At 44.2% G+C, this 288,358-nt stretch overlaps 6 protein-coding genes, 1 long non-coding RNA gene and 1 pseudogene across 13 annotated transcripts; 4 read left to right on the top strand and 4 right to left on the bottom strand.

Annotated features, from left to right (window-relative positions):
* Nucleotides 1-32,940: 32,940 nt before the first annotated feature.
* On the bottom strand, nt 32,941-36,753 carry LOC123587977. Its single transcript, XR_006707637.1, has 4 exons — nt 36,348-36,753; nt 35,119-35,194; nt 34,087-34,177; nt 32,941-33,048 (listed from the first exon to the last, which is right to left on the bottom strand). It is a non-coding gene; the product is annotated as an uncharacterized LOC123587977 (long non-coding RNA).
* A 36,189-nt stretch (nt 36,754-72,942) lies between these two features.
* CLDN5 (claudin 5) lies at nt 72,943-74,463 on the top strand. Its single transcript, XM_045457714.1, has one exon. It carries the CDS (start codon nt 73,147-73,149, stop codon nt 73,801-73,803), a length of 657 nt encoding a protein of 218 aa, XP_045313670.1. The 5' UTR covers nt 72,943-73,146; the 3' UTR covers nt 73,804-74,463.
* A 2,617-nt stretch (nt 74,464-77,080) lies between these two features.
* CDC45 (cell division cycle 45) lies at nt 77,081-110,967 on the bottom strand. Its single transcript, XM_045458101.1, has 19 exons — nt 110,609-110,967; nt 110,407-110,466; nt 109,546-109,638; nt 107,965-108,102; nt 106,856-107,002; nt 100,489-100,544; nt 98,850-98,898; nt 96,795-96,856; nt 95,017-95,067; nt 93,544-93,663; nt 91,822-91,953; nt 91,456-91,554; nt 90,702-90,863; nt 85,331-85,469; nt 85,164-85,247; nt 83,457-83,575; nt 80,837-80,913; nt 78,814-78,880; nt 77,081-77,209 (listed from the first exon to the last, which is right to left on the bottom strand). The coding sequence occupies exons 1-18, from the start codon at nt 110,657-110,659 to the stop codon at nt 78,816-78,818; spliced, it is 1,704 nt and encodes a 567-aa protein (XP_045314057.1). The 5' UTR covers nt 110,660-110,967; the 3' UTR covers nt 77,081-77,209; nt 78,814-78,815.
* A 168-nt stretch (nt 110,968-111,135) lies between these two features.
* UFD1 (ubiquitin recognition factor in ER associated degradation 1) lies at nt 111,136-137,223 on the top strand. The gene is made up of 12 exons (XM_045458103.1): nt 111,136-111,564; nt 114,783-114,915; nt 115,294-115,326; nt 118,854-118,975; nt 122,103-122,233; nt 124,841-124,913; nt 129,252-129,320; nt 130,626-130,691; nt 130,990-131,037; nt 131,815-131,903; nt 133,564-133,645; nt 137,100-137,223. Exons 1-12 carry the CDS (start codon nt 111,562-111,564, stop codon nt 137,172-137,174), a joined length of 924 nt encoding a protein of 307 aa, XP_045314059.1. The 5' UTR covers nt 111,136-111,561; the 3' UTR covers nt 137,175-137,223.
* A 129-nt stretch (nt 137,224-137,352) lies between these two features.
* On the top strand, nt 137,353-148,918 carry CD3H22orf39 (chromosome D3 C22orf39 homolog). 3 transcript variants are annotated; one of them, XM_045458108.1, is made up of 4 exons: nt 137,353-138,500; nt 139,217-139,886; nt 140,034-140,201; nt 148,772-148,918. In XM_045458108.1, exons 2-4 carry the CDS (start codon nt 139,794-139,796, stop codon nt 148,826-148,828), a joined length of 318 nt encoding a protein of 105 aa, XP_045314064.1. In that variant the 5' UTR covers nt 137,353-138,500; nt 139,217-139,793; the 3' UTR covers nt 148,829-148,918. The 3 variants fall into 3 exon arrangements, with proteins under 3 accessions (XP_045314064.1, XP_045314063.1, XP_045314062.1); XM_045458107.1 differs by lacking the exon at nt 148,772-148,918 and adding an exon at nt 142,663-143,664; XM_045458106.1 differs by lacking the exon at nt 148,772-148,918 and adding an exon at nt 142,660-143,664.
* Nucleotides 147,723-151,577, bottom strand: MRPL40 (mitochondrial ribosomal protein L40). 2 transcript variants are annotated; one of them, XM_045458104.1, is made up of 4 exons: nt 150,710-151,577; nt 150,295-150,378; nt 149,190-149,348; nt 147,723-148,116 (listed from the first exon to the last, which is right to left on the bottom strand). In XM_045458104.1, exons 1-4 carry the CDS (start codon nt 150,760-150,762, stop codon nt 147,792-147,794), a joined length of 621 nt encoding a protein of 206 aa, XP_045314060.1. In that variant the 5' UTR covers nt 150,763-151,577; the 3' UTR covers nt 147,723-147,791. The 2 variants fall into 2 exon arrangements, with proteins under 2 accessions (XP_045314060.1, XP_045314061.1); XM_045458105.1 differs by having other exon boundaries at nt 151,200-151,448.
* Nucleotides 151,578-151,755: 178 nt separating this feature from the next.
* LOC123587969 (protein HIRA) lies at nt 151,756-246,360 on the top strand. Of its 4 annotated transcripts, XM_045458099.1 has the most exons (25): nt 151,756-151,914; nt 172,816-172,878; nt 174,882-174,992; nt 176,232-176,322; nt 177,652-177,746; nt 185,885-185,980; nt 187,147-187,307; nt 189,116-189,283; nt 190,981-191,094; nt 193,285-193,355; nt 194,006-194,111; nt 195,958-196,173; nt 197,112-197,197; nt 201,620-201,817; nt 202,969-203,130; nt 220,638-220,842; nt 221,243-221,347; nt 222,603-222,751; nt 223,941-224,102; nt 224,695-224,753; nt 225,114-225,219; nt 227,358-227,480; nt 227,983-228,146; nt 230,264-230,352; nt 245,469-246,360. In XM_045458099.1, the coding sequence occupies exons 1-25, from the start codon at nt 151,878-151,880 to the stop codon at nt 245,583-245,585; spliced, it is 3,054 nt and encodes a 1,017-aa protein (XP_045314055.1). In that variant the 5' UTR covers nt 151,756-151,877; the 3' UTR covers nt 245,586-246,360. The 4 variants fall into 4 exon arrangements, with proteins under 4 accessions (XP_045314055.1, XP_045314053.1, XP_045314056.1 ...); XM_045458097.1 differs by lacking the exon at nt 230,264-230,352 and having other exon boundaries at nt 151,761-151,914; XM_045458100.1 differs by lacking the exons at nt 151,756-151,914; nt 172,816-172,878; nt 174,882-174,992; nt 230,264-230,352 and adding exons at nt 175,004-175,201; nt 178,002-178,069.
* LOC123588343 lies at nt 236,303-236,769 on the bottom strand (annotated as a pseudogene).
* Nucleotides 246,361-288,358: the final 41,998 nt, after the last annotated feature.

The raw sequence follows: 288,358 nt of genomic DNA, 5'->3' as shown, positions 1-288,358 counted from the left end.
AGTATCATGAAAACAATTGTAAAAAAATACAGCAAGGGAGCAAAAAAATATGCCTGTTTCTTTTAGATTCAGATTTTGGAAATTCTATTTTTCCCGGGAAACTGTCCATTTCAATGAAATGGTCAAATGTATTAGCACATAGTCGTGCATCACATCCTCTTATTATTTAAAACATTTTTTCTTTTAAGTTTATTTATTTATTTTGAGAGGGAGAGAGTGCATGATGAGCAGGGGAGGGGCAGAGAGAGAATCCCAAGCAGGCTGTCAACATAGAGCTTGACACGGGGCTTGATCTCAGGAACCGTGAGACTGTGACCTGAGCAGAAATCAAGAGTAGGATGCTTAATGGACTGAGCCACCCACGTGCCCCTTAAAATTTCTGCTGTACCATGCCTGCTTTCACCCCTACTTTTCAACATGGTGGTGAAGGTCCTAGGTCATACCAAATGTCAATGAGAGGGTGTGAGTGTCCACAAGGGACAGATAGATGGACTCGTGTGGCAGGTCATGGCTGAGTGATTGTCAGAGGGAGTGAAAGAGCTGACAATATCAGTACTGAAACTCAACTTTATCTGTACTCACTGGCACCATGATTAGGAAATGTGGTTTTAAAAAATATCCTTGACATAGTAACACAATTAAAAGGTACTTAAGGATAAGTCTAAACACTGTAAAGCCTTTACAAATAGAATAATAACATTTCACTGGAAATATAAGGACCCTAATAATATTTTTTAAAAATGCAAGACTCAATATTATAATTATGTCTATTCTGTAGAAATTACTCCTAATTTCAAAGCAACTGTCACCCAAACCTTGATAAGATTTTCATTGGAACTTCACGGGCTGATTCCAAAATGTGTGGTAAGAGAGCAAATTGCCCAGAAGAGCCTGACCTATTCTGAAGAGCAAGTCTGGGGTTCCCCACCCCTGGATATAAAGATGAATCAGAAAGCTGAACTAACTGAAGGCTTTCTGGCTTAGGAGAGATGAGCTGTCTTATGATTGAGAACAGAGCCCAGGACCAGACCCGAGGAAATGTGGAAACGTGGTAGATGGCCGTGAGAAGGGCTTTACACTTCATGTCCCAGGAGAGTGGGTTATCTACATGAAGAAAAAAATAGAACTGAATCTCCACCTCACACCTTACCACCAAACACCTAAAGATAAAGCCTTATACCCTGTAGAAGGAAAACCAGAAGGTGATCTTTATGACTTTAGGTGGTGTAGAACTTCTGAGCTAAAACACTGAGAGTACAAAGCTCCAAATATTAAAAGACACTTCAAGGTAGTAAGAAGTCAAGCCACAGATGGGGAGAAAATTTGTGCAGGGGGCAGAGCCAACATCGCATTAGGATCCGGTGGCAGAGTCAAAGAATCCTTACACATGAGTCAGAAAAAGACCAATAACCCAACGGAAAAGGGGGAGAAGATGAATTGACCATTCACCATCTGGAAACGGAATGGCCAATAAATACAGGGGAAAAGCAGCTCTCATGCCTGCCAGTGGGAGGTGACCTGGAGCAGCTTCGGTGGGCAGCAGCTTGGTGGCATCCAGGAGGACTGAGGACGTCCAAGCTGGGCATCACGGCAAGTCTGTTTCGTTTTACTTTTTTCCTTATTTTTTTTCTCCAAGTTTTTGTTTAAATTCCAGCTAGTTAACACACAGTGCAATGTCAGTCTCAGGCATAGAATTTAGTGATTTATCACTTACATACAACACCTGGTGCTCATCACAAGTGCCCTCCTGAATCTCTATCACCTGTTTAATCCATCCCCCCCCACCCGCCTCCCCTCCAGGAACCCTCAGTTTGTTCTCTATAGTTAAGAGTCTGTTTCTTGGTTTGCCTCTTTCCCCCTCCACCCATGTTAATTTATTTTGTTTCTTAGATTTCACATATGAATGAAGTCATATGGTATTTGTCTTTCTCTGACTGACTTATCTAGCTTAGCATAATACTCTCTAGCTCCATCCACGTCGTTGCAAATGGCAAGATTTCATTCTTTTTGAATACTGAGTAGTATTCCATTGTATATATATAACCACATCCTCTTTATCCATTCTTCAGTTGATGGATATTTGGGCTCTTTCCGTAATTTGGCTATTGTAGATAATGCTGCTCTAAACATTGGGGTGTGTGTACCCCCTTTGAATCAGTATTTTTGTATCCTTTGGGTAAATACCTAGTAGTGCCATTGCTGGATCATAGGGTAGGTCTATTTTTGACTTTTTCCCCTCAAAGTCCCTGTTTAAATATATATCCTTAGAAACCTCCATGCCTGCCCCAGAGTGTTGAGTAGCTTTGCTATACAAACAGAAAACTGGAATCCTCTGAAGGTCCACCAACAGAAAAATGAGTGAACAGACAGGCAGCATTCCTGTGGTAAAAAACAAAATCCAACTGAGTACATTTTAAAGATCTTATTGGTTTTATTCAGCAATTCATGAATCGGACAGCATCCAAATTGGCAGATAGAAAGGGGCTCTGAGCAGCTGAACAAAATGAGAGACTTTTATAAGCAGAACCGAGTGGGAACAAGGAAGTTATACTAGGCAAAATAGCAGGCTGATTATTGCAAGGTCACTTTCCTTTAGGGGATGCATGGTCTATCCAGCAGATTACCTAAGGAGTGCTGATCAGGTGGTTCCTGATTGGCTGGTTTAAGATGACATTTCCGGGAGAGCTGAAACCGGAATTAAGTGAAGTCTCAGTTTGGTGACATGGGGCTTAGCACAAGTGGTTTTATTTGGGGCCTGGTGTCTCATCTTGAACACTGTTGAACTCTACTCGGTACAGGCTTCCGCCACATTCCCTGGGAGCTGGGCATCTCGTGGCCCTACCACCACACACAAATGACCTAGGCTGACACACGTCCTCAGTGAACATGATGGGTTCCACACACTGTGATTGAGGACAGGGAGTTGCAGGTCTTTGTCTTTTCTTTCTTTTTGGTCCAAACTACCTCATAAAAATAATGATTTTTACAAATACAACCACGAGTGTGGGCTTTCAACTTTACTTCTGAACATGACCATCCATTGTCACTCTGGGACCACAGCCAGCAGCCGAGCCTTGGGAAAGCAGGGTGGGCGGAGAGAGGGAACAAGAAGAGGCAGAGGAGAGCTCAGGGAGGAGGGGAGAACACCAGGCAAAGGACTTGGAGGTCAGTGACTAGGCAAGGTCATGGGAGGGGGAAGCGCAGAATAGAGAGAGGGGAGGTCTAAAACAAGGGCCCTGGGAGACAGAATGGAGAGCCAGACAGAGGGTGGTGAGGGCATTGGAGAGAAGTACAGAGGGGATCGCTCTTGGCACTGAGCTGTCAACCTGGTGACAAGGACATCTGGCTTCCCCAGGGCTGTCTCCTACCTCTGAGTCCAGCTCTCTCCAAACTGGCAGGTTTATGGCAGACCTCTCAAGACCCTACGGATGTTGCATCTTCCTTGGCAGGGCTGGAGCGCTGGGAACCAAGCCTCACGCCCTCGTGTGCCAACATCTTTCCTTTCTCTCTCTGGCCACTGGCTTCTGAAGCATATGGTTGAAGCATATGGTATTACTCTGTTTGTTGCTGCTGGTGACTTTTTGGAAAGTTTATTTTACTAGTTTTTATTCATTTAATTAGATATTCGGGAAGAGGGGTGCCTGTGTGGCTCAGTTGGTTAAATGTGGGACTTTGGCTCCAGTCATGATCTCTCGGTTCACAAGTTCAAGCCCTACGTCAGGCTCTGTGCTGACAGTTCCGAGCCTGGAGCCTGCGTCGGATTCTGTGTCTCACTCTCTCTCTGCTCCTCCCCCACTCATGCTCTGTCTCTGTCTCTGTCTGTCTCTCTCAAAAATAAATAAATACACTTTAAAAAAAGACATAAGGAAAGAGATTCTATACAGTTGACCCTTGAACAATAGAGGGGCTAGAGGCGCCAACTCCCCTACACAGTTGAAAATCCATGTATAACTCTTGACTCCCCCAAAACTTAACTACTAATAGCCTACTGTTGACTGGAAGCCTTAACAATAATAGTCAATTAACACACATTTTGTGTTATATGTATTATATACTGTATTCTCATCATAACACCCAACTTTTTCTTAGTTCTTTCAGTATTCCTAGGCTATACGGTTCATCTGCAAGTTTTTTTCAAATTGTCAAAAAATCTCCAGAACATTTTTTGATATATTGATTGAAAAAAATAAATGGCCCTGTGTCATTCAGACCTGTGTAGTTGAAGGGTCAACTGTGCTTCCCTCCACCATCTTAACCTGAAAGTCTTTTCCCCCCTAAATGTACAACCTTCTGTATTTGCCTGGCAAGCACGTCCTGCCTTCGAACGTTAAACAGCGTCACCTACCCCCCACCCCCGCCCGAGGTTCCGATGTGGACTCACGTGTATGAGCTCACCTCGAAGGCACTCAGCATCAGCACGGTGGGGGGCCCAGCCGCTGCCTTCTCCTAGAGGTGTCTGTGCAGCTCAGAAGGGGTTTGAAACTGGGCTGCGTGGATGGGAGGAGAAGCCTTAGGGGCAGGGGGTGCCCCAGCACGGGGAAGGCCCGGTCCTATCAACTAGATACCCTTTGCTTGTTTCTCCTTTGACACCATTGCCAGGAAAAATTTCATTTAAAGAAAGGTTTTGTTGGGGCGCCTGGGTGGTTCAGTGGTTGGACGTCCAGCTCAGGTCATGATCTCACAGCTAGTGAGTTTGAGCCCTGTATCAGGCTCTGTGCTGACAGCTCAGAGCCTGGAACCTGCTGTGGATTCTGTTTACCTCTCTCTCTGCCCCTCCCTAGCTTGTACTCTCTCTCCCCCCCTCTCTCTCTTTCTCAAAAATAAATAAACATTAAAAAAATTATTTTAAAGAAAGGTTTTGCTATTAAATACCAAAACTGAAAGCCATGGTTTCACTGCATTTTCCCCCTTGTTATATGATGAGCGGAAAAACCACAAAACGAAAGAAATGATAATCACCGATCAACACAGGCCTCAAATTTTCCGCCTTGCCAGCCGAAACTGACCATCTGGCCCACTGTGAAGCAGAGTGTGGAATTACAGATACGTTAAGGACCAGAAGTGTGGGGTCCTGCCGTACACCGAGCCTTCCCAAAGTGCTGGTGCTCACTGGATCTATGTGGGTTCCTCGTCCCTCCTGTCATCCTGGCTTTATAATAGTTCGGGGCCATCAGCTACGTACTCAGAAGCATGCAGGTAGCAGGAAACAGCCCCTGGACGCATCTACCTGGTTAAGTCGCTGGGCTGTGCCCCTGGGGCCATGGAAGCCCCAGGGCCGTGACAGGCTACCATGGTGCACATGAGGAGGGGCAGGAAGTGCCTGGGGAGAGGCTAAGACAGAACAGAGTAAATGCTGACTTCTGGCTGCTTTTTTTTTTTTTTTTTTAATGTTTGTTTATTTTTGAGAGAGACAGAGTGCGAGTGGTGAAGGGGCAGAGAGAGGGAGACGCAGAATCTGAAGCAAGCTCCAGGCTCTGAGCTGTCAGCACAGAGCCCGATGCAGGGCTAGAACTCATGAACTGTGAGCTCACGACCTGAGCTGAAGTCGGACCCTTAACCGACTGACCCACCCAGGCACCCCTGGCCGCTGATTTTTGAAGAGAGCATTGCTCTGTTTATTTTATACCATTTTATGTTATTTTAAAAAAGAAACCTAACATTCATGCAAGAATAAAAGAGTTTTAAAGACTGGTCACCCAGCAATGCAAATATACTTAGCACTACTGAGTTTTGTACTTAAAATGGTTAAGATGATAGATTTCATGTTGTGTATATTTTACCACAATTAAACAGAGAAAAAGGGGTGGGGGATGCTCAAGATGGAAAGCAGAGCTCTGAAAGTCCACTGTCTCCTGCATTCCACCCCATTTTCATTTGCTTTAGCACATTTGTATTTACTGACCCTCGCTTTGAAAATGAGATCTCAGGAATGCATGATGTGGTTGCCAGCCACCATCTGAGGACACGAGGCAGCCTCAGAGCCAGGCTGGGAGGCGCCTGAGTACAGAGGGGATGCTGTGTGTGATGGGGTAAAAGGGGCAGCATGCCCCGGTGAAGCCAGTGAGTGGGGACTGTGACCCCTGCCCCCTGAAGTGTCCAGACATGAGTTCCACCTGGCATCTTTCCAGAAAAGGAGCCATGAATCGTGGCAAAGTCATCAAAACCAGTGTTAGGAAAGTTGATTTTAGGGAAGAGAACTGAAATAGAAATTTTAATCTCTTCCTGCCAAGCTAATGAAGGCTCTAGGATCCCAGCCACTAAGGCTTGAAAAGACAATTCTGGGGGTGCCTGGGTGGCTCAGTCAGTTGAGTGTCTGACTCTTGATTTTGACTCAGATCATGATCCCAAGGTTGTGGGACTAAGCCCTGCATCTGGCTCCATTCTCTCTCTCCCCCACTCTGGACCTACTTGCTTCTCTCTCCTGAAAGAAAAAGAAAAGACAATTCTGGTTCTGAGTCATATCACTGCTCCCATGAGCTCTCTCCCAGGCTGCTGGATGTCTACTATGCCCCCTCCCCCAGGAGCAGTGACTGCAGGACTGTCTCTGAGTGTCCCTGTGCTGTCCCTGAGCTGTCCAGTGACTGTGCAGAAAGGCCTGCCTGCTGAGCCCTTCCACACACATCACCTTGGAGATGGCTGTATCCTGAGCCCCAAGACTCAGACACCTCTGCTTGTGTCACTGGTAGATCCTACCCATCCTTCAGGTGTGACTTCCTCCCAGGGACCCTCCCTGACCACCCCTGATCTGAATGTTGTCCCTTCACCACACTTCCATAGATATTTAGGAATTGTGCTATCACCTGTTCATGTCTCTCGCCCCTACTACCTGTCCTGCTCAATTCCGTGTGACAAGCGCCTGGCAGAAATAATCATGTGTTGAAGTATCAATGAAAAAGCAAAGTTCTGAAAGAGGAAAAGACTTGTCCACTGTCACTCAGCAAATCCATGGTGAGATAAGACCTAGTTCACCTCTAGGCAGCAGCCTGGACATGGGAATGGCAGCTTTTCAGGAACCTGCTGTTCATAAAAACCGCACTGTTTTCAAAGTTGAGCATGTTTGGGGAAAAGCTATTGTGAGCATTGCTGACATGTTATTGGCTCAGTGGTCCAGCCCTGTCTTCGGGAACCTTCCCACCCCAGCCCTGCCCGGGAAGCACCTGGGCTGACCTCACTCTCCTGTCATCCAGCAGAGGACGGTGCATCCTGTGCTGAGTCCTCCAAAAGCAAACACAGCTCTGCTCTGAGAAGCCAGGAGCTGGGGCCCAGCCCTGAGCCTAAGGAGACTCTGCATGCTGCAAACGAAGACAGCCCCCACCCCCAGCCCCAGCTCCTGATGGCACAACAGGGACTTCTTCCCCAGAGAGGAGAGTGGCCCTGACCCCACCAGACACAGGGAGGCATGCTTGGGTCAACAAAACTTGCCACAGTCGCCACAGTGTGGGGACACCTACATCGAGTCGGAGGACGGGCACAACCCTTCTGTGGTGACAGCAATCTATCTGCTGGTGGGGTGGGAGGGACTGACCGGAAAGGCAGAGAGGGAAGCTTCTGAGCACTGGAAATGTCCTATCTCTTTTTTTTTTTTTTTTTTCAACGTTTATTTATTTTTGGGACAGAGAGAGACAGAGCATGAACGGGGGAGGGGCAGAGAGAGAGGGAGACACAGAATCGGAAACAGGCTCCAGGCTCTGAGCCATCAGCCCAGAGCCTGACGCGGGGCTCGAACTCATGGACCGCCAGATCGTGACCTGGCTGAAGTCGGACGCTTAACCGACTGCGCCACCCAGGCGCCCCTGGAAATGTCCTATCTCTTGATGGGAAGTGGATTTCATGAGGGTGTTCACCTGTCCAAGTTCCTCTAATGGGAAACAAGATGTGTGCATTTCATTGGATGAAAATTATGCCTTATTTAAAAACAAAACAAAATAAATCCACCCCACCCCTGTTAGGGTGGCTGCTATAAAAAAAACAAAAACAGAAATAGCACGTATTGGCAAGGGTGTGGAGAAACTGGAACCCTTGGGCACTGTTGGTGGGAATGTAAAATGGTGGAAATTTTTTCCTTCCTCAAAAATTAAAAATAGAGGGGAGTGTGGGTGGCTCAGTCAGTTAAGCATCCAACTTTAGCTCAGGTCATGATGTCCGGTTTGTGAGTTTGAGCCCACAACACTCTGTGCTGACAGTTCGGAGCCTGGAGCTTCCTTCAGATTCTGTGTCTCCCCCTCTCTCTCTGCCCCTCTCCCACTCACACTCTGTCTCAAAAATAAATAAACCATTAAAAAAATTAAATATAGAAATACCATAGGATCCAGCACTTGTAGTTCCTGGTATAAATCCCAAATAATTGAAAGCAGGATCTCAAAGACATATTTGCACACCTATGTTCATAACATCATTATTCACAACAACCAAGCATTGGAAGCAACTCAAATGTCCATCAACGGATGAATGAAGAAGCCTTATGATAAGCAAAATATACATATGATGGCATGTTATTCAGCCTTAAAAAGGAAGGAAATTCTGATACATGCTACACAGTGGATGAACCTTGAAGACATTATACTAAGTGAAAGAAGTCAATCACAAAAGGACACATACTGTATGATTCTACTTATGTGAGGTACCCAAATTGCCAAATTCGTAGAACTGTCGTTGCCAGGGGACAGGGAGAGGGATAGGGAGCTGGTGTTTAATGGGGACAGAGTCTCAGTTTGGGAAGATGACAAAGTTCTGGAGATGGGTGGGGCGACGGCTGCACAACAGCATGGATGTGCTTCATGCCACTGAACTGTGCCCTCAAAAATGGGTAAGGTGGTAAATTTCATGCTATGTGAATTTTACCACAATAAAAAAATGGGAAAAAAATACAAACAAAAACCCAAAACCAAACAAAGAAAACCACAGTGATGGCAAACAGATGTCTACAAACAGTGTGGGCATTTTGCTCTGCTGCCAACGAGCAGCCCCAATGAACTATGGTAAATCCAGTGTATGAAACATTTGTTGCAAGTTTTCTCCTACTTCATTAGGTTGCCTTTTCCATTTGGTTGACAGAAGGGGAGGTTTTTTTTAATGTTTATTTATTTTGGGGAGAGAGAGCAAGTGTGAGTGGGGGAGGGGCAGAGAGAGAGGGAGAGAGAGAGAATCTCCAGCAGGCTCTGCACTGCCTGCACAGAACCCAATGCAGGACTCGATCTCATGAACCATGAGATCATGACCTGAGCTGAAATCAATAGTCAGTTGTTAAACCGACTGAGCCACCCAGGCACCCTCAAGCGTATGGAACATTTTTAAAAGAAAGACTATTTTAACAGGATAGTGTTCAGGCAGAGGGATGGCAAATCTTGAAAGTTTAACTGTGTTTATGGCTGGATCTTGTCCAAGTGTGCATTTTAATACATTACTAAGTTAATTTCTTCTACTGAAGAGATAATTCTACAACCAGCCTGGGCTACCTGTGAAGTAATAAGCTTGTGTCATGATTTTTGGTCCTATTTAAGATTTCAGACATTCTGAGCTTGAAACAAGTACCCTTCTAGGTCTGAGAAGCTGTAGGCTAGCAGACCCTGGACTTTTCCCACCAACTTTAATGGTAAGCATTCAATAATTAATCTGGGAAATGTGTCTGTCACATAATAGTTGTTGTTTTGTATCTTTGATGCCCAACATACTGCCCAGTATACAGTAAGCACTCAATAAACCTTTGTCAAAGGGAGGAAATGGTTAAGATGGTAAATTATATGTGTATGTATTTTATCACAATTTTTTAAAAAGCTGCCCAGTGAAAGGGGGCAAAGGGTCTTTGCAAAGCCCACTGTGTCTTCATCATCAATTTTTGCGTGAATGCTGAGGGGGCACCGAAATGCCACATGGCTCTGGCCCTTCCACGTGAGTCCGGCTTTCAGAGGAGCTACAAGTCACCAAGAGCTAACTCCAGTCCTGCTTCTCCACCAACTAGCTCAGGCCCTGGCCAGGCCCTCAGTGTTTTCTCAGCTCTTCCTGCCATCTCAAGAAGTGGCTTCCCAGGGCAAATCTAGAACTGCTACCTTAGGAGCAGACAGTGCTGTGAAAGACACGGAGCCATCGTCACATGCACATGGGTGGACTATTGTCACACACACGTTTACACACACACACAGACACACACACAGATAGGTCAGGACAAGCGGTTCTATTGGGATCATTCCAGCAACACAGGGAAGTCTCCCCAATCAGCGTGCCTTTGAAGAGCATCCCGTGAGCTCTGGACACAGGCCTGACTGACTACCGGGGCCCTCCAGCACAGCCCAGTCCTCTCAGTGAAATACATGTGACCCTAATTGGTCTCAGGCCCTGAGCAGTCAGAGCTGGGGACCATCAGGGCACCCATGAACCCTGCCGTCTCTCTGGGAGCCCAGAGGTTCACTCTCCCCACACCTTCCATTTTTTTCCACTCTGATTAAGAGCTAGAGATTTGAACTGACCATGTAAAACTCTACTACCAACCTGAATTTCTGTCATCACAGGAAGGAGGACTCTGTTCCTGGGGTTGGCAAACTTTGGAAAAGGCCAGAGAGGAAATATTTTTGGCTCTTCAGGCCACATAATCCCTAATTGTACTGAGAAAGCAGCCACAGGCAATCCCTAAACAAACGTGTGACTGTGTTCCAATAAAGCTTTATCGTGGACACTGACATTGCAATTGCATATAATTTGCAGGGGTCATGAGATCTTCTTTTGTTTCCAACCATTTATTTTAAAAAAAATTTTTTTTCAACGTTTATTTATTTTTGGGACAGAGAGAGACAGAGCATGAACGGGGGAGGGGCAGAGAGAGAGGGAGACACAGAATCGGAAACAGGCTCCAGGCTCTGAGCCATCAGCCCAGAGCCCGACGCGGGGCTCGAACTCACGGACCGCGAGATCGTGACCTGGCTGAAGTCGGACGCTTAACCGACTGCGCCACCCAGGCGCCCCTGTTTCCAACCATTTAACAATGCAATGGCCATTTTGAGCTCCTGAGCCATTGCAGAGTGACTGGGGGGATCGGGTGGCGGTGGGGGCGGGGGCTTCAGCTGGCTGGTGGCCTGCAGTGGGCCCTCAACACCCCTCTCCCCAGGGACTAGCCTAGGGCAAAATATGAAGTCACAATGACATCAGCTGCAGAGGAAGCAGAGTGGATAAACACAGAGACAGCGGGGCCAGAGGGTCAAAGCCCACGTATGCCTTGGCCTGGAGCTGCTCCCAGAGCTGACGTTGTCAGTCACTCAGAAAGTCAGCTGCTCCAGCCCCGCCCGAGATCTTCGACATCATTCTTTCCCTTTCCCGAAGCTGCTCACAAAACACACGTACTGATTCATGTCCCTGAAGGCCTGTAGTGGACCTTTGTACTAGAAAATCAACCCAGAAATGACACGTCAGTCTCTGTCCCCCGGGGGGGAAGCCACTCTGAGCACACACTCTGGGTCTTGAGGCAGGTGGTGGCCCAGCCCCCTGACAACTCAGGGGCGACAAAGGTCCAGAGACACTCTGGCACGGCCGTGGCACAGGGCTGACTCGCTTCCACACCAGCCTTGCCTCCCCTCCTGCCATCCATCCACGCACACCTGTGGCAGGTGTAGTGGGACCCGAGACCACTCCTCAGCTGCCGGCCCCCAGCTTACGCAGGAATTGCCAAATGTGGAAGAATGCCCCCTTTGACTCTTGTCCTGGTCAGGATCCAGAAACACACCCTTAGATTTAACTTCTCTGTGCCTATTTTCTCGGATGCAAAATGGCAATGAGATATCTCTGGTCCTCATGGGTCGTTGTGGGGATTGGGACTGAAACAGAATAAAATAAAACCCCAGCCCGGCCTCAGAGAGCCGCTCCCTCTCCTTCACTCCACAGTCAAAAGTGTGAATTAATGAAACTGGCTTCCTGCTGCATCCATTCTGTAAGGACTAGACAAAAGCTGGTTGAAAGACAAGAACTGCCTGCAGAGGGCTTTAAGACAGTGCCTGGGAACACAGGCGCTCCACGGGTTCAGCTTTGACCTCTATAAAGATGACTGACATCTGACAGATCCCCTTCCTTAAGATGCAAGCAGCTGTCCTCAGCTCCATCCAGGACCAGGACAATGGGTGGCCAGCCCACACCAGGAGGAATTTGGGCCAGGACACAGGGCCACCCTGTATCCCATGCATGGCTGCAGAGATGATACTTCAGCTGTAGCCCCTGGGTGCCTTGGGTGGGAGGCGGCCCTCAGGCAGGCTCCCCAGAGAAGCATGGGGATCAGGGAGTTCATGTGTAAGGGAGGTAGTGTTTCCACTGAGGAAGATGAAAAACTTCTGGAGATGCATGATGGTGATGGCTGCACCAGAGTTTGAATGTGCTTAATGCCACTGAATTGTGCCCTTAGAATGGGGAAAACGGCCAATTTTATGTTATGTATATTTTACCACAATAAAAAAAAAAAAAAAAAAAACAAGAAGGAAAAATCACCTTGGGGGAAAAAGTTTTTAAAAAGAATACTGTCCGGGAGCATTTCCAAGGTTATGCTTAGTTTTTTTTTTTTTTTTTCTTCCTAAGCCAGGAAACATGTAACTTGGCGTTTGATTTATTCCGTTCCCATCTTATCAGCACTTCCAAAGAAGTGAAAACGGAATTGGAGCGCTCACAGCCTCTGAGCGAAGACAGGCAAAAGATGAAAGTGCCCAGCACCCGCCGCAGCCTGCCAACCCGCTTCCTGTTAGGCCTGCCCCTGCCCAGTACTGGGACCAGGACGTGGCCAGCCCCTCAGGTCCCTGAGCGGAGTATGGGGGTTGTGACTTTCACCCAGGGTCCTCATGGCCTCTCTCCAACTCACGTTAGGTCAGATGCAAGCCCCGCCAGAAAGATGCTGTCCTGTCCGCGCTGCGCTCCCGAGAGGCCTGTGACACGCACACACTTTGCTAAGCCTGCACATCCAGGGGCTCTTGGTTAGAGGCCTCTTCGTGGCTCCCCCAGACCATGATGCTAGGCTCCTCTGGGCCACGTCCAGCCCAAGGCATGCCCTGTGTGTGCCCTGCACCTCAGGCACTGATTGGCATCTGGCTAGCCCTGAGTGACCCCACCCCCAGGCACTCACCCATGCTCTTCCCAGGAGGAGAGAAGGGCTTCTTGCCCGGGTCCAGCAGTGTGGTGGCCACATGCATACAAATCTTCCTCTGTTCCCTGCACGTCATGCCAACCAGCAGCAGAATGCGTGAATGGCCGTCAAGGCCGAGGGCGGAGAGGCTGGCAGCACGGGCTTGGACAGGGAGGCTGAAGGGCCCCAGCAGAACCTTGGGGGACTGTTTGGTTGTTGTTGTTGTTGTTGTTGTTGTTGTTAATAAGTGAACTTGCTTCGGAGTGTGGTATGGTAACATCTTTGCCCTAACATCTTGTGTGATGGGGATCTGCCCTGCGCATCCCTGGGACCACTGGATTCTGAAACCCACACACCCGCAGCCCTAGGAGTTCAGTTCTGGGAAGAGGCCCCGCCCGAAACAAGCTGCTTGTCTAGGCGGAGTTTCCTAAACCCGATGAACCTGCAAGAAAACCAAGCGATGAGTAAGTATTTAGTTTTCTTTCCACTGCTCTTTGCAACAACCTGCCATTTGTGATAAACATTTCAGAGAACAAGTTAAGCAGTGTTAGAGAAAACAGGAAAAATAAACTCCGAGTCTTTATATAAATATATATTCTACCAAAGCCTAAATTTAATCTATGAACTGGCACAAGACAAATGTAAAGGTCACCTGGAGTTCTCTGCGGCTACTCACACAGAAAATAATACCCCAATGTTGTACCAGTTGCTTCTATACAATACGAAACTTTGAACTGTTTATAAAATAATACAACAGACGCCCAATCACTCAAGAACATAGTTACTCTGCCCTTTGAAGCCTGCAGCTCAAGTATTACACAGGCAGGAAGTAGAAATCAGTGCTTTGATTTGTTTAAAATAAATTAAACACAAATGGCAACCATATTTCCTCTTATTCAGAGGAAGTTACAAAAGGTACAGAAGACCAAAAATACCAGGTGACTTTGAAATGAAGAGCCAGTGTCTTCATGTGAAAAAACAACAACAACAACAAAAAAAACCCAAATACTCACCTTTAGCATATATTGGAAGACCTTGCATGCACAAATTTTAAAGTGTTATTGCTGTTCAAAATAATTCAGAAATCACTCTGGGTTTCTTTCAGTTTTAAGAGTAAGTCATTCAAATAAATGTGCCTCAACATTTTAGAATCGAGTCCTTTTTTTTTTTTTTTTTTCCTTTGAAATCCAAACCTATACTGTGTTTCACTGCATTGGACCTAGCCACTTCCAAACCTATGCATGGAGGAAACCGTGAGAACTTGGTGCCAGAGGCAGAGTGCAGGAGGCGGAACAGAGTACCGGGGTTCAGTCTGAAAGCCAGCCCTCCAAGGACAATGGGGGGGGCATCCGTTTCTAAGCTGTAGGGAGGCAGGCAGCCCAGGGCAAGGGCCAGAAACCTGAGACCAGGGTTCATTGGCCCGTCCTGTACTCCGCCTGTGCGAGCAAGACAGATCCATCCATGCTCATTGTGGGCAGCACAGTGAGGGGGGCCCAGACCTGGCCTTGAACCTACCTGTACCGGGTGTGTGGCCTTCCTTGCGGGGTATCAAGAAAAGCAGGCACAAGGTGCAAATCCCCAGGGGCCTCCTGAGTCATTACTTTCATCATCCTAAGCCAAAGCAGCAAAGCATGGTATGGAAGGGCATGGGCTCAAAGCCTAGCGTCACTGTGCAGAACGTGGCTTCAGTTCTCTCATCTGTAAAATGGGGATAATTGTACCCACTTCAGAGAGTTGTGAGGGCAAAGTGATTTAATATTTATGAAGCTTTTAGAGTAGCGTTTGGCACCTAGAAAGCCCTCCAGATGGTGGTGGGGGAAACCACATGGCAGTTTGGTTCCTTCCATGCAAAGCAGAAGGTGACAGTAGGCTGATGTGCAGCAGCCACTGTTTGTACATGTACAGGTTCATGTTGTTTACATGGTCCAGGCCTTGCTCACCTGTCTTCCTCTTCTTTATCTCTGGGGCACCTTCTTCTGCCCCTATTGCTCTCTGATCCTGCTTGTGCTTATAGGGAGTCCCGCCTTCACATATGTTCAGCATTAAAGGCCTGTGTGTCTCTGCCTTGGATCCTTCATGGTCCAGTCACCGTCCCATTCCAGACTCAGAATGCCATCCCTGGCATTCTCCTCCATCTTCCTACCAACTTGGGGTGGTTCTCGCCTTCCTCAAACTTCTACTTCCACCTCTAATTCAATGACTCCCCAAATTGTGTCTCTGCAGCCCAGAAGCCCTCCCTAAGTTTCAGACCATCTATCCTTCTGATTGACTTTTAGATGTCCTGCAAAAACTTTCAAGCCAAAGCAATCCATTCTCCGCTGAACTGGTTTTATGTTTTGTCAAAAATCAATTGACCACACCTGTGTGGGGCTATTTCTGGACTCTGTATTCTGTTCCATTGATCTGTGTATCCATCCCCTCTGCCATGCCACACTGTCTTGATGACTGTAGCTTTGAAGTCTCGAAATCAGATGGTGTGTGTCCTTGGAAAGCCCCATGCAAACCCATAGAAAGGGTTGTTCTTCTCCTCTGAAGTTGTCTTTTGGTGTGAATTTCAGAATTGGCTAGCCAGTGTTTACAAAAAAGGCAGCTAAGATTTTGATTGGGACTCAGTTTACTCTCTATATCCATTTGGGAGAACAGACCTCTTAAAATAATGACTACTCCAACCTATGAACACAATATATCACTCCATTTATTTAAGGAATTCTTTGATTTCTTTTCAGCAGTATTTGGCAGTTTTCAGCAAAAAGCTTTTGCACCTATTTTGTAGGTTTTATTCCTAGGTGTTTCATGTTTTCTGGCGCTATTATAAATTGAAATGGTTTTTATTTACATTTATTTATTTATTTTGAGAGAGAGAGAGAGAAAAAGCACACAAGCAGGGTAGGGGCAGAGAGAGAGGGGAGAGAGAGAATCCCAAGTAGGCTCCACGGTGCAGAGCCCAATGTGGGGCTTGGACTCAAAAACTGTGAGATTGTGACCTGAGCTGAAATCAAGAGTTGGACGCCTAACCAACTGAGCCACCCAGGCTCCCCTATAAATTGAAATGTTTTTAATTTCAACCTCTGATGGTTCTTCGCTAGTACACAGCTAGGTTCACTTATTAGTCTTAGCTTTTGCATAGATTTCATTGGGTTTTCCTCATAGAAAATCATGTCATCTGCAGATAAAAATGTTTTTATTTCTTCCTTTCCAATCTGTGTGCCTTTGATTTCTTTTTCTTGCCTTTGCCCTTGCTAGGACCTCCAGTACAATGGTGAATAGAAGCAGTGAGGTCAGACATCCTTGCCTTGTTCCTGATCTTGAGGAAGAGCATCCAGTCTTTTACCTTTAAGCATGGGGCCAGCTGCAGGCGCTTGCTAGATGCTTTTTACCAGATTAAGGAAAATCTCTTTTAATCCTGGCTTGCTGAGTTTCTTTCTTTCTTTTTTTTAAAATCACAAATGGGTGTTGAATTTTGTTAAAGGCTATTTCTAGATCTATTAAGATGATCATAAACTTTTCCTTTTTGAGTCTGTTGATATGAAGAATTCTGTTGATTGACTTTCAAATGTTGAACCAACCTTCTATTCCTGGGATAAACTCTAGTGACCATGATGTATTATCCTTTTTATACATGGCTGAGTTAAGATTCGATAATATCTTGTTGAGGATTTCACATCCGTATTCATGACAGACCTTGATCTATAGTTTTCCTTTCTTCTGTGTCTCTTTAAGGTGGGAATTTAAGTCCCTTCCAGATTTTTTTTAAGTTAATTTATTTATTTTGAGACAGAGAGAGAGAGAGAGAGAGCACAAGCAGGGGAGGGGCAGAGAGAGAGGGTGACAGAGGATCCGAAGCTGGCTCTGTGCTGACAGCAGAGAACCCAATGTGGGGCTCGAACTCATGAACCCTGAGATCATGACCTGAGCCAAAGTCAGCCGCTTAACCAACTAAGCCACCCAGGCACCCCACATCCCTTGCAGATTATTAGCTTGACCCTTTCAAGACTTGTTTTTAAGCTTTGTTAGGGAGGTTCAACATACACTCACTCTAGGGCTTGTTCATCTCACTACTAAAGTGGAACTCTTTGAGAGTCTCTACAGCATGCCAGCAGGTCCCTGAGAGCTGTCCGCTGAGGTTGAGCTCCTGGAATTGGCCTCCTTGCAGCTCCCTGGCATTTGCTCTTGGTCCATCTCCATGGCATCTCACATTGCACATGCACAGCTCAGTAACTCACGAATGCTCAAGGCACCTTGAGGATTTCTGGAGCTCCTTCCCTGCAGAATTCCCTTCTCTCCAGGACTCTGTCCCACAAACCACAGCTGAGTCCCTGCACTCCCAACTCCACTTCTCAAGGCAGCTAAGCTACCAGACACTGCTTGGGTCCTTGTTCCCCAGCTGTGGTCCACGCAGTAGCCCTGGACAGAAATCCATGGCAACATTAGCACTTACCTTTCTTTTTCTTTTCTAAGGGATCACAGCCTTATGCTGCCTAGTGTTCAATGTCTGAAAATAGCTGATTTATGAATTTGTCCAGGTTTCCATTTGCTTAGGGCAGCAGAGTACATGTGGTACAGTTACTCCAAACTGTTGACCTGATTTGGTATGGCCAATACTAGGACAGTCCAGTCATGGACCTGTGCTTGACCAGCCTTATGGCGGGCACTGCCGCAGAGAGCCATGTGTCCAGCCCCAAGAGTGGCCCACACTAAAAGGGTATGTCTTTCCAAAATGCTGCTTCGGGGGCACTCCTTGCTGGTGGCTCTCTCTAGAGGTCTGATACAACAGGGATGAAGGAGGATGACCTACCTAGAAAAGTTCCAAAGGATAAACTATGAAAAATGATTTGCATTATTCAAAATAGATGTCAGTAGAATCATGTCAGTCATTTGAATACAATTGAGTCTGGGGCTCATTTCAATTAGTTTTAAAAAATTTTTTTAAATGTTTGTTTGTTTTGAGAGGGAGAGACAGACAGAGTGTGGTCAGGGAGCAGGCAGAGAGAGAGAGGGAGACACAGAATCTGAAGCAGGCTTCAGGCTCTGAGTTGTCAGCACAGAGCCTGATGTGGGTCTCGAACTCACAAATCGTGAGATCGTGACCTGAGCTGAAGCTGACTCAGCTTCAGCTGAACTGACTGAGCCACCCAGGCACCCCATCATTTAACAATTTAAATGTAAGCCTATATTTATTACACACTGCATAAAACAATAAAATTCATGATCGTAGAAGATTGGGAAAAATTAAATGCCAGTTAGAGAAGAATGTCTAAATAAATGATGATATATTAACCCAAAAGATTATCATACAGCTATTAAAAATAAGTAAAGATGGAAAAGATATTTATGAGCAAAGCTGAGCAGAAAGAACCTAAATTTCCCATGTACAGTGGTTACAACAATGTAAAATATGTGTCGGTAAGAGAAAAGTCTAGAAGAAAGTCTGGAGAAATGAAGGCAGCTATTGTGCTGTGATGGTGGAAATATGAGTGACATGTCCTTTTTTCATTTTTTTTCAAATGCTGTGATAAATTTTAATAATTAAAAAGGTTTTAGAAAAACTACCTAACGCTCAGCCAGCAGTCCTATTCAAACTTAGCAAACAATAATAATAGGAAAGGGCCAGGAAGTGACCCACCAGCTCCCACGAGGGTGAGAGCCAAGCCCTTGTTGGCAGACTTCCTGTGTACCCGGCGGGCAAAGCCCGTGCTGCCCTGTGGACTCAGCAGGAGTCAGAACACACAGCAGATGCGTTAGGAGTGAAGAGGAACAAAAGTACCGGTCCGACCCTCCAAACACAACACACGTATTTTTGCCTTGTAAATGCCAATTTTTAAAAAGTGAACATTTATCCTGCTACAGAGTTGGAAGTTTACCATTTGAGGGCTTTCTATAATATATGAACAGCCTACAGATCTTCACTGTAGACAAGCCTGCAGGAATAGCAGTGACAATGGGGTGTCAGCACCACACAACACAGAGCACTCACTCTTGTTCAAGAGATCTTGAGAGAATATGCATATACTGTGACCACAGTCACCACATTGCTGAAAACAGTCCTGAGGCAAACCACATATGTGAACCCCATGCTCAGGTCATGGTCAGGAGCACCTGCAGCAACATCATAGGCTTGTTCTCACCATTAAGGTGATTCCATCAGGCTCTTTGCACGCACCTGGCACGCATGGGAAGCAATGTGCCTTGCTGCCTGCTGTGCTTTCCAAAGCACTTGTGAAAAGAGAAGGGCAGGAGCCAGGACCACTCAGCCTCTTGAGCCTCCCCTTCCTGCTTCATGAGAGGAAGGGATGTGCTGCCACTCCCCTGTGCTATGTGGCCCCTTCCATGAAGTCCACACCTCCCGTCTGTTCATTGTGCACATCTCCAGGGGTTCGTCTGACTCAACCTCAGCTTCCGGCCCCTGGCCCACTGTGCTGCTTTTCTACTACAGTCTCCACAGAGCTCTAGGAGACCCAGGGAAGGGGCATGGATGGCAAAGTTTGCAGATTTCAGCCATAGTGATCTTCATTAGTAGTGACAACGGTGATGATACCAGCTAGCATTTATTATAGCATTCACGTTTACAGGCATTTACATACATTTGTGGTTTGTTTGTTTTTTTTTAATTTTTGAATGTTTATCTTATTTTTGCCAGAGAGAGAGAGAGAGAGAGAGAGAGAGAGAGAAGGGGAGGGACAGAGAGAGAAGGGGACAGAGGATCCAAAGCAGGTTCTGTGCTGACAGTCCTATGCAGGGCTTGAACTCAAGAAATGTGAGATCATGACCTGAGCCAAAGTCGGACGCTTAACCAGCTAAGCCACCCAGGTGTTCCTACGTACATTTGTTCATTTAAATTTCTTAACCACACTAGAATGATAATATTAGCATTTCCTGCATTTTGGAATGGAGGAAAGCAAGGTGTAGAGAGCTTAAGTTGCTGAAATTGTGTTTCACCAGATCAGAGATTTTAGAGAGATTGGAACCCTCCTGCACAGTTGGTGGGAATGTAAAATGGTTCAAACTGCTGTGGAAAACAGTTTGGTGGTTCCTCAAAAAGTCAAACACAGAATTTACCACATGGACCAGCAACCCCACTCCTAGGTATACATGCAAAAGAATTAAAAGTAAGGACTTGAAAAAATGCTTGTACCCCAATGTCCATAGCAGATTATTCATAATTACCAAAAGGTGGAAATAACCAATTGTCCATGGATTAACAAAATGTGGTCTACCCATACAATGGAATATTATTCAGCCACAAAAAGGAAGTTCTGACATGGAGGAACCTTGAAAACATGCTAAATGAAATAAGTTAGACACAAAAGGACAAATAATGTATGATTCCACTTGTATGAGGTTCCCAGAACAGCTGAATTCATTCCGGTTTAAAGATGGATAATGGATGGCAGGTGCAAAACTAAAGCAAAATGGGTTTCTGCAGTAATTCGGGTGAGAAATGAAGACTTGCTTGTAACTGGCTGACAAGATTGATTTGAGAGAGATTAGGAGACTGAAACTGGGCATGGTGGTTCTTGGATTTGGAAAATAGAAGGAGGAACCAAAAATGATCCCTAGGTTTCTGGTTTGGTCAACTGGACAGGTCACTGCTCTGCTCACTGGTTTAATTATCCAGGAAGCTCCTGGGGCGCCTGGGTGGCGCAGTCGGTTAAGCCTCCGACTTCAGCCAGGTCACGATCTCGCGGTCCGGGAGTTCGAGCCCCGCGTCGGGCTCTGGGCTGATGGCTCAGAGCCTGGAGCCTGTTTCCGATTCTGTGTCTCCCTCTCTCTCTGCCCCTCCCCCGTTCATGCTCTGTCTCTCTCTGTCCCAAAAATAAATAAATGTTGAAAAAAAAAATTAAAAAAAAAATTATCCAGGAAGCTCCCATTCATCGTTTTCCAGGAGTTATTAGCAGGTAATGAGGAAGCAAGTAATGATTTTTAAAAATCATTTGAGGAATACTATACTACTCAGCAACCAAAGGAATGCATGTGGCAACATGGATAAATCTGAAGAATATTGTGTGAAAAAAAGGTGCCAGACAAGAAAAAGTATACATTGGATAACTCCATTTATGTGAAACTCTCGAAGAAGATAAATCTGATCCGCAGTGTCACAAATTTGATCAGTGTTTGCCTGGGGCTTGAATGTGGAAGCTGAGGGAGACTGGGGCCCAGGGAAGTTTTCCAGAGTGATGGGAATGTTGTGTATTTTGATGGTGATGGTGGTTACATTGGCCACTAGCATTACAGTTTACTTAAAACAAATGCATTTTATTGTATATAAATTGTACTTCAATAAATTTTATCTTAAATTTTTTTTTAAGAATTAGAACTTTAGGCAAATGTATTCTCTTCCTTTGGAGCAGGAATTGTCCTAGATAAGGTCATGGAATTGAACTAGTAACAAATCTTTGCAGTCACATGGATTTCTACTTCTTGAACCTATTACTTAATGAATCTAAGGTTTAAAAAAACATATATATGTGGTTCCAAATCTGTGAGCTTTTCTTTACATCCCACTCACTGAAATAAGTTCAACTATATTCTTGAAGTTAACAAAATTTAATTTCTTGGATAACTGTTGTTTTAGATTATACTGAGTGTCCATGACTGGGATTACTGCATTGCAGCAAGCAATGTAAGAGGACAGATGGAGCGTCTTGCTTTGAGAGGCACACAGCCTCTGCTTATGTGAACACCCTTATATTTAACCCTCATTTTCAAAAGAATTGGATTTTTGCTGTGACTTGGGTATGATTAGGAAAGTGTGGATGGGAGCAATATGGGGCTGACCAGGGCCACACCACCTGCCAGGACACACACTGCCCCTGGCTCCCAGGGCCGTGCACAGGAGGACACTCCTAGGAAGACTCCCCCTCATCACTCAGACTTGAAGTCTAGCACTGCACTACCCAGCACTTTGGTTTCCTTAGTACTGTTTCCAAGTCATTTGGCAGTCCCAGACTGAATGGCACATTTTTTAGCGTCATCAATTGTAAATCAGAAGTTTTGGTTTCTGTTAGGGAACAGGTGCCCATGATGAAAAATTCAAGTGTCTCTCCCTCTCCGCCTATCCCCCATTACCAGGGGAACTTTTACAAGCAGATTGTGTACACTGATTGACATGGACAAGCATATGGGTAAATAGATCCTTTGAAAAATGGTAGCAATCTTTATGTACCATTCTGGGTTTCCATTCTTTTTTTCTGATATAAACTGTAGTTATTTTAGAAAATCCAGAGTAGAGGGGCACCTGGGTGGCTCAGTTGGTTAAGCGTCAGACTCTTTGACTTCATCTCAGGTCATGATCTCACTGTCCTGAGATTGAGCACTGCATCAGGCTCGGCACTGGGTGTGGATCCTGCTTAAGAGTCTCTCTCTCCCTTTTCTACTTCCCCTCCCTTGCTCTCTCTCTCTCTCTCTGTTTCAAAAATAAAGAAAAAAGAAAAAGAAAATAAAAAAAGAAAATACAGAGTAACTATACTACTGTACATAAGTTTTTTTTTTTTACCTTGGTTGCATACAAGATTTTTGTGAATCAATTTTATTAAGGTATTGTCTATATACAATAGAGAGCACTTAGTTTAAGTGAGTTCCACGAGTTCTCACAAGCGTGTATACCTGTGTAAGTAACCATTGTCACAATCAAGACATAGAACACTTCCATGGCCCGAAAAGTTCCTTTGTGACTCTTCCTGGTCAATCCCCTCACCTCCCAAACCATGCCCCAGGGAACCACTGACCTGTTTCCTGTCACTCCAGATTGGATTTGTCCTTTTTAGAGTTTTCTATAGATGAAACCACGCCATCTGTGGTTTGGTTTTTTTTTTTTACTTCTTTTATTCAACATAATGTCTGTGAGATTTATCCACTTGTGGCATCTTCAGTAGTTTCTCCTTTTTATTGCTAATAGTGTTCCGCTGCACCACTATACCACAATTGTTCATCACATGTTGATGGACATTTAAGTTGTTTTCAGGGTTTTTAAAAAAAATTTTTAATGTTCATTTATTTTTGAGATGGAGAGAGAGACAGTGTGAGCAGGGGAGGAGCAGAGAGAGAGAGGGAGAGAGAATCCAAAGTAGGTTCCAGGCTCTGAGCTGTTAGCACAGAGCTGGATAGGGGGCTTGAACCCAAGAACCGTAAGATCATAACATGAGCCACAGTTGGATGCTTAACTAACTAAGCCACCCAGGCGCCCCAGTTTTTGACTATTATTAAATGAAGCTGCTGTGTGAGTCTTTGCAAGGACAGATGTTTTCTGTTATGTATTACATAGCAAGGAATTGCTGAGTTGTAAATAGGACATAAATGTTTAAGAGTGAAGAAAACTGCCCAACTTTTTCAAGCATACCATTTTCTTTTTTTTTTTTTTAATGTTTATTTGTTTATTTATTGAGAGAGGGAGCTCAAGCAGCAGAGGGGCAGAGAGAGAGGGAGAGAGAGAAACCCCAAGCAGACTCCATGCTGACAGCACAGAGACCGAAGTGGGGCTCCATCCCACAAACCCATGAGATCATGACCTGAGCTGAAACCAAGAGCCGGAAACTCAACGGTCGGAGCCACCCAAGAACTCCACCAATCATATCATTTTTCATTCTCAACAGTAACGTATATCTCCTTGGCAAAACTTGACATGGTTGATCTTTTAAATTTTAGCCATTCGAATGGATGTCTCATGCTATCTCACTATGGTTTCAATTTGTATTTCCTTTATAACTAGAGATATTAAACATCTTTTCATGTGCTCATTGGCCACTGGTATATCTTCTGTAAAACACCTGCTCAAATCTTTTGCTTAATGCATAAGGAAGTTTTGCTTTTTTCTGATTTTTGAGTTATACATTCTTCATGGATTCTGCATAAAAGTCCTTTGTCAAATGTCCAGTTTTTGGCTCATCTTTTCCTTTTCTTAAGGGTGCTTTTAAAATAAGTTTTTAATTTTGATAAATTTAAATTAATCAACTTTTTTTCTTTTATGGCTTATGCTTTTTCATGTTCTAAGAAATCTGCCAAGGTGGCAAATATTTTCTTCTGTGTTTTCTTCTTCAAGTTTTATGTTAGCTTTTATATTTAGCTTTATGATCTATTTCAGGTTAATTTTTGCATACTTTATCAGATAGGGATCAAGATTCATTTCTTCCCATGTTGATATCCAACAGTCCCAGCATCAACTGTTGAAGAAAAAACTGTCCTTTCCTCCACTGAATTCCCTTGGCAACTTTGTCAAAATCAATTGACTATGTATCTGTGAGTTTATTTCTGTTTCATTGATCTATATGTCTACCTTAATGCCAGTACAACACTGTCTTGATGATTATAACTTTGTGTGAGTTTTGAAATAAGATAGTGTAGGGGCGCCTAGGTGGCTCAGTCGGTTGAGCGTCTGACTTCAGCTCAGGTCATGATCTCGCAGCTCGTGAGTTCAAGCCCCGTGTCGGGCTCTCTGCTGACAGCTCAGAGCCTGGAGCCTGTTTCAGATTGTGTCTCCCTCTCTCTCTGTCCCAACCCACTCGCATTCTGTCTCTGTCTCTCTCAAAAATAAATAAACATTAAACATTTCTTTTTTAAATAAGATAGTGTAGATTTTCCAATTTTGTTTTTAATTTTCTTTTTTTACATAAAAATTTATTTTATTTTATTTTTAAAATTTTATTTTAGATAAACTGAATTATTTACATTATTTAAGATATGTAAGAATTTTTATTTCTTTCATTTTCTTTTTCTTTTTAATTTTTTATTTATTTATTTATTTTTATTTTTATTTTTTTTCAATATATGAAATTTATTGTCAAATTGGTTTCCATACAACACCCAGTGCTCATCCCAAAATGTGCCCTCCTCAATACGCATCACCCACCCCCCCCTTCCTCCCACCCCCCATCAACCCTCAGTTTGTTCTCAGTTTTTAACAGTCTCTTATGCTTTGGCTCTCTCCCACTCTAACCTCTTTTTTTTTTTTTTTTTTTTTCCCTTCTCGGATGTGGAGAAACGGGAACCCTCTTGCCCTGTTGGTGGGAATGCAAATTGGTGCAACCGCTCTGGAAAGCAGTGTGGAGGTTCCTCAGAAAATTAAAAATAGACCTACCCTATGACCCAGCAATAGCACTGGTAGGAATTTACCCAAGGGATACAGGAGTACTGATGCATAGGGGCACTTGTACCCCAATGTTTATAGCAGCACTCTCAACAATAGCCAAATTGTGGAAAGAGCCTAAATGTCCATCAACTGATGAATGGATAAAGAAATTGTGGTTTATATACACAATGGAATACAATGTGGCAATGAGAAAGAATGAAATATGGCCTTTTGTAGCAACGTGGATGGAACTGGAGAGTGTGATGCTAAGTGAAATAAGCCATACAGAGAAAGACAGATACCATATGGTTTCACTCTTTTTTTTTTTTTTTTTAATTTTTTTTTTCAACGTTTATTTATTTTTGGGACAGAGAGAGACAGAGCATGAACAGGGGAGGGGCAGAGAGAGAGGGAGACACAGAATCGGAAACAGGCTCCAGGCTCTGAGCCATCAGCCCAGAGCCTGATGCAGGCCTCGAACTCACGGACCGCGAGATCGTGACCTGGCTGAAGTCGGACGCTTAACCGACTGCGCCACCCAGGCGCCCCGCATATGGTTTCACTCTTATGTGGATCTTGTTTTTAATTTTCAAAAGTGTTCTGATTAAAAAAAAAACTTGGCTTCAGCCCTTTGCATTTCCACACACTTTTTAGAACAAACTTGCCATTTTTTACATAAAAGCTTCTGGGATTTTTATTTGGGATTGTATTTAATCTATAGATTAATATGGGGGGAATTGAAAACTTAACAATATTAAATTTTCTGATTCATGAATTTGGTATATCTTTTCATTTATTTAAGTATTTTTGAATTTATCTCAGCAATATTTTGTAATTTTTAGTGTACCTCTTTTGCATATAGTTTGTTATATTTCCCCTTTAGTATGTTGTGTTTTTGATGGTATTGTAAATGGTATTTTTAAACTTTTAACTTCCAATTGCTTATATCCAGCGTTTGAAGAAACAACTGATTCTTGAATATTAACTTTGTGTCCTATGATTAGCTTATTAATTCTTAATAGCTTATTAATTCTAGATTTTTGATAAGAGTCCTTGGAGTTTTCATGGTACATGGTCATGTCCTATTTAAGATGGACATGGTGTCTATCAATAAAGATAGTTTTACTTCCTTCCAGTTTGTATACTTTTCTTTTTCTTGCCTTAGTCCACTGGCTAGCATTGCCACTAGAATGTTGAATAAAAACAGCAAGAACATCCCTGTCTCGTTACTGACTGGAGGAGGAAGTGTTCAATTTGTCCTATAATATTAGCTCTATGTTTTTAGTATTTGCTCTCTACAAGGTTATGGAAACTCTCTTCCCTCCTTAATTTGCTGTGCGTTTTTTGTTGTTGTTTTGATTTGGTTTGATTTAATCATGAACAGGTGTTGAATTCTGTCAATGCCTTTTTTTTTTTTTTTGCAACTGTTGAGATGATGTTTTCTTAAATTATTATTCTGTTAATATAGTAAATTACATTGATTTTTTTTAAATGTTAAATTAATCTTGAGTGCCTAGGTGGCACAGTTGGTTAAGCTTCTGACTCTTGATTTCAGTTCAGTATATGATCTCATGGTTTGTTAACTCAAGCCTTGCATTGGGCTCTGTGCTGACAGCACGGAGCCTGCTTGGGATTCTCTCTCTTTTTCTCTCTCTCTGCCCCTCCCCCACTTGTGCTCTTGCTCTCTCTCTCTCTCTCTCTCTCTCTCAAAAATAAAATAAACCAAAAAAATCAATCTTGCATTACTGGGATAAACTCCACTTGTCCATGGTTAATAGTCTTTTTTTATGTGTTGCTGGATTCAATGGGCAAATATTTTGAAAGAGTTTTAATGTCTATTTACATATGAGATACTGGCCTGTAGATTTCTCCTAATATTTTCCCCAGGTTTAGGTATTAGGGTGGTGCTGGCTTCATAGCATGAGCTGGGAAGTACTCTCTCCTCTTTTGTTCTCTCAGAGATATTGTGTAAAATTGGCACTATTTCTTCCATAAATGTTGGGTAAAGTTAATCCTTGGAGTCACATGGGCTTGGAGTTTTCCTTGTGGGAAGGTTTTCAAATATAAATTTAATATCTTTAGTTCATGCAGGGCTACTCAGATTTTCTCTTTCCTCTTGAGTCCATTTTGGTAATTTGAGTATTTAAGTAGTTTGTTTTATCCAAGTTTTTGGATTTACTAGCATAAAGTTGTTTATAATTTTCTCCTATTTCCCTTTTAATGTTTGTGGAATCATTTCCTGCCTTATTGCCTATCCTGGTAACTTAGGTCTCTCTCTTTTTTTCTTAATCAGTCTAACTAGAGGTTTATCAGTTGTATTGCTCTTTTAAAGAACCAGCCATTGGGGCACCTGGGTGGCTAAGTTGGTTGAGCCTCCAACTTCAGCTCAGGTCATGATCTCATGGTTCATGGGTTCAAGCCCTGCTTCAGGCTCTGTGCCGATAGCTCAGAGCCTGGAGCCTTCTTTGGATTCTGTGACTCCCTCTCTTTCTGCTCCTCCCCCATTCATGCTCTATCTCTGGCTCTCAAAAATAAACAGCAATTTTCTTTTTTTAATTTAAAGAAACAGCCATTGATTTCACTGGTTTTTAGCTACTGCTTTTCTGTTTTATTTTATTGATTTTGGTTCTTTAATATTTTCTTCTATTTGGGGTTTAATTTTTTTTCTTCTTAAATGTGAGGCTTAGATCATGGTTTCTAAGGCCTTTCTTTCTTCCCAATACAAAAATTTAAAGTTATAAATTTCCCTCTAAATACTGCCTTAACTGCATCCCACAAATTTTATTACTATTTTTTTTAATCATCATTCAATTCAAAATATCTTCTAATTTTCTTTGTGACTTCTTGAACTTTGGGGTTATTTGAAAAATGTATTAATTTCCAGATATTTAGGAGTTTTTTCCAGATGTCCTTCTGTTATTGATTTCTAATTTTTGTTGTGGTCAGAGATCATACTATGTCAATAAAGTCACACTGATAAGGTTGCTCATGTATTCTGTATCCTTATACTGATTTTCTGTCTACTTGTTCTATCATTTACTGAAAGGTGTTGAGATGTCTAACCACAAGTGTGTATTATCTACTTATTTTAATTTGGTCACTTTTTGCTTCATATATTTTGTGTCTCTGTATGGGGTGTATATATATTTAGAATAATTATGTTTTCTTGGTAAGTGTTGATCTCTTATCAATATGAAAAATCCCCATCCCTATTCCCCCTGCCCCTGGCAACCACCATTCTACTTTCTGTCTCTATGAATTTGACTGCTCTAGGATCTGCATATAAGTGGAATCATAAAGCATTTATCATTTTGTGTCTGGTTTAGTTCATTTAGCACAATGCATTCAAGTTTCATCCATGTTGTAGCATGTGTCAGAATTTCCTTCCTTTTTTTATGGCTAAATTCCATTGTATGTATATACCATATTTTGTTCATCCATTCATCTGCTGATGGATATTTGGGTTATTTCCACCTTTTGGCTATTGTACATCATGCTTTCAACTCTTTTCAGTACCTAAGAGTGGAATGGCTGAGTCATATGGTAATCCTATGTCTAACTTTTCAAGGAACTGCCAAACTTCCAATTTTCCACATCCTCTGAACACTTGCTATTTTTTCATGTTTATTTCTATATTTTTGAGAGAGAGGGAGAGAGCAGGAGAGGAGCAGAGAGAGAGGGAGACAGAGAATCCCAAGCAGGCTCTGCACTGCCAGCACAGAGCCTGACAAGGGGCTCAAACCCAGAAACTGTGAGATCATGACCCCAGCTGAAATCAAGAGTTGGTCACCCAACCAACTGAGCCACCCAGGCACCCCTTGACAGTAGCCATTCTAAGGGGTGTGAGATGATATCTCATCATAGTTTGATTTGCATTTCCCTAGTGACTAGTGATGTTGAGCATTTTCCATGTGCTTAGTGGCCACTTGTATGTCTTCTTTGGAGGAATGCCTATTCAAGTACTTTGTCTATTTTTCAATTAGGCTGTTTGGTTTTTTGTTGTTGAGCAACATTCTTTTTTTTTTTTTTAATGTTTATTTATTTTTGAGACAGAGAGAGAGCATGAATGGGGGAGGGTCAGAGAGAGAGGGAGACACAGAATCTGAAGCAGGCTCCAGGCTCTGAGCTGTCAGCACAGAGCCCGACACAGGGCTCAAACCCACAGACTGTGAGATCATGACCTGAGCCGAAGTCGGACGCTTAACCAACTGAGCCACCCAGGCGCCCCAACATTCGGTTTTTTAAAAATACATTTTAGGGGCATCTGGGTGGCTCGGTTGGTTAAATGTCTGACTCTTGATTTCGACTTGGGTTCGTTAGTTCGAGCCCTGCATCTGGCTCTGCACTGTCAGCATGGAACCTGCTTGGAATTCTCTTTCTCCCTCTATCTCTGCTCTTCCCCCCCTTGTTCTCTCTCTCTCAAAATAAATAAATAAACATTTTTTAAAAACCCACATTTTATCTTGATTTGTTTTGCCAACTGAGAGATGTTTTATTTTCAGCATCAGAAGCTCAAAATAATAAAAAAAAATAATATCATATTCAAGGCCACATTTTTTCTCCCATAATTTTTTTTTTTTTTTTTTTTTTTTAAATTTTTTTTTTTTCAACGTTTATTTATTTTTGGGATAGAGAGAGACAGAGCATGAACGGGGGAGGGGCAGAGAGAGAGGGAGACACAGAATCGGAAACAGGCTCCAGGCTCTGAGCCATCAGCCCAGAGCCCGACGCGGGGCTCGAACTCCCGGACCGCGAGATCGTGACCTGGCTGAAGTCGGACGCTTAACCGACTGCGCCACCCTCTCCCATAATTTTTAACAATTATTGACATTCCACTGAAGTGACTCAATGTGTATAAATATGAGATTTACATTTCCCTCCATCATTCATGTAAGAATACACATTTAGCAATGTGGCAGAAGACCTAAAAGCATACCTGTTTGTATATAAACTAAAAACAAAATCTGTGTCTTCCTATCCCAGTGGAACATTAGCATTCCTCATATTACTGATACTCATGATTTTGACCACAATTTCTAATAATATGTGGCACCAACTCTGAGAGTAAGTGAATGGTTATCAGATCAACATACCACTCTTCCTCTCTGTTTCAAAACCATGACAGGAAATGGAAAAAAGGAAAACCCCTCAGAGTTTTTGAGCTGGTGACGGTGTCCCTGACCAGCACAGGAAGGAAATGACCATGGAGACACCTGTGCAGTGGCTAGAGCCAGGCTTGACCCTTCTGGATGTCATGCAAATAGCACACACACCCACTCAGGGCGTGTAACACAGTATGCTGGGCAACATCCCACTGGGTCAGCAGAACATGGGAATTAGCAGTTCATCTCTCCCTCAGACTTTCTTTCTAGAAGCCTCATTTTGAATACAAACTGAAATACTTAAGGATGGCATATCTGTGGTTTGCTTCTAATTAATCCAGGAGTGGGGACAGGGGGCTGGATGAAACAGGATGGGTGTGAATTGGGACTTGTTAGGGCTGGGGCAGGATCATGGGAGGTCACTGTGCTATTCTGTTTGTGCATATATTTGTATTTTTCTATAACAAAGTTGTTTTTAAAAAGGAAGTTTCCTCCTTTTTTTCCTCCTTGGCACTTTCTAAATATCCAAATGTTAATCATGCTCTCTAAGCAAAAACTAAAGAGTGATCATCTCAGCAGAAATGACTCAACCCTAATCAGCCAGAAGTCTTACAAATGGGGGTGCCTGGGTGGCTCAATTGGTTAAGTGTCCGACTTCAGCTCAGGTCATGATCTCAGTTTGTGGGTTTGAGCCCAAAGTCGGGCTCTATGCTGACAGCTTGGAGGCTGGAGCCCGCTTCAGATCCTGTGTCTCCCTTTCTCTCTGCCCCCTCCCCTGCTCACGCTGTCACTCTCTCAAAAATAAACAAATGTTTTAAAAAGAAGTCTTACAAATGAACTCTATACATTTGTTCACTCCATGTATATTTATTGGGAAACTACACTGTACCAGGTCCCCTTCTGTCACCGAGGAGCAGCAGGGAGCAGATGTCCTATGGAGGGGCATGAGGGACACAAAATGTGGGCAGAGTGGAAAGCAGAGCCAAGTGAGGGTGGTCCTCAAGGGCTGGGGGTTCTGGGAAGCCACAGTGTGGCCAGGCCAGGCTGGGTTGGGTGGGTGGGCCTGCAGGTCTGGAGAGACTGTGGTTTGTATCCAGGAGACGTGGACACCTGCCTTTACATAGGCCTGACTAATCACTAACCACATCTTAACCACAGCTCACCATTTTACCAAGGGATAAAGAGGGACTCCACCCAACTGGGATGTTGGAGCCCCAGGGAGAAGACAGGAAGAACCCAGCTCTGGCCCTCTCCACAGCCTGGCAGCCAACAGGTGCCAAACAATTGGCCCAAGGAAGGCTGTGACATAGGTCATGCCCAGGGTACAGAGCTGGGCACTGCAGTAGCGGGAGGAGAGCACTTGGCCTCCAGTCCCCTGCACAGACAGGCTTATACCCTCTGAGAGGCAGAGGCTGACTTCCTTTCTCCTGGACTCCATAATGTCAGAACTGCCAAGTGCATGAAGGAGCCAAACAGTCCTCATGAGGACAGAAACCCAAGGCCCAGTAGGACAAGGGACTCTTCCATTGTGGCCCTGACTTTCCATATTCACACTAGAGCTGTTCACTTCTTCTTCCAGCAGATACTTACTGGGTGCCTACTCACCACCAGCAGATACTTACTGGGTGCCTACTTACCAGAGAAAGCAGACTCTGAGCAGCCCTGGGAGAAGTGAGTTGGGGACAGAGCCTACTCCAGACAGCAAGGACAGTCTGCTGTAGGGAAGGTTCTGTAGCATGTCCCGAATCTTAAGGGACCAAGAACAGAGTTGTCAAGATTCTTCAGAGGAGAGCAAGCAGGACCTAGTGACAACAGACAGACACAGGGTGCTGGGGGTGACAGAGAAGAAGGGGAGCTTCTCAGACTGCCGTTAGGTTGGGTGCATCCTTAGACTAGAGCTGTTAATATCCGTATCACATAAAGAACTGTTATAGCTCAGTAGAAAAAGGAAAGTAACCCTAAAGAAAAATGGGCAGGGGCGCCTGGGTGGCTCAGTCGGCTGGGCTGGGTGGCTGACTTCGGCTCAGGTCATGATCTCGCAGCTCGTTAGTTCAAGCCCCACATCGGGCTCTGTGCTGACAGCTCAGAGCCTGGAGTCTGCTTCGGATTCTGTGTCTCCCTCGCTCTCTGCCCCTCCCCCGCTCATGCTCTGTCTCTCTCTTTCAAAAATAAACATTAAAAAAATTTTTTTAAAAGAAAAATGGGCAAAAGATACAATTTTCTCATGAAAACTGGTTACAGCCAGTGGACATTTTAAAGGATACTTACATTTGCAAGTAATAGATGCAATGTAAATTAAAGTGTCGCTAAAATAAGACTTTTCACCCAACAGACTATGAAAAACTCAGAAAGGTAAAGTCCAGGACTGGGTAAAGGGAAATGGGCCTTCTGGAACAACTGGGCAATGTCTGTTAAAACTCTGAAGTGTGCACGCACTTTGACCCAGTGATTCCACCTGGAAGACTCCAGCCTGCCAAAATACTCACAAATGCCCACAAATGAAAACATGCCCTCAAGGACCCCCACTACAGTGCTACTTTTTAAATTTTTTTAATGTTTTATTTATTTTTGACAGAGTGAGAGACAGAGCATGAGCAGGGGAGGGGCAGAGAGAGGGAGACAGAATCCGAAGCAGGCTCCAAGCTCCGAGCTGTCAGCACAGAGCCCGACGCGGGGCTCAAACTCTCGAACCGCGAGATCATGACCTGACCCGAAGTTGGACGCTCAACCGACTGAGCCACCCAGGCACCCCAACACTGCTTTTTAAGAGCAGGAAATCTGTAGATAGCCTAGGCGTCCTGTAACAGAGGAAAAATTAAATAAATAGCGATGCATCTGTATAACAAGATACCATACAAGCATGGAAGAAAAAGTTGAAGGAATATGTCAACGGCGATGCCCTCCGGAAGACAGGATTGTAGGAGGAGACTTTATGATACAGAAACATCAGGAAAAAAATTTTTCAAAGCAAACAAGCTGCTGAGTTGGTGGTGTGGGTAAATGCTGAGTAAAATTTAGGTAAAATGGAAAACCATGTGTGCGTGCACATATGTACATATGCAGAACAGTACTGGGTCTGTAAGGGTATGTGTCTGGATGCACGTGCCATGGCTTAACATCTTTATGACAAGCATGCTCATGCATAACCTGTTTGACTCAATTTATTGTTTTTATTTTTATGTTTACTTATTTTGAGAGAGAGAGAGAGTGAGTGACAGAGAGCAAGCAGGGGAGAGAGACAGAGAGAGAGGGAGAGAGAGAATCCCAAGCAGGCTCCTCCACACAGTCCACGCAGAGCTCAATGTGGGGCTTGAACTCACAAACCGTGAGATCATGACTGGAGCCAAAACCAAGTCGGATGCTTAACTGACCGAACTACCCAAAGGTCCCATAACTTGTTTAATTTTAAAAAGGAAACTACCCAAGGTGGGCTGGAGCTGGCCACCGTTGTCCTATCCTAGTTTCTCATGGAGGGTTCCTCTTTCCAAGCAGCTCTGACTCCCAGCACCATAGGCATGTGAGGAGTCACCGGCTTCTTCCCTCTGCCCACATCTCAGCCCTGAGCTCCAACCCCATGTGACCAACTGTCTCAGCATTATCTCCCTCCACCTCTACCAGACCAAACACAGGGCTTCTCCTCCACATCAGGCCCTCCCTTCTGGTGCCCATCTCAGCACATGGCGGACCATCACCGTCACGCTGACCCTCCCTCTCCCTGACCCACATCCACATGGTCAGCAGCTTAGATTCTAGCTGTTAGACACACTTTTGTCCCCACCTCCACCCCAGACAGCCTCAGTGTCTCACCTATATGACAACTCCTGCCCCCCACTCACCCTCCACGCTGTAGCCAAAATGGTGCCTGGGAAGGGGAGGTGGATCCATAGCTACTTCCTGCTTCAGCTGCTTACTAGCTGTCCATTGCTCCTAGGACCAAGGGAAATTCTATAACAAGGCCTGGCAACATGCCCAGCCCACCTCCGAGCCACAATCCCCTCCCTTAGGACTCCATCACCCTGACCGCTTCAGGTCCCTGGCACTACACAAGCCCATCTCACCTTCCAGAACTCTCTTCTCCCTTTCTCCTTGGCATCCAGTTAGTCACGCTTCAGACTTCAACTGGGTAAATCCTTCTGTGAAGGAAGCCTTCCTCCCCCTAGCAGTTTCTACTATTCAAAGTTTTCCTAATACCTCATCTCTGTGCTTCAAAGAATGCCTCTCTGTTTGATATTCAGTATTTGTGTGATGTGAGATTCATGTCTGTCCCCCATCGCTCTGAGCACCGTGAAAGTAGAGAATTGTCACTGCACCCAAACACCCAGCACAGCGTTTGCAGCAGAGACAGGGTGCAGTGAGAATTGCATGGACCAAACATTTACATAAATGTTTAAATACCGCACATATTTTTAAACATACACAAAGAGTATGATGAATCCCTGTGTGGCCACTATCCGGCTTCGCTAACTATCAACATGCTGCCATTTCTCTCTCCACCCGCCACGCCTTTTTGCTTCTTTGTTCTTTTGCTTGTTCTACTCACAAAAACTTCACTATGTACACAGTGACACTTTTACACACACACACACACACACACACACACACACACATGGACAGGAGGAGCTTTGTGTATCTGCTCGGAACACACACCATGAGCAGCCATCACGCAGCACACGGGGAGTGCCACAAAGGGCCATCTGCTTCCCACATACTCGGTTTCTCAAGAAGCTGAGACTGGACCCCTCAGAAGAGCTGCCTCGTACCTCAGGTGGAAAAGTTATTTGGCTGTAAGCCGAGTATCTCCCAGTGCGCTGTCACACCCTTCCCGACCCGAACAAACACAAAGAGACGCGTCCCATCAAGTCACCTACTTGGCTGAACTGTGCACCTGGTCACCCTCTGAGAAGCTTCCTTCGTGGGTATTTTTCTCCCCTACACAAAGCATGCCTACGGAGTAAACGGAGAATGACAAAAACAGGAAAGCCCAATTTTGCAGAGACTGAGGAGCCAAGGCCTGCCTGATAACGGGGCCCAAACTCGTAACTCGGATCCCAAAGAAAACAAACGATGCCATGGTTTCTGTGTCCACTTCCAAACTAAGAAATACACTGCAGGGAATAAATCACAGTTTCACAGATAGGAACTGCTAGCACTTACCGATCATATAATGAATAGGGACAAATGTGTTTATCCTTAACAGTCACAAATAATTTCACAGCTGTTAGTTTTGGCAGCCACCGCTTTGGAGGCAGTATGGGCTCGTGACACACATCTCCATCACCGGCTCAGGCAAAAATCCCATATGCCAAAGGTATGTAATTGTCCGGAGGAAAAAGAGGCTTACGTAATAAGATTTTTAATACTTAAGAGTTCCTGGGTGGCTCAGTTGGTCAAGTGTCAGACTTCAGTTCATGTCACAATCTCACGGTTTGTGAGTTCAAGCCCTGCATTGGGCTTGCTGCTGAGTGCCGAGCCCGCTTCGGATCCTCTGTCTCCCGCATGCGCGCACTCTCTCTTTCTCAAAAATAAATAAACGTTAAATAAAAAAAAAAAAAAAGATTTTTAATAGTCAACACTTAAAAGCACATGAAAGTATTTTTTTAAGACCAATAGTAAATTCAGAGATGTGTGAGGATCAATGCTTTATCCATTTACCAATCCAGATCACATGGCCGCTTCCCACTGACTCTGTCAGGACACTAGGCACAACACTGCAGACAAGCCCAGGTTGTCTGTGCTTCTCCTGTGGCCCCCACCGAACCAGCTTACCTCCAGCCCTTCTGCTCTAAATGCTGCCCTGCCCCCCACCCTCCAGCCCCCCAGCCACCAATAGGCTCCATCTCTACCACCATTATTTATACCTAAGAGTCTGGAAGGCCAGACACTGGCAAATGACGCTATGTGGTCAGAGAGGTGGCCCTCAGCCTTCCCAGATTAAGCCAGTAGCTGAGAAACTCAGAGGTGTTTGAGTCATTGGATCTTATTTTTTGCGGGTGGGGTGGGGGGAGGCATTTCAGAAAATCATCTTCTACACACATGCCAAATCTTTCCGAGTTTTCAAACTAACACCATTCGCTGAACCGACCGCACTGCTGCCTACCTTGGGATGCTGGCTCAGATGTTTCCCCCGAGGGCAGAGGCCAACGCTCCTTACTGCCTCGGCTTCCGCAAACCCCAGGCTGCACAATTTGTGTGTGCCCTCAAATCCTCCAGCAAATTCCCATTTCAGTTCCGTCGAGGAGAAAAGCTGCCCCTTATTTAACTTGAACAATAAAGAAGGATAAGAAGGTGTGCCGCGATCTTGCAAACAACAAAAACAAAACAGTTTTGGCTGCTGAATGATTGCTGTTCCTAGTTAAGATCTCAAAGACAAATCCTATCAGGGGTGATGTGCCTAGGGGTCAGGAGCTGAGGTTCTGGGCCTAATATCCTGAGTTCAATTGCTGGTTCTGCCTCTCACTGACTAAGTGACTTGGACCCGTTACTCTACCTCGCTTCTACCTCACTCCATTACTCCCCCTCACTCCAACCTTCCTCCCCCTCGCTCCCACCTCACTCCATCTCAATCCAAATTTACTTCACTCCAACTTTATTCCACCTCACTCCACCCCATTCCAATCTTACTCCAACTTTACTATCAGTAAAAATAGTGATAATGATCACACCTAACTCGTGAGGTGTTGCAAAGATTAAATGAGAAAATGCACACGAAGTACCTATGGACGCATAACCCCTGAACAACACCGGTTTGACCTGCATACGTCCACTTAGACAGGGATTTTTCTTGATAAATACCAAAGTGTAAATGTATTTTCTCTTCCTTACGATTTTTTTTTCTCCAGCTTACTTTCTTGCAAGAATACCATCTACAATACATATAACACACAAAATAATTAACTAAGTGTTCATGTTATCAGTAAGACTTCTGGTTGACAGTAGGGCTATTCATAATTAAGTTTTGGGAGAGACTTAAGTTACATATAGATTTTTGACTGTGGGGAGTTTGATGTCCCTACCCCCATGTTGCTCAAGGATCAACTGTACTATGTTTATGAAGCATGCAATAAATATTAACCACATTTTTATTAGTCTTTGAAGATTTGAAATTCAGTTAAAAATTATGAATAAAACTCAAACTTTATTTATAAATTAATATATGATAAATTATATTTATAAATTTATAATAATTTATAAATTTAAAATAAATGTATACATAAAATATATAAATCATTATTGCTACTTCATTTTATTTTAAAATGTTTATTTATTTATTTTTGAGAGAGAGAGAGAGAGCGAGAGAGAGAGAGAGAGAGAGAGAGAGAGAGAATCCCAAGCAGGCTCTGTGCTGTCAGCAGCCCGATGTGGAGCTCCATCTCATGAACAGTAAGATCATGCCCTTGAACCAAAATCAAGAGTTGGATGCTTAACCTCACTGACTGAGCCACCCAGGTGCCCCAAGCTACTTCATTTTAAACAAAACATTAATTTGTTATTTACATTCATCTGAGCAGAGCTTTGAAATACTTCTGGGACACAGATCAGATAGTCAAGAAAAAGAAAAAGTCCCTCAGATAACTGTGTCACCTCTGGCGAGGTACCTAATCTCTTCATGCCTTAATCTTCTCAACTATAAAACAGAACTACAGTTAGCCTACTCCGAATAGTGGTGATAGAAGTCAATATGCCCCTCTTAATGTACCTAGCAAGTACACGATCATTGGAAAACAGTGTTTTAAGAGAAGGCAGGCCCCTGACAGAGCTCCACAGAGCTGGAGTCCTCCCGGTAGACCCCTAGGATCTTGGTTCCTTGTGGCTAAACTCTTAGGGTCAGCTATTCCATGAACAGAAATGGAGGCATCCAGGTGATCACCAGAAGTTATGACACCAGGCAAGAGGTTAGAGATTGCCCAGTCCCAAATCATTCTTTTAAAGATGGCCTTGCCAAGACCATTCAGGCATACATGAGTGCTCAGTTTCTTCCGCAGCCAGCTCACTGTCACCAGGCAGCCTCCATCTTGCCCTACAACTGGGGGAATCTTGTTCACTCAGTGCTCATCTGCCTCTTTTCTGGGAACTAATGGGGATGACAGCCAAATCTGCTTGTGCCCACCTCTAATTGTGCCCTCTTTTTTTTTTTTTTAACTTAATCTGTATGTATTTCCTCTATATTTTACACTGCAGCAGTTCAGCTGTATCTTGGGAATTTAGAACACTGGAAAGTGCTCAGTAAATTTGTCAAATGAATCACCCCAACATCATGAAGTGAATACTGCCATCCCTAGTTGGCATGTGAGGAGACAAGCTTATCAAGGTTAAGTGAACTGCCATTCTGCTTAGCCAGTAAACTGCCAGTAGGTATCTCTACTCCTCCTCCTCAAGGCCCCATGCACCACCCCCCTCCAGACTCCAGTTCCCACCCCACTAACCCCACACCAGTCTTCTTCTTGCATGCCCCACCATAGCCCAGCTTCAGCCTCCACTCTAACTTACCAACACCTCCTCCATGGAGAATAAAACTCAAGCTCTACCTCCCACCTCACACTCCAGAACTTAGTTCTACTAGTTGATCTAGTTTTATATTCCCACATCTGCATCTAGTGCTCTAAGCATATCACAAATGGCCTGGCCTTCCCACCCGTGCATCTTCTGTGCCTCAGATGCCCACACTGCTTAGGAACTCCCGTTTCCCTGAAATGCAGGCCTCTCTCCTCCAGGAAGCCCTCCCTGCCCTCACCCCCACCTCAGTCTCAATAAAGACACCTGTAATGCTGTACACCACATGGATAAAGACATAACCATCTAGGTATGCATCCATTTTCTTTATTCAACTACAAACACCTAGAAGGCAGAGACTAGGTCTTTTCTGGTCTTGAATGTTGAATACCTGGCAAAAGGTCTGCACTTGGTAGAAACTCAAATGTATTAATGACTCATTCCCCACTGGTTTTCCAGACCCTGGAGTCATCCTACAGTAGGCTGTACTGGGGAGACACTGAAGCCTGTCAATTACTATCTTCAAAATCTCCCTGAAATCCTGCTTCTGTCTCCATCCCCACTGCACTGCCAGGCTCAGGCCCTCATTACTCCCAGGACTATGAGATTAACTTCCTTCCTCCAACATCCCCTTTGTATAATTACAATTCCTGTCTGGTTCCTGCCAGAGATACTTTGCTGAAATACACATCTGAGGTCAGTTCCCTGCCTGTAAGATTCTCTGCAGTCCTCCCTCCCTGGCCTGCAGGAGCTTTCAAGGCTCTCCACACTCGTTCCTTACCTTCCCCTTTCAAGCCCACCTATTCCCTCCCCACACACCCCAACACTGGTCTCACAGCTATTCCCAGAACTCTCCAGACACGACGACAGCCTGCCTGTAGAGGCTTTCAGGTATCCCTGTGCCAGGCGCACCTCATTCCCATCTCATCCTTCAAGGCTCATTTCAGAGGTCATCTCCTGGGTGAAACCTCTGCTGACTCTCCCCCTCCCATGCATAACTCACACCTGGCCTCCACTCTGTCCGCTACTGTGCTTTCAACATTACTCGTGTCACCACAAGTTCCGGGCTCTCTCTTCCCTCACGGGATCCCTGCAGGTGAGCCAGGCCAGACACAGGCTGTGACATCCAATGCAAGCGCATGCATGAGTCAAATGGCCATCTCATTTCCTTCAATTTAATAACCTGTCGTGTTGAACAGAGGCGCACCCTCCCCCTTTTAACAATGGGAATAAAGAGCTCAGGAATATGACGTGCCTGGCCCAAGGCCACGGTGTCAGGCAGAGCTGGCCCTAGAGCTTCCGAGTAGAAATCTTATTCACCAACAGTTAAACAAAACCTCCGCACTGAAGGCGATGGAGGGTGCTAAGAAACCACCGGCGGCTTAGGAGTGGGCCCCAGCTGTTCCACACGGGGCGTGGGGGGCGAGGGGGGGGACGCAGGTCCGCCCCTTTGCCACTCCAAACCGCTGAGCCCGGGTGTTCCTGGGAAGTCTCCACTTTGGCAGCCAAGGCCAGAGCTCGGGGGAAAGTTGCTGTTCAGGGTCCCGCGACCGCAGGGACAGGCCAACACCCAACTGACGGCCCAGCACACCTGAGCTAAGGGCGTCTCCTGTCTCCGGCTGCGCTCCGCGCGCATGCACCGCCCACCGCCCACCGCCGCGCGCCGGTGTACGCGCCGCCACGCACGCCCCGCTCATGCGCAGCCCTCGCTCTGGCACGAGCCGGGGGCTTTGTGGCCGCTGCCTGGAGGCGTGTAGCGGCCAACGTCGTCGGGAATTGGCCCCCGATCCGGGAACTGCCTTGGTCCCAGGAGGCTGGAGAGGATGGAGCGGTCCCTGCGAATCCCCGCCCCCTCCGCCCCCCCTCTCCTCACCCCCGGGGGAAGGCTGTTGGATCCGCTGGGGGCCCTGAGCGCCTTTAACAGGATGGGCGGGTGCGCCCCTCGGGTAGGGGTGCTGGGCAGAGGGCGGGAGATGAGCGGGCTGCGCAGCGGGAAGTGGGCTGAATGTGGGGGGAGGGGGGTGTCAGGATGCGCGGGGGCTCCCCCGGGCTCCCCCTCCACCACCGTCAGCAAAGCAGAGCGACCAGTCGAGATTTGTACTCGTTTGCCCCCAACCGTGGACTTCCTTGTTCATACTTGACTTAGCCAAAACGCAGCTAAAACTTGAGCTTTGTGGGTACAGTTGTCTTGTGTCTTTTCTACGTGGAAGGCAGCACAGGTGGTGCCTCGCATTGTGGACCTGAGCCAGACCCGCTGAGTCAGATTGAAGCTCTGTGGCTCGCTAGCCCTGAGAGATTGGCCAGTTTACCTTATCTCTTCTGTGCCTCAGTTTCCTCAGCTGGAAGAAAGGGGTTAGGGATCGTACTTCATAGGCCAGGCTGTTGTGAAGATCAAATGAGTTAGTGTAAGAATGAGATTGGTGCCTGGCAGACACTATATGAGCTTGTGGGTGTTGTTATTACTCTTTTTTATTAGAGCTGTGTGTAACAGGATGTTTAATGGGCCTTTTCCTGTTACCCTAGAATTTATGAGTCAGGGCACAAAGATGACCCAGAGGTGTTTAGTATCCTACACAGTAAAGAGAATATTGGACATATAAGCAGAGCTTATTAAAGGGCTGTGGAACCAGACCTGCCAGAAGAGAGTATGGAGGAGTTGGGGACGGTGATGGGAATATTACATATCTTGATTGTCGCGGTAGATTTTGTAGAACTCTAAACCTAACAAGAATGAGTGTTACTTGTGCAAATTAAACGTCAATAAACCTGAAGAAAATTAATTTTTTTAAAAGACCTGTTAAGACAATGTAAGGCAAGCCACAGACTGGGGGGAAATCAAAACACATATCTGATAAAGAATATACTTTATCATAAAGAACTCACTCAATCCTGTAATAAAACTACAGATAGAACAGATATTCCAACAAAGAAGTTGTACACATGGCAAATAAGCACATGAAAGATGTCATCATCAGGGAAACACAAAGCCACAGTGAGACACCACTGAACCACGACACATTCACTCAAATGGCCAAAATTAAAAACCCTGACAACATCAAGTGTTAATGAGGATGCAGAGCAACTAGAATTCTAATACATTGTTGGTAAGAGTGCAAAACAGTACAATTTGGAAACACTTTGGTAGTTTCTTATAAAGTTGCCATACACTTACCATTCACACCAATCCTATTCCTCATTTACCCAACAGAGAAGAAACATGCCCATGCTAGACCTGTAGGTACTAAACTGTTCACAGAAGCAATATTAATAGTCAAAGCTAGAAACAACCTAAATGTTATCAATTAGTGAATAGGTAAATTGTGATAGATCCATACAATAGGTTACTCCTCAGCAAAAGCAGGAACAAACTACTGATACACGAAACAACATGGATGAATCTGAAATTTGTTAGGCTAGATGGAAGAAGCCAGACACCAAAAGACTACCTACTGTAAAATTCCATTGATAATGAAATTCTAAAGACAAAACTATAGTGACAGAAGCAGATCAGCAGTTGGGGGTCGTGAATCAGGGGAGTCAATTCTCTGCAAATACTGCAGTCAATTCTTGGCAAAGAAGGTGAACTCTGGGAGTGGTGGGAATGTTCTACATCATAATTGTCGTGGTGGTGTTTATCGGATTTCATTTGTCAAAACTCATTGAATTATACTCCTAAAATTGGTGAGCTTTGTTGTAAACAAAGTATACCTGAATTTTTTAAAAAACCAATTAGTTTTTCCTGAGAGGAAACTACAAGCAGTGGCCCTTTAGGTAGCGAGATCTTTACTCTGCAGTAATTCATTCTCCATGACCCACCACCAGAAAAGCAAGATCCTAAGGCAGGTGGAGGGGAGAGGTGGGTAATCAAGAGGCAACCACATCCCACCCTTCGTCTTAAGGTTCTAAGTCATAAACCCAGCTGGCAATGAGAGTGAGCAAAGGTTTACCTTGTATTCAATATTGAAATGGCTGGACTTTGAATAACTGCTAGGCATTAGGAAGTTATACGTTCTGCCCAAAATATGATTAAGGGGAAATGTGGGAAATTTGATAGGGATTGATTGAAGGCAACAATCAGAGAAAGCAATTTATATACCTCCTGAGATGAGAGAATTCAATCATTTGATTGCATATGTCATTAAGTTAGTATAATAAACTACAGAACATAGAGTGTGTGACTCATCATACATAATAATGTATTGTTAAATAATAAGATTTAATGGAGTAAATATTAAAGATATAATTGGCTTTATTAAGTGATTCATGAATTGAGCAGCGTCTCAGCTAGCAAATAGAGGGGGGCTCCAATGGGCCACAGAAAGGGAAAGGTTTTTAAAGGCAGAACAAGGAAGTCATAAACAGAAAAAAGGATTCTTTCAAGTGAGATCACCTTCCTTTGGGGAAAAAAAGGGTCTTAGTTAGATTACTTCATCTTCCTTTGGGAGATGGAGAGAGCCCATAGGACTGGTTACCTTATTGGTGCTGCAGAAAATTCCTGATGGACCAGTTAAGACTACATTTCTGGGAGAGCTTGAAACTGCAGTTAGATTAGGTATTTAAGCCCTGGTTTAGTGATGTGGCTTAGCATAAGTGACTCCATTTTGGGCCTGTGGTTTTCTTTTTAATGGTATTTTTCAAGTGTATGTAGGCACTGTTCCTGTTAATAAAATACAGAATCACTTAAAATATTACTGAACTCATACCATTGTCATTATTTATTCTCTTGATCAGCAGGTACTCCAAGTATAACTGCTATAAGGGGGAGTCCCTACCCACCCCCCCACCCCCCACCACCAAATTTTGTCTGTAAAAAGGAGCACTTGTCCTTGGGAGCACTGGTACAGGAGAACCATCCCAGTCCTTTGGGAATAAGAATGAGAATGGATCCTGCTGGGGACTGGAGATATCAAGCAGGAGAAAAGAATGAGGATAATGCCATGTTGTGGGCATTATAGGTGATGAACTTTTCAAGAAATTGGGAGTTTGGGAGCCTAGTTCTGATCCTGAGCGCAGCCTGACCTGCCATCCTACCCACAGGCCCAGACAGGCTGACCAGTCACTGTGGCCGTCCAGCTGTATCCCTATACCTAGAACACTAGAAAGTGCTTGGTAAATATTTTCAGGTAAATAAACACTTCAATGTTATGAAGTGCGTACTGGCATCCCCATTTTGCATATAAGGAGATGTGTTCACTAAGGTAAAGAGAATTGCACTTAGCTAATAAATGGTAGACTTGAAGGTGGGGTTGAACCTAGCCCTATTGAACTCAAGAGCCCAAGTTCATGACTACTGTGCTAGCGGCCTCCGAAACATGCAAGGTACTGAGATGAGAGGCATACAGCAGTGTGGCTGCTGCTCTGTGTTGAACAGGGATATGCTTAATGTAGAAGTGGCAAGGACCCAGGGTGGGAGGGTGCCCTTAGAGCCAGGCTCCTAGTGGCCAGCCATGTGATGATGGCAGGTGTCTGGGGCCAGGATACAGAAAAGGAAGATGCCTTGCCATCACCAAGGCCACACACAAGCTTGGAGAGGGGGTTGAGTAGGAAAGGTATACAGCTGTCAGTGATCAAGGCCACAGGGCAGCTGCAGGCCTGGTTCTACAAGGACTCTAAGGGGAAATCAAGGCTGTACACCCATCCACCAACATCTGGCTCCTCCTATGCACCCCAAAGACCACTTCCCAGCCAGTCTCCACTCTCCCTGCAGGCTATGTGGCTGGGTTCCCCACTTGGAGGCCACTGTGAAGCACACGTCCCACTTTTAAATGAGGTGAAAAGGTCGGCCATGACTTTGGGCATGCTTACCTGTAATGGTATGTAGAATGTTTGCCCTAACACATCTCGGGGACACTCTTTAAGAGACTTATACAGGTGACCTTTGAACAATACAGCTTTGAACTGCATGGATCCAGTTATACACCGATTTTTTACAAAGCAGTGCTGTAAAAGTGTTTGCTCTTCCTTAGGATTTTCTTAACATTTTCTTTTCTCTAGCTTACTTTATTGTAAGAATGTAGTATCTAATATGTATAACATATACAATATGTGTTCATCAACTAACTGTTCATGGTATCATCAAGGCTTTCAGTCCACAGTAGGCTATTAGTAGTTAAGTTTTGGGGGGAGTCAAAAGTTATGTGTGGATTTTCAACTGCACAGGGGTCAGTGCCCCATCTCTTGCCTTGTTAAGGGGTCCATTGTATTTGAGAAACAAAAATGAGCAATTATAAGACTATGCTTTTACTTCTACTTTCTTTGCTAATTCCCCAGAACATGGTCCACCAAAATGGACTTATTTTCTGAAATTTAAAACTTCTAAAATTAAGACTTGAAAATATGTACAGTAATGATAAAACTTGACTCTGACAGCATCCTATTTTTGCCTTTAATTTTCCACGACTCCCCCATTCCTTTTTACTGTGGATGCTAATCTTCTCCCTCCACCTTCAGAAGGCAGCGCCTCAGGCATGTTTCTCCCCTGGTATTGCTGAGATAAAGCTCCCTTTGTTCTAGTGGAGACAGTGATGTTGGGAGATGGCAGCCACGCCCTGCCTCCACACTTCCAAATCACTGCACCACTCGGAATACCCTGCTCTTTCCCATTGTTAGGAAAGACTTGTCCCACCTTCGTGGCCAGCGCTGGCTTTCTCTTTTGGGTGGGCAGCAACAGGGTTGTTACTGACAGCTCTCTCTGCATTTGTGTATTCTTTGGGTTCAATTTCCCAAAGGCCTAACATGGCAGACAGAGCTCGGAAGGCAGACCCTCAAGATTCCCTTCCCCAGGTTCTTCAGTCAAACAGGACTCCTGGTGCTCCTGTGAAAGGCCTCAGCTGATGGAGTGAAGGTTATGATCAACTGACCTTAAATGAGAGCTGTCATCCTGAATGGCTCGGGACACAATGGAATCCCAACAAGCCCCTTAGAAGCAGCAGCAAGAGGCAGAAGACGCAGAGCCAGAGCTGCAGTGGAAGGGAGGAGACGATGGGGGTGAAAGAGAGCCACCAAGGGGTGGAAAGGACTCCACCCGCCACTGGGGGCTTTGAGGGGGCCATGAGTCAGGGAATTTGAGCAGCCTCTGGAAACTGATAGTGATGTCTAATTGACAGCCAGGAAGGAAACAGGGACCTCAGTCCTGCAACTTTGTGGAACTACATTTTGCCAACAACATGAATGAGTATGGAAGGGGATGCATCCCAAAGCACCCAGAAAAGAGCGTGGCCCTGGCAGCACCTTGATTTCACCCCAGTGAAACTCGAAGCTGAGAAATACCTATGCCTTTTGAGTGTTGAATGGGAGTAGAGTATGCCATCCCAAAATGTGCCACTTTGACATGTGGATTATTTTGAGCTAAAGTCAATAGACTTTAGCAGACTCTAGCAGACTCAAGAAAAACTTTTACCTCTTTCTTCATTACTTAAAAGAATTTAGATAGGGGGCCTGACCCAGAAAGGGAGCTATTACCAGAAATGACTTTTTATCTGGAAGACCGATTTGTTTGACGGGACACACATCTAATTACCAAACATCTGCTCTTTTTACAGTCCTGCAAATTACCCTCCTCCCTTTTTTAGCGTATGTATATTTAAAAAAAAATTTTTTTTAATTTGAGAGAGTGTGTGTGTGAGTAAAGCAGGGGAGAGGTGCAGAGGGAGAGAAAGAGAAAGAATCTTAAGCAGGTTCCATGCTCAGAGCAGAGCCTGACACAAAGCTCGATCCCATGACCCTGAGATCATGACCTGAACTGAAATCACAAGTCAGATGCTCAACTGACTGAGCCACATGGTGAGCCATCCAGGTGCCCCTACCCTCCTCCCTTTTGAAGCCAGGCCCCTATCCCATTCTTTAGCTCAGGATGGCAAATAAGCCTCAGTTGTGTAACTTGCCCTTGAGTCTCATGCCTGTGGGGCTCCTGTACATATGAAATTGTCTGTTTTTCTTCTGTTAGTCTGCCTCATATCAGCTTAATTAATAGACCAGCCTATGAACCTAGAAAGGAAGAAAGGAAAATTTTTCTATCTCTGTAGTGTGCACACTGTTTCCAAATGTCTCACATTTTTGTTAAGATCTCCAATTATGATATGAAGGTTGTAGTTGGTCACACTGACTCAAGCACTTGTCACCATTTGTTTTATTGTGGCTCCTGAGGACATGTTGGTACCTTTCTATTAATTTTATTCATTTCCCTTGCCATTATAGTAACAGTCTATTTTATGTACTGGAGGTTTGTGGATACTCATTTCCATTCTTTGGTTAGATCCTGACAGTGCCATTCCCTAGCCCCATGAAATGTCACCATGTCCTTCTCTCGGTGAGTGTGCTGATGGCTGTGCCCAAGGGTTAGAGAGTCTGTGATATTGTGATTTATACTAAATATTTATTTGGTCTTCACCTTGTTCCCAGCACAGAACTCATAAAAAACTCTTGGAATTTTGTAAATGAGAAGAGTACCAAAGATGTCTTTTGTTATCTTATTGAGGTGACTTTTGGAAGCACCAAAAGTGGGAGCTGGTTGCCAAGGGAACCAACCCTGTAATTAGAAGGTTGGAACCTTCATCCCCACCTCCCTGACCTCCAGGAGGGGAGAAGGATTAGAGATTGAGCTCAAGCACCAATAGCCAATGATTTAATCAGTTGTGCCTATGTAATAAAGCCACCATGAAACCCCCAAAAGACAGGATTCAAAGAACTTCAGGGTTGGTGAACACAAGGAGATTTGGGGCAAGTGGTGCATACAGAGGGCATTAAAACTCCACACCCATTCTCCAGACCTTACTCTGTGCATCTCTTCCTATCTGGCTGTTCCTGATTTATATCCTTTTATAATAAACCAATAATCTGGTAAGTGTAATGTCTCTCTGAGTTCAGCAAGCCACTCCAGCAAAATACTCAAACCTCAGGAGGGGGCCATGGGAACCTCTGATTTATAGCCAGTGGGTCAGAAGCATAGGTGACAACCTGGGCATGTGGTTGGCATCTAAGATGGGGGCAGTCTTATAGGACTGAGCCCCTAGCCTGTGAAATCTGATGCTGTCTCCAGGTGGATAGTGTCAGAATTGAGTTAAACTGTAGGACACCTAGGAGAATTGCTTGGTGTTGGGGAAAACTCCATGTGTCAAAATTGGGAGGAGACTCAGAGAATCGTATATATGCATCACTCTGAACAGTGCCTGGGGCACAGCATATGCTGGGTGAGTATGCTTGTGGCTACTGTCATCAATAAGTCACTGACCAGTCAGCTCAGATGGGTTTTGGCACTGTGCTTATGAAACCTGGGACACACCTATAGGTCCATTTGGCAGGTAGGTACAGAAGCTGGAGGTGGAAGAGGCTGACCACACCTTCTGAGAACTGAGGAAGTGCCAGAGCTAGTTCTCACCATCCACAAAGCCAGCGGGGAGAGTAGAAGAACTAACATCAACAAAGACATGAATTCTTTTTAAGAAGCATAGCATTTGGGGGCACCTGACTGGCTCAGTTGGTAGAGCTTATGACTCTTGATCTCAGGGTCATGAGTTCAAGCCCCACATTGGTTGTAGAAATTACTTAAATAAATAAATTTAAACCTTTGAAAAAACGCTTTAAAAAAAAAGCAAAGAATTTGCCTTGTGGACTGGGAGCTGTCAGGGGCCTCTAGGTGGGACCCTATCTGATGTTTTCTGTGGGGTTCCTCTGGCCTCCCTGAGCTCAATTCAGGAGGCCTGTAGAGCAAGAGTCAAGGTTGGCCTTAATGGCAAGCCATGTCATGTCACTATACCTTCTTGCCAGTTAAAGTAGGAACACTCCTCTCCCTTCCTACATCCAGAGCTTGGCTGCCAGGCTCAGCTTATGTGCTGTTTCTTCTGAGAAGCCTCTCTGCTCCAGTAACCCTGCCAGACTTCTCACAGTACTGTGGGAAACCCCCAACACTAACTCCTGAAGTATCTTGCTTAGCTCATCAGAGCACAGCATCACCCTGGCTGGGAGTACCAGAAGGCTCTGGTCCCAGTCTCACCTCCCATTGATCCCTCCCTCCCCATCCCTGCTCTTGAGTGGACTGTAGGCTCCATCAAAAAAAGCTTTTTGACTTTTCTGTTTGGAGGTGCTTCCCACGCTAGCACAGGATGTTTGGGAAGGGAGAAACACCTCCAACCATGGAAAGGACAACGAGTCTCTGGCATTTGCTTTGGATCGGAGGGCTTTGGGCTGGATAGTCTAGATAACCTTCACCCTGAAAACAACCCTGCAGAGCAGGGGTGCTGAGGGAGCCACATCCCTCCACTGTGCAGGGAGGAGCACAGCTGTCATCACCTATCCCTTCCCCAGAAGCAGCCATCCAGCTTGGCTCCCCAGCATATCCTGTCAGGTGGCCCCTGCCCAGGCCTCTGAAACAGTTGGCTGGTGAATCCATGGTGTAAGCTAAGCCAACTACCCACAGCCAGCTTCCAAACAAAGTTTGTTTTTGATTTTATGCTTATGTTTTTAAGCTCCAAAGGCTACTGGTTCTGGGAAGGACTGGGTCACTATGTGACTTTGGGAAGATCCTTTGCAGCCTCTGTGACTCCAGGTTGTAACTCTTGGCTTCCTTAGATCATGGTGTTCTCCTCATGTTGTTGGCACACACTTGCTAGCACCCTCTTCTCTGAAGCGAAGTGGTTAGGGCATGGCCCATGCTAAAAGACAGGAGCCCTGCTGGTGCCAGGATGCATGGTGCAGTTGCAGCCCCTGGCCAAGGGATGGTGGGCAGGACTGGGCTGGCCGAGGTACCAAGAAGGCAAAGCAGAGTTGTTGGCCAGTAGCCCCCTCCTACTGACTTCCCTATCACTTTTGTTTGTATCTGTTTTATTATAAAGAATAACAGTTGCATTTGAAAAAGGAAGTTCAGGGGCACCTGGGTGGCTCATTTGGTAAGTGTCGACTTTGGCTCAGGGCATGATCTTGCAGTCTGTGAGTTTGAGCCCTGCATTGGAATCTCTGCTGTCAGCATAGAGTCCACTTCGGATCCTCTGTTCCCTTCCTCTCTGCCCCTACCCTACTTGGGTGCTCTCTCTCTCTCTCTCAAAAATAAATAAACATTAAAAAAAAGTTCAAACTGTAAGGAAAAAAGTCAAAGTTGCCCTGTCTCACTCCAGCCCCCTCCCTGAAGGCCACCTCCCTTCACCATTTCTGTTTCCAGTTCTTACTATGGTTACCTCTGTAACTGTAACCCATACACCCATGTCTTGATTTCTCAACTTTAGACGGTTTCTCTTGGCTGTGGTCTATGAAAAATATGAAATGAGCACATTTACATGATCCTTTACCTTCCAACTTGTTTGTTATTACTTTTCATTCTTTGAATCCAGTGCTTCTCAAGGGCCCACTGAGTGCCTGCCTAAAATGTAAACTCCCAGGCATGGGGCAAAATTATCTGAATGTGTGATGGGACCTAGGAATACCCATTTATAATCATCACCTCTAGTTAATTCTTATGTACGTTACAGTTTGAGAACCATCAACCTAATGCCTACCTCTATAACTAAATACATCTCTTATCAGTTGGGATGCTTTTGTCTACTCTATCAGAAACCCAACTAAGGAGCGATATCAGCAAAAATGGAGAAGTGGGGAACTCCACATTCCACCATGCCATAAAACAATGATAACATGGGCAGAAAATTTCAGGATCAACTTTTTTGGAATTCTGAAGACTAGCCAAAGGCTTGCAGCAACCTTGGAAAAACCTATTCCAGAAGAATAGCTGATGGAATGAATAAGTCACAAGAATGAAAGGTATAGCATAGGAAATACAGTCAATGGTACCGTAATAGCATTGTTTGGTGCAGATGGTAGCCACACTTGTGGTGAGCACAGCATATAGTTCAAACGCTATGTTGTACACCTGACACTAATGTAACATTGCATGTTCACTATACTTCATTGAAAAAAATCAAGGCTGAACTCTTCCCAAATTTGATGAATTTTAGTTAGTAATAAAAAAATGTCTAACAAAAAAAAATCCCAGGGCCAAATTATTCTAGTAGTGAATTCTACCAAATGGCAGTACTCACCAAATTGATCTTCAGATTCAGTGCACTACTATCCAAACTCAATCTTAAAAACAATTTAAAAAGACTGATTCTAAAGTTCATTTGGAATTATAAGGGATACAAAAAAGCCAAAACAGTCTTGAGCAATGTTAGAAGACTCATAATTTCTGATTCCAAAACTTAATACAAAACTATAGTAATCAAGACTGTGTGGTACTGGCATTTAGACATATAGACCAGTGGAATAGAATTGAAAGTATAAAAATAAATCCATACATTTCTGGTCAATTGATTTTTGACAAGGCTTTTAATGGGGAAAAAAAGAATCTTTTCAACAAACAGTGCTGGAACAACTGGATAGCCACATAGTGAAGGATGATCTTGGACCCCTACTTCATATCATATATGAAAATTAACTCAAAATGGACTACATACCTAAATGTAAGAGCCAAATAATAAAACTCTTGAAAGAAAACATAGGTGAAAATCTGCATGACCTTTGATTAGACAGCAACTCCTTAGACATGACATCAAAAAACATAAAGCAATCAAAGAAAAAAAATAGATAAATTGCTCTTCACCAAAATTAAAAACTTCTGTGCACCAAAGGGCATTATCAAAAAAAGTGAAAAAACAACTCAGAATGGGAAAAATATTTGTAAATCATATATCTGATAAATGTCAAGTATACAGAATATAAAAAGTAGTCTTCCAACTCAGCAAAAAACAAAAACAAAAACAACAACAACAGCAACAACAAAACGACAACTCAACTAAAATGGGCGAGGAACTTGAATTGACAGTTCTCCAAAGAAGATATACAAATGGCCAATAAACACATGTAAAGATTCTGAACATCACTGATCATCAGGGAAATGCAAATCAAAGCCACGAGACACCACTTCACACCCATTTGACTGGGTAAAATAAAAAGGTAATGACAATAGCAAGTGTTGATGAGGATGTGGAGAAATTGGAACCTTTATACATAGCTAGTGGGAGTGCAAAATGGTGCAGCCACTATGGAAAAGTTTAGCAGGTCCACAAAAAGTTAAACATAGAATTACCATATGACCCAGCAATTTCTCCTCTAGTTATTTGAAAGAAATGAAAATATATGTCCACCAAAAACTTGTACACAAATGTTCATAGCAGCTATATTCATAGTAGCCAAAAAAGTGTAAATAAGCCAAATGTCCATCAACTGATGAATGGATAACAAAATGTGGTACAGTAGTCCCCCATTATCTGTGGTTTTGCTTTCTACGGTTTCAGTTACCACAGTCACTTTCAGTCTGGAAACAGTAGTGTCAGAAGAGCAGTAGTAGCCTAATGCTACATCACAATGCCTACATCATTCACTTCACTTCATCTTGCCACATAGGCATTTTATTAGCTTACATCATCACAAGAAGAAAAAAGGTGAGCACAGTACAATAAGATATTTGGAGAGAGACTACATTCACATAACTTTTATTATAGTATATTGTTATAATTGTTGTATTTAATTACTAGTTACCATTGTTAATCTTTTACTGCATCTAATTTATAAATTAAACTCTATCATAGGTATGTATGCATAGGAAAAAACAGTATTTATAGGATTTGGTATTTTCCACAGTTTCAGACATCCACAGGGGATCTTGGAACATATCCCCCATGGATAAGAGAGAACTACTGTATATCCATAGGGTGGAATATTTTTTAGCCATAAAAAAAAAAATAAAGTAGTGACACAGGCTACAATGTGGATGAACCTGGAAAACGATGCTAAGTGAAAGAAGCCAGACACAAAAGACCACAGTTTATATGATACCACTTATATGAAATGTCCAGGACAAGGAAATTCATGAGACAGAAAGTAGATTAGTGGCTGCCAGGGCTTTACCAGTATTTCATGTTGTCAAGCTTTCTAGAGTTTGCCTTTGTTCTCTCATTATCAGGCTTCCATCTGAGACTTCCAGATTGGCTCTACAGTCATTGCGGTGGCTGACATGGGTTTCTCTCATGGTCATGCTGGCCTACCACTCCCAGCAGCTTGGACCTTGTGCGGGAGGGTGACTGTGGGTTGCGGGGTCCTGGGCAGGGCCAGGCTGCTCTATAGGATGTGTGGTGGGGGCTGCTGGTGGGGGCTCTGTCCCACATCATCCAAGCCCAGAGAATCTTACTTTATTTTGTCCTTTTATTCTGAATGTTTATTTATTTTTGAGAGAGAGAGAGAGAGAGAGAGAGAGACAGACAAAGTGTGAGCAGGGGAGGGGCAAAGAGGGAGATAGAGAATCCCAAGCAGGCTTCACACTGTCAGTGCAGAGTCTGATGAGCGGCTCAAACTCAGGAACCGTGAGATCATGACCTGAGCCCAAATCGGACGCTTAATCAACTGAGCCACTCAGGCGCTCCTCGCCTTTCTTTTTTTTTTTTTTTTTTTAATTTTTTTTTTTTCAACGTTTATTTATTTTTGGGACAGAGAGAGACAGAGCATGAACGGGGGAGGGGCAGAGAGAGAGGGAGACACAGAATCGGAAACAGGCTCCAGGCTCTGAGCCATCAGCCCAGAGCCCCACGCAGGGCTCGAACTCACGGACCGCGAGATCGTGACCTGGCTGAAGTCGGACGCTTAACCGACTGCGCCACCCAGGCGCCCCTACTCGCCTTTCTTTAAGAAAACATGCTTTTTTATTCTGAAAGATAACATTCAACATAAAGAGCTTCACAAATTATTATAAAGCAAACATTCATGTAGTCACTCCCCAGGTATCTCCTCAGGGTCTCCAATGTCCTTCCACTCACCTTTTCCCAGAGGTAAAGCCTATCCTCACTTTCATGGTAATCATTTCTTTGTTCCTTATAGTTTCACCATGTGTAAACGCATTCCTAAACAATATGGTTTAATTTTGCCTGCTTTTAAACTTTACAGAAATAAAATCTGGTTATCTATCCCTGTGGAGCAAATATCCCAAACGTCAGGGGCCTGAAACAGGGATAATTCTGTTATTCTCTGGCAAGAGCTAGAGTTGATTGAGCTCAGGGTGGGTGATTCCTGCTCAAGGCCTTGTAAATGGTCATGGGGGTGAGGGGCACCTTTGGAATGCCCTCCCTCTATCCCTGGTAGTTAATGCTAGTTGTTGGCTGGATCATCCACACATGGCCTCTATATCTGGTCTGAGCTTGCTCACTACACAGCACCTGGTTTCCAAGAAGGAGCTGCTAAGGGAGACTGGGAGGAAGCTGTATCACCCTTTAAGACCTAGCCTGGAAGTCACACAGCATCATTCCTGTTTTGGCCTTCCCAGATCCTAGGGGAAGAAACATAGACACCCCACCCACCCCGCCACCTTTCAATGGCAGGGGCTGGGGGTGGTAAGTCAACATCCTGTGAGAAGAGCATGTGTGTGTACACACATGTGCATGCTGGCATATTGCAATAGCCTAAAGATGGAGGCAGCCCAAGTGTCCATTGATGGATGAATGGATGAACATAATATGGTCCATCTATATGCTGGAATATCATTCAGCCTTAAAAAGGAAGGAAATTCTGACCTGTGCTACAACGTGGATGAACCTTGAGGGCATTATGATCAGTGAACTAAGCCAGTCACAAAAGGCCAAATACTGTCTGATTCTATGTGCATGAGGGACCTTGAATCAAATTCATAGAGACAGAAAGCAGAATGGTGGTTGCCAGGGACCGGGGGAAGGAAGGAATGGGGAGTTATTGTTTAATAGGTACAGACTTTCAGTTTGAGATGATGAAAATGTTCTGGAGATGGGTGGTGGTGATGGTTGCACAATGTGAATGTACTTAACTTTGCTGAAATGCACACCCCAAAATTTAAGATGGTATGTTATACGTGGATTTTACCACAATTAAAAAAACTTTTTTTTAATGTTTACTTATTTTTGAGAGAGACAGAGACAGAATGCGAGTAGGTTAGGGGCAGAGAGAGAGGGACACAGAGAATCCGAAGCAAGCTCCAGGCTCCGAGCTGTCAGCACAGAGCCCAACATGGGGCTCGAACTCATGAGCTGTGAGATCATGACCTGAGCCCAGTCGGACGCTCAACCAACTGAGCAACCCAGGCGCCCCTTTACCACAATTTTTAAAAAATTAAGTTACATTTCAAAAAGGAGAGAATATGTGATAAACGATATCTTCAGATATCCCTGCATTTATGCATCTTTGGAAAATATAGTCTGCCACAGAACATGCAACTTACAGTTTGGGGTCTTGTATCTCTTACCCAACATTGAATCTGTAAAATTCCCACAAGTTGTGTGTTGCTAAGTTTCCGAGGCTGTACACTATTCCCCCATGTGGATATGTCACAAAATTTATCCCATCTCCTGTGGATGGACATTTGGGGGCACTCTAGCTTGGGGCTAATACAAACAGTGCTGCTATGGATATTCCTGCACATGGGAACTTGTTTCTCTGGCTCATGGGATAGATGCTCACTTAACTTTTTGAGATAATAGCAAACTATTTGCTGAAGTGGTTGTACCAACTCACACCCCCATCAAGCGTGCGAGAGGACCTATTTCTTTATCTCCTCCCTGACACTCTAGGGGTGCTAGGATACATTTAACTGACACTGCTTGGTTTCTTTCCTGTCAGGGCCTGCCTTTCTCACCCTAGCTGCCCTGGGGGCGGGCTGGCACTTACAGAGGTGCATGTCTGCATCCTTCCCAGCCACAGCCCACCCAGAGGGGCACTCCCAGGACAAACTGGCTCCCAGGGATACACCTGGATGCTGCAACCCTCTTTCCTGGCTTGTGGCTCCTGTCTGCACACAGGGTTGGCATTTACTTCCATTGCAATTTATCCCTCCATCTGATCCCATCTCCTTCCTGTCTTCCAAAAACTCTTCCAAGTTCCTCAAAATTTCTGGTCTGCTGATGCAATTTTAAGTGATTTTGCATGTTGCCATGAGTTTGTTTATTAGCTCTCAGTATCGTGATTGTTGTACATAATGGGACACACTATAATGGGAGGGAGGGGAACACGTGGGCGGGTTCTGTCTGCTGTCTTGAACCCCATCCTCAACCCAGGGTCTCTGATTCACCCCAGCCTCTCGGGCTCTGAGCTTGTGAGCCCTCAGAGCCCAGCATTCAAGGGGATGATCGCTGCCCCCTGGGAATAGGAGGCCTACTGAGTTTATGTCTACTCAGCTGAAAGACTACGTCTCACCTTTCCCAGCAGCTAGATGTGACCATGTGACTATTTTGGAATGGCAACTTCTGGAACCATAGGCCCTTGACTTTGTCTCCTTGAGTTCTCTTCCAGGCACCACCCAGGCCAAGTCCAGCCATGCCGGTTCTTCCATTGTTCTACTGCTGTTTCCCCTAGCCCACCCCAAATGTGCTTGTTACTTCTCTGTCCCAGGGTCTCCCCTTGCCCAGAAGGCCAGTTCCCATCTTCACCTTAGTAAACCCTAAAAAGTAAACCCATGTAAATGGCAGCTCTTCTCTACAACCTCTCAAACTCCCAAGTAGGTGACCGCGTCTCCTCTGCCCAGCACTTCTCCACCCACTGTCACTCAGTTTATGCGGTCTGGGACAGTGTCTTTGTGGATGTTCACTTGACCAGCATATGCTGCAGGGGTCAGGCCCAGCTAAGGCCAATCACAACACAGGGAATCCCCAGCTCTGCCTCTTTGGTGAGAGTATGAAGAGAAGGGGGTCTGCAGGGGGCAAACAAGGGCAACTGAGGGGTTAATGTGCATACTCCAGACCCTGCCAGACTCCCTGGGCATGCAGGCTAGTGGCAGGCTGGGAGGCACCACATCCTCCCAATCCTGGGAAGGCGGCAGGCTGGGAGAATGTCCCCATGTCCTTGGCATGGTCAGCCTGGCCCTGGATGTCCAGCTCTGACTCACTCCTTGTTTGGGCAAAACGCTGGCTTGGGTGCCAAGTCCCGAGAGCTTGACAAAGGCAAAGGGAGTAACAAGATAGGATCTGAGGGTCAGCTCCTGGGAACAGTGTGGGTACCCAGCCTGTGTTTACAGCTGCTTCCTGCTCTGGCTCTCCGTCTGGTGAGCTGGGTGCGGCTACCGTCTGAGGAGGTGGGGGATCCTCTCCCAGCCCTCCGGGTGGACCCTGCACACCAGTCCTGAGTGTATGAAACAATCACAGGGCAGTGAGGACAATAGCATGAGAGCCGGTGGCAGATAACAGGATTAAAACATTCTAAGGTTTTGGTCTTGGTGGGAGGAGAGCAACGATAGCAAAGATATTAATTTTAAGTTTATTCACTTCAGAAGGTGACTGCTGAAATAGGCAAAGAAGGTATCATTTGCAAACAAGTAAAGGAAAAAAATATGAAAAAGACAAAAACAATTAATCCAAAAAAAGACAGAAAGGAGGAGTAGAGAGGGGGATCTGCACATAAGCTGTTACAAATAAATCCAAACATACCTGTAATCACAAAAAATGTAAAGGGACCAAATGTTCCAGATACAGCGAAAGATTGCCACATCATATGAAAAGCAATCCAGCTTTCTGCAATTACAGGAGAACTTCCTGAAGCATAAAGAAATACAATATTGAAGGTCAAGAGAGAGAAAGATACACCATGCAAAGACTAACTAAGAGTGAACTTGTGAGCTATGTCAGATGAAATACAATTTAAGGCAGCAAAGTCCAAAGTTGATTTGTTGGAAATACAAATATAAAGCTAAGTTTCTGGTAATATTAACAAGAAAAAGAGAAGGCACTAGTTAATAATAATAATAATAATAATAATAATAATAATAATAATACCAATAGGAAAGAAAAGGAGACAACCATACATGCTCCAGCAAGTAAACAGAAATAATAAGGGGCTATTTGTCAACTGTATGGCAACACATTTGAAAACAGACAAACTGAATAATTTCTTGGAAAACACCATTTTCCAGAATGGAATCCAAAAGAAATAAAAAACCTGATTGTCTTACAATTAAGCTCAGGTCATGATCTTGTGGTCCGTGAGTTAGAGCCCTGCACTGGGCTCTGTGCTGACAGCTCAGAGCCTGGAGCCTGCTTTGGATTCTGGGCCTCCCTCTCTCTGCCCTTCCCCTGCTCGTACTCTGTCTCTCTATCTCTCTCAAAAATAAACATTAAAAAAAAAAAAAGGTTGGTATAAAATTACCTAATGTAAATCAACCCTGTTAACAGAATAAAAGAGAAAAACCACAGTAATATGTCAACAGATGCAAAAGTGTCCAATGAAATTAAATACATTCAAAATAAAAAAGTTATAAAAAGAATGAAAATAATAATAGAAGCTAATAAGGGGCAACTTCCAAGAAACTACAGCAGACAACATAGCAATGAGAGCATTCCCTACAAGACTAGAAGCCTGGCTTGATGTCCATAATGAAGACTTCTCTATGATGATCTACTGGACATCCTAACTGGTGCAGTAAAATAAGAAAAGGAAATAAAAGGTAATGGATTTAGAAAGAAAAACACAAAACTTTCATTATTTGCAGATGATATGACTATAAGGAAAACCCAAAGGCATCTATAGAGAAATTATCAGGACTAAATAAGTTCGCTGGATTCAAAGTAAAATTCATTTGCGTTTCTAAAAATTGGCAAAAATCTCTTAGAAAATACAGTTTTATATTTATTTTATTTATTTATTTTATTATTTTATTTTATTTTATTTTATTTTATTTTATTTTATATTTTATAGAGAGAGCATGCAAGCGGGAGAGAGAGGCAGAGGGAGGGAGAGAAGGAATCCTAAGCAGGGTCCATGCTCAGTGCTGAGCCTGACATGAGGCTCGATTCCATGACCCTGGGATCATGACCTGAGCCAAAATCACGAGTGGGACCTTCAACTGACTGAGCCACCCAGCTACCCCAAAAATACAACTTTAAAAATATACAATCTAAAATAGCAGCAAAAGGGTCACCTGGGTAGCTCAGTCGGTTAAGTGTCTGACTCTGGATTTTGGCTCAGGTCATGATCTCATGGTTTGTGAATTCAAACCCCACATGGGGCTCTTCATTGGCAATGTAGCGCCTGCTTGGGATTCTCTCTCTCTCTCTCTCTCTCTCTCTCTCTCTCTTAAAATAAATAAATAAACTTAAAAAATAATGAAATAACAAAAATATAAAGAATCCAAGAATGAATTTTACGTATATATAAAAAGTATAATCCTAAAATTTGGTAAAAATATTATCTGTGGCCCTTCTTATGGGCCATTACTGCTCTAAACACTTTAATCCATGAGCTGGTTTAATCCTCACCATGTCCCAAGAAGAAGCTGTCCTTACCTTTCCACCTGGTAGCTGAGTGAACTGGTCTACCCACCTAGCATCTGGGCACCTGGTGGGAGGATTTAGGTACAGATAGCCCAGCCACACAACCGGGGCTCTAGCCACTATGTTTTCTTGCCTCTTGTTGGTATGCATTGCTTCACAGTAAACATAGTACCCACAGACACTAGGAAAGTTAATAAAAGAAAATTTAAAGAAAATAAGATCAGCTCACCACCCTTGTTCACCTGTGCTCCTCCTTGCTTCTATTCCTGTTCATTCCCATATGGTGTGGGCGACTCCAACTCTGGGTCCCACAACCCCTCCTCAGAGCCCAGGCAACCTTCACTCTAAATTCTCTCAAGTCTGGCCAATGGGATAAGAATTTTTCTTTGGTTTGATGTTGCCTTAAATAAAATAATTCAAAATCAGAGATTTTCTCTACTTTACTACTATAAGACATATTCCTGTCCTCAAAGATGCTTCCTGGGCCAGGCTGCTTGTTATGGCAAAGTCCTCCTTGCCAGTGACCCCCAGTGGCCTGCTATCTTTCTGCAGAGAGAGCTCTCCCCTTGGCCTCTTCCAGTTAGCAGAACTCCTGACTAATCTCCTCTGATGGTGTTGTGAATGTGCCAGGTATTGTCAGAGGACCTCCCACTAGTTCCAGGGAATGAGCTCACTTTGGCTGTCTTCTGTTGCTATGTTGGGGGTTGGGAGACACCAGATGTGTGTCATCTACTTCTGGTAGGTGGGGGACATACAATTCCTGACATTATGCTGCTCTTTCAGTTATGGATCCCCAAACCACTTTCCTCTTACTACCTTTCAGAGTTCTTCTTTGGCTGTCTCTTGAATTATTTCCAAAATTTAACATTGTACTTGGTGGAGAGGAGTAAGATCTATGCCATCTTGTCCAGACCAGAAGCATCTTTTTACTTTGACCTATTTGTATTTTCTATTAAAAATTTTTTTTAATCTCAAAAATAAATAATTGAGGTGGGGGAGGCAGAAAGAAAGGGAGACACAGAATCTGAAGCAGGCTCCAGGCTCTGAGCTGTCAGCACAGCTCAAACTCACAAACCTTGAGATCATGACCTGAGCCGAAGTCAGATGCCCAACTGACTGAGCCACCCAGATGTCCCATGTATTTTACTATTTAGAATGAGTTTTTTGTAGACAACATATAGTTGGATCTGTTTTTTAAATCCAATTGAACAATCTCTGTCTTTTAATTGGGATGTTTAGACCATTAATATTTAATGTGATTATTAAGATGGTTGAGTTTAAATATACCAGCTTGCTATTTGTTTTTTTTTATTCATCCCATCTCTTATTTGTTCCCCTTTTCCTAAATTTTTGTTTGTTTGTTTTTTTGGGGCTAAGTATCTTTTAAGATTCCATTTTATCTCCTTTGTTTGCTTGTTAACTATATTTCTTTGGTCCATTTTGGTTTTTTAGTGGTTGATTTATTATTTGTAGTATTGATTTTTTTGACTTAGCACAGTCTACATTCACATCGTATCATATGATTTCACATATGCTTTATAGACTTTACACTAATATACTCAGCCTGTATGGTGACAGAGGGTAGCTACACTTGTGGTGAGCATAGTATAACATATAAACTTATCAAATTACTATACAGTACCCGTGAAACTAGTAACATTGTATGTCAATTGTACTTCAATAATAATGATAATAATAATAATAATAATAATAATAATAATAATAATATATGTTCAGCCTTTGTGTAAATATTGCACTGTCAGCACAAAGCCCGATGTGGGCTTGAACTCACGAACCTTAAGGTCATGACCTGAGCTGAAGTCTGACATTTAGCCACTGAGCCACCCAGGCACCCCAGCAATAAAGTATTTTAAAAGAGGCTTTAAAATAATTTAAAATTTGTCAAATTGACGCCCATATTTACCATTTCTGGTGTTTTTATTCCTCTGTGTACTTTCATATTCCCATCTGGTATCATTTACCCTGTGCCTAAAGGATTTCCTTTAATATATTTGTAGTGCTGGTCTGTTAGTGATGAATTCTGTCATCTCTTCTATGCTTGAAAAAAGTCTTTATTTTTCTTTTAAAAATATTTTATTTTGAAGTAATTATAGATTCATAGGAAGTTACAAATACAATAGAAAGGTCCTGTGTACCTTTCACTCAGTTATCCCCAGTGATTACATATTACATAACTATAGTGCAGTATCAAAATCAGGAATTTGACAGTGGTACAATGTGTGTGTGTGTAATTATGTATCACTATGTACACCCAATGTGTATATGTAATTCTATACATGTAATTTATCAAATGTGTAGATTCATGTAACCATGGCTGAAATCAAGATATAGACTACTGCAGGGGTGCCTGGGTAGGTAGCTCAGCTGGTTAAGCATCTAACTTCAGCACAAGTCATGATCTCATCATTCATGAGTTCCAGCCCCACTCTGGGCTCTGCACTCTCTCCCTCTCTCTCTTCCTCTCTCTCTGTACCTCATAGGATTTTCTTTCTCCCTTTTTCTCTGCCCTTCACTCCTTCATGCTTGCTTGCTCTCTCTCTCTCTCTCTCTCAAAAAAAAAACAAACAAACCTGTATATATAGACTACTCCATCACCACAAAGATCTGCCTTCTACTATGCCTTCATATCCATATCCACCTTCTCCCTCTGCCATAATCCCTAATCCCTAGGAAACACTAAACTGTTTCCATCTCTGTAATTTTGTCATTTTATAGAAATGGAATCAGAGTATATAGCAAATTGCGGTTGGCTTTTTTTCATTTAATACCCTTGAGATCAAAGTTATTGTGTGTATCAAGGGTTTGTTGGTCTCTTATTGCTGAGTACTATTCCACACTATGGTTGTGCCATAGTTTTTTTAGCCACTAACCTATTAAGGGACTTTTGCATTGTTTCTAGTTTGGGGCTGTAACAAATAAAGATGCTATTAACAATTGTGTATGGGTTTTTGTGCACTCATAAGTTTTTCTTTCTTTGAAATAAATGCCCAGAAGTGCAATTGCTGGATTATAAGGTATACACTACCATATAGTCCATGTTTAGTTTTTTAGGAAACTGCAAAACTGTTTTCCAGGGTGGCTATACCATTTTATGTTCCCACCAGCAACGTGTGAGAGATTCAGATTCTCTGCATCCTCACCAGCATTTGGTGTTGTCATTATTTTTTTATTTTGGCTGTTTTAATAATTGTAATCTTATTTCATCCTTAGATATATAATGATCATGTCATAGTTAAAAATTTAATTTTAATTTCCCTAATAGTGATTTGAACATCTTTTCATTGGTTCACTTGCCATCCTTTTTGGCAAAATATTTCTGTGTGTCTTTTGCCCCATTTCTTATTTTTTTTCAATGTTTATTTATTTTGAGAGAGAGAGCATAAGTAGGGGAAAGGCAGAGACAGAGGGAGAGAGAGAATCCAAAGCAGGCTCTGCACCATTAACACAGAGACCGATGCAGGGGTTGATCCCATGAACTGTGAGCTCATGACCTGAGCTGAAATCAAGAATCAGAGGCTTAACTGACTGAGCCACCCAAGCACCCCTGCCCCATTTCTAATTTGTTTGCTTGGGGGGGGGTCTTAATTAAATATTTTCATTTTTTTTAATTAATTTATTTATTTTGAGAGAGAGAGAGACAAGGCACAAGTAAGTAAGGGACAGAGAGAGAGAGTTGAAAGAATGCCATGAGGGGCAGAGAGAGAGAGTGAGAGAGACAGAGAGAGAGAGAAGTGGGGCTCACCTGAACTCGGGGCTCAAGCTCACTCAATGTGGGACTTGAACTCATTAATGGTGAAATCCTGACCTGAGTCAAAGTCATATGCTTAAAGACTAAGCCACCCAGATGTCTTTTTTAAAATTTATTTTAGAGCAAGAGAGATCGAGCACGTACGAGTGGGGGAGAGTGGCAAAGAGAGAGAGAGAATTTTAAGCAGGCTCCACACTCAGCGCACAGCCCAAGGTGGGGCTCTATCCCATGACCCTGGGATCATGACCTGAGCTGAATTCCAGTCCAGTGTTCAACTGACTGAGCCACCCAGGTGCCCCTGGATTGCTTTTTTTTTTTTTTTAAATGATCAATTTTCAGAGTTCTCGACATATTGTGGATATTAGCCCTTTGTTGAACATGTGGAATGCAAATATTTTCTCCCACTGTGTAGCTTGTCTTTTCATCTTTTTAAAAGTATCTCTGGGTGCCTGGGTGGCTCAGTGGGTTAAGAGTCTGACTCTTGATTTCGGATCAGGTCATGACAGCATGGAGCCTGCTTGGTATTCTCTCTCTCCTTGTCTCCCTCTGCCCCTCCCATATGTGCACACATGTTCTCTCTCTCTCTCTCAAAATAAATAAACAATTTTTAAAAAGTGTCTCACAAAGAAAAAGTTAATTTTGGTAAAATTAATTGGTCATTTTCTCCATTTATGAGTATGCTTTTGTATCATGTCTATGTCCCAAAGATTTTCTCCCGAGTTACTTTCTTTTTTCCCCCTGAGTTACCTTCTAAAATTCTTTAGTTTTACATTTTACATTTAAATCGGGATTCATTTTGAGATTTTTATTTTTTATGGTGTGAAGTTTAGATTCAGGTTGGTTCCCCACCCCCTGTTGATATCTAATTGCTTTAGCATATTGTTGAAAGATTATCCTTCCTCCATTGAGTTCCTTTTTATTTTATTGTGGTAAAACTTACAATCACATAAAACTCATCATTTTAACAATTTTTACAGTTCAGTGGCATGAAGTACATTCATATCGCTGTGCAACCATCACCACAATCCATCTCCAGAACTTTTTCATCTTCCCAAACTGAAACTCTGTCCCCATTAAAATTCCCCATTCCTTCCTCCCCTGGCCCCTGGCAACCACCATTCTGCTTTCTGTCTCTATGAATCTGACAGTATATACTAGGTACCTCCTGTTAGTGGAATCATACAATACTCTTCCCTTTGTGTCTGGCTTAGCTCACTTAATGTAATGTTCTCAGCCATGCTGTAGCATGTTTCAGAATTTCCACATTTTGGCTTTTATGAATAATGCTGCTATGAATATTTGTGTACAAATATCTGTTCAAATTGCTGCTTCCATTCTTTTGGGCCATTGAATTGCCTTTGCATGCTTGTCAAAAATCAGTTAACTATACTTGTGTGAGGCTGTTTCTGGGTTCTCTGTTCTGTTCCATTGAACAATGTCTCTGTCCCCTAATAAGCAATATATTAACATCTATATCATAAGTCTCAAAATCAAATAGAGAGATTCTTCCCACTTTATTCTTATTTTTTCAGAATTGTTTTAGCTATTTTATTTTCAAGTTTTAGAATAATCTTGTGTATATCTATAAGGAATCTTGCTGGGATTTTGAAGGGAATTGGCATTATAAACATCTTTGTCACATTGAGTCTTCCAATCAGTGAACACACAAAGCTTCTCCATGTATTTAGATCTTTGATTCTTTTCATCAGTGTTTTGCAGTTTCCAGCATACAACTTTTGTTCGCATTTTGTTAGATTTACATCTATGTACTTTGGTTTTTGAGGGATTGCAAGTGATGTTGTATTTTTAATTTTGGTTTTCATGTGTTCATTGCCAGTGTATAGAAGTGGAAATTGATTTTTGTACTTTGATCTTGAATCTTTCTATTTTGCTGAATTCATTTATTAGTTCTAAGGCCTTTTTAAAAAAGTTTATTTATTTTGAGAGAGAGAGAGAGAGCACATTTGAGAGCGGGGCAGAGGCAGAGAAAGAAGGGGAGAGAGCCATAAGTGCAGAACCCAATGTGGAGCTCGATCCCACACCCATGAGATCATGACCTGGGCCAAAACCAAGAGTCAGATGCTTAACCGACTGAGCCATTCAGGTGCCCCTAGGCCTTTTTTTTTTTTTTTAAGTTTATTTATCTTGAGAGAGAGTGCATGCATGAGCAAACATGAGCAGGGGAGGAAGAGAGAGAATTCCAAGTTGGCTCTGTGCTGTCAGTGCAGAGCGTGATGCAGGGCTCAATCCCATGAACCATGAGATCATGACTGGAGCTGAAATCAAGAGCAGGAGGCCCAACCAACTAATACTCAGGCATACCTATCTAGGACTTCCATAGCTGGATGGAAGATTGTTGCTTTTTTTTTCTTTTAATGGCCCAGAATATGGTCTGTCCTGGCATAGATTCTCTGGGCACTTGAAAAGAATGCATATTCTGCTTTGTTGGATAGTATTATATAAATGTTGATAAGATCCTGTTGTTTAATAGTGCTGTTGAGTTCTTCTATCTTTCTGATTTTCTGTCCATTTGTTCTATCAATTGTTAAGAGAGGAGTTCTGAACCTTCACCTATAATTATCAATTTGTCTATTTTTCCACTCAGTTTTATCAGTTTCACATTATTTCCTAGCTCTTTTGTTTGATGCAAATGCATTTGTGATTGTTATGTCTTCTTGACACGTTGACCCTTTGTAATTAGGTAATATTTTCCTCTGTTTCTGGTAATTTTCTTAGTGAAGTCTACTTTATCTGATATTAATACAGCCACTCTGCATTTATTGGATTGATGTTTGCTTAGTAAAACTTTTTCTATCCTTTTGCTTTCAACCAACACATAACATTGTATTTGAAATGAGTTAGTTTTAAATAACATGTATTTAGGTTATATATTTTTGTTTGCTCTACCAATCTCTGTTGTTTAATTGTATTTAGACCACATACATTTAAATCAATGTAATTAGAAGGGTGCCTGGGTGGCTCAGTCAGTTAAGTGTCTGACCTTAGCTCAGATCATGATCTTGTGGTTTGTGGGTTCAAGCCCCACATCAGGCTCTGTGTTGACAGCTCAGAGCCTGGAGCCTGCTTCAGATTCTGTGTCTCTCTCTCTCTCTGCCCCTCCCCTGCTCGTGCTCTGTCTCTGTCTCTCTCTCTCTCAAAAATAAACATTAAAATTTTTTTAAAATAACGTAATTATTGATATGATAAAGCTTAAGTCTGACACTTGATATTTGTTTCTGTTTGCACTCTCTCTTTCTGTTTCTGTTTCTGTTTCCTGCCTTCCTGTGGTTTACTTAAATATCTTTTAGAATTCCATTTTGAATTATCTACAGTGGTTTTTTTTTGGTTTTTTTTTTTGTTTTGTTTTGTTTTTTTGAGAGAGAGAGAGACAGAGAGACAGAGCAAGCAGGGAAGAGGGGATAGAGGGAGAGGGAGAGAGAAAATCTTAAGCAGTCTCCATGCCCAATGCAGAGCCTGACACAGAGCTCAGCCTCATGACTCATGAGATCATGACCTGAGCCAAAATCAAGAGTTGGACACTTAACCAACTGAGCCACCTAGGCGCCCCTATAGTGTTTTTGGGTGAATCTCTTTGTATAGCTTTTTAATGGTTGATCCAGGATTACACTATTATACACATAACTCATCAAAGTCTAGTGGTGTCAATATTTATCAGTTGGAATAAAGTGTAGAAACCTACCTCCCTTTATGTCCTTTTATCCTCCCCTAATTATAGTATAAATATCTAGATATCTCCTCTACATAGACCAAAAACCACTTGAGGCAGTGCAATAATTTTTGCTTCAAGCATCAAACATAACTTAGAAAATTCAAGAAGAGAAGGAATCTATTATATTTATCAGGATTTTGCTTATCATTTTCTTCTTTCCTGATATTTCAAGATTCCTCCTCTTATCATTTTCTTTCTGTTTAAAGAACACCCTTTAGGGGCGCCTGGGTGGCGCAGTCGGTTAAGCGTCCGACTTCAGCCAGGTCACGATCTCGCGGTCCGTGAGTTGGAGCCCCGCGTCGGGCTCTGGGCTGATGGCTCAGAGCCTGGAGCCTGTTTCCAATTCTGTGTCTCCCTCTCTCTCTGCCCCTCCCCTGTTCATGCTCTGTCTCTCTCTGTCCCAAAAATAAATAAAAACGGTGAAAAAAAAATTTTAAGAACACCCTTTAGTCATTCTTTTAGGGTACATCTGCTGGTGATAAATTTCTTAGTTTTCCTGCATCTGAGAATATATTCATTTCCCTTGCATTCTTGAAGAATATATTCAGATATCAAATTCTGGGTTGACATTGTTTTTCTTCCAGCACCTAAAAAAATATATTACTTGTCCTATTCTCCATGGTTTCTGATGAGAAATCTTTGATCATTTGATTTGTTTTTGCCCTATAGGTGAGGGTGTCTTTTTTCTCTGATTCTTCTTAATATTTTTCTTTGTCTTTAGTTTTCAGAAATTTAATTATGATGTGTCTTGGTGTTGATTTTTTTGGGTTTATCCTGTTTGGAATTCGGGCAACATCTTGAATCTGTAGGATTTTTGGTGTTGTTTTGTTTGCTACATTTAGGAAATTTTCAGCTATTATTTCTTTGAGTACTTTTTTTCTTTTTTTTAAATCCCTACCCTCTTTCTCTTCCCCTTTTGGAACTACAATGGCATGGATGTTAAATCTTTAGTTATCATCATACATTCATCATACATTTCCCCAAGGCTTTCTTTTTTTAATTTTTCCAGTCTACATTCTCTTTCTTGCTTAGATGCAATAATCCTATTGTTCAAATTTACTTATTCTTTCTTCTATCCCCTCCATTTTGCTGTTGAGCAAAACTCTAATCTTAGTTTAGTCCCATCTACCTTGGTCAGAATGGGAAGCCCTCCTTGGCATGAGTAGAAGCAGAAGAAAACTATAAGAAAATATAATTTAACTTGTATCTTCTACATATAGAAGGACTTTTTAACAGTTAAAAATAAAGGTAGGTAGGGGCACCTGGGTGGTTCAGTGAGTTAAGCATCCGACTCTTGATTTCAGCTCAGGTCATGATCTCATGGTTCGTGGGTTTGAGCCCCATGTTGGGCCCTACACTTATAGTGGGAGAGATTCTCTCTCTCTCTTTCTCTCTCTCTCTCTGTCTCTTTCTCTCTCTGTCCCTCCCCAGCTCAGTCTCACTCTCAGTCCTTCAAAATAAATAAATAAGCTTAAAAAAAAAAAGAAGGCACAGTGAGAAAACCTAAATAGATTCAAATACTCAAAAATTCAAATTTCTGTAACATCCTGAAAAAAATCAGTAACAGATTTCATAGCAAATGGCAAAAGGTATGTGCCACATATATGACAGCATGTAATGTTTCTAACATATAAAATGAGAAAAACATCAATTCACCAAAGAAAAATTCATCAGAGGAAATAAAAATAAGCAATATAAATTAAAACAAAATTTTAACACATTGCTATTCAAAGCAAGTTAAAGATACCATTTTCTGCCATCCAATAAGTAAACTTTGAAAACTGTGGATACCCAATGCTGGTGACAGGCAATGCAAATGCATACTCAGATAAGAGGTCTATGGGATACAACCTCCTGGATGTGAGCTAAAATTCTTGGAGGAATTTTTCCTTAGGAAATCACTCAAAATACCAAGACCTACTTTTGCAGCAGTATTATTTACAACAGAAAAACCATCATTTATCAAAGTATGTCTTGAGGGATGATTGCATAATTAATCATCATCATTAATGTTAATCCAGCATTCACCTTGAGCTAGGGAATACTGTCCCCTTGACAGCCCCTTGACAACCCTTTGATCCTTATCATCCCCATTTTACAAAACCTCAGAACAGATTTCCCTGGTCACATCCTGCTCCTGGGAATGGTGGAGATAGATTCTATCCTGTCTCTGTCCAACCCCCAAGGCCATCTTCCGGGCAGTTAAAAACAATAGTAATCATGAGGGTGTTTTTAACAAAGTGTAGGCATGCTTATTATATGATGCTAAACAAAAAAGGTGGGTCTAGAATCACTTTATGATTTTAAGTGGAAAGAATATAAAATTGTTGTAAAATGCAGCATGCAGAGAAGGAAAGAATCAGAGAAGGAAGCGGTTTAGGGAGAGAAGGTGGACAGAGAGGCCATGGAGGCAGTGCAGGCATGAGGGGTGAGGAGTGGGAGTGGGGTGGAGGACTACTTCTGGTCCCTGGAGGCACTACTGCCATGGGCTAGCCTCCTCCATGCTCCCAAGGGCACCCTGGCCTATGCAGAGACCATCATTTGGTACAATCTATGACGTCATCAGGGGCCTACAGGACCCTGGGTCTCTGTCAACCAGAGCTCCCTGCCCTTCACTCCCCATCCCACTGGGGAAGTAAAAGCCACAATGTCCTCCAATTTGAGCAAATAGCCAGTGGCACCTGTTCTGAGGACTGAAGTCAGATGAGCTGCAAAGGTCAAGGGAGCCAGGGAGGACATCTCAGGAACCCATAGAGTGATCAGGAATGGCAGCAGAGGACCCAGGATTGGTGACAGCCTCCCCTCCAGACTTGCAGCCTCCATTGTGAGGGCTTTGTTATCAATGGGGAAAGTAAGACAAGGAGAGGCCAATTCACCAGTTTGAATTGTGAATTCACTAGCTGTTTGTCAAAGGGTGCTCTGCATGTCATCACAGGCCCTGTGCCCCTAGTAGGCCCCCAGAGCAGGGCCAGATGATGTGGGGATTCATGCTGCCTCTGGAAGCACCAAGAAAGGGCACCAGGAGGTGTTCTGTGATCAGACACTCTACAAACATCTGCTGCACTGAGGGAAAACATCCTTAACTGTTTCAAAGCCAAAAGATAGAAGGAAGGTTGTTTTTCACTTCCTGCACAATTAAATTGGCTACTAGGAGCTTCCCAAACCCCAGTCCCTAGGAATCAGGAGCCTAAATTTAGACTGTCCTTGGAAGGTCACCAGATCACCCCTGGCTCTGGGTCAGTCGGCAGCTGCTCAAGATAAACTTTACTTTCTGCTGACTCAGGCCTTTCCCTCACACAATTAATGAGATCCTGCTGCACTTCCCCTGGGAAAGCAGAACAATAGCTGTAGATGAGCAGGTGGCCTTGGCTGGCACACTGGTCTGGGAGCTCCTCTCCAGAGATCAGGGATTCATGGCCCTGCCCAGGCCTGGACCCCTCTGACCTCAGCCTGCAGGCCCTGGCCCACTATCTTGCCCCAACCTCACTGGGCTCCATTTGCCCCCCCAGTCACCGTGCTCCTTCCCATCTCTGGACTATGACATGGAACTTCTTTCCTGGACCTTGGCTGAGCTGTCACCTCCTCAGAGATGGCTTTATCACTCTGCATCACACTGCCATCTCTTTACCCCATGGCCATGGGCACATCTGAAATGGCCCTACCCAGTTACTGGTTGAGGGCAGGAGCTTGCTGGGTGTGTTCTCCACCCAGAGACCGTACTTGGTGCGCAGCAGGTTGTCACAAGACCACCACGAGTGGAAGGAAGGGCAGGTGCACACTCACGCCCCTCCTAGGTCTGGGCTGGGCTTTCTCTGTGCTGCTCTGGTTCCACCAAAGGCCTAGGCCACAACCAACACAGTGGTGTTGGGATAGAAATCAGACTGTGATAGGTGGAGACTGAAGCCTTTCCATCAAGTCCCCAAGATACTATGAAGCTGTCCCCAAAGAGACAAGGGCTCACTGGGGCCACCCTGGGGTGCCAGGCTGGAGGTGGACCCTGGGAGAGCCACGGTGAAGGAGGCAGGTGGGCAGGCAAAGGGGGAGATCCTCATGCTGGCTGCAGCTCCAAGCTGGCTGGAGGGGATGGCAGTAGCCAGAAGTCAGCCACAGATCACGGGAAGCGCCTTGCCACGGACAGATGCATGAAGATGGTCACTGTGTGGAGGCTCATTCCTGTATACTGATGGGGAAAACCACTAAGCAGAAGGACAGTTCTAACTTGGGCATCTGAGAGTAGGGCTGGGGGACAGAGGCAGAAAGACATCCAAGAGCAAGTGATCTCAGCAGCACAACTTAGAAGATGAGCAGCCCCTACCTGAGGGACACACACTGCAGGCAGAAGAGGCCACGAGTGAGAGCAAGATCAGCCTGAGGGCCTAGAGAAAGACAAGTGTGGATGGAGCATGGAGTGTTTGCTGCTGGACTGGCCAGGCCCAAGGCAGGCAGGCAGGCAGGCAGGCAGGCAGGCACATATCACCCTGGGCAGCTCCCAGGAGTCAACGCTTCGATCACTTTGTCATGTGAGCCATGACAGGTTTCAGGCAGAGTGTGACCTGGGAGAGGGGCCTGCAAGCATGGCCTGGCTGCTCTGAGAACATACTGAGTGGGCAAGGATGGGGTCCAGACAGCCTGAGGAGGCTACAGCAGTCATCCTGGGAAAAGAGCAGTGTGGAGCATGGTGGGGGACTTGGGCAAGGTCCCTGGACTCAGGCCCAGAGGGAGCAGGATTGGGAAGGGGGTGGGTGGTGTAGCTGGGCCCCCTGGAGTGGACAAAAGGAGGGGATGTCCAGGAAGGTCTGTGGGGTGGAAGGGGAATGGCCCATGAGTCTGCAGCGGGAGGGAAGCAGTGAGGTGATAGCTGGGAGGAGGCGGTGGTCCTCAGAGCCCCATCCTGTGCAGGGATAAGGAGGTTGGGGGTGAGGAAACGGTTAAAACTTCTCCCCTCTCCCCACCTTCACACACAGGGCCCAACAAACTTGCCTTGGGTGCCTCTCCATGCTAGCTGAACCAGGCATTGGCCTTATCTCAGAGCCAAATGAGGGGGGGAGGAGAAGGAACCAGGTCCCAGGAAGGACAGATTTATCAAAACTCCTAGGCTGTGGCTGGCCTCAATGTCAGGCCTTCTCTGTGGAGGGCCCTGTCCAGCAGCACCAAGCACCTTGGACCAGAGGAAAGAACCCAGGTCCCAGCCACCTCAGTCCAAGACATTACAGATTTTGCTGGAAACAAAAGGGCTGATGGGGAGTGGGGAGGTAGCTGCCAGAAAGGGGCTGGTGCCCTCATGGGGTTCTGGGCTGCAGGGTCTGTTGCCCCCACCTGAGTCTCAGGGGGACCCAGTGTCCATCCCAGCGGGCCTTTCGAGAAACGGCTGGGCCATTGTGCAGAAGAATGCCCGGAAATCCCGCGCCTCCTGCCTCCAGCGAGGATGGGGGCTCTTCCTCCTGGCCAGGAAACTCCAAGTTAGCTTCCGGAGGGTGGTCTGGGGCCTGGGGTGCCAGGGGTACCACTGCCACTGGTGGGAGGGCAGAGCACAGCACCTCTGTGTCCCTTGTGTTTCTCCTCTCTGAGGGCTAAAGGACGCCCCCAAGCCCCCGGCCACAGGCTGCTCCTAGGAGGACAGCATGTTTGTTGAGTCACTGGAGAACACTGGGGACTTCCTGAAAGTGGTGTCGCCTGAGCTGGGCCTCAAAGAATGGGGGATGGAAAACATCTCAGGAAGAGCAGTAGCCAGCACAAAGGTTGGGAGGTCCGGGAATCCCCGGCATCAGGGGCAGAGTGGGGGTCTCCGGAGGCGGCAGAAAGGCCCCTGTTCCACCTGCTTCATATTGGGGAAGGTGATAGAGTGGGCAGTGGCGCTGGGCAGGACCTTGGGTTGGAGACCCACACACGCCTGCCTGGACTTGTGGTCTCTGAGACACAGTGCCAGGACTCAGAGAGGAACTGCGCAGTAAAGGTGCAGAGAAGGGACTGGGGATGCGACTGGACTCCAGGGCGAGATTCCTGGAGTAATAGGCGGAGCTGTCGGTGGACAAGAGTCTGCAACGCAAGCCTCTGCAAGGCGATGATGGTGAGGGGTACAGTGGAGCTGGCTTGGGTGGTAGAGACCTCCCAAGGGCTCCTTCCTGGATGTAGCCGGAGAAGTTGGTGCAGTCATACAGCTCCCTGAAATGGAGAGGCTGGGACACAGGGAGTGGGGGCCCGCAGAGCGCGCGCCCAGCTACCCCAGGTCAGTCCGGAGCCAGCTCTGGACAACAGCCGGGCGGCGGCCGGGAGAGGAGTGGTCCCCGCGCCCTCCACTACCCCCAAGGCAGTTGTTTCCCTAACTCCGGATGCCGGGGGTGGCTGTGATTGGTTGAGGGTCGACGGCCGGTGCACGGATTGGCTACTCGCGGACCAGAGGCTGGATCCGCAGCGCAGGGTCCGCCCCCGAACCTTCAAATAGGAAGCCCCCCCAGTAGGCGCCCGCAGTTCTGAGGCGGTGGAGCAGACTTGCTGGAGCGGCGGACGCGAGGCGGTGAGCCGGCAGTGAGCCGGGCGCAGAGGCACCAGGGCCCTCTCAGGCTACAAAGCCGCTCCACCGAGGCACCGCCGCGCCCTCCCGGAGGCCCGGAGGCCCGGGGGCCGTCGGGCGCCCATCTCGCCTTCAGCCATGGGGTCGGCCGCGCTGGAGATCCTTGGCCTGGTGCTGTGCCTGGTGGGCTGGGTGGGCCTGATCCTGGCGTGCGGGCTTCCCATGTGGCAGGTGACTGCCTTCCTGGACCACAACATCGTGACGGCGCAGACCACCTGGAAGGGGCTGTGGATGTCGTGCGTGGTGCAGAGCACCGGGCACATGCAATGCAAGGTGTACGATTCGGTGCTGGCGCTGAGCACCGAGGTGCAGGCGGCGCGGGCGCTCACCGTGGGCGCCGTGTTGCTGGCGCTCGTCGCGCTTTTCGTGACCCTGGCGGGCGCGCAGTGCACTACCTGCGTGGCCCCAGGCCCGGCCAAAGCGCGCGTGGCCCTCACAGGCGGCGCGCTCTACGCGCTCTGCGGGCTGCTGGCGCTCGTTCCGCTCTGCTGGTTCGCCAATATCGTGGTCCGTGAGTTCTACGACCCGACCGTGCCCATGTCGCAGAAGTACGAACTGGGCGCGGCGCTGTACATTGGCTGGGCCGCTTCGGCGCTGCTCATGTGCGGCGGCGGCCTCGTGTGCTGCGGCGCCTGGGTCTGCGCTGGCCGCCCCGACTTCAGCTTCCCGGTCAAGTACTCCGCTCCGCGGCGGCCCACGGCCAGCGGCGACTATGACAAGAAGAACTACGTCTGAGGGCGCTGGACTCGGCGGGGCCCCTCACGCCGGCCACTCCCGCAAGCGGGACGACTGGCCAGGGGCGTCGTGCATGGACCGCAGCCTATGCTAGGTGGTGCGGCGCACAGTCTCCGCGGAATGGCCGGTTCTGCCCCTGGACGCGGCGCACCGGCCGACTGAGACCTTTCACGCGCCCGCAGCCCGTTCTCCTCTACGGCCACTAGCCGGGCCCTGCCCGGAACAAGAGCCACGCACTTGGAAGGACTTGCTCGGTTTCTTTTTCGGTGCGCAGAACTTGCTCCGATGTGAGTGGGGCGCAGGTTCCTTAGGCTGAATGGACAATGGACCGAAATGCCGCTTTCCTCCCCAACCCTCAGGGTCTTGGATGCCGCCATCCTCCCCAGCGGCTCCTGCTGATTCCAGCCAGGCAGACGGAAAGCCCAGGGACCCCAGCCTGGACTGCCGGAGGGCTGTATACAACCGACCTTTACCCCAAGATCGGGGCCTGAGCCCAGGGGGCCTTGAAAGACTTGGCCTGGACCTCCCTGCCTCACCCCGGCAGCTCCCCAGGAGAGGATTATGGGCACTAGATCCTGCGTGGGGAGCCAGGGCCCTGCCCTCCTTTGCAGCTTGTGGGGGAGGGTAAGAATTTGCTTAGTAAATGGTTTGAATACCCTCCCACCTGTGTCCTGTCCTCTGTCCAGTCACTGCAAGTGCCCAGCAGCACCCCTCATCCACCCACCCACCCACCCACCCCCTCCTCCCTGAAAGGCTTTTTTGGAGACCTCCCAGGGCTGTCCCTGGGACCCAGAAGATGTATGGCCTTATCCCTGGTCCTCAATCACCTTCCCACTGGGTGGGAAAAATAGCTACAGCTCATAGCAACCCAGGAAGGTGAGATCTGTAGTTAGAAGAGCCTGGGGCAGGAGGGTGATGCAGACCCCAGAAGAGGATGCAGGTTGGAAATTACTCCCCCATCCCAGGTCCCCCAGCCACCAGCCAGTGTGGCATTTTCAGATGCAGGAAGTGCTGAGGGTGGGCTGCCAGGCTGCTGGCTTTGAGGAGAGGCCTGGCTCCATGCACCACAGGTTGGGTGTTTTCCATCAGTGCTCTCAGGGCTTGCCTATCTGTGGATCACAGCAAATGACCAGACATCTGTAAAACACTGACTGGGACCTTTCAGTCAACAGTGCAGCAGGAACGGGCAACTCCAGGATGTGTGCTTGGCTCCAGCAGAGCTAGCTGTAGGTCCATAAGCACGTTGCTATGGAGAGGAGGCACTTGTGCAGGTTGCCCAGAGAGTACCCGGGCCAGGCTCCAGACCCTTGTCCTGGCTCTTCTGCCAGTCTCAGCGCAGACTCTGCAGGGCCCGTACTCATGTAGCTGGCCTGGCAGCCAGCCCAGAGTTGTACTGACCATTAGCACCTCTGTGCCAGCCCCTGCCAGGAGCACCCTGTGTAACCTTCCTCCTGTGAGTGGGACCCCTGGGAGCCAGTACTCGCCTGGGCCAGGAAGCCAGGGGTTGGGGGGGGTGGGGGTCACAGGAGAACAGAGCACACCAGAGTTATCTATTGCAGTCACTGAGAGCTCCTTGCTTCCAGCCCCATTCTAGGTGCTTGGAATGAAAGCAGTTTTACTTCTGCCAAAGGCCAGGGCAAAAGACAGCCGTGGATGGGGGGAGGGAGGGGTCTGTAGGGAGGAGCTCCAAGCCCAGGCAGCAGAAAGGCTTGGCATCTGCCCCCAACCCTGACCTTGGGGACCCTGTCCAGAAATGCTTGGGCCAAATCCAGTGGCAAGCAGTCTCCCAAGCCTGGCCAGACTCCCCACTGTGGGGAAGAACCCAAGAATATGGGCTCAGGACAGCTGCGACGAACACTGCTCTGAATCCCAGGGTTTGCAGCAGAGCCAGTGAGTTGAACTATTGGGTGGCCTGAGCTCCTTGCAATGGGATGAGCTGCAGCGAGATGGGTCCCATAGCATAGAGGTCCTCAGTAGCCCCCCCGGGCCTGTGCAGCCAGGACCACAGAACAACCCTCAAATGCAAGAGTGTGTGAATCTGGGGCCTTGGCTCTTGGTGGGGCTGCTGAAACAAAGGTCCTTAACTCCTGGGGCCAGCCACACTGGTGTTTGGCCAGGAGTGCAGGCCCAAGGCTACATCCCACACAAGCCTAGAGCTTTCTGACTCCTTTGGGACCCAGGCATCAGCACAGTCCCAATGATGTGAATGGCCAAGGTGGGCAGCTTGAGGGCCCTGAGGAGTTAGGCTGCTGCTGCCTGACTCATGCCAGGCCAGCCAGGAGCACATTCCATTTACTAGAGGTCAGGCAGGAGGAGCCAGCCTCCAATGCGGCCAACCTTTCCAAAGGTTATGCCCCTTTCCAAAGTTCACCCTTAGACCTGGCCACCCATGTCTTCAGTTCCAGGCCACTGGGGCTTTCCACCAACTTAAAGCCTACCCAAACCACTCTGCTTCCTCCTGCCCAGGGCCCCAGGCACCACACCCAGGTGGCTGTGTCACTCTAGCCTGCTTCCCTGGCACCCTCACTCCAGGCAGAACAGCCAGATAGCCTCAGACACTTATGTCAACAGCTCTCTCTTACCTAAAGGGCAGGAATGGCATCCTCCTTGTCTCCAGATTCCCTCAACCCTTGCCAGGGCTCTGGGGACATCGGGGAGAGTGGGACCACCAACTGATGGCACAGCTCCCGACTGAGAACTCTTGCTGTTCTGAAGACTCTGAAAGTTGCCAAGGTCCTGTCCTGCTCGAACCTTCTGTGACCCGGATGCCAGTTAAGCCATCTCCGTCCAGGGCCCCTTAGCCAGCCACACCCTTCCCAGGTGAGGACTGTGCCCTTGCTATCTGCTTGACTCTCCCAGCAGCCTGGGGGTGCTGTGTGTCTATGGGGGTGCCAGGACAGGAGGTGCTGGAGGGTAAGATGATGGCTGTGGGAGGGTGGGCCTGGCAGGGGGACACAGTCAAGAAGGTGGGCTTGAGATGTTGCCAAGGCCAAGTGGACAGGAAGAAGTGATGGGAGAGCAGAGTGAGGTCCTGGCTGGCATCACTGGGCAGTGGTCAGCGCAGGAAGTATGTAGAGGCCCAGGTGCTGAGGCACCCGACATCCACCACCCCCTGCTTTCCAGGGAGCCTGTAGGCCACCGCCCCCCCACATGCTGTTTACTGCTGGGCCTTGAGGTTACCCAGGACACAGGAAAAGGCTCCTCCACATCCACAGAAGGCTCAAGACAAAAACAAGTGCTGTCCCTATGACCAGAGCCAAGACTGAGGCACCAAAGCTAAAACAAACATTTTATTCCATTAAAAACCCACTGTGGGTGTCTAAAACCATGTCCATAACTTATAGTCTAAATAAAACCCAGTTAATATAAATTAGGAGAAGGAGGACACATCAGAAGAAATCAAACTCTAGAAAAGAAAAAAAAAAAGTAAATTTCAAACAATTCTAACGTCTTTCCAAATTAAGCAAACTGCTCAGGCCTTGCCTCTGACATGCTGGGCTTGCTTCTGAGTAGCCTCCACCACTCACACAGGTGAGGAGTGGTGACCATGGGTAGAGGGCCGCCCCAGAACTGAAGTGCCCACTGGCCAGGTCCAGGCTGTCATTTGCTTGAGAACCTCCAAGGCCTCATGGCCCTCCACCACTATATCGCCCTGCAGACCCTGCCAGTGCCCTGTCCAGTCTCAGCCCCGTGGTACCTTCACAAGGTTTCTCCCCTGGCCTGGAACGTCTCCCCATACTGTCCCCCCACCCACCTTCCTGGCTGGCTCACTGTGCACACTGTCATGGTGGCAGGGCACACAGCAGCACTGGCATCATCACTGAGCAGGCCGCAGGGGAGGAGTATGCTTCAAATACCAGCCCCCCACCCAAAAGCCCCCACTTGTAGCCTTTGATTTGGGTCATAAACTTATACCCTGCCCCCATCTGAAGGCTCAGTGCTCATTGTCCAAGGGGTGTTAGCCGCACTTCAGATGAGGAACCCGTCATAGCCTGGTGAGGTACCCAACAGACCTTGCTGAAGACCCGAAGGGTCTGAGTCCAAAGTTCCTCCCCAACACGAGCCCCTTTATGCCCTAGCCTACTCTGAAAGAGGGACTGTGGGGTCCCTGAGACCCCCTATATCATTCTCAGCAGAGCCCACTGGGGCCCTGACAGGGGAAAGGCACCTGCCCTCCACAGTTTCCAACTCACTATGGATGGTGGGGGAGCGGGAAGACCCTGGGCCAGAACAAGGGCACCCCTACCTCAGAGTCTTGACAAGGCCTGTCTACCACAGCAGTGGCTCCAGCCCAGGGCTCAAGGAGATGCAGGGCTGGGTGTGAGCATCCACTGTGCGGGGGGCCCTTCAGGAGAGATGGCATGAGTGGCACTGGAAGGAGCCCCAGCTGGTGAGCATCACTGTGGACTGCCAGTGACAGCCTCATGCTGGTGCAGGCCCACAGAGATGACATTTTATAGTTATTGATGAGTGGCTGCCAACAGCTTTGTTTTCTCCTAAGTCAAATGCACAAGAGCCCAGATAGGAGCCTCTGTGGGCTCTTGCCCAGAGCCTGATACAATGCTGCAAAAAGCAGCAAAGCTCCAGGTGTCCCTCCCCTGCCCCCCTCGCCCACAGGGGTCACCCTCTTTCCCGGCAGTGCCAGGAGGCCTGTATTTCACTCACTGATGCCCAGCCCATAGTGTGGTCAGGAGAGGGTAAATGCCAGCTCTTGCTGAAGGAGTCCCAGGAAGCTTAATGAAATTAGCTCTTTCAAAAATGCCCCGTTGTGGCACTGCCGCCAGCCCAGGGACATCCTTGGGGAAATGTGTTGGTCCCAAATCTTAGAACACTGCTTGGGTCTGAAACCCAAGTAGAAAAGCCTGGCTTGAGGAGGAAAAACTCAAAGCAGGGAATGAGGGGCCCTCTTTACACTTCAACAAGGCTGGCTTTGTGGCAGGGCCACCCCCAGCCTCTTCTGGGGAGCCCCCCCTGAACTCTCCAGCACCCCACCCCTCCCCCACATCTCACCATCAGGACAGGAGAGAAACAAGGGCATCCAGAAACTTGCTCCGATCCTCTGCTTTCAGTTCAATTACTGAAGTAATGAAAGAAAAACACCTCGTGAGGTGGAGGAGTAGGGCTGAGGGTGAGGGAGCAGTAGGAAAAACAAGTCAGGGTGTTTGAACTCCTTCTTCCGAGTCATCCAAGATGGGAACCACCCTCCAGCACATTTCAAAATGTACTCAGCTCCTTGAGGCCTGGAAAATTTTGAACTCAGAGGTTGTACTTCACTGTCTGTATTTAATCCTCAGAAACTGCTGGCTGCCCTGTTAGTGAGGCTAGCTGGGCTTATAGTCTATGGGGAGGACCCTCTGGGCAGCTAGGAGATTGGCAGTGACAGCCAGTAAGGGGGACATGGGATGTGACAGTTTAGAACAGATCTAGGCAGAGACAGGCCTTCCCATCCTGCTGGACACAAAGCTCTGCCCCATCATGGGTTGCAGGAGGCCCTGAGTCTTGCTCTGGCCAGTCTCTCGGCTTCAGTGCTCTCCTCTGCACAAGGGGGACACGATGTGAACTGCCTCCATTTCTGGGGGGCCATTAGACTCAGACAAGCACATGGACCCTCATCAAACAGGGCAAAACTGGACCAGCCTGGTCCTGTGAGCCATCTGGAACCCCAGGCCCAGTGTACCCAGGTGGGTGCTGGCCTGGCTCCCTCTGCCGTGTCCCTCCTCACTGCTCTCCACCCATGGGGGAAGCCGAGTAACTCCCAGCCCGCAAATCTTCTGTGAGAAGCTGGGACATCTTGCAGGCCAGCCAGCACCAACATCTCCCACATTGTGTGTGCTGCTGCTGGGGTTGAACCCACCCAACATAGAGCCACAGCCCAAGTGGGCCCAGCATGAAAGAGCTGGCTTTAGATGACTGAGGCAGCTGGGATAAACACTGGGTCACTGATGGTAGGAACTCATTGTAACAAATCAGCTGATGGTGATGAAAGACACTGTCCTTTCTCACAGATGGGGGTTATGGGCTGAAGTATATTCTCCCTAAGTTCTTGAGTAGAAGGCCTAGCCACCAGCGCCTCAGACAGCATGTGCTTTATTTGGAGAGGGGGCTCTTGAAGGTGTTTAGGTTCAATGAGGTCATATGGGGGAGCCCTAATCCAGTCTCACTGGGGCCCTTATAAGGAGACAAAGACACAGACGCAGAGGGACGACTGTGTGAGGACACAGCCAGAAGACGGCCATCTGCAAACCAAGGAAAGAGGCCTCAAAAGAAAACGATCCTGTGTACACTTTGATCTTGGGCTTCAGCCCCTAGAACGGTGAGAAACGTACTTCTGTAGTCTACGTATGATGTTATGGCAGCCTGAGCACACTAATACAAAGGGTGAGGGGTCACCATGTCTGTTTTACTTAAAAATCTGTCAGTGAGAATAAAAAGTAAATATGGCTAAATGTCAACCATGTTCCACGCTGGCCTATGGAGAAAACTGTGGGGTGTTGTGGGGGGCACTGGCCAGCTTACAAAGCCACCCCCTGGACTGGGCTCTTCCATTCTCTGGGTTCATGCAACATAAGGGTGGGGCCAGTACCTGGGCTGTCACAGGACTACGTGGGACCCTTCATGATAACACAGATAAGAGCTGCTGGCCTGCAGTGGTGGCCAGCATAGCCTTAGAGGCAGTGCTCTTGGGTTGCCATAAGCCCTGTTTCCATACCCACAGAAGAGGCAGGTGACCCTGATGGGTGAGGCTGGCCCAGGAGGCTCTAGAGGCCAGTCCTCGGGACTCCTTTGTGAAGTGGTCTCAAGAGCTGGACTGTAAGGCCGAAGCCAGGCTTATGGCTCTATGGGCAATACCCGTTCTCTCTCTGCCCTGGGAGCCCACCAGAGGCAGGGGCATCCTAGAGCTCCCTGAGCCACCTGGTCCAGGGCTGGCTCCAAAAAAATGAGGGCTGCTTGCAAGGTATTTCTAGAGATGCCAGCTTCCCTAGTTCAAGGCCAGCGCTGACCTTGAAAGGGCCCCAGTACAGCAAACTCTTACCTGAGAGGTCAAAATGGTTGTGCAGCGTCCGAGAATTGGTGCCCTCTGCTGCCTTCTCAAACGCCCGCCCAAAAAAGCTGCAGACATATAAAAGGTCTGTTGGGAACCCATCCACTGTAATGGACCTTCCTAGGTCCCCAGAACAGACATTAGACTTGGCCCAGACTCCTCCCTGGCCGCCGGTTCTACCTGTTGGCACTCATACTCCTTCCTGGGCCACTGTCCTCTGAGGTCTCACCCACACTCACTAGATAGTCACCTTCTCTTGCTGCTGTTCAGCATCCAGCTGGACCCTGTTCAGCCCTCAGGGCATAAGTGTCCCTGGGCACCTCCCAGGGTATGCCCTGACTGTAGCCTCTCTCGTGCCTGCCACCGTGCCGGCAGCTGGGACAGGAGAAGCAGAGGCTCAATGGGAGGCATGCTGGGATGGGAGTCTCGGCCAAGGCTGGGTCACACACAGGGTGGAGATGGGAGGAACCGGCAGGGCCGGGCTACAGTGTGCGGCCACAACTCAGGGGTGCAGGAGCATCAAGGGTGCAGGTGTGCGGCAGGGAGGCACACCCAACCCCTGGGGGCTCAGGGTTGCTGCAGGTAGTAAGGGCTGGCAGTGGAGGGAGAGCATCACGGGGAAGGGACTCTTGGGCTGGTCACAGTCAAGGAGAACAGGAAGAGGAGGGGCGAGTGCTTCAAACCTCTGTGGCAACTCTCACTCGAGACTGCATACCAGCCAGAGTGAACCACTAACCACAGTCACATACAGCAACAGATTGATGACTGGAGTGAGGACGCAGGCAGCTGTGGTGGCCTGTGGGGGAAGGGCTTGCTGGCTGTCTTGGGAACACAGCCCAGGAGCCCCTGGCCAGCTCCACCCCATATGACTGAATCCAAGACCCATGGCATAGCTTTGGAAAGCAGCCCAGCAACATGGAAGCATTTGTCTTAAAAAAGTCCATTGTCTCTCCCAACTTGCTACCTAAATGGCCTTTGCAGACACAGAAGGAGGTCAAAGCTCACAAACCAGAGCTAGGATTGATCCAGATCCAAGACCAGCGTCTTCCACAGCAGAAGCCAATAAGAGCTAACTGGGAAAACTGAGGAGCACAAGACACTAGTGGTCCTTGGTCCCCAAGCTGCCCCACTTGGGGGCTAGGTGTCTTGCTGCCAGCTGTCACTCAGTATCTGACCAAGGTCACCTCTTGGGATGTGTTGGGGAGCACTGAGACTCTGCCAGAGAGGCAAAGGATGGTCACACATAGCCCCTGGGATTAGTCACAGGGCTCTCTGGCCATGCAGAGCATGAAGGGGGCAGCAGGGAGAACTGGGGGACCCCTCAAGGCCCTGCCTGTTGGCCAATACAATGTCTGGATGGAGTGGGCAGGAGAAAACCTGACCTTGCTGCAGGAGGAGAATGAGAACCCAGCCCAACAGATGCAGGGAAGATGTTTAGAAGACGGTGGGAGAAGCTTCTCAAAAGCACAAGAAGATGAACCTATGCATTCACAAACCCACTGGTACAATGTCCATAATAACAAAAAATTAAAAACAGCCTGAATATCCAATAGAAGATGACAGGTAAACTGTCACCTTCATTTAACAGGTTTCCTACTGCTAGAAGTCACTTTTGAAAAAATGTGCATAAAGGGCTGATACTCGGTGAGAAATCAAAATGCAGAAGTACACCACTGACGAAAGTCCAAAACGTTTCCTAGACACTAAATAAAGAAAAGGTTGAGGGAGGACAGGGAGCCACCACCCCACAGTCTGGGTGACTACAGCAGTTCTGCAGGCTTCTGCCAGCATGCGGGCGGTGGGGGGTTGGGGGGGGGTGGGGGGGTGGTGGTGGTGTGCTGGATTCTCCACCTGCTGCCCAAACCATGGGGGTGCAAGTGAGCTCAACTTTGGAATGGCAACTCTGTGCTGGCAGGCAGGAGCCTGGGTGTGCACGCCCCTGCACACACTCTAGTGAATGATCTTTGGTATTTCAGCTCTTACAACTAAACTTTTAAATGTTTGGCAAATGCCTGAAGTGGGGATTTAGTGAATAGTGACTCTGACTCACTGGGGTGGGGGAAGGGATGGGAGACACTGCCTGGATCTCCTCAAAGGTTAGTGTGAGACCCCAACAAGATGGTGACCACTCATGAAGGCTTTGAAGGCATTGTACAGAGTTGGTCTCAAGGATCCTTACAGGTGAAGCCTAATTTCTGGGGTGGCTGACCTGAAACCCCTCAGATTTTCAGTATAAACCATTTGTACCTCAGAAGAGGGTTCTGGCCCAGGAAGGGCTGGGGTTCCTGCCCAAGGCCACACAGAGCCAGGATACCTTATCACACCTCACTGTAGGTGTGGAGCCCATTCTGGATCCTGGAAGAGCCAGACACTCTTGTCTGGGAGGCCTTGAACAAACTAAAAGAATTCAAAAGTCCAGTCAAGGGGTAAGGCAGAGGCTCAGTGGCTAACCTGCAGCCCACATATTTAAACCCTCACAGTCCCGCCACATGGTGGAAAAGGCTATCCTTGGTGTGGCGTTGAGGGCAAAGATCACCCAACTCAGCAGAACCCATGGGCCAATAACACCCCTTGAGATCCCAACTCCCAGGAGATGCAGAACCCGGCTCACTTCTTCCTGTCTGAGCTGTCGGTCTCTGGGGGGATGCCCACCACAGTCACAGTGCCCTGCTCCACACTCAGGGGTGCGGCCATCACCAAAGGCAGCAGCTTGCAGCGCCGGTTCTTTGTCTGCGGAGGTAAATTGCACCCTTAGTCACAGCCCCATAGGGCAAGCGCACCACTCCATGCCTAGAAGCTCTAACAGGGCCAGCCACCCACTCTCCAAAAACCTCCAGGGGCTTTCTCTCACCACAGATGCTCAAGTCCCCATGCAGCTGCCCCCCACGCTGTGACACCCTATTCCTAGCCTCCTTCTGTGCCAGTGTCCCTTGGTTGTTCCCTCCCTCACCTCCTTTAGGTCCTGAAGCAGTTGTCACCTTCTCCAGGAGGACCCCCCCCAACCATCCCCCTCCGTCATCCTGCTTCAGCTTCTCCATGGCGTGCCACCATCTGACACCATACATAATCTTTCGTCATCTGTCCCCTTGCCAGCATGCATCCGCCTTCAACATGGAGACTCATGTGTTTCCTTCACTGCTGTACCCATTGCACCCATACCCTATAAAAGAGGTGACCAACTATCCTGATTTGTCCAGGACTGAAGGGTATCCAAGGGTCATTGGTCACCCTATGATATCAGAGCCTGGCTGGTGGTGACTGCTTAAGGAATATTTGATAAATGATGGGTCCTGTGAAGCGGATATTCATTCATCCTTTTTACAGATGAGGAAACTGAGGCCAGAGATCAAATAATTGACCTCACATCACACAACTGGTAAACAAGGAGGCTGAGATTTAAAAGAAGCCTAGAGAGGGGCGTCAGGGTGGCTCAGTTGGTTAAGCGTCCAACTTTGGCTCAGGTCATGATCTCGTGGTACATAAGTCTGAGCCCCATGTCAGGCTCTGTACGGACAACTCAGAGCCTGGAGACTGCTTCAGATTCTGTGTCTCCCTCTCTCTCTCTCTCTCTGCCCTGCCCCCACTCACACTCTGTCTCTCTCTCTCAAAAATAAACACTAAAAAAATAATAATAAAAGCTTAGACAACTTTAGAGCTCATGTTTTGTCCCTAGTCCAACTTTTGTCATTATTTGACTGTCTTCACATAATACTCAGATAATCATCTTATAGGTCAGTTCAGTGGTATGAGATAATGTCAACATCCTATTAAACATTTTGTTTAGAGTAGCCCCCAGTGTAAACTGTCATCCAGGAAGCAGAGTAAGACTTTGATTGTTGACATGTGTGGGATCATCCCTTTTGTGATCATACCCAGGGGGTGTGTTAGCCTGATGTTAGCTGGGTAGGGGTGGGTGTCCCAGGCCAAGGCAAAGAAGGCTGTTAGGCCATACAAAAGATGGAACCACACATGGAAAAGGGAAAGCCAGCCCAGAAAACAAAGTTTTGCTAGGAAGCAAGTCTGTGCTACAACCAACTTCATCTCTCCCTGATCTGCCACAGCTGAACATAAGCCGTAGCCTCACATTCTCCATGAGGTCCCTTCCTACTTGTCCAAGAGACCAGGATGGCCAAGTAACAAAATCAGAGCTTCTAGGAACTAGAAGATTCCGAAGGACACAGCTCAGAAAAAGTGAGCGTTTTCCTCAGACCCCACAGCTGGTGCACGGCCACCAGTACCTCAAGGCCAGCCTCTAACGCCTAGTCCAAGCTCTGCTCTGGGCATCTACCTTCTGGCACCCACCCACCCAGTTCCTCACCGAACACACAAAGGACTTCAGCAGGTGTCTGCTGAGCAGGCTCAGGGATGCTGGCTTGGAAAATAGCACAATGTCCGGAGTGCCCTGCAGGGGAAGGACACAGAGACAGTCAGACGGGGCTGCTGGCAGGCGTGGCCTGGTGCTCAGCTGTCCACAGGAAGCCTGACCTCCATGAGGGAGCAGTAGAGGAAGGGCCCCTGGGAGATGACAAGGTTGGTGCAGAGGCAGCTGGCGATGGTCTGCTGCGTGGCTCGCAGCTGCTTCTTGGCGAGTTCCAGGCCATGGTAGAGTTTGTCCAGGTTACTCCTGTAACACGGCAGACACACAGCTTCAGCATAGAGTCACAAACAGAGCACTTGGCTCCTGGGAGGGTATATGGGGATGAGAGTTTCTTTCTTTCCCTCCTGAGTTCCCTTTCATATGAAAGGAAGGAATAAAACATACATAAACCCAGTGACAAACATGAGATGTGGGAGGGGCATCAGAAGACAGGAAACTGAAAGCCAACAGAGGGAAGACACTGTCCAGCAGGACCTGGAAGGTGTCCAGAGGGCTCTGACAGAGGGGCCAGGGCAAGGTCCAAGAGGAGGATCAGGGACACCTCACCTGATGGATGGATTATTACCCTTCCCCCCACGAAAGGAGGATTCTCCTCTAAATACATTAAAATGAACTCTGTGGAGAAGTGCACCAAGAAGTTAAAGGTCTCAAAGTGTCATATTGGCTCTTGACCTGCCAAGATGAAGCAATGCCTTCTAGCCTGTATGCTATACCCAAAGACCCAGTGCCTCACCAGGTTTCCACAGCTCCCCCTCTTGATCATGAGGACCACCAGGTATTTGAGAAATGCCTATGCCCAGAAAAAGTGACCCTAGATGAAACAGAGATAATTTGGAGAACAAAAGAAAACTTGAAATGAATTCTAATTAAAATCTTCAAAGGAATTTGGGCAACTAAGATATTTGTAAACCAGTAACAGGATGCCATGAAAAAGGAACAATCAGAAACTCAAAGTGTTTGTGGAAAGTAAAGTGATTGCAAAAAAATAAAAAATTCACTCAAAGGATAAAGTCAAGAAGCTTCCTTAACACCAAGAATAAGACAAACATGGAAAACATAAGGCAAAAATCAGACAGAGCATTATTCCAGGAAAGAAAGAATAAAAAAAACACATATGTATGTTTGAGAGGAGTAATAAATAGTACAAAAGCATTCCCAAGCTGAAAAATCTGGGGCTTTGGATCAAAAGGGCTTGCCTGAGAACCCAGTACAATCCATGAGGCAAGATCTACCCAAGACACATCACTATGAAATCACAAAACACTGAAAATAAACGAAAAAATCCTGCAAGCTTTTTTAGGTGGGGTATGAGGCATTGATAAAGAAACAAGAACTAAGATAGCTCAGACCTCAATTAGCACCACTGGCTGCTAGAAGACAGGGGAGCAATAAAATCCACATTTAACAGGAAATTACCTTCAACCTTGAATTGTATACAAGCTATACCAGGGACCAGGTGAGGGTAGAATAAAGATATTGTCAGATGTGCAAGAACTCAGAACATTTACCTCATATGTGCTCTTTCTTTAAAGAAAGAGAAGTATGCTCTAAAAAAATGAAAGGCTGAAAAAACCAAAGACAAGGACCCTAAGAAACACTGGCTCCAACCCAGGGCAGAGTCAGTGCCTGGGATTGGCACAGTCAGTGCCAAACATCAGTGGTGGCAGCGAACAGCAGGCCTAGAGAGCTGCAGGTCCAGGCTGGTGTCAGAAGGCAGAACCCCAGGCTCTCCTAGACAAAAGGGACTCAAGGAATAGCTCCTGGAAGTAGAGCTGGGGAAAAAACTGGGTATTATAAAGAAGGCAATTAAGAGTTCCAGGAAAAACAAAGAGCAGCATCAGAAAGTAACATAATCACTGCACACGAGTGATTCTGGAACATTGATTTTCATCTTTTAGAATCAAATCTATAGTCAAGGATGAGATGACTTGCATTCTATTCTCTAACCAAGTGTTATTAACCCTAAAAATATAAAAGCATAGATTTCACAAAGTAGAAGGTATAGGGAAGAGAAAAGTAAGAATGCTAATATCTTTTTCTTACAAAGTAGGGAGAAAAGAGACAATGGTGATAGAACAAGATGCAAGTATGTTACAGTTACAAAGGAGCTAAAAACAGTGGCACAGGAAGGGAAAGGAGCACAAGAGAGGAATAAATATTCTGTCATAGCAGGAAGTCAGTAAACAATGTCTAAAACTGCTCCATCAACTCTGGGATGAGAGCATCAACAGTTGATACTATAGTTTTGGGATTTCCTTATATTTCTAGATAAAAATAGAGCAACATTGTAAAACCAAAAATCTAGGACTCTCATGACAAGAGAATAAGGGAACACTGTAGACCCCAAAATATAAGCAGGGGGAATAGACCACCAACTGGCCATAAGACTGGTGTATCTTTGGGAGTTAGTGTGGGAGGGAGCAGAGAAGCAGCAAGAGCTAAGAATGTTTAAAAACACCAGGCAACTGGGGCACAGTGGTTCAAAGTGAGAGTTTTACCCTGTCCAATAGCAGGCGAGTGCAGGAGCTGTGATAAAGTGCAAGGGGACATGGTAAAGACTAGGGGGCCGTAGCAGTCTAGCTCTGACCAGCCAGAGCTCCTTTCCACTCTGGGTCCCTCACTGAGGAGAAACTGCCAAGATGGAATCAAAATTGAGTAAGACAGAGACAATATGAAAAAGGAAAAAGAAGGTACAGATAAAAATGTACCTGGGATTGTAGTGGAGGTTCTAGCAGTTGGAAAGGAAGAAGTAAAACCATTTCTATTTGCAGATAACATAATCTTGTATACAGGAAATCCTAAAGAATAACTAAAACCTATTACAACTAAAAACAAACAAACAAAAAAACTATTAGAGCTAATATATAAGTTCAATACTGTTGCAAGACACAAGATAAATATACAAAAAGCAACTGTATTTCTATGCAATAGCAATCAGTAAACAAAAATAAAATTAAGAAAACAAGTCCATTTACCATAGTGTCAAAAAGAATAAAATATTTAGGAATAAATTTAACAGGGGCAACCTGGGTGGCTCAGTCGGTTAAGCATCCAACTCTTGATCTCAGCTCAGGTGATGATCTCAAGGTTCGTGAGATCGAGCCCCAAGTTAGGCTCTGTGCTGATGGTGTGGAGCCTGCTTGGGATTCTCTCTCTCCCTCTCTCTTGTCCCTCCCCTGCTTGTGAATGTGCTCTCAAAATAAATAAACATTTAAAAAAAAGAATAAATTTAACAAAAGAAGTACAAAAATAATTTATTCTCTGAAAAATACAAAACGTTCTTGAAAAAAATTAAAGAGGATCTGAGTTAATGGGAAAACATCCCATGTTCATGGACTGGAAGACTTCCTATTGTTGAGACAACAATACTCCCCAAATTTATCTATAGGTTCAAAGCAATATGACTTCTTTGCAGTATCTGACAAGCTGATCCTAAAACTCATATGGAACTTCAAGGAACACAGAATAACCAAAACTAGCTATAAAGCTACAGTAATCAAAACCGTGTGGTATTGCCACAAGGACAGATACACCAATTGATGGGACAGAACTGAGAGTCTAGAAATAAATTCTCATATTCACAGTTCACTGATATTCAACATGGGTGCCAAAATGACTCAGTGGGGGGAAAGAAGTCTTTTCAACAAATGGTATTAGAACAATTTGGATGTACAAATACAAAAGGATTAAGTTGAACCTGTTCCTTGCACCAGACACAAAAATTAACCTCAAATGAATCATACACCTAATGTAAAGGCAAAAACTATAAAACTCTGAAGTGGTTTCTTAGATAGGACATCAAAAACATAAGAAACAAAAGAAAAAGGATAACTTGGATATGACTGAAATTAAAACCTTGTGCTTCAAAGAACTGTATCAAGAAAGTGAAAAGATAACCCACAGGATGGGGGAAAATATTTGCAAATCATATATTTGGTAAGGGATTTATGTTTAGAATATAGGAAACAATTCTTACAGCTCCATAATAAAGACAATTTAAAAATGGACAAAGGACTTGAATAGACAGCTCTCCAAATGAGATCTACAAATAGCCAATAAGCACATGAAAAGCTGCTCAACATCATTAGCCATGAGGGAAATGCAAATCAAAACCACAATGAGATCCCACTTCACGTCACTTCACACTAGGATGGCTATCGTGGGTGTGGAGAAATTCAAACTCATACACTACTGATGGAATGTAAAATGATGTAATCACTTTGGAAAACAGTCTACCCATTATTCAAAAGATAAAACAGACTTACCATACGACCCAGATATTCCATCCTCAGGCATATACGCCAGAGCAACGAAAACACGTCCACACAACTTATATATGCGTATTTATGGCAGCATTATTCATAACAGTCAAAAGGTAGAAACTACCACTGATCAATGGATGAATAAAATATGGTATATCCATACCATAGAGTCTTATTTGCAAGAAAAAGGAAGGAAATGTCTTCATGTTGCAACATGGATGAACCTTGAGAACACTAGTCTAAGTGAAAGGAGTCAGTCATAAAAGGACATGTATTGTTCAATCCCATTTATATGAAGTGTCCAAAATAGCAAATCTATGAAGACAGAAAGTAGATTAGTGGTTGCCTAGGGCTGAGAGAGATGGGAGATTTGGGAGGTGATGGTTAAGGGGAATGGGGGGCTTCTTTCTGATGCAACGAGTATGTTCTAAAATTAGGTAGTGGTGATATTTGCACAACCTTGTAAATATACTAAAAGCCACTGAATTGTACACTTTAAATGGGTGGATTATATGGTGTACGAATTATAACTCAGTAAAGCTGTTTAAAAAAAGTATGTCAGGGAACAGGGCAGGAAACCCCAGAAAGCAGACCCCTACATTTTTTAACACTGCACAGCAACAGAAGTGGCAGTTCTCTGAAGTTAGAAAGCTGTCTGAATCATGCCTCCTCTGAAAGTCAGGGAAGCTAAATTTACACACAAAAAATGAGAAACAGACAAGGAGCAAGGTCAAATCCTCTCAAAGTTACTATCAGAAAAAAGGGAATAGGGAGAATAGCATACCTATATTGATAATGAAAGTACTTTAGAAAGATGTGCCCCCAGAAGGTCAACACTGTAACGTTCTATTTCAAAGCAAGCTCAGACACATTAAAAACAAAATATAAAATGAGACATCTCAGGAAATGAAATAAAAAAATTAGAAATAAGAGGCAAATAATTGATAAATGAAGATTAAACTAGAAAAAAACTCACAAGAATGAACAAACACCACAAATAATAACTGAAGAGGTCAAGGAGGTAAGAAACGATGATTAAAAATCAAAAAGAAAGGAGAAGGAAAGGGTTTGAGAGGAAGATGGACAGGAAATGTGCCACATGCTCCCCTGGTGGACTGCGATTACTTTCTGCAGGACACAGTCACCCCCATGCCCCTGGGGTTCCTGTGACTTGCCTCCTTGAAGAGTATTAGGATGAGGGATAGTGGCCCACTACCTGGAGAGACTGTCCAAAGCCTGGATGAAGTTATCTGTCCCTGAGCCGTCCTTCTCAGGACTCTCCATCAGTGACATGGTGGCAAAGACCACGTCACTGGCCAGGAACTTATGCTTGAACCCGAAGTGAATGCTGAAAGTCTGCACGCGCATGTCCTTCATCCTGCAATGGGAGCAAGCAACATGGCTGATATCCCTGTGTGCATGTGGGAGTGCTCTCAAGTTGTGGGTGCTCTCACTGCCAGGCCGGGCCAGCAGATGTACGGCTGTCTCTCCCTGGCCCCTGCTAATGCACAAGGCAAGACCACTGTGGTCCAAGAATGGAGGGGGGGAAGAAGACCTGACATAATAGCTCTGTAACCTGGGGCACTGAGTGCCTTGTCCAAAGCTGTCCTATTGGTTGGGGGAAAGAGCAGAGATGTGTGTGCAGCCCCTCCCATGTCCCAGGATGCTAGAAGCAGCCACAGGACCCTCTAGGCAGAGCGCGCCTGAACCTGGCCTCAGGGGGCCCTTCCCACAGCTATTTCCTGTGTCCAGTCAGGGATAGACCAGGTTGACCTAGAGGTCTACACCTCAGCCCCAAGATGTAAGGACCCGGACTTCTCTAGACCTGGACCTACTTTTAAACCAAAGAGAACTCAAAACTTTGGGAAAGATTAGCCAGGTCATATTTGCTTGTGTATTCTTGTTTTTGCATTATTTTAGGTTAAGGCTGAAGCCTGAACAAAGCTTAATGCCAAAAAACATGTGTTTACCCAAATTTATTTGCAGACTCTTCGATCATCTCCCGCAAATTCTCCTTCAAGGAGACGTCCATGGACTGGAACTTCTGCTTCACCTGTTTCAAGGGGAGGCTGGAAAGATGACAAGCACCAGTCACGAGTAACCTGGCTTCAGATGGAGGTCACCAAGCACCAGTGGGACTGAGAGCACCCTACAAGGAGTCACGGTGCTCATGAGAGGGGTCTTCATATGTAGGCCTTTGGGCAATATTCTGGGGTCTCCGAGTGAGACACTTCAGGTAGAAACAGGCAGCCTCTGAATGTTGGTCACAACCAAGGGGAGGGACCTTTCCCCTGGTGGGAGGAGTGGGGGGCCTCTGGGCCAAGGTGGTCACTCACCCCACGTCTGCAAGGAACTCCTGGAGACGCTTCTGCCCATGCACAGACCAGAGCTTGAACCTGGCTGCAGTGTAGCATGTGTTGCATAGGCTGTCATGGAGGGACCAGTGCTGGTAGAGTGCCAGGCGGAGGCTGGGCCCAGTCAAGGAGGCAGTGGCTGGGCAGTGACCTGTGGCTTGGGCAGTGCACGGCCCTACCCATCCCCAGAGAGCCTGCCTGCACAACCAGTTACACCTCCTTAGCTTCATTTGACCCGTATGGAGAGCTTATAAGGGGGTGTCTGCACACCATTATCACTGTTGGACAGACGGGGAAACTGAGGCGCAGGGGTTCTGAGAGTCTAGGTACTGTGGTGACAGAGACAGTCCTCATGGCTACACAGGGCAGTCCATGCTGTCATCACATCTGCTCCCTGCATGCTACACCTAGCTTGGCCCTCTCCCACACCCGCCTCTCTGCTGGACCCCCCTGAACAAAACCCCCTCTTCTTAAACACACGGTCTACTGCCAGTGGGGCTGTGAGCATGGCTGTGTGTGAGGGTGATCCTGTCCCCACCCCATTGTGTACCCCTTCTTCCCCGTCCCAAGGGTCTAAGCAGGATGTCAGGCTGGTTCTGCCTGCCTCCCATTGTCATGCTGGTGCCCTGACACCATTTCTGCCAACACTTGAGGCTTGGCTCTGACCACATGGTGGGCTCTGTCCTCAGTGCTGCCCAGCCTGATGGCTGGGACCTGATCCCTGGACATCCTGTGTCAGGCCCTGGTGGGCTCTCCAATCCTGGGAGCTCAGATGCCTCACATTTAACACCTCTTCCTAGACATGACCTTCTACTCACCTATCCAAATCCACGTTTATTGGTCCCCATCCATCCCAGCAGGCATAGGACAGCATCATTCCTGCCATCACTACCTACCACTGAAGCAGCAGGCCCCAGCCCTGCCTTATACCTATGGCTGCCAGTCTGTCTCCCTGCAACCAGCAGTCCAGGGACCTTTTAAGCATAAAGAATTGAACTCAACAACCTCCTCAACCTCCCACTGCCCTGGGCTCTCGGACCTTCAGACTCCACTCACCTCTCCAGTCCCTTCCTCAGGGCCTTTGCACAGCCAAGGTCTTGGCCCAGGCTGTCCTCCCTCCCACCCCGTGTGTCTGAGTCTCAGCCTGAGATGTGGCCCCTCCCAAAGGCCTTTCCTGAGTATTGCCACCCAACAACTCCCTGGTTACTCCATCAATGCGCCAACTTCTTATGGAACATTTGTGCTCTGTAATCACATGCTGGCTTACTGCTTCCTGACGGGCTTGGCAAGAGTCTGCGCTCATCATTAAACTGCCCGCACTGCACATATAGGCCCTGCCAACACACCAGGCCTACAATGAGCCATAAATAAATAGATGATGCTTCTGAACACAGCACTGGCATTTAGGAGCCAAAGCCATACAGAAGAGCCAGGACAGAGTCCGCTCCCCAGTACCTGGTGCTTTGCCCAGCCTGGAGAGCACACCAGGGCCCCTTTCTCAAAGCCTCTTGTTTCATCCACTGCCTGCCTGGGTACACAGTAGACACAGCAGTACAATCCAGGCCTGCGACTTTGCAGCAACAACCACACCACCCCCAGGGGGATGTGGGCTGGGCTTGCAGAGGTGATAAAGTGGTGTGTGGCTGAGCAAAACTGAGGGCAGGGGTGCTGCCTGTGCTTGGCCGGCCTGAACAACAAGGATACTCGTACTCGAAGGAGATCCGTGTACAGTCCACAGAGAGGGAGTTCTCCTCATCCTCATTCCGGTGGTTGTGCCGAGACACATGGCGCTGCAGGATGCCAACGTCCGTTACGTACTTCATCCTGGAATGAAAGCACTGCCAGCCGCCTGGGTGGACGCCTTCCTCCCTCACGTGCAGCCAGGCCACGCGGCTTCCCTCCTTCCCTCGGGGGACCCCCCTCACAGGCTAAGGGGCTAGCCCACCATACAGGCTGTTCCTGTCAGTATGAGGAAGGTCCACCACCTCTGCAAAGCCAAATGTGGCTGTGGCACCAGGGCCTTGGCAGCTAGGTTCTAAGCCCTTCCTCCACGACGAGGATCCAGGCCCAAGGGGGCATGTGAGTAGACAGAGCTGGGAGGGGTGGGCTCTGGCCGCAGCCCCTGCCCCCTTGCACTCTCCTCTGGGTGGCAGCTGTCCTGCCCTTACTTATTTGAGGATTCCTGAGGGCAGGCACTGCGGGAGGCCAGAGCCCTGTCCAGCAGTCAGTCAAGTGGACGGACCACATAGTGACAGTAGTCCACAGCAAAGGGTGTGGATCCTCTCAAGCACAGCAGGAGAGGGCAGACCCCAGTCCAGGTCCACCTGCAGATGGCCACTGAGCAGGACAGTGACAGTGGAGCCTCATGTGAGGGGCTGCCATAGGCCAGGGACAGTGCCTGGCGCTGCACACAACGCATGCCATCTTTAAGAGAGAAGGGGGAACAAGGCCCAGCAAGGTATCCATGCCTGTGAGACTCAGAACCCTCCTGGTCCCTAGGCTATACCATATGACTCAGGTGGGCAGAGTGGGGTGGAGAGGCAGGGAATGGGGGTGCTGGGGCCTCTGTAAACTGCACAAGGAGTGTTCTTGGACAGGGTTAGGGTAGGGGTCCCTGTCAATTCTCTTAGAGTCCTCACCTGATGGCCACCAGAATGCAGATGAGAGGGGGTGCCGGCACCCCATGCTTCCCAGGTATCTCTATTCTGGGGCAGCCCTTCAGCTCTCCATCAGGAGTGATGGGGAGCACTAAAGCCCGCTCACCAAGGGGCAAAAGAGAATTCGGCTCCATGCCAGCCCTCCTGGCAGTCCTTGCCAGCGTTCCCCTTGCCTTTGAGATCACATCCACCCTCCCTGGTAGGACTCCTGGGGTCCTCACCAACTCCTCCCAGAGCCCCCATGTCTACCTTGCAAGGACCACATGAAGAGCCAGGATACTGAGCTCCCTCCTCTCACCTCTGGCTCCACCTGCTGGGCTCCCTGAGGGTGGATGAAGCATACACACAAGGCCTAGTTCTAAGCCCTTCCTCGGTGACAAGGATCCAAGCCTAAGGCCAGCCCCCTCCTCATCAGGGCTCTGCCACCCATCTTCCCACTGCAAAACTGGGCTGCAGCCAGGCCATGCACATGGCCACAGCACAGGCCAACCTCTGACAGCCTGAGTGAGTGCATCCTTACTGGGTGATCTTGTCTTGCACCCACTGGTCCGTTAGTCCAACGATGGCCCACCTGGAAGAGAAGAGTGCAACAAAGCTCACAGGAGCATGGCCTAGCCCAGGCCCACCGCCCGACGGTCTCTCCTCTGCAGGGTAGAAGGTTATGGAGCCAACTCAGGGCTTGCAGCATAGCAGCACAGCAGTGGGAGCTTTTGGTGCACAGGAGGGAGCTCTCCCAGGGCAAGGATGGCAGGCCTGATGTGGTCTCTGGGAGCTGGCTGACCCCAACACTCTCCACCCTCATCTTTCTGGAGCACAGCTGCAGCAGACTCGGTGCTCAGTTGCTGGTGGGTCCTGGTGTGTCACTCCACCCCTAAGCCCCTCATGTCACCTGCCCCTCTGCAATATGGCTTGCAGCACAACAGACCCTCATCAAGTCCATGTCTGTTGTCCTGGTATGAAATGGCAGGACATAGAGTCACAGAATTTAGGCCTCATAAGAGCCTTCCAAGGTCCTGTCTCTAAGCTCATCTTTTGTGGATGAGATGATGGAGGCCCAAGCTGGCCTGACCTCCCCAAGGACCATGGCCAGCCCATGGCAGAAGGAACCAGGACCTCAGGTATTATCCTCTGTCAGTCCCCAGGCAGCGTCCTTCAATAACCCCCTCTGGGACCAGAGCCAAGAATAGTCAAAGATGCTGGGAACAGTGAGATGGAGAGGCCCTGGAAGGTTCATGTGGGGGCAGGGCATTCGAGCACCCCACCATATCTGTCAGTGCAGTGAGTCCCTTCTCAGAAGGTCTTCTTCAAAACATGCCACCATGGGGCGTCTTCCCAAGCCCACCCTTTCCTCCTTCCAACCTTCCCATGCATATATTTTGTATCAGATTATTTTGTATTTGTTCTTGTGCTATATCTGGAGTTTTCTGGAGGCATTTCAAGGGGGCATATTCTGACATCAATGCTAAACTGGAGGTACTTGTTGTGAGTGAGCCGTCAAGGGTGCCCCCAAGCACACAGCAGGGGGTGCAGGTGAGGCTAAGAGAGCTGGACCTGAGGATGGCAGGTAGGCATCTGCTCAGGGTGATGACAGAGCACCCTGGGGCCTAGGTGTAGCTAGGGCTTTGGTCCTGCCCCAGCCCCCGGCTGTCATAAAACCCTGATTCAGCAAAGACCATTACAATCCCCATGGGGATTGGCCTGGAAAGAATATCCCCTCCTCATCTCGTAGAGGAGAAAACCAGAACTAGAGCAGAGGACCAAGGGGGTGGAGCAGGCCGGACCTGTATTTTTTTCCCTCAGACTCTGGGTTTAGTTTTTAAACCAACCTGTGTACAGCACCCCAATGTGCTGGGTGCTCCTGCTTGCAGCCAGTGCAGCAAACTCAGAGGTGGGCTAAGGGTTATTCCTGTACCAGATTTCACAGCACGCCAGGGAAGCAAAGCTGCCTGACAAAGGCTGCCATATTCAAATCTCCCACTCCTACTGTCACCTGAATTTACGAGGCAGCAAGGCTGAGTGGTAGGGCGGGAAGGTTAGAGTTGCACTCGGGCCCCACCCCCTGACCCTCTGCACCCAACAATGCTCCCTACATTACCCCTAGGAGTTTGTATGCAGACAAAAGCCTCAAAGGAAGAAAACCAGGGCTATGCCTATTCCCAGAAAGGGGTTGTGTCCAACGTTCCTGGTGGGGACCACACAGTGATGTCTTCTTCCAGACCCTGTTCTCACTGTGGAAGGACAAGGCTACTTGGAGAAGAAAGCCCCACACAGCACTGGTCTTGACTGGGGCCTACATACCACAGCATGTCGTTCAAGTCCTTTGACATCATCCACGCCAGGTCAAACATCACCATGGCTGACTGAAAGAAAGAAAGAAGCCTGAGGTCCAAGGCAGCTGTGCTCCTAGGCAGGGTGTGCACCAGGGCTGGGTTGTCCAGGATCCCAGCCAAGCCCCTGCAGATTGAAGGTTTTCCCAGCTAGGGAAGGAAGCATGGGTGGATTCCAGGCCAAACCAAGGGAGGAAGACAGAGGAACTCAAGTTATCTGCATGGTCTCCTCTGTTAACTAGTCATTTCTATGTACATACTTCATCATGCAAGGGAGAACACCTGAGTACAGCACTGTGCTAGTGCCTCTACACATCTCACTGGGTCCCTCAGTGATACCTGGGGAGGCAATGAAGCCAGGAGGTTAGGGACCTTTGTCCACACACTCCTCCTGGCTGGCTGGCAGGCTTACACACACTCTCAGGAAGGCTGGATGAAGCAGGGCCTTGGTTCTCATTACCTGGTCGTTAAAGAGGAAGGGTGCTTCAGGACCTCTGTGAGGAAGATCTTTCTAACAGGGCTGTCTGCAGACAGAAGCAACTAACTCCCTGTGAGCATAGTCTGGGTTTTGGTAGGAGACAACAAGGGGTATCAGTGTCTGACCAGAAGATTCTAAAGTCCCATTGGCTGTGCGATGCTGGGCTGCCCACCAGAGAGGATTTCCAAGGGAATGATTCACAAATCTGGAGGGAGCTGGGCGTCTGCTGCCCCACCCACCTCCCACTGCTTGGAATTTTCCATGTGCTGGGGCAGAGCAGAGAGGGAAAAAGATGATCTTTCAAAGGACAATGAGACCTTGATACTAAAAGGATACTGGAAATATGGCACTCAGAGTTCAAGGCCCCAGGGCCAAATGCTAACACCGAACACATATTTTACTGGAAACTAATTTTCTTTTTTTTTTTTTCAACGTTTATTTATTTTTGGGACAGAGAGAGACAGAGCATGAACGGGGGAGGGGCAGAGAGAGAAGGAGACACAGAATCGGAAACAGGCTCCAGGCTCTGAGCCATCAGCCCAGAGCCTGACGCGGGGCTCGAACTCCCGGACCGCGAGATCGTGACCTGGCTGAAGTCAGACGCCTAACCGACTGCGCCACCCAGGCGCCCCTGGAAACTAATTTTCTAGGGATCCTTACAGCCTTGAGCTCTGCTCAACAGTACCAGAGTCAGGGGCACCTGGGTGGCACAGTTGGTTAAGCGTCCGACTCTTGATCTCGGCTCAGGTCAAAATCTCACAGTTCATGAGTTCAAGCCCCGCATCAAGGTCTGCACTGATAACGCAGAGTCTGCTGAGGATTCTCTCTCCTTCTCTCTGCCCCTCCCCTGCTTGTGCATTCTTTCTCTCAAAATAAGTAAACAAACTTAAAAAAAAAATTTTTTTTAATAAATTAAAGCAAAAAAATCCCTGCCACAGTCAACGCAGTAGGTTTTCCATGTGAAATTCTGTTCCATAACACATGCAGTGATGGGCCTCAGTAATTATAAAAAGACTTGTTCTGTATTTTTGATGGTGAACAAAAATAATAGCTGTTGTCCTTTGGGCACCTATTGGGTGTGCAGGATCATCCTAACAACTGCCTCTGAAATGAGGGCTGTTCTCTTCCTTTTATGGAGGAGCAAAAGTTTAAGTCTCAGAGAGGCTGCCCCACATGCCCTAGGTCACACAGCAGAAGTTGTGAGGCTCAGATTCAAATCAGGCTTTTATGGTTCTAAAATTTTTTTTTTTTAACGTTTATTTGTGAGACAGAGAGAGAGCATGAACGGGGGAGGGGCAGAGAGTGAGTGAGACACAGAATCTGAAACAGGCTCCAGGCTCTGAGCTGTCAGCACAGAGCCCAACGCGGGGCTCAAACTCATGGACCGTGAGATCATGATCTGGACCGAAGTTGGACATCTAACCACCTGAGCTACCCAGGCACCCCAGGCTTTTGTGGTTCTAAAACATATGCTCATTTCTCCTCATGTTGTAGGTCACTGACCCTTGAGTCAGAACTTTATGGTGAAGTACACCTATTCGTACATACCGACGTCCCGTGATATTCATACTGTTCATAGTCAAAGAGGATGTCTCTTCTGTAATGACATAAAATGCAGTTCTTCAACAGGAAGCAGTACAAGGAAGACAAACATTTGGAAAATGCTAAAACTTGACAGTAATCAAAGAAACACATTAAGTCACAGTACTCTTTGTATTTGCTTATGGACTGTTTCAGAGTGCACATGTGCAATGCAGGAAAGGGAGCAATATTGACATAAAAGGCTTGTGGCAATGAAAGAAGTAAAATGGCATAGAATAATCTTAGAATCCCACTTTTATGCTAAGACAACAATTCAAAGGAACAAGCAAGACAACACTATGTGCACAAACACAATTGTTCATTGCAGCCTTATTTGTCATGGCAAAATACCAGAAGTAACCTCCAGTTTGAAAAGGAGATTGGCCATATAAGTATAATGCAAGTCATAAAAGTGTTGCAACTATCAAAAATGGTTAGATTAAGTAAAAACAATGCAAAATTAGGTGCGTGTTATGATCACATAAAAAAAACACAAGTATGGATACCCCAGGAAGATTGATTCAAAGCCAGAATCTCTTCCAATCATTGAATATGGATTATATTCACTTTCCTTTTCATTGCACCTCCCGAAATATATTTTCATTGTCCTTTCATGAGGGAGTAGCCAAGTACAACGCCCTCAGCTGGAACAGCAGAGACTTTCAGGGACTGGATCAAGTAACGAATACTCAACTCAACGGCACTGTCACCTCAAGCTACAATAATCTTTCCATTTTTTTATTTTAGAGTGCTTCAATTTTTTTTTAATATTTATTTACTTTTAAGAGAGAGAGAATCAGCGCATGAGTGGAGGAAGGGCAGGGACAAAGGGAGACACAGAATTCGAAGCAGGTTCCAGACTCTGAGCTGTCAGCACAGAGCCTAAAGTGGGGCTCAAACAAATGAACAGTGAGATCGTTACCTGAGCTGAAGTCAGACGCTTACCGACTGAGCCACCCAGGTGCCCCTGGAGCACTTCAATTTTTTAATTTGCAATATGAAGAGGAATTATAGATAATTCAGTTTTGTTCTCATTCACATTTTCTATGAAAACTTTTATACAATTAGCATCTATCTCATTTAGGAAGAACTTACAAATAAAACTATATCTGGAAAAACAACAAAAATAAAAGACAAGGGGCTGTTATCCCTAACAGAGAGCAGAAGACCTCTGGGCCCAGTCCTGCCACTTGTAAGACCACAGCATGATACAGAGGGGATCCAGAGCTCTTCTCCGATACAGGGAACACATGCTCACTCCTGGAGCCACCAGCCCAGAGACTCTAAACTAACTGAATTGGGGGTGCCTGGGTGGCTCAGTTGGTTAAGCATCCAACTCTTGATTTTGGCTCAGGTCATAATCTCACGATTCATGAGATTGAGCCCTGCGCCAGGCTCTGCAATGACAGCGCAGAGGCTGCTTGGAATTCTCCCTCTCTCTGCCCCTCCCCTGGTCGCATGCACTCTCAATCTCTTTCTCTCTCTCTAAATGTATTGTCCTCAAATGCAAAAAAAAAGAAAGTATCCAGTCGCCATGGAAAACATAGGTATCCCAGAGGGATTGCAGACTCCATGGCACAGGGTGCTGCTTGAAGTACACACTCACCTCCGGGCCTCCCACTCTCTTCGCTGCCTCCTCTTCATGGTTTGTGCCACTATCTCCTGATGTAGGGACAAAGAGAACAAAAGGTTGAGCAAATAGGGGAGGCTGGGTGGCTCAGTTGGTTAAGCATCTGACTCTAGCTCAGGTCATGTTCTTAGAACTTGTGAGTTCGAGCTCCACATCAGGCTCTGTAGTCAGAGCCTGGAGACTGCTTCGGATTCTGTGTCCCCCTCTCTCGGCCCCTCCCCTGCTCATGTGCTATCTCTCTCTCTCTCTCTCTCCTTCAAAATAAGCATTAAAAAAAAAGTTGAGCAAATAAGCCAGGAATGTACCCCTGTAGCCTGAGAAGGTTCCGATCAGGCAGAAGCCACTGGGCATGGACCCCTGAGGGAAAACATGGGTCATTCATTCCCATGTCCTGAGCTCAGCCTGGTCCTAGAGAAGAGAAGAACTGAAGTGGGGGATGATTGAGACCTCTCTAGCCCACTGGCACTACAGACACCATATGGTGGACAGACTTCCCCAGTGCCTGCTCAGGCTACACTCTGTCCATGTGCTCCGTCTGTCCACTCCAGCCTTCCATCATCCCCATCACTGTGTGATCCAGAAGTGCATAGCTACTTCATACTGGCTTCCCCGCCAGATCATTAAGCACTAATGTTACCAATATCCTTCCACGTACCAGCCACTGGGTTTTTTTTTGTTTTGTTTTGTTTTGCTTATAGATCCTAGACTTGGAGCTGAAGAAGCCAGCAACCTGGAAACCCCAACAGGCACAGAGAAAAAAAGGCCTCAACAAAAGCCAAAGGATCCTGAAGAGCAGCCTTGAAAGACAGAAAACTTTTAGACAATAATTGGTCTAATCCAGCCACCATGACCAAAAATTGTGGCCCCACCCCTATCCACTTGGCAAAGACGAAGTAGAAGCCTAGACTCCCACCCTGGTGAATACCTCCCACCTGTAACACTTCCACCTTTCACTTGTAACATCTCCCAACATCCTCACTGGGGTGGTATCAGAGGAGGCCAAGTAGTGAGCCTAGACCTTTCTTGCCCAGTGGTAACAAGGAGCCACTCCTCTTGGTGGTTAATGGAGGTCAAGTGGAGAATCTTTAACTTCTATCTCCACCTGGCTATAAAGAGACATGCTGCCCACCTGCTCCTTTGCCAGAATGATGTCAGAGAAAGCAGGTAACACAGAAGGCTTAATTAAGATCCAGAGTCTCAAAACATAATATAAAAATGTCCAGGTTTCATTTGAAAAGCACTCATCACACCAAGAGCCAGGAAAATCTCAAATTGAACACCAAAACAGGAAATCCATAAATGTTAATGCAAAGATGACAAAGATGTGAGAATTATCTGACAAAAATTTTTAAAGCAGCCATCACAAAAATGCTTCAATGAGTAATTAAAAACACAGTTGAAACAAAAGAAAAAAATAGGAAGCTTTAGTAAATAAGTAGAAAAATGAAGAAGAACCAAAATGAAATTTAAAACTGAAAATTACAATAACTGAAGTAGAAACTCAGCCCTCAGTAGAGGGGCTCAAGAGCAAAACGGAGGAACAGAGGAAAGAACCAGCAGATACGATAATAGAAAATATCCAGTCTGATTAATAGAGGGGTAAATGGACTGGAAAAACAAACAAACAAACAGTAACATGTGAACCTACAACAAAAGACCTAACTTTCCTGTCATTGGTGCCCTGGAAGGAGAGGGAAAAAAAAGGGTGAAAACACCCTGGAATAAATAATGCCTGAAAACAAAGAAATATAGCTCAAAATCTGGCAAGAGATATAAACCCACAGATTCAAGAAGCTGACTGAATCCCAATAGGTTAAACCCAAAGAAATCCATACCAAGACACATCGTAATTAAACTTCTGAATATTAGAGCCCCCATTTTTTTTTTTTAAATCTCAAAAAAAGCAAGAGAAAAATGACATCTTATGTATAGGATAAAACAGTATGAATGCCAGCAGATTTCTCACTAGAAACCACAGGGGCCAGAAGTAGCATAACATTTTCAAGCACTGACCAAAAACAGCTGTTAACCCCAAATCCCATACCTTGTGAAAATATCTTTCAGGAATGAAGGGAAAAGTCAAGAAATTCTCAGGAAAAGGAATACTAAGAGAATTTACTGCCAGCAGAGTGCCTCTAAAAAAAGTTAAAGGACTTTCTGTAAATAGAAAATGACAAAAGAAAAAACCTTGGAACATCAGGATGGAAGGAAGAACGGGTAAATACAATAGGCTTTCCTTATCCTCTTGAGTTTTAGAATAGAATCATGTTTGATTGTTGAAGCAAAATTTATACCATTGTATGAGGTGGATCTAAATGTACACAGAGAATATAAATAAGAAACTCACATAAACAGAGAAGAGTAAGGGAAGTAAAGGAAGGTAACATTTCCACATTTATAGCCTGTTGTCTCTAAATCTCTTTGAGTGTACACTTTTATTAATAAAAATATTTCTGAGAATATATCTTGAATCCACGTATATTTACAAATCATGAAGATTTAATTACCGTTGAGGTAGTCTCAGAGGGCTAACTTACCAAAATCAAATATGTAGCCCTAAACTTGGATTACAGAAAACACAAGGATAGAGGAGCAAGTAAAGGTATTCCACAAACAAGTGATAAATACTAGACAACTGGATTGGCCTCCAATGTCATTCAAAACAAAACAGAAAAAAAAAAAAGAAAAAACAAAAAGAGTGGGGTCCTGGTCTAGGTGAAAAGACAATTAAGAGGGGTGTCTGGCTGGCTCAGTCAGAGAAGCGCGTGACTCTTGATCTCAGGGTCATAAGTTCCAGCCCCATGTTGGGTGTAGATATCACTTTATTTAAAAAAAAAAAAAAAAAAAAAAAAAAAAGACAAGAGAAATAGCTAAACGGAAATGTGCCAGCCCTGGTTGGATGACACTTCAGAAACAAAAGCAGCTGCAAAATCTATTCTGGGGAACAAGTGAAATTTGAATATGGGTTGAATATTAGAGGACACCGTTAATTGCTTACATACAATAATGGTATTGCATTTATAGAGGAGAATGATCTTAGAAGATGCGTTTTTTTTTTTGTTTTTTTTTAACATTTATTTATTTTTGAGAGACAGAGCATGAGCAGGGGAGGGGCAGAGAGAGGGAGACACAGAATCCGAAGCAGGCTAAGAGCTGTCAGCACAGAGCCAGATGCGGGGCTCGAACTAACAAACCGCGAGTTCATGACCTGAGCCGATGTCAGACGCTTAACCGACTGAGCCACCCAGGTGCCCTGAAGATGCGTTTTAAAGTCTATTTATTTAGGGGCATCTGGGTGGCTCAGTCAGTTAAACATCCAACTCTTGGGGCGCCTGGGTGGCGCAGTCGGTTAGGCGTCCGACTTCAGCCAGGTCACGATCTCGCGGTCCGGGAGTTCGAGCCCCGCGTCAGGCTCTGGGCTGATGGCTCAGAGCCTGGAGCCTGTTTCCGATTCTGTGTCTCCCTCTCTCTCTGCCCCTCCCCCGTTCATGCTCTGTCTCTCTCTGTCCCAAAAATAAATAAACGTTGAAAAAAAAAAAAAAATTAAAAAAAAAAAAACAAAAAAAACATCCAACTCTTGATTTCAGCTAAGGTTATGATCTCACAGTTTGTGGGATCGAGCCCCTCATTGGGTTCTGTGCTGACAGTGTGCAGCCTGCTTTGGATTCTCTTTCTCCCTCTTTTTCTGCCCCTCCCCTGCTCGCATACATGCATGCTCACGCTCTCTCTCTCTCTCTCAAAATAAATAGATAAACACTTTAAAAAGTATATAAAGCTTATTTATTTTGAGAGAGACCTGTGCTCATTGTACAAAATAAATAAACACTTTAAAAAGTAGATAAAGCTTATTTATTTTGAGAAAGAGAATGCATGTGCCTGGGGGCGGTGGGGGACAGAGAGAGAAGGAAAGAGACAGAATTCCAAGCAGACTCCACACTGTCAGCACAGAGCCCAATGAGGGCTTGAACCAACAACCTGCAAGATCATGACTTGAGCTGAAATCAAAAGTCAAATGTTTAAATGACCAAGCAACTTAGGTCCCCCTGCAACTTATTCTCAAATGATTAAGCAAAAGAAAAAAATATACATATATATACATATATATATAAAAGAAGGCAAATGTGGCAAAATGTGACAAATGTGCAAAATTGCTGAATCTATATGAAAGGTATACGGGCATTCATTGTACTATCCTTTCAACTGTTGTATACATCAAAAATTTTTTTAAAATAAAAAGTCAGTGGGAAATTATGCATGTTACACATGCATAATTATGCATGTGAATATCATAGAAAGCATTCACAAACTCAGATTCTAAATGGATGCATTAAACATGTCAATGGAGGCTCTGACATGTTCTGACATCTCATCAAGACCAACGACATTCTCTTTACTGACAAACCCTCCCGTCAGTTCTAGCCTGCCTGTTCTTCCCTCAGAGCCCTCGTGTCTGGGGACACTGCACTGGATGTACCTTCTAGGAATATTCTTGGTTCTTTCCTTCCTCATTCAGGTCAAGTGTCCATAGCCACCTTCATAAAAGCAGCCCATTCCCTGTCCAGCCCCTTACCTTGCTTTATTTTTCCTGATATGACACAGCTCTCCACCTGAAACCATCCTTGACCTGTGCTCATTCCTGATGCCTCCCCCACTGGAAAAGAAGCTTTGTGAAGACAGGAATTTGTTCTCTCCCAGAGACACCAGGGCCTTACTGACACCTGGCACAGAGTAGGTGCTGAAATATATTAGTCAGGATGGAGAATTCTAAGACTCTTATCTGCAGAACGTGAATGTTTCCAAAGAAAATCCCCCAGATACTGATATTTGGAGCCTGATGAAAAGCAGTTCGTTAATAGTTAAAAGAATGCTACAGGGGTGCCTGGGTGGCGCAGTCGGTTGAGCGTCCGACTTCAGCCAGGTCACGATCTCGCGGTCCGGGAGTTCGAGCCCCGCGTCAGGCTCTGGGCTGATGGCTCGGAGCCTGGAGCCTGTTTCTGATTCTGTGTCTCCCTCTCTCTCTGCCCCTCCCCCGTTCATGCTCTGTCTCTCTCTGTCCCAAAAATAAATAAACGTTGAAAAAAAAAAAAAAATTAAAAAAAAAAAAAAAAAAAAAAAGAATGCTACAACAAAAAGGAGCTTTAGATAACAAAAAGAGCTGTTAGAAATCAAAGATTAGAAGATAAAGACCAGATGTTGGCCAGAGAGTGGAACAGATAAAGAGCTAGACAAGATGAAAGAGAAACTAAGAATGTATCTGAGGTCTCTGATCAGACTACCCAAAACTCTAGAGAAAGGATGGCTCAAAGGCAGGGAAGGTAAGGAGAAAACACTCCCAGGACACACCCCTCAGATGGACAGAGTGTACTGAATGTCCCCAAAATGGCTCAAAAGAGCTCTGCTAAAGCACCTTATTGGGAAATGTCAGGCCAAGGATGAAACATTCCAGAGGCAAATTTCAGCATGGACACCCAGGACTGGGAATCAGAGGGCATCAGCTTCTTCCACAACACTGAACACTAGAATAAAACATGGCCCTATTAGAGGAAGAACCACCTCCCACCTTTAATTTTCCATGTAGCAGAAGCCACCAGTGTTGGGCAGGCCACTTCTGTTGGCCAGGCCCCAGATCGGGTAAGCATCTCAGACCCAAGACTCACGAGGCTCAAACAACTCTAATCTTTGCACACAAGATGCTTCCCCTGGAATCACCACTGGAGACTGAGCCTGGCTGAGGGCCATAGATCCATGTCGTTCCTTCATGATGACTGCAGAGAATCCAGAGGGGAGTGGGGAAGGGAGAGGATGTTTATGTTATTTATCGTTTCTCTGTATTGCTGCCTTTTTTTTTTTTAATGTTTATTTACTTTGAGAGAGAGAGAGAGAGAGAGAGAGAGAGAGAGAGAGAGAGAGCATGAGCGAGCATATGAGCAGGGGAAGGGTAGAGAAAGGGAGAGAGAATCCCAAGCAGGCTCTGTACTGTCAGCGCAGAGCCCAACACAGGGCTTGAACCCACAAACTGCAACCCCACGACCTGAGCTGAAATCAAGAGTTGGATGTTTAACTGACTGAGCCACCCAGGTGCCACTTTCTGTATTGCTCAGCAAAGAGCTGAGCTATCCTAAGTTTCATTTCATCTGATGAAATTCTACTGTACAGACAAGGATGTCAAAGCTCAGAGAAGTTCGGTAGCCCGCCTGAAGCCATGCAGCCAGGGGATAGCAGAGTCCAGGGTCAATACCAGTGCCTGCTGAATCCCAGCCACCCCTGGACCCCAAAGGCTCCAGCCTGAGCTCTGACCTCTGGGAACGACGTTACTCAAGACTGTGGTAAGGCCAAAACCCACCTCTTCTAACCGTGTGCGCTTCACAGAAGGCTCTGACCCATTGTCACTTTCATTTCCTGAATGCTCTTCACCTTCTTCTTCATCCCTGAAGATATCATCATAAGCAGGAACTTCGAGATCATCATCTTGTTTAATGAGTAGTTTGATCTAAGATTAAAACAAAAAGCAATCAAGGCTCTCTTCTCTCATTGACAGAAAACTCTCCATTACATGTTTTCTCTTACAGAATCTTATTTCCCAATGAGCTGACTCATTAAGGTTTCTGTACAAAGAGCCACTTGAGAATTTCAGACTTCTCAAACATTTTCTTGCTTTCATTTCCTCTCAGAGGCATTGGAGTTGCACCACGCGATATGCAAAAATTCCAAAAATTAAAAAACTATCCAGTCATGTAAGTCTGGGGAAAAGACTCCCTCTCATGCCACACTCCAAGCAAACAAAATGAACACCCCACAACTCGGACTCTGAGAGAAGACAGGGAGATGTGCGACCCCTAAGGGAGTAAAACTGCTGTCTCTAAAAGCAGCTCCAGGCTGACTTCACTTAGAGTGGTCCTTCACATGAGAACATCAGGGCCAACACTTTGATAACATGGGTGGGATCAACTCAGAGAATGGTTAGGTGGCTGTCCTGTGCCAGGCTCCATGTTTGCTGCTGGGGGTTCAAAGAGGAAGCACAGCATGGCCATGTTAGGCTAACAGTGGTCTCTTACACTATTGTCTTGTTGGTCCTCATACTACCCTTTGGATGGGCAGGGCAGGCCCTAGCCCCACTTGTAGGGCTAACGCCTCTAGATCCCCTAGTATTCAATGACACCAGGCTGGGCCTCAGCTCCCAGGGCAGGCTCAGTGCAGGGTTCTGGTCCCTACACTTTCTAGGTTAAGTGAATTCCAAAATGCATTCTGAGCGCCTCCAAGACTTACTTAGGTGCTATGTTTCTCACCACGGATAAGCAAGACCAGATTCTTGCCCTCAGGCTGGTCTAACTCTTGTAGGAGAGGTGGATACATGCCTTGCTTAGAACATCAGGTGCGATGTTGCCCATGGCATAAAAGGTACAGACAAAGGATAGAACTTGGGGAAGACATGGGCCCCAAAGGCCTGGTTACCTGGGTGTCATTATAGACATTCACGACATTAACTGGCCTGTGGGTGTCACACACAAAAAATATGGCATCTTCATCAGGCTGAAGGATATCCAATAGGTCTACATTAGCTCCACAGTTTATGAGAATAAAATAATGGAACTGAAAAAAAGAGAGAGACATTAGGAAGTAAGTGCCTTGAGTAGATCCTTTACCTTCAGCATATTAGGTCTCTGAGTCCTTCTGCTGAGACATATCAAGCCCCTGACACCAGTGAGGCCCTGATGGCAAGGGGCTTTACGCAGCTGGCCTGTGTGAAGTGCTTTAATGTACTACATATGCCATTTCATTTCCATGATGACACCTTGAGATAGGCCCCATGGGCAGCCCTGTGGCTGTCTCTGCTTCACCAAGGAGCACATGGAGGTTCAGCATGACTCAGTCTCATGCACAGGGTCAAGAAGTTGATGAGGAGCAGAACAAGACTTCAAATGCATAAATGGGCCTCTGCAGGGGTACCTGGGTGGCTCAGTCAGTTAAGCATTTGACTTCTATGTCTCTCTCTCTGCCCCTCCCCGACTCACTCTTTCTCTCTCTCTCAAAAATAGACATTAAATAATAATAATAATATGGGGCATCTAGGTGACTTCGGCTCAGGTCATGATCTCACTGTTGGTGAGTTTGAGCCCCGTGTCAGGCTCTGTGCTGACAGCTCAGAGCCTGGAGCCTACTTCGGATTCTGTGTCTCCCTCTCTCTGCCCTCCCCTGCTCATGCTCTGTCTCTCTGAAAAATAAATAAGCATTAAAAATATTTTTTTAATAAGTAAATAAATGGGACTTTGAAGATCTCAGTCACTCTACTGTGCTGCCTCTCTGTACTGACAGTGTCGTACAGGTTTAAATTTGTAACAAGTCTCGGGCACCCCATGCTTAATAAGCATCTAAATATCATTTTAAGTCTTACTATATCCTATCTCTACAGAGAACCTTTTGCTTATAAATATCAGGTTGGTACAGGTAGCTCCTTCCGTGATGACAGGAGCTCCAGGCAAGGATTATCTCTGGACAGTCCTAAATATTGCCACAGACTCCAGAGACCCTCTTCCCTACTCCAGTCCCATCCAGTGGGATCTAAAATGTCCCATCTCTCAGCATAACCCCATGCAGAGGTGGTAAGAGTCCTGGCCTCTACTGTTTAAATTGCAAAGGGAGAAGATATGTTCCTGGATTACCAGTTGGAACTGGGATACTTTCTCTTGGAAAGATAATGTAAAATAGCCACCTTATCTAACATAATTTTAACTAGGCCATATCAAAATCAAACTGCTAAACTCTAAGCACCTTACAATGAAATGTCTGCAACACAAATTCAAAGTTAGACGGTGTCCACATTCACTATCTTTTCTGGTTATCAATTCTGTCTCTACAACTTGAGAGTAAGTCACTCTGCATATATCTCATTTTTTCCTTCCATATTGGCTAATGTAGTTGATACTTAAACATACAAGTAACCTATTGAGGACCTAGAAAGAATGCTAGTGTTAAATTGCAACTGAAAAAAAAAAAAAAAAAAAGACTAATGACTCTAAAATGCTTCTATCATACCTGTTCTTTATGCTCAAGAAATGCAGTTTCAAGTTCTTGCCACCCAGAAACCGGAACCAGTGTATACTGCACGTGATCACACTGGAACAGAGCCTGAGAGAGATCATTTCCAAAAATTATCATATTTAGGACGTCTGCAATTTACTTTGAAATGCACTTAAAAAAAAAAATAAGGTTGAGAAACGAATGACCTGTGATAAGTTTAGTAAAATGTTAATGGAAGAAACTAGGTGATAGAAATATGAGTGTTGACTATATCATTCTGTGAACTTTAATGAATTTTTGAAAATCACCAAAGGAAAACATCCAGGGTGGGGGAGGCTTATTTTATTTCTAGGTCTTCGGAGAAGTAGTTCCTGACCCAACAGCCTGATCAAAGTTCATGTAAAAATTGCACCATATTCAAAACCGAACCAATGATCTTCCTTAATAGAGAAAAGAATCCTGTATTTCCTATATTGCTTATGACACCACTGTGCCCTCAGCTGTCACAGACTCCTCTGAAACCCCACATTTGAGAAGCCACTCCAGCTCTAACGGTCTCTCCAATGCAACCATTTTTCAGCCAGGTTATTGCAAAAATACTAACTGCCTTTTGCCGCATCCTTCTCAAACCCACCCAATACTCTTGCCAGAGAGGCGACCTCTAAAAGTCCCTCTCCCCAGATTTCAGTTGCTCCAGCACCTTACCCTAGCCTGCACTCTCTCCTGGCCGGTGGGGAGAAGAGCGGTTCCCTATGCGCTCCTCACCTCCTGCGCCGACTCCCAGCCCATCCTGCACTCCCAAACTCTTCCCGGGGCCCCGCCTGCTCCCTCACCCTTTGGCCCTGGCCCTTCCCTCCCAAAGTACGCAAGGCTCACCTGAAGAATCTTGCAAGCGCACAGAGCGTCCACGTCCGAGGCCACAAAGAGAAGGACCCTCTGTCAGGAAAAGAGAGGGCCAGTTGAACGCAGAGAACAGAACGCGGGCCCCTTGTGCCCTCCCAGGGCCGCTCCCCCGGATCCTCCCCGCCCCCCACACACACACACACACAAGGCCACGAGATGTAAGAAAAAGGGTCACCTGGTTTTGAACCACCTCGTAGAACTCCTTGCGGAAATCGGACACAAACATGGCCACGGCGGCCGGACACCCAGAGCTAGCGCTGAGGATCCAAGAGCTCCGGCGGCGGTCAAGACTCCCGCCAAACAGGGACTCTTCTGATTAGCCCAGAAGCCAACCAATACCTACTTAGTTCTCAGCTTTTCCCTCTTCCCGATTGGGCCATATTGGAGGCGGGCCTAGCGCTCCGCCAACCGGGCTGGAAATGTTAGGCCCGCTCCTAAAGGAGCGTCATCCACAAGCAAGACGCAAACAATGTTGCCCACTTCAGTTCTGACTCCCTTTTACCCACAAATCCGACGTTTGGTGGACATCTTTAGTTTGGGAAGAGAAGCCTATTGCCTCCCACTGGGCCCTCCAGGAAAAGGAAATCACGCCATAAATTCAATTCACTTACACATTGAACGAAGTCGTCAGTTTACGATTTCGGTAAACTCTCGGCATAGTTCGAAGGCAAATGTGTAGCTTACTTCCGCCAGCTTCCTCGATGGCTGACGCAAAGGCTGGAAGGTCTACGTGCATTCTGGGTAGTGTAGTAGATAAGGAGAATGGGCCCCACTAAATTGGTCTAGAGGGGAGTACTATAAAAATGTAATTTTAAAAAATTACACAAATTACCCTAGAGTGAACAAAAAAATATTAAATAGTATTTTAGTAAATACCCCAGTGAAATTTTAGGCCCTAGAGCCATTGCCTGGCCTTTTCTCTTTTGTAGCCGACCGCTGTCCTCCGTACCTACCCCCGGGTCCCGGGTCCTGCACTTCCGGTGAGCCTCCCAGGGCGTCGGAGCGGAAGCGGCGGCGGCGGCTTCGGCGGCTTCGGCGGCTTCGGCGGCTGTGAGCTGAGAGGGTCGGCGGGCTCCCATCCTAACGTTCTCTGGGTGAAGCGGCATCTGCCAGGCAGAGGTGTCCACCATGGTGAGTGTGGCCTGTCAGGGTCTGGGACCTGGGGCTGGGGCCTGGAGCCAGGGGCCGAGGCCGGGCCCGGCGGGGCGGACAGAAACGGCCACGGAGATGCCGAGTCACCCCCGCCGGGCGAGTGCCGGACCCTTGACCACGATCGGCCTCAGCTTATCTCCGGTAGTCCTGGGCATGGTTCGAATTTCCTCTCAGTTGGACTTGAACTCCTTCAGGGTGAAAACTCTTCTACGTTTGTGTCCACTCACGGGTCTCATAAGTGCTATACAGGTGACAGGTTTCCATTCCACCAAATTAATTGAAAGGTTGGGCGTGAGCAGCAGAGTCAGCCCCCCTAGGGAGAATGCTTGGGAACCATTCCGGTGGGCCGGAACACTCAGCCCTTGAGCCAGTCCCTCAAGCGTAATACCTCTTGGTCTTGGCTGGGTTGTAATGATGCCTTCGGCTATTTAAGTGATTCAGTGGATAACAACAGTAGTAGCTAATTGTTGCTGGCGCTTTTTCTCTTACACTTCTTTCAACACCCACAGTCCCTTATTACACCTTATCCCATTTAATCCCTACTATGCCCTTGGAGACAAGGACGATTAGTATGATTTTAACCATGAAAAAAACAAGGTTTAAAGAAGTAGGTAGTTTACTGGTAGTCAAAGAAGCGGGTAGTGGAAATTTGAGGCCAAGTCTGTCTGGATGCAATGCTGAGTCTCATTACCGTTGTACAGCATTGCCTCAGTGTCATTTGCTTATTTTAGCAAAAATAATGACTACTAGGTTTTGTCCCAAGTATTTCGTTGTTGAATCATGTTTCCATTCTCAAGTTCATCCTCATCCACTTAAAGACCCTGAATACCTGATAGGTCTAGGCAGCATACTAGACATTGGGATTATGAAGGAAAGTAGGACTTGGGGTAGGGAGCAGCAGAGAGGGGCAGAAGGTCAGGTTCATGGGTGGATTGAAGGCAGATTGTTAAGAGTGTTAAATACTTCGTGGGGATTTTCTGACTGAATGAGGAACAAAAGCAAAGAGAAAAAATGCCTTGCATGGGGTGGTGTAGTGAAAGCCTCAGGGAAGCCCCACTCCACTGCTCTACCTTCACATTTGCTATGCTTCTGGCCAAGACTTTGTTGAACAGAGTTCTGCTTAAAGGAAGGAGAGACAAAGGTTTGAAAACTACTGTGCTAAAGCCCCAGGAATTGAAGAGCCATTTGAGATTTTAAGCAGTAACTTGCTGTGTTTGCATTTTAAGAAGACTGCAGATTCATCTTGCTAATTTTGATTTTGGAATTGCTAGTAAACTACCTAATCAGGCTTTGTCTCTACTTGATGTATATTTGGAATCAAGTCAAGAAATATTTGTCTATTGTGAAATATTTTTTAAAACATGTAAAAACCACATAAATTTACCATCTTAACTGTTTTAAAGCATAGATTCTGTAGTGTTAAGTATATTTGCATTGTCGTGTATTAGATCTCCAGAAGTTTTTCATCTTGCAAAACTGAAGCTCTACCCATTAAACAACAATTCCCCCCATTTCCCCTCACTTACCCCCTGGCAACCAACATTTTAATTCTTGTCTCTATGAATTTGATGGCTCTAGAGACCTCCTATAAGTGAAATCATATAACATTTGTCTTTTTGTGACTGGCTTATTTCTCTTGAGCATAAAGTCCTCAAGGTTCATCCACGTTGTAGTATGTGATAAAGTTTTCTCCCTTTTAAAGGCTGAATAATATTCTATTATATGGGTGTACTACATTTTGTTTATCCATTCATCTGTTGATGGACACTTGGATTGTTTCTTTCCCTTAGCTATTATGAATAATGTCGCTATGAGCATGTGAACATCATACAAATATCTTTTCAAGACCCTGCCTTCAATTCTTTTGGGTTTATGTCCTATAGTGCAATTTTATATTTGGTTGGGGGGACGTCATGGCAATTGCAATACTTTGAGAAGACTCCAAATTGCTGTGTAAAATGTTTTCTAAGCCTCACCATAGTCCACAAGTTAAGAGCTGGGATATTAACTTTGGTGGCACAATATCTTGGCTCTACTTATTAGCAGAAGGGACTACCATGGCATAACACCATGAGAGCGCATTGGAGGGGCATCAGTCCAAACCCTGGGCAAAGCAGGGAAAGTTCCTGGAACCAGGAAAGGATGGTCATGGAAGCCAGGGGAAAGGGACGGGGTGCAAATGCTGGGTGCCTGCTCTTCCTGTTGTCTGGAATGCCATTCCTTGTTTTTTACCTGGCTCCCTCCTGGCACTCAGGTCTTTGCAGAGTCCCTTCCTGACCACCCATTTAAAATAGCATTCTCAGGAGCTCTTTCCCTTACCCCGTCTTGTCCTTAGAGCATTTATCAGTATCAGATGTGGAAACATTTTCTCTTACTTGATTCCCTTGTCTTGAATGTCAGCTTCTCCAGGGGCAGATGTTGTACCTGTTTTGTTAGTGAGCAAACATCATTAGAGTGTTTTGCTAGTGCTTAGCTCAGAGCCTGGCAGATAGTGGGCACTCAACAGATGTTTTGGCGGAGGCATCTAGGTGGCTCAGTCGGTTCAGCATCTGACTTCGGTTCAGGTCATGCATGATCTCACAATTTGTGAGTTCGAGCCCACATTGGGTGAGCTCAAGCCCCACTCCAGGATCTGCACTCTCTCCCTCTCTCTCTCTGCACCTTGGGGGATTCTGTCTCTCTCTCTCTCTCTCTCTCTCGCTCTCTACCCCTTGCTCACTCGGGCACTCAGATAGATAGATTTCTTTAAATTAACAAGAAGAGGGCAAGTGTTTCTGTTGGAGAAACCAAGTGTGGCCAGTATAGGAGATTGTAAGGGCTGTCAGTAGCCAGTCCCTGAGGTGTATGTGAGATCTGGCCTGGATCCTCAGGGAGCGGAGGCATGGGAGACTGAAAGAAGTTAATGACAGGCTTGACGTGGCCAATCATATATTTTAGTAAGATTTAGTAAGAAAGCAGTAGACTCTAGATTGGAGGGATGATACTGGGCATGGCAGAATGTGTAGAAACAGATTTGAGATTCACTGTGCCACCGGGAAGTGCTTCGGGCAGACTTCTCTGGTCCATCAGGATTGCCGTGCATCTTGCCCTTTATACACGTGCAGCAGCATCAACTACCCTGACCTGTTTGGGCTTTTGACGTGAAGAGATGTACCTTTGTTCTGTTCTAACTCCAGTATCTCTTTCCTTCCTTGTAGTTCTCTTTCAACATGTTTGACCACCCGATTCCCCGGGTCTTCCAGAACCGCTTCTCCACGCAGTACCGCTGCTTCTCCGTGTCCATGCTCGCAGGGCCTAATGACAGGTCAGATGTGGAGAAAGGAGGGAAGAGTATGTGCTCGTTTTTATTTTGAATAGTAACCTTTCCTGCCCTCAGCCTACAGTGCTTGCAGTCTTCAGGAGCCCTTGTTTTGCATGTGTAACCAGAAGCTAGTTACAGTGAGAGTCTTGTTTGCCCCAGACTTCCTAAGGGGGGCCTGGGGTGGGAGGGAGAGTTCTAATTATGATTAGATTTATGGCTAATAGCTATCTGGTTCCCGCAATAAATTACAGCAAGTAAAATTCCTTATCAAAGATCATTATGAAATTCTGGCTACTTTACAAGTATCGTGTAGTACATTTTAAAGATATGACAGCAACTAAATTTTGGCTTTGTGCTGCCTTTTTAATTTTTACTTTCTTAATGTTTCTTAAATGTTCTTTCCACAGTAATTATGCCGCCTTCAGCCCTCGATCAACTCAGTAAGTATTTTCTCCATGACCTGGGAACTGAGGTCATTTAAGTATGGACATCAGAAACTTGGGCATATGTTCTTCAGTATGTCCAGACATAGGCAACCTTCATTGTGTCTGGATGGGAAGTGTCCCTGGAGGTTGCATACTGGGCTGGACTGCTGGGCCCACGGACGCCTGGTGAGGTGATGGCCAATGGCGGCCAGCTGTCCAGTTGGGGGCCAGTGAGTACTCAGCTCTAGATTTCTCCCCTATGAAGGAGGCTCTCTACTCTCCTGACACCGACCCCCCCACCTCCACACACACACACTTTATCCAGATCCCATCAGGACAAGGAAAGTTTGAACACAGTGCTTTTCACCCTGCAGAGGCAGCTGACTCTGTTGGCTAGGTTCACTAGGTTTTTCCCTAAAGGAGGCTGTCAGCTCCCAAGAGAATGCTGTGCATAGGCTTTTCACCTCCTCCCCAAACATGTTTCTTTAGTTCCAGGCCCAAATTTCTAGCCCTGTCTGCCCCACTGCATCGACAGCGCATTATCTTCTGCCCCAGAACCTGCCCCTCTCATCAGGTTCTGTCTCTTATAGCAGGAGCCAGAAAGTCCCAAGAGTTGTGAGAGTGGCCACACTTCCTCTTTCCTCAACCTCTCATCCCCTGAGAACAACCCATAGAGACACCTCATGCCCCTGACTACGGGCACAGTCACTGCTTTTTGAGATTCGGTGGTGTTTCTGGTGTGAATTCCTCCCATCCAAGGGAGGACAGTGGAGGTCACCAAAGCACAGGTCCACACTTGGTATCTGCTACATGTGGGACAGCACTGTAGAGAAGGGGTGCAGCCTGGCCTGGCTATAGACTAGTGACTTGGCCTCTGAACTTCAGTGTTCTCATCTTTAAACAGGGACACATGGCACCTGTCCATCAGAGCTGCTATGTGGCAGGAGTGCCTCCTCTAGATGGTGCCCTGTGGCGTGTGTATAAACAGCCCAAGCACATGTGACGCCAGTCAGAAAACAGGAGGTGGCCTTTAGCCAGCATCGCTTAACCAATGCCAGCAGTGGCAGTGGCCACACACAGTAGAGGCCTTGAATTCTGGCATTTGCTTAGCCAGTGGGTAGATAGAGCACCCTGGAGTTCATAGCCCTCAGGCTGTCATCATAGAGGAGGGAACAAGGCCCCCCCAGAGAGTCTGCCCTTCTATTTGAGCTGACCCAGGAGCTGAGTGCCAGGAGTGACCTTTGGTACAAGTGTCTAAGAAGTGACTTGGATTGGGACAGTAGAGTTTAGATCAGTGTTCAGATCTTTTAAATCTTGGAAGAAATTTTGTCTAAATGAAATCTTACAGGGAGCCTTAATTTATAAAAGTGTCACTACTCAATTTGGAGGAGGTGAGGGAGTGCAGAGGGCTCAGAGCCTCAAGGCACTTCTCTAAATCAGGAAATGCACTTTGAAAAGTACTAGACTGAGGAACACAGGGGTTTCCTCCAACGACAAGAATCTTGGATCCTTGGCTACAGCCTGATCTACTTCACGCTGACTGACCATGGTTCTGCTTCACAACTCCACAGCTGAGAGGTGCCCTGGGGACAGAGGGCCTGGCCTCTGGGCCCTTGGCCATTGTACTCCAGCATCCAAGGCACCCTTGGTGACTGACGGGGGGTGGGGGGTACCCACACCCACTGCTGCCACTTCTGAAGGCTCTTCTCCCTCATCTGTAGCTTCCTGCCCAAGCTTCTTGATCTGCATCACCAGAATCCTAGGCAGAGTCTGCCATACCTCCTGGTGCTGAATGGAACTTTTGTTGCCGTGTTTAAACCGACAGGCCAAAGTGGGCTTTAGCGGTTAAGCCAAATCAACCTGGGCCAGTAGCCTGGGTTGAATCCCAGCATGGTCACTCCTGGGCTGTGTGATCCTGGGCTTCTTGCCGACTGGGCATGTTAGTTCCCCATAGATGAAAAGGGTAATGATTGTCCCTACCTCACTGTTCTGGGAAGAGTAAGCAAGAGCCTGGCACATGGCAAACAGTGTTGCTTGTCACTGCATCAGTCTGTTACAGAGCCCTCTGCCAGGTCCCCGACTCTTGGGTTCTCCTGCTTCACATTGCCTGCACCTCCTACACTCCTGAGTCAGCCTGCCAATGGTCCTGTTGCCTGCCTCTGGCCATCCATGGGGCTTCAATTTGGAACCACTAGAGTGAGGGGACGGACAGACTGTGTGGTGACCTTGCAGAGAGCCACATTGCTGAATGCTTCCACCCTGCATAGTGTCTGGCCCATCCCTTCTCCTCTCCTCCTGACCACATTCACACCCTGTCCTGGTGCCCCAGCCTCACCCAATTGCCAGCCATTCCCAAACTGGCTGGGTTTCATGCCTTTGTTCAGGCTGCTTCCTCTCTGGCATTCCCTCCCTGGCTGGCCTGCCCATGACTCTCACAGAGCACTGCAACATCTAGGTGTACATGTTTATTTCTTTTCCACCCTTCTTTTTTTTTTTTTTAATATATGAAATTTATTGTCAAACTGGTTTCCATACAACGCCCAGTGCTCATCCCAAAAGATGCCCTCTTTAATACCCATCACCTAACCTCCCCTCCCTCCCACCCCCCATCAACCCTCAGTTTGTTCTCAGTTTTGTTTTTCTTTTTTTAATTTTTTTTTTTTAACGTTTTATTTATTTTTGAGACAGAGAGAGACAGAGCATGAACGGGGGAGGGGCAGAGAGAGAGGGAGACACAGAATCGGAAGCAGGCTCCAGGCTCTGAGCCATCAGCCCAGAGCCCGACGCGGGGCTCGAAGTCACGGACCGCCAGATCATGACCTGAGCTGAAGTCGGACGCTTAACTGACTGAGCCACCTAGGCGCCCCTGTTCTCAGTTTTTAAGAGTCTCTTATGCTTTGGCTCTCTCCCACTCTAACCTCTTTTTTTTTTTTTTTTTTTTCCCCTTTCCCTCCCCCATGGGTTTCTGTTAAGTTTCTCAGGATCCACATAAGAGTGAAAACATATGGTATCTGTCTTTCTCTGTATGGCTTATTTCACTTAGCATCACACTCTCCAGTTCCATCCACGTTGCTACAAAGGGCCATATTTCATTCTTTCTCATTGCCACGTAGTACTCCATTGTGTATATAAACCACAATTTCTTTATCCATTCATCAGTTGATGGATATTTAGGCTCTTTTCCACCCTTCTAACTAGAAACCCTTGCAGGCATGGATTTTGTCCAGCACACGGGTGGCAATGAAATTATTTATGAATAAATGAGTTAACGTATCACTTTTTAAAATTGGGGTTTCAGAAAACTTCAAGTGTGAGCCGGTACTGTGTACCTGGGTCACCAAACATTCCTGAGCTCTGGGCTGAGTGATATGTCAGGGGAGCATGGGGTCTACTGGGTGGGTAGGCACCCAGGGGCCTAAGCACCATGTGGGTTTGAGTGCCTGCTCTGGGGAGCACCCAGGGAGGCTGATTTTCAGAGGAGCGCATTCAGAGAATAGAACTCCCTCACCGAAGCTCTGCCTCAGCCTCTCTCTCCTCTTCAGGCCGACTCAACATTACCTACCCCATGCTGTTCAAACTGACCAACAAGAACTCAGACCGCATGACGCACTGTGGTGTGCTGGAGTTTGTGGCCGACGAGGGCATCTGCTACCTCCCACACTGGGTGAGTGGGACTGTGCCAGTCTCTGAGAGTCTGAGAGTCTCAGGTTGGGGCTTTGAAGTAGGGAGGCCCCCAGCACGTGGGAGAGCCTCGCCCCTGGAACAATGACATGGCTAATAGAGAAGGGTTTCGGAACAAGGTTTTGCATGCTGGGGGGTGACCTTTCTTTGACAGTAGACCAACTGGTAGCCTAGAAACCACAGCCACCTGTTTACCTGCCATTTCCTAGGCAAGGCTTTTGCAAAAATAATGAAGCAGGAGTATTTTTGAAGTGGTCTGTGTACAGAATTTTAGGTTTCTATTTTGATTTATTTTTTTAATGTTCATTTATTTATTTTAAGAGCACAAGCGGAGGAGGAACAGAGAGGGGGAGAGAGAGAGAGAGAGAGAGAGAGAGAGAGAGAGAATCCCAAGCAGACTCTGCACTGTCAGCACAAAACCCAATGCAAGGCTAGAACGCAAAAACCAGGCATGATCTGAGCTGAGATCAAGAGTTGGATGTTTAACTGACTGAGCCACTAGGGCACCCCTGGAATTTTAGGTTTTTATACATTTGCTCCCCAAGTCTAATTTCTCCCCCAGTTTTGTCACATCATCGTGTGTGTGTTTAGATATTTGTCTGTAATTGAGTCTTTCCAAAGTGTATCACTTCCTTGCCATAAAAACAAAGTCTCTTTTTTGCACTCACACTTTCTCTTGAGCCTGGATCCTTCCTTAATGGTAGGCCCGGCCAGCCTCTTCCCCACGGGAGCCCTGCACTCCCATCACACCTGCTTCCTGGTCCCTCCTGTGTTGTTTCCCAGCCTCTGTCCCAAAGGAGCTCTTACTCACGCCTCAAAGCCCAGACTCAATTTGCTTCCTTGCTCAGTTGCCCTTCCCAACACTTGCCACTTGGTACCTTATTGTCCTGTAGGTCTGCAGGTGCCCCTCCTGGGCTGGACGACTTGTCCCACTCATCGGATAGAGTGATGTGGGTGGCTGAAGTGTTGCACACTGACAACTTCTCAGGGCCACTCTGGATCCTCAGAGCTGCTCTGGGACCCATGTGTAGAGGTAAAAGGAGGTGGTAACACTGGGGTACACCGTACCTCCAAAGTTCTCTCTCCAACCCACAGACTTGGTGGCCCCTTGTCCAATCTCCCAGGATGCTTTGGACCAGAAAACTAATTGGATCCTTTTTGCCAAGAAATATCATATTCCCTGGGAAGCTTCTTTAGGTAGCATAGACCTGCCTCTTCCTGGGCTGGCCTTCCAGCTCTTGGCCAGAGCAGATGATTGCCTAGGGGTTTCCAGTTGCTGCTGCAGAGCTGGCCTACGGATCTTTTGACCCTCAGCGGTACGTGAGCAGGTGCTTTCTGTTAGGTGCTCTGTCCCACCCAGAGCTCCCAGGCCTCTTCAGGACAAGTCAGCCTGGAGCAGATGCTGGCCTTTCTTCTAGCACCTGAGGCCTCATCTGCTGGCCTAGATCGAGATCTCCGCCCAGGACCACTGGGAGTGCGTGGAAGCCTGCTGCCTTGTGCCTGTCCTACTATGTGTACTACATTTGTTGGAGCGACCACACCAGCCTGAAGAGTGTCCTTCAATGAGAGTGTGTCAGGACCTCTACAGGCCCACAGGGCCCTGCTCACCCTCTAGCTTCATTCATGACCTCTGCCCTCCTTGGCCCTGGCCTACCTTCCTCTTACCTGTATCTTGTCCTTGGACTGTTAGAGTTACCTCCTAACCGCCTCTGTGAGCCACAGTGCTGGTCTGTCAGTGCCGCCTGGGTGGTGTTCTTGAAGGGATGTGATGCCTGGGACTGGCTCCAGGGCAGCCCAGTGTGGGATGCGGTCAGGGAGTGGGGTGTTGAATGAGGAGCCGAGGTTAGCTGTGATCTGTTGAACCCAGGGATGGGTGTGTAGAGGTTCTCACTGCACGCTTTTTTTTTAAGGTTTTTTTTTTTGTTTTTTGGGGTTTTTTTGGTTTGGTTTTGGTTTTTGGCTTTTTTTTTTTTTTTTTTTTTTTTTTTTTTTTTTTTTTTAAGCTACACCCAACATGGGGCTCAAACTAAACCTCAGGATCAAAAGTTGCATGCCTTACTGACTGAGCCAGCCAGGTGCCCCTGGTTCTCTCTGAGCCTGGGTGGCTCAGTCGAATGTCTAACTTTGGCTCAGGTCATGATCTCGTGGTCTGTGAATTCAAGCCTGGCATTGGGCTCTGTGCTGACAGCTCAGAGCCTGGAGTCTGTTTCAGATTCTGTGTCTCCCTCTCTCTCTTTGCCCCTCTCTTGCTCATGCTTTGTCTCTCTTGCTCTCAAAAATAAGTAAAACATAAAAAAAAATTGTTTTTTAAATAAATAAAATTAAAAAAAAAAAAGAAAGTTAAAAATAAAAAAAGCAAAAAACCACTCCCGAGACATGCAGGGTTCCTCATTCCTGGCCCACCCTCCTTGTCTCAGACCCTTGAGTGTCAGCCTTATGGTCTCTTGACTTCCTGCACACCAGGTACTCACAAGCCTTTGTTCGTATCTTTCTGCCTTGTTCCTCACCCAGCACCCACCACACAGGGTGGTTTCATAGAAGTATGAAGTTATCTTGTCAGTTTTATGTGACCCCCTGTAGCAGACACCTCTGGGGACTTGTCACCACCCTGCGCCTGCCTCAGCTATATGGCCATTCCATGTGAGGTAAGCCCACCTGGTGCCATCATTATCCTACTCCCGTTGCAGCCGTGTTTGCTCCAAGGCCTTGTAAGTTGTGTGTGAGACAACTCAAAGGTATGGAGGGGTGAGCTTCCCTGGGGAAACACTGTCCCTAGGAGACCTGGAGCTAGTGGCCTTTCCTTCTAGGGGACCATCTTTTCTTAGAGGCTGACAGAGACACATTGCTGGCTGCAGGCACCTAGGTAGTACCCCAAGGCCTCCTTCCTTTCACGCCTTTGACTCACTTGCTGGTTGGCTTTACCTTCTTTCCTAACATCAAATCGCAATTAAATTACATGTCCCCAAGTCCTCATCTCAGGCTCCTCTTCCAGGGACCCAAGGAAGAGCCATCAGAATGCCAGACTTTGCCCTGCTGAGTGTGTGGTTAGATGATGCTCATGCTGGCCACTTGATTTCCAGGAGCCTCATGTAGCTTTCTTCTTCTTTTAGATGATGCAGAATTTGCTGTTGGAAGAAGGGGGCTTGGTCCAGGTGGAGAGTGTCAACCTTCAAGTAGCCACGTACTCCAAATTCCAGCCTCAGAGCCCTGACTTCCTGGACATCACCAACCCCAAAGCAGTGTATCCTTTTGAGATAAGGGTTCTTCTGGACAAGGGAGGGGTGTGCTGGCAGTCTGTAAAAAACGAGCTCTTTGTTGAGCATGTGCCTACTTTGGGGACCACACATTTGTTTCTGATTGGAGTTGTGGTTTGAGAATAATGGTGTTTAGCCAGCATGTCCACCCTGGCCTGGACCTGGGCTTGGGCCTGGACAAGCACACGCGGCACTCTCTGGGCCTCTTCTGGACACTCTCCAGACACTTCCTTGAGAGCAAAGTGGAACCCTTCCTCCCGGTAGACTGGGGCACCTGGCACAAAGCTCAGTGTATTTGGTGGAAGGAGGCTGGCTGGTTTGCCTCTAAGGCCCAAACCCTCACAGGCCCCTCGTGCCCCACCTCAACCATGAATGCTACTCAGCCTCACCTTTTACCCAGGGTTAATGCTTTTCACTCCAAACCATTGGGGAGCAGTGACACAGTACATTTTTCTGTAAGCAAGAGAAAAGAAAAGGTTTTAGGTTTTAGTGGTTTTTGATAATGTTCTCTGAATGTGAGCCAGACATGGGTGTTGATAATTTAAGAAACAACTGGTGTGGGCAAGGAGCATGCTGTGTGTGGTCTGTGGTCAAGACCTCTAGATTGGAGGCCCTGGCTTGCTTGTTGAGATCTTGTTATAGGGCAACCACTCCACTATCTGTTTTTAAAAGGCTCGATAAAACACAGTTGAACAATACAGACAGGTAGGTAGTTTAAAAAAAAACAAAACTGCTTCTACCCTCCCTACTTGCACACTGTCCCCAACCCCAACCCAGGAGCAAGCTGATGTCGGCTACATCCTGGACGTGTGGGCTGTGAGTCTCCTGCTGACTATGTCTGGACCAGCGTATTGAGTTCCCTATGACTTCGTCCTGGACATGGTGTGGGCTTGGGGAGCTGTGCTCGCCACACTCATTGTTGGAGGCTTCCCGTTTTACAGGCAGGGTGACATACTGTGACATGTCTGCTCACCTGATGCCTCAGAGCACTGCCTTGGAGGTGCTTGTCTGGTGATCAGTGCCCAGGAGTGTCTGCCTCGATGACCACGCCCCCTTTTGATCTTCTCTGGATTTTCATGTGTGTTGCGGTGCAGACTTTCCAGATTGTTTTCAGAGGCTGTTTCTATCCGCATGGTTAACTTGTTAGTTCATGGAGAAAGAGTGTCAGTTTCGTCAGCGGAGAGGCAGTCTGGTGCTCCTGGGTCTGGCTGACAGGCAGGATAAAGGCACTCTTAGTAAAGGCAGACTCAGCACAGAGCCAAGAAGGTTGGGCACGTAGAGCTGTGATGCAGAAACCAAGTGGGCTGGCTCTGACAGCTGAGCTGGAGCTAAGGGAAGGGCACCCCAACAGCATGGCATTTTATGCAAGGGAGCGAAGACAGTGTACACAGAATGCCCTTTCACAAAGCTGTTCTCATCTTGAAAGGCTCTCTGACCAAGAGAAGGGATCCTGGACAGGCTGAGTCTTCTCCCCTCAAGTCAGATTCTTGAGAGCCTTGCCTGGTATGCCATGTCACAGTGCTAGGTTCTGGAGGAGTGTCGTATGTTTGCCCATTCTATTTAAAGTAATAATCTGAATTGACAAGGATGATATGGTTAAAGTATTCCGTGTGATTAGGCATAACTCCCTTGCCTGGGCATTTGGGTTATTCAGTTTTAGAGAAATTATTATTATTTGCAATTATAAAAAGGGTTTACAGGTTACCTTTCCCTCTTTAATTTTTATTTTTTTAGTTTTTATTTTAGAACATACTGCCCTAAAGTTGGGTTACCACCCAAAAGATAGAACAAGTGTCAGAACATCTTTGATTTTTGAACTTTTTTTTTTTTTTTTTAATTTTTTTTTTTCAACGTTTATTTATTTTTGGGACAGAGAGAGACAGAGCATGAACGGGGGAGGGGCAGAGAGAGAGGGAGACACAGAATCGGAAACAGGCTCCAGGCTCCGAGCCATCAGCCCAGAGCCTGACGCGGGGCTCGAACTCACGGAGTGCGAGATCGTGACCTGGCTGAAGTCGGACGCTTAACCGACTGCGCCACCCAGGCGCCCCTTTTTTTTTTTTAATTTTTTTTTTTATTTTTGATGAACTTTTGAGGGGGCCTATTTATGATTCATTCAGTCTTTTTTTCTTCCATGCTCCCATAGGATTTTTAAGATCAACTTGTTGAGTGTAATTTACATACAATAAAACTCCCAGTTTGGTCAGTTGACAAACGTGAACACCTATGTACCCAGAACACTTCCATCTTCCCAAAAGGTCTGCTGTGCCCTTGCCTGCCCCTCCTCACCTGATATCCAGCTCTAGGAACCTCCCTGCTGCTTCCCACCCCTCAGAGAGCTGCCTTTCTTGAGGGAACACTTTGTGGCAGGTTCTTTCCCTCAGCAGTGTTGGTGAAATTCATCCATCTAATGAGTTCACCCTCTCTTATTGTTGAGTAATATCTCACTGTATCAAAGGGGTGTGTTTTAGCACCAGCCCAGTATATGCCTGTCTGGTATACTTTATGACAGTGATCATCTAAACCTTTATAGAACTTGTTTCAGATTTAAGGTACCCATCTTGCCATGTTGCCTTAACAGTGTGTGTCTGCAGATTAGAAAACGCATTAAGAAATTTTGCCTGCCTGACCACAGGGGATGTGATTGCCATCAACTACAATGAGAAGGTGAGTGTCTCAACCGCGGGGCCAATAGGGCCCAGAGCCAAGGTCAGCGTAGGTCACACCTGAAGACTTGCAGTGTCCATTCTGATGTTTGAATGGGGGGTGGGGGGAGGGATCTTTCTTTCTTTAAAAATATTTTTATTTATTTTTGAGAGAGAGAGATAGCACAAGCGGGGCAGGGGCAGAGAGGGAGGGAGACACAGAATCCAAAGCAGGTTCCAGGCTCTTAGCTGTCAGCACAGATCCTGACCCGGGGCTCAAACCCACGAGTCATGAGATCATGGCCTGAGCTGAAGTCAGTTGCTTAACCGACTGAGCCGTCCATGGGTCCCCATTTTTTTTTAAGTTTATTTATTTATTTTGAGACAGAGAGCATGTGGAGCATATACACACGAATGGGGGAGGGGTTGAGCGGGAGAGAGAATCCCAAGCAGGCTTCCTGCTGTCAGGCTGTCAGCATAGAATGAATGGGGGTTCTTTTTAGGCAGGGTATGCATGGCTTTTATCAGGATTGCTGCCTACTCTTTGCTTTTTAAAATCCTTATGCATTCATGTTTAAACCCCTGTAGTAATTCATTCAGTAGCTCTGTTTTGAGGATTGATTGCATTTACAGGTGAATGAGCTTAACATTATTAATCATAGTCTGTATCCCATGGGGCCAAGGGTACTGATTGTGCCTCCATTAGAACCTCTCCACTGCACCTATGATCTGAGCTAATCCCTTTGCTGGTCTGTGGGAACACAGAAACAAAGTAGTCTGGGTCCTTGTCCTTGTGATTCCCTCCCTTGGATGGGCCCTCAAGGAGCTGGCCCTGCAGGGTGCTCCAAGTGCTGTGGGGCACAGGGGAAGCAGAACCTGGCTTTGCCTGGGGACATTGTCACCTGACACCCAAGCAGAGACAAGAAAAGCAGATATAGACCCTTAAGGAAATCAGTATTGGCATTTTCAGATGCAAACATAAAGTACTTATGTGTAAAATGCTCAAAGATATTTTTAAAAACAGAATCATAAAATTTAGCAATCAATAAAAGACTACCAAAAATAACCAGGAGGGTTTGAAAAACAGTCAAAGAGTTAAATAACAGCTGACAAAGAATTAATGAAATGAAAGCTAAATCTGGAGAAATGCCTTAGAATTCTACACGGAGGGGCACCTGGGAGGCTCAGTCGTCCGATTCTTGGTTTCGGCTCAGGTCATGATCTCATGGTTTGTGAGTTCGAGCCCCACGTCAGGCTCCATACTGATAGTGTGGAACCTGCTTGGGATTCTCTCTCTCTACCTCTCCCCTGCTCACTCTCTCTGTCTCTCTCTGTCTCTCTCTCTCAAAAATAAATAAGATTAAAAAAAATTTCTACACAAGAAATCAAGGCAATGAGCATAGGGGAGACTGAATTATTGGGTACACTGAGAGAGTCACACACACTGTGAAAATCCCAGCAGGAGAGAATGATGGAGCCACAATATTGTGAAGAGATAATAAATGAAATTGTTTTAGAACTGGCTTTCAGCCCACAGTAACAGGGAGTATAGTATATATCAAACAGGGTGAGTTGCATATACCAAATAAGCAGAGAGAAGGTACTTAGAAAAGAACGGTAAATAGTAAGCCTTTGAACAGCAACTTTTACAGCCAAAAATAGCAGAATACAGTTTGCCCTTGAAGAATATGGGGTTAGGGTCACCAAACCCACAAATAACTTTTCAGTCCCCAAAATTTAACTACTAATAGCCTACTGTTGGCTGGAAGCCTTACCAAGAACATAAACAGTCGATTAACACATATAGTTTATGTTATGTGTATCATGGAGCTGGACAAAAGAAAATGTTGTTAAAAGAGTCACAAGGAGGTGTGCCTGGGTGGCTCAGTTGGTTAAGCATCTGACTTTGGCTCAGGTCATGATCTCATGGTTCATGAGTTCCAGCCCCTAATCAGGCTCTGTGTTGACAGCTTGGAGCCTGGAACCTACTTCAGATTCTGTGTGTCTCTCCCTCTGCCCCTCCCACGCTCACACTTTGTGTGTGTCTCTCTCTCCCCAAAATAATAAATAAACATGAAAAAAATTAAAAAAAAGAAGTCACAAGGAAGAGAATATACATTTAAGGTATTGTGCTGTAAAACTGCATGTAAGTGGACCAGCAGCAGTTCAAACCCATTTTGTTCAAGGAGCAACTGTATCTTCAGAGGCTGACAGAAAGTAACTGTCACCAAAATCTTTAAAGAATGCAGGCAAAATCAAAATATTTTCAGATAAACCAAATCCCAGAGAGTTTATTTACTAATGGAACTTCAAAAGCATGTGCTTCAGGAATAAGCATTCTCCTAGAAGGAAAGACCAGCATGCCAGAAGGAATGGTGAACAAATAAACTAGCAAATATGAAGTAAATCTTGGTAAATGTCGCCACATAAAGCAGTAATAACGTTTGAGAGCCTCGAGCAAGAACATCTAAAATATTAGAAAAGAATAAGCCTGAAGAGTTGTTCAGAGTGAAAGTGTCTGCAACCCAAGAAAAAGTTCAATCAGTAAAACTAACTGGGAACTCCACATACATGTTGAACGTTTAAGAATAATACAAAACACTAGAAATTGTCACGGAAGTATAGGAAGTATACCTCACGCAATATGTTCTAGCATTTCTATGGTGCTCCTTCTAAGATTTTTCTTTCCCAGCTCTGGTTGCAACATAGTTGGTATTATGGTCCACTAATTCCTTGTGACCTGCAGTTTGAAAGCAGTACTGTAGCAAAATGAGAACATGTTTCTCCGGAGACAGGGGTGCATGTACAGATTTCATAGCAGTTTTGGTAGTAGTGTGGTGCTGGCAAACCCATTGGAGTCAGCCCAGATTTTGACTGGAGAAATTGTGTTACATCCGTACAGTAGCATGCATTCATTTCTGTTCATCTTTTTTTTTTTCTCTCCCAATTTTTTTAACGTTTATTTTTTTTTTTAATTTTTTTTTTAACGTTTATTCATTTTTTTGAGACAGAGAGAGACAGAACATGAACGGGGGAGGGTCAGAGAGAGGGAGACACAGAATCCGAAACAGGCTCCAAGCTCCAAGCTGTCATCACAGAGCCCGACGCGGGGCTTGAACCCACGGACCGTGAGATCATGACCTGAGCTGAAGTCGGCCGCTCAACCGACTGAGCCACCCAGGCGCCCCAACGTTTATTTTTGAGAGAGACAGTTTGAGTGGGAGAGGGGCAGAGAGAGAGGGAGATGCAGAATCTGAAGCAGGCTCCAGGCTCTGAGCTAGCAGCACAGAGCCTGATGTGGGGCTTGAACTCATGAACCATTGAGATGATGATCTGAGCCCAAGTTGGCCACTTAACTGACTGAGCCACTGAGGCGCCCCTGTTCATTTTCTATTAAATAACGAGGAAAATTTTAAAAACAGACTGGGCACACGAAGCCTTCTCACTTTACTTTGGGGACCCTCCCCCTAATGTTGAGGCTTTTGTTTAATGGTGGGACTCTCCAGACTGTTCTTTGTAAAAGCAGGACATACTCAGGTAAACAGAAAACCAGAAACGATGCATGAAAAAGCAGATTCTGCCACTTTTTGTTCTGATCCTTCTGAATGTTTGTTTGTTTGTTTTTTGTTCATGTTTATTTATTATTGAGAGCCAGAGAGAGACAGAGCATGAGCAGGGGAGGGGCAGAGAGAGGGGGAATCTGAAGCAGGCTCCAGGCTCTGAGCTGTCAGCACAGAGCCCAACACAAGGCTTGAACCCACAAACCGCGAAATCATGACCTGAAGCGAAGTCAGACGCCCAACTGACTGAGCCACCCAGGCACCCCGCTTCTGGATGTTTTGATACACATTTTTGACACACTTGAGATCATCTTGGACATACAGCAATATGACTTTTTTTTAACTTCTCCCATTGACTGCATGGTATTCCGCTGGCGACTATAATTTCTATATATGTGAACAAATATTACTCATTTAGCCAATTTATTGGTAGGTATTTTGAGAATGCACTATTATTAGCAGTGTTGGAGTGAGCATTCTCAGAATTTTCTCTTTGGGTATTTAGCTAATTATTTGCTTAGAATAAATTCCTAGAAGTGAACTTCCTGGGATAAAGGTTGTGTCTTTTGCAATTTGATGCGTAACTACCTTGTCTGATTTGAACCACTTATGGGCATCAAAGCAGCCTTCCCCCACAAAGGCAGCCCCCTTGTCATAGCAAGAGGTGCATCTGGGGGAGGGGGTCATGGAGGTGAATGATGTGTCTGCGAGCCTAGTAGGGAGACACAGTAACATGAATGACGACAGCCCCCAATGCTGCCATGAACTGTGAAACTGATTTTTTTGTTTTTTTCCTACAGATTTATGAACTGCGGGTGATGGAGACCAAGCCTGACAAAGCCGTGTCCATCATTGAGTGTGACATGAATGTGAGTACCTTTGCTGCTTACAAGTGCGCTTGGGGTGAAGGAAGATGGGCAGTTGATGGCCCCTGCAGGCCAGTTCCCCTCGAGGGTGTCTGTAGCCCCTGGGACTGTTTGGGTGAAAGAGGAGGAAGTTGATATCAGAACATTATAAGGAGGCTGCTGACCTTATGATCCTTCTTAGACCAAGAGAACTGGCAGAGTTGTAGCCAGTTCTGAGATGGCTGCACCCACCAGCATCTTAGACACGCTAAAGAAGGAATATTCTTTTTTTTTTTTTTTTTAATGTTTATTTTTGAGAGAGTGTGAGCAGGGGAGGCGCAGAGAGAGAAGGAGACAGAAGATCCGAAGTGGGCTCTGTACTGATGGCAGAGAACCCAATGCGCAGCTTGAATTCATGAACTGTGAGATCATGACCTGAGCCCAAGTCGGATGCTTAACCGCACTGAGCCACCCAAGTGCCCCTAAAGAGTGAATATTCTTAAAAGCTGAGGAAACTTGGGGCACCTGAGTGGCTCAGTCAGTTAAACATCTGACTCTTGATTTCAGCTCAGGTCGTGATCTCACAGCTTCATGGGTTTGGGCCCCACGTCAGGCTCTGCACTGTCGGCAGTGTGGAGCCTGCTTGGGATTCTCTCTGCCCCTGCCCCACTTGCACTGTCTTTGTCTCTCTCAAAATAAATAAATACACTTAAAAAATAAAAAGCTAAGAAAACTTAGCTCCTGTGTAGGAAGCAACTACTGGTACACACAACAGCCTAGTAGATCTCCAGGGAATGCTGCTGAGCAAGAGGGGCCAATCCCAAAAGGTTATATTCTGACATATGTTATATGTCCCAAGTGTATTACATTCTTGAAACTGGCAAGACTTTAGACTTGGAATACAGAGTAATGGTTGCCAGGAGTTAGGAGAGAAAGCCAGGAGAGAGGCGGGTGTGGTTGTAACAGGACAACTCAAGGGTTCCCTGTGATGTTGGAACAGTCCAGTATCTCAGCTGTGGGGATGGAGACATTGCCCTACACTTGTGATAAAATTGTGAGGCCTTAACATGCACACACCAGTGAGCCAGTATAAAACTGGAAAATCTGAACAGGAAGGTGGGATCATGTCACTGTTGCTATCCTGGTGGTGATACTATATGCAATTTTCCTAAAACACTACCATTGGGAAAACTGGGCAAAGCATACAGGGCAACTTTCTGTAGCATTTTTTACAGCCACATGTGAACCTACAGTTGTCTCCATTAAACTAGAAAAGCTAAGGAAGCCTAAGTGTCTCCACATCTCAAAACTACTTTTCTGACACCACAGGTAGACTTCGATGCCCCACTGGGTTACAAAGAGCCTGAAAGACAAGTCCAGCATGAGGAGTCTGCTGTAAGTTGTTTCACCAACATCCCTCCCCAGCTCCAGCACTGTTTGCCCTCTTTGGTAATGGGACTTTTGTGGGAGGGCATCCTGGGTTTGTCCTGACAGCTGATTCTCGTTTGGCCTCTGCCGGTGCTGACATGGCCACGTGCCCTGCTCCCGTGGAACAGTGTGTCCCAGCTGTTGGGGTGCAGGTTGTTGGTGCAGTGTGTCCCAGCTGTTGGGGTGCAGTAGCAATGAGAGGCCCAAGAGAAAAGCTGGGGTATCCCTGCTGAGAGGCTTATCGCATGATTTCTGTCCCTATCAGGAAGGCGAAGCTGACCACAGCGGCTATGCTGGAGAGCTGGGCTTCCGTGTGAGTACCAGGCCACACATTTAACTTTCTGTATGCCCACTGTGCCATCTGGGGACCTCCGTAGGGACTGGGGCTCTGGACATCCGTGTACACACATATCTGGCACTTTCTCGGTTACGTGGCACTTTACATCCATTTTCTCCTGGAATCCTCCTAACAGTTCTACAAGGCAGATCCAATTTTTCTTCTTCTTTTTGAAGATTTCTAACTTACCAAAAAGTTAAAATAGGACACACGTATTCTTCTCTTAGATTGACCAGACATGACGACATTTGCTCTATCCCTAATAACATGGCCTCTGTGAAAGGAAGTTGCAGTGTGACCTCCCAGCGCTGCCGCCAGCCAGCCTCCCTGGGAAGAGGTAGAGATGGCTGGTGTGCTGGCACCAGGGTGCTGGGAGGCAGCAGAGGAGATGGACTAGAAAGTAGAGCTGTGGGGCATTGCAACAGAGGCCTTAGCCCACCCCACCCCTGGGGCCCTGAGCTGGGTGGCCCTGCAGAAGCTAGGGCCAGACCTTTCGACCTGTCATTAGCTATTGGCTGCCCCCGTAGGGTGGCTGTGTTTGGGCCAGGAGGCTCCTTTCATCTCACTGTAATCCTCTGAGGAGCTGGGCGGAGAGTTCTCAGCTGTCCATACTCCAGCAGCTGGGGAGTGAGGGCTTCAGTTCTTAAGGGGTCTGGACAGCCCACCTCCAACACACATCCCTGCAGCGATCTCTGGGCAAAGGGCATGTGTATGCTCACTAGCTCTTGCGCACTTTCTTGCTCACCTGTCTAGGCCTTTTCCGGCTCTGGAAATAGACTGGATGGGAAGAAGAAAGGTGTAGAGCCCAGTCCCTCCCCAATCAAGCCTGGAGACATTAAAAGGTGGGTCTGTCCTGACTCTGCTCCCGCCTGATGCTTTGTCATCCTACAGGGAGGCTCTGTGCCAGATTCCTGGGGTGGGGCCACCTCACTGGAGCTCTAGAGACCAAGCCTGGACCAAGGAGGCTGGCAGTATTAATGGATGATCCCTGCCTGTTCTCCTCAGTGGGCTGGAGCACCACCAGAGCCACTGTTTCTGGAGGGGTGGGGAGGGGGACAGTGGGTATTGGTGCCCTTCCTCAACTGCCAAGCCTCTCCCACAGCCTCCATTGGTGCTTCCAGTTCTGCCTCCACCTGTTCCCAAGTAGTACCTGATCAGCTTGCTTTCCTGTTTCAGGTCATTCCACTACCTGTTTAGTAATCTCCCTGTTGTCCTATTTTGTGACTTCAAATAATTCAAGTCACATTATGTCAACTTCCCTCAAACAGGAGGCAGGAACTGCCTTACTTAATGTGTTTCTGTTTAGGGGCCCAGAGACTCTTAGAGCAGTTTCCCTGCTCTGGTGGCCTTCATGGAGGTGGCAGGGATATGTCGTCACCTGTCTACTCTGTGTGTTAGAGCAGAAGGAGAATGCTGGCAGTGTTTTTACCCAGTCTCTTAAGAGAGCTTAAAGAATTCAGTGTGAATGTAGCCCTTGCAGGCTCTATGAGGCTAGAGGACAGAGCTGATGAGGCCCCCAAGCCTCCAGGTGACCCCTCCCTGCAGGCCAGGCCCCAGGTCTACAGGCCTCTTCCCCAGTTGCCTTCAGGTTACTTCAGGAAGGATGCTGGGAAGCACCAGAGGGCTGGCCCAAGGCCAGAGTGGGTACAGCAGTGTACCCCAGAATGAGAGTTGTCGGGAGGACACTTGTATCTTCTGCCTGCCTTCCTCTTGATTGTCAAGAATGAATTTTAGGGGTGCCTAGGTGGCTCGGTCAGTTGAGTGTCCGGCTCTTGATTTTGGCTCAGGTCATGATCTCATGGGTTGTGAGATCGAGCCCTATGCCGGGCTCTGTGCTGACAATGCAGGGCCTGCTTAGGATTGTCTCTCTCCCTCTCTCTCTGCCCTTCCCCTGCTTATGTGCATGCTCGTTCTCGTTCTCTCTCTCTCTCTCTCTCTCAAAATAAATAAATAAACTTTAAAAAAAAAAAAGGTATTTTAATGCGGGGTACCTGGGTGGCTCAGTTGGGTAATTGTATGAGTCTTGGTTTGGGCTCAGGTCATGATCTCATGGTTTGTTAGTTTGAGCCCCATGTTAGATTCTGTATGGACAGTATGGAGCTTGCTTGGGATTCTCTCTCCCTCTCTGCCCTTGCCCCGCTTGTGTGTGTGTGCTCTCTTTCTTCCACACCCCCCTCTCAAAAAATAAACATTAAGGGGGGGACGCCTGGGTGGTGCAGTCGGTTAAGCGTCCGACTTCAGCCAGGTCACGATCTCGCGGTCCGTGAGTTCGAGCCCCGCGTCAGGCTCTGGGCTGATGGCTCGGAGCCTGGAGCCTGTTTCCGATTCTGTGTCTCCCTCTCTCTCTGCCCCTCCCCCGTTCATGCTCTGTCTCTCTCTGTCCCAAAAATAAATAAACGTTGAAAAAAAAATTAAAAAAAAAAAAAAACATTAAAAAAAAATGAATTTTAATGCTTTTTTTCTCTTGAAACTAACACTTCTCCTCCTTGCTCTCCTTCACAGGGGAATTCCCAATTATGAATTTAAACTTGGTAAGATCACTTTCATCAGAAATTCACGTCCACTGGTCAAAAAGGTTGAAGAGGTGAGTTTATTTTACTGGTAATGAGAAGTTTTATTTGTTAATGATGAGTGGAGAGTTCTTTCCATTCTGAATAAGGATGTTTCTGTCATATTTTTCCCCATGCCTAGGGCCCTCCTCTCCCTGGCAGCCTGATTGTCCCATTGAGACTATGCGGGGAGTGTGTAGGCCACAGCTCTGGTGTCACCTGGCAGTGGTGATCGACACAATACCAGCTCACAGAGCCTTGACCAAGTGCCATAGTTAACTATTTAATCCCCAGCCCCGTCCCTTGAGGTGGCTGCCGTGATTGTCTGCATTTTTACACATGTGAGCCTGAAGATGTGTGGAGGTGAGGGCACCCAGGGTTCAGGGGCAATTCGTGTTATTTCTAGAACACCAGCACTTCAGACCCACCACTCTCCTAGTTCCTTTTCCCTAAGGCTCAGTGTCTTGGGGATCTAGAGTAGGCTAGAGGGCAGATGTTCTGTGAGCCCACTCAGGATCCTGGCTGCAGGGCCATCACCAGCCCCTTGGCCACTGAACTCTTCCCCTCTTCCTGTGGGGTGGTTGGGGATAGAGACCACTACACCGTTTACATATTTCCTACTCCTTTGCATCCCGCCCTGGTCTTAATGTTCCTTGAATTAACACGGTGTTGGGAAACTTCCAGGCTCAGAGGAACCAGTGTGGTTCCCCAATGAGACCTTATCCTCTGACTCCTCCTTGAATGCCTTTCCAAGCCTTTGCCAGCTACATGCTGGGGCTTGCTGCCTCCAGCTTGGAGGCCTCAGCAGGGCTGTCCTCCAGGCTGACTTGTGACCTGACTGCTGGAGATACAGGAAAGGGAGGGCGAGGCACAGCTGGAGCTGTTTAATCCATAAGTACTGGAGAAGAAATGTGTGGCTGATGATGGGATTGAAGGCACATGCTTAGCGCTACCCCATCCTGAACCCTCAAGAAAGCTGTGGCACAAGGTAATAAGGTAATAAAGACATTGGCAAGAAGAGGAGGCAGCTGCTACAAAACTTTGAAAGCCCCAGAACAGAAGGGGTAACTGACTTCGCAGGCCATGGAAGCCACATTCTGAGCTGGCTGTGGGGAAAGCCAAGAGGCAGATTGGTGTAGAGAGTAGAGCTCTGAAAGGCACCTCTGGAAATGGGGGACAAAGATGGAATGTGTGTCACAAAGAACCGAACCACAGCACCTCCTCTCCCCAACCCCCCGCCACTATCCCCTTAACCTGCTGGGGATGTACCTGCCTGACCCCAGGAGAAAGCTGGAGGCTCGTCTTCTGGAAGAGGCATCACGACAGGTCCCGAGGCTGGGGCCATCAGTACAGTGGATAGGACTGAACTAAAAGAGCAAATGAGTAACAGTTTGCATCCTGAATGTTGTCACCCTTGATATCCTTCCCTTGCTTGGCTCACACACTGGCTGCCAGACTTGCTTATTGCAGTTGGAGGAGCTTTCTCTGGACAGTCTGATGAACCCTGAGGAATGTGCCAGCCAGCTCACCCCAGAGTGAAGACTGTAGTCAGGAAGTTTCTGCTGCTAACCTCTAAATCAGAAGAGTTCTGAAAAGAGATTAGAGAAACTAAAGGGGCAGGAACCATCAGGGAAGTAATGTCCCCAGACTAAAGGGCACAGAGTTTACAGATTGCCCCCTGAGCATCCAACACTGTGAATGAAAATAGCCCCCTATTGAGGCAAAGAAGAGATCCTAAAGCTTTCAGAAGGCAGAAAGTGGCTGTACCACAGATTAAGAATGGCATCATTTTAGCAGGACACAGGAAGCTAGGAGATCTTGGAGCAGTGTCTTCAAAATTCTGAGAGGGAACTTTTCTAAAAAGTTCTGTACCCAACTCTTACAGGCTGAACTATATTCCCCCAAGTCCTGTGTTGAAGCTCTAACACCCAGCACCTCAGAATATGACTGTATTTGGAGATAAAGGCTTTTATGGGAGGTGATTAAGTTAAAATGAGGCCATTAGGGTGGCCCCCCAACCCAGTCTGACTGGTGCCCTTGTAAGAAGAGGAAAGTTAGCTGTACAGAGGGAAGACCATGCATGTGAGGACATTGCAAAAAGACAGACATCTGTAAGCTAAGGAGCGAGGCCTCAGAAGAAACCGAACCTGTCAACACTTTGATCTTGGACTTCCAGTCTCCAGAACCATGAGAAAATATCTGTTGTTTAAGCCACCCAGGCTGTGATATTTTGTTATGGCAGCCCCAGCAATCTAACACCAACCAAACCTATCAGGGAAACGTGAGAGTAGAAAAGGCTAATTTCAGATATGTAGGATCTCACAAAAAGGTATTCCTCAAACACCCTTTCTCAGGAAGCATCTGGAGGATGTACCCTACTAAAATGAAGGAATAAAGTAGAAATAAGAAAGCCTTAGGTCCAGGAAATAGGGAGCCCTGAAGCCATTCGTAGCACCAAGAGGATGGCCAGTCCAGGTAGGGCAGCTTAAAGGCCCCATGAGATGCACCTGCAAACAGACAAAAACAGCGGGTTGCCTGCTGTGATTGAATGTATGCAGAAGAGAGAAGCCAGACACAGGGACAGCAGGACAAGACAGAAGGCTCTGCAGAAAAGGAAGGCTGATTGGTTTAGCTATGACTCAACTTGACATGGTTGCCACCACACCAGTACACTCCTGCATGGAGGTCAGGAGGGGCAAGTGCAGGCAGGGGCATGTACTATGGAGTGTGAAATCCTCTTGCACAGATAACGCCTCCCAAGTGACTAGCAAATACAAGCTGATGAAAAGATACCTGCTGTTTTCAGGAGTTCAGAAAAAAACAAGCCCTCTTTCTTTTGGTGGGAAAATAGCTTGACTGAATGTTTCTGAGGGCTGGTTAGTGACCATAATATTAAAAGCCTTAAAAATAACACACAGTCCTTTTATGGAAGAATAATACTTCTAAAAAAAAAAAAATCAGAGTTGCGTACAAACGCAGTAAGCTGCTCACCACAACTGTTTACAATACCACAAACCTGGTAGTAACATCCAGTGGTGGAAGACTGCCTCTCCCACATGATGGAATTTTCTGTAGCCTATATGAGAAAAGAAATTCATTGACTTGAGACTCGGGAAGTATAATAGGTCATATATAGTCATATATAATAAAGTGGCTGGAAATATTTTTGGGTGCTGAAATTACAGATGATTCTTTTGGGGTGTATTTTATATTTTTTACATTTTTCCATTTTGAAAATGTGATTCTTCTGCAAAAGGATGTACATTCAACCTGAGAATAAAGGCTGTGGTAGAGGCATAGCTGTGATTCTGTGGTTTTGTTTCTCAATTCAGTAGACTATGATTTATGTTTCCACTTCAAAGACATTTCTTCTTATGTATAATGTAGAAGTGAGGAAAATGGGTGGCTGGCACATGAGTCAACAGAATAAAGCATTTATTCTAAGCCTCCAAGGAGTTTCTGAAAATAGTATTTTATCTTCACACTTAGGATGAAGCTGGAGGCAGATTCGTCGCTTTCTCTGGAGAAGGACAGTCGTTGCGTAAAAAGGGAAGAAAGCCATAAGTTGGGACTGTTGGCTGATTGGAAAATAAAATAATCAATTGCAACATAATGGCTTTTAGTTACTGGCTCTGATGGGATTAGACTGTTGCAGAGGATGCTGTCACTTTGTGTTTTGTTTAGAGTTACCTAAGAATTACTGAGTCTGACCTGGAAGTGGAACAATCAGACTTGGTGGTTGATTTTGGGAAGGAGAAAGCTCACTCTGAGATCCCATAGGCAAGCCTCCTCCTTGCCCCTTCTTGTTTTCAGCCCTTGGGGGTGCTCCCACTGCCTTAGCCAAAGCAGAGTTCCCCAATTCCTGATAAAAACCAATGGAGGGGATTGGGTTGCTCTAACTTGAGGTGTTGTTTCTCTTTTTTCACTTAATCCTCTCTTTTCCCAGGTTGATAGCTTAGAACATTGCCTTTGGCCTAGAAAAAATGGCTAGATATGTGCTCTATAAATAGTGGTTATCCCATTACTCTGGCTGCAATTTAAGTATATGAGGAAGGGTGTTTCTATTTTTATTTTACATATTGATTTTTTTTTTTTTTTTCAAAAGAACCATCAGAAGGTGGATTCCTGATCTGAATACATTTCCACTTGTATTTTGATTTCATATGGAAATATGAGTGAATAAACCTAAATGAATCTGTTCTACAGTAAAACAACTTCATGATGAAGCACAAATACGAATTAGAATAAATAAGTGCTAAAGGTACATTCCTCTTTCTCCTTCCCTACCTCCCACTCCCAGTTTTAATGTATTAAATTATCCAAGGTTCTGCTGGCCTATCTTTTTTATTAATATTAATTTGGTCTCCGATCACTTTCTATAATGTGAGATCTTTTGACATGTTAATCTAATTTAATCTCTTTTGTTCCTTGAAAATAATTTTACATCAAGAATTTCAAATAAAAATGGGCAATGACTAAAACCTGGATTGCTTCCAAATGTTTGATTAGGTACCAACATGGGTTGCCCCAACCAGGCCTCCAACCAGAAGTTGGAGGAAGACTTGCTTGCAGGTGTCCCTTTTTCCATCCTGCCATTAGAAAAGAGCTTCTGTGTAGGACTTCTGGAGAATGTAGGGAGAAGTGAGGTTCTCTGAACCGTGTGTTGGGATTGTCAGCCCGAGCAGGGTCTCCTCTTGTACCAGGACTCCTGCTTGAAAACAGAGAGTTCCATCTCTGGACAGAGCTCCTTGAACACTCAAGAGAGGATGCCCCCTTCAGGATGGTTGCTCCAGGGTCCACCCACATGTCATCAAGTCAAGAGAATAGATGATTGTCATGAAGACAAGAGCTGGACTATTGCCCAGACTGTCACCACTGATGATGGACAAGGTATTAAGAGGCATGAAGCACTGCTGTGACTTTCCTGACCCTCCACTTAAGGGGATCTCTCTTTCACTAGCTGAAATAGAAGCCCTCCTTGGTGGGTAGGCAGCCTCCATTTGCAGGATCACACTGGCTAATGTATCATTTGATGCATAATGAATATTAAAGTAAGGCACTGGCCTTGGGTTTTTGTCTTTCTTAAGCATCATCTACAGTGTATGCAATAAAACCACTCCTGGTGCTTTGCTGGAGCCACACTTCTTTTTGCCTGGGCTGCAGGTGGACTCTTGGTGGGCCTTCTGGTGATATAGAGGGGAGGGGTCACCTTGTCATTACTGCTGCCCCCTGGTCTGCAGCCCTCTCTGTCTTCAAGCTTGGTCTATGAGTCAGCTTGGCAGGACTCCTGGTAAAATTGCAGCATTCTGGCCCACCTTGAGAGTCTGACCCTGTCTCATTCCTGGGGTGGGTCCAGCAACTGCATTGTAAGAGGCTCCCCAGCAGATGATGAAGTTTTCCCAAGTTGGAGACCCACTGCATAGGTATTGCAGGACTACTCAGATTCACTAGCTTCTTTGCTTTTATTTCCTCTTGTGCACCTCTTTTGTTTACAAACTTTCCATGTCTTCCCATGTCTCAGAGTAAAGCCTTCATTCCTAATCAGACATACAAGCTGCCCCATACTTACTTATTAAGGCTTCTTCTCTGCCCCTTGTCACACGCAGCCTCCATGCCTTGGACCAGCCTGCCACTGTGCTGGAAACATCCTTCGCTAGCCTCCACTACTAGCCTGGGTTCCTTCAGGACATCACTGGGCTCCCTAGACCCCCGCCCAGCCAATACAGGTTATTTTGTGAGTTCACCCTCACCCTCAAGTGGACACTCAAGTGAAACTACTGTAGCCGCAGACATGGCAGCTTCGTCACATGGAGTTGATGCTCAGTATGTGCTTATGAAAATGAGCCCTATCTTTTGAGGTTTATGAAAATGAAACCGGCCTGGACCCCGTGGTTTCAGAAATAGGTAACGAAGTGCTACCTGGGCCGCCCGCCAGGCACCAGGCAGCTGTCATTCCTTTGGCCTCCAGGATGGACTACAGACTTTCTTACCCTCGGGACACGCCCCCCCCCCCCCCCCGACCATCCCTTGGGCCTCATGGGCCCCGCCTTTCCACGTGCCACCGCCCCCGGGTGTTATTGGCTGTTCTGCCCTGATGTCTTGTTTATTAGCTCGTGACCAGGAGGTGGGTGAGGAGTTATCGGCATATCTCTGAGTTCATTGGTTCGCCAATCCGTCAATCATATGGTGCGGGCTTTCTTCAATTTTCATTGGCTAGCGAGTTCAGAGGAGGGATTCGGCAGTCGCCCGGTAATGGCGGATGGTGGCGGCTGGCGGGTAAGTGCTGGGGGCGCCCGGGAAGTGGGGGGAACCTCCTCGGACCTTGTGACCGGATTATCCAAGCCTTCTTCCAAGGAGGAGGCGGGATGGGCATCTGGGCGGGCAGCGCAGAGGCCTCCGGCTCAGGCGAGCTTCTCACTGCAGCCGCCGCGCCCCTGCGAGACCTACAGCGCTGAATGGAAGCTCTGCCGCAGCGTGCGGCACTTCCTGCACCACTACTACGTCCACGGCGAGCGGCCAGCCTGCGAGCAGTGGCGGCGCGACCTGGCCAACTGCCGAGAGTGGGAGGAGCGCCGGAGCGCGGAGGCCCAGGTGTGCCAGGGAGCCAGGGGTGGCGCTGGGCCGAGGGGGTGTATTGCTGAAGCGTCCAAGTGCACGGATCACGCCCTTCCCACGTTCCAAGTCCTGAGACGCCGGAGAGGAGGACTCACTGGGTCCCTCCTCTTTTTGTGCTTCCTTTCTTTTGAGAAATACGAAAAATTAGCATATCATCGGGGCTTTCATACATTGAAGACAAAGGAGGAAAGTTTAGAGTTTGGAGGGAGAGAGTGTTAGTGTTCTTAGCAGGCCTGCAGAGAAGGGGATATTGGGGGGGCCTGAAAAACCAGAAACCAGCCTTAAGAACCTTCACCCAGACCCAGGCGGGCACATCTGAAGAACAGAAAGAAGGTCCAGGTGTTTGGAGCAGAAGGAGGGTGGGCTGTAGAGAGGTAGGGGGTGAGGCTGGAGAGGTACCAGGTGGTATCTGGTGGGCCTTAAAAAAGGGTTTAGATTCAAGTGTAAACGTGTGCTGGGAAGTATGACTTGATTTGTATCTTTAAAAGGTCAGTCTGACTGCCATGGTGGGAGAATGTATTATGGAGGGGCAAAGAGACCAATGAGGAGATAGTTCTAGTTTTCCATTCATTCAGCAGATACTTATGATGGGAGCTCTTAGAGATACAGGAGTGATGAAAACCGAGCCCCTGCCCTTCTGGCACCTTCCGTGCCTTAGAGCTGTTTTTGGTTGGGGAGATGGAGAGAAGCTTGAAGGTGCAGTGCTCATGGGAAAGGGGTGAGGGCCCAGCAGGACTGGGGACTGCTTCAGCATGGTTAAATGTATGTGATTATTGAAACAAACAGATATGGAAACCAAGCTCCTGTATAAAAGAAAGTGATGACAAATCCATAAGTGGAAATAAAAAAATTTTAAACAATAGCTTATAGCCTATACAGGAAGAGGTTAATGACTTTTTTTTTTTTTTTTTTTTTTAAGAGAGAGCTCACATATCAGTAAGAAAAATGGGGAGTGCGTGGGTGGCTCAGTCAGTTAAGTGTCAGACTCCTGGTTTAGGCTCAGGTCATAATCTCATGGTGTGGGTTTGAGCCCCAAGTCATATTCTGTGCTGACAGTGTGGGCCTGTTTTGGATACTCTCTCTTACCCCCTCTATCTACCCCTCCCCTGCTTGCTCTCCATCTCTCTCTCTCTCTCTCTCTAATTAAACAAACATTAAAAAAAAGATTAAATGGGGATTATTTCAGAATAGAAAAGTTTGGCAAAGGGCAGGAAGAAGGAATTCATTCAAAAAAATCAAATGGCCTGGGATACAAGGTCAGATGACCAGTGGTTTCTGCCCAGTGACACATCAGAAGTGTCTGTAAGGATGTGGAGAAGCAGGGGTACGTGTGCAAGTGTTTGTGGAGTGTTACGTGTTCTGATTATCCAACAATTCCATCTGATTATCCAAACAAATACCTTTTGACCCCCTAGTTTTACTTCTGAAAGTCCATCCTAGGGAAGTAATTGGGTAACAGTGCACAGTTAAAAGTTTAAAATATCCATTGCATCACTATTTGTGATAGCACAAAACCTGAAAGCATCCTAAATGCCACTAATAGACATTTAACCAAATAACTTCCTCCAAACAGTGGGGTATTACATAGCCATTAAAAAGAATAAATAGCGAATCTATCTGAGCAGGGAAAGGAGCCTGTAGTATATGGTTTAGTGAAAAACTGAGGAAGTACAATAGCCAGTAGATTATTCCATCATCAGGGAAATGTGTAGCATTAAAATTTAGTTCTAAAATTGTGTTGAGGAAGCTGTGAATTTCACCTCAGTTCCAGAAGTCTGGGAGTTTTTCATGTTCTTTGCATTGCTGATTGCTTTTTAAACAAGAACAAAAACATTGAGACAGTTGAGCTCTAGCAAAGACAATTAGAGAAGGTGAAATTATATGTGTAAAAAGGCTAGTAGAACACCTGGTGCCTACCAAGTGCACCTTTCATGGTGGTAAGGTACTGCCCTGTGTTTAATGGCAGGGAGCAGGTGGGGGGAGGTGCGGGAGTGGCAGAGAAAAGCCTGCTGGTTGAGTGTCACCTATTGTCTTTCATCTAGATTCCTCCTTGCCTGTCTGGGGCTCCCTGCTCATGTGTCTCTTGCCTTACCCTCCCCACTCTAGCCACTCTTTCAGACTCTTGTTTCTCTTCTCAGCCCCATTCTGGTCTCAGGAGGTAAACCTGATTAGGTCGACCGAAAGCATCAAGCCCTGAGACCCAGGAGAAGACATTTTAAAATTTACTCAAATTATGGTGAACTGCACAATAGTTTTTCACAATAGCTTGGGAGAAAGTATGATCTATATGTGTGTGTTCTAATACGGAACAATCGCCAAGGTTTATTAGGTGGAAGCAGCCAAGTTTGTCTGACTTGTGTTTGGGAGGGTGCTATGGAGGAGGGAGGTTCAAGGGCCATGTGAGCCAGAAGTGATTGGGGTCTCCTTTGCACAGCAGTCCCTCTGTGAGAGTGAGCGTGCGAGAGTCCAGGCTGCACGGAAACACACCCTCGTGTGGGCCCTGAGGCAGAGCCCTCCTGCAGACTGGCACCTCCCTCTGCCACAGGAGGAGAAAGACCAGTGACGAGCACTCCTGAATGGCTTCCCCTGATCTAAGTGGGGCTATCGCAGGACCCTAAGGACAGTGACTGGCCAAAAGAGTCTAGTCGGTCCCTGAGAGCTTCTACCGCCTAGAACACAGAGCCTGAGGTCTCCAGCCCTACTTGCGCACCTTCACCTGCATTCAGACTGAACTGAACCTGAACCGCACCTGCTGCTGCAATGCTCTGAAAGACAATTTCACCCACTGCACAGCTTCCAGGATGCCAGACACCACTGCAGATCCCAGTGAGCAGCCAGGTCAGGCTGGTTCGTGTTCCCCTCTTGGGGACAGCAGCATTCTCAGGTAAATTCTTGAGTGGTAGCCCTGACCCAAGTGGTCATGTAGGGGGATCAGAATGAGGTAGCTAAATGGTTGTGTTGTAGTGAATGCCTTTCCTGCTCCTGGATTTGGTGAAACTGCATTGCCAGCCCCTGGTGCTTACACAGAGCTACAGCCCACTCAGTTCCTCTGCAGACACAGGTGGGGTGTTTCTTCTCCTACGAGATAGGCCTCTTGAAGACTCTGGTTTTTAAGAAATGCACACAGGTACAGAATACACAAGCTTGCGTTAAAAGGGTTCATAGACTCTTGGCTTAAGAAAGCCAAGCCCGAGACACAATGGAATTTTGGTCTCTTTCCTTCAGAATATCCCTTGGTCATTTTTAGAAAATGTAGATTATATCAAAAGCCATTTCATATATTTTATTCCAAACAAAAGCTGACCATTAAATCCACAATTTAATAGTTGAGATTGTTAGATTTAGCACCTGACATTGTTGTACTGGGAGAGTTTTGGGATTTTGTGTGCTTATACTCTTGTAGATGTTTTAAAAATATATGCATATGAACCAACAAGAACTCTAGTTCTTGAAGAGGTCTTTTTATTACTAATAATTTTGCATCTTGTGGCTGCATAGCAGGCCCCATTGTATCGTGCTGAGGGTGAGGCTGGCTGTGTGCCCAGCACCCTCCCTGCTCTTTCCTGGCCAGTAAGGCCCACCGCATTTTATTTATTTATTTTTTAATGCTTATTTTATTTTATTTAAAAAAAAAATTTTTTTTTTCAATGTTTATTTATTTTTGGGACAGAGAGACAGAGCATGAACGGGGGAGGGGCAGAGAGAGAGGGAGACACAGAATCGGAAACAGGCTCCAGACTCTGAGCCATCAGCCCAGAGCCTGACGCGGGGCTCGAACTCACGGACCGCGAGATCGTGACCTGGCTGAAGTCGGACGCTTAACCGACTGCGCCACTCAGGCGCCCCAATGCTTATTTTATTTTTGAGAGAGACAGAGTGTGAGCAGGAGAGGAGCAGAGAGAGAGGGAAACATAGAATCCGAAGCAGGTTCCAGGCTCTGAGCTGTCAGCACAGAGCCCGATGCAGGGCTCGAACCCACGAACTGTGAGATCATGACCTGAGCTGAAGTCGGACACTTAACCAACTGAGCCACCCAGGTGCCCCGGGCCCACCACATTTTAGTACTTCTTCACGACTGGGCCCCAACCTGGCCAGAAAGGACATGTTTTAACTCCACCATCTTTTAACACATTCTTCGGGGCAAAATAATCCCATCACTTCAGAAAGGCATACATTAAAGAAAACTTTGCCTTTCATGTGCATTTTCTCCTTTGCTATGCCGAGTCCCTGTGACTGCATGTACCTGTAAATGTTAGGGGATCTGTGCGTAGGTCCTCAGTAGCTTTTCCTGAGTGTGTATGTATTTGTGAGTGGGGGGCGAGGGGAGAATGTGCACACAGGTCCCCAGTGGTCCTTCCTTGTGACTGTATACCTGGGAGTAGTGAGGGGTGTGCACATAGGTTCCAGTAGCCTCCCCCTGTATGTTTGTACCTGTGAGGTGAGGGGGGGAGTGGTGTGCACCTAGGACCCCAATAACCCCTTCCTGTGTGTGTATGTACCTGTTGAGTGGTGGGGATGTGTGTACACAGGTTCCCTATGGTTCCTCCCTGTGTGTGTGTCCCTGAGAGTGGTGTGGGTGTGCACATAGGAGCCCAGGAACAGAGGTGAGTATAAAGAGCCCATCCCAAGGTGGGGTGCCTTCACATCTGAGTCAGCCAGGGTATCTCTTTTGTGGTGTGGCTACTTTCTGGAGCATTTTAGGCCAAGAAGGAGAGGGAAGGCTGCTGGCGATCTACGGGCATCCTCTTCACTCGGAAACATAAGGGATATTTGAATTTTCCAATCTGCATATGATCCCTTGGGCTTCCTGGGGCAGGACTGCAATAGCAGCCAGCAGTCCTGAAGGGCTCACCTTAAGGGATCCACACTCTACATGCTTCTTTAGGGCCGGGGGCTGCCTGCCACTGACTGCTCTGTTAAGAAGTCTTATTCCTTCTCTGCTACTCAATGAGTTCCACGTTGACAAATAATCATCATTGCACAGAATGTTCCTACACCTGCTCCTGTGTTCACCCTTCACAACATCTGAGCACCTGCTAGATGCCAGGAGGGCTCAGGCTCTAGGATTGCAGTCTTGAAATGGGCAAGTTACTTCAAAGAGTTTTAGTTGAGTTTAGGAGACAGACAAAACATTTAAACATCATTAAATAAGTCTAAAGTAACGTTAAGTGCTGTGAAGAAAATAGAGCAGGATCTCTTAAATTTCTTGCATGAAACCCATAATAACAAGGGTTTTATGATCTGTACATACTTTGTATACAGCATATATGGTTGAAACAAGTTTCACAAAACAATCCTTGTATAGTGTGTGGTACACTGACATTTTCAGTTCTGTGCCACTGAAAATAAACTGCTGCACATGTGGCAACTTGGGTGAAACTCAAGGAAACCATGCGGAGTTAAATGGATACATATGATAGTTCCATTTATGTAACACTGGTGAGATGATGTAATTATAGATGGAGAATGGTTACTGCTGCCAAGGGTTAGGGATGGGAAGAGGGATGTGGATGTGGCTATTAAGGGGCACACAAGGGCATTCTGTGGTAATGGAACCTTCACGTATACAGAGCTGAATGTGTGATGACATTTTGTAGTGCTAGGCATACACACAGATGATTGCAGACATAGTGGGAAACCTAAATACACTCTAGGCTGTACCTATGTCAGTCTCTGGGTACTGACACTACTTGGTGTTTAAGATGTTGACACTTCATACTGGGAGAACCACACACAGCCCCTCCCTGCATCCTTATTTCCAACCTCCTGTGAATCTGTAACTACTTCAAAATAAAAAGTTAAAACTGCTGGCCATGACCCCATGAATTGATTATATAACCTAATGGATGAAAACTGTTCGAAAAGCACTACTGCAAAGCACCTGCAGTGGGCAGGGGGGTGGGGAAGGCAATATCGGAGCCCAGACTTGGATTAAGAGGCTTGAGCCTTGTAGAGAAAGGGGCACACAGGCCACAAGGAATAAGTAAGTGCCATGTGCAGACCAGGGGAAGGTGGATGGGGGGCTGTAAGGTGTAATCAGGGTGGTCAGGAGCCAAATGCCTGACCTGGCTTGTGCTTCACAGAGCCCTCTGGTTGCCTTGCAGAGGAGCTTGGCAGGGGCAAGGGGAATGCCCACATGGGGAGATGAGTTGGCTGCTGCCGTGGAACAGGCAAAAGTTGGCAATGGCGTGGACCTCAGAGGTAGCAATGAGGTGAAAAGTGGCTGGATTCAGTGACTGGCTCATAGGTAGAGCCAAAGAACTTAGACTCCTTAGGCAGGTTTTTCTCCGGTAAAAACATTTATCTAAGTAAACCAGAAGTGAACCACACACTAGGAAAACCTGAAGTCTTACTCAATTGTTTCCCCAGTTTATCAGCACTAAGGCAGTGAAGAACCCAAAGCTTTTCTGAGGTGGCTAGCAGGCTCTATTTGTTCACTTGACCTTCACTATTTATGGCCTGAATTGTGCCCCCCACCCCATTCCTATGTTTAAGCTTTAACTCCAAGTATGTCTGAATGGTACTTTATAGATAAGATGCTGAAAGAGGTCATTAACTTAAAATGCAATCATTAAAGTAGGCTGTAATCCAATTTGACTGGTATCCTTATTTTATTTTTTTTTATTTATTTTTTTTTTAATTTTTTTTTTTCAACGTTTATTTATTTTTGGGACAGAGAGAGACAGAGCATGAACGGGGGAGGGGCAGAGAGAGAGGGAGACACAGAATCGGAAGCAGGCTCCAGGCTCTGAGCCATCAGTCCAGAGCCTGACGCGGGGCTCGAACTCACGGACCGCGAGATCGTGACCTGGCTGAAGTCGGACGCTTAACCGACTGCACCACCCAGGCGCCCCTGACTGGTATCCTTATTAAGAGAGGCACAGAAGGATGATAACCCTGCGAGGACACAGAGAAGGCAGCTCTGCAAACTAAAGGAGAGAGGTTTCAGGAGAAACCAATGCTGCCAACCCCTTTGATCTTGAGAGTTCTGGCCTCCAGAACAACTGTTGTTCTGCCAACTGTTGAACTGTTGTTCAAGCCTCTTGGTTTAGGGTACTTTGTTCTGGCAGCCCCAGCACATTAATACATTCACTGTTCTAGACTAACAGCACTTGAATAAGAGGGGTGCCATGTGCTCCTAGGGGACACAGCAACTTTAGTGTGTCCCAGGCTTGCTCCAGTCTCTTCAGCCTCCCTTCCCAGCCTAAAACCCAAAGCTGGCCCTGCCAAAGATACGAGGAAACCCAAGTGCTCCATCTGCCCCAACGAGAAGGTTCTGCCTGTCTGCACAGGTGTGCGATACACAGTACACAACCTGCATATCCTTCATTTCTCCTTGAGGTACTTTGTGCCTCTTGCTGGTGGTGTCTGCCCCACAGGATTGGAATCTTTTTACTCAAAGTCTTGGCCATTCATTCCCCAATACCAGAAGGAAGGGTAGCATCTCTCACCCCCATCCATTCTCAGGTGAATTAATTTTGACTCTAACATAAAACAGACACTTGATTAAACATTTATTCACAACGTGCTTGAGTCCTGTTCTGGCTCTAAAGGCAGCCTGCAGCTCTACCTCTTAAACTCCACCTGTGTATACACCTTGGTGATGTCATGGTACCTGCCTTCAGGGGGCTGGTAGTTGGAGACTGGTGGTGTGTAATCTGGCCCTTCTTTTTCAAAGGGGAACAAATTGGGGTCCCGCTTGGTGGCCTCCACATGTAGCTCTGGGGACAGGAGTTGCAGCTCCTGCAGAGCTTCCTGTTGGGCCTCAAGCATGGACCTGATGGCATCTCTCTCCATCTCATGCTCTCGATGCTTATACAGGGACCACTTCTTCAGAAGCAGAGCTCTCCGCTCACTCTCCTCAAAAGGAAGCTCCATGTGAGGCCGCTGTCTGGGAACACACAAATCCAAAGGTGTGAAGTTGGGGATCACCAGTGTCACTGGCCAGGCAGTCTGGGTGACTGCATATGACCCAGCCCTCCCCACTGCCAGAAACAGATGAGACTTTGAGAAAAACATGGAAGTTAGGGACAAAATAAAGAATGGAATGTTGGTGTAACAGCTGTAACTGACGCTGGAAGCCAGTGCTATTTGCTTTATGTGGACGCAAGAAACAGCGATGCTCTAAGAAAATTGGTAGCACTTCCTCTGCCCCAGGCTGAGACTACCTTTGGGGAGAGGTGACTTTTCAGTGAAGTGGTGTTATGAAAATGGACACCCAAATCCCAGGGAGTCAAGAGCCCAGATCAGCCCACTAGAGTACCAAAAAAGCACGTGCCATGTCCCGTAGGTATGGCAAAGTGCTACTTTATAAATGGTACACTTTTTACAAGGCAGCACACAACAAGCCTACACACAACACATGCCAACTATGAGCATTTGTATCATAAAGCTTGAGGCTAAGTGTTTTCTACCATTAAGATGGGGCAAGGGCTGCAGACCCAAGACCCAAGTCATCAGTCATATAGCTAAAACTCCTCTTGCAAGAAAGCAACAATATGAACTGTCTTATCAAACAGTTATTCCGAGTTTCTTTCCCATTTCAGCCATTCAAGAGCACCACCAAAGAATGCTTTTGCCAACTGAGGTGCTGCGTGGCTTAGTTGGCTGGGTGTCTGACTTCAGCTCAGGTCATGATCTCGTAGTTCGCCAGTTCAAGCCCTGCATCAGGCTCTCTCCTGTCAGCACAGAGCTGCTTGGATCCTCTGTGTGTCCACCCCGCCCCCCCCCCCCCCCCCAGCTTTTGTGCTCGCTCGCTCTCTTGAAAATAAATATTTAAAAAAGTAAAAAAGAATGCTTTTGCCAACTCCCACAAGACAGTCAAGGAGAAAAGGACTCAGACCAGGACCTAGTCACCCCACACCCACTCACCCCTTCCTGTCACAGGCATGAAATGCAGACAAAACTAACCAAAGATGATGGAACTCTTTTGTCCTGAGAACCTCAACCCTAGAGGACCCTTACCTTGCTTTATCCAAGAGCTTCACAGGTGTTATAAAATCTTCAATGGGGATTAGCTCCTGGCTAGCTTTCTCCAGTCGTCTGATTCTCTTTTTCAAACGGTCCTTTGCTGCTTGGTCTTTTTTAGGATCTACCTTTTTCTTCTTTCTCAGAGGTTCCGCTCTAATGGAAAAGCAAACATTAGACATTTTCCTCTTCAGGCTCAGGAACATGCTGAGACATGGCACTAGGTGAAGTGCCCTGAACTTATACTGAGCTCTCCACTGGGGAAGGAACTATGCAGGGGTCTAACCTCACCAGTGGAGTGTGTAAGGGAGATGGTCTCCAATCCAGGATCCTTGTGAGAACTGTGGGTACTGTTAAGCCAGGAAGGGCTAGAAAAACTTCATATGGCATCAGGATATAAATTAAAAGTACTCATCTTTAGTGTTGGGTTCAGGTGTGCCTTGGGGTTGCAATGGAAACTGAAAATACTAAACGGATGAATTAGAAAATCATTACGTTATAAATGGATTTGTGATTTTTTATTAAAAGTGATTTTAGTAAGACTAAGACAGTATAATAAAAGTGACTGGCATGTCCCTATTTACTTTTCAGGATTTCTTAACAAATTACCCCATCTTAGAGCATTGACAAAAGTCTGATGTACTCCTGAGAACATATATCCTCTGGTGATAATATACTACTAAAAATTAAATTCTCTAGCATCAAGACTGAGCTTTGTGAATCAAGTCCCTAGAAAGTATCCGGACCCCTAGGTGGGAAATCTAGTTCTCATGCCTCTCCCCACCTCTCCAGGGAACCAGAAATGGAAGGCCCATGGAGAAACAAGTCTATGCTGTGTCCTTTAAAACATACAAGAATCCCTCTAAAACTAATTTTTATTGAAACCACTTTTAAGTTAAATTTTTGTTTTGTGTTTACAGACAGCAGTGTTCCACATATAGAATGCTGAAAGACAGAAAAGCATCTGCCAAAATTTTACTGAGAAAATCTGCAGGAAATTAATTTTGCAAACAATGTCCAGTGGTCTCTTGCTTTCTTCTGTTCATATGCACATCAATCTCCCGCTGACACCCCCAAAGAGGTCAGGCCCACGGTAGTTTACCTCATGGGAATGAGTTCCCAGAAGGAAAATAATGAAGCTCGCTGGTGGGTGTCTCTAATCTGTGTCTGCCAAGTTCCCAGAAGCCTGAAAGAGATAAGATATATAAATGTCTGATTCTCCCCACTGAACAGGAAAAAGGGAAAAAATTATGATACTCAAAATCTGGGGCCCTTGTAACTATTGGATGTGACGACGAGGTCAATGTGGGAGACTTCAACCCCCCCCCCCCCCCCCCCCCCCCGTTCACACTAGAGAGCACTTGGGCAGGGTCCCTGCTCGCCAGGGTCCTTGGTTTTCCAACCACAGGAAGAGGCGCCATCAGCTAGCTCCTCCCGAAGATAAAGTGGTCAAGAGTGGTCAGGGAAGGAGCGCAGGCGAGGCACCCGCCCGAGACACTGCTGAGGTCCGCACTCACCAGCTCCCCGAGCGCAGAGCGCGGGCGGAAGCTCTCAGCGTTGCGACAGCCATGGCCCCTCTGGCAGCCGACCGGCTGCTTCCGGGCGCACACCCTTGGCTGTCCGTCCCGCCGTGCGCCGCGCAAAGGTCCGGCCTTGCCGTGGCTCCGCGTTCCCACGTTCCGGCTGAGGAGGGCTGGATTGCACCTGGCCCGCCCCCGACGTGGCCCCGCCCCGCACGTCCCGACGGCGCGCGGGCAAGCTCTGAGCGCTTAGCCCCTCGCGTGACGTCTTCCTTTCCGCCTATGTTTGCGGCTGAGAGCCCTCCCCGGCTGAGGGCACGACCCCGCCAGTGGTTCCCCTAATTAGTCGGCCTGCGCCCCTGTGAGGGCCAAGACCCCACAGTGCAGCCGGAGTGGCCGAGAGGGCGTCTTTATGGGTCCAAGTGCCCCCGTCTGTGAAAACGGCCCCGATCTTCCATAAACGCGTTCGTCTCGGCATCCCCCTGACCCTTCCCGGGACTAGTTCGTTCCCCCGTATTCGTCTGAGCCCGGGGCTGCGGCCCCTGCCGGCAACAACATCCCGGCTCTGGCACGTGGCCTGGCGCTTTCGAGATGCCCAATAAACGCGTGTTGATGAATGACGGAAGCTAGCTAATTAGTCGGACTCGGAACCAGCGAGGTAGAGAGCTGGAGAGAGGCCGTTCACGCCATCCTGACCCCTCCCGACTCCGGCGGCCTGGGCTGCAACTCGAGGCCCTGTTCGCCCGCCGCACTCCCAGCCAACCCCCTCGGCGGCAGCCGCGCCAGGGCGGGCCCCAAGCGCAGCCAGCCTGCTTTGCCCCTACCCAAGAAGGAGCCTGGCGGCCCCGTCCGCGCAGGGAGCGGTTTCCCGCCGGGGCGATTTGGCAGGTGCGCGCCGTGACTTCCGGCGTTGCCCGGGAGCCGCCGGAGGAGGAGCGGCGCAGGGGATGCGGCTGTGGCGGCGGCGGCGGCGGCCGAGCGCGGGGGGCGGCTGTGGCGGCGGAGGGGGGCGCGGGCCGGCGATGGCGCGGCGGCGCTGAGGGCGCTGGGCGGGCGGCGGCCGGAGGGCGGCGCGGGAGGAAGCAGCAGCGGTGGCTCCATGGCCCGGGCGCGCTGAGGGACACGGCTCTCGCCTCAGCCCGGCGGCGGCGGCGGCGGCCGAACAATGAAGCTCCTGAAGCCGACCTGGGTCAACCACAATGGTGAGTGCGCGCAGTGGTCGCGGAAGGCCGAGCCTGGAGTGGGGTCGGGGTCTAGAGTAGGGTCAGAGCCGCGCACAGGCCGTGCCCGCCTCGCCCCCCGACGCGCCCGGTGCCCGGTACCCAAACCGCGGGGTTGGCGAGAGCGGACTTTGTCCTCGGCACGGGGAAGCCGGCGAGCTCGGGCACGTGCTCCGCTTGCCCTCAGCGAATCCGCCTTCACCCCTGGCACTTGCACTGAGCCCTCGGTCGCCCACCCGTGGTCCGTGGAGGAGCCGCGGCCTGCCTCCGGGGAGCGGCCCTGGGCGCCAGCCAGCTCCTGCCACTCGTCTGCATCAGCCAGGATGTGCTCAAATGGTCCAGTGTCTGAAACTGGGGTCCAGTCCCCCTTGTGGCCTTTCAGTGGCAGGGTGAACACCTGAAATATGCGTATCTCTGCCCTGGTGAAGGGGCTGTTACTGCCAGGATCTGGTGACAGTGCCCCCATTTGGGGGACTGTGGCTCGGGCCCCAAGGTCCCACAGCTGAACGAACCACGTTAGTTCTGTACTGAGACATCAGGGTGACTTGGGTTGGAGCTCATAAGGCGAGTGGTGATCTAGGAGAGGGCTTTCCTTAGCCCTGTGGCAGTGGCTCCAGAGCACACCCTTGGGGAACAGACTCTTTCAATCCTCTGGTTGCGTACAGATAAGCACCCAAAACTGGTAGCACAGTTTGTCATAGTTGTACTTGATTGGCACAACTGCTGCAGGAATTGGCCTTTGCTCCCCAGGGAGGTGAGGAGAAAGAGCCACCCCCCTCCCCCCCCAATCTCCCTGCTGATAGCACTGAAGCCCAGGGAGCACTGCTCCAGCCTAAGGCCTGAAGCCCTGATTCCAGGCTGTCTCTGCTGACAGGAAAAGGGTCACCCTGATTCTGTCTTGTTCCTCATTTCTACTTTGCAATGCGACTAGAGGGAGCTAGTGTTTTCTTTGAGAGCAAGTAGAAGCCCCTTTTTTATACATGTGTAGCTTTTTAGTTTTGAACTTAATCCCAGGATGTTTTCTACTGTTGCAACTGAACTGAACTGAAACTGTATGTCCTTACAGTCAGAAGTGCTCTTTCCTTCCATCTTCTTGTGTGACATCTTTCTCATTTTTCAGTGTCCCGATGAGGTCACCTTTTTTGTTGTTGTTCCCATTTCTCCTTTTGTATTCCACTTGATGTGCCCTGTCCCTGTGGGTTTACGTTTCTTATTACTCACCCTCCAGCCCCAGCCCCAGCCCCTGCCCCAGGGCAGGGCCTCATTCTATATTCCCTGCTAAACTCAGCAGTACCTCCCACACAAAGGGTATGTGGTAAATATTGGGTACAAGAGGTATGCTGAGGTTTCCATAATTTACAAAGACATAATTAGGTTTACTGTGCATGAAAGCAAAAGTGGTGAACTTGAGTTTCATTTCTCCTGTGCTGATCTCCAAGAGCATTTCCTGATGTGTAGCATGTAAATCTTTCACTGGAGAATTGGGCAGATGTTCGTTAATTATAAATTATGGTGCTTGTGAGTCAGGAAAGGAAACATTTTGTTATGAACTAGTTTGCTGTGTAAGTGAAGATCTGAAGGAATTTTTATTTTAAAACGCTTTGTCTAGATCAATTTTTGTGTATGGTCTACCCCTCTTCAGTCTCTTTTACTTCTTGCCATATAATTTCTAACTTTATGATAAACTCCTTTGTAAGACACAAGTTTTATGCTATGTAAGCATAAGTATGTCAAGATGCTTAAGCGATTAGGTACAAATGAGAGAGAGTCTGCAACCAGGCCAGCAGCCAAACATCCCAGCCTGGCAGAGTGGGCAGAGCAGTGGGCTCTGGCCTCGTGTTGCTATAGTCTCTCTCTCTCCATGGTCCTAGAATAGAACAGGATGATATCTGCTCTGCTTTCTTCACAGTACAAATGTGATCTTTGGTTGCAAAGGTAGACACAAAAAAAGGTAGAATATAAAGTGCTTTCGAAATCTAAGAGACAATAATAAATTAAGACTGGTGGGATAGGATATAACTTTCTTTTAAAATATCCTGAAATCAACCTCTGTCTCTTCAAGTGTTCAGAAGGACTGTCAGGGTAGATTACCACTATCTGAAGGACATGATAGTGATCTAGATCACTACTGAGCAGTCTTTCAAAGAGTGGTGAATAGTAGTTGCTGCAGGGAACAGGGGCTGCTTAGCCAGAAGCCAGAGTTGTGGCTAGTGGCCAGTAAAATCACACTTACTTTGGATTAACAAACCCAAAAGACCATGGTGCTTTGGAGAGTTCATCCTTGCACTTTCTGCCTTCCTGATGCTGCATTCATGTCTCCTGACCCGTTCTGTGGCTTGAACATACTTTTTCTGGTGTCTGAGAGTCCAAAGAGGGAAGGAGCAGAGAGCCCAGCATATTACCTGTGGGGGCAGAATCCATTCACACATGGTGGAGAGGACAGCTAGAATAGAGCAGGTTAAAGGCAAAGGAAGAAATATCTGTTGGCGTGTAAGCATTCTTTTGGTCTCCATCTTCCTGGTTAATAATATTGGTAAGACCTTTCCTCTAAGCTAGGTTTCTCAACCTCAGCACTATTGACACTTTGGGTCACATAATTGTTGTGAGGACCATACTGTGTGTTGTAGGATGTTAAAATCCCTGGCCTCAATCCATCAGATACCAGTACCACCCCCCACCCCCAAACACACACACTCAGTTGTGACAACCAAAAATGTCTCCAGACATTGCCGGTATCCCCTGGTGGCCAGAATCCCCCCCAGTTGAGAATCACTGCTTTAAAGTGACCAGTAAATTAATAAATCTTGAGTTGTGTCATATCACAGTGAAATGAGCCTTGAACATGGAATCAGACTGGATTCAAGATGCCATCATTTATTACCTGTAAATACTTAGGCTTGTGACTCCACTTCTAGGCCTTGGTAAAGTTGAGGAAATGTAAAGATTTGTTCCTGTTATTTCACCGTGTACTCAAATATGAAAGACTGTCTCAAATTAAGATATATAATAAAAGCTAATAATATTTATTACTTACACAGGAGTTATGTACCAGCCACTGTTTATACCCATTTTACTCTGTGTTCTTGGATATTGTATTCCATATATATTTAATTTTATTTTAGGCTTGGCCAGAATAAGGTTCACTTATAAGTTAGGTTAGTTTGTATTTTAGAAAATTTCATGGAAATTCATGGTTCTTGGGGTGCCTGGAGGGCTCAGTCAGTTAAGCATCCGCTTTTGATCTTGGCTCAGGTCGTGATCTCATGGTTCGTGGCATTGAGCCCTGGGTCTGGCTCTGCACAGACAGCATGGAGTCTGCTTGGGATTCTTTCTCTCCCTCTCTCTCTGCCCCTCCCTCCACATGTGCATGCTTTCTCTCTCTCAAAATAAATAAATAAACTTAAAAAGAAAAAAAAGAAATTCATGGTTCTTCCCATCCCTGGGCCTTTGTTCCTGAGAGTTTCTGGAATTTTTCACCCCTGAGCAGATAGCGTTCATGCTCAGCTCTTCAGGGAAGCCCATTCTAACCAGAAGGGCCAGGACTGAAAGAACTCTTGTCCTCCCTTGGCCTCTGGCTCACACTTTGATGGCATTGTTGTAAAAAGGCATTTGGCAAATTTTCAACACTGGGATAATTTGTCAGTTAATCACATTGCTTTATGGTGTATGTTTTTGCTTCTGCCCTTTAATTGGATTATTTTTCCCCCTACCCTGTGTCCTTTCAGAAGGGATTTCAAGACATCTTCCTGAGACATATACTGCATCTGGGTGAAAATAAATAAGTCAGCTTGAAGGAGAAATGCAAGCAGGATAGTACAGTAATGAAGTCAGCAGCGGGTGTGGAAAGGCCCTGCGTGGTTGCTAGAGGGGCACTGCAGACTTATCTCTGAGAACAGCCTGGGAGGGACCCTAATGGTGATATTTTATGATTGCAGTGGTCGTTAAGATAAGCTTTGCAGTTTGTTTATGTCAGGGGTTCTCAAACAGGCCAATGTCTGGAAACACTTTTGGTTTTTACAACTGAAGTGGGGGTGCTACTGGCATCTAGTAGGTAGAGGGTGGGACTGCTGCTGAACACCCTACAGCATGCAGGACATTCCCCCATAGTAGAGAACCATCTGGCCCAAAATGTTAGTGGTGCTGAGATTGAGAAACCCTGCTCTACATAAGAACTTTGTTTTGTTTTGTTTTTTTAAATATGAGAGAGAGCACGCAAGTGGGGGAGAAGGGCAGAAGGGAGGAGAGAGAGAGAATCTTAAGCAGGCTCCATGCTCAGCACAGGGCCTGATGCAGTGTTCGATCCCGTGACCCTGGGATCGTGACCTAAGCCAAAATCAGAAGTTAGTCACTCAACCAGCTGAGTTACCCAGGCACCCCTAGATAGAACATTTTTATTGTTATTTGCCTTTTTATGTATTTGTCTCATGGTTCCAACTAGATTATAAGTTTCGTGAAGATGAGAATTTTATCTTTTATTTTGGAGTCAGATAGTCTTGTTCTTGAATCTCTGTGCTCTGCTACTCACCAAATATGTGTTACAGAGGTTCTTTTAATTTCATTTCCTGACTTGTTAAATGAAGCCAATAACACCTGTCTCACCTGCTACCTATCAAGGCTCAGGAAACCCAAGCTCTCTCCATAACTCATTGAGTTATGCCTGAAGACAGTAGGTTGATTTAAAAAAAGAACCAGAATACATTTGAAGAAGATTCAGAAGAAAACTGGGTGAGATTTTAACTTAGATAATATACATGTGGATCTTTCACTTATTTATGGATGAAACTTTGAGCCATTCTGGAGAGAAGATCCATGGTGATCAGAGGTAAATGAGGCTACCCCTATATATGGAAGGCTGTGTAGTAGGTGGGAGAGAAGGACGTACAGACTACATTCTACGATGCAGGTGGAAACCAGGAGCTACACGAGTGAGCCACAGTAGTGCTGGGGACAAGGGCCTTGTTTGTGGGTGAGCCTTGATGGGGTTGGATTGTGGTGGTGGAAAAGGCACTGCTGCTGTGGAAGTGTCAGAAGGAAAAGCCTGCGGAAGATTGAGAGAATTTTATGAAAGGGAGTAGATGAAACAAACAGCAAGTGGTTCAGAACACCTCTGGCTTAAAGAAAACCCATTTGGGTCAAACCTTGCTGCTTTTGAAAGCCATACCTGTTTTGATGCATTAACTAACCTAGGATTGACCAAATCACAGGGAGGCTGCCCTGGCTAGAGCTACTATAATGAGAGACAAACAAGAGGCAGCAAGCCCCATTTGAAGGCCAGGAAAAGACCTTCATAGGAGTGGTCTCCAGGTCTGCTGCATCATCCATCAGAAGGTCCTGCACAAGAGAGGCACTCAGTGAATTCATCCATTCAACAAATAATGAGTACAGATTGTGTGCCAGGGGCTAAGTGCTGGCAGTGTAACAGTGAACCAAGCAGCATAGCAGGATCTTTTGAGGAGCAGCATGTGATGCATTTAGCCAGTGAGACTAGAAGGGCTATCTGCTGGGAGCGTCCTGTCTAAGCAGACAGGGAGAGGGAGGAGAGGAGCACATGGGAGAGACAGCAGACATCATAAACAAGCAGTTGCAGAGAACATTAGATGGGTGAGTGTGTGGAGAAACAGCCGACAGATGAGGAGCACTGTGGTAGGTAGGGTTGGAGGGTGGGAGAATTTTTTTTTTTAAGTTCATTTATTTAATTTGAGAGACAGCACCAGCGGGCGAGGGCAGAGAGGGAGGGGGACAGGGGAAGAGAGAGGGAGAAAGAGAAAGAATCCTAAGTAGACTGCGCTGACAGTAGAGAACTCAGGGCTCGAACTCATGAGCTGTGAGATCATGACCTGAGCCAAAGTCAAGAGTGGGATGCTTAACTGAGCTAACCAGGCACCCCAAGGGTGGGAGAATTTTAAGTAGGGTGCTTTGGGAAAGCCTGAGTGCAAAGGTAACGTGAGCAGACTGTTGCAGGAAGCAGACTCTTAAGAGTGAGAGGCCTTGCATGCAGAATTATTAACGGAGGGGCATCTGGGTGACTCAGTTGGTTAAGCGGTTAAGCGTCTGATTTTGGCTCAGGTCATGATCTTGCAGTTCATGGGTTCAGGCCCTGCATCAGGCTCTGTGCTGACGGCTCAGAGCCTGGAGCCTGCTTCGGATTCTGTGTCTTTCTCTCTGCTCACACTCTGTCTCTCAAAAATTAATAAATGTTAAAAACAATTAAAAAAAAAGAATTATAGGGGAGTGCTGGAAGCAGGACTGGACAGGGAGAAGGTGAGTTGAGATGCAAGTGCAACAAAAGCTGCAGCTGACCTTGTTAGCTCTGCAGCTAGTCCTTGTGAATTGTCCTGAATTGAGGTGAAGGGCCAGGTCTTTCCATTTCCATGTCCACAGTCATTGGGCACAGGCTCTCTTGAGGAGGGGACCTGACCTTGGTCAAAGCAGTTCTTCCACTGAGGTCAGGTCCCCTATGGAGAAGGTCTGAGCTGGGAGCTTTCACAGGCTGCCAACATTCCCATAGCTGGGGGCAGGTGCTTCATTCCTGGAGGGAGGGGGCCTAGCCAGGTACCACTACATCTGTGACAGGCCCGTTGGAGGTGAGGAAGGCTCCTCTGAGGGACGAGCGTTACAGGCAGAGAGTACTTGCCTGGCAGGTTTGAGGAATAGTATGGATGTCTTGTGATTGGAGCTGCACATGGACAAGAGCACCAAGGAATGAGGCCGGAGAGAGCAATGGGCTGACTGGGAGGGCCTGGTGGCTGCTAGACCTCAGTTCACAGTGCCTTGTGAGCAGAGGAATAACATGGTCTGACTTGGGTCTTAGAAATCCCCCCTATTGCTGCACGGGGACTAGGATGGGTATTGGGGCAAGGGAGGAGGCTGAGAGACCCATTAAAAGGCAGTTGCAATGATCCAGGCAAGAGATGACTGTGGTTTGGACCAGGGTGATGATAAAGGAGTGATGATGGAGGTAATAGTGCTGGTGAGAAACAGCTGGATTCTATATGAGTATATATTTTTTTGGTATAATTTACATACATTATTTTATAAAATTATAGTGAAATGTACAGACAATTCGTATACAGACAATTGGATGAATTTCGTCAAATAAATACACTCTCTAACTCATTCCCAACTCAAGATACGGAACATTTGCACCTCCCTAGAAAGTTTGAGTTACAGATATATTGTGAAGATAGTCACCAGGGCACAATGTGGGATGTGAAATGGAGTGACTCCCAGGTGAAGGGCAGGGTTGCTGTCCAGTGAGATCAGTAAGACTGTGAACAAGGCAAACAGAGAGGAAGAGCCAGGATTCAATTAGAGGAGGTAGACCAAATGAGGCCACCACACAGGGCCTTCCCCAGGCGCCCATTTAAGTAGCTTCTTTATCTTCTCCCTTTTGAAAACACTATAGAGTTCCATTCTAGAGCTGTTGTTAAGGAATAGGACAATATTTTGGCTAGTTGCCATATATAATTATACTAGGATACATCTTATGGTGTATACGTGTTTCTAGATAATGAAGCATTTTGTGATTGGGTATTTTTAATTTGTAAAATTATTTTTTTTATCACAGTAATATCTGTTCAGTTTAGGAAAAAATAGAAAATGCAAAAAGGAAAACAAACATATTGCTAAAGCTTTTTAAATGGTCTTTGAGACTATTTGGAAAAAAATAACTGGGTGGCTTGGTGCTTTTTAAAAAAACACACACGTTTTATTTAGTGTACATAACACATTGCAAAAATGTCTGCATTCTTTAAGACCTTAGCTAAATCCCTGATACCATAGCAAATTCAGTATTTTTATTGTGTAGCCTCCCTTCAGATCTTGCATTGCACATATAACTGGAGTAATTAAAATGTTGCTCTGCATTTTCTACTTAAATATTATTGTAGGTTTGTTATTTATATTTTACTTTTTTTTAAATGGAGATATAATTAACATGGCGTTAATGTTTCAGGTGTACAATGTAATGATTCCATGTTTGTATATATCGCAAAATGATAACCATAATAAGTCTAGTTAACATCCATCACCATACGTAATTACAGAATTTTTGTCTTGCAAAGATAACTTTTAAGATAGTAAATCTTTCAAGTATGGGATACAGTATTATCAACTGTAGTGTTATTTTCTTAATCGTTAAAGCTACACTTTCCTGCCTGTGGGAACATTGTTTTTAATTGCTTTTAATTTTCTAATGGAACTGTATAGAAGAGATTATTATGTTTACAGAAATCCATTTGCAGATAACTTTTAAGGAATTTATCTGTTCTGTAAAAATAGAGGAGAAAAGAGTATGAAGAAATAGATAATGACTGTTACCAAAGCTTCCTTGATTATGTATTGGCAAACAGTACTGGAGAAGTCAATGATATACCTGTCACTTTCTTCTTTAGTTTGTGGCAAATACACACACACACACACACACACACACACACACACGGTTACATGATTTCTACAGCTTCCTTCCTGTGCTGTTTTGAATCTCTCAGCCACCTGATACCTATGAGATGTCATTGTGGTAGTGCTTACTTAAGGAGACTGGAGGAGAAGTTTTTGTGGTTGAAAGCAGTAGAGGTAACAGCAGCAGATGGCTTTGTGAGCTAGCCAAGACTGTACTTCCACTTGCAGGTGTTTGGTGACATCTGAGTCCCCACTTCAGGAGATGAGGAGCCTGCTTTTCACAGATTGGGATGTTAGTGATACTGAAAGTGTTTTTTGAATTTTGGGCCTCTCCTGTAGGCTTTCTCCAGCCATTAACAAGTATTTATTGAGTGCCTACTGTGTGCCAAGCTACAGCTCTAGGTACCATGGTGACTCTGTGACTGAAACAGACAAAAATTGCTGACCTCTTAGAGTTTACATTCTGGTGGTTGGGGTGGACAAACATGCAATAAAGGAAATTATACAGTATATAAAAAGTTGTTAAGAAAAAAAACAGATGAGAATTGGGAGTGGTTGTGCCAAGTTGAGGAGTAATACTTTCAACTAGGGTGGTTAGAGCAGGACTCAGTGAGAGGGCAACATTGAGCCAAGACTTAAAAAAAGGTGAGAAAGGATTGTGTGTGTGTCTGGGAAAAGAGCTTCCAGCTGAGGAAGGAACCAGTGCAGGGTGCTGGGTGGAAGCGCACCTTCACAGTCTAGGAACAGAGGGGAGGCCTTGGCTCTGGGCCAGTGACTGGTGAGGAGGCAAAAGATGAGGCCAGAAAAGTCGTGGGGCTGGTGGGGCCGTTGTGCTGGGCCTGTTGGTTCCCCTGTCCCAGGCATGGTCTTAGCCAGTGGGTAGATGACAGGTAGAGTAGGTTTGAGCCAGAAGATCAGGAGTTCTGTTGTAGAGAAGATGAAGATGAGATGTCTGTAGACAGCTGGATAGAGGAGCTAGCTGCACATTAGAGCGCTTAGGTGCAGAGAGATATTTGGTTGTAGATGTAAAAGTGCGTATTATCACCTGCAGAAGGAATCAGTTTTATTTACAACCACTTATGTTTTGATATTTTCCTTTTACTTTTATATTACTACATACATACATGCACATATTTAAAAACAGACCATATATATGTGTGTATTTATTTATTATTGAGATAGTTGTAGTCTCACACAAATGAAATAATACTAGGAGATTCTTTGTACACTTTGCCCAGTTTCTCCCACTGGTAACATTTTGTAAAACAACAGTATAATATCACATTGACATTGATATTGACACAATCCATCTCTTATTCAGACTTTTCTACTTGTATTTGTATTCATTGGGAGCAGGGGGCGGGGGGCACATTAGTTCTATACAGTTTTTCACCTATGTGGGTTCATGTATCCACTATCATAGTAGACACTGAGCAGTTCTATTCCCCAGGAAAGCCATTTGGTCCAGGACTCTTATTTGTTGGGAGATTTTTGATAACTGATTTATTTTCTTCACTAGTTATGGGTGTGTTCAAATTTTCTATTTCTTCCTGTTTGAGTTTTGGTAATGTGTGGGTGTTTAGGAATTTGTCCATTTCTTCCAGGTTGTCCAGTTTGTTGGCATATAATTTTTCATAGTATTCCCTGATAATTGCTTGTATTTCTGAGGGATTGGTTGTAATAAATCCATTTTCATTCGTGATTTTATCTGTTTGGGTCCTCTCTCTTTTTGAGAAGCCTGGCTAGAGGTTTATCAGTTTTGTTTGTTTTTTCAAAAAAACCCGAACTCTTAGTTTCGTTGATCTGTTTTTTTTTTTTTTTTTTTTTGGATTCTATATTCATTTCTGCTCTGATCTTTATTATTTCTCTTCTTCTGCTGGGTTTGGGGTTTCTTTGCTGTTCTTCTTCTTGTTCCTTTAGGTGTGCTGTTAGATTTTGTATTTGGGGTTTTTCTTGTTTCTTGAGATAGGCCTAGATTGCAATGTATTTTCCTCCTAGGACTGCCTTTGCTGCATCCCAAAGGGTTTGGATTGTTGTGTTTTCATTTTCATTTGTTTCCATATATTTTTTAATTTCTTCTTTAATTGCCTGATTGGCCTATTCGTTCTTTAGTAGGATGTTCTTTAACCTCCATGCATTTGGAGGTTTTCCAAACCTTTTCCTGTGGTTGATTTCAAGTTTCATAGCAGTGTGATCTGAAAGTGTGCATAGTATGATCTCAATTCTTGTCTATTTATTGAGGGCTGTTTTGTGACCCAGTATGTGATATATCTTGGAGAATGTTCCAGGTGCATTCGAGAAGAAAGTATATTCTTGCTGCTTTAGGATGAAAAGTTCTAAATATATCTGTCAAGTCCATCTGGTCCAGTGTATCATTCAGGGCCATTATTTCTTTATTGATTTTCTGTCTAGATGATCCGTCCATTGTTGTAAGTGGAGTATTAAAGTCCCCTGCAATTACCACATTCTTAACAATAAGATTGCTTATGTTTGTGATTAATTGTTTTATATATTTGGGTGCTTCCAAATTTGGTGCATAGACATTTATAATTGTTAGCTCTTCCTGATGGATAGACCCTGTAATTATTATGTAATGCCCTTCTTCATCTCTTGTTACAGCCTTTAATTTAAAGTCTAGTTTGTCTGATATAAATATGGCTACTCCAGCTTTGTTTTGGCTTCCAGTAGCATGATAAATAGTTCTGTATCCCCTTACTTTGAATCTGAAGGTGTCCTCGGGTCTAAAATGGTGTCTTATAGACAGCAAATAGATGGGTCTTGCTTTTTTTTTTTTGTCCATTCTGATACACTGTGTCTTTTGATTGGAGCGTTTAGTCCATTTACATTAAGTGTTGTTTTTGAAAGATAGGGGTTTAGAGTCATTGTGTTATCTGTAGGTTTCATGCTTGTACTGATGTCTCTGGTACTTTGTGGTCCTTGCAATGTTTCACTCACAGAGTCCCCCTTAGGATCTCTTGTAGGGCTGGTTTAGTGGTGATGAATTCCTTCAGTTTTTGTTTGGGAAAACCTTTATCTCTCCTATTCTGAATGATAGGCTTGCTGAATAAAGGATTCTTGGCTGCATATTTTTCTTGTTCATCACATTGAAGATTTCCTGTCATTCTTTTCTGGCCTGCCAAGTTTCAGTAGATAGGTCTGCTACTACCCTTATGTGTCTACCTTTGTATGGTAAGCCCCATTTATCCCTAACTGCTTTCAGAATTCTCTCTTTATCCTTGTATTTTGCCAGTTTCACTCTGATATGTTGTGCAGAAGATTGATTCAAGTTACGTCTGAGAGGAGCTCTCTGTGCCTCTTTGATTTCAGTATTTGTTTCCTTCCCCAGATTGGGGAAGTTCTCAGCTGTGATTTGTTAAAGTACACCTTCAGCCCCTTTCTCTCTCTCTCTCCTTCTCCTGGAATTCCTACGATACGGATATTGTTCTGTTTGATTGAGTCAGTTCTCTAATTCTCCCCTTGTGATCCAGGATTTTTTTTTTGTCTCTCTTTTTTTATTTTAATTTTTATGTTTACTTATTTCTGAGACCGAGAGAGACAGAGCATGAGCGGGGGAGGGGCAGAGAGAGAGGGAGACACAGAGCACAGAGCCCGACACGGGGCTCGAACTCATGAACCGTTTGATCATGACCTGAGCCGAAGTCGGTCACCCAACCGACTAAGCCACCCAGGCACCCCTCTCTTTTTTTTTTTTTTTTTTTAATGTTTATTTACTCTTGAAGGAGAGAGATAGAACGTGAGTGGGGGAGGGGCAGAGAGAGAGGGAGACACAGAATCTGAAGCAGGCTCCATGCTCTGAGCTGTTAGCACAGAGCCCGATGCGGGGCTCGAACTCACAATCTGTGAGATCATGACCTGAGTGAAGTTGGTTGCCCAGCCGACTGAGCCACCCAGGCGTCCCTGTCTCTCTTTTTTTCGGCTTCCTCTTTTTCCATAATTTTATCTTCTAATTCACTTATTCTCCCCTCTGCCTCTTCAGTCCATGCTGTGGCCGCCTCCATTTTATTTTGCACCTCATTTATAGCATTTTTTATTTCATCATTACCATTTTTTAGTTCCTTGATCTCTGCAGCAATAGATTCTCTGCTGTATTCTATGCTTTTTTCAAGCCCAGCAATTAATCTTATGACCATTATTCTAAATTCTTTTTCAGTTATATTGCTTATATCTGTTTTGATCAGTTCATTAGCTGTCATTTCTTCCTGGAATTTCTTTTGAGGAGAATTCTTCCATTTTGTCATTTTGGCTAGTTTTCTGTCCCTTACGTGTTTAAAAGCTTATTATGTGCTCTACCCCTGCGAGCACTGCTATATTAAAGGGGGGGTCATACACTGTCCAGGGCCTCGCCCTTCAGAAGGTGTTTTTTGGAGAGTGTTACTTGCTCTCTGTTGTTGTGACTTTGGTTATTTTATTTCCCTACTTGTAGTGGTGTTTTGGACCCTCCACCAGGTGTGCTTTGATTTGTTCTTTGGAGTAGCCCTATGGCCCATCAGGTTGTCCTGGTGTATCCCTGGTAGCGACTCAGTCTCTTTTCCTCCCAGCCTCTTGGGGTTCAAAGTCCTTTGGCTTCAACCCTTCTTTGAGAGACGTGGGAAGTTTGGATCCTCCTACTTCTCTGCCATGTTGGTCCCTCCCTCAATACTGAGCAGTTCTAATTAATACTTGTTATAACCCTCCCATGCCCCTGTACATTACAGACAGGTAGGTAGGTAGATGGGTAGAGTTATACAGATATATAGATACATAGATTGGTTTGGTTTGGTTTGGTTTTAATTAGCATTTTTTTAAGTTGTGGTAAAATACACATAACCAAATTTACCATCTTAACCATCTTTCAAGTGTGTAATTCAGTACTGTTATGTATGTTCACAGTATTGAGTAACCAAGCTCCAGAACTTTTTCATCTTGCCAAACTAAAACTATATACCCATTAAGCAACAACTCCCCATTCTCCGTCCCCCAGCCCCTGGCAACCATCTTTCTGTCTTTATAAATTTGACTGCTTTAGAGACCTCATATAAGGGGCATCATACATTATTTGTGTTTCTGTGACTAGCTTATGTTAATTACCATAATATTTGCAAGGTTCATCCACTTTGTAGAATGCGTTAGAATCTCTTAAGGCTGAATAATATTCCATTGTATATATACACCACAGTTTGCTTATCCATTCACCCATCACTGGACACTTATACTGCTTCTACTTCTTAGCTATTATGAATATTGCTATTATGAACATGGGTGTACAATATCTCCTCAAGACCGTGCTTTCAATTCTTTTGGATAAATACCCAGAAGTAGAATTGCTGGATCATGGGTAATCCTATTTTTAATTTTTTAAGGAATATCCATACTGTCTTAAAAGCAGATGTCCCATTTTACACTCCCACCAGCAATGCACAGGATTCCAATTTCTACACATCTCCACCAGCACTTGTTACTTTCTCTGTCTCTTGTTAATAGTAGTCAACCTAATAGATGTAAGGTGATAATCTCATTCTGGTTTTGATTTGCATTTTTGTGGTAGCAAATGATGTTGAGCATCTTTTTATATGCTTATTGGCCATTTGTACATCATCTTTGGAGAAATATCTGTTCAAGTCCTTTGCCCATTTTTGAATGGGTTTTTCTGTTTTCTGTCATTGAGCTTTCTCTATATTTCTGGACATTTAATCCCTCATCAGATTATGTGGTTTACAAATATTTTCTCCCATTTTGTGGGTTGCCTTTTTATTCTGTTGATAGTATCCTTTGGTGGGCAAAAAGGTTTTAATTTTCAAGAAGTCCAGTTTGTCTATTTTTTTTCCTCTTAATTCCTGTGTCTTTGATATCATGTCTAAGAAAACATTGCCATATCTAGTGTCATGAAGCTTTCCCCCATGTTTTCTTCTAAAAGTCTTATAGTGTTAGGTTTTATATTTGAGTCCTTGGCCCATTTTGAGTTAATTTCTGTATATGGTGTAAGGTTCCAGCTTCATTCTTTTGCAGGCAGATGTTCATTTTTTCCAGCACCATTTGTTGATAAAACTGTCCCTTTCCCATTGACTGGTCTTGGCACCCTTGTTGAAAATCACTTGACCACAAATGCAAGTGTTTATTTCTAGGCTCTCTATTCTGCCACACTGGTCTATTTATCTGTCTTCGTGCCAGTAACACACTGTTTTGATTACTGTAGCTTTGTAGTCAGTTTTGAGATCAGGAAGCATTAAGACTCCAGCTTTCTTTTCCAAGATTCTTTTGGCTATTTGGCGTCCCATGACATTCCATAAGAATTATAGGATAGGTTTTTCTATTTCTCCAAAAATGTCAATGCAGTTTTTTGTTTTGTGTGTGTGTGTGTGCATGTTTTTTTTTTTTTTTTTTTTCAAGTAAATGCAGGGCTGAAACTCATAACCCCAAGATCAAGAGTTGCACACTCGACCAACTGAGCCAGCCAGACACCTCTGTCCTTGCAGTTCTGTTAGGGATTGAATTAAATCTGTAGAATTTTGGGTATTGTTGACATCTTAACAGAATTAAGCCTTTCAGTTCATGAACACAATATGTCTTTCCATTTATTTCTGTCTTTAATTTCTTTCAGCGCTGTTTTCTAGTTTTCACTGTATAGCTCTTTGGCCCCCTTGGTTATGTTGATTTCTAAGTATTTTTTTATTCTGTTTTAAATGGAATTGTTTTCTTGGTTCTGTTTTGTATTTTTCACTGTTAAATGTATAGAAATGCAACTAAGTTTGTTGATTTTGTGTCATTCAGTTTTACTAAATTCATCTATTCTGTGGAATCTTCAAGGTTTTCTATATAGTAGATCATGTCCTTTGCACCCATCTTATATTTTAATATTGTTTTGTAACTTTTTTCACTTAATAAATGTTTCAAACATTTCCCCATGTTTCATTTTTAGTTACAGATTTACCAAAATTTGTTAAAACCAGGTATTAATGGGCTATACAGGAGAGAAGTAATTCCAGGAACAATGTGTATTGGGTGAAAACCTCAAATTCCCCCAAGCTTCCATTTCAGCAGGGCATGCTCACATCACAGATGTATCATTGGATCTGCCTCGTGAGCTGTCAGAGCATAAAGGCTCGAAGACAAGAGCCCAAACCAAAAGTCTGAAGGCCACTGAGAGTGCTGGCTACTCTCATTTGGGCCCTTCCTGCTGCTTTCTGGCCATTGCTCTTTGTTTGGACTTTAAGTTCCACATGTGGGCTCCTCCAGGAATCTTTTCCTCTGTTGCAAGGGAGGAGGATTCTACCTTACCACACCTGGTCAGAATCCAGCTTCTGAGATTGACTCTTTATTCCTGCTATATGCAGAATAATATTCCTGCTATATGCAGACTGTGCTGCAGTTGTCAGATCAGCAACCCCAGGCAGGGGACAGGGGCCAACTGTCATGGCTCCGTGGAGAGAGTGACAACGGGGTATTGTATGTGGTCTGAGGAGGGGTGCAAGAAGGTGTCCAGGAGGGGGGACCTGGAAGCAGAGCCCCAAAGAGAATGGACTTTAGTGGGTGTGCAGGGAGAGGATGCTGGCCGTTGTCATTCAGAGGATGTGACATTGCTTGGCAGCTCTAGGATCCAGGGAATGGATTACTTTCTCTTTTGTCTCTGTCACAGTACAAAGAAAGATGGAATGCAGGAGGCAGTTGGGAATTCATCTTTATCATTGTGCTATGCCACAGTAAGGGTTTTCTAACTAGTCAGGCCATAGATCCTTTTCCTCAGCTGTACCTCAAAGCCCTTTAGAAAAAAGGAGGTCTGTTTCTACTGAGGGAATGTGAACCACTGTTTTTCTTGGACTGAAGAATCTAGTGCTAAAAGGAGGTAGGGAGCCAGCACTATGTTCGTGGCTTTGTGTAGGTGCACTACCGTATTTCTTCTGCTTTGTGGCACATCTCTACAAAAGCAAACATGGTGCCCATTACGTCAGTCACACCTTTCACCAAAGCACATCTTGATCTCACAAATGTTCACGTGTGAAATGTGACGTCTTCGAAGCAATGTGACATGGCCTCTTAATCTCTCTCAGAAGGTGCTTGTAAGGGTGACTGTGTCTTCCCATTGTTCTGATTAAATAATTGCTTATGAGCAATAGGGCTGAGAATTCCACCAAGGTGCATTCATTGCCCTAACCCAGGCCTATTTCCAGCCCTCAGTTCTGCCTTGGAGCCTTAAGGCCCCCTCCAGCTTAACAGTTCCCTCCAGTCTTAACAAAAGCCCATTCCACACAGCTTTGTGGAGTTGAAATGTGAATCTGATCGTGGCATTCCTTTGCTTCAGAGATAGCTATAGAAGATGGTCTGCTTTCCACAGTGGTGCCTTGCTGGGCCCTGCCCCTCTCCCAAGCCTCCTTTCTCCCCACACTCTGCAGCAGCTTGTCAGGCTTATTCTGCATTTCATGCCATATCCCCTCTGCCTGACATTCCCTTCCCTCCTCTTCTGGCTGACTTCTCCTCAACCTTTGGGACTCACTTCAATTGTGATTTCTGTAGGAAGGCCAAGCTTAGGTAGCATTCCACCTGTGCAGACATCCATCACTAGGAGCTTCCTCAGTGCAGAGCTGAGCCATTCACACCTTTACTTTCCCTCGACTTAGTCCAGTAGCAGGCTCATAGCAGACAACCACCAAGGTGGATGGATGAGAAAACATCCTATTGATGCTATGAGTGGGTTAGTGGTCAAGACTCGTGCTATGACGAGTACCTGTGCAACAGCCCCTCTGCTAAGGTAGCCTCTACTCTGAGTGTTCTTGGGGAGTCAGGCTTGTCTTTGGCTTGCACTTAAGTGATTTTGATGTACTTCTTGAGGGGACATACAGTGTCTCATATACTTAAGGAACTGAAAAGCACTCCTATAGTCAGGTGGATACTCCTCCCTGATGGCCTTCTCAAGACTGTCGCTGAGTCAGCTAGAACTTTTTTGGTGAAAATGACAAGTATGCAGATCCAGTTACTTTAGGCAGAAAAGTGAATGAATTAGCATTTTGAGTAGTCTCTTGTATAAAAAACTACCCCCAAAACCTGCTGGCTTAAAACAATAGCTGTTTTATTATTTATTTGTGATTGTGAAACCTGGCCAGGCCCAGCAGGGACAGCTCAACTTAGTTCTGCATAGAATCTGCTGGGGTGGCTAGAGCAGCTTGCGGCCAGAACAGGTCAGTCTGGGTCCTGTGCCAGGGCCTTGATTCTCACTGTTGTCTGGGTTCTTTGACCCTTTTTATGTGGCCAGCTTGGAGGTCTCTACATGGTGGTCTCAGGGTACTTTATCTTCTCACATGGCAGCTTCTCCAGAAGTCAAAAGTTGAACTGGACCTGTTTGAGGCTTAAGCTCAGAACTAGAACAGCATCACTTCAGTCACATTCTGTTAAAACAGGTCAGAGAGCCAGCCCAAATTCAAGGAGAGGAAAACACACAAGGGCAGGAGTCCTGGGGAAATGTGGTTCAGTGGAGCCTAATCAGATAGCTGCCTCCCCCGGCCTGTGGGACTGAGGTGTCTGGGGTGATCAGTGCTCAGTATAGCAAGTCCAAGACCAAGCCCAGGTCATCGGGACTAGTTGTGCACATATGCATAGCTCTCACTGGTGGTCTGTCTCTCTACTTCACCTTTCATCTGTAGGCTTTAAATCACTTCCCTGCAGGCAGTGTCATCCTAGCCCTCCAGCATCTCCAGAAGTATCCCCTCCTAGCTTCCCCTGGAGAAGTACATTTCCATACTTGAATCTCAGGCTCTGGAAAAAGCAGCTTGTGTGGCCTTGGGCAACTTCCCTAACTTGTGTGCCTCAGTTTCCCCCTCTGTCAAATGAGGATGTCAGAACTATCTACTTCAGAGGACAGTGTGAAACTTAGAGAATATCCTGGGCTGTGCTGCCTGCAGGGCTTGAGTGGCACATCAGATGCTCATTAGAGCATGTCATGGACTGGGAAGAAGAGGTCCACAGGGCTTACCCCAGTGTGACTCTGCCTCTTCTGGAAGGAGTAGCTGGCTGGTACCTCCAAGGACTGGCCCATTGCAGCTTCCTGGGAGGTCCTGAGTAGAGATGGTGGTGCTAAGGGGGTTGACACTCCTCGCCACTGTCCTCACCATACTGGGAGACATCTGCTCTTCTGAATTTCACAAGGCTCTTAGTGGTACTAATCAGTTGCCTTCCTCTGGTGTCTGGCAGGACCCTGAACCTCACTTAGTCTCAGCAGTAAGTGCCGTGGTCTGCACAGCCTGGGCCCAGAGCCCCTACTGTCCTTTCTTGTTTCTTGAGGCTTCCCTATCAGGCATTTGTCATGGCCCAGATGGGCAAGAAATCCACCTTCTTGCTACTGCTTCCCTCTCAGGTCCTCAGCCTGTGGAAAAGTGTGGCACATTCTCAGCGGCAGCATTTCAGGCTCTCTGGCTTAGCACACCTGGCAGCCACCTGACCCAGGAAGGGTGTGGTGTGCCAGTGTAGTTGTGAGTGCACAGGCACAGCGGTAACAGTTTGAGCATTCCCAGTCCTTCTCACCTGTGTTCTCAGCACCTGCCTTCTTTTACCTACTGTATATTGTTTTCTGGATTCTTCTTTTGAAGACGAAGATGGGACTAATTAGGGTCTGCCATCTAGACTATGGAAGAACAACTTGCAATAACTCTCTCTCCTCATGCCCCCCGAGTGTGCTCCACTGCTGGTTCTGGCTCCTTCAAAGCTATAAGAGTACCGAGCTGTGTTGGGGCTTGTCTTGGGAACCCTTGGAGTAAAAGCTCAGATCAGACCAGGGCTGAATTTCCTATATGTTTGGGACAGCTTTGAGTATGCATGTGCTCTAGGAAGGCGATCGGTAGCCACTTGGCTAAGTTTCACCTTTCACTGTAGAGCTCCGACTCTTGAGTATGTACCTGGAGGTGACCAAGGGTCTCAGGGACCAGACTGGAGCTGCCAGTATGATGTCAGGGGCTTGTAGCAGGCTGTGTTGTCTTGGATTTCAGTAAGTAGTAGAGACGAAATAACATGTAATGTGATTTCCAACTTTCCTAGGGTTTCTCCTTGTTCTCTGAGACAAAATGGGTCCTTTGCATTTGGCACACCTGCTTGATACTGGCCTTGCACAGCTGTTTTCCCCACTACCACATGACAAGAAAGAGAGCACATTTCCCTTTGTTTTGTGGAAGCTCAGGCTCAATTTGCCTGTAGGGGTATGGCTATCCAGAAGAAGGTAAGGTGAGCTGGCTGTTTCTTGGGGCCCATGCTGGCCATTGCCTTTTTGAGTACCAATATTTTATTTTCTACACTTAGGCACTAGCCCTAGCAGGATTTTGAGCTCTTAGGCAGCCACCACCTGCCTCTGCCCTGCCCCTCCCTGCCTGCACTTGCCACCATGTGATTCTAGAGCTAGTAACCCTCGTTCTGGTGTCCATGCCAACTCCTCTTGGGTAACAGAGACAAAGCATGCTCAACTAAGATACTCCTCAGCAATAGCACCTTGACTATATCAGTGATTGCTGGTATTCATCATGCATCTAATTTGTCACCAACCAAATGTTACTGAGCCACCACTCACCAGACCTATGCTAGAAGCTGAGAATGTGGTAACGAACACAACAACAATTGACATGCCACTCTTACCACGAAAGCAGATGAGGGAGCCAGACAAATGCCCACAGGCCCCAGGCCCCAGGAATACTTCTAGTCTGCTGGGTTTCAAGCTGTCACGACGCCTTTGCCAGTCTGGCCCACCAAGCTATAGCTAGCTACCTAGCTTCATGGGCTCCTGGTAGGGTCTGCACCCTGCACTCTAGGAGCTAGTAGCTATAGTCCTTCCCCCTAGACAGACTGAACATCTGGTTGAATGAGGGCTCATCCTGTAGAGGAAGTTCAGCCAGAGGAGATGCTGAGAATGCTGACTTTCCACGGACTTTGATGCAGCACAAATGTATAGGAGGTCTTTTGGAATCAGAAGCATGATGAGGGAAGTGATGCGTGTGATCGCAGTCAGCTACTGGTCCTACCCAGCTGTCAGTGAAGCAAAAAGGCCAGGGTGCTTATGTGTCCAGGCTGTCAGCCAAGTGCAGATCCATGGGATGGGGAGATGGCTGGAGGTATAGCCGTTGTGAACTCAGCTGTTGTCGTGACCTGCTCATAGCCTTTACAACTGTGTGTCCTCAGAAGGTGGCCAGCTCTTGTCTGCTGGACATTTGTGCAAGTGCCCAGGCGATCTGTGGACTCAGTTGTTCTAGTGACAGAATGCTTTGTGCCACTTTTAGACTAAGTATTTAATGTCACTTGGAGAGTCTTCCAGCAGTTTATACTTTAACTGAAACTGTTAGATCACTCCACTCTTACAGATAATTTATCAACAGCCTATTATTTTTTCCTAGGAGCAGTGATTAAAGATATTACTCAGATAACCACCATTTCAAAATTTTTGACTCTGTTGATATTGTCCAATGAATACAAGCCAAGGTAGACGTTGTGTGTGTGTGTTTTTTTCTTTGTTTCTAGGCAAGCCAATTTTTTCAGTTGATATTCACCCTGACGGGACCAAGTTCGCAACTGGAGGACAAGGTACGTTCACAGAGTAACAGAGGGAGTACTCACAGCCCTGCCACCTTACTCTGCTTCTCCTGGTTGTCCACTGAGCTGAAAATAGAACACTTCTGTTTTTCAGTATGGATAAGATTCCATTTAAAATGTATAATTATAATCTATTATCTGAATAGGTTAAATAAAAATTCTTTTTTGGCTCTAGTGTGCTTGCTCTGTATAAATACTTTGGTAGTGGGTGTATCTTTTTAATTCCTATTCATTGGGCTAATATTAAAATCAGTTTGCATCCCCAAGCCCCAACTTATTGAACACGGAGAGTGGCAGGTGGTCCCGGGAGTAGAGCCCCAGTCCCAGAGGCTAAGGTTGGTTCCTCATCTTTGTTCTGGCAACACTTGCTCATCTGAAAAGGAGGAGGAGGTGACTGAACTATGGAGGTAGTCGTGTAGTTATTAGGCCCATTTTCTGGGTTCAGAGGAATTTGGCTGAGTTAGAGAACAAGTATGCTGTAGGCAAGTAAAATGCCCATGCCATTTGAAAATACGGTCCATAGCGTTGTCAGTGTACTACATCCAGTGTTGCGGTGTCACAATAATAGCCCTGCTTAGAAAGACAGTCATTTATCAGGCCACTACACCAAGATATATATATGGTGGCATAAAATAGCATTCCCAGAGCCCAGTCCCTGGTAGCTTCACCCCAGAGCAGTGTCTTTCTCTGGCCAGCGACTCCCTGGATAAGAGTGCTTCTGTGAGTTCCAGGTCCTCAGGCTGGGTGCTGCAGAGTGGGCTCTCTATAGACTTCCTGCTGCAGGGGTATGCAGGGAGGTCTTGATTTCCTTCCTGCATGCTGTGGGCTGCACCCAGAAGGTGCCCATGATGTCACCTATGGCCACTGGACTAAGCTGAGGGACTGGGTTTTTTCCTCATCCATAAGAAGAGGCATACCTTCCCACCCTTCTCAATAGAGTAAGGTCAAGAAGAGCTGTTTAGGAAATATTTTTACATAGTGGCCAATAGGCAGTTTCAGGTATGCCTTATGGTAATTCTTATCTGTCCATTCGTAGGCATTTAGTGGTTTTTACTCCTCTAAACTAGTTCAATGAGGGGCTAGACTTTTCATTAGGTATCAGTAATGGAAAGCTTAGAAAGAAAAATCATTGCCAAGATGCACACATAAATTTTTTAGCAGAATACTGTATCACCTTATAACACCAGAACAGTAAATGCCCTCTTTCAGTTGATCTCCCATCTGCAGGTGAAAGCAAAGGGCAGATAAGGTAATGAATCTTTTTTCCTATGTTCAGGGCACATTTCATTCAGCCATGGAACCAGGCAACATCTGGAAAGGGACCGAAGTACCAACAGGGATGTGCTGCTATCCTTGGGTCCTGAAAGGGTCCTGGGACATCAACTTTTCCAGCTCTTCATCTTACAGATGAGGAATCTGGGTCTTGGGCCTGGATGAGGACCTTCTGGGAGTCTGGAGAGACTGTGTTAGAGGCCAGACCAGACCTCAGTGCCCTCCTGTTTTTTATTTTTATTTTTTTTTATTTTTTTTAATTTTTTTTCAACGTTTATTTATTTTTTTGGGACAGAGAGAGACAGAGCATGAACGGGGGAGGGGCAGAGAGAGAGGGAGACACAGAATCGGAAACAGGCTCCAGGCTCTGAGCCATCAGCCCAGAGCCCGACGCGGGGCTCGAACTCACGGACCGCGAGATTGTGACCTGGCTGAAGTCGGACGCTTAACCGACTGCGCCACCCAGGCGCCCCTCCTCCTGTTTTTTAGTGCAGAGTTCTTTTCAAAGTCAGGTTGGCCTCAGCCTACTACTAAATCCACATCGGTTTTGATCCCCATAAACACTTGTTTTCTTCATCTTTTCCATATATTAGTAATGCAAATTTAGTCTCCTCCAATCTAGTCCATTATGGTTTATGAAAGCTAAATGAGGACTGTGTCTCAGAGTTAATATCAAATTTCTACTTATTGCACATTGAATTATTTTTGCTCCTTCATTCCAGGACAGGATTCTGGGAAGGTTGTGATCTGGAATATGTCTCCAGTCCTCCAGGAGGATGACGAGAAGGATGAAAATATTCCCAAGATGCTTTGCCAGATGGACAATCACTTAGGTATTACAGAGTGGCCCTTTGCAGGCTTTGCGTGTTGGCAGAGTGCCCAAGGTTAGCACATGTGTTTGTAATTAGAAAGATAAGGCCCCGTGCGGCGGTAACTCCCCTCGGCCTGCTGTCTGAAGGCACAGATGTTGGCTGCACACCTGGGTGAGTTATTCGGCAGAAGACTCGGCCCGCCCACAGAACCATCTTTGGACAGTCTGCAGGTACCTCTGGTGATTTCCTGCTCATGAGTCGTTACTGCCTGATACCATGGGGCTTTGGGGCCAGCGACCTGGAAGCAGTAGGGTTCTGGGGAAGGGTGTATTAAAGACAACTCACCAAAATGTCTCAAGATTGCCACTGTGTCACTCTGAGGCCCTCTGCCAGGACCCTTTTGTTGGTCAGACAGTGTTGTGGTTTCCTTTCCTACATTTAGCACCTTAGTTTCCTGCCTCTGAGCAACAGGGTGACTGTATCTGGCTCTGGTTTCCAACCTAGTTGCCTCCCCGGAGATGCTCCGTTAACAGTTATGTCCTCCCTTCCTTGACTCTGTGTGTTCTTGCTCTCCCATCTGTCTCTCAGTGCCCTCCGACGTGGAGTACAAGTCACAGGCAAGCCGTTTGTGGGCTACAACTTGGATAGTGTCCCTTGTATTGCAGGGTTCCCAAAGGCCCAGCTGTGAGTTGCTCTAACCCATCAGGGGCCAAGGAGGCATTTCTGCTGGTCTTAATTTATAAGTGCAGAACCAGTCACCCTGCAGTGCTGACAAGTTTGGAAAATCCAAATTTAAAAGGGCTACAGATGGGATAAAGTCAGAGATTTATGCTCTAACAGGCTGCTCCCCTGAAAGTTTTGGGAAGGGCATCTCAGCCTTTTTAGTACTTGCCCTCATTTTAAGAATTCTCCCTGCTAAGAAGCATATCTCATCATGAGACAGCCCTTTTGAAATAATGAGATTTAGTTATCAATTTTCATGGAAACTTACCTTCTCCTATTGACTGTTTGATCCAGCACTAACACTTCTCAGGTTGTGCAGAGTGTCGCCCTCCAAACTCTGTCCTGGTCATTTGTTATTACAACACAAGTAGAATAGTATTTGAACTGGATTGTTCTTCTGGGGCTTACCCACAGTGGATGCCTTGAATAGTTGAGACAGAGTAGGTTTTATAAACCCTTTGCATCTTGCCAGACTCTGCATAAAGCAAATGGGCGTGACTATTGGATTTTCATCACCCTATTTTTTTTTCTTCCCAGCATGTGTGAACTGTGTGCGGTGGTCAAACAGTGGGATGTATTTAGCTTCTGGGGGAGATGACAAACTGATTATGGTGTGGAAACGGGCTACGTAAGCATCATTTTCCTTTCTTCACATTTTATTTTTAGAAGCTTCTTGGCTGGTCTTAATCACAGTCACCTTTTCCCACTCTGGCACTGAAGTCCATAGAGCTCCAACTTCCTGAGTAGCAGGAAGACACGTAGGCCAGGAGTAGCTGGGGCCTGACCAGGGTGTCAGGAGGCCACCTACCTGCCTGGAGACCTGCTCAGTCACCCCCTTACAGGGCTGCAGAGTTTCTACCTGAAAAGCTCGTCCTGTCCATTGCTGATGTTGGTGGTTTTGTTTGTTTTGTTTTCCAAATGAAATTTTCCAACATACAACATAGGTAAACATCAAGGTGCTCTGATGGAATTTGGGGGAGGGGACCCAGAGCCCACCCTCTTTGCCATTCACCTCATTCTCTGTCAGCCTCACCCTGGGATAGTAAGAAGTACCCCTTCAAAGTCCTGCTCTGTACCCACAATGAACTAACCATCACCTAGAAAACATTTTCTTTAAACCTAGACTGAGTCTCTCAGGGTGGGTCCTGGGACTCTGTTTCATAACCAGCTCCCCAGGTAACTCTGGGGGCTAGTCAGACTAGGGAACCAGACCCTAGCCCACTGCCTAGCCAAAGTGGCCCCATGGACATGGCCATGAGAGCAAAGGCATGCTGTTTCCTTTGGTCCACTCGGTGAACTTTTTCTGTGGGTCTATAAGAGTTCTATGGGAGCAAAGGATGTTAACAGAGGCTCTGTGCATCAGTGGTGTTAACACCACCTTCATGGGGACCCACCCAACTGCTCACATGGCAGGAGCTATGAGTGCTTTCCAAGAGGGCTTTAAAAAGACTGTTGGTTTTGCTGCTTTAGTCAACATAAATAACATATTTAGTATATAATTTGGAAATCTGAAAAAAATATATAAAAGAAAATCACCATCCCACCACCCGAAGAAAGCCAAAGTTAATATTTTGGTATTTTTTGTGTGTCTTAACCATTTTCCACGCATAGATGATACCTATGTTACATGTATTCTTTTTCTTTACATACTGATATCTAGCATATTGTATAAGATGTCCTGTGGCCTGCTTCTTTCACTTAATTATATATGGTGAACATTTCACCATGCAGTGGATAGTCTTTTACCACAAGATTTGTGATGGCTATTTGGTATTTCATAAAGTGCATGGAACATAACTTACCTAATCAGCCTCTGTTGTTCACCAATTCAATGCTTTCCAGCCATTGTCTGGTTTTGCTTTGTTCTGTCTGCCATGATAAGCTGTGCTGCAGTGAGCATCTCTGTGCAGTGCCTAGAGCATGCCTGGAGTGCCTTTCTGACTCCTCTTTCACACAGGTACATCGGCCCCAGCACTGTGTTCGGCTCCAGTGGTAAGCTTGCCAACGTGGAGCAGTGGCGATGTGTCTCTATCCTCCGGAGTCACTCAGGCGGTGAGTGGGGCTGCCTGTTGGGGTGGGCGGCCCTGGCAGCTGTCTGAAATCAGCAGCAGCACCTCCACGGCCCCCGTGGACTGTTTTGGTCCTTAAAGCAGCCTTGCGTCTGGGCCGTCCCTCCCCATCACCATCGGTCACACCCAGCCTGTCCCTCAAGGTCTGTGCAGTTACCATCCCCACTGCCTGCCTCCAGCTGCATTCAGTGCCCCCACTCCTGCCCTCATGGGGTATATGTTTATATCTTCAATGTAGAATCCCCACGTTCTGCTGTTTTTCCTGGTGAACTGAATCACTACCTTCATCAGTGGATCACTAAGTCTGTAAGCACACTTTATTTATTCCACAGAAACGAGCACACATAAAAAGGGCCTCAAGGAAAAGTTTTTCACTTGACCTTGAGTAATTTCGCAAAATGTTTAATAGATTTGGAATGGAAAGGGACAGATTTGGACTGAAGAGGAAGAAGGGCGGTCAATAGCTGTCATAAGCCATGTGCTGTACACTCAGATGCCAGGGATACTAGAGGGACTATACCTCAGAATAGAAGCCTGTGGTCTTGCCCAAGAATGGCCTGAAGTGTTTTCCTAGTCAGGGTGACAGCAGAAGCCAGAAAGGCCTGACGTGCATGGTGGGTTGGCAGCATTTCACCACTGCTAGATCTTTACATACAAGGCAAGGGAGCAGCACAGAGTGGGGCTGGCTGAGTATCAAGGACCAGGACACAGATGGTTCTTGCTCCCTGTTAATGAAGGTGGCCTTTATCGTGGAAGAGACAGGAGCCATTAAAAGCTTTGAGGTATAAGAGGGGGACCATTCTGACAGGTAGAGAGAAGAGCCTGTTTTAGTGGTTCAGATGAAAACTGCAAGGGCCTGAACCAGGCCTGGGATAATTGGGATAGAGAGGGAGAATGACTTGGGAAATTCTTAGGACAAAGCAAGTGAGGGACCAAGGAGATTCCTGGCTGGTGCCTACATTGCCAGTGGTGTCCTCTCTCAGGCCATAATGGTAGTGGGCTTACAGGGATGGACACCAGTTCAGTGTGGTATATGCTGAGTTTGGGGAGCGGGGATGGGGAAGAATGTCACAAGACCCATTGGAATTGAGCCTGGAGCCCTGGGAGAAGATGGGACAAGAGTGAGAGGTTTGGAAGGCATCAGCTATAATCTGCTGACAGGATATGCTCTGCAAATACTCTACAGACATGTTAAAGGTGAACAGACTTACCTCTAGGTGACCATAGATTAATTCTATATTTTTGAAAACTGACAGAGTAGCATTGTGTAATTGTTGATAGCCATAAAAACGTGTAACTTAACCTCACTTATTCACAGTTGCTCACAGCAAGGTCTATCTAGTTGGGCTCCTCTGGAACTTGGAGAAAGTATCCATGCAGGTGTTCAAGTGTGGGGTAAGGCCTCAATGAGACCTTTGATGGGTTTCCTAACCTGAGACTTGGGCTAAGCCATAACCTCGACTTCTCTCCAGGGCTCTCCTTTACCAGGCAAGTAGGGTTGCCCAGTTTCAGCAGGGTTACCCACTGCTTATTCAGTGGTCCTGATAGCAGCGGTGGGCAGAACTGTTGGAAGAAGAAAAATCAGTGGGAAAGCAGAAATAAATAGAAAACACTGGGTTTTAAAAGCAAAGTGTGAAAAACATACACTTGGCATACTTAATAGGGGGATAGGAAGAAAAGACCTAGATGAAATTAGAAGTAAAGGGTCTAGAAAAACATTTAACCTAGAGGGAAAAAAATCATCAGAGTACAGCATAATGTTTTTTAAACTAAAAAAATAAAATAAAATTCCAAAAAAATATAATCTAGAAAATGCAAGTTTTCAGAATTGATACCATAAGGTTAAGGGAAACTTCTTTTTTTTTTTTTTTTAATTTTTTTTTTTTTTCAACGTTTATTTATTTTTGGGACAGAGAGAGACAGAGCATGAACGGGGGAGGGGCAGAGAGAGAGGGAGACACAGAATCAGAAACAGGCTCCAGGCTCTGAGCCATCAGCCCAGAGCCCGACGCGGGGCTCAAACTCACGGACCGCGAGATCGTGACCTGGCTGAAGTCGGACGCTTAACTGACTGCGCCACCCAGGCGCCCCTAAGGGAAACTTCTTTTTTTTTTTTTTTTTTTTTTTTTTTTTAATTTTTTTTTCCAACGTTTATTTATTTTTGGGACAGAGAGAGACAGAGCATGAACAGGGGAGGGGCAGAGAGAGAGGGAGACACAGAATCGGAAACAGGCTCCAGGCTCTGAGCCATCAGCCCAGAGCCCGACGCGGGGCTCGAACTCACGGACCGCGAGATCGTGACCTGGCTGAAGTCGGACGCTTAACCGACTGCGCCACCCAGGCGCCCCGGGAAACTTCTTAAAGTAGTTAACCAATGAAGAAGTTGGAGTCATCAGAAATGACTCCTAATACTAAATTATTTGTTGACTTGTTGATGCATTGTTTCAAGCTTTTAAGAAAAATTATTCCAAAATGTAGAAATATTTATTCTTCAAAGGAAGCTATAACTCTGGGTTTCCAAAACTTAACACACACACACACACACACACACACACACACACACACACAAAGCATAGATGAATATGAAAAAATATATAAAAATAAGAAACATAATGCAGGTGAATTTGGTAACTTTGGAAGAATTTTGTGTAAAAGTAATCTATTACTCTTAACAACATACTAGGAGGTTAAATAAGAAAAGATAGTTGGGGAACCTGGCTGGCTCAGTCAGTAGAGCATGCGACTCTTAATCTCAAGGTTATGAGTTCAAGCCTCACATTGAGCATGGAGCCTACTTTTAAAAAGACAGTCGTCTTAGGAGGTATTCTGAAAGGAATATCAGATAATTCAGCATCAATTTCTAAAAAATGTTTTTAAAATGGCCATAGGAAGTTATTTCCTTAACCTGAAAGTGTCCTATGTCTTTTTCAAACCAATGGCAAATATTATAACTCACAGTTGTTAGAACTTAAAAAACATTGAAAAGTACTTAGGACTAATAAAAACGAGTCATTGGATTGGTCTTCTATAAGAAAAAACTTTTTTTAATTTTTTTTTAACGCTTATTTATTTTTGAGAGACAGAGCACGAGCAGGGGAGGGGCAGAGAAAGAGGGAGACACAGAATCCGAAGCAGGCTCCAGGCTCTGAGCTGTCAGCACAGAGCCCGACACGGGACTCGAACTCACGAACCCTGAGATCATGACCTGAGCCGAAGTCAGACACTTAACCCACTGAGCCATCCAGGCTCCCCAAGAAAATTTTTAATTATTCATCTTTCATTAGTAATAGCAAATTAGAATATCTAATAATAAAAAGAGAACTCTTATACAGCAGGAACAAAAGTTGTAAATACCCAGGAATAATCTTACCAAGAAATATATGAGGTCTATAAGACTTAAACTACAAACCTTTTTTGAGAGAGATAAAATGACCACTTGATAAATGGAAAAACTGAATAAAATAAAGACGCAATTTTTTCCTAAATTCTTTTAACAAATAGTTATTGAGCACCCAGTATGTTCTGAGTACTGTTCAACCCTCAGAGAGTTTACATTCTTTTAAAAGAGACAGACAATAAACTAGTCAGGTCAGAAACTAGAAGTTAAGTGCTGGAGAACAAAATAAGACGAAGTTCTCGAGGAGGCCTCACTGAGAAGGTGACATGCAAGGGGAGACCAGGTAGAGGTTAAGGGACAACTGTGTGCACATGCAAAGAACTTACCAAGCTAAAGGAATAGCCAGGGCAACAGCCTTGGAGTGTGGATGTGTGCTTGGTGTATTCAGAGAACTAGGACACAAGGAGTGAACAGGGGAGGGAAGCAGGGACAGGCTTTCTAGGCCTCTAGGAGGGGCTCTTCTCTGAGTGAGATGGGAAGGCTCAGTAGGGCTTTGAGCAGAGAAGCAAGGCCTGTGGCAGCTGCATGGACTATGGACGGCACTAGAGAGACAACTGATGAGGCTGCTCACATAATCTTGGTGAGAGACGGTGGACCTGGGTTGTGGCAGTGGAAGTCACAAGGAGCAGTAGTCAGAGGCAGAGTTCCTGGTGGATGGGATGTAGGGTATGTGAGATAAGCAAAGGAATCAGGACGGCTTCCTTGACTGTGGCCTGGAGGGTGGTAAGGATGCATATGCCATCACCTGATGGAAAGTGTGTAGGTGGGACAGAAATGTTTGCTGGGGGAAATGTTTAGAAATGCTTTGGGGCATGTTTGGTTTGCATTGTCTAGCAGGGGTGTAAGTGTCCTGCTGCATAGGCATTTTGATATGTGAAAGTTGAGTACAGGGGAGAAGCGTAGGTGGGACTGGAGGCCAAGGGTAGAGGTTGGGCTTTGGGGTGATGAGGAACAAGTGAAAGAGGCTGAGTCAGAGAGGAGGCCAGTTTAAGACAATGGAGAGAGCATTTGAAGGAAAAGTGATTAAGCAGTGCATCACATGTTGCCTGGGGGTCAGGTAAGGATGAGGATATTGACCATTGGACTTGATGGCATGGAGGCTGCCCATGGCCTTGGCTACTGCTGTTCGTTTTGGTGTTGTTGGGTGGAAGACTCATTGGAGGATGCTCAAGAAAGACTGGGATGGGGAGGGGAGGAAATAGCTAGATTGAACCAGGCTGGGTTTTGTCAGGCACATGTGAAAACACAGGAGAAGAGCAGAGGGTTATGGTGGACTCTAATCCGAATAGGGAGACAGCAGAAGGCCCATAGCACCTGCAAGCCCTGTTGGAGTTGAGAGGGAGGGAGCTGGAAGCACTGGGTTGATGGTAGGAGTGTGGGAGGGTTGGAATGAGACCAGGGAAGAGTTGCAGTGATCTGTCAGGGAGGGTCTCTGGGCATGACTGGGAATGAGTGCCTGAGGTAGTAGAAGCCAAGGTCACTGGAGGAGGCTGTGAAGTTTAAGGATCCAAGAGCCTTGTGTCAAAACAAAACTAAAGATTATCCTCCTAGAATCAGCAAGGATGATGATGAGAGTTTCTGGAATGACATGTGACCGGAAATATAACTCTTTAAGTGCAGGAGGGTGTCAGATATATGTAGATGTGCAATGGGAAGGAGAGGGAGTGGTATAGTCTGAAGACTGAAACTCCAAAACAGGGGTTTAGGGAGAAAATTATGTCACTTATGTGGATTTACAGCATAACTTAGCAGTGACTCTGAAGGGCATTTGGAATTATAAGGAAGGTTGTGGAAGAAAACATTCAAAGCTTCAGTGATTTAAAATGTCATGGGTTTGGGACCAAAACTTAACCAACATGGAAGTCAGGTACATGTACCTAACAACTTGCTGTATTGTGAAGGAGGCATCAGTTATCAATTATGGAGGTTCTATCACAAGTGATAGAATAACCATTATACAGTTTGTGGATGAGGGGAGAGTAATATAGAGCTTCACTAAGTACAGCATGCACTGAAATAAATTCCAGATATTAAAGAGAGAAACATTCTAAATAATTAAAGCAGAAGAAAACAATTGAATTGTTGCAGAAGAATTGAATATTTATCAAACCTCTAGCAGAGAGAGTATTTTTGAAGGTTAACAGGCAATAAAAGACATCACTAAGAATAACAGACTTTACGTCATAAATCACCTGCGGTGTTAGGAAGTTAAAACTGATAGAATTTGCAGCTAATGCCTGTATTATCAATAGTCTATGAAATTGCTAAGAAAATGAAATCTCCTTTCTGGAATTCTCAGCTGACTACTTCTCTGCTCTAAGACTTAGGTACCGCAGTGAAATTCTGATGTTTACACATTTGCCCCTCCTGGCCTGGAAGTTCCTAGAGGAGGTTCCTATTCCTCATTTTTATAGGCACTACATTTGTGTTTGTCAGACCTGCTGCACAAAAAAACCTCCCAACAGACAAGAAAGGAAGAAAATAGTCTAAGGAGACAAGTTTGTTAGGCAAACGTGAAAAATCTTCACTTTCATTACTAATCAAAGTGAAGTTAAAATATAAAAATGTACTTCATAAGTTAGAAGGGAAAAATCATAACCCTCAAGCTAATAAGAGAATTTGAAATGGACATTCTGCTTATAAAAGTGTAAAGTTCTAGAGGTCTCTGGAATGCAGTCTACAGGGTTAAGAGAGTCTAGACTTAGGAAAGCCTTTAGGCCTTCTACCCAGAGTCCCACTTTGCCACATCAGTCACAAGAAATAAACCAGAGTGTAGAGAGTGGCATATGGCTGTGTGTTCATTAGCATGAAAACATGGAAGCCAGTTATAGTTCATTGTTAAATTAGGTCTATTTATGGTAGTGAATGCTCTCAAAGACAAAGGATGCAGGGGCGCCTGGGTGGCTCAGTCGGTTAAGCATCTGACTTCGGCTCAGGTCATGATCTCACGGTCCGTGAATTCAAGCCCCACGTCGGGCTCTGTGCTGACAGCTCAGAGCCTGGAGCCTGTTTCAGATTCTGTGTCTCCCCCTCTCTCTCTGCCCCTCCCCTGTTCATGCTCTGTCTCTCTCTGTCTCAAAAATAAATAAATGTTGGGGCGCCTGGGTGGCGCAGTCGGTTGAGCGTCCGACTTCAGCCAGGTCACGATCTCGCGGTCCGTGAGTTCAAGCCCCGCGTCGGGCTCTGGGCTGATGGCTCAGAGCCTGGAGCCTGTTTCTGATTCTGTGTCTCCCTCTCTCTCTGCCCCTCCCCCGTTCATGCTCTGTCTCTCTCTGTCCCAAAAATAAATAAACGTTGAAAAAAAAAAAAATTAAAAAAAAATAAATAAATAAATAAATGTTAAAAAAAATTTTTTTTTTTTAAATAAAAAAAAAGACAAAGGATGCAGAGCAAAACAGGAGAAGCCCTCAGGATCACATAGGCTATTAGAATACTAAATGCATGGGGTGGCTGGGTGGCTCAGTCAGTTGAACATCTGACTCTTGATTTCAGCTCAGGTCATGATCTCACAGTTCAGGAGATTGAACCCCTCATCGGGCTCTGCTGTGACAGCGTGGAGCTTGGTTGGGATTCCTTCTCTCTCTCTCTCTCTCTCCCTCCCTCCCTCCCCCCTCCCTCCCTCCCTCCCTCCTTCCCCCCCTCCCTCCCTCCCTCCCTCCCCCTCTCTCATGTACACTCTCTTCCTCTCTCAAAATAAACATTTTTTAATTAAAAAGAATACTAAGTGCAGCACACTAGTGTGTATGCTGTGTGAAATACCAAGTACAATACCATGTGGGAAAAAATGCATTAAGCTGTCCCTGAAGATTTTTTTTAAAAATAGAAAAAAACAAAATAGAACTTTTGAATATTTTGCTTACACATTTTAAAAAGTCCTGTGAGGAGAGGACTAGAAAGCTGTTAACTTGATGCCGTGTTTCTGTTTCTTCATCTCTCATCAGCCATTCTCATACCTAGCACTGCACCAGGCACAGAGGTTAGAAAAAAGTCACACCTGGATGGCGAGATGGGCCTGGTCATTGTCACTGTCACAGCTGATCTATATCAATGCCTTGGTGTGTGCCTGGCACTGTGCTACAGCACTTTTTCACATTTAATCCTTGTAATAACCCTCTGAGCTTAGTTTTTTGTTTTTCTTTTTTAATCTGCATTTTACACATGAGAAAACTGAGTCACAAAAGAAGTGAATATGAATAATTGTGTTTGGGGGCTCTGTAGGGGAGGGATGCTCTGGCAGGATCTTGGAGATGAGGTCTGGTTCGTGCGAAGGGCCTGAAGATGGTCCCACTCATTTGGTACCTATTGAGCGCTGTGTGCCAGACATTCTGCCAGGTGCTGTACCTGTAGTGCTCAAAGGGCTCTCAGGCCCAATTGGGATCAGAGAAGCAAGCTTAGTGAGCCTGAGGCCACAGACCCAGCAGGTGTCAGAGCCAGGGTTCTTCTACGTAGCCCCAACCTCTCAGCTATGATCCTCAGTTGCCTCATCTGTCAAAGGGGTGATTGAGGTCACTTGGATGCTTCAAATGTCATGACCAATTCAAAAACATTAGTGGGGAAGTTTTGCAGATTGGTTTTTAAGAAATAGTTTAGTTATGATCTCAAGTTTCCTCAGACATGGAATGCTAGGGGTACTGGCCCACTTGGCAGACAGGCGTTGCTGAGTACCCCCCTAGCCAAGTCTGTGCACCAGGTAAGAGACTCACTACCAGCCCTCTGTCTTCCAGATGTAATGGATGTAGCATGGTCTCCCCATGATGCCTGGCTGGCCTCGTGCAGCGTGGATAACACTGTCGTCATCTGGAACGCTGTGAAGTTCCCAGGTCTGGGCCTCTGACTGGGTGGTGGCAGAAATGGGCCGCTCATCTGGAGCAGCGTGGGCTCTTGGTCTCCTTAGGCTGGTGGCAACAAGTGTCTCATAGTGGATGAGGATTCACATTGTCTTGTCAGAGACTCCATTCTTTTGTTCTGCATCATTGACATTTGTTTAAGGTTTTAAAAGAGGTTTATGTTAAAGAAAATTATAAATGAGTGTTAGCATGGATGTGCTGCAGATCATGAGGCTGATAGGATGGCATCGCATGTACTTGGGCACCTGGCACCCACACATACACATATGCCCTTGAGGGTATGGCTTCCCGCCACTGGGGTCCGGCCTTCGCTCAGTTGCCATCTACTCTCTGAAGCCTTTGAGCACATACAGGCTAACAAATCCAGTTTTGCAAAAGATTGTTTTTCTTATTAATGTGTTTAAAGTCACAACAGATGGCATAACCTGGCATATCACTGCAGATTATAACTGGTAAGATACATATCCTCTTTCTGCTAGTATCTGGAATATGTTTTCTTCATGGGCTAAGAAGCATCCCCCGTGACCTTGATCCAAGTCATTTTCTCTCTTTATAAGCCACCAAAATGTGTAGGTCCATTTTCATCCTGGTCATGGAGTGCTGGAGTAGTATTTAGATTATAGATCCCTAGGATGTGCTGTCCCACACACCTTTGTCTCAGTGATGACTTACGAAGGACTTTTAGCACGGTGCCCTTTCCCCTGAGCTGTCAGGCAGCTCCTTATGGGGGAGCTGCCAGGGAGGTTCACATCAGAAATGCTGATGTCAGAGCCCAGGTGGGCATGACCTTCTGTTCAGAAAGGGAAACCACTGGCAGAGCTACCAACTACAGACAAGTCCAAGAGGCAGAATTTGCCTCTGGCCCAAGCCTGTGTCCCTGCTTGCCTGCCCTTTAGGGGGCTCATGCATCGTGCCTGCCTCCTGGGTGCAGTCCTTCCTTCAAGTTGCTTTGCCTTGATAGAGATCAGATTAGGGGGCTCTTCTGCTTGTGCCCAGGGGTGGGAGCTGACGAAGGTAGACTCCTGAGGTCCCTTCTCTTGGCTAACCATTCCATAGCCCATGGATTGCAGCTCATGTTTAGACAGACTCATCATTTTCCCCTAGCTAATACCTTTCCAATCTCTTCTTTTTCTCCACAGAAATTCTCGCTACTCTGAGAGGCCATTCTGGGTTGGTAAAGGGGTTGACCTGGGACCCTGTTGGTAAATACATTGCCTCTCAAGCTGACGACCGCAGCCTGAAGGTATGGAGAACGCTGGACTGGCAGTTGGAGACCAGCATCACCAAGCCTTTTGATGAGGTAAGGATCCAGCCCAGGGAGCTTGGTCCATCAGCCCCCACTGGCCTCAGTGCACAGAGGAGGAACTGGCTGGGGTCCAGACCTCATGGGTGAATGCGGAGTTCCAGGGCCTGAGCAGACTGGTCACGGTTCTCTGGGGCAGGCCCTCTGCCCCAAAGAGTCAGATGATGAAAATCTTTCATTTCTCAGATGGTATTAAATGTCCAACTTTGAAGTGAGAAAAAGCTGAAGAAAACCCCTTAGCAATGCTCCCTCACCCTTGTCCCACACAGGTGGAGGAGACCCTCTCTTTTATTTTTCCTAACTGCTGTGGCTTTGCTCACTGACTTGCACTCTGCAGGCCATCCAACATCTTTCTAGGCTAGCGTTATGAGTACAGTGTGCACAATGTCTACAGGTTGAACTGCAGTGACTTGTAAAGTATTTTACTCTCTTCCTTTATTTGGGTTCTCATTTCATATGGAATCAGATCTTAAGTGCCTACTGTGAGAAGGGCAGTATTAGGTAAATGAAATGAAAGTGGACTAAGATGGAGTCTCTCCCTTGAAGCTTAGAGCCTGGTGGGAAAGATAGACTTTCACATCAGTTGTGAGCATGGTGGTGGAGTTGTTCAGAATGTGCAGAAATAGCCCAGGAGCAGTGATCGCATCAGGGAAGGCTTCTCAGAGGAAGGGCTGTGAGCAAAGTTTTGCAGGAGGAATAGACGTTCCCCCACGGTTCAGGGCTGGCTGTTGCAGGAAGGTGGAAATCATGTATTCCGTTTTCCCCAAACCAACAGCACCACATTAGCACTGTTATTCACCCTACTTAATCTTGCCCTTCTTGGCTATAGTCTGGAACAGGGGACATGGGCCTTCATGCCTTTTGGGGCTCCTCCTCAGGGTTCCAGTGACTAGTCAGTGGGGTCCCACTAGCGAGGCTCCTGTGGGCAGTTATGGAAGATGGGCAGGGGTGTTTGGAGTCCCAGTGGGAGCAGACAGGACTCCTCAGCCTCTGGGGTCAGCCTGTCCTGCCTGGGTCTGTGACCCAGCTGGAAGTTGAGGCAGATGTGTCACTGCATTCAGGCCCCACCTTGTCCTGCCCTCTTCTGGGGCTATGAGGCCAAGATCTTGACTCTTAAGTCTTTAAAACTGCCCTAAGCCAACCTTGAGCTTTAGGGGGCTGGTTTTATGGCCCATATCATCTTACTTTGCAGTAATAATAATGTGGAAAGATGTCTTGTTTCAGCCCTAGACCAGGTCAGGTAAACAGTGCTATGTGTTTTATAGTTCATATGGACTTTATGAAGCTCTTCTCCTTTGCTAGTAACGCCACCAGGCTTCAGTTGAGGAGGCAGGCTCGAGAGAGCACATAGTGGCTCATGGTTACTGGCTGCCTCACAGAGACTGGCTCCTGAGGGTCCATAGGACTCTTCTCCCACGGAAGTGAATGTTCTGCAGACCTCATGTGGTAGGGTTAACATGCTGGGCAGAAGAAAGAGGTCGGTGACCAGATAGATTTGACCCATGCAGAATTGAGAGTTAAAAGAGGTGGCTGTCCTGCAGATCCCCTGAGGCTTATGCCACTGTGTGGTGTTCAGCTCCAGTAGGGGAGTGTAGGATGCTGCAGCTCCCAGTCTCATCTAACAGCACCTGTTTTGTTACATCATCTGGAGAGACTGGAGTTACAGCTATTCATGTAGCCAGAAGCTTGGGTACATGCTCCGCTATCATACATTTATAAATCAGAATTCACCTCTATTCTTGAGGCCACAGTGTTGGTCACACAATTGGCTTTGAGCTCCTTCCAATTGCAGATGTTTCTTTCAGTGTGGAGGGACAACCCATGTGTTGCGGCTCAGCTGGTCACCTGACGGGCACTACCTGGTGTCTGCCCACGCCATGAACAACTCTGGCCCCACTGCCCAGATCATTGAACGGGAGGGCTGGAAGACCAACATGGACTTTGTCGGGCACCGGAAAGCTGTGACTGTTGTTGTGAGTGTGCTTAGCCTCAGCCTGGGAGGTGCCTTGCCTCAAGGCTGGGTCAAATGTGGGACTGTGGTGGTGGGCTCTGAGAGTCAGCACATGCCACATCCTTGTTTCATTTTAAATACTTACGTTTCACAGTTTTTGAAGTGATTTTACAAAACAATATATATTCACATGTTTTAATGAGTATCACCAAAATCAATCTGTGATTGGGAACACTGTAGCTCCACACTAGCCTTTTTACACATTTGGGTCAGGTCACGGTGCTCAAGCATGCTGGTCCTGACAAGTGCCCCACGAGCCAGACTCGGGAGCACAGGTGCAGTCCGTGTGCCTGTTGAGCACATGTTCCTGCACCTCAGCACTGGACAGTCATAGCTATGAGGCCATGCTGTGGATCACCTGAGTCTGGAGTTGCCCCGCCCAGTCGACATGGGAGCCAGCAGATGCGGGCTACTATTAACGAGGATTTTCTCAGCACTGGGCAACCAAAACGAAGAAAATAAGTTGGTGGGCTAAAGGTTGGTAAAAGTGAAGGATCATCCAGGACTCTGATCTCAGTTTTTTTGTATTCCTTAAAATGGGCTCATCCTTACCATTGTTTAAATTCATGATAAATATTGTATATTGTAGTTTAAAATATTTATAACTTTTATACAAATAAAATATTACTTCTTTAATTTTTTTTCGTATTAGAGCCCATGTAGGACTTTGTTCAAAGCCAGGCCCTTGTTACTAAAATATTTGAAAAATCACTGCTTCGGGTTAGCACTGTGCTTCCACATGACTCTGTCAAGTGGTCCTCACAGGCACTGTTTAAGAGTAGTTTTGTGAGATCATGGTACTGAGGCCTCTCAGCCAACCCAGGGTAGCCAAGACTCAAGCCCAGGATGCACACCTCCAGGTTCTATGTTTCTGGTCTCTGTGCACCTGGCTATTCTTGCCTAGCCTCTGGGATTAGAACCCCTCTGAGCCAGGCCAGCTGACATCAGGCTCCCCGGAGCCACCTTTCCTCCTCAGTTGTCCTGGCGTGGGGATTCCAGCTCTGACGCTAGAGTTCCCATCCCTTTCAATTCAGGAATGTGGCAGGGAGCTCTCTGTGTGCTTCCAGCCTTGCCAAAAGCAGCACCCAGGTTACACTGAGGATAAACCCCAGAGTGCACTTTAGCGTGACTTAGCCATTGTCCTGGCCAAGTGAGATCATGCGGGGCTGATCAGCATCTGCTAGTTTTGACTCCGAGCAACAACTACAGTGAAGGGGAAGGGATTAATGGAGTAGACATCTGACAGTCCCATTGACTTCTGTCAGGACCTTATCCCTAAAGCCACATCCTGGAACTGGCCTTGCCCAGGCCAGGAGGAATTCAGAGAGCAAGCTTCAGTAGCTCCCATGCCATCAACCTGGCTGCAAGCCCAGAAATGGAGAGTTGGTAGAGCCAGCCTCAAATCCTTGTCTCACCACTTACTCATTGGGTGACTTGGCCCATGTTTCCTGGCCTCTCTGAGACTCCATTTCATCCTCAGCAAAATGCCTCCTGGGTAGTTATGAAGATGAAATAAAGTATGCTGAGTGCCTGGGGCTGGGAGAATGTCAGTGTGGGTTTCCCACCAACGGACTGGTATTGTGCTATATTTCTGATACTGGGCATAGGGTTTGTGCTTGATGCTTGATTAATTATTTTAGCATTTGTTATTTGGTTTAGAAATTCAACCCAAAAATCTTCAAAAAGAAGCAGAAGAATGGGAGTTCTGCAAAGCCCAGCTGCCCATATTGCTGCTGTGCTGTTGGCAGCAAGGACCGTTCTCTCTCTGTCTGGGTGAGCCCCCACTCCTTCCCTCCCCGCCTCCCCCACCAAGACCTTTTGTGGCTCCTGCAGGGCAAAGGAGAAGGAACTGGTGAAGGAGGCAGAGCCCAGAGGCTTGGAGTGACTCCCCTACCCCCCACTTTCAGTGGTGCTCAGTGTGTGTTTCTGCCCCAGATCTGGGGTCAGGCCCTCTCATTACCCCAGGAGGAAGGAAGTGCTGAAGCTAGGAGAGGCCACCCTGAACCCCAGTCAGAGCAACTCTTATGTCCAGATTCAGGGAATACCTTCAGTTGGCATACTATGTTTGCTTCCTTTTAGAAAAACTTTGTGTCCTTATATAACCTACAGCAAATGTATTCACCGGAAGTATACAGGTCAATGCATTGTCATACATGTTTACACCAGTGTAACCACCACCCCAGAACCCCTCATCCCTGCCCAGTCAAGAACCCACTTCCCAACACCCCTTGACCAAGGCAGCCACTCCAACAATGTCTGTCACATTGATGAGTTGTGCAGTGTTTACTTTTTATGTCCTGCATTGCTTTCACTTGGCATAATATTGTTGAGATTTATGTGTGTTGTCGCATTTAGCATTAGCGTTTAGCTAATTTGGCATTAGTTTATTGCTAACTAATTGCAAGTTCCCTGTAAGCAGAGTGGACTTATAGTTGTAGACTTGAAGGCTATCCTCTGGCAGCATTTATTACAGTTCTTTGTCACAGAGAAATTGATTGCTATGTGTACACTGATTTTTTTTTTTTAGGCCCGTATTCATGTGACATTTCAGAACCTGAACCCTACCATAGGTAGTTCCAGGTGTGTTCTTCCTGGGCTCCTTCTGGCCTGGAGTTTCATTTGTGGTGCTTTACCCAAAACATCACTGATCATATATTCATTTTCTTAGAATGCTGAGGTCAGATGTTCATAAAGGTTCCAGATTTCTGAGTGGTCTGTAGGCACATTTTTGGGAGGAGAGACAGTGCTATTTTTTTCTGGAAGTGGAATTAGAGTAAGGACAAGAGTCTTCTTGTGGATTCCAAGTAGTTCAGACTCCCTTTCCTCAGGACTAGGGTGGCCACAGCAACTCTTCCCCTATAGAAGCAGCACTTGATGGGAGCCATGCAAAAGGTGTTCCCTCCCACCCACCGCACTGTGGCCCCAGGACCTTGTCAGCAGGGTGGCCAGACACTAGTATATGAGCTGTGGGAACAGGGAGACAGCACATAGCCCAAACTTTGAGTGGCTAGATATAAGTGTGCATGTGGTGAATCTTGTGCAGTCATCAAAGACAGGTTTTTACAGGGTGTTTAACGACATAATGTATTAAATAAAAAAGTTATCATGTGCCAAAGAATAAAATATTTGCACAAGAAAGACGGAAAGAAAATAACTCATCCAAGTGTTATTAGTGGTTAACTTTAGATCTGGATTCAGGGCAACTTAAACTGTTTGTGGTGTTTCTGAACTATCTGCACATACTTTGTAGAATGAGCCCGTGGGATGTATGTAACCGGTTATACCCAGCTTTGCATACATATGTACCAGAACTCCTTGGGCCAAGAGGAGATGTGCTGGCTTCTCTGAGGCTGTTTTCCTGTCCTGGGCACTACTTTTGCTGCCTCATCTTCTGCCCAGGCCTTGGCATCCCATCCCTTGCTTGTAAACTTCTGCTCAGGTCATGGCCTTTCTGGAACCCCATTCTCCCTTCTAGATTGTCCATTTATGAAGCCATCTCCCCAGCCAGACTACAGTGAGCCCTTCAGACAGAGACCACACTAAAATGTCAGGTTTTGGTTTGCACAGGTTTGGATCTTGCTGGTTGCTATTTGAATAGAGTTGAATAGGGGCGCCTGGGTGGCGCAGTCGGTTAAGCGTCCGGCTTCAGCCAGGTCACGATCTCGCGGTCCGTGAGTTCGAGCCCCGCGTCAGGCTCTGGGCTGATGGCTCGGAGCCTGGAGCCTGTTTCTGATTCTGTGTCTCCCTCTCTCTCTAACCCCTCCCCCGTTCATGCTCTGTCTCTCTGTCCCAAAAATGAATAAACGTTGAAAAAAAAAAAAAAATTTGAATAGAGTTGAATATGCCTTGTATGTCAACAAAAACTCAGACCAAGCTTCTAGGACTGTTGGTATTAACAGAACTGAGTGCACGAAAAACAGTTTTTGTTCATTACATTAACCTTTGCTGCTTCTTTCCTTCCAGCTCACGTGTCTGAAACGGCCTTTGGTTGTCATCCATGAGCTATTCGACAAATCCATCATGGATATTTCCTGGTAAGATGGATTCTTATTACAGTGCACAGGCTAGGAAAAGAGAAGCTACACACAGGAACATGAGGCCTTCCAGATGTGACTGGGGTCAGGCAGCCAGGGCCACCCCCCTCCCCAGGTGTGGTAGCCAGAGCAAATGATTCAAGAAAGGGCAGCTTGGGCCTGACATTGGGAGAGTGTCAGCTGCTGTGCTTCCTGCTTTGTTGGCATTTGCCCCTGGAAAATACTTCCTCAGGCAAACTGACATTTGGGGAAAAAGTGCTGTGATCCTGGTTTTACTTCACTCTGTCATTGCATGAACCAGATTAGCATAAGTATGAAGACACATTTGTTGCTTCTCAATGACCTCAGTTAGATGTATATTCCCTCGTGTTTTTTTAAAACATGGTTTCAAAATAAATAAAAGTGAAATTCTTACAGAATACATGGTGAGAGATACTTTGTACATGTGCAAAGAACTAAAGGGCACCAGAACCTTCTGCAGTGTGATTGTCTCCCCTGCCCCCACCCTACCAAGGAATGCCATAGAAGGGAACAAGGGGTTTCTGGCATCTGAGAAGAACCCTGCATGCTACCCTCCCGGTCCAGCCTTGGAGGTGTGGTTAAGCCCCATAGGGACTTGCTCCCAGACTGCTAATAGCCATCTTTTTCAGGACTCTGAATGGGCTGGGCATCTTGGTGTGCTCCATGGATGGCTCTGTGGCGTTTCTAGATTTCTCCCAGGATGAGCTTGGAGACCCCCTGAGCGAGGAGGAGAAGGTAGGAGAACAGTACACCTCCAACTGGTAGCCTGAGTGCTGCGCTTGCCCTTGGGCCACAGAAATGGCCACCACAGCCCCTTCGATTGGACCCTCTCCTTAGGACATACACAGACACATTGTTTCTTAAAGTATTCTTGGGTATTTGTCTCATACAGATGGTAATTTTTTTTTTTTTTACAAAATAGATTAAATAAAGATGAGGCTCTCATTCATGTCAGAAATCAGTTCTGGAACTAAGAATAAAACAACTTTGGGCATCTGTTCTTGAGGTGATAATTAGCCACACACTGGGATGTTTTCACATGTGGGAGATAGCAAGAGTGACTCCTAAGGGTTCCTGTTCACGTCCCTTTCCCCATTGTGTCATACAAACATAGTTGCCATAGAGCAGTAACATTGATGGTTTCTTAGCACTTGCTGCACGCCAGACTCTGGGCCATGTGTTTTGCATGTATTATTTCATTTGAATTCTATAAAACCCTTCAAGTCAAGGCTCATTCATTTTATCAACAAGGTAACTAAGCCTCAGAAAATAGCGTGACTCTTCGCCAAGACCATACACAACCCTTAAGTATGAGAACAGAACCATGGGCCAGGCCCATAGGCTTCCTCCCCTCTGTGCTCTCTGCCCAGGACAGGGTGACCCATGTGCCCTTCTTCAAGGACTTTAGGAAAGGCCCTGCTTTATGGACCATAGACTTAGAAGGCAGACATTTCTACAGATGGGCCTTTGCCACCACTCAGTGGAATGTATTCATTTGTCTGAAAGGAGCCTTGTGAAAGCCCAGAGCAGGTGGGCAGCTCTCCCCTTCGAGCTGCAATTACTGGTAGAGGCTCCCTCATAAGCTACTGTGTGGACTTCATGCTATGAAGTAAACCCCTTGGGCATAGGGGTCTGCCTTGATAACAGCACCTAAAATGGCCTGGCACCCCAAGAGTCACTTGTCAACGAAGGGATGAGTGTCTCAGTGGCTTCAGGTCTTTCTGCCTTGTCACTGTCATCAGGTAACCTGGGATCCCTATGCACTCTCCTCCCCATTGGAGAGTCTGGTGGAGGGCAGTGGCGGGGAGGGCTACAAAATAACGCCATCTAGCTTACCTTTTCCCAAATGGCAGGCAGGGACCCCATGTTTGAGACACACAGGTAAACATCTGCCAGACTCTGAATTCTCCTCCAGATTCCAGGGGAGGGATTGAGGGCAGAAGGGACAGGTAGCAAAGGAGGGAAGTTCCCAGCCACACACAACACACCAGGCCCTGCAGAAACGAATCCCAAGGCGTGACCTCCCTCTGCCCAGCATCCTCTGCTGTGAGGCATATGTCCTGCTGGCCTCCGTGTTGGTCATTAGGCCTTCCTTGTGAGTCTACTCTTCATCACACCAGTCACTCTAACGTGCTGGGGATGCTATCCCTGCCAACATGGGGTCCTGTCCGGCTTGTTGTGGCATTGAATTAATGAGACCTAGGAAGGTGAAGGGAGGGACCCTGCTCAGAAGGGTCAGGACATGTTGGGGGACAGGAGAGGCAGAGAAAGATTTCCCCAGGTTTGCTATGCCAGACATTCCCTTACTCTTAGATACTGTTAGCAGCCCCATGGTAACTTCCATTCACATGGAACTGATGACAGCAAACAAGAATGGTGTGAGAAGGCTCTGAACTTCAGTGTCTGATTCCCAAAAAGTGTTTGGGGTACTTGGGGTGATTTAAGAACCTGGGACCACTGCCCAAGACCCTTTCCATTCTCAGAACCAGGAGAGTCAACACGCAACTCACCCGCTGGTGGGCACTAGCCACCACGTTGCTGCTCACAGCTGGTCTGTTGCACTTCTCTCTGCTTCCCCTAGAGCCGCATTCACCAGTCTACCTATGGCAAGAGCTTGGCCATCATGACTGAGGCCCAGCTCTCCACAGCTGTCATCGAGAACCCAGAGATGCTCAAATACCAGCGCAGGCAGCAACAACAGCAGCTGGACCACAAGAGTGCCTCGGCCAGAGAGACAAGTTCAGCTACCTCAGTTGCTGGCGTTGTCAATGGGGAGAGTCTAGAAGACATTAGGAAGGTGAGGGCTCGTCCCCATAGCCCTGAGGACATGGGTACACACCCAGGGACAGAGCAGGGGGAACAAGCGGTCTGAACATAGCACAGACACAATTCGGTAAGCAGGTGTATGCTGTGCCTAGAACAGGACCCAGGGGTAAGCCAGTTTGGGGCCACTTGGCCCCATTGCCATCAGCTGCATGAGGTAGTAATGGGGCCTAAGGCACTTTATCAGAGGCCTCTGTAGAGGATATCATTTCTTATAGGAGCTTCCAAACCTCACTTCTAGCCTTTCTAGGAAATTTTAGATACTGAGAACAGTGGGTGTCAGGTTCTGTCCTTAGGATATATCAATGAGTTCCCCCTTCTTCCTCTGGAAGCCCATGTCTCACTGGGGGAGGGGGTGGAGATGGGGCAGGAACAGAGCAGGAAACGTCAGGATCACCTGGGGAACTTAAATGATCTCCAGGACCTATACAGGGCAACAAATCTGTAATTTGGACACAATGTGTGACTGGGAACCTTTGGTTTTATGAGCCTTCAGTAGAAGAAATGACTCTGATGAAAGAAGATTTGCAAATCACAACTTAGAGACAAGAGTGGCTCACGGATACAGGTTTCATTTGTTTGTTCCCTCATTGAGCCCCCTGGCTGCTGGTTGAGAGTGGCCAGACTGGCATATGCTCACTGCCTAGGAAACCTGGCCAGGCCTGCAGTGCAGGTGATGAGAGCAAGGTACTGAAGCCAGTTCAACTGGGAGCTTTCTGTCATTGCTGCTTTACCGTGCAGGAAGTTGAATGCTCACCCTGACAAAAATGCTTGCTCAGTGGCTGAGTTTAGTTGGACCAGAAGGCCATAGAAAAGGAAGTCAGAATTCATTTCCTTAGAAGCCTTATTTTTTATATGTGGAGGTGCTTGGCAGAAACTTTTCCATTCATATATGTCACTCTATTTTGCCAGAATCTTTTGAAGAAACAAGTTGAGACTCGGACTGCAGATGGTCGCAGAAGAATCACACCTCTCTGCATAGCACAGCTGGACACCGGGTACTTATTCACTCACCGAGCTTTCTGTGGCTTTATCTGGGGAGTTCTTCCTCTCTCCTTTCACCAGTTAGCACTTTCATAATCAGGGTCTTCACAGGCTCTTGGGTCAATCCGACCCCTAGAATCTGGAAATGGGGGAGTAGAGCCCAGCTTCCCACCAGCCTCAAAGCCCTGTGCTTCCTGCAGAGCCGTTATGCACATTTGACTCATGCAGAAGGTGGGCTGGGAGGAGCCTGTGACAGGCTGGAAGGCAAGGGCACCTTCACAGGGCCTGTGTGTCCACACGGCCAGTTCTGCCTCATTGTTGGTGGGGCATTGAAGAAACCAGGGAGAGAAGTCGGACTGATTTTTTTTCCTTTGTTTCATTTTGCCCTTTTATACACATTTTTGAATAGTAAAAACCCAAAGGATATAAACATTACCCTTAATCTAGTCTCTCAGATATAATTGCTGTTAACATTTTGGTATCTGTATCTCCGGTCTTTTTCCCCACCTGTTCCTGTATCTTGACCTTGAATCCATTTTAATAAATAGTCCTCTGAAGCAAAGACTTGCTGATTGTCCAGGTTCCCAGGTTGTGAATGCACCATGATTTACTTGACCAGCCCCTTAAGTGTAGACTTGTAGTTTGTGTCCAGTGTTTTGTGATTGTAAATTAATCTTTGAGCACACCCATGACTGTTACCACAGGATACTTCCCAGAAGTGGAATTACTGGACAGAGAGTAGGGCTCTGAGGCACATTTCCCTTAGGGGGAAAAGTAGGGGAAAAGTGGACTCAGTCACCATTTGCTGTTGTCTCAGAGTCTGTAGTCAGGCTTGCTTTTGTATTAGTCATTCTCCTCAAAACAATGCATGTTGATTCAAAGGATGGTAAGGCCCTGTGTGAAAGAAACAGTCCCCCCGCTGTCAAGGTGATATCAGGTTTTATACTTATTCAACCAATGTGCTCAGGGTGCTACCCACACTAGTCCTCTGCGCTTTGCAGTTGTTTTGAAGTCTGAAGAGACCTTCTGTCATATGATGTGCTGATCTGACCTCCTCATGTTGGGGGTGTGGGCTGTGAGGCCATGGAGGGCAGAGACCTGACCAGATGGAGCCAAGTCTCCTGACTCCTCCCAGAGAGTGGTTTTCCTTTGATCAAGCCTTTTTCCGTTGTTCACCTACCAGGGGTAATGCTACATGCTTACTTTTTATTAGGACCAAATGAGACCGGTACATGTGACTGTGCTTTGAACACTGTGAAAAGCTGTGGAAGTGAGGGTAATGGAGGTGGTGGTGATGGTGACATTTTTCTTCCAAGCATCCTTTCAGGCCCTACCTGATGAGGAGATAGAGGTGTTAGGTGGCTTTCCACCTGGCCTTAAGCCAGCTTTCTGCCACAGGACACCTATTTCTGGCACCAGAATTTGATTCTTTTGGTCTTAAAGGCTTTTTTGCCCTCTTGACTCCCATGTTAAAACAAGTAGCAACAGAATAGGTAATGATTAGTTTAACTAATCAAGCAAGAAAAGAAAAAGCACAAATATTTTAAGTAGAAGTAATCACAGATAAAGAATAAATCAAAAGGACAAAAGACTTCTTTACTGAATTCTGTGTAAATAAATTTGAAAGTAGGTGATTTTGAGGAAAATAAAATTATGAAAACTGAAGAAAATCTATACAAATGAATTATTATAGAAGAAATAGAGGACGCTGTCCCAGAACTAACCTACCAAAAGCCACCAGACTAAGAAGGTTTCACAGAGAAATTATAAGAAAGTTTCATTCTAATAATTAGAGGAACAGATCATTCTAATACCATTCAAAATACTTGAAAATACTCTAGTGCATTACAAAACCGTTTTTGAAATGAACACAGATTTACATCAAAAACATGACAAAGGTAGAACATAATAAATTCCTGATCAATCTCATTTCTGAACGCCAATGCAAAAATGCTAAATAAAATAACAGAAACTTACAGTGTGTTAAAATGTTAATACGCTATGACCAGGTAAGGTTTATTTCATGAAAGCAAGGTGGTTCAAATTTGGGGAAATTTAATTTGCTTCTGCATATCAAAAGATCAAAAGAAATATATGGTCATCTCCATAGATGCCTAAGAGACATTTTTATTAAATTTAACATTGTTCTGATTTAAAATTTATTTAAACAGATGGGCACTTCCTTAACTTGATAAAAACTACCTTATTTTAAAGTAAATTCAAAAACTAAGCATGCATCTAGTCTGGTAACTATAATTTAACATTGTTCTGGAAGTCCTAGGTCATACAATTAGTCAAGAGAAAGAATATATTGGAAAGGAGGTGGTAAGATGTATCATTATTTAAAAGATGGTGTGATCTGCAAGAGAATCAACTGGGAAAACTGCCATAGGTAATAAAAGAAGATAATAAAGTGGATACAATCAACACAATGAGATCCGAGTGACAGCAACTACCTTTAGAAGATCACTTTCACAAATGCAATGCCTACAACGTAACAAGAAATGTAGAAGGTCTTTATGAAGAAAAATTATAAAATCCTACTGAGAGACCTAAAAGAAAATTCAAAGAAATATCTAGAAATGTACATCCATTTCTTCCCTAGGATGATTTGACATTATAAAAATGATAAATCTCTCTCAACATGAGCCCATACAAATAACCAACAGGAGTTTTCAGAATCAGACAGGCTCATTCTAAACTTGTGTGGAAAAATAAGCAGGAATAACTGAAATATTTCTGAAAAAGAAAATCAGGGAAGACTAGCCCCACCAGAAATTAAAACTTATAAACTGTAATAAAATGGGTACTGACATATGAATAGACAGAGTGGTGGAATACAGTAGAAAACGCAAAAGTAAGCCCAGATATTTATGGGAATTTATGTGGCATTTTGCATCAGTGATGAAACATCAGCTAATGTAATAAATTACATTACATCAGAGAGAGAGAGAGAGGAAGAAAGAGAGAGAGAGAGAGAGGGTCAGGACTACTTACCTATAGAAACAAAGTTAGATCCCTACATCACAACTTAAAATTAGATACATTCCAAGCAACTCAGATTTTTTTTTTTAACATTTTTGTTTAAAATTTTAGAAGATTCTTTAAAAGAATATTTTTATGATCTATGGCACAAAATTTAGTCCACACAAAAAACATTTTGGGTGCAAGGAAAATTGTACTATAAAGAGTCAAAACAGCATCATGGGGACACCTGGCTGGCTCAGTTGGAAGAACATGCAACTGTTAATCTCGGGGTTGTAAGTTCAAGCCTCCTGTTGGGTATAGAAATTAGTTAAAAATAAAGTCTTTACAAAAACAAAAAAACCCGGCATCCTGGGGAAAATACTTCCTGCTCGTGTAAGGAATTTATTAGATATGTAAATAGGTCTTGGAATCAATAGTAAAGACAACCAGATAGAACAATAAATAAGGAATATAAACAGTTCACCAGATAAAGGAAATCATATGCTTCCGCATGAAAAAATCTCAACCTCGCATCAAAGTAATTGCAAATTATTAAAACTATAGTAAGGTACCATTTTTCATCAAATTGTCAAGTATCAAAAAATTTGGTAAAACTGTTGGTGACGGTTTGGGGAAGCAAGCACTCTGATACACAGCTGGAATTTAAACCTCCAAGGAAGGCACTTTAGAACTATTTATCAAAACTCATCAATGAACATTCCATCTGCTGCTGAAATTCCACTTCTAGGAATTTATCTCATGTAATCTGTGAAACAACTGTTGTACTGATGATTATGACAGGGTGCATCTTTGAGCAGCTACTATGCGTTCTAAGTGTGTGCTACACTAACCACATTAGTCCCAGTCTCAGGAGGGTTCTGTGAATTTCTGTTTTGCAGATAGAAACCTGAAGCACAGAGTGGTTGAAGTGCCCAAGGTCCCAGAGCTTGTTCATGGCAAAGGAGTAAAACCTGGCCAGGTTGGCCCGGGGCCCTTAGCCTTAACACTGCAGTATCTTGCCACCTGTGACAGCAGTGTCTGTTACAGAAAAAGCTGGGAGACAGCGCTGGCATTCCGCAGTAGAGGCTGGTTAGGTAAATTATCGTATATCCACACAGCCCATAATGAAAGAGTCCTGCTCTGTGTGCTGCATTTCATGAGTTCTGAGACACACGCCTGCATATTTTAACATTTCTGAGATTAGGGTACATCTTATAATCAGGAGCTTCTGACAGTTACATTTGGTAATAACCTCTTCTTTCTTAGTGGCACATGAAGTATCAGTTCATCTTAGGTTCGATTACACATAATGTATGACATAATTTTAGTTTTCTTTTTACTTTTCTGTGACTTGGCACATTTTCTTCCATGAAAATACTTCACCTTTGGACCCAGAAAAAAATCACTTCAAACATAGAAAGTACTTGATGTGTCTGATTTCCCAGGCTGATTTTTGTTCTTGACAACAGGGACTTCTCCACGGCATTCTTTAACAGCATCCCACTCTCGGGCTCCCTGGCGGGCACCATGCTCTCCTCTCATAGCAATCCACAGCTACTGCCACTCGACTCCAGTACCCCCAACTCCTTTGGCGCCTCGAAGCCCTCCACAGAGCCTGTGGCGACAGCTGGTGCCAGGCCGGCTGGTGATACTGTCAGTAAGGACAGGTGAGTGGGCATGCCAAGGCTTGCTTCTGTCCCTAGGGAAAGTTCAAATTTGGACACAGTTCCGCTGACACTTCATGGCTCCTTCGATAAAAAAAAGAAAGGTGCTTGATTTTTGATGAGGTCCTGCTTGGGAGGGAGACCTTGTTCAGGTGAGTCTCTGATGCACAGGGCCATGAGGACTTCACCTCCTGGGGCAAGATGCAGTCCCAAGATGCACTCCTCTCTCCTAAGAGTGCGAACCACCCAGGGATGCATTGCCTGCCCCAGGGTCAGCCCCAGTTTCCAGCAGTTCTACATTTGAAGTGGCTTAGGCCCCCACTGCACGGTGGAGATCATTGCCACACCAGTCATCTCAGGAAGGGTGTCTGGGGAAGGATAGACAGCTCCAGATCTGTGAGACATTTTAACAGTTGGCCTTGCAGGTCCTGGGAGAGGAGGAAGGAACTCCAGGATGCCTGCCAGGTGTCTGTTGTGGGGTCCAGGTGGGTGGATGTGGTCAGTAGGAGGCCCAGTGGCTTTGGGACTCAGCGTGTGTGATGTGCTTGGGCATGGGGGAAACTTACAGGCTCATGCCTAGGCCTATTCTCTGTGGAGAAGACAAGGGCTATGAGATGAGCACTTGGAGGAGAGTATGAAGATCGCATATTGCCAAGGCGGGATGAGAGAGGGGCTACCCAGGCCACAGTGTGTTTGGCTGAGCATGAAGGCTGGGAATAGACAGTGGCTTCAGGACCCTGGGTGGGGACTTTTCTTGTTAGACCATTAGTCAAAGTAGGAAAAGCTGCTTTGGTTTGGAGTAGTTTGGGATGGAAATGCTGTATTCAAGTTGTGGAGGTAGGGCTGTATAGTGAGAAAGGTTGTAAGAGCCACTTTCTAGGCCTCATGCTACCTCTAGAATCTCTCACAACAATACAGTGGGGCAAATGTGAGTGCATTTGCTCATGACCTTCTCACTAGCCAAACTTCCTGATTTTTACAGATGAAAATATTGAAGAAATAAGAATAGTAGATTACATCTTGAAATTGTATTTATAGAAGTTTGATATCTGTGGCCCTTTTATTTGGCTCCCGATAACACAAATGTAGGACTCCCAAATGCTTGATGGATTGCGCTTAACGTACTCTCCCATCTTCTTACTCCCCACCCCCAGTGTGAATGCTACCTCTACTCCTGCTGCATCATCACCCTCCGTGTTAACAACCCCGTCCAAGATCGAACCCATGAAAGCATTTGACTCCCGATTCACGGAGCGGTCTAAAGCCACGCCAGGTGCTCCTGCCTTGACCAGTGTGACTCCAACAACTGTGGAAAGGTAGGTGGTGGCTGTGTGGGCCCCCGAGAGACCAAGTAGGACACAATCTCAGCTAGCAGTGCAGCAGCCACTTTCCCACCAAGCAGCCTGCTTTCCCATGCAGGAGTACACTCTGGTCCCTGTGGACTCAGGAGCCCCTGAGTCCAAGGAGAAAGGAGCAGGTTTTCCAAGTGGGAAAATGATTGGAAGAAGCCATGGCGGGTACAGAACAGACACAAAGAACATCGAGGGCAACAACACCACAAGGGCTGGTCAGTGCAGAGGCTCTGTGGAGTTCAAGGTCATTGTTAGAATGGAGCCGAGTTTGCCTAGAAGAGGAATGGGAGATTGGGTGGGGAAATAGAAGGCTGTGATACTGCCGCATCATGGAAGTAATGGCCTGCTCAGACACTGACCAGGTGTTTGGGAGCAGAGATAAAAATGATAGAGAAGAGGTCTTCATGCAAGTATATAAGCTTCTGAGCTCTTACAAGCTCTATGCTACTCGCCCCATTCTCTGCATCTCCCTTAGCACACGGCAGCCAAGCCACATGGGATATAGCCTATTTCTTGGAATTACAGTCCTCCTGAGGTGGCTAGAGCAAGTGGGTTTGTTGGCACAGAGCTTTAGTGTGTCCCCAGCTCCATGACCACAAGTCCACCACGACACAGAGTTCACTGCATAGCCCAGTGAGGTAGAGGTTTGGGGGAGTTAGAGGTGGGCTGGGCCAGCTTCCTATAGAGGTGCCAAGGCCTTAAGTGATGTCCTCTTGAGGTTGCACCCCAGCTTGACACGACAGGCTCAGCAGCACCCTACCTAGCCTTTGCCACTATCAGCTAAATGCAGGACATTTGTCACAGACTCTTGCAGTTACCACACAACCAACAGGCACTCAACAAAGGGAGCATTTGTGATGAGACCTGACCTTGCAGTAGACTATGTCTTGGAGCTAAAGCTGTAATATGCTGTCCCCAGGACTTGACTCATGATCTCAAAACTGCTTGTCTAATCAGAATTTGTTCTCCTTGGAGAACGGCCTCTGGAGACCAGCATGGGAGGACTCTCAGGTCAGGTACTGCATCTTTGACCTTGGTGCAGGACCTTGTATTCTACTCTATAGTGTGATCATGCCTGTTTTAGTATACAGGTATTCCACACGATCTCTTTATCTAGCAGTTTCTCTGTCTAGTAGTATGGAGGATCTGAAAACCTTCCTGCTGCTCAGTACTTTGAAATGGTGGATGAACTGCAATACATATCCTTAAAACATGTAACCAGTTGATGATAAAGTAAGGGAAATCCCCTGGAGCCAAAATCTAAGAGTAAACAAAATGACCAGGGTGTTGGGCTGGGAGGGGTTACCTACATGGTAACCTTGAGTTTTAATGGCCACAAAGATTCAAGACAGGGCCTTGGGCCTGAGCCATGTAGTGGGTTGGAACTAAGACACTAACATTAAGTCAAACTTCTTGACAAAGTATACCTCTAGTGAGAGAGAGGACAGAAAAAGCCTGAAGGGCAGCATGAGAACATGGCCAAGAAGTTGAAATATCTCAGCCAGTCCTCAGGGTTAGGAAAACAGACTGTATAGCCACAGGCCTGCCCTCCTGTGGATTGGGGATGTTTAACACTAACCACGTCATCTCGAAACCATCAAGCAAAGAAATGAACACAAAAGGAGATTTTTGACTAATTAACACCCAGAGGCCCTTGGCAAAACCAGTGCAAATCCCCACTGCCATTTCCCTCACCCCAGCAAGTACAGCATTCCCACTGACAAAGCACTGCCAAAGAGGGACTCAAAATCCAAAGTAACAAAACACATGAAGAAACAGTGTATTACATACAAATGTCAGGAGACATAATGAACAGGTTTAGACTTTTTTATAAATTTGATCATAGAAGAGAGAATTGCCAGGTAAAGACTGTAAAGTAAGTATACTTAAAGACATGAAAGATAAAACAAAATGTGAGGAAAGGTTAGTAAACATCCCACATACAAAAATTAACTTAAAATGGGTCAAAGAGCTAAACGTAAGAGCTAAAACTTTAAAACTCTTAGAATACAGATGTAAATCTATATGACACTAGATTAGGCAACTGTTTCTTAGATATAACACTTAAAGCACAAGCAACTAAAGAAAAAATAGGTTGGATTTCATCAAAATTTAAAACTTTTGTGATTCAAAGATCATAATCAGCGTAGTGAAAAGACAGTCTACAGAATGGGAGGAAATATTTGTAAGTCACATCTGATAAAGATCTAGGACCAAAATGCATGAAGAACTTATAACTCAACAATAAAAAGACTAATAACCCAATTTAAAAATAAAGGATTTGAATAGAAATTTCTCCAAAGATACGTAAATGACCCATAAACACATAAAAAGACTCTCAACATCATTAGTCATCAGGGAAATGCAAATCAAAACCACAATGAGATACCACTTCATAACCACCAGGATGACAATAATCAAAAAGTCACATAGTGAAAAGTGTTGGTGAGGATGGGAAGAAATCAGAACTCTCATGAATTGCTGGTGGGATTATAAAATGCTGCTGGGTGGGATTATAAAAGCTGCTTTGGAACACAATCTGATGGTTTCTGAAATGGTTAAACATAGAGTCCGCATGTAACCCAGCAATTCCACACCTACATATATACCTAAAGAACTGAAAACCTATATTTATTTTAAATCTTGTACACAAATGTTCATATCAGTGCTACTCATAATAGCCACAAAGTGGAAACAACTCAAATGTCTATAAACTGATGAATAAACAAAATGTGGTATATCTGTACAATAATATAAATAGCTATTTGCATAGTAATACAAATAATAATTTGGCAGTAAAAATGAATAGAGTACTTAAATGTTATGCCACACAGACAGACCTTGAAAACATGCTAAATAAAAGGAGTCAGTCACAAAGGACCACATATTGTCCAATTCCATTGCTATGAAATGTCCAGAATAGGCAAATCTACAGAGACAGAAAGTATCAGTAGTTGCCAGGGGCTGAGGAGAGAGGAGGTTAGGATGTCACTGGTGGGTACAGAGTTTCTGTATTATGAAATTACTCTGGTGTTAGGGGAAAAAAAAAAAAAGAAACAACTACTGAATCTATATCTTAAAATGATGAATTTTGTGGTATGTGAATTATGGCTCAAAAGAAATAATGTACCGTAAAAAAGACCAGATAGACTTGGAAATAAGGCAGAAATTACTTTTAGCAAAGAAAAATAAAAATCATTGCAATTGAAAAGCCACGGTAAGCATGTCCAACAGCAGATGAAACGCAGCTGAACAGAGCATTACATCTTAGGAACTGACTGGTGTGGAGGTGAGAAAGTGGAATGTAAGAAGGAGAGGCTAGAGATAGGAGGGCAGACAGAAGGAACAGTATGCCCTAGCAAGAGTTCCCCCAAAGAGGGCATGCTGTGGGGCAGTTTTGTCAAGAGGGAATATCTGGTATTTCACAGGCTTAACTCAAATGTTGAAACCTCAGTTTGGAAACAGAGTGAGTTCTGAACAGAATTAAGTAAAACTAAATCCCTGCCTTAGAGAAACTAAGAGCACCATAGACAGGAATTTCTTCTTTTCATTGAGGAAGGCACCCCACATTTGTCTTGCAGGTTTCCATGATCTTTGTCATACTCTTTTCCATCTCTTAGAGAGTACAAACCCTGATTGGGGAAGCATATAGAATACCCCTTGAAACAGGCTACTAGAAAGCAAAGTCTTGACTGCATGATCTGGGCCCTGATGCCACCACGATTGGTCCCTCAGCAGCTGTGTACCTGAGGTTTCACAAGACCTTTCAGCCATACCTCCAGCTCCAGGAAAAACTATAGAATAGAGTAAGGGAGCATCAAGTTTGTCATTCCCAGCTTCTCACTTGAAAATGGCAGCGAGTGAGCATTTACTCAGGGCTGAGTTTCCTGCCTCCAAGGCAACGGGAATGTCTGGTGAGACTCCAAGAGCTCAGTGCTAAATCCTAAGGAGTTATGGTTGGATACTTATATAAGGAAAACAGAATAAAATACACTATCTTTAATAAAGGCTTTACAGAAAATGTAGCTTTCTTGATACGGCTGTTTCTTGTATTGATTCTCAGTAAAAGCCAAGGGGAACCCTTTCAATTACCCATCAGCATAGGTCTTCCTTGGGGGCACAGTGTCATGCATGGTAAGGAGCAGCACTCAGAGCTATATACCGTGAGGTTAAGTCCCAACTCTCTACCTTGTGGTGGGGTGATCTTAAGCAAGACACACAAGCTTTCTCAGCCTATCTCCTCCTAAGCAGAGTGGCTCTCCGAGGAGCACTACCTATAGGAAATATAACTTGAAAATTGAAGAGGGATGGAGTGCCTGTAAAACCATGCCTTGATCTTGGTCTCATAGTGAGCAGCACATATCAGCTCCTGCTGTTACTCCTTCATTATACTTCATGGTGGCTTGGCAGTTGGTCACTGCAACCTGCCTGGCACTTCTTTGCCAAAAGTGTTAGGTGAGTCTTGGGGCCTAATGCTATCCTCCCAGGTTCAGGGTGGCAGTCCTAGTTGAACCTGTGGGCCCTCTACTTCACCCTGCCTTAAGTCTGTTCATCAGTCAAAGGTACAGAGAGGGGTACAAGTTGGCCTGTGTGCAGGTAGAACCTATGATGGAGCCCATGTGTAAGTGGGGCAACTCTGGCCAACTGTGCTCTTCAGCTCTTCTTCAGCAAGTATCTTAATCTAGGGGACAGCTGCTGTAGATCTATATAACCTGGTATCCCTAGGGGTACTGGGTGACCAGTGGTAGTGGCCCATACAGGCTGGGAGGCCCCTGAGGTCAGGGGCCCTGAATGGGGTGTCAGAGGCAGGAGGTGGGGAGACTACCGAGGACTCTCATAGAAGTTTCAGCCATAGAGAGTGGGACCACCTGAGCTAGTATAAGGCTAAGCAAAGTGAGGTTCATGCACTGGTACTGAGCTCAGAAAGTGATCAATTTAGAAACTTGTGTGGCAGTTTGACATTGCTGTGACATTCTTATTGTATTTTATAAAGCTATAATTACACAAAGTCTAAAAAATTTTGAAAGGATTTTGGGAAACACTGATTTAAGGTTTCTAGAACATCAAGCTACACCCAGAAGTGGATGTTTTGTCCTGCTGTAGAGCATTAGAATGGGGAGCAGGAAAGCAAAGGCTTTCATGGAGCAGAGTTAGGAGGTTCTGGGTTTTCCTAGTTTGATACATGGGTACAGATGGAAAAAGTTTAGGATTTGTACACACTGGTGTGCCTGTCTGCCTTTCTATGACCTGGGGTTACCAGGAGGAAGAACAGCAGAAGGTAGTGCCCAAAGGAAGTGCTAACAGTCCTAGGGCCTATGGTCACACTTTCTGGTTAGCAGAATGAATGCAAGCAGGTATGAGGGCTCTCAGACTAGGTTGGAATATAATTCACCATGAACCCCTTGAGGAAAGGTGTTCAGTGATGGTGTCTGACCCAGGTATTCTGTCATGTCCAAAGATATCTATTGCAACATTATAATAGAGCACATTTACCCAACTGCCTCAAAAAAGAAGTATTGAGGAAATAAGCTATTGATTTTGTAGCCCCTAATTAATATCTATGAAGACTGAAGTACTATAGAAAAATAGTTCACATGGAGTGTTATTTGGAAAAAGCAGGATATGAAGTTGTATTAAAGTATAAAGACAATTAGAAGGCTGTTGGAACACCTGGGTGGCTCAGTCATTAAGCATCTGACTTCACTCAGATCATGATCTCACATTTCATGGGTTTGGGCCCTGCATCAGGCTCCCTGCTGATAGTGTGGATCCTGCTTGGGATAGTCTGTCTGTCTCTCTCTCTCAAAATAGGTAAACTTAAAGAAATGAAGGCTGTTGCAAAAAATAAATAAATAAATAAATAAATAAATAAATAAATAAATAAATAAATAAAAAGGTATTATATTTAATTGTATACCAATAAATTAGATACCTTAAATGAAATGGAAAAATTTCTAGAAAGACATGAACTACCAAAGCTGACACAAGAAGAAATAGACAATTTGAATAGACCTATAACAAGAGTTTGAATTAGTAAACAACAACCCACAAAGAAAAGCCTAGACCCCAATGGCTTTACTTCTTTATTCTACCAATCAATTAAAGAATTAATACCAATTCTTCATAAACTCTCTCAAAAAATAGGAGAGGGGTACCTGGCTGGCTCAGTCAATGGAGCATTTGACTTAGGATTGTAGGTTTGAGCCCAAACTGAGTATAGAGATTACTTAAAAATAAAATCTTTTTTAAAAAAATAGGAGAGAACATTTCCCAACTTATGCTAGGAGGCCAATCATCAGGATACCAAAAGCAGACAAAGATATCACAGAAAAGAAAAATACAAACCAATATTTCTTACGACTGTGGACACAAATCCTCAAAAATACAGCCATATGTATATACATGCATATATACATATATATATGCATATATATGCATGTATGTATATATATATTTGGCTCAACATATAAAAATCAATTGATACAGTGTACTATATCAATAGAATAAAAACAGACACCACATGATTAAATCTAGCACCCATTCATGACCTAAACAAATAACAGCAAGCTAGGAATAGACTAACTCCATCAACATAATAAAAGGACATCTTTGAAAACCCCATACAACTAACATCATACTTAATGGAAAAGACTGGAGGCTTTCTTCCTAAGGAAAATGAACAGGAACAAGACATGGTACTAGAGTTTCTAGGCTAAATGACTTCAAGATTGGAAGGTACAGGATCAATCTATAAAAATCAGTTGTATTTCTCTACACTTGTAAAGAACAATCAAAAAATGAAGTTAAGGGGCGCCTGGGTGGCGCAGTCGGTTGGGCGTCCGACTTCAGCCAGGTCACGATCTCGCGGTCCGGGAGTTCGAGCCCCGCGTCAGGCTCTGGGCTGATGGCTCAGAGCCTGGAGCCTCTTTCCGATTCTGTGTCTCCCTCTCTCTCTGACCCTCCCCCGTTCATGCTCTGTCTCTCTCTGTCCCAAAAATAAATAAACGTTGGAAAAAAAAAAATAAATAAAAAATAAAAAAAAAAAAAAAATGAAGTTAAGACAATAATTACAATAGCACAGAAAAGAATTAAATGTTTATGAGTAAATTTAACAAAAATACAGTATAAAGCTTATATTTTGGATGCTACAACTCATTGTTGTACCAAAGACCTAAACAAATGGAAAGACATTCCATTGGATGTCTTAATATTGTTAACATGGTAGTAGTACCGAAATTGATCTACAGATTCAATGCAATCCCTTTCAGAATTCTAGCTGGCTTAGAAATTAACACTCTGATCCCAAAGTTCATGTGGAAACTCGCCCCAGAATAGCCCAAACAGTCCTGAGGGGAAAAAAGCAAAATTGGAGGACTCACACTTCCTGAGTTCAAACCTTAATGCAGAGCAATAGTAATCATGATAGTGTGGTACTAGCACAAGGACAAACCTATAGGTCAAAAGAATAGAACTGATACCCTGGAAATAACTCACATTTCTGTGATCAGTTGATTTTTAACAAGGGCACCAAGACCATTCAATGGATGGAGAAAGAGGAGTCTTTTTTTTTTTTAAGTTTGTTTATTTTGAGAAAAAGTGGGGGAGAGAAGGAGAGAGAGAGAATCCCAAGCAGGCTCTGCACTGTTAGTGCAGAGCCTGATGTGGGGCTCAAATTCACAAATTGTGAGATTAGGACCCGAACCCAATTTAAGAGTCAGATGCGTAACCAACTGAGGCACGCAGATGCTCCTGAAAGAACAGTCTTATCAACAAATGTTACTGGGACAGCAGGATATCCACATGCAAAAAAGTAAAGTCGGGTCCTTACTTCACACTGCATACAAAAATTAACTCAAAATAGATGAAAGAAATAAATGTAATAGCCAAACTACAGAACTCTTGTGACTTTGGATTTGCTAATGGACTTTTGGAGATGAAAGCAAAATCACAAGCAAAGAAGAAATAGGTAAATTGTATTTCATTAAAATTTACTACTTGTGCTTCAAAGGACACTATCAAGATGGTGGGGGAAAAAACTAGAACTGGGAAAAATATTTGCTAATCATATTTCTAATGAAGGACTTATTTCTAGAATACAAGTATTCTTACAACTCATGCAACTCAGTAATAGATTAATGACACAATTTTTAAATGGGCCAAGGATTTAAATAGCTGTTTTTAAATATGATATACAAATACCCATTAAGCAAGTGAAAAAATACTCAACATTATTAGCCATTGGGGAAATACAAGTAGAACCACAAGATTCCACTCCACACTACTAGGAAATCAAAAGATAGATAATAAGTATTGGCATCAATGTGAAGAAATTGGGACTTTCGTACACTGCCATCGGGTATATAGAATGGTAGACACTTTGGAAAACAGTGTGGCAGTTCCTTAAAAAATTAAACATAGGCATAACTCTTGACAGTCCTCAGTAAATACCCAAGAAAAATGAAAACCTGCCTACGCAAATAACATTTATTTGAACGTTAATATGAATGTTCAAATAGCCATTTGACAAAGGAACTTTTTTTAAATGTTTTGAGAGAGAGAGCATGAGTGGAAGAGGGACAGAGAGAGCAGGAGACAGAATCTGAAGCAAGCTCCAGGCTCCTAGCTGTCATCACAGAGCCTGATGCTGGACTCGTACTCATGAACCATGAGATCATGAGCTGAGCTGAAGTCGGATGTTTAACCAACCAAGCCACCCAGGGGCCCCGACACAAGAATTTCAGTCTTCAGTAAATATCCAAGAAAAATGAAAACATGCCTATGCAAATAACGTTTATTGAATGTCTTTGTGAATGTTCCTATCAGCATTATACACAGTAGCCAAAAACTTTAAACCAACCAAATGTTCATTAACGGAAGCAAGGTGTGGTTATCCATATAATGAAGTACTATTCAGTCATAAAAAAGGAGTCAAGTACCAATACATTCTACAGCATGGATGAACCTTGAAAACATGTGAAGTGAAAGAAACCAATGCTGGATGTCACATATTCTGGGATTCCATTTATAGGAAATGTCCAGAATGGGGACATCTCTGGAAATGGAAATAGATTAGATCATCCCATCAGGGGAGATCTATGAAAACAGAAAATGGACTAGAATGGGAGAATTGGGGGGTGGTAACAGATACAGAGTTTATTTTTGAGATGATGAAAATACTCTGAAATTCCTATTGCGACTGTTGCACAACTTTGTGAAGACACCAAGAACTGTTGAATGGTATATTTTAAGTTCATCAATTGTGTGGTATGTGGGTTACATCTCAGTAAAGCTATTCACCAAAAATAAACACATTACACACATACATATACACAGATTAAAATGGATAAGTGCGGGGCGCCTGGGTGGTGCAGTCGGTTAAGCGTCCGACTTCAGCCGGGTCATGATCTCACGGTCCGTGGGTTCGGGCCCCGCGTTGGGCTCTGGGCTGATGGCTCAGAGCCTGGAGCCTGTTTCCGATTCTGTGTCTCCCTCTCTCTCTGCCCCTCCCCTGTTCATGCTCTGTCTCTCTCTGTCCCAAAAATAAATAAGCGTTGAAAAAAAAAATTTATAAAATGGAGAAGTGCAAGAAAATGCATGAGACACTTTCTATGTCAGCAGCACCTAGGACTTGGAAGTGGCTTTTTTTTCATAGGCTTTTGTTTTGAAACTTTAAAACCTTGAGCAACATGGAAAAATAGTCCAATGAACATCTTCGTACCCTTCACCTAGATTCACCAGGTTTTGTCATGTTTGTCAGTTTTGATTTTACTTTTACTCTACAACACATATGATAAACACATGACACTTCTTCCTATGAGAGGCACTTCCTAAACAAGGATGCTGTCCTACATAATCACATTCCATTATCACACTCCACTGGGTATTTAGTCCTATACTTTAAAGCTTTTTAACAATTTTTTGTGAAGTACTGTCCATTGTTTAGAGTTCACTCTTTGTGTTGTATAGTTGTATGTGTTTTGACAAATGCATAATGTCATGTATCCAGCATTATAATCATGCACACTAATTTCCTCTCCCTAAATATCCCTTGTACTGTAGCTATTCATTGATCCCTTCCTCCTCCCTGAACACCTGACAATCACTGGCCTTTTTACTGTCTCCATAGTTTTGCCTTTTCTAGAACGTCATATAATTGGAATCATACCGTATGTAGCCTTTTCTAATGGGCATCTTTCACGTAGCAATATCTGTTTAATGTTCTTACATGCATTTTCATGGTTTGATAGCTCATTTCTTTTTTTTACCAAATAATATTCCATTGTATGGATGTACCACAGTTTGTATATATCACAGTTTATCCATTCCCCCATTGAAGGACATGTTGGTAGTTTCCATTTTGGGGAGTTATGTATAAACAATATATAAGGCTGCTATGAACATTCATGTAGAGGTTTTTGTGTGAATAAGTGTTTTCAACTCAGGCAAATACCTAGGAGTGCCATTGCTGGGCCATGCCATAAGACTAACTAGGTTTAGCTTTAAAGAAACTCCCAGGCTATATTTCACAATGACTGCATTTCCACCAACAGTGATTGAGTTCTTTTGATCACATCTTGCTCAGCATTTGTTGTTAGTTTTTTAGGTTTTAACCATTTTAATAATCATTGAGTGATCTCTTATTTTTTTAATTTTCAATTCCCTGATTTTCACTTCTAATGTTGACCATCTTTTCATATGCTTATTAGCCATCTGGATCTTCTTTGGTGAGGTGCCCCTTTAGATCTTTTGTTTATTTTTTAAATTGGGTTGCTTGTTTTCTTACTGTTCTACAAATTCTTTGTATATTTTGGATACAAGTCCTTACTCAGATAATGAGATTTGTAAATATTTTTTCCCAGTCTGTGGCTTATCCTTTCATTCTTTTAACAATGTCTTTCTCAGAGCATAATTTTCTAATGTTAAAGAAGTCCATCCTAACCAAATTTTTTCTGTCGTGGATCATGCTTTCAGTATCATATCAAAAACTCATTGCTGGGGCGCCTGGGTGGCGCAGTTGGCTAAGCGTCCGACTTCAGCCGGGTCACGATCTCGCGGTCCGTGAGTTCGAGCCCCGCGTCGGGCTCTGGGCTGGTGGCTCAGAGCCTGGAGTCTGTTTCCGATTCTGTGTCTCCCTCTCTCTCTCTGCCCCTCCCCCGTTCATGCTCTGTCTCTCTCTGTCCCAAAAATAAATAAACGTTGAAAAAAAAATTAAAAAAAAAAACAAAACTCATTGCCACTGTAGTCAATAGTATTGTAGTAATTTGTGTGGTGACAGATGGTAACTACACTTACCCTGGTGAGCTCTTTGTAATGTAAAACCAAGCTCATCTAGACTTCCTACTGTGTTTTTTTCTAAGTTCTCATTTTATAGTTTTGCATTTTCCACATAGATCTATGATCCATTTTGAATTAATGTTTGTGGAAGATGTAAGGTATGTGTCTAGATTCAGTTTTTGCATGTGATTGTCCAGTTGTTCCAGCATTATTTGTTGAAAAGACTGTCTTTTCTATGCCTTTGCCTTAATCAAAGATGAGTTGACTATATTTATGGATCTATTTCTAGGTCTTTTGCCTTTCCATATAAACTTTAGAACCAGTTTGTCAATACATACAAAATAATTTCCTGGGATTTTTATTAGGATTCCATTTAATCTCTAGATCAAGTTATGAACAATTGACATCTTAACAATATTGAGTCCTTTATCCATGAACATAGAATATCTCCATTTTTTAGTTCTTTGATTTCTTTCATCAGTTTTATAGTTTTCCTTATTTAGAATTTAAATATATTTTGTTAGATTTATATCTAATTACTTCATTTTTGATGCTAATGTAAATAGTATTGTAATTACAATTTCAAATACCAGTTGTTCATTACTGCCATGGACTTTTGTATGTTAACTTTGTATCCTGAAGCCTTGCTATAATTGCTTATTCTGTTTTTGTTGTTTTTGATTCTTGGAGATTTTCTACAAAGACAATTATGTCATCTGCAAATAAAGACAACTTTATTTCTCCTTCCCAATCTGTATGCCTTTTATTTCTCTGTCTTACCTTACTGCATTAGCTAGGACTTTTACTACAACATTAGAACTAATGAGAGGGGACATCCTTACTGCCTTCTCAGTCTTATGAGAAAGCATCTAGTGTCTCACCATCAAGTATGATGTTAGCTGTAAGTTTTTTTGTGGATATTCTTTATCAGGTTGAGGAAGTTGTCTAATCCTGGTTTGCTAAGAATTTGGTTGGGTTTGTTTTTTTGTTGTTGTTGGGTTTTTTTTTTTTTTGTTTTTTTTAATGTTTATTTTTGAGAGAGAAAGAGAGAGCACGAGTTGGGGAGAGACAGAGAGAAACAGAGACACAGAATCCAAAGTAGGCTCCAGGCTCTTGAGCTGTCAGCACAGAGCCCAACATAGGGCTCAAACCCATGAACTGTAAGATCATGATCTAAGCCAAAGTCAACCAACTGAGCCACCCAGGCGCCCCTAAGAGTTTTTTTTTTTTTGTCATGACTGGATGTTAGGTTTTGTCAAATGCCTTTTCTGCATCTATTGATATGATCGTAAGATTTTTCTTCAGCTTTGTTGGGCATGATGGATTACATTAATCACTTTGGAAGGCAGCTATGCTCACCACTATACCACCAATGCTACATTAATCACTTTGAATGTTAAGCTAGTATGCATTTCTACAGTAAATTCCATTTGGTCATTGTATGTAATTCTTATACATTGTTGGATTCAATATGCCAATATTTTGTTGAAGATTTTTACATCTATGTTCATGAGCGATACTGGCCTATAGTGTTGTTTTTTTCTTGTAATATCAGTATCTGATTTTTTATTTGGGTACTATTTGCCTCATGAGTGTTAGGATCTACCTCCTCTTCTTCTCTTCTCTAGAATATATTGTAGAGAATTGGTATAATTTTTTCCTTAAATATTTGGTAGAATTCACCAATAAGACTGTGTGGACCTGGTACTTTTTTTTCTTGGAAAGTTACTAATTGTTGATTCAATTTCTTTAATAGGCCTATTCAGATGAGTTCTTTTTCCTTGTGTGAGTTTTAGTGGATTTTTTTTTTCAAGAAACTGGCCCATTTCATCCAAGTTATCCAATCTGTGGGTTTATTCATAATATTCCTTTATGTTCCTTTTATTGTCCAGGGGATCAGTAGTGAAGGCCCCTTTGCATTTCTGACATTAGTGATTTGTGTCTTTTCCCTTTTTTTCTTAGCCTAGCTACAAGTTTATTAATTTTATTGCTCTTTTCAAAGAATCAGTTATTTATTTCATTGATTTTCCTCTGTTGTTTTCCTGTCTTTAATTTCATGGGTTTCTCTTCTAGTTTTTATTATTTATTTTTTCTATTTGCTTTATATTATCTTGCTTATTATTGCCTTAATATATTATTATATTGCTACTTATTATTTGTTTGCTTCTGCTTGTTCGTCTTTTTCTAGTTCCTAAAGGTAAAGTTTAGATTTTTTATATCAGGTCTTTCTTCTTTTCTAAAATATGCATTCTCTGCTACAAATTTCCTTCTAAGCACTGCTTTGACTGTGTTCCACAAATTTTGATAAATTGCACTTTTTCATTTAATTAAATGTTTTTACATTTCTCTTGAGACTTTGACCCATATATTGTTTAGAAGTCTGTGGTTTAATCTCTGGGGATTTTCTGGTAGCTTTCTGTTATTATTGTCTAGGTTAATTCTGTTGTGGACTTGAAGCATACTTTGTATGATTTTTATTCTTTTAAATTTGTTGAGGCCCTTGGGTGGCTTAGTCAGTTGAGCAACTGACTTCGGCTCAGGTCATGATCTCACAGTTTGTGAGTTCAAGCCCCCCATCAGGCTGTGTGCTGGCAGCTCAGAGCCTGGAGCCTGCTTCAGATTCTGTGTCTCCCTCTCTCTCTGCCCCCACTCTGCTCACGCTCTCTCTCTGTCTCTCAAAAATAAATAACATGTTAAAAAAAAATTATTTTCTAAGTATGTTTTATGAACCAGAATGTGGTCTACCTTACTGAATATTCTTTGTGATCTGGAGAAGAATGTGTATATTATTGTTGAATGAAGTATTTTATAAATATCAGCTAAATTCAAATGATAGTACTTTTCATTTAATTATTTCCTTATTGATTTTCTGTCTCCTGGACCTTTGAATTACTAATAGAGGTAGAGTGAAATCTCCACTTGTAATTGTGGATTTGTCTACTTCTTGCAGTTCTATCAGTTTTTGCCACATGTATTTTGACACTCTCTTGTTAGGCATGTATACATTTAGGTCCCTTTTATCATTATGTAATGCTCCTCTTTATCCTTAATAATTTTCCTTAGTCTGGTGTCTACTTTGTCTGAAATTAATATAGCTACTCCAGTTTTATTTTAAGTAGAGTTAGAATGGCATACGGGTATATGTTGGAGATGTTGCAGGTTCCAGACCACCACAATAAAGCAAGTATTGTAGTGAAGCAAGCTAAATGAATATTTTGGTTTCCTAGTACATGTAAAAGTTGCTTATACTCTATGGTAGTCTAGTAAGTGTTCAATAGTAGCATTATATCTAAGAAAGCAATGTACATACCTTAAGGGAAAAAATACTTCATTGCTAAAAAATGCTAACCATCATCTCTGCTTTCAGCAAGTCATAATCTTTTTGCTGGGGGAGGGTCTGCCTCAGTGTTAATGGCTACTGACTGATCAAGGTGGTGATTGCTGAAGGCTGAGGTGGCTGTGGAAATTTCTTTAAATAAGACAATGAAATTTGCTACATCGATTGACTCTTCCTCTTATGAACAATCTCTCTAGCATATGATGCTATTTGATAGCATTTTACATGCAGCAGAACTTCTTTCAAAATTGGAGTCCATCTTCTCAAAGCCTGCTACTGTTTGATCAACCGAGTTTATGTCATATTCTGAATCCTTTGTTGTCATTTCAACAGTCTTCACAGCATCTTCAGTTCTAGATTCCATCTCAAGAAACCACTTTCTCAGGGCGCCTGGGTGGCTCAGTCAGTTGAGCATCTGACATCAGCCCAGGTCATGATCTTGTGCCTCATGAGTTTGAGCCCCACATCAGGCTTGCTGCTGTCAGCACAGAACTCGCTTCAGATCCTCTCTCCCCTTCTATCTGTCCTTCCCCCACTTGGGCTCTCTTTGTCTCTCTCAAAAATAAACAAACATAAAAAAAAATCACTTTCTCTGCTAAACCATGAGAAGTAACTGCTCATCCATTCAGGCTTGATCCTGAGATAGTAGCAACTCAGTCATATCTTCAGGCTCCACTTATCATTCTAGATCTCTTGCCATTTCAACCACATCTGCAGTTACTTCTTCCAATAAAGTCTTGTTATCCGTGAGAGTTGAAATTTACTTATTCCAAACTCCTGTTTATGTTGCTATTTTGACCTCTTCCCATGAATCTTGAATGTTCTTAATGGCATCTAGATGATGAAGGTTTTCCATTTACCTTGTCCATATCCATCACAGGAATCACTGTCTATGGCAGTTATAGCCTTAGAAAATGTATTTCCTTAATAATTAAGACTTGAAAGTCAAAACTACCTTTTGATCTATGGCCTGCAGAACAGATGTGCTAGCAAGCATGAAAACAACATTAATTTCATATATCTCTATCAGAGTTCCTGGGTGACTAGGTGTATTGTCAGTGAACCAGTAATATTTTTAAAGGAATCTTTCTATCTGAGCAGTAGGTCACAACAGTAAGCTTAAAATATGTAGTAAGCCATGTTGTAAACAGATATGCTCTCTCTAGACTTTGTTCTGTTTATAGGATATAGGCAGAGTAGATGTAGCATAATTCTTAAGGCCCTAGGATTTTTTGAATGGTAAGTGAAGATTGACTTCTACTTAAAGTCACCAGCTGCATTGGCCCCTAACAATAGAGTCAGCCTGTCCTTTGAAGCCAGGCATTGGCTTCTCCTGTCTAGCTATGGAAGTCCTAGATAGGGATGCCTGAGTGGCTCAGTGGGTTGGATGTCTGGCTCTTGATTTTGGCTCAGGTCATGATCTCATGGTTTGTGGGAGGATTGAGCCCTGCATCAGGCTGAAAGCACAGAGCCAGCTTGGGAGTCTCTCTCTCTCTCTCTCTCTCTCTCTCTCTCTCTCTCTATCTATCTCTGTCTCACCCTCTCTCTCAAGATAAATAAAAAAAAATTTTTTTTTAAGTCCTCGAGGTGGTTGGGTGGCTCAGTTAAGCATCCGACTCTTGATTTCAGCTCAGATTGTTATCTCACAGTTTGTGAGTTCAAGTCCCATGTCCAGCTGTGTGCTGATAGTGTGGAGCCTTCTTGGGGTTCTCTCTCTCTCCCTCTCTCTCTGCCCCTCCCCTGCTCGTGCTCTCTCTCTCCCTCTCTCAAAATAAATAAGCTTTAAAAAAGTGTAAAAGTCCTAGATAGCATCTACTTTCAATACAAGGCTGTTTCATGTATATTGAAAATCTGTTGTTTGATGCAGCCACCTTTGCTAATTATCTTAGCTAGATCTTCTGGATAACTATCTGCAGATTCTACATTAGCACTTGAAGCTTTGCCTTGCCTTTTTAGTTATGGAACTAGCTCCTTTCCTTAAATTCATGAACTAACCTCTGCTAGCTTCAAACTAGTTATTCTACCCTTATTATACCTGAGCCCTGTCTAATTGGTGGTGAGATTTGGGGGAGGAGACACATTCTCTTATCTTGTGATTAAATCTTTTGTTTTTTGGACCAGAGACCCTGGGCTATGACCTTCAGATGAGTTCCTTAGCCTGTGTGTGTGTGTGTGTGTGTGTGTGTGTGTGTGTGTGTGTGTGTGTAAGGCTACTCTCTAGTTGGTTAATTGCCCTGCCCACAAGTTATATAGGACTCTAGTAAAGTAGTTCCTCTTAAAGGTAGGCTTTTGTTAAGGAGAAGGGAACTCTGGATGTGTTTCAACTGGTTTTCTTCCCCCTCTGCCAGCCCAAAGCACACAGGGGATTTTTCCATCGCTGATCTTCACCCATGAGAGCCTGTTGGAGCTCCTGGAAGTAAAGTTAACATAAGTGTGGGTACCCTTCTGCCACTGGACCCCCAAGAGTTTTAACTCACAAGCCAGCCCACACTCAACCTCTAGCAGTGTACCAGTTATTTTAAGTCTTCCTACCAGTTAGGGCTCCAGGGGCTTTGGCTGCGGGTGAGCTATAGCTTTATGTCTTCACCTGGTGTCTCCAGTTTTCAGGGTGGCAGTTTGCCTTGTGACCTTACTTCTCTGATGAATCTAAGAAGAGTTGTTGATTTTCAGTTTTTCAGCTTTCCTCTTACTTTGAAGATGAGAGAGACAACTTCCAACCCCTTTGCATGTTGGAGCAGAAACCAGAAGTCCTTTCTTACAATTTTTATTTATTAACTTTTGGCGATGAGTATGGATTTTATTCATCATTATAAATGTAATAGACACATGAAGAAAGCCATGGATGTCTATGTTTGCGCAGGTTGAAAGAGCAGAACCTTGTGAAAGACCTGAGGCCCCGGGACCTCCTGGAGAGCAGCAGTGACAGTGACGAAAAAGTCCCTGTGGCCAAGCCCTCCTCGCTGTCCAAGCGAAAACTGGAGCTTGAGGTGGAAACAGTGGAGAAGAAGAAGAAAGGGCGACCTCGGAAGGAGTCTCGGCTCATGCCTGTGTCTCTGTCTGTCCAGGTGAGGCCATCGGGCCCATGCTGCCTCCCCCAGCCTACCTCATAACCTCAGTGCTGGAGTCCCCATGTGCCCAAGTGGGATAAGAGAGGCTGTGCATGCCACAGTGTGCCTTATCAGTTAGGAATAGTTGGCGAGACATGCGTACCCCCAGAGGTAGTATGGAGGCCATGCTGCCCCACACCTGGCGCTCAACCCACTCAGAGTCCTTGAGCAGTGCCCTGAGGTCAGCTATTCATCTGGAAAGTGAGGGTCTTTAGAGCATTCATCTGCGCTTTCACCCTCACAGAGTGGGTGGAAATGCCTGGGGAACCAGCCTGGTGTCACCTGTGGGTGACTCACCTTTACCTGACATTGCCCTACAGTGCTGGGGTGGGGCTCAGGGACATTTCTGCTCTTGCAGTCCCCAGCTGCCCTGACCGCAGAGAAGGACACCGTGTGTTTGTCTGTACCAGCACCTGCACTGAAGCTGCCCATGCCAGGCCCCCAGAGAGCATTTACCCTCCAGGTGAGTAGGTTTCCTGTCTCCCCCAACAAGCGTGCACATTCTCTCCACTCTCCCCCTGTGTAAACCCTCAATTGTCACTGACTTAGGGCTGCGTTACAGGGGCTCTCCATCTCTTTCTGGGGGAAGTTGTAGCTGATCAGGGCCCATTACTAGCCTCTTCCCCAAGGGCCCCCTTGCTGCCTGCCCACGCACATGCACATTTCTCTTCTCTGTGCTTCGTTCTTCCAGTCCTGCTGCCATCTTCTGGATGGCCAGCTCCTTCAAGACTTGTCTCAGTTCCTTTTGGTAGCCTCCTTCAGCTCCACATTCAGCCTTTGGTAGCCTCAGACTTGATATAGTTGGACTGCATCATAATGGCCTGTCTCCCAACCAGCTCACTGGCCCTGTCCTCTTCCCAGGACCCAGCAGAGTCATCATCAGAGCTGTTTGAGCTCTTGGAGTAGAAGCTTATGACCATGTGCTTGTTCAAAGCACAGCTCTAGAGCAAAGAATCCTTTATACCCAGAGCTCTTCCATTCACTCAGTCTAGCACCTGACCTTGGACGTGCCATAGGTTTATGCCTCTTGTTCCTCAGCTCAGATGCACATCCTTGGGAAACCTTCTAGGGCCCCGCATACAGGTCATTTTCTACTGAGCATACACTGCCCCACCCAAGCTGGTCCTCATGGGATACCAGAGGTGTCAGCCCTTCCCACCACAAGGCTTTCTGGGCCTAAAGGTAGGGACCTACATGGTTTGTTCTTGTTGTTGATGTACTCGGAGACAGGGCACACAAACCCTTTTCCAAACTCTAGCTGCCCCACCCCGTAACCCAGGGGCTTTACCACTGAGTGCCGCTTAGGGCTGTTCTTGGTTTCTGGGGATCTATGAAGGGACCCGTCTCCCAGCAGCATCCAGCCCTCTGCCCCACCTCACCCACTTGTTTGGCCATATGAGTGCAGACTGTTCAGCTGTTCTCCCTTGGTTTTCCATATGGGCTATCCGTCCATCAGCTCCCTAGGCATGAGAGATGAGGCTGAGCCAGCTCCCAGCCCTCTCCCTTCTCTGGGGGCCACACATCTGGACCTCCGTCCTACTTGTCCCACCCCATTACTACATATGCCACCACCGTCCTGTTGGCTAGCCAGGTCTGTCTACTTCTCTGTGTCTTTTTCCTGCTGCGGGGTCTCTGAACATCTCATCTGTCACATGACCCAAGTCTCAGTGGGCCCACAATCACCTGAAAAGACATTTTGTTTGTTTTCTTCCATCCAGGTGAGCTCCGATCCCTCCATGTACATTGAAGTGGAGAATGAAGTGACTGCTGTGGGGGGCGTGAAGCTAAGTCGTTTGAAGTGTAACCGGGAAGGGAAGGAGTGGGAGACGGTGCTCACCAGCCGGATCCTCACTGCTGCTGGCAGTTGGTAAGGGTGAGGGTCTTCGCCCAGCCCAGCTTTTAATGTCAACCAGGCACCACGTGCTATGCTGTGTGGCACTGTTTCTGTCTGAGGCAAGGTGCATTGCCCTATGTGCTAGCTCTCACAGAGGCCTGTACCATGCCTTGCCCTGGGCTTAGGATGTGTATCTGTCATCTCAGTCCCCACAAGACCTAATAAAGCCGGCATCATTATCACCATGTTACAGGTGGGGAAACTGTCTTAGAGGGTCACCCAAGGCAGGATTTCAACCCAAATGTTATGATTCCCTTATCTGGTCAGGTTCCAGGCTGAGCTCTGCCTGGCTCTCTCTGACGTGGAATGGTTCCTTCTCTGGACCCCAGATTTTCATCCAGGGAGAACAGGATGGATTTCTGATTGTCCTGTGAGTCCCCAGCCCAGCCCTGTCCATATTCTATATGAGGGGAGACCTTAATTCAGTGGTTAGTCATCCAGTGTCTTCCCGTGGGCTTCCAGGACACAATCCCCTGGAGCTGTTTTTACATGTGCTTGATCTGAAAAGAGGACCAGTGTTTTCCTCAGGTGTCTGTTGAAGTATAGGATCTGCCATCAGGAGCATGTATTTGGTACTATTATAAGGATTTTACAAAGATAATTGGCTTAGATACAGTCATTTTAACTAGATCCTTAATTAGTTATCATGAGACTGCATGTAAAATGCTTTCATAGTGCCTACAAGTACTCGGCCTTCCATCTTAGGTCACGGTTCCCATGGGCTCTGAGCGGGTGCATAATGTTGCACCTAGAAGGAACCATCATTCTGTACCTTCTTTTCATTCTCTGCCAAGATGAGTAGACTGAGCTTCTCAATCCCAGGCACCCACGAATGACTAAGAGGCCTGTGTGGTAGATACTGCTGTGGGCTCCCCCTGGATCAACATTAGTCTGAGCTCAGAAAAGCTCAAGCAGCCGCTGAAGGGAAAGAGAACACATTCTCTTTAATCAGGTCTCATTTAGGCTAAGCTCCCATGAGCCCTGCTACCCTGATCCTTGTGGCAAGCCCTTGCTCCACCTCTCCCTCTGCTGCTTCTGCTCAAAGGAAGGTCACAGCAAGTATAGGTGGGCACAGAAAGAGGAAACGTTCTGCATTTCAAGGCTGCTGCCTCTGCCACAGCTCCCTGTCATCATGACACCTGTCCCTTCTCTACCTTTTCAGTGACGTGGTATGTGTCGCCTGTGAAAAGAGGATGCTGTCAGTGTTCTCCGCCTGTGGTCGCCGTCTCCTCCCTCCCATCCTCCTGCCGTCCCCAATCTCCACTTTGCACTGCACGGGTTCCTACGTCATGGCACTCACGGCTGCAGCCACATTATCTGTCTGGTGAGAGGCAGGCCCAGGGTGGGATGGGCTCCAAGCAGGATAGGGCTGTGCAGATCCCCTCTCACTGCAGGGACAAAGAAGGAAGCAAAGGAGGCCACTCAGCAGAACAGTCCTTGGACCCTGTAGGTCTGGGGGTCTTAATGCCTGAGGGGCCCTAAGCAGTCATACGCTGCTTGTGATAGCCATCCCGTGTTGGGGGAGGGAGGATGTGCAAGGAAGTGGGGCAGGCTGCCTACCCCTGCCACCATCCTTAAAGGAGCAAACCTCATGACAAATCATATGCCTGATTGCATGTGCCAGGGTCCAGAAATGGGATCTCAGCTGCCAGAGCCTGGCCACGCTTCTCCCAGAGTTGGCATGGTGTTGGTGGCAGACCCCACAGCTCTGTTGCCTAAGCCCTCATCTGTAGACTTGTACAGAGGTAGTGTAGTGACACATGGGGAGTGGAAGCCACTTGTGGCACAGAGCCCCTGTCTGGGGAAGCAAGGGCTGGCTCTATACCAGGAACTGTAGAGTGGGGTCTGACCACCAAGGCACACTCTGATGTCTTCACTCCAACTGGAGAGTAAGCTGTTCCCTGTCTCTCTCCTAGGGATGTTCATAGACAGGTAGTTGTGGTGAAAGAAGAATCGCTACACTCCATCTTGGCAGGTAACCTCAGCGGTGGACCACCCCTTGCTCCCAGGGGGTGGGGAGGGATGCCAGGGCTAGGCAGCTTCAGTTCCTGACATGAACCAGGCTCTGGGCCCAGCCTGAGGCATTCAGTGTTGGAGAAGATGCATTCTTTCCCGGGGCACATTTGAATGGGTCTCTGAGAGGTGACAAATAGCCTAGTGGGTGGCAGTGAGACCAGCATGCACAGAAGAGCAGCAGCTGCCTAGTTGCTGAGTCAGTGTGAAGGCACGTGTTGCTGGGACAATGGGAGCCGTGGTTTACGTTTCTCCTTAGGTCATATGCAGGCACCTGCTGATCAGAACACACCCAGAACCCATTCTTGTACTGTCTCCCTAGGAAGTGACATGACAGTGTCACAGATCTTGCTGACACAGCATGGAATCCCAGTGATGAACCTGTCTGATGGGAAGGCATACTGCTTTAATCCATCACTTTCTACATGGTAAGTAAGCCAGCCCCTAGCCCTGCCCTTCTGGGAGAGTGTCCGTCTGAGCTGGAACAGACTTCTGGTCCTGGCAGTCAGGCCTTCCTGGCCTGGCTTCTCCTCACAGTAAAGCCCTGTGGTTCGGGCAACAGTGGCAGCCCTGCTGGGCTCTATCTGCTTTATACGAGGAAAGAGAGAGCTTAAACCCACCAATAATGCCCCACTGTCCCTGGGCAAGGGTGCTTTCCTTCTGCATTATTCTCTGAGGTCACTTTGGAATGGGCATTTGAAAATTAAAAATTTTTGTAAATTAAGAAAATTGGTTGTCAATACACATGTCCAGCCTGGCGTCCTTAGCATTGTCAGCATAGGTGAGTGGGCTTCACAACAACATTGCCACCACTCATCAATTTTTGTAGCTTAGCAAGAGCCAAGTAGCGCTTCCGCTGACTTTGTGAATTAGTAAGTTTGCACCATCACTCGCCATGTGTCATGGTCTGTCTTTCCTCGGCCCATTTTGGAGTTTAGAGCTCTTTTCTGTATTTGTCAAATCTCTATTCCTCCAAGATCTTAATCGAGACATGTGAAGCCTATACATTGTGTACCAGCCACTCTTTTCTTCTGCCTGCACCTTTGGTCCTTCATACCCATGCCAGCTATCTGTCCTCCAGCCCTTGTCTGTCAAGAGTTGCCAGGCACAAATTTATCCTGCCACTGAGATTTCTTTCTTGAGTTAAAAAAAAAAAAAAAAACAGGTCCCTGGCTAGCTCAGTTGGTAGAGCATGTGATCTTGAGGTTGTAAGTTCGAGCCCCACATTAGGTATAGAGATTAATTAATAAAATATTTTTGGGGGCACCTGGGTGGCTCAGTCAGTTAAACGTCTGACTTCAGCTCAGGTCATGATCTCACAGTTCGTGGGTTCGAGCCCTGTTGGGCTCTGTGCTGACAGCTCAGAGCCTGGAGCCTGCTTCAGATTTTGTGTTTCCCTCTCTCTCTGCCCCTCCTTGGCTCGCACTCTGTCTCTCTCTCTCAAAAATAAACAAACATTTAAAAAAATTTTTTTAATAAAGAAATAAAAATAAAATATTAAAAAAAAAACCTCCCCATTCATAGCTCTTCCAAGTTACAAACCCTTGTAGATTATATGTGATTACTGTAATTATGGAAATAGGCTGTTTCTTTAAGAAGAGAAATGTTGGCTCTGTATTTTGGAAACATTTTTACAAAGGCACCCAACTTTTTTTTTTTTAATTTTTTTTTAATGTTTATTTTTGAGACAGAGACAGAGTATGAGCAGGGGAGGGGCAGAGAGAGGGGGAGACACAGAACCCGAAGCAGGTTCCAGGCTCTGAGCTGTCACCACAGAGCCCAATGTGGGGCTCGAACCCGTGAACTCTGAGATCATGATTTGAGCCGAAGTCAGACACTTAACTGACTGAGCCACCCAGGCGCCCCAGCACCCAACTATTTTAAAAGTGTGGGTAGGGGCGCCTGGGTGGCGCAGTCGGTTAAGCGTCCGACTTCAGCCAGGTCACGATCTCACGGTCCGTGAGTTCGAGCCCCGCGTCGGGCTCTGGGATGATGGCTCGGAGCCCGGAGCCTGTTTCTGATTCTGTGTCTCCCTCTCTCTCTCTCTCTTTCTGCCCCTCCCCCGTTCATGCTCTGTCTCTCTCTGTCCCAAAAATAAATAAACGTGGAAAAAAAAAATTTAAAAAAAAAAAAAAAGTGTGGGTAGAATGTTTTCTTAACAAAAATGTGAAAGGTCCTGAGAAGCTGATTGCTTGTGATGCTGTAGAAGCTCAGGAAGGCTATGGCCTGGCATTCCTGGAAGCTTCCAAGGGCTAGGCCAGGTGGGCCCCAGGCAGACAGGCATCCGATGCACACTTCACACACAGGCCTCTGTCCTCAAGTGCTGAGACCATGGAGCTCAAGTGGTCCCAGCAAGAGCCCTGTTGGTGACCTTCACCATCATCAGTTTTGCCTCATAATGAAACCTGTCCATGAGCACTCTATGGAGAGAATGCAGTGACACTCAGCCTCTGCTGGTGCTCTGACCACAGGTCATGTGGTGCTTGCTCCTTGGTGACCTCACTGCCAGCCTTTCTGGTGGACCTCTTGGTTTTCCTGACCTCTGCTCCTACTGTTGCCTCCCCAGGAACCTGGTTTCTGACAAGCAGGACTCCCTGGCCCAGTGTGCAGACTTCAGGAGCAGCCTGCCTCCCCAGGACGCCATGTTGTGCTCCGGACCTTTAGCCATAGTCCAGGGCCGTGCCTCCACGTAGGTGACCCAATTTGCTGGGGGAGGTGGCTGGGTCACACAAGCACAGTCCCACCCAGGCCTGCGCTCTGACTGCCCATCTCCTGTGCCTGGCTACTGCTTAAAACAGGCAGGCTCGAAGGTGCCAAGGATCGTGGGCCCGTATTAGGTAATAACACACAGTGCTGGGTCACAAGCCCTGTCACTTCAGAGCACAGATGGTGGTCTGAGTTGCTATGTGTCATGGACATGATGATGGGCAGTATTTTGAAGGGCAGTGGGGGAATGGGCTGCTGGCCTGTCACCTCAGGGGCCTTGATAGGAGTTACAGGGTGGGATACACCCAGGATGCTAGACAGACCAGGAGGCCTGTAGCTGGGACCTGGGGATGGTTTGGCCAGTGTGGAGTCTGACACCTTCCTCTTTACTGGCTCCTCACTGGTGTCCAAGGGCACAAGGTGGCAGCCTCCTGCCCCATGCAGTGCCCACTGCCTCATGATGCTTGCTCTGCCAATCTCTGCAGTTCAGGAAGACAGGCAGCCCGACTCTTCTCCGTGCCTCATGTAGTGCAGCAGGAGACCACCCTGGCCTACCTGGAGAATCAGGTTGCAGCAGCACTCACCCTGCAGTCCAGCCATGAGTACCGCCATTGGCTACTCCTCTACGCTCGGTACCTTGTGAATGAAGGTGAGGTTTCTGGTGGTCCCTCCATCTTCCTGGGTCTGGCTCAATTTCTGTCCCAACATAATCTTCCAGAAAGCCCATGAATCAAGGCAGAGATGCAGTGGCCTAGGACTGTCTGCACTCTCCTTCCTCCCAGTCTCCTATGTTTACCCCCAGAGGCCCTGGACTCCAACTGCCCCATCAGCAAGATGGCCCTCAGCCCCCATCTCTTAGCCTGAGCTGTAGTCAAAGCAGCTCAGCAGGCATCCAACCCTATTATAGACTCTGAGACCCTGAATTGGGTAGGCCCTGAGGACCAGGAGGACTGGCAGTAGGAGGGGGTGGGGGCACAGGATGCTTGAACAGACATGCTCCAGAGGAGCAGAAGGCTCAGACTCTTGCCTTCCCTCATACCCTGGAGCTTCAGTGGTAGCTGGTCACCCCAGAGGAGGGCTTCTTCTGGCAATATCCATTGAGCCTGCATCTCTCTTCCTCCAAGCCCCTCCTGCCCTGGAAGGGCCTGCCTGATGTCCAGCACCTCTCCATGGCCTTCTAGCCCAGCTTTCCCTGCCAGCACTTCTGATCTCTCCCACCACCCCCTCTTCCCTTTTCGGTCAGCAGAAAGTTCGGTGTGTTGGAAGAGGTGGACATCCTGTTGTCAGGGTGCCCTGCAATAAATAGACTTTCATCTCTCTGCTAGGCAAGTGTGGGGTTGTTTCTTACCACCTTCCTCCCACTTGAGCTTGTCCTCCAGGGTTGTGGCTTGGGAACTAGCACTCCCAAAACTCCCTGTGTGACCACACAGCTCCAGGCCTGGTCACAGAACTGCCTTCCCCACAGCCTCTCCTGGCCTTCTTGGTTTGGTTTGCTTTTGACCTTACCCTCCCTATTTTGTTTATAATTTAAAGTACAGAAAAGAGAGAAAAAAAAAACGTGCCGAACCCCTACAGGTGTCACTTCCAGAGCTCACATGTCACATTGCCTCTGATGACATAATTGTGTGTATATATAAACCTCTGATGACAACAAATATGGCTGACCAACTCAAAGTCCTTCCCAGCAGACTCCAATGATGAGTTTAATTTGCCTCTTCCCGCCCAGTCTGCATGGTTGCCCAGCCTGTGTGGTCACTGAGTCTTCTAAATACTCAATCTTCCCAAGCCCACACCTTTGCTGGGGTGCTCCTGTCACATCTAGCCTCATACCCCAATCCCCTGGGGAGACCTGTCCTCTGGCTCCTCTAATTTACTTCATCCTGGGTGTTGATCAGGACTCATCCTGACACCCTGAACAAAGTCACTGCCTCCTCTGGGGCCTGCACCTACTTGTGGGATCACTTCTGCTTGCTTCTCTTTCTCCATCTTTCACACATCTGTTCCTGCGTCCAATAACACAAGTCACCTCTGTTCTATTTCTTGCTTCCTTGACTATAAAAGGACTAAAATTTTAAAGGGAGACCCCTTCACTTCTAAAATTCCTCAGATTCCTGCATCACCCTCTTATTCTCCACCCTTATCTTTGGGCGATTTCATCATACCCTATGGCTTCAGCTGCCACCAGTGCTAACAGGCCCCCAGATTCTGCCACCAGCATTTGTGGCACTCCACGTGGCTGTGCCATAACCTGTGAGTTGATGGGCCGGTGAATTCTTCTCCTATCTCCTCTGTTCCATCACCACCTCACTCTAAATTCATACCCTTGCTATCTCTTACTTCCCGAAGGTGCCTCCTGACCCTGCTGATCTCCTCTCACTGTCAACATGTCTTGTCTGAAACAAATCTGACCAGCCCACTCCCCTCCTTCCACAATTCCCACATTTTCCCATCACCTTGGGGAGTTTGTCCCAGAGCTGGCTACATCTCATTTTTCCCATGGGCCCAGCACATAGAGGGGCTGCTGTATATGCTATCAAGGGAGTGGGTTCGTGAGTGAGTCTGTCATTATGGGTGTCAGTGCTCCAAACTGAGAGTCGTTCAGGAGGCTTTTTGCCCAAAGCAGCCAATAAAATAAACATTTGTTCAATCTATTTTGATATACACAACAACTTAGCATATTCTTGATTTTTTATTTCTTTTTGTAATGTGTTCCTATTTCTGTTTTGTTTTGTTGTTTTTTTTTGTTTTGTTTTTTCCCGTAATTAGGGTTTGAATACCGACTCCGAGAAATATGCAAGGACTTACTGGGTCCGGTTCACTACTCCACTGGAAGCCAGTGGGAGTCAACGGTAGTGGTAGGTGCTGCTTTCATTCTTGCCACAAGAATTCTGTCTTAAAAAGTGAAGGTAGAGATGAAAAATAAGTCAAAGTGCTTTGAAATTCTTCCCCATTAGACTTCTTCAGCACACCGCCTTGGACCCCAGCATCAGTGAGAGGCTGAGATGTCAGTACTGCGCTTGTGGGCAGGAGCTGGGTCTTTGGCATCAAGGGCCTAGAGAGTGCTCGGCCACACATGCACGTGTGCTGAGGAAAGCTGCCTGCCAGGGGCTGTAGGTTTGTTCAGTAGAGAAGATGAAAGATCTTTCCCTGCTTTCCTGGAGCTCCCAGTCTGGTAGCGAGGCAGACAGAAGCAAGTAAGCAATTCCATCAACAAGATAGTTTTAGACCATGGATTATGCTAAGAAGGAAATAAGCAGAGCAATAAGCTGAAGGTGCCTGGGAATGAGCAGCCGGGGAGGACCCAGAAGGGGACTTTTAGGATGAAACCCAGGGATAAAAATGAGCCAGCTCTGCTGAGACCTGGGAGTCTCCTGGTAAAAGTGATAGTGAATACAAAGAGGGCGTGGTACATGGGGGCCACTGTGGCTGGAGTATAGTAGGCAAAGGAGAGGGTGGTGTGAGATTAGGTGAGACAGATGAACAGGAAGGAGATCATTGAGACCTTGTGAGGAGCTGGAGCTGTTGGAGGAGTTTGTGCAGCGGTGACATGAAGTGACCCAGATCAGTCAGCAGGAGTGATATGAACTGATGTAGCAAAGCAGTAAGAGCTTGTTTTTTGCAGCAGTCTTGCAATAGGTGAAGGTGACTTGGATTGGCACAATGGCCATGGAGAGAGGAAAGGAGAAAGATTCAAGTTGTATTTTGGAGGCAGATCCAACCAGACTTGGTGGGTGGATGGGTGGATATGGAATAGATTAAGAGAGAATAATGAGTATGCATACAGTTGCCTCCAGAATTTTTGGCTTGCACACACGGCTGCTAATTCATTGAAAGGAACAGGTTGGTGAGGGATGGGAGTTGTAGATATAAGTTAGCTCCCCAGCTTCTTCTTTAGTCACTGAGCAAATACTGATGGAGCACCCGCTGTGGCCAGGCATGGGACAGTGAGCAGTGAACAAAGCTGACAGGCCCCACCTTCATAGGTCTACATTCTTGTGCAGAGAAGCAGATTCTAAACAACTGAGCAAGTACATGTATTGTGATGGGTGGGGGTGGTGCTATGGACAAACATAAAGAGGGCAAGGGGATACTTTCAGGATGCTATTTTATATTGGGTAATCAAGGAAGCCTTAACTAACTGAGCAGAGAGACCAGAAAAGGTGAGGGGCAAAGCCCCACAGATAACTGGAAGAAGAACATCCAGGCAGAGGGAACAGCAAGTTCAGAGGCCCTGAGGTGGCAGGGCTTGCAATGTGGAAGGAATAGCTGAGCAGAATAGCAATGGGAGGGTGAAAAGGGTTGTAGTCAGAAAGGTTGGAGGGTCAAACCTCATAGGTTCTATAGGCCATGGTGTGTGCTTGGCCTGTGTGTTTTATTCGATTTTTATTTTGTTGTAATAGATCTTAATTTGGTCAGTTAATAGAATCCTACCTTCAAAGTCCCAATTCCCCTTACACCTTTGAAGGTATGGTGCCACAGTTTTAACATCCACTGTTGTTGCTAAAAATCACTGCTATAAATCTGATTTCCATTGCTTTGTAAGTTCTTTTGGGATCCTCTCTTATTGTTCTGAAGTTTTACAAAGCCCATAGTCTGTTTCTTTCATTCATACTGTGGATTTTTCTTGGTTCTCTTCTTCAGTTATATCTTCCTTTCCATTTTCCCCATCATCAGAGAGATGTAATGTCCTCTCTTTTTAAAATCTTCTGTATAATTTTTTTTGTAGTTTCACTTTTCTCCCCAGATTTTCAATTTAATCTTTTATCTGCTTGAGCATAGTAAGTTTAGTTGTTTTAAAGTTGTATGTCTGATAATTCTGGTATCAGGAACCCTTGTGGATCTGTTTCTCTTGTCTATAGATGTGTCTGTGCTTTCTCATTTATATTCCTATTTCCTTACACGTTTGATTATTTTTAACTGTCTGCTGGACATGTTATTTGAGAAATTATTTGTAGAAATGATATGAGGACTTAGGTAATGTTCCTTTATTTCATGGAGTACTTTTATTTGCTGCTGCCAGTTCTTGAGGCATCAGTACTGCAGGGTCCCCTCAACCCAGTTCAGGGATTTAGGTTTTCTGGGCTGTCTTGGAATTCAAAGCCAGATACTCATTTGTGTAGGGTCTGGTTTACTTCCAGTTTACCCTTATTCTAGGGTACATCCCCTTGGGGTGGCAGCAGAAGGTGGGGGATGACTTACCAGGAACTCCCACTTTTCATTTTGGCCCCTGCTTTGATTCCCCTATGCCCTCAAGTCTGGCAGAAGCTTGCTCAGCCTCTTTCTCATCAATAAATGTTCCTAAGGCAAAGGTGTCATTCTCTGGCCTTCTACCTTCTCCACATGCCAGCTTAATCCTTTGTCACTAGCACATTAGCTGTCTGAATTCTGTTTCTGTTTGTGTAGCTAGGTCCCCAACGGGAAGGGTTCTGAATTATCAGTAAGAGTAAAGCTGTTTCTTTACCACTCATCACCTCCGGAGCGCCCTGACAGGACATCTTCTTGGGTGAGAGATAGGCTGGCACATGTCTGACCAACCCTTCTCTGGGCCAAGTTGTAGAGGTTCACTCTGTGATCCAGCAGCCACTCTGGGAGCCTTAGCCTAGGATGTCAGCTGGAGCTCTACTACGTAGCAGTTTTCTGTCTCAGCCTCAGGGTAAGCATGCTAGGCCAATATGGTGCAGATGGAAGGGGGCACAAGCAGGCCACCAATTATTAGCCATGTGCTCTTTTCTCCCACTCCTTCCTGCTGCTTGTTTGTGCCAGCTCCAAGCAGGATACCTCATTGGAGCTTTGTCTAGGAGAGCCTGGAGCTCTCTTCACAGGAGGGAAGGTGTAGTCCTACCTGCTTTTTACCTTCTGTAAATTACCTAATATAGCTGGTCTGCTCACGGTCCCTGGTATCCATAACAAATGCTTTCAGCTGCAGGTAAATGATACTCCTTCTAATGGTGCTGAAATCTTTTTTTTTCTCTCTCTCTAAGTCATCTGGAGGTAGGTGGTACCCCTATATCTCTGTGGTTCTCCTGGCCTTTACCTCGTGGTCACAGGTAGCTTTCATACCCAAGTTCAAGGAAAGAGGATAGTAGGAAGCCAGTACTAGCAACATCAGAAAAGGAAAAGCTACCTGGCACAAAAACAGACACATAGACCAATGGAATAGAATAGAAACCCCGAACTAGACCCACAAACGTATGGCCAACTAATCTTTGACAAAGCAGGAAAGAACATCCAATGGAAAAAAGACAGCCTCTTTAACAAATGGTGCTGGGAGAACTGGACAGCAACATGCAGAAGGTTGAAACTAGACCACTTTCTCACACCATTCACAAAAATAAACTCAAAATGGATAAAGGACCTGAATGTGAGACAGGAAACCATCAAAACCCTAGAGGAGAAAGCAGGAAAAGACCTCTCTGACCTCAGCCGTAGCAATCTCTTACTTGACACATCCCCAAAGGCAAGGGAATTAAAAGCAAAAATGAATTACTGGGACCTTATGAAGATAAAAAGCTTCTGCACAGCAAAGGAAACAACCAACAAAACTAAAAGGCAAGCAACGGAATGGGAAAAGATATTTGCAAATGACATGTCGGACAAAGGGCTAGTATCCAAAATCTATAAAGAGCTCACCAAACTCCACACCCGAAAAACAAATAACCCAGTGAAGAAATGGGCAGAAAACATGAATAGACACTTCTCTAAAGAAGACATCCGGGGGGCGCCTGGGTGGCGCAGTCGGTTAAGCGTCCGACTTCAGCCACGTCACGGTCTCGTGGTCCGTGAGTTCGAGCCCCGCGTCAGGCTCTGGGCTGATGGCTCAGAGCCTGGAGCCTGTTTCCGATTCTGTGTCTCCCTCTCTCTCTGCCCCTCCCCCGTTCATGCTCTGTCTCTCTCTGTCCCAAAAATAAATAAACGTTGGAAAAAAAAAAAATTAAAAAAAAAAAAAAAAAAGACATCCAGATGGCCAACAGGCACATGAAAAGATGCTCAACGTCGCTCCTTATCAGGAAAATACAAATCAAAACCACACTCAGATATCACTTCACGCCAGTCAGAGTGGCCAAAATGAACAAATCAGGAGACTATAGATGCTGGCGAGGATGTGGAGAAACGGGAACCCTCTTGCACTGTTGGTGGGAATGCAAACTGGTGCAGCCACTCTGGAAAACATTGTGGAGGTTCCTCAGAAAATTAAAAATAGACCTACCCTATGACCCGGCAATAGCACTGCTAGGATTTTACCCAAGGGATACAGGAATACTGATGCATAGGGGCACTTGTACCCCAATGTTTATAGCAGCACTCTCAACAATAGCCAAATTATGGAAAGAGCCTAAATGTCCATCAACTGATGAATGGATAAAGAAATTGTGGTTTATATACACAATGGAGTACTACAGGGCAATGAGAAAGAACGAAATATGGCCCTTTGTAGCAACGTGGATGGAACTGGAGAGTGTGATGCTAAGTGAAATAAGCCATACAGAGAAAGACAGATACCATATGGTTTCACTTTTATGTGGATCCTGAGAAACTTGACAGAAACCCGTGGGGGAGGGGAAGGGAAAAAAAAAAAAAAAGAGGTTAGAGTGGGAGAGAGCCAAAGCATAAGAGACTCTTAAAAACTGAGAACAAACTGAGGGTTGGTGTGGGGTGGGAGGGAGGGGAGGGTGGGGGCTGGGTATTGAGGAGGGCACCTTTTGGGATGAGCACTGGGTGTTGTATGGAAACCAATTTGACAATAAATTTCATATATTGAAAAAAAAAAAAAGAAAGAAAGAAAAGGAAAAGCTACCCAGAAGTTAGTCCATGCTTCACAGGCAACCAGCAAATGACTTGAGCACACTCGTTGCAAGGGAGTCTAGGGAAGTGAGCAATTAAAGAGTATGTAGAAGAGGTCTTAGAGCAGGTGTAGAAATAGCCAACTTCTGACCTCAGCACTATGCTGAATTTATTCTTTTTTAAAAAGCAAAACTGCTTTGTAGTCTCTTTATCGAGATACTGAGGGCAGGTTTGAATATGAACACTGTACTCTCTTGTTGAGTTTCTTTGTGAGCACTTTTATGGTAAGAATTGATCCTTAAAATGGAACTGGTTCTCAAGGTAGCTGGGAAAATGGAGCGGTGGATGGAAGGTGGACTGAAAACCAGCAGTGCTGACTCAGCAGCCAGCCCTCCCAAGAGGCTCATTAGAAAGCATCATTTAATATATTTAAGAGCCACTTATACTCCCTTTCTTTGAACTATCTGTTGAAATACTTTATTGCCATGTGTTCTTACTGGGTTTGTAGGAGCTCTTTATATACTAGGAAATTACTCTTTGTGATATGAGCTACCAGTTTGCTTCAAGAGACCCCAAAGGTCCAGGCTCTTTCCCTCAAAGATCATTGTTCAGTGTCGAAGGGTTGGACCAGTCTTCGTGGTGGGACCTGTGACAATGGCCAGAGAGGTAGTAATGAGCTGTGTCCCACGCTGCTGCCTTAAACAGTAGAGAGACATACTGAGAGCCCAGAGTGGGTGGTGGTAGTTGGTGGCAGTTGGTATTGACATCAGGCCAGAGGGCAGATCCTCTTGCAGCTTGCCCCTGGTGCCGCAGGCAGGCAGTATGTTCTGCTTTGTTTATGCAGTTTACTTCATCCCCTTTTATCTTTTTTTAATTAAAATTTTCAGGTTTTTAATTTAAAATTTTATTTTGGCTGGTAATATAGTCACATAGTTCAAAAATTAAAAGGTACAATAGTTTTGAAATAAGCTTTGTTGTTTTGGTGGGGTTGTTTTTTGGTTTTTGTTCTACTTGTACTTGCATTTATTTTATGTGGAATTTACTCCCAGGCCATAAATTTTTGTTCAGTTTCTTCTGGGGTATCTTTTTCTTCCGTGCAGCCTCCTCTTCTGGTTTAGGAACAATCTCCTTTTCAATAAAGATAGGCTCAGTGTGGCAGGAAGAGCTCATATATGGGTCAGTCCAAACATGACCTCTGTAAGTTCTGCGCTGCATCTTGGGGTTTTGTTCACCTGAATGTGCTGCTCAATGACCAGAGAATCTACATCCAAACCCTTAAGTTCAGCATTACTCTTAGCATTTTTAAGCATGTGTAGTAAAAATTGAGCGCTCTGTTTGAGCCTCTGATTCTGTGTCCAGCCCCACTCTTTGGCCTGGGCATACCTACCAACTCCACCATTGTAGTAACAGAATGGCACACATTGCTTCTATAAAGTGACAGTCTTCAGATACTTGGTGACTTCTCGGATATGCATACCCTTGATGCTTGTGCAGGTTCACATGCATTCATAAAGTGAACACAAAGCTTTGAACCTCTTGATTTGCATGATTTTGTAGGACTTTCTGGGTCAAGTGAATAGTGACCATTTGCAGAGATCACCTCAGACCACTTCTAGGAAGAGCAAAAATAAGTCTTGAAGTCAGAAACTAAAGGCTTCTCTACCTTTTGTCTTCTTTTTCAAAATTCTTAAGGCTATTCAGGGTCCCTTGAGATTCCATATGAATTTTAAGATGAATTATTCTATTTCTGTGAAAAACACCATTAAGATTTTGATATGGAGTACATTAAATCTATAGATTGTTTTTGGTGTTACTGACATCTTAATAATATTAAATCTTCCAATCCATGAACAGAGGATGTCTTTCCGTTTACCTTTAATTTCTTTCAGCAATATTTTATAGTTTTCAGTGTACTAGTCTTTTACCTCTTTGGTCAAGTTTATTTCTAAGTATTTTATTCCTCAGAGACTATTGTAAATGGAATTGTTTCCTTAGTTTCATTTTCAGAATGTTTGTTGTTGATGTACAAAAATGCAACTGATTTTTGTGTAATTTCTTATTGTGCAAATTTGCTGAATTCACTTATTCTAACAGGTTTTTTTATAGAGCCTTTGGCGTTTTCTACATATAAGATGATGTTGTCTACAAACAAGAAAGATTTATTTCTTCCTTTCCAATTTGGATGCCTTTTATTTCATTTTCTCTCCTCATTGCTCTGGTTAGAACTTCCAGTACTCTGGTAAAAGCTAGGATTCTTGCCTTGTTCCTGACTTTGGAGCAAAAGCTTTCAGCCTTTTAACATTGAGTGTGATGTTTTCTTTTATGGCCTTTATTATACTGAGGTGGACTACTTCTGTTACTAGTCTTTGGAGTGTTTTTGCAATGAGAGAGTGTTGAACTTTGTCAAAAAAATTTTTGCATCAATTGAAGATTGTTAATAATTCTTTAAATGTTTGGTGAAATTCACCAACGAAGCCATTTGGGCAGTCATTGGGTCTTTTTTTGTTGAGAGATTTGTGATTACTGATTCAATATCCTTGCTAGTTATAGATCTGTTCAGATTTTCTATTTCTTCATGATTCAGTCTTGGTAGGCTGTGTGTTTCTAGGAATTTGTCCATATTGTCTAGGTTGTCCAGTTTGTTGGTGTACAATTGTTTGTGTAAAATTGTTTATTTATAATGTTTACTTTTATGGCATCAGTTATAATGCCCCTGTTTCATTTCTGATTGTGATTCAAGTCTTCTTTTTTTTTTTCTTAATCCATCTAGGCAAAAGTTTATCAATTTTGATGATCTTTTCAAATAATATGTTTCGATTTCATTATTTGCTCTATTTTTCTGTTCTCCATTTTATTTTCACTTGTGTGATTTTCTTGCTTCTGCTTGATTTGGGTTAGGTTGCTTTTATTTTTCTAGTTTCAAAGATGGAAGGTTATGTTACTGATTTGAGGTCTTTCTTTGTATATTCTTAAAGCTATGAATTTCTGCTAATGTCTGCTTTTGCTGCATCCTGTCATTCTTGGTATATTGTTTTCATTTTCATTTGTCTCAGATATTCTCTAATTTCCCTTGTGATTTCTTCTTTGAATCATTGGTTAACAATATGTTGTCTCATATTTGCAGATTGTCCAGTTTTCCATTAGCTTTTGATTTCTGGTTTCATTCCATTAATTGGAAAAGATACTTCTATGATTTCAGTCTTTTTAAACCTATTGATATTTGTTTGTGACCTAACATGTGGTCTTTCCTGAAGAATGTTCAGTGTGCACCTGAGAAAAATGTATCCTGTTGTTGGGTGTGATGTTCTATATATGTATGTAAGGTACAATTGGTCTATATTGTTTTTTAGGTCTTCGTATTCCTTATTGATCCTCTCTCTGGTTGTTCTGTCCATTATTGAGAATGGGATATTCAAGTGTCCTACAGTTATTGTAGAACTATATATTTTTCCTTTCAACTCGATGTTTTCTTCATATATTTAGGAGCTCTGATGTTTGGTGCATATGTTTATAATTGTTACATCTTCTTTGGGAAATTGACCCTTTTATCATTATACAATGTCTCTTATATACTTTATGAGAGACAGAGAGACACGTATACATACATTATACTTTTGTCTCTTGTAATAGTTTTTGAAATAATATCTATTTTGCATGAAACTAGTATAGCCATCTCTTCTGTATTTTGGTTACTATTTCCATGAACTGTCTTTCTCTGTCCTTTCATATTCAACCTATGTGTGCCCTTAGATCTAAAGTGAGTTCCTTGTAGGTAGCATATGGTTGGATCCTGGTTTCTTACCCATTTTTTTAATTGGGGAGTTTAATCCATTTACACTTAAAGTAATTACTGACAGATAAAGACTTAATGTTGTCATTTTGTTACTTATTTTCTGTATGTTTTATAGCTTTTTATCCCTCATTCCCTCCTTTACTATTTTACTTTGCATTTAGTTAATTTTTTTAGTGACATGTTTTGATTCTCTCCTCTTTTCATTTTGTGTATATTCTATAGATATTTTCTTTTTGATAACCATAGGGAAAACAAAAACATTCTAAAGTTCTAACAGTCTATTTTAAACTAATAACAGTTTAATTTCACTTGTATACAAAAACATTGCCTACTCATTTACAGTTCCACTTCATCCACTTTGTTATTGAAGGCACAAATTATATCTTTTTATATTCTATAACCTTTAACATAGATTTATAATTTCTTATGCTTTTGTCTTTTAAATCTTATAAAAGAATAAAAAATGGAATTACCAAACAAATGTACACAATATGGGTTTTTATATTTGTCCTTGTTTTCACCTTTACCAGAGAACTTTATATTTTATTGTCTAGCATCCTTTTATTTCAACTTGAAGGACTCCCTTTAGCATTTCTTATAGGGTAGTTCTAATCATAATGAATCCATCAGTTTATTTATCTGGGAATGTGTTCATTTCTTTCTTGTTTTTGAAGGATAGTTTTGCTGGATATGGTATTCTCAGATATCAATTTTTCTCTGGCCTTTAGTGTTCCTGCTGAGAAATCACTGATTGTCTTATTGAGGATGCTTTTTACATAATGAGCCACTTTTCTTCTTTCAAGATTATCTTTTTGTCTTTGACTTCACATAATTTGATTAAAATGTGTCACAGTATGAGTTCATTTGGGATTTTCCTACACGGAGTATTTGTTGAGCTTGGATTTGCCAATTCGTGTCTTTCCTCAAACCTGGGAATGTTTCAGCCATTATTTCTCCAAATAAGTTGTCTTCCCCTTTCTCTCTCTGTTATTCTTCTGGGACTTACATAATGCATGTATTGGTCTGCTTGATGGTGTCCTATAAGTCTCTTATGCTGTTTTCTCTTTTCTTCATTCTATTTTCTTTTTGCTGTTCAGATTCAATAATTTTAAATAACTTGAATTCAAGTTTATTTATTCTTTCTTCTGTCTATTCAAGTCTACTGTTGAACCCCTCTAGTGAATTTTTCTATTTAGCTACTATGTTTTTAAGCTCCAGAATTTGGTTTGGTTCTTTTTTATAATTTCTGTCTCTTTGTTAATATTCTCATTCTGTTCACATATCATTTTCCTAATATGTCTGTTCATGTTCTCTTTGAGAATATTTAAGACAATAGTTTTAAAGTCTTTGTCACATAAGTTCCAAGCCTGTGTTTCCTTAGGGTCAGTTTCTGGAGGTTTATTTTGTTATTTTGAATGGGCCATGTTTCTTTGTTTCTTTGAATGCCCTGTCATCTTTTGCTGAATATTGGGCATTTGAAAAAAAAGGCCACCTTTCCAGTTTTTGCAGACTGGCTCCCCTACTCAGCTGGTCATGAAGGCTCTTGGTCCTCCAGCCTTTTCTGGGGATGCCTTTTCCCCAGGTCTTTGCTTGTGCTTTTCTTCCATTTCCCCATTTACATAGCTGCTTTTAAGTGTTTCACTTTCCCTAGAAATTTCACTCCTGCTTCTTTTCATAACCTTAGATGTTCTGTTGTATTCTACTCATCGTATCCTTTCCATAGGCATCCACAGGTCCACAGTTCCCCTACAGCTCTCAGTCACCACTTTGCCCACCACTGCCCTTTGCAGCCTCCATCATGATATCTAAACTATGCCATTGTTCCCATCAGCACTCTCTGTTCATTTAGGTTTTCTTTAATGGCTTTCAATACAGTTTTATAACTTTCAGCACATAGGCCATCCACGTCTTTTGTTAGATTTATTCTTAGATGTTTTATAATTGTGGCTATTCTAAACAGTATATTGTCCTATTTATGTTTTCTAATTATTCATTGCTGCTGTATATATATATATATATGTAAATGCATTTGGTTTTGGTATTTTAGTCACCAAACATCTTTCTACACGTTTTTGTTATGTTTATTATTATTATTATTATTATTATTATTAATTTATCAGTAGTTTTGTGTTTTCTGTGTAGAGTAAGCAGCCAAATCATCTTAAATAATTGTTTTATTTCCTGTTTTCCAATTCTTGTGCCTTTTTTCTGTAATATTAAAACCTATTAAATTAATAAGCTTTCTAAGATTAAATTATCCTCAATTTCTTGGATAAACAATAACTTGGTCATAGTATCTTTTCATTCACTGTTAGAACTAATTGCTAATAATTTATTAGAGATTTGTACACCTGATTTCATGGGTGAAATTGGCCTGAGATCTTTCATTCTCATTTTATTTTTGTCTGGTTTTAGAATCAAGGTTATTTTGTCTCATAGAATGTATTGGGGGTAGTTCCTCTTTTTTTGTTCTTTGAGTTTATATAAATTTGGAAAAATCGGTTCCTTGGAAGTTTCTTAAACATCAGTTTACAAAACTAGTATACCTGTTATTTTCCTTGTGGTAAGATTTAACTCCTGTTTTCTATTTATTTTTGAATTGATTTAGATAAATTATATTTTCCTAGGAATTAGTCCATTTTCTCTAAATGTTCAGTTTTGTTGGCATAAAGTTGTTGATCAGTAAATGATCAGACAAATGACTTGTCTTTATTCATCTTTTCTATCAAAAGTTTTTAATTTCATTGATTTCAATTCTTTATTATCATTTTCTTTTTAAAAATGTTTTTTCTTGGGGTTCCTGGGTCGCTCTGTCGGTTAAACATCCAACTTTGGATCAGGTCATGATCTCACAGTTCGCAAGTTTGAGCACCACATCGGGCTATGTGCTGTCAGCACAGAACCCACTTCAGATCATCTATCCCCCTCTCTCTCTGCCTATCTCTCTCTCTCCAAAATAAAATAAATAAGTTTTTTTGATGTCTTTTTTTCTTTCTTTTCTTATTTTATTTTATTTTATTTTATTTTATTTTATTTTATTTTATTTTAGTGTGTGTGTGTGTGTGTATGTTTTTTTGTTGTTTTTGTTTTTCTGATACCTAAGTTGGACTCGGGTAATTGGTTGTCATTTTTGTATGTACTCTGATAGATGTTTTATGTTTTTAAGTATCCTTATAAGAGCCCCTCTTCTGTTGCATTTCACCATTTTTGCAGTATATAGTGTTTTTATTGCCATTCACTTGTAAGTCATTTTTAGTTTCAATTAACAATTTCATTAATTAACTTAATTGATTAATTAGATTCATGAGTTCTATTTGTGTCTTAGTTAGAGAACATGAGCTATATCAGGGGTTGGCAAATTTCTTCTGTCAGGGACCAGAGAGTAAACATGTCAGGCTTTGCAAATTCATGCAGTCTCTGTACAACTGCTTGACTCTGCTGTTGTAACATGGTATATAAACAAAAGGACGGGTGTGGCTGCATTTTGATAAAATTATTTACAAAAACATATAGTAGGCTGTATTCGACCATGCCAATCTGCAGTCTACATGATGCCTATTTTTTGAGGTTTACTTTTAGAGCAATTTTTTGTATTTCTATGTGTGCCAAAGAACGTGTATTTTCATTTTGTATATGTCCATTAAGTCTTATTTACTAAATGTTCAGTTCAGATTACCTGAATCTGCAGCTTATTCCCTTTCTGACCCATCACTAGTTGGTTGTATATTAAAATCTCCCTGAGGGTGGTTTTGTCCCTCTCTTTGACTTTCTCTTTCCTCAGCAACGTTTTTGTCATGAAGTCCTCTTTGGTAATTGTAAAATACTGGCTCTCTTTTTACTCTTTACTAACGTATCTCTCTCCAACTTTTAACCCTTCTGCATCCATATTTATATGTTTCTTACTAACATGATGGCTGGCTTTTATTTTATCTAATCTGACAAGCTTTTTTTTTCCCCCCCTCATTGCTAAGCTCAAACCATTTACATTTTTTGTTTTCTTGGTTTTCTTAAGGCTAATATAAACTTTAGCCATAGTTGATCACATTTCTTTTCATGTCTCTTAGCATTGTCTGGATTTATCTTCTCTTACTTCAAGTATTTCCTCCAAAACATTTTCACGGTGGATCTTTTTTGTGGCAAACCTTTTGAGGTCTTATAAGCCTAAGAATACTTTTCATTATACCCTTTAATATGAATACCTATTTGGGTAAAAAAGTTTAGGTTATGAGGTTTTTTCCCAGTATATTATAAATACTACTTTATTGTGTATCTTGGTATCTCTCCTTTTGTAGGTAATATGCTCTTGTTTTTTAGAAACTTTCAGAATGTTTCTGTCTTTGATATCCTCAAATTCTGTATATTTTATCCTAACATGTCTAGATACCAGCTTTTCCATATCTTTTTTTCCCCCAGTTTTGTGAAAAATGTTGTTGGTATTTTAATAGGGATTGCATTAAATCTGTAGATTGCTTTGGGTGATCTGGACATTTTTACAATATTGGTCCTTCCAATCTATGAATATGAAATATCTTTCCATTTATTTGTGTCTTCAGTTTCTTTCATCAATGTTTTACAGTTTGTTTGGGTTTTTTTTTTTTTGTTTTTGTTTTTTTAATTTTTTTTTTTCAACGTTTATTTATTTTGGGGACAGAGAGAGACAGAGCATGAACGGGGGAGGGGCAGAGAGAGAGGGAGACACAGAATCGGAAACAGGCTCCAGGCTCTGAGCCATCAGCCCAGAGCCTGACGCGGGGCTCGAAATCGTGACCTGGCTGAAGTCGGACGCTTAACCGACTGCGCCACCCGGGCGCCCCCTACAGTTTTTGTGGAGTACAGGTCTTCCTAGGTATTTATTGTTCTTGGTGCAGTTGTAAATGGGATTGTTTCCTTATTTTCTATTCTGCTACTTCATTATTAGTGTGAAGAAATGTAAGATTTCTATATATTAACTTTTTGCTGTGATTTTACTAAACTCATTTATCAGTTTTAGTTTTTTGGTGGAGTCTTTAAGGTTTTCTACATATAATATATTACAATAGTGTAATATATTATAATGGTATAGTATAATAGTGTCATGCAATCTGCAAATGGTGAAAGTTTTACTTCTTACCAATTTAGATGCCTATTTCTTTTTCTTATCTGACTGCTGTGGCTAGGACTTACAGTACTATGTTGAATAAAAGTAGAGAGAGTGGACACCTTTGTCTTATTACTGATCTTAGAGGAAAAGCTCTGTTTTTCACCACTGAAATATGTTAGTTGTGTGGTTTTCATATATGACCTTTATTATGTTTCCATATCTTACATGATCAGCATTCATGGAGGCTTTCAACCTAAGGCCATTTGATTTTATTATGTGAAATCCACCTATATTATTTCCTTAAATATTTCCTACTCTCTTCTTTCTCTCTTCTGGGACCCATTATGTAGATATTGCGCCCATTTGCTGCCTCCTTCTACCTTTACTTTTCCCATACAGTTTCTCCTCTTACTTCCCCTCTCTTGCCTCACTCCTCAAGCATGATCTGTGGTCCTCCATCTGACTCTACGCTGACTTGGTCTTCAGCAGTGTCTGTTCTCCCGCAAATCCCATCTCCTTCAATGACTATGTTGCTCATACTTAATATCTACACTTGGTTCTTTTCTATAATTCCTTGTCTTGTTACCATGCTTATTTTAACATCTTGGGCCTTCCTTCACTTCCAATGGTCAGTGTTGTTGGTTGGTGGTTTTTTTCTTTGCAGCAGATGTGCTCCTCAGGGTTCTGTGCAGTGGAGACCCCTCCTCACAGTACATGTTGCAGGAGAACCCAGGCAGACCATGGTGCCAGTGCACCCAGGCATGAAAGATTCCTGGCAAAGTCCAAGGGCAGAGGCCCCAGGATTATAAAACCAAGGCCAGCCACTGCCTCCCAGGTGCCTCTTCTCCCTTGAATTTGACCTCAGTCCCCTAGAGAAAATCCACATGAGGGAACAGCCATTCCTGGATGGCTATCCACCTGTCCCTCTACCCTAATATCCTACTTCTGTCCTGGTCTGGAAGGCCAAGCTACCATGGCCACTAATCAGTACAGTTCAAGGCCAGTGGTGATTATGCCAGCAAACTTAGGGGACACAGAGGAGCAGAACCTACCCTGGTTTTCTTTGCTGTATCCTTGCACTGTTTCCTTTCCCTACTCCCTGCCACTCCATCCCACATGCCCCAGCTCACGCTTTTGGCTTGCCTAGGACTTGCCAGCATGTAGAGAAATTGCTCTCATCCATCTGTAGTTTCTCCAGGGGGTCTCTGGGGGTCAGATGGGCGGACAAAATTTCTCTGCCAGGCCAGGGAAGCCCCCCCATCTTTCAGGTCTCCTCACTGACACTTGAATTTAACTGTCACTCTTTGTGTCCACAGGGTCTCCGGAAGAGGGAGCTGTTGAAGGAGCTACTGCCAGTCATTGGGCAGAATCTCCGCTTTCAGCGCCTCTTCACCGAGTGTCAGGAGCAGCTCGATATCCTGAGGGACAAGTAGCCTGCCTAGGCCTCCCCTGGCTACAGCAAGGGCAGGGCCACACTCTCGCCGCTGACAACACAGAAGACCACCTCTCACCTCGTCAGGCTACAGAAGGACGAGGAGACACTGGCAAGAGGTGGGCTGTCCCGTGCCAGCACCAGCCCAGCTTCCTGGGCAGACTTCCCCTATTTCCTGGGCCTGTTGCTCCCTCAGAAGGGGGAACCTCTGCCAGCCATTCATCCCTCCCTCCAGGACCCCTGTGCAGAGCTGGGGCTGGGGCCCTGCCCTGCTGCCCTGGGGTCAGTGAGGCACTCCCAGGCCTGCCGTCTCCAGCACGGTCCCAAGGTGGACGCTAGTCCCTGCCACTGCAGGCACCGTGCTGCTTCAGCTATGACGAATGAGCCATTTGTGAAAGAGAGAGAACCCCGAAATGTTAGTGTATTATGCAGTCAGTAGACTGACCCCGAGACCTATGTAAAAGGAAAGCCTATTCCAACACGGACTATTTTTGTACTAGAATTTGCTAACTTGTAATATGAAATTTTCCTTTTGGCCAATAATCAGGATTTCCCTATAAGTCACTTGGACATTGGTCACTTGTAGGAAATTTAAACTCTAATTATGACAGCTACATTGAAAAATAATTGTACTGAAATTAACTTGTCTATCTTCATTTGGTTTTAATTTTTAAATGTTTGTAAAAAGAGACTGTTTTTTGGGGGAATGGGGCAGAGGGGTGGGCGATTTCTTTTGTAAGTGTAAAATAAATGAACACGCATTGGATACCAAATCATCCTGGCTTCCCCTGCCTTTTCCTTCTAACTTCCACCTTCCCCTGAAATGGGCAATAATGGAACATCAGAACCAGAAAGGATTTTTGATGTCATCTATTGGCCCCAGCCTGTCTGTGCAGAAATTCTTTCCCACTGTGGAGGTCACTTCTTTGAAGGATCTGAGGCTGAGCTGGGGGTAACCGATAGGCCACCTCACATAAGTCTCTTCCCAAGCCATGCCTCAAAGTTCTTCTGGTGGTGGGGCCCCTTGGTCTCTGATCATACTGGCAACCAAGAGCTACAACTGACTTGCCAATTTCATGGAAGGAAATCAGTAACTATAGGCTTGAGTTTTCTGAAGAATTACCTGAAAGCTGGGATTTTCTTAGAAAGTGGTCCAGAGGCTGACCCACAGGAGAGGAAATAGCTAGAATCACAGAAACCTCAAGTGTGGTAAGGACTGAGCACATTTACCTCTGTGTTATGCACCTCACTGTTGCCTCCCTGCCAGCTGTGTGGGATCTCAAGTCTGGAAACAGAGACCTGGATTCGGAATTAGAAGGCCTGGGTGACTTTGGCCACTGATAACCCTCTCTGGATGCTTCCTTACTTAGTGTCCATCTTACTGCCTTCTCATTCATGTCAAGTGGCTGGATGAGACACCAGCATACATGCATGCCTGACCAAGCCAGAGTACAGAGTGCATGTGGGTATGAATACCTCAAAAGCCAGGCTACAAGTATGAGCCCTTCTTTAAGGAATGAGGAGCCAGAGATGCTATGTGGGTCAGTCAACTCCCCAGACAACTCTGCAGCAAAGCATTAAGAAATTTTTGGAGCCACAGAATGCACATGGCCTCAGGACTGACAGGCTTGCTGAAGTCCAAACCAGCAAAACTCTGGGCCTTGCTTTTCAGCTGTCAAATGGTGATGAGGTTAAGAAAACCTGCATGGTTGTAAGGACTAACTGGGATCACGTAGTTAAAGTCCTGACACTTAACAAATACCTCCTTGAAGAAAATTTTGACAATCAGTGTTTTAACACTCTTATTTGGAGAGGAGAAGTTAAGCAGAAAGATGTCAGGGACTTCCACTTCCAGCCAAGATGGAGTAACAGAAACCAAATCGACCGTCCTGCCTGAACCAACCAAAAAAGCCAGTCAACATACATGAAACGATGATCTCAAGACACTGAATGTCAGAAAGCAAGGGACGGTAATCCTGGGAAATAGGAAAAACAAACAAATTGAGCCCTATGACTGCTCCAGTTTACTACCCAGAGAGAGAGTTTCCAGTCTGCAGCAAAGGTAGGGAAACCTGAGGTAGAGCCCAGCAGACCTACTTGAGTTGAAGAAATAAAGCCTAGAGCCCAGGGAGACCAAGGCAGCTAGAGTTCACAGGGCATAACACCAGAAAGGAGAAAACTCCATAGAGAGAGAACCCTGGAACTCAGCAGAGGAAGCCCTACCCTATCCGTGCATATTGAACTGAGCACTGATCAGTGTGTGCAAATGAGGAAATAGCCAAGGCTAGGCAAAAAACCACCTGAACAGGTTAGAGTGAAAATTGCCTAGGTTTTACTCAGGGTTAAGAACAGCACTTGTTCCTACGAACCAGACTAGAAAAACATAACTCACAGGCTTGGTTGAGGTAGAGTACTTAGGAAGTATTGCCTCAATATTGAAGAATAATTAGAACAGTGCTCCGGATTCATCTAACAAAAAAGCAAGACCCAAAAGGATCAAATTGTCCAGCTAATTAATTACATTGCAAAGCAAAGTTCAAGAGGATTTATAACAATACTAAAGTATGCAACATCCAACAAAGTAGAGTTTACAATGTCTGGCATCCAAACAAAGACTACCAGGCACACAAAGAAGCAGGGACACGATCCAAAATGAATTATAGCATTATCCATTACGATCATAAAATTAAGCGCAAACATAACAAGAAAGTCACAAGCTTCTAAAGATGAAATAGATTAGACATCACAAAGGATTTGTGAATGTAAAGCCATAGCAATAAAAATGTTCCAAGACAGAAAAAGTCCATAAGAGGAAAGAAAAAATAGTATTAATAAGCCATGGGACAACATCAAGTGGCTCAGTATACAAGTAATTGAAGTCCTCAAAGTACATGATAGAAAAGTGAGTGACAGAAAAAAATATTTGGAGAAATAATGGCCAAAAATTTGCCCTATCCTTATCCTTTGTACTCTTCCTGGTGACCCCTGTGCTACTGTCCCTTTTCTCCTCACACCTACCCCTAATGCCTGATGACCTCCCTACTCCATCTACTGATGTCCCACACCTTCCCACTACCTCTGCCCACAGACCTTGTTTGTAAGCAGAACACTGTGGGCCTGTATTGTCCAAGCCTAGGACTTCTTGCCTCTCAAAATTCTGACCTGATCATATTGGGCACCTCCCAACTTTAGCCTCCAGATCACATGGGAGGAGTCAGAGCATTTTACAAATTAGGTTGGTGCAGTAAGAGGTTATATATACACACAGCAGATACACTCAAAAGAAAGAGCAAAGTCCATCATCTCTTCACATATGGTATCCACTCTCCCTGTCCTTTCACATACATGGCAAATATTATTCTCCACATCGTTCTTCATCTTTAAATGTTATTTCTGTTTTGGTTTTAAGTTTCTGATTTTTGTGAAAATTACTATTCTTTTGTAACTTAAATTTAACTTAATTACTTCTGTAATTTTTTAAAGTTTGTTTTTGAGACAGCGTGCACATGAGCAGGGGAGGGACAGAGAGAAAGGGAGAGAGAATCCCAAGCAGGCTCTGCTTTGTCAGTGTGGAGCCCAATGTGGGGCTCAAACTCATGAACTGTGAGATCATGACCTGAGCCGAAATCAAGAGTCGGACGCTTAACCAACTGAGCCACCCAGATGCCCCTTTAATTAATTATTTTAAACTTAGGACACTTTACTAAAGATACATGGATGGCAACTAAAACAAGTACATGAAAAGATGCTCAACATCATTAGTCATTCAGAAAATGTAAGTGATGATAAAACCACAATGATATAACAACATATACCTATTAGAATGGCTTAAATTGTTAAAAATTACAATACTGAGTATTCATGAGAACGTGCTGCAACTGGAACTTTTGTACATTGCTAGCAGGAAGACAAAGTAGTCACTTTGAAGTTTGACAGTTCCTTATAAAGTTAAAAATATACACTAACCGGGGCGCCTGGGTGGCTCAGTTGGTCAAGCGTCCGACTTCGGCTCAGGTCACGATCTCACGGTCCGTGAGTTCGAGCCCCGCATCAGGCTCTGGGCTGATGGCTCAGAGCCTGGAGCCCGCTTCCGATTCTGTGTCTCCCTCTCTCTCTGCCCCTCCCCTGTTCATGCTCTGTCTCTCTCTGTCTCAAAAATAAATAAACGTTAAAAAAAAATTAAAAAATATATATATACACTAACCATAGAACTCACGTATTCCATTAGTAGGTTTTTGTTTTGTTTTTAAAGATACAGAACATTTTAATCAACTCAGAATGCCTCATGTTGCCCCTTAAAAATTTTTACCGAGATAAATAATTCACATAATATGCAGTTCATCTATTTAAAGTGTACAATTCAGTGGTTTTTAGTAGAGTCACACGTATGTGCAATCATCACTGCGATCACACATAAGTGCAATCATCACTGCAGTCACTATTAGAACATTTTCATCCCCTCAAAAAGAAACTCCATACTCTTTATTATGCCCCATTCCCATAATCCCTAAGCAGCCATCAATCTACTCTTTGTCTCTATCATTTGCCTATTCTGGATATTTCATAATAAATGGAATCACAGAATATGTGGTATTTTGTAACTGGCTTCTTTCACTTAGCATGTTTTCAAGATTCAACCATGTTGTAGCCTGTATTAGTGCGTCACTCCTTATGGCCGAATAATACTCCGTTGTTTGGATGTACCATATTTGGCTTATCCATCCACTGATGGACACTTGAGTTGATTTCACCTTCTGACGATTATGTGTACTGCTGCTATCAACATTGTTTACAAGTTTCTGTATGGACATGTTTTCATTTCTCATTAATATATACATAGGAATAGAATTACTAGGTCATATGGTGACTAGTTAACTGAAGAACTTCAAGACTGCCTTCCAAATGGCTGCACCATTTTACATTTATACCAGCAGTATATGAGGGTTCTGATTTCTCCACATTCTCACCAACGATTCTTGTTACCTGACCATCCAAGTGAATGTGAAAAGATATCTCACTGTGGTTTTCATTTGCATTTCCCTAGTGACTAAAAACATTGAGCATCTTTTAATGTACTTATTGGTCATTTAAATATCTTACTTGGAGAAATGTCTATTCAGATATTTTGCCAATTTTTAAATTGAATTATTTTTCTTTATTTTTGAGTTGTAAGAGTTTTTTATATATTCTAATACAAGTTCCTTATCGGATATAAGGTTTAAAAATATTTCTTCCCCTCCTGTAGGTTGTACATTTACTTTCTTGATAGTGTGTTGAAACATAGAAATTTTCAGTTTTGATGAAATCTAATTTGTTTTTTCATTTGTTATTTGTGCTTCTAGTCTCATATATAAGAAACCATTGCTAAAATCTGAGGTTATGCGAATTTACCCCTGTGTTTTCTACCAAGAATTTTATAGTTTGGGCTCTTATATTTAGGACTTTGATCCATTTGGTGTAAATTTTTATATATGGTGTGAGTTAAGAATCCAGCTTCACTATTTTGCATGTGGCATTCCAATGTCCCAGCACCATTTATTGAAAAGACTATTTCCCCCATTGAATGGTCTTGGCCCTTTTGTTGAAAATCAGTTCGCCATAGACACATGAGTTGTTTCTAGACTCTCGGTTCCATTCCATTGATCTATATTTCTTTATACCAATATTACACTGTCTTGATTAATGTTGCTTTACAGTAAGTTTTGAAATCCAGACATCAGTTTGTTCTCTGTATTTATGGGTCTGTTCCTGCTTTTTATTTGTTTTGTTTTTTAGATTCCATATTAAATGAAATCATACGGTATTTGTCTTTCTCTCTTAGCATAATACTCGTAGGTCCATCTCTGTTGTCACAGATCACAAGACCTCATCCTTTTTTTATAGCTGAGTAATATTCTATTACACGCACACACGCACACACGCACACACATGCCACATCTTTATCCATATATCAGTGGGCACCTAGTTTGCTCACAAATTTTGGCTATTATAAATAATGCTGCAATAAACATAAACATAGGGGTACATATATCTTTTTGAATTAGTGTTTTCATTTTCTTTGGGTAAATACCTAGTAGTGGAATACTATTTCATATGGTAGTTCTATTTTTTAATTGGGGGGGGGGGGTGGTGGGAACCTGCATACTGTTTTCCACAGTGGGTGCACCTATTTGCATCTCTACCAACAATGCACAAAGGTTCCTTTTTCTCCACATCCTCACCAACACTTGTTATTTCTTGCTTTTAAATTTTAGGCATTCTGACAGATGTAAAGTGATACCTCACTGCAATTTTGATTTGCATTTTCCTGGTGATTAGTTATGTTGAACATCTTTTCATGTGTCTGTTGGCCATCAGTATGCCTTATTTGGAAAAATGTCTATTCAGGTCCTCTGCCCATTTGTTAATTGGATTATTTGTTTTTCAGGTGTTGAGTTATACAAGTTCTTTATATATTTTATATATTAACCCCTTATCAGATGCATCATTTGCAAATATATTCTCCCATTCAGTAGGTTGCCTTCTCATTTTGTTGATGGTGTTCTTAATTGTGCAAAACTTTTTATTTTGGTATAGTCCCAATAGTTGATTTTTGCTTTTGTTTCCTTTGCCTGAGGAGACATAGATAGAAAAATGTTGCTATAGCCAATGTCAGAAAACACTACCTATGTTTTCTTCTAGGAGTTTTATGGTTTCAGTTCTCACATTTGGATCTTTAAATCATTTTGAGTTTATTTTTGTGTATGTTTTAAGATACTGTTTTTAAGTAATCTCTACACCCAATTTGGGACTCAAACTCACAAACCCAAGATCAAGAGTTGCATGTTGCACTGACTGAGCCAGCCAGGAGCCCCTATCTTTGTGTACATTTAAGACGTGGTCTGGTTTCATTCTTTTGCATGTAGCTATCCAGTTTTTCCAGCACCACTCACTGAAGAGATTCTTCTCCCCATTGTATATCCTTTATCATAGACTAATTGACCATAAAAGCATGGGTTTATCTCTGGGCTTTTTATTCTGTTCTATTGATCTATGTGTCTATTTTTGTGCCAATACCATACTGTTTAGATTATTACAGCTTTGTAGTATATCTTGAAGTCTGGAATTGTGCTAACTCCAGCTTCGTTCTTTCTCAAGACTTCTCTGACTATTCAGGGTCTTTTGCAGTTCCATTCAAATTTTAGTATTATTGGTTCTAGTTCTGTTTTGGTGTTGGGGGAAATGCCATTGGGGTATTTAAATACAGATTGTGTTGAATCTGTAGATTTCTTTGGATACTATGGACACTTTACCAATATTAATTCTTCCAATCCATGAACATAGAATATCTTTTCATTAGTGTCATCTTCAATTTCTTTCATCAGTGTTTTATAGTTTTCAGAGTACAGGTCTTTCACCTCCTTGGTTAAGTTTATTCCTAGGTATCTTATTCTTTTTTTTTTTTTTTTTAAGATTGTTTTTAGTTTTTTTTTTTTTAATGGTTAATTATTTTTGAGAGAGAGAGTGCACAAGCAGGAGAGGGGCAGAGAGGGGAGCAGACAGAGGATCCAAAGTGGGCTCCATGCTGACAGCAGAGAGCCTGATGCAGGGCTTGAACTCACCAATCACAAGATCATGACCTGAGCTGAAGTCAGATGTTTAACTGACTGAGCCACCCAGGTGCCCCCTAGGTACTTTATTCTTCTGGTGCAATTGTAAATGGAATTGTTTTCTTAATTTCTCTCTCTTCTACTTTATTATTAGTGTATAGAAACATAACCAACTTCTGTGTATTAATTTTATATCCTACAACTTTACTGAACTCATTTATTCTAATAGTTTTTTGGTGGAGTCTTTAGAGTTTTATATGTATAGTATCATGTCATCTGCAAACATAGTGACAGTTTCACTTCTTCCTTACTGATATGTATGCCTTTTATTTCTTTTTCTTGTCTGATTGGTGTGGCTGGGACATCTAGTACTATATTGAATAAAAGTGTGAAAGTGGACATCCTTGTCACTGATCTTAAAGGAAAAGCTCTCATTTTTTTCACTATTTAGAATGATGTTAGCTGTGGGTTTTTCATAAGTGGCCTTTATAATGTTGATGTATTTTCCCTCTAAACCCCCTTTGTTGAGAAAGTATCCCTTAATTTCTTTCAATAATATTTTGTTGCTTCCAGTATATAAACTTTTCAGTTCTTTTATAAAATTTATTCCCAATTATGTTATTCTTTTTGATGCTATTATAAATGGAAGTGTTTTTATTTATTTTTTATTTTTTGAGAGAGAGAGAGAGAGAGAGAGAGAGCACATGTTAACAGGGGAAGGACAGAGTCAGGGGGTGGCAGGGACAGAGGATCTGAAGCGGGCTCTGTGCTGACAGCAGAGAGCACCACGAGGGGTTTGAACCCACAAACCACCAAATCATGATCCGAGCTGAAGTCCAACGTTTAACCAATTGAGGCACCCCTATAAATGGAAACATTTTTAAAATTTTGCTTCCAGATTGTTCATTGCAAGCATATAGAAATACAACTGATTTTTGCCTGTTAATCTTTTATCCTGGAACCTTGATGAACTCTTTTATTAGTTTTAATACTTTTTACTGAACTCCTGGAGATTTTCTACATACCAGATTATGTCATCTGTGATTAGAAATAGTTTTACTTCTTTTTCTGTCTAAATGCCTTTTATTTCTTTTTTCTGCCTAGTTGCTCTGACCAGAACCTCTGATACAAGGTTGAATAGAAAAGGCAAGAGTGGATACCATTGCTTGTTACTGATCTTAGAGTGAATGTGTCCAAGTCTCTCACCATTAAGTATTATATACTAATTGTAGGTTTTTAAGATGATTTAAGATCTGATTGAAGAAGTTCTCATCTAATTATAATTGATTTTTTTGTATATTGAACCATCCTTGCATTCCTAAGATAAATCCCACATGGTGATGGTATATAATTCTATTTACATGTCACTGTATTTGTGTCCATATTCAAAAGATATATTGGTTTGAAGTTTATTTGTAAGGTCTTTTATGGTTTTAGAGACAGGGTGTCACAGAATGAGTGAATAAGTTGTGAAGTATTCCCTACTGTTCTATTTCTTTGGAGAATTTGTGAAGAATTTATATTAATTTTTTTAATGTTTCATAGACTTAAGCAGTAAAGCCACCTGGGCCTGTGCTTTTTTTGAAAATAGGTTTTTTGTATTACTAATTCAATCTTTTTACTTGTTAGAGATCTATTTGGATTGTCTATTTCTACCTGAGTTGATTACAATAGTTTGTCTTTCTAGAAATGTGTTCATTTTATCTAAGCTATCTAATTTATTGGCATACAGTTGTTCATAGTATTGCTTTATAATTTTTTTTTATTTTTGTAAGATGGTAATTTCCCTCTTTTTTTCTGATTCTAATAATCTAATTTTCTCTCTTATTTCCTTGATCAATATAGCTAAAGCTCATTAAATTTTTTAACCTTTGCAAAGAAACAGCTCTTGATTACCTTTATATTCTCTATGGTTTTCATATTCTCTCTTTCATAAATTAGTGCTCTGATCTTTATTACTTCCTTCCTTCTGCTTGTTTTAGGTTTAGTGTATTCTTTTCCAGTTTATGTAATTAAATTAAAGCTATGAAATTTCCCTGTAAGTACTGCCCTAGCTGCATCTTATGAGTTTTAGTATGTTGTGTCCTTGTTTTCATTTATCTCAAATTATTTTCTTTCTCTTTTGATTTCTTCTTTGACTCATCAGTCATTTAGAGTGTGTGATTTAATTTCCACATATTTATGAATTTCCCAATTTTATTTCTGTTATTGGTGTGATTTCATTCTACTGTGGTCAAAAAAGTACTTTGTATTATTTCTATCTTTAAATGTATTGAAACTTGTGTTATAGTTTATCCCAGAGAATGTTCCATATACACTTGAGAATAATGTATATATTACTGTTATTAAGTGGACTCATGTTGCTCTTTTATAGCCACAACAATTCCCATTCACCCCATCATCTCTTTAATCTGTTCTCCCTTTCTGCAATTTTGTCATTGCAAGAATGTAAAATAAATGGAATCATATAGTATGTAACCTATTGGTATTGGCTTTCTTCACTCAGGATAATTGGAGACTAATTCAAGTTGTTTTATATATCAATATTTCATTTCTGCTGCTAAATACTAGTTTGTGGTTTTGCTACATAGTTTTTATAATCATTCACCTATTGAAGGACATCAGAGCTGATTCCAATTTTTGATTACTATATGTTAAAACTACTAAATTTTTTGTATAAACCTACATCTTTGCTTTTCTTTTTTCTTTTTTTAAATGTTTATTTATTTTTAAGAAAGAGAGAGAGCACAAATAGGGGAGAGCCAGAGAGAGAGGAAGACACAGAACTGAGGCAGGCTCCAGACTCTGAGCTGTAAGTACAGAGCCCAACAGGGGGCTCAAACCCATGAACCACAAAATCATGAACTGAGCCAAAGTTGTACACTTAACGGACTGAGCCACCCAGGCGCCCCATCTTTGTTTTTCTTAAAATAATGCCTAGGAGGACAATTGCTGGGTTTTATGATAGATGCCTGTGTCATTTTTTCAATAAACTGATAAAGACAATTCAATGAAGAAAGAAAGAATAGTCCTTTCAGCAAATGGTGTTGTAAGCACTAGATATCCACATGCAAAAAAAAAAAAAAAGAATCTAGACTTTAAAAATGCTGCTCTAAGTCAATGTTTTTTAATACAATTTTATCATTTTTAAAATATTTACTTATTTTAGGAGAAAGAGCACAAGCAGGGAATGGGCAGAGAGAGAGGGAGACGGAGAATCTCAAGCAGGTGCTGCTGTCAGCACAGAGCCCAATATGAGGCTTAAACATCATGAATTGTGAGGTCATGACCTGAGCCAAAACTAAGAGTCAGGTGCTTAACCAACTGAGCCACCCAGGCGCCCCAGAAGTCAATGTTAAAAGATTAAAAATACAAGCCTCATACTCAGAGAAAATATTTGCAAATAAGTTATCTGATAGTAAGGACTTGTATGCAATGTATATAAACTCTTCATAGAACTCTCAAAATTCAACAATAGGAAAACAAGCAACACAATTTAAAAATGCACAAATGATGACAGACACTTCACCAGAGAAGATATACAGATAGCTGTAAGTATGTGAAAAGATGCTTCAATTAGGGAATTAAAAATTCAAAAAAACAATGAAATAACTAGTACACATCTATTAGCTTGGCTAAAATAAAAGAACTGACAAAAAACAAAAACAAAAAAACAAAACCCTGGCAATACCAAATGCCAACAAGGATGTAGAACAACAGGAACTCTCATCTATTGCTGGTGGGAATGAAAAATGGTACAGCCACTTTGTTGTTGTTTTTTTTTTTTAAGTTTATTTTTGAGAGAGTGAGAGCATAAGTGGGGAAGAAGAAGAGAGAGAGGGGGACAGAGGATCTGAAATGGGCTCTGTGCTAACAGCAGAGAACCCAACATGATCTCTTAACTTGTGTTTTTCTATAGGAACATCTTTATTTTCCCATCATTTCTGAAGAACACCTTTGCCAGATATAATATTCTTGGATAACATTTTTTTTCCTTTCAGCACTTTGAGTTTATAATCCCACTTTCTCCTAGCCTATAAGGTTTCTGCTGAGAAATCCACTGATAGCTTTATGAGGGTTCCTTGTAAGGTACAAGCTTCTGTTCTTATCCTGTTTTTACGATTCTCCCTCTGAAAATGATTTTTGTCATTTTTATTAGAATGTATCTTGAAAAAGATCTCTCTCGAGCCAAAGCATAAGAGACTCTTAAAAACTGAGAACAAACTGAGGGTTGATGGGGGGTGGGAGGGAGGGGAGGGTGGGTGATGGGTATTGAGGAGGGCACCTTTTGGGATGAGCACTGGGTGTTGTATGGAAACCAATTTGACAATAAATTTCATATATTGAAAAAAAAAAACAAAAATAAATAAATTAATTAATTAAAAAAAAAGAAAAGAAAAAGATCTCTCTCTTTTTTGAGAGAGAGAGAGAGAGAGAGAGAGAAAGCACCAGTGGGGGCAGAGGGGCAGAGGGAGAGACTCTTAAGCAGGCTCCATGTTCAATACAGAGCCTTACACAGGGCTCAATCCCACACCCCTGGGATCATGATGTGAGCTGAAATCAAGAGTTGGATGCTCAACTGACTGAGCCACCCAGGCACTCCTTGAAGAAAATCTCTTTAAGTTGAGTTTGTTTGGTGACCTATGAACTTCATTAGCTTAGTAATCTAAATCTCTCCCCAGATTTGAGATGTTCTCAGCCAGTATTTCTTTAAATAAACTTTCTGCCCTCTTCTTTCTTCCCCTTCTGGAACACTAATCATTTACAAATTCTTCCTTTTGGTGGTATCCCATATATCATGTAGGCTTTTGTCACTCTATCATTTTTTAAAAATTCTATTCTGACTAGATAATTTCAAAGTTCCTGTCTTGAACTTACAGGTTCTTTCTTATGCTCAATCCATTCTAATGTTGATGTTCTCTATCTCATTTTTCATTTCATTTATTATATTCTTTAGCTCCTGAATTTTTGTGCAGCTACTTTTTATTATTTCTATCTCTCTTTTTTAAAGGTTTTATTTTTTTAAGTGATGTCTACACTCAACATGAGGCTCAAACTCATGATCCTTAGATCAAGAGTCACATGCTCTTCTGACTGAGCCAGGCAGTGGCCCCAATTTCTATCTCTTTTTTAAACTTTTCATTTTGTTTGTGTATATTTTCCTGATTTCACTGAAATCAGGTTTTTTGTAGCTCAATGAACTACCTTAAAACAGCTATTTTTAATTCTTTATTAGTAAATCTCAGATCTGCATGTCTTTGGAATTGATTACTAGTAAATTGTAGTGATCCCTGAGTGGTGTTATGTTTCTTTGATTTTCCATAGAAGTTTTGTGTTGATGTCTTTGCATTTGAAGTAGCAGTCACTTCCTCCAGTCTTACTTACTGCACACAGGAGAGAAATACCTCTGTCAGCTCTGCTAGTGATTCTGAGGCTTTCTTGGTCCTTCTATGGACATGCTTACTGTACACTTTTTGTTCCCTTTGATGGCAAAATTATTAAGTTTGTATGCCTTTTCTCAACCCTGCAATGCACCAGGGTGGGTGCTGACAGTCTCTTTTTTTCTTTCCCAAGGGTGGTGGAAAAAAATTTGTTTGTTGTCTCTCCCTAGCCTGCAGTTTGGGGCTGCTTTCTTTGCATGCTCACAAGCCATCTGCCAGAGCTTGCTCTTACCATCGCCATTGAGAACAAACATAGGGAGCCAACCATGGGATGTGGCATGTGGGTGAGGTACACGGAGTTCTGGGGGTGCCTATGGACCAGATTGCAGGCATCTGCAGGTGAGACATCCTTAGCAGCTTGTGGGTGGGCTTTTTGATGGAGAATTCAATGTGGTTGATAGGATCTTCATTCCTTTAATGTCCTCCAGGAGTCCTATCTGCCACATTCCCAGCCTCTTCCTGGCCCTCCAGTTATGTAACTGATGATTCAGTACTCTGGCTGGCATGAAGAATAAATAGGCCCCTTTGGCAGCATACTGCACAGCTAGAAAAGCCAGGTGCTCACTCAACACTCTCACTTTCCCCTGCAGGAGAAACCACAAGCTGAGAAGATATCTTGGCCCTGAGCTGTGCCACCTTGGAGAAGGGGTGATGCAGATAAGTTAAACTGTTCCTCTTACCTTCTCCAATGCATCCAAATTCATATTTTTTGCTTCAGTGGTATGATGGAACTTCTCCACTGGAAACTTGGACTTCCACAAAGACTCTTTCCTATAATTGATTGTCTAAGACAGCGTTCTCCAGGGGCTCCTGGACCATGGCCAAGAGGGGCTGGAGTCAGTTCTTGGGTCACTGCAGGGTTTCTGTGAGGACTAAGGTCCATATGCCTATTACCTGATGCACAGTGAGCAAGACTCCTCCTGGATCCATTGGTGTGTAGTACTGGATCCCATAGACTATAGATGGATGCCAAATTGTTGTTGTTGAGGAGGGTCACAAATGAGAGGAATATTATTAAGCCATCTTTCTGATGCCACTCCCTCATTTATAATATAAGCATTTACTGCTAAAATTCCCCTCTCAACATTGCTTTGGCTACATTCCACAAATTTTGTTATGTTTAATTTTTATTTTTGTTCAGTTAATTGTATTTTTAAAAATTTCCCTTAAGCCTTTGTCTTTCATCCATGGATTATTTTGAAGTATATTGTTTAGTTCCCAAGTATCTAGGGATATCCTGTTATCCTTATACTGTTGATTTCTAGTTACTCAACAAATTTTAAATTTGTTGAGGTTGTTTTATAACCTGGTATATGGCCCATTTGATTTATATTCCATAGGTGCTCAAAAAAAATGTGCATTTTGTTGTCACATGGAGTATTCTACACAACTCTATGAGATCCTGTTTGTTCCTCTTTTCTTCTCTTAGCTGATTTTAAAAACAATTGTATGAAACAATATGTTTATAATGTTTCTTTGGGCATATAACTTATAGAAATATAAAATACTTGCCAATAATAACACAAAGGAAATGGGTGCAGCAAAACTGTACTGAGCTAAAGAAATTACTCCAGATGCCAACTCAAATACACAAGAACAAATAAAGAGAACTGGAAATGATAATAAAGAAGGTAAATATTTTTTAAAGCTATAGATATGTATTTGCTCTCTTTCATTTTCTTATTTCAAAAGCCATTAAATTATATGAAGTAATAATTACAACAATGCATTTAGAGCTTAACATGTGTGAGGTATAATATATATAACAGTAATATCACAAAAAGGGGGAAAGGAATAGTGCTATATAGTTATGTTTATGTATCTTACTGGAATTAAGTTAGTATAAATCTGAACCTGCCTCTAATAAGTTAAAATGTGTATAGGAAGTCCTAGAGTGACCACTAATGATATAACTTTAATATGTGTGTATATGTATATGTATGTATGTATGTATGTATGTATGTATATAATTAAAAATCATTGAAGATGTTCATCAAAAAGTTAAACATAGACTTGTCATATGATCCATTAATTCTACTCCAAGGTATAAACCCTAAAGAATTGAAAACAGGGTATGCCAGTGTTCATAGCAGCATACTTCACAATAGCCAAAAAGTGGAAATAACCTAAGTGTCCAATCACAGATTAATAGATTTTTTAATGTGGTATATACATACAATGGAATATGCAACTAATATCATTCTGATACTAAAACCAGACAAAAACATCACAAGATTTCAACAAGGTGCCAAGACAATTATATGGAGGAAAGAAGTTTTTTTCAACAAATGGTATGGGGACAACTGGATAGTGAATCATAATTTGCTGGCTTCAGGTTGACAGCAATAATAATAATAATATATTGTGGGATTTAATAACGTGTATGACAACAATAGCACAGATTACAAGTGGATAAATTTGAAGTATGTTTAAATTATTTTTTTTATAAAAATTTTAAATTATTTATTTTTGAGAGAGAGACATGAGAGAGAGTGTGAGTTAGGGAGGAACAGAGAGAGAGAGAGAGACATAGAATCCAAAGTGGGATTCAGGCTCCGAGCTGTCAGCACAGAGCCCGGATGCAGGGCTTGAACTCACAAACTGCGAGATCATGACCTGAGCTGAAGTTGGAGGCTTAACCAACTGAGCCACACAGGCACCCCATTAAATTATTATGCTATATGTGAGATGCTATTGTATTACTTGAAGGTAAACAGTGACAAGTTAAATATGTATAAAGTCTAGTGCAACCACTAAAAATAAAACAAAAATAACAGTTATACTTACTAAAGCCACAATGGAGATGAATGGCATTATAAAAATACACTGTTCATTCCAAACAAGCAAGAACAAAAATAAGTAAACAAGGCAGGAAAAAGTAGTAAAAATACAGATAGGACAAATGAAAAAAAAAAAATAGCAAGGTGGTAGACTTAAATCCAAGCTAATCCATAATCAAATATAAATGGTATGAAAAATCTAAGTGGTATAAACACTCTGAATTAAAATGCATGGATTTTCACTTTGGATAAAAAACAGCAAACTGCTATAAATACTGCCTATAAGAAACCCACTTTATACATAAAACAAATAGGTTAAAAGTGAATGGATGGTACGTGACATTGTGAATATAACTAATGCCACTAATTGTGCACTTAAAATGGGAAAAATTATGTTATATGTATTTTAACACAATAAAACAAATAGTAAAGTTAAAAAGTGAAAGATTAGAAAATAAATTATGGTAACAGTGTAGAAAAAGATTAACATAGCTAGTTTGACTGCTATGCTTTGATAGCATCTTATAAGGTTGGTCCTTGGCTGTTGTCTGGAAACTTAGATTTCAGGAGAATTTCTACCATTAACTGGTAATAGAGGGTTGTTGAATCTAAACTTTTTGTACAGGGGCGCCTGGGTGGCGCAGTCGGTTAAGCGCCCGACTTCAGCCAGGTCACGATCTCGCGGTCTGTGAGTTCGAGCCCCGCGTCAGGCTCTGGGCTGATGGCTCAGAGCCTGGAGCCTGTTTCCGATTCTGTGTCTCCCTCTCTCTCTGCCCCTCCCCCGTTCATGCTCTGTCTCTCTCTGTCCCAAAAATAAATAAACGTTGAAAAAAAAAATTAAACTTTTTGTACAAACAATATGGTATATGCTGAACACTTGCTTTCATCCTGGCAGTCTGGAATTTGATTATTCACCAGAATAAAGTTATCTTGTGATCATACCCCAATCAAAATCTTGGGCATTTAGTTTCTAATGACCTCTCTTGATAAACACCATTTCACGCAGGTTGTGACATCTTTTGTTGGCAGAACTAAGCATGTCCTGTGTGACTCCACTAGGACAAGACTCTAGAACCCCGCACTTAGTTTCCCCTGAACTGCACCCCAGCGTGCACTTGATGTATAGATTAAATTTATTCCTAACCAAATTTCAATCAGCTTTTTTTGAGAAACTGCCAAACTGATTCTGTAATTTATTCAAAAATGCAAAGGAACTAGAAAAACCAAAAATTTTTGAAAAAAAGAACATAGTTGAAAGACCTACACTGATTTTGAGTTACTTTAAAGCTAGTCATATTGGGGTGCCTGGGTGGCTCTGTTGGTTAAACGGCCGACTTTGGTTCAGGTCATGATCTCATGGTTCATGAGTTCAAGCCCCACATTGAGCTCTGTGCTGACAGCTCAGAGCCTGGAGCCTGCTTCAGATTCTGTGTCTCCCTCTTTCTCTGCCCCTCCCCCACTCACTCTGTGTCTCTCTCTCTCTCTCAAAAATAAATATTTAAAAAGTTTTTTTAAAGCTCAGTCATTAAGACAGTATGATATTTATACAAAAACATATAAATAGATGAATAGAATAGAATAGGGCATGCAGAAATAGACCCAAAGGTATATAGTAAATTTATTTTCAACAAAATTGTCAAAGTAACTCAATAAAGAAAACATAGTATTTTCAACAAATGGTGCTGGAACAATTTGACATCCACTTGTTTAAATAATGAACTTCAGTTCACACCGTATCATTTTTTTTTAATCTCAAAATGGGGTAAAGACCTAAATACAATACTTTTTTTATAAAAGCAACTGGGATTCTTAATGATAACACAAAGGAATGAAATATGAGGAGAAATATAAAATATATGTCATCAACATTAAAACATTGGAGTGAAGTAAAGGAAGATAGAAGAGTAAGAAGAATCAGGAATCTGTCTCTCCACAATCTGTCTTTCCACAAAAATTATACTGGCAGAAATCATCTGATGTAAGTATTTTGGAACTCGAGTCTATATGGATGATTACAGCTTCCTGGGGAAAGCTTGGCTAGTAAATTGCAGTTTATTTTTATTAATTTCAGTTTTAGCACAGTAATGGCTACCCATTTTCCATCCATTGAAGCCTACAGCAAGCAGGCAAATCTATGTTCCTGGTGTGGCTTTCTGGAACCACCACGGACAATAAGGACCTTGTCCTCAAATATTAGTGTTTGGTATTCCCACTGTGAGCAATAAGGGCTGCAATAAGCAATTCCCACTGTGCCCACTGTGGGCAATAAGGACTTTGTCCCCAAATATTGGTGTTTGGTATTCTGATTTTTTTTTTAAGGCAAGTATTTTTGTTTAGTTTTTATTTTAGGGAAAGAGCATGTACACAAGCCAGGGAGAGGGGCAGAGGGAGAGAGAGAGAGAAAGAGAGAATCTCAAGCAGGCTCCACACTCAGCATGGAGCCTGATGCAGGTCTCAATCCCATGATCCTGGGATCATGACCTGAGCTGAAACCAAGAGTAGGATGCTCAACTGACTGAGCCACCCAGGTGCTCCAGTATTCTGATTTTTGACTGCTGCTTTTGACCACTGAGATGCAGCCCAGAGGCTGGCCACTGTTGTTTTAACTTGTACCAGTTGAAATTCCTAGCAAGGGACTGAAGAACAGTCCCTGGGGTATTTTTTCTCTCTGTTTCTTTTTACCTTTTTTTCCCCTTCGAGAGTCAGACATTTAAGGATTATGACATTCAAAATCAGACATGTATACAGGGAAATTTAGAAAATTTCTATGTATACCCATGGAAACAGAGTGTCAGAAAAGAACTGAGAAGATCTCGAGCTTTCATCTCAGGCTAATCACAAGCAAAGACACCCTTGAACAACTTTAAAAACAGAGGGGGTGGGGAGGGAGAGAGAAAATTCTGGAGAAGGGGAACAATCTGATTCCAGAGTTTCCACATTATGAAATTCAAATGTCCAGTTTCAACAACAAAAAATCACAGACATACAAAAGGGAAAAAGAAAAACAGTAAAGTATAGACCATTTAAAGGAACAAAATAAATCACCATGAGCTGTCTCTGAGGAACCACTGACATCGACTTATTAGACAAAACATTAAATATGACTTTCTTCGGTCACCTAGGTGTCTCAGTCAGTTAAGTGTCAAACTCTTGATCTCAGCTCAGGTCTTGATTTCAGGGTCATGAGTTCAAGTCCCACACTGGGCACTGCGCTGGGCATGAAGTCTAGTTAAAAACTTTCTTAAAGATGCTGGAAGAGCTAAAGGAAAACATGGGAATAGACAGGAAAATGATGTATGAACAAAATGAGAACATCAATATCAAAAAGAGGTAGAAATTTAAAAAGAAATTCTCGAACTGAAAAGTACAATAAATGAAATAAAAATTCACTGGAATGTTTTAAAAGTATATTGGAGCAAGCAGAAGAAAGAATTGGCAAACTTTAAGATAAGGCTATTGAAATTATTTAGTTTAAGGAATAGAAAGAAAAAGGAATGGAGAAAAGTGAACTGAGCCTAAATGACCTGTGGGACACTATAAAACAGTCCAACACATATGTTGTGGGAATCACATAAGTAGAAAATAGTGAGAAAGGAGCAGAAAGAATATTTGAGGAAATAAGGATTGAGAACTTCCCAAATTTGGTTTAAGACATGAATCTACAAATCTAAGAAACTCAACAAATTCCAACTAGTATAAACAAGCCAACAACCCCCCCCCCCACATTATAGTCAAACTATGAAAATCCAAAGACAATCTTAAAAACAGCAAGAGGGAAACAGCTCCTCACCAGAAGGAATCTCAATAAGGTTATCAACTGATTTCTCATGAGAAATCTTGGAGGCCAGAATGTAGTGTGCTGATATATTCAAAGTGCTGAAAGAGAAAAAAAAAAAAGAAAAGAAAAGAAAGTCCATTATTATTTCTATATTCAGCAAAACTGTCCTTCAAATATGAAGGAAAAATTCTGACATTCTCGGATAAACACTGAGGGAGTATGTTACCACTAGAGCTGTTCCACAAGAAATGCTAAAGGGAATCCTTCAAGTTGAAATGAAAGAATGCTAGACAGTAACTCAAAACTATATGAAGAAATAAAGATTGGTAAAGCTTGTGGATCCTTCCTGTGCTGCTTCTCTCTTTTGCTCAGGCCTGTGGTGCTGGCAGGATGGGCAAGTGTCATAGTTTTCATACTTCCAGGAAGCTCCATAGCCAACGACAAGATCAGAAGTGATAAACATGCTAGAAGGCCCATTTTGGCACAGCCCTGAAGGCCAACCCTTTTGGTGGCACTTTCCATGCAAAAGAATTGTGCTGGAAAAAGTAGTCCTTGAAGCCAAATAGCCAAATTCTGCTGTTAGGAAGTGTGTCAGGTTCCAGCTAATCAAGAATGGCAATAATAATAATAATAATAATAATAATAATAATAATAATGAACTATTGGGGACCACATCAAGATAAAAAGCTTCTGCCCAGCAAAGGAAACAATCAGCAAAAGTAAAAGGCAACTGACCCAATGGGAGAAGATATTTGCAAACGACGTATCAGATAAAGGTTTAGTGTCCAAAATCTATAAAGAACTTATCAAACTTACCCCAAAAACAAATAATCCTGTGAAGAAATGGGCAAAAGACATGAATAGATACTTTTCCAAAGAAGATATCCAGATGGCTAAAAGACACATGAAAAAATGCTCAATATCACTCGTCATCAGGGAAATACAAATTAAAACCACAATAAGATACCACCTTAGTCAGAATGACTAAAATTAACAACTCAGGCAACAATAGATGTTGGCAAGGATTCAGAGAAAGAGGATCTCTTTTGTACTGCTGGTGAATGCAAACTGGTGCAGCCACTCTGGAAAAACAGTATGGAAGTTCCTCAAAAAATTAAAAATAGAATTACCCTATGATCCAGCAACTGCACTACTAGGTATTTATTCAAGGGATATAGGTGTGCTGTTTCGAAGGGGCACATGCACCCCAATGTTTACAGCAGTGCTATTGGCAATAGCCAAAGTATGGAAAGAGCCCAAATGTCCATAGATGGATGAATGGATAAAGAGGATGTGGTATGTATATATATATAAAATAGAGTATTACTCAGAAATCAGAAAGAATGATCTTGCAATTTGCAACTACATGGGTGGAACTAGAGGATATTATGCTAAGCAAAATTAGTCAGAGACAAATATCATACTACTTTACTCATATGTGGAATTAAGATACAAATAGATGAACATAAGGGAAGGGAAACAAAAGTAATATAAAAACAGAGAGGGAGACAAACCATAAGAGACTCTTAAATACAGAGAACTGAGGATTGCTAGAGGGGTTATGCATGGGGGGATGGGTTAAATGGGAAAGGGGCATTAAGGAAGACACTTGTTGGGATGAGCACTGGGTGTTATACACAGGGGATGAATCACTGCAATCTACTCCTGAAATCATTGTTGTATAATATGCTAACTTTGATGTAAGTTAAAAAACATGGGGCGCCTGGGTGGCGCAGTCGGTTAAGCGTCCGACTTCAGCCAGGTCACGATCTCGCGGTCCGTGAGTTCGAGCCCCGCGTCAGGCTCTGGGCTGATGGCTCAGAGCCTGGAGCCTGTTTCCGATTCTGTGTCTCCCTCTCTCTCTGCCCCTCCCCCGTTCATGCTCTGTCTCTCTCTGTCCCAAAAATAAATAAACGTTGAAAAAAAAACAAACAATAATAATAAATTAATAAATTTTTTTAAAAGAATGGCAAAAAAAAATCACAGCCTTTGTACTCAATGATGGTTGTTTGAATTTTATTGAGGAAAATGATGAGGTTCTGGTTGCTGGGTTTGGTTGCAAAGGTCATGCTGTCAGTGACATTCCTGGAGTTCACTTTAAGGTTATCAAAATAGCCAATGTCTCTCTTTTGGCCCTATACAAAGGCAAGAAAGAAAGACCAAGATAATAACTTTTGATGATGAAAACATGGCAATAATAAATTTTCATTTACCAAGAAAAAAGGAAATAAAGATTAGTATGTGACAATTATAAAAGCTAGTGCTATTGCAATTTTTCCTTGTAACTCCATTTTTTATTTTCCACATTATTTAAAAGACAAATGCATAAAAAGAGTTACTAATCTATGGCATTGAGCACCAAAAATACAAATATATAATTGTTGACATCAGTAAAAGGAGGAAGAATGAGCTGTATAGGAACAGATTTAAGTTGATATAAATTCAAATTAGATTGTTGTAAATTTAGGATACTAAATTTAATCCCCATGGTAAGGACAAAAATGTATTTATACAACATACACAAAAGGATATAAGGGAATAAAGATTTTACTACAGACGGGTGCCTGGGTGGCTCAGTCAGTTATAACTTCAGCTCAGGTTATGATCCCACGGCTAGTGGGTTCGAGCCCCGCATCGGGCTCTGTGCTGACAGCTCAGGGTCTGGAGCCTGCTTCAGATTCTGTGTCTCCCTCTCTCTCTGCCCCTCCCTCCCTCCCTCTCTCTCTATCTCTCAAAAATAAATAAACATTAAAAAATGTTTTTAACTTTACTACAGAAATAGTCAACTGAACACAAAAAAGGCAATAATAGAATGAGATACATGAAAGGCCTATAAAGCATACAAGAAAGCAGTAGCAAAATAGCATAATTCCTTCCTTATTAGTTTCTACTTTATGTAACTAAATTAAACTCTGCAGTCAAATGAGAGATTAACACAATGGATTAAAACACATGATCCGGGGCGCCTGGGTGGCGCAGTTGGTTAAGCGTCCGACTTCAGCCAGGTCACATCTTGCGGTCCGTGAGTTTGAGCCCCGCGTCAGGCTCTGGGCTGATGGCTCAGGGCCTGGAGCCTGTTTCCGATTCTGTGTCTCCCTCTCTCTCTGCCCCTCCCCCGTTCATGCTCTGTCTCTCTCTGTCCCAAAAATAAATAAACGTTGAAAAAAAAATAAAACACATGATCCAACTATATGTTTCCGATAAGTGGCTCACTTTCAGTCCAAAAACTCAAATTGGTTGAAAGTGAAAGGACAGAAAAGGATATTCCATGCAAATAGTAAATAAAAGAGAGCTGGAATGATTATACTAATATCAGACAAATAGACTTTAAAGAAAAAAGATTACAATAGACAAAGATATTGTATGTTAATAAAAGGTTTACTACAGAAAAAAGATACACTATTTACAAACCTAATAACAGACCCTCAAAGTATATGAAGCAAAAATTGATAGTACTGAAAAGGGAAATAGTACTACAATAACGGTTGGAGACTTCAATAGCTATCTTTTAAAAAGAGATAGAACAACCAGACAGCTGATAATAAGGAAGTAAAGCAATTGAACAACACAAGAAACTAACTAGACCTAACAGACATAAACCAACACTCCACCCAAAACAGCAGAATATACATTCTTCTAAAGAGCACTTGGAAAATTCCTAAATAAATTAGGTCACAAACAAGTCCTGATAGATTCTTTAAAAAATTTTTTTAATGTTTACTCATTTTGAGAAAGAGAGAGAGCACGAGCAGGGGAGGGGCAGAGAGAGAGAGAGAGGAACAGAGGATCCCATGCAGGCTCCACAGTATCAACACAGCCTGACATAAGGCTCAAACCCATGAACTGAGATCATGACCTGAGCCAAACTCAGAAGCTCAATCAACTGAGCCACCCAGGCATCTGCCTAATTGATCTTTTAAAATAGATATCATATAATGTATTTTTGCTTACAATAAGAAGATGAGGGGTACCTGGGTGGCTCAGTTGGTTAAGAGTCCGACTTCGGCTCAGGTCATGATCTCGCAGTTTGTGGGTTCAAGCCCTGCATCCAGCTCTGTGCTGACAGCTCAGAGCCGGGAGCCTGCTTCAGATTCTGTGTCTCCCTCTCTCTCTGCCCCTCCCCGCTCATACTCTGTCTCTCTCTCTCTCTCTCTCTCTCTCTCTCTCAAAAATAAATAAACATTGGAAAAAAATTTAAAAAAAAGAAGATGAAGTTAGAAATCAATGACAGAAGGAAAAGAGAAAAATTCACATACATGTGGAGATTAAACAACACACTCTTCAACAACAAATAGGTGAGAAAATCATGAGGGAATAACAAGTACTTGAGTCAAATAAAAAAGAAAACACAACATATCCAAACTTATGGGATACCACAAAAGCAGTTCTCAAGGGAAATTTACAGTTGTGAATACCTACATTAAAAAGGAAGAAAGATCGGATGCCTGGGTAACTCAGTCGGTTAAGCATCTGACTGCACCTCAGGTTATGATTTTATGGTTCATGAGTTCGAGCCCTGCTTCAAATGAGCATGAGCCCCACTTCTATCTCTCTCCCTCTCCATCTCTCTCTCTCTTTCTGCCGCTAGTGGGATTATCTTCCTCTCTTTTCCTATCTCTCTCTGCCCTTTGTTCACTTGTGCTCGCTCTCTCTCAAAAAAAAAAAAAAAAAAGGAAGAAAGATCTCAAATTGATAACCTAACTTCTCCAAATCAAGGAACTAGAAAAAGAGGAGCAAACTAAATCCAAAACTAATAGAAGCTAATAGTGACATAATTAAGATTAGAATGAGTTTAAAATAGAGAATAGAAAAATAATAGAGAAAAACGATGAAACCAAAAGTTAGTTCTTTGAAAAGATCAGCAAAACTGACAGCTTTAGAGTGAGAAGGAAGAGGCAAAAAACTAAAAATATTAAACTGGGGACATTACTACCAATCTTACAGAGATTAAAAAAAATATAAGTATATATCTGTAAAAAATTGTATGTCAACAGATTATATAATTCAGAATAAATGGACAAATTCCTTGAAACACACAGTTAGCTATCCTGACTCAAAGAAAATCCCAAAAGACCTATTATAAGTAAAGAGGTTTAATTAATAATTTAAAACCTCCCAAATTTCACAATGAGTGAAATCGTATGGTGTTTGTCTTTCTCTGATTTTTTTGCTTAGCATTATACTCTCTAGCTCCATCCATGCCGTTGCAAATGGCAAGATTTCATTCTTTTTTATAGCTGAGTATTATTTCTTTGTATATATATTCTACATCTTCTTTATCCATTCATCGGTCCATGGACACTTGGGCTATTTCCATAGTTTGGTTATTGTAGATAACGCTGCTATGAACATCAGGGTACACATATCCCTTTGAATTAGTATTTTTGTATTCTTTGGGTAAATATCTAGTAGTACAATTAATGGATCATAGGGTAGTTCTATTTTTAATATTTTGAGGAACTTCCATACTGTTTTCCAGAGTGGCTGCACTAGTTTGCATTCCCACCAACAGTGTAAGAGGGTTCCCCTTTTTGCACATACTCCCAACACCTGTTGTTTTTTGTGTTAACTGTAGCTATTCTGACAAGTGTAGGATGATATCTCATTGTAGTTTTATTTTCTAATATTTATTTTATTTTGAGAGTGGGGGAGAATGAGTAGAGGAAGGTGAAAGAGAGAGAGAGAGAGAGAGAGAGAGAGAGAATCCCAAGCAGGCTCTGTGCTGACAGCACAGATGCGGGACTTGATCCCACAAACCATGAGATCATGACCTGAGCAGAAATCAATGATCAGTCACTTAATGACTGAGCCACCCAGGTGCCCCTGATTGTAGTTTTAATTTGTATTTCCCTGGTGATGAGTAATATTGAGCATCTTTTCATGGGTCTGTTGGCCGTATGGATATCCTCTTTGGAAAAATGTCTATTCGTGTCTTCTGCCCACTCAACTTTTTAATTGAGTTATTTCATTTTTGGTTGTTGAGTTTTATAAGTTTTTTAAAAATATATTTAGGATACTAACCCTTTATCAGATATGTCATTTGCAACTATCTTCTCCTATTCCATGGGTTGTCTTTTAGTTTTGTTGATTGTTTCCTTCACTATGAAGAAACTTTTTATTGTGATAAAGTTCCAATACTTATTTTTGCTTTTGTTTCCCTTGCCTCAGGAGACCTATCTGGTAAAAAGTTGCTATGGCTGATGTCAAAGAAGTTACTGTCTGTATTCTCCTCTAGGATTTTGATGGTTTCCTGTCTCACAATTAAATCTTTAGGCCATTTTGAATATATTTTTCTGTATGGTATAAGAAAGTGGTCTAGTTTCATTCTTTGGAATGTTGCTGTCCAATTTTACCAATACTATTTGTTGAAGAGACTGTCTTTTTTCCTTTGAACATTCTCTTCTGCTTTGTTGAAGATTAATTGACCATGTAGTTGTGGGTTCATTGCTGTGTTTTCTATTCTCTTCCATTGATCTCTGTGTCTACTTTTGTGCTAGTACCATACCGTCTTGGTCACTACAGCTTTGTAATATAACTTGAAGTCTAGAATTGTGATGCCTCCAGATTTTCTTTTCTTTCCTTTCTTTTCTTTTTTTTAGTTTCAGGTGTAGAATTTAGTGATTCAGCACTTACATACAACACCCAGTGCTCATCACATATGCCCTCCCTAATCTCCATCACTCATTTAACCCATCCCCCCACCCACCTTCCCTCCCAGGAACATCATTTTGTTCTCTTATAGTTAAGAGTGTTTTATGGTTTGCCTCTCTCTTCCTCCCTGCCCATGTTCATTTGTTTTATTTCTTAAATTCCACATATGAGTAAAACCATATGGTATTTGTCCTTCTCTGACTGACTTATTTCACTTAGCGTAATACTCTCCAGCTCCATCCATGTTGCTGCATGTGACAAGATTTCATTCTTTTTTATGACTGAGTAATATTCCATTCTATATATATAGAGAGAGATAGAGAGAGAGAGAGATAGCTCTATACACACACACACACACACACACACACACACACACACACACCCTATCTTCTTACCCATTAATCAGTAGATGGACATTTGGGCTCTTTCCATAATTTGGCTATTATTGATAATGCTTCTATAAACATCAGGGTGCATGTATATCCCTTCAAATCAGTATTTTTATATCCTTTGCATAAATACCTAGTAGTACAATTGCTGGATCATAGGGTAGTTCTATTTTTAACTTTTGAGGACCTTCATTTTTAAGGACTTTTTGAGGACTGGTACAGAGTGGCTGTATCAGTTTGTATTCCCACCAACAGTGTAAGAGGGTTGCCCTTTCTCTGCATCTTCACCAACATCATAGGGGGAAAAAGGAGACAGGCAAACCAAGAAACGCACTCTTAGCTATAGGGAACAAACTGATGGCTACCAGAGGGGAGATGGATGAGGGGATGGGTTAAATAGGTGATGGGGATTAAGGAGTACATTTGCGATGAGCACCAGGTGTTGTATATAGGTGCTGAATCAATAAATTGTACACCTGAAACTAATATTACACTCTGTTAAATAATTGGAATTCAAAACAAAAACCTAAAAAAATAATTTAAAACTTCCCAACAAAGACAAATACTGGGCCATATGGCTTTACTAGTGAATTCTACCAAACATTTAAAGAAGAATTAACAAAAATCCTTCTCAAAATTTTCCAAATAAATTAAAGAAGCAGTGACCTCTTCCTAACTCACTCTATGAGGCCAGCCTTATCTTTAAACCAAACCCAGGTAAATACATCACAAGAAAAGAAAATTATAGATCAATATTCTTTATGCATACAGATGCAAGAACCCTCAAAAAAATATTACCAAATCAAATCCAACAGCATGATCAAGTGGAATTTATCCAAGGAATGCAAGAGTGAGTCAAGATAAGAAAATCAATGTAATACATACCCTAACAGAAAGATGGGGAAAAAAATCCCAATTGGTATGGGAAAGGCATTTGACAAAATCCAGAACCCTTTCATGATAAAAACTCTCAGAAAACTAAGAACAGAAGTAAAATGACCCAATATGATATAGGGTATCCATTAAAAAGTCCACAGCTAATGTCATACTCAGTGGCTGAAAATGAAAACTTTGCCTCCTAAGATCAGAAACAAACAAGCTCAGGATGTGTACTTCCACCACTGTTGTTCACATTGTAGAGGAAGTCCTAGCCAGTGCTGTTAAACAATAAAAATAAATAAAAAGCATCCAGATTGAAAGAACAGGGTAAAACTATATTTGCTGATGACATGATCCTATATATAGAAAATGCCAAGTGATCCACAAGAAAGCTACTAAAGTGAATACACAAATCTAATAAAGCTACAGGGTATGAGACTAATTCTCAAAAACCTGTTGTGTTTTATGGTACACCAGCAATAATCCAAAAAGAAAATTAAGAGATTCTGTTTTTTGTTTTAATTTGCTTCTTGTTTGTTCAAATTTTTATTTAAACTCTGGTTAGTTAACATATAGTGTAGTATTGTTTTCAGGAGTAGAATCTACTGATTCATCATTTACACGTAATAGCCAGTGCTCAGCAAGAAAGCACTCTCCTTAATACCCATCACCCATTTAGCCTATCCCCCACCCACATCCCTCCATCAACCCTCAGTTTGTTCTCTACCTTTTAGAGTCTCTTATGGTTTGTATCCTTCTCTCTTTTTTTCCTTTTCCCTTACGTTCATCTGTTCTGTTTCTTAAATTCCATATATGAGTGAAATCATGGTATTTGTCTTTCTCTGCCTGCCTTATTTTGCTTAGCATAATACACTCTAGCTCCATCCACATTGTTGTCAATGGCAAGATTTCACTCCTTTTGATGACTGAGATATATATATATATATATATATATATATATATATATATATATATATATATATTTCCATAGTTTGTCTATTGTTGACAATGATGTTATGAACATCAGGGTGCGTGTAACCCTTAATCTGCATTTTTATAGGTATGTACCCAAATACCTAGTAGTGCAATTGCTAGGTCATAAGGAAGTTCTATTTTTAACTTTTTGAGGAACCTCCATACTGTTTTCCATAGTGGCTGCACCAATTTGCATTCCCACCAACAATACAAGAGTGTTCTCATTCTCTGAATCCTCACCACCATTTGTTGTTTCTTGTGTTGTTAATTGTAGTCATTTTATTTATTTTTTTTTTTTTAAATTTTTTTTTTAACATTTTATTTATTTTTGAGACAGAGCATGAATGGGGGAGGGGCAGAGAGAGAGGGAGACACAGAATCGGAAACAGGCTCCAGGCTCTGAGCCATCAGCCCAGAGCCCGACGCGGGGCTCGAACTCACGGACCGCGAGATCGTGACCTGGCTGAAGTCGGACGCTTAACCGACTGCGCCACCCAGGCGCCCCAATTGTAGTCATTTTAACATGTGTGAGGTGGTATCTCATTATGGTTTTGATTTGTATTTTGCTTCTGATGAGTGATGTTGAGCATCTTTTCATGTTTCTGTTAGCCATCTGGATATCTTCTGTTAGCTATCTTGATGTCTTCTTTGTGAGGTGTTATTTCATCATGGTTTTGATTTTCTAATAGCATTCCCCCAAATTAATATTTAGGAATAAATCTAATCAAAGAAGTAGAAAACTTGTACACTGAAAAACAAAAAATGTGTTGCATCTGTAAATCACTTAACTAGTGATTTACACTTAACTAGTATTGACATCTTAACAATATTGTCTTTTGATCCATGAACATGAGTTGTTTTTTCCCATTACTTATGTGTTCTCTAATTTCCTTCAGCAATGTTTTTATAGTATTCAATTTACAAGTCTTTTACCTCCTTGGTTAACTTAATTCCTCAGTGTTTTTTTTTTTCTTGTTGATATTATTGTAACCAGAATTGTTTTCTTAATTTCTTTTTCAGATTGTTCACTGTTAGTGAGTAGAAATGCAATTAATTTGTTTATTGATTCTGTATCCTGCTACTTTGCTGAATTTATTAGTTATAATAGTTTTTTCCCAATCTTTAGGGTTTTCTACATATAAGATCATGTTACCTACAGAGATAATTTTATTTTTTTCTAATTTGGATACAATATAATATTATTCAACCATGAAAGGAATGAAACTTTGAAATATGCTACAACATGGAAGGACCTTCAAAATACTATGCTAAATGAAAAAAGTCAGACACTGAAGGGCAAATACTATACTATCCCACGTGTATGAGGTACCTAGAATTGGCAAATTCATAAAAGCAAAAAATAAAATAGTGGTTTCTGGGGCTGGGAAGGAGAGAATATGGAGTTATTTTTTAATGGGTTCAGAGTTTATGTTGGGAATGATGAAAAAATCTTGGGTATACATAGTCAATCTGATACACAACATTGTGAATACATTTAATGCCATTGAATTAAATACTTATAAATGGTTAAATGATAAATATTAAGCTATGTATGCTTTACTACAAAAGAAATGAAGACATTTTGTTCTTCACAACATTGTAAAGAAAACAAAAAGGCAAGCCCCAGTTTGGGAGAATATACTTGTGAAATGTATAATCAATACAAGGCTTATATCTAGAATATTAAAAGATATTTTACTATTGGGGCACCTGGGTGGCTCAGTCAGCTGAGCATCGGACTTCAGCTCAGGGTATGATCTCACAGCTAGCTCATGAGTTTGAGCCCTGCATCAGGCTCGCTGCTGTGAGCACAGAGCCTGCCTTGGATCTTCTGTCCCCCACTCTCTCTGCCCCTTAACTGCTTGCGTGCTTTCTCTCAAAAATAAATAAATCTTAAAAAAAAAAAAAAAAAGAGAGATTTTACTATTTAAAAAAATTTGGGGGGGGTGGGGAGCTGGGTGGCTCAGTTGGTTAAGCATCTGACTTTTTTTTTTTTTTTTAATGTTTATTTGTTTTTGAGAGAGAGAGAGAGAACACAAGTGGGGAAGGGGAAGAGAGAATGAGACACAGAATCTGAAGCAGGTTCCAGGCTCCAAGCTATCAGCACAGAACCCCGCACAAGGCTCAAACTCGCTAATGGGGAGATCATGACCTGAGCCAAAGTCCTACACTCAGCCATGACCTGAGCCAAGTCTGACGCTCAGCGGACTGAACCACCCAGGTGCCCCAAGCGTCTGATTCTTGATTTTCGCTCAGGTCGTGCTCTCACAGTTTGAGGGAGAGAGATAATCCCAAACAGGCTCTGAGCTGTCAGCACAGGGCCCCACATGGTGCTGGATCTCACGGATCGGATCGTGAGATTATGTCCTGAACATATCAAAAGTCGGACACATGGGGCGCCTGGGTGGCGCAGTCGGTTGAGCGTCCGATTTCAGCCAGGTCACGATCTCGCGGTCCGTGAGTTCGAGCCCCGCGTCGGGCTCTGGGCTGATGGCTCAGAGCCTGGAGCCTGTTTCCGATTCTGTGTCTCCCTCTCTCTCTCTGCCCCTCCCCCGTTCATGCTCTGTCTCTCTCTGTCCCAAAAATAAATAAACATTGGAAAAAAAAAAAGTCGGACACTTGACTGAGCTACCCAGCCTCCCCAAAGATATTTTACTATTCAGTAAGATGAGCCAATTAAAAGTGGGCAAATATGGGGCACCTGGGTGGCTCAGTCGGTTAAGTGACCAACTCCAGCTCAGGTCATAATCTCCCCGTTCGTGAGTTTGCGCCCCACGTTGGGCTCTGTGCTGGCAATTCAGAGCCTGGAGTCCATTTTGGGTTCTGTGTCTCCCTCGCTCTCTGCCCCTCCCCCACTCACACTCTGTCTCTCTCTCTCCTTAAAAAATAAATAAACATTAAAAAAATTTTAAAGTGGGCAAATAAGTTGAGCAGATATTTCACCAAAGAACATACACAGGTAGTAAATAAGTATCTGAGAAGATGTTCAGCATCATTATTATGGAAATGCAAATTATTAAAATTAAAATAAGATACCTTCACACATCTCCTAGCATGGTTAAAATTAAAAAGAGTGACCATATCAAGTGTTGATGAGCATGTAGGGAAAACAACTCTTACATGCTGCTGGCAGATGTAAATGATAAAACCCCTTTGGAAAACAGGTTGGGCTTGGAAGTTTCTTAAAATGTAGAAGGTACAACTACTGTATGACCCATCTGTTCCGCTTCTAGGTTTTTACCCAAGAGAGATAAAAGCATAACATCCAAACGCCTGTACAGAAATGTTCCATAGCAGTTTCACTGGTAGTAGTCAAAAACTTGGAAACAACCACAATGTCCATCAACAGATGAGTGGATAAACACACTGTGGCCTATCTATATAACAGAAAGTTATTCAGCAATAAAAATAATACAAGATTGATACATGCATCAAAATGGGTGAATCTCAAAATAATGATGCTGAATGAAAGAAGCCAGACCAAAAATAGTATATGGTATATGCTTCCATTTATATAAAATCCTTGGAGCACCTCAGTCAGTTGGGCATCCGACTTTGGCTCAGGTCATGATACATGGTTTGTGGGTTCAAGCCCCTCATGGTGCTCTCTGCTGTCAGCACAGAGCCTGCTTCAGATCCTCTGTCTCTCTTCTGCCCCCCGCCCCGCTCACACATGCACGTGTACACTCTTTCTCTAAAAAATAAATAAACATTAAAAAAACATGAAAAAAAGGGTCACAAGGAAACTTCCGTGGGTGAGGGATAGATTCATCATCTTGACTATGCTGCGGGTTTCATGGGGGTATATTTATATGTCTGAAACTTACCAAATTGTACTTTAAATATGTCTAGTTTGAGATATTTCAGTAAAGCTGTAAAAAAAAAAAAAAAAAAAAAAAACTTGTTGGGTTGTTTCTTTTGGCTTACTATTCCATGCAGATATTTTCTAGACTCTTTTATTACAACAATTTGTAATGAAATATTGTATACATATATATGAAGATACATACATACACACATACATACATGTTGTAGTGGTTCTAAAAATATGTTCACAAATTCCTTGATTTTTGTGATGGTTAATTTTATATGTCAACTAGCCTGGGTCACAAGATGGCCAGATCTCCGATTAAACATTATTCTGGGTGTGTCTGTGAGGGTGTTTCTGGATGAGATTATCATTTGAATTGATAGACTGAGTAAAGCAGAATTCCTTCCCCAATGTGGACAGGCCTGGTCCAATCCACAGAAGGCCTGAATAGAACAAAAGGCAGAACAAGAGAGAATTTGCCTCCTTTTTTTTTTTTTTTTTTTTTTTTTTTTTTTTTTTTTTTTGAGACCAGTCTGCTTCTGCCTTTGGACTTAGACTGGAACTTACACGATTGGCTGTCCTGGTTCTCATGCCTCCTTAACTGTATGAAACAATTCCTTATTATAAATGTGTGTGTGTGTGTGTGTGTGTGTGTGTGTGTGTGTGTGTCTGTGTGCGCGCGCGTGCCCTTGGGGAAGAAATTAGATTTAAAACTTTTTTTAATGTTCATTTATTTTTGAGAGAGAAAGAGACAGAGCGTGAGCAGGGGAGGGGCAGAGAGAGAGGGAGACAGAATCTGAAGCAGGCTCCAGGCTCTGAGCTGTCAACACATTGCCCGATGCTGGGTTCAAACCCATGAACAATGAGATCATGACTCCAGCCGAAGTTGGACACCCAACCGACTGAGTCATCCAGGCACCCCAGGAGGCAAGTAGGTTTAGATGAAGTCATAAGGGTGAAGTGCTCATGATGAGATTAGTGCCCTTATAAGAGGAAACCAGAGGGCACATTACATGCTCTCCCTCCTGCTTTCCCTCTCTCTCTTCCCCCACTCACCTCTGTCAGGTGAGGACTTAGCAGAAAGACAGCTATCTACAAGCCAGGAAGAGGGCCCTCACCAGGAACTGAATCAGGTGGCACCTTGATCTCAGACTTTCCAGCCTCCAGAACTGTGAGAAATAAATTTCTGTTGTTTAAGCCACCTACTCAATCTATGGTATTTTGTTATAGCAGCCCAAACTAATACAATACGCCTCCCATCAAAAACTGAAGCTTAATTTCCAAGCCCATGACTACTAATTTAAGTCCAAATTACTAGACTTAGTAACTCACTTTTTATAACATAGTAAAGCAGAATAACAGTGTGTCAGTCTGATACCTTGTTAAAAAAGACTTTGGGATTTTCTCCTCCCTCTCCTCTTCCCCCTCCTTCTCTCCTTCACCTTTTCCTTCTCCCTCTCATCACTCACTCTGGGACAAGACAACTACCAAGTCATGTGTACACTCAGGCACTCCTTGGAGGGGCCCATTGGAGAAACTGAGGCTTCCAGCTAATAGCCAGTGAGGAACCGACAACACCCACATGAATTAGCATGGAAGTGAATGCTTTAGCTCCTGTTGAACCTTCTGATCAATGCAGCTCCTGCTGACAGTTTGAGGACAACCTCATGAGAGATCCTGAGGCAGGCTTACTCATATTCTTTTTTTTTTTTTTATGTTTTTATTTATTTTTGAGACCAAGAGAAAGCACAAGCTGGGGAGGAGCAGAGAGAGAGGGAGACAGGAACTGAAGCAGGCTTCATTTACACTGACAGCAGAGAGCCCAGTGCAGGGCTCAAACCCATGAGCTGTGAGATCATGACCTGAGCTGAAGTCAGATCCTTAAAGGTGCCCCTCACTCAGATTCTTGTACAAAATTCAAGATTCTTGCACAAAACTGAGATTCTTGATACAAAAATTGCATGAGGTAATTATTTGTCATTTTAAGGTGCTTAGTTGGGGAAATTTTTTATGTAGCCATACAAAATACAATTGAATAAGTCACCGAATTTTCGCAAAAGAAAAACACTCATTTAATCAACACTCAGAACAAGAAAAAGAACATTAACAGCATCCCTGACCTATCCTGCCTTCCCTTTCCAGTCACAAAACCCACCAAACAGAAGTACCAACCTATTTTTTATACATAAATTAGTTTTGCCTGTTTTTCTCTTTAAAGAATGGCATCATACAAAATATCCTCTTTTATGTCTGATTTCTTTTATTCAACATTATGTCTGTGAACTTCCTCCATAACATTGTGTGTAGCTTTAGATCATTTGTTCTCATTGCTTTATAATATTCCACTGTGTGACCACACTACAATTTATTCATCTAATCTGCTGTCAGTTGGCATTTGGGTGGTTTCAATTTGGGGGGTGTTATAAATAGTACTACAATGAATGTTCTAGTTTTAATACACATCTTCTAATTAATATATCTATGTATTTTTTTTTAATTTTTTTTAACGTTTATTTATTTTTGAGACAGAGAGAGACAGAGCATGAACAGGGGAGGGGCAGAGAGAGAGGGAGACACAGAATCTGAAACAGGCTCCAGGCTCTGAGCTGTCAGCACAGAGCCCGACGCGGGGCTTGAACTCACGGACCGTGAGATCATGACCTGAGCCGAAGTCCGACGCTTAACCGACCACGCCACCCAGGCGCCCCAATATATCTATGTATTTTTGTTGGGCATGTACCTGGGAGTAGAATTACTGGATCACAAAGCAGTCCTCTTTCTTTTTAATTCTTGAGATACTGTAATTTTTTTTTTTTTTTTTTTTTTTTGCCATCTGAATGATCATTCCAACCCCTGAATTATTTGTGGATCTGTTTCTGCTGTCTTTATTTCTTCTTGTTCTATCCTATTGTACTTTATTTCCTTGGGTGATTAGTTGACTGTGAGCTACTAATCTCCTTGGAATATTATCAGTGAGACAGTTTTGAGGTGTAGGATGAAGATGCCTCTCTGAAGGTCACTAGAATTGCTTTAGCCAGGCCCCTAGGTGGCACTACCAGTCTAGGAGCACCACAAACTAAAGTCATGGCTTGGGGTTTTATGGACAAATTAAAAGATACAGATTTGGCCTGTCAGTGTACAGAAGGCCTGGCTTATCGTTACAGCTTCTTAGAGAGAGCTCTGTCCTCCCCACCTTGCCCTGTTAAACCACCCAGGCAGCTTTCTTGATGTCCTCTCAGGGTGGAGCTGGATTGCTGATGAGTCATCCTGACCCTGAGGGCAATATCTGGCGTCCTGCTTTTATGCTATTATATTCCTAACCTTGGGCAGGATCTGTGTTTTGTCTTTTGTCCATGCACTTCTTTTGGGGGTTCAGACAGGAGACACATTGTCTACCTGGGGCATGTTTTGCTCATGATGGAGCAGGAAGCTCTCAGAAGAGTAACTGATGTCTTGAAAGGACCAGTTATAGAACTCATGCCATGTCATTTCCATCTACATTCCATTGGCCCAAATAAGTCATATGGCTAAGCCTAAAATTGCCATGGGAAAGTTGTACTTCATCTCAATAGTGAGATTGGGTAGAAAGTAAATATTACTTGAATAATAATCCAAACTATCTCAACCCACACTTTTGTTCACAAATATTCATTTTAATTCAGCATGAAAAATATGCTCATCCCATCCTGAGACCTCAAAATCTCCATTAATCACAGCATGACCCTTGAAGTCCAGGATTTAAAGATCTACATCAGCTGTGCATAGATGTACACACTAAAATTTTACACAAGTTACTTGCCCCCTCTCCCTGTCCCAACCACCCAACGTACACTGGTGGAAAAGGGACAGGAGTACTGCAATAAATACTCCCAGTGGCAAATAATGAGAGTGGCAAAGTGGAAGAATGAGAGGCAAAATGGTCACTGGCCCTTAAAAATTACAAAATATCTCTGGGAATAAGTTCCCAGGCATCCCTACCCTATGAGTAGGAAATAGTCCTTGTGAACAGTTCCCCAGTTCACCATTGTCCACTCTTCTTGGCTCCACCCTCTGGGAGATCATTGATTTTCCATCATTCTCCTTGGCCACTTCTGAAGAAGACATCAAAGAAAATGCTCTTATAGTGGTTGATAGCTTTCTTAGCATACTCAGCCTGCAGAAAGTTCAGGGCCCAGACATCTTTTTCATCTCAAACAGCATCACTGTCTTTTTAGTCTAGTGTGGCAGTGCTTTTACCAATACCACTCCAAAACCTTTGTGGGTGTCTTAGTCTTCGGGCTGCTATAGCAAAATACCACAGACTGGGTGATTTATAAAGGACAAAAATTTACTCTCACAGTTCTGGAGGATGGAAGTGTAAGATGAGGTGCCAGTATGGTTGGGTTCTGGTGATGGCCCTCTTTCAAGTTGCAGACTGCCAACTTCTCAGAGTCCTTGCAGGGTAAAAAAGTCAAGGGAATTTTCTCAGGCCTCTTTTTTAAGAGCACTAATCTTACTATTCATGAAGATCCCACCCTCATGACCTAATCACCCCAAAGACCTACCTCCTGCTACCATCATCTTGGAATTAGGATTTCAACATATGAATCTGGAGAGGACACAAACATTCATACATTACAGTGGGCTTTCCATGTATTTGATTCCACGTGCCAAAGTCATGAGTGAACTCTACGTGCCAAAAACCATTCCCAAAATTCTTTTCAAAACGTCTCTGAATTTACTTTGAGCACATTAGGCTTCTACAGAAACACAATCTTTATAGGAGTGCTCTTATCCAGCTGAAAGGCTCTACCAGGTGCCACCCTAACAAAGTATGTCACAGCTACACCTTCAATTGATATTTACCCTGGGCCAATGTCTTACTGGCCAAGTTTTAGATATGGACTTCTTCCTGAGGTTGCGTGGTTCACGTTTGATTGATTTAGAAAGTCTCATTTTCCATCGCTGCAACTTTGGCACTCTCACCATTGCTTTTAAATTCAGCTTGCAAATTGGTCATTTTCTGAGGGCATTTTTGTGTGTTTGTGGTAGAACCTTATTGAGTGAAGCTAGAAGCAACCCCTGTTTTCAATATTTGCCTTATTCTTTACACCCAATGATAAAAGTTCATTAGATACATTTGCTTTTTCACAAGATACTTAGTCAGTCTACTAGGGCTGCCATAACAAAGTACCAAAGACTGGGAGGCTTAAACATCAGAAATTTATTTTCTCACAATTCTGGAAGTTCAAAACAAAAACAAAAACAAAAACAAAAACAAAAACAAAACTGTCAACAGGGTGTTTCTCCTGAGGTCTCTCTCCTTGGGTTGTAGATGGCCTTCATTTCCCTGTGTCCTCACATGGTCATTTCTCTGTGTGTGTGTCCTAATCCCCTCTTTTCATAAAGACCAGTCAGATTGGATTAGGTCCACCCATATGACATCATTTTAACTTAATTACCTTTTTAAAGACCCTATGTTCAAACACAGTCACATTCTGATATTCTGGTGGTTAGGACTTCAACATATGAATTTCAGAGGAGCATAATTTAACCTGTAACATATACCAGAGTCAATTTTGTCAGTTAATAATACAGATCTCCATTTTTTCAGTTTTGTTAAACAGCTTCTTACTACCACACCACCTGGTCCCAAAGAAATGCCATATATTTCTGGGTTTTGATATGTAAGTACATCACTTCCAGGTACCAATTTCTGTATCTGTTAATAATACCACAATAATGCAATTATCACATTGCCACAATAATGTAACAGCCTCAACCTCTCTATGGCTTATGCTTATAACCACATGTACTTTTTTTTTTTTTTTAATCTCATTCTAGATCTGTGGGTTGGTTGGGGTTTGGATGATCTTGACTAATCTTGCATCCAGGCTTCAGATTGGGGTTGGCTCTTCTCCACATGCTCCATTCTGAGCTTCAAGCTGAAAAGCTGGGGCTACTGGGGACATGTACTAATGGATACAGCAGAAGTTCAAGAGTGCAAGCCAAACAATAGAGGGCATTTAAACCTCTGTTTCAATCATGCCTGCCAGCATTCAATCAGCCAAAGACAGTCACAGGGCTACACCTGAAACCAAGGTGTGAAGAGGCACTTTAGTTCATGACAAAACCATGGCAAAAGTACAGATGAATCCTACTACAGAGAATTAAGACATGGGACCAGTCATTCAATCTACTACAAATCTAAATTCTCCATACCCTTTTCTCAGATGATGCTTGGATTTTGATATGAGAATACTTTATATCAGCTTATTCCACTCCTGAGATACACACTATGATTTCATACATTTTAATTTTAATTCTGATATTTTTTTCATCCCAGAGGCATTGTTATTATTATTTTATGCTATACAGTCATCTTTCATTTAGATTTACCAACACATTCTTCTTACTGAATTTTATTCTTCCTTTATCTCAGATTCTCCATTTGAGGCCATTTTATTTTTGCCTGAAGAAAATCTAGTAGTGTTTTTTTTTTTTTTTGGTTCAGATCTACTGGTAATTAACTTCCCCAGATCTAATTTGTCTGCAAATACCATTTCCTGTTCATTCCTAAAGGATTTTTTTTTTCATATATAAAATCTAGGTTAACTTTTTTTTCTTCACATTTTGAAGATATGGTTCTTCTGTGTTCTGGCTTCTATTGTTTGAGAAGTCAGTTCTCAGCTTAATTACTGCTCCTTAGAAAGTAATCTGTCTTTTCACTCTGGCTGTTTTTAAGATTTTTTAAAAGCTTTCAGCAAGTTTACTATGATATGCCTAAGTGTGATCTGCTTTTTCTGGATGAATTCTGATTGGAATATGTAATGATTCTGGAACTTGAGGCTTGATCTATTTCATCAATTTAAAAAAACTCCAAGCCATTATTCTTTCAGACATTGCTTCTGCCTCATCCTCTCTACTTCAAGGACTCCACTTACATGTATGTTAGATCTTCTTACTGTATCCTCTCTATTCATCTATATTCTGTATTTCCTATCCTATTCTCTCTGTACTTTGATTTGGATATATACTCTGACCTAACTCTAACTTCATTAGTTTTCTCTTTCCAGCTACGTATAACTTGCTAACAAGCACTATCCACTGAATTTTTAATTTCAGTTATATTTTTGTTATAGAATTTCCATTTGGTTTTTCTTTTAATTTGTTAATGTTTATTTATGAGGGACAGAGGGTGAGTGGGGGAGGGGCAGAGAGAGAGGGAGACACAGAATCCGAAGCAGGCTCCAGGCTCTGAACTGTCAGCACAGAGCCCGACACGGGGCTGGAACCCACAAACCATGAGATCATGACCTAAGCCAAAGTCAGACACCTAGCCAACTGAGCCATCCAGGTGCCCCCACCTTGGGTATCTTTATAGTTCACAGGTCTGATAAAATTAAGTACAGCCCTTAAAAAGTCTTTGGGAAGGGGCGCCTGGGTGGCGCAGTCGGTTAAGCGTCCGACTTCAGCCAGGTCACGATCTCGCGGTCCCTGAGTTCGAGCCCCGCGTCGGGCTCTGGGCTGATGGCTCGGAGCCTGGAGCCTGTTTCCGATTCTGTGTCTCCCTCTCTCTCTGCCCCTCCCCCGTTCATGCTCTGTCTCTCTCTGTCCCAAAAATAAATAAACGTTGAAAAAAAAAATTAAAAAAAGAAAAAAGTCTTTGGGAAAACTGCGTTATCTAGACCTCTATAGATCTGTTTTTCTGTTATTTCTCTTGTTTTATAATCATTTGTCTTACCTCCTTGGATATCTACTTATTTCTGATTGAGCATGATCACTGCATATGAATAATGGCAGAAACAATGTGAGGCCTATCATGAGGTTATCTGTCTCCCAAGAGAATTTATGTTTGCTGCTGGCAAAGACTAACATGATTTGAATGGCATCCCAAACAATTTGCGGTCCCCAAACCGTACATGAGGGTACCTCCTTGATGGTTCCCAGACTTAAACTTTGTCCCCCTACGGTTATAAGTGTGATAAAAATGCTGCTCAGAGTCCTAGCTTCTCAGTCATTCCACTGGGCTTGGCAGATTCTCCTCAGGAAAAAGCATCCCAAAGGCCAGGCCAACCTCTCTCATTTCCTTTTTTTTCTTGGATATTGGCTTCATAATTATTCATTCCCTTGTTAGTTCTCTGATGCTTTCTGGAAACAGAAGTCCTCTATGGGCTTTTTTATTTCACTTATCTGAAAGTCCAATGAGAATTTTAATTGGGATACAACATGTTGTTTCCTGTGCCAGTTATTAAGTTTTGTCTTTCAGCTCTCTTTCCTTCTGCCCGCCCCCCCCTTCCCCCGCTTATATAAACTGCCTTGTGGTGCTGGGGCTGAGACTCTGGAAACTGTTCTCTGTGCTGGCCGATATTCCATTAGACTTTGCCCATCAGGACACTGAAGAGTGACTACAGGATGTTTCCATGAGCATCACCTCAGCTACACTTCTTCAACAAGACAGAACAGATTATTCTCACAGAAGAGGCTGAATCCAGTCTGAAGTTTTTCCAAGACTTACAGAACCAGCCTCAGGGCATCTCTTTCTCAGAGGTCTGGGTCTTGGCTCCACTGCCCCTCACTAGCAGTGTATGTACAAGTCTTATAGAGACCCTTCCTCTAGGCTTAGAAACGCTGGCCCCTCTCCCCAAAGGCCTGAGTTCCAGCTCTGCAGAGGACTTCCTCTAAGTTGGAATATTTCCAGGTTCTTTCTATTCATCCTTGAGCTCTAGGAGTGGTAGCTAATTCCTACACTTGTAACTCCATGATAACTTGGCGCTCTTTTTTTACCCTTGCAGTTATTTAATTAATAATTTCATTTCATGTTAACTCTTATTTATATTCAATTCCCTCTGTTCAAATAACTAGTGTGGTTTCTGTCTCCTAACTGGATTTTGACTGATAGAGTTCACATCCTTGTCCTTCCTCTATTCTCATTTTACCTCACAATACAATTAGAGAATTTGGGGCCCACTTACAATATTGTACGAAGGCTTTACTGTCCTCTATTACATTTTCCATTTCTAGAATTTCTATTTGGTTCTTTTTCAAGTCTGCTTGGTCATTCTTTAGTTTCAGGTTTCCTGCATGTATTTTTTCCCCACAAGTATTTTTAAGCTGTTGCTTAGCTCTTGTAATATATTGAATATAATAATGAAAAAGTTATTTGTGATAATTTCATTTTCTCAACTTTTGTGAGTCTGTATCTGCTTCTTGGTCTTCCTGGTTCTTTGTTGTAGTGGCTTGTTTCCCTGAGTGGTTATGTGTCTGGGACTGTCTGTCTGTCTATCTATCTATCTATCTATCTATCTATCTATCTATCTTTACCATGAACTGCTAATTTTCCTTGGAATTTTATTTGTAGGATGAAGGTCTGCAAGAGTAACTGTAAAATAGATACACTTGGTAGGACACTAAAGTGTACATGCATAAATATCACAAAATTGCCCTCCTCATACACTTCCATCACAGCATTATCCAAGTTTTTCACCTGCTGATGAACAATTTATATGCATATATATGTATATATATATGTATATACAGTTATATATGTAAGTATATAATACGTAAGTCACTCACCAGCACTGAGAGTACTAGAATCCTTAAATCAGAATGTTTAGTTCCTTTAGAAGTATAGACACACAGCGAGGTCCAGACTTATTAACAATCCTTTCATTTTGCTTAACCACAATTTTCTTGAAATTTTTCTAGGATGTAAGTTTTTAGTTTTGACCCTAAGCCTCACCCTCCCTGGGGGGAAGATGGTAGTTGAGGGAATGATACTATTAATGCTAAAGCATTTGGTGTACAGAGTACTTGGGGTCACAGGTATTACTGCCAACATGGAGAGATTTGAGTAGTACTACCCATGGCAAAAGTCGGCTCTATTGTTAGATGATGAGGCTACACAGATGTTGAAAGGGCAGTCTGCAAAGGTTTTGGCTGACACTGGAAAAGAGATTTAATTTGAAAGTAAGCAGTCTGTTTTCTTCTTTAACACATTTTTGGATGATACTAGATTATAAAGCAAATAATTGCACAATCACTGTGTTATTCACGGTTGACTATTAATTTCTTAAAATTACCAGTGAGCAACATGAAGCATACAGGGTATCCATTACACTGTGGGAATGCGTACACGGAATACCAAAGGTTTCCCTTCCCTGACAAACCTCTTTTTTTGCAGCTGAGCCATCTGCATGCAAAACACATCGTCAAATGGTGCCTCAGAAAGCAACTGACCGCTGGGCAAAGCAGGTGTGGACTCTAGTTCCGGAACTGCTACTACTATTGCGTGACCACAGGCAATCCAGGTGACCCTCAGTGGCCTTGGGTTGGTCATCTGCAGCTAGATGTGATCTTTGCAGGCTCTCCGCACTAATATTCTCATATAGCACTGTCTAGAAACTGCAGGAGCCAGGAAAGGTTCCCTACAGGAGGGGGGTACACATACCTCTGAGATTCCTTTCGCGGTGGTTTTGGGACATCTGTGCCTAAATAAAAGG

The sequence above is a fragment of the Leopardus geoffroyi genome, chromosome D3, assembly GCF_018350155.1.
Source record: "Leopardus geoffroyi isolate Oge1 chromosome D3, O.geoffroyi_Oge1_pat1.0, whole genome shotgun sequence".
Taxonomy (NCBI): Eukaryota; Metazoa; Chordata; class Mammalia; order Carnivora; family Felidae; genus Leopardus; species Leopardus geoffroyi.
Note: the sequence above shows the minus strand (reverse complement) of the source record. Positions and strands in the feature narration are given on the sequence as shown.

Bases quoted from the DNA above. Each gene is read 5' to 3' on its own strand.
- CLDN5 (XM_045457714.1), top strand. From the start codon at position 73,147: ATGGGGTCGGCCGCGCTGGAGATCCTTGGCCTGGTGCTGTGCCTGGTG.
- CDC45 (XM_045458101.1), bottom strand. From the start codon at position 110,659: ATGTTTGTGTCCGATTTCCGCAAGGAGTTCTACGAGGTGGTTCAAAAC. The intron at 107,003-107,964 runs GTAACCAGGCCT...TTTTAATCTTAG, and splicing joins ATGTCTATAATGACACCCAG to ATCAAACTACTCATTAAACA. The intron at 100,545-106,855 runs GTGGGTTTTGGC...TCCCTACATCAG, and splicing joins AGCGCACACGGTTAGAAGAG to GAGATAGTGGCACAAACCAT.
- UFD1 (XM_045458103.1), top strand. The intron at 129,321-130,625 runs GTGAGTACCTTT...CTGACACCACAG, and splicing joins TCATTGAGTGTGACATGAAT to GTAGACTTCGATGCCCCACT. The intron at 130,692-130,989 runs GTAAGTTGTTTC...TGTCCCTATCAG, and splicing joins TCCAGCATGAGGAGTCTGCT to GAAGGCGAAGCTGACCACAG.
- CD3H22orf39 (XM_045458106.1), top strand. From the start codon at position 139,794: ATGGTGCGGGCTTTCTTCAATTTTCATTGGCTAGCGAGTTCAGAGGAG. The intron at 139,887-140,033 runs GTAAGTGCTGGG...TTCTCACTGCAG, and splicing joins CGGATGGTGGCGGCTGGCGG to CCGCCGCGCCCCTGCGAGAC. The intron at 140,202-142,659 runs GTGTGCCAGGGA...TCCTTTGCACAG, and splicing joins GCCGGAGCGCGGAGGCCCAG to CAGTCCCTCTGTGAGAGTGA.
- MRPL40 (XM_045458104.1), bottom strand. From the start codon at position 150,762: ATGGCTGTCGCAACGCTGAGAGCTTCCGCCCGCGCTCTGCGCTCGGGG. The intron at 150,379-150,709 runs GTGAGTGCGGAC...TATCTCTTTCAG, and splicing joins GCTCTGCGCTCGGGGAGCTG to GCTTCTGGGAACTTGGCAGA. The intron at 148,117-149,189 runs GTAAGGGTCCTC...GTGTGTTCCCAG, and splicing joins AAGCTCTTGGATAAAGCAAG to ACAGCGGCCTCACATGGAGC.
- LOC123587969 (XM_045458097.1), top strand. From the start codon at position 151,878: ATGAAGCTCCTGAAGCCGACCTGGGTCAACCACAATG. The intron at 174,993-176,231 runs GTATTACAGAGT...TTTTCTTCCCAG, and splicing joins CCAGATGGACAATCACTTAG to CATGTGTGAACTGTGTGCGG. The intron at 201,818-202,968 runs GTGAGTGGGCAT...CCCCACCCCCAG, and splicing joins GATACTGTCAGTAAGGACAG to TGTGAATGCTACCTCTACTC.